The 245,719-nt window shown below is 37.7% G+C and overlaps 13 protein-coding genes and 1 long non-coding RNA gene across 31 annotated transcripts; 7 read left to right on the top strand and 7 right to left on the bottom strand.

The window, feature by feature from the left end:
* The first annotated feature begins 11,532 nt into the window (after positions 1-11,532).
* On the top strand, positions 11,533-13,617 carry LOC131522455 (uncharacterized). Its single transcript, XM_058747963.1, has one exon. It carries the CDS (start codon positions 11,533-11,535, stop codon positions 13,615-13,617), a length of 2,085 nt encoding a protein of 694 aa, XP_058603946.1.
* Positions 13,618-22,502: 8,885 nt separating this feature from the next.
* On the top strand, positions 22,503-40,903 carry rusc1 (RUN and SH3 domain containing 1). Of its 3 annotated transcripts, XM_058747211.1 has the most exons (12): positions 22,503-22,639; positions 23,785-26,952; positions 29,381-30,379; positions 31,082-31,201; positions 31,304-31,380; positions 31,566-31,583; positions 31,824-31,998; positions 32,364-32,469; positions 32,590-32,636; positions 33,379-34,138; positions 34,236-34,400; positions 37,799-40,903. In XM_058747211.1, exons 2-12 carry the CDS (start codon positions 23,877-23,879, stop codon positions 37,962-37,964), a joined length of 5,709 nt encoding a protein of 1,902 aa, XP_058603194.1. In that variant the 5' UTR covers positions 22,503-22,639; positions 23,785-23,876; the 3' UTR covers positions 37,965-40,903. The 3 variants fall into 3 exon arrangements, with proteins under 3 accessions (XP_058603194.1, XP_058603195.1, XP_058603196.1); XM_058747212.1 differs by lacking the exon at positions 31,566-31,583 and having other exon boundaries at positions 37,799-40,902; XM_058747213.1 differs by lacking the exon at positions 29,381-30,379 and having other exon boundaries at positions 37,799-40,898.
* A 199-nt stretch (positions 40,904-41,102) lies between these two features.
* On the bottom strand, positions 41,103-47,850 carry trim109 (tripartite motif containing 109). The gene is made up of 6 exons (XM_058747434.1): positions 47,229-47,850; positions 45,226-45,321; positions 44,879-45,112; positions 43,332-43,423; positions 43,126-43,241; positions 41,103-42,118 (listed from the first exon to the last, which is right to left on the bottom strand). Exons 1-6 carry the CDS (start codon positions 47,673-47,675, stop codon positions 41,613-41,615), a joined length of 1,491 nt encoding a protein of 496 aa, XP_058603417.1. The 5' UTR covers positions 47,676-47,850; the 3' UTR covers positions 41,103-41,612.
* Positions 47,851-49,656: 1,806 nt separating this feature from the next.
* Positions 49,657-76,958, bottom strand: LOC131521383 (histone-lysine N-methyltransferase ASH1L-like). 11 transcript variants are annotated; one of them, XM_058746033.1, is made up of 17 exons: positions 74,582-75,103; positions 71,970-72,049; positions 69,844-70,529; positions 65,624-69,113; positions 58,793-59,483; positions 58,574-58,668; positions 57,654-57,727; positions 57,210-57,255; positions 56,551-56,653; positions 56,291-56,393; positions 56,108-56,175; positions 55,754-55,959; positions 53,968-54,075; positions 53,816-53,870; positions 52,606-52,720; positions 51,981-52,230; positions 49,657-50,677 (listed from the first exon to the last, which is right to left on the bottom strand). In XM_058746033.1, the coding sequence occupies exons 3-16, from the start codon at positions 70,348-70,350 to the stop codon at positions 52,123-52,125; spliced, it is 5,769 nt and encodes a 1,922-aa protein (XP_058602016.1). In that variant the 5' UTR covers positions 70,351-70,529; positions 71,970-72,049; positions 74,582-75,103; the 3' UTR covers positions 49,657-50,677; positions 51,981-52,122. The 11 variants fall into 11 exon arrangements, with proteins under 11 accessions (XP_058602016.1, XP_058602019.1, XP_058602018.1 ...); XM_058746036.1 differs by lacking the exons at positions 71,970-72,049; positions 74,582-75,103 and adding an exon at positions 76,841-76,958; XM_058746035.1 differs by lacking the exon at positions 71,970-72,049 and having other exon boundaries at positions 74,738-75,103.
* On the top strand, positions 76,915-84,344 carry dap3 (death associated protein 3). The gene is made up of 13 exons (XM_058746044.1): positions 76,915-77,053; positions 77,367-77,408; positions 77,521-77,646; positions 78,687-78,788; positions 78,935-79,043; positions 79,131-79,223; positions 79,311-79,441; positions 79,749-79,829; positions 80,514-80,687; positions 80,823-80,882; positions 81,802-81,891; positions 82,111-82,228; positions 84,164-84,344. Exons 2-13 carry the CDS (start codon positions 77,370-77,372, stop codon positions 84,247-84,249), a joined length of 1,209 nt encoding a protein of 402 aa, XP_058602027.1. The 5' UTR covers positions 76,915-77,053; positions 77,367-77,369; the 3' UTR covers positions 84,250-84,344.
* Positions 84,345-84,482: 138 nt separating this feature from the next.
* On the top strand, positions 84,483-93,802 carry gba1 (glucosylceramidase beta 1). The gene is made up of 10 exons (XM_058746272.1): positions 84,483-84,780; positions 84,891-85,079; positions 88,953-89,099; positions 89,186-89,319; positions 90,297-90,469; positions 90,573-90,810; positions 90,920-91,144; positions 92,650-92,813; positions 93,121-93,237; positions 93,320-93,802. Exons 1-10 carry the CDS (start codon positions 84,726-84,728, stop codon positions 93,423-93,425), a joined length of 1,548 nt encoding a protein of 515 aa, XP_058602255.1. The 5' UTR covers positions 84,483-84,725; the 3' UTR covers positions 93,426-93,802.
* Positions 93,803-93,946: 144 nt separating this feature from the next.
* On the bottom strand, positions 93,947-104,243 carry rnf115a (ring finger protein 115a). The gene is made up of 9 exons (XM_058746273.1): positions 104,092-104,243; positions 102,984-103,042; positions 100,848-100,902; positions 100,447-100,727; positions 99,432-99,500; positions 96,667-96,739; positions 96,486-96,579; positions 96,129-96,244; positions 93,947-94,814 (listed from the first exon to the last, which is right to left on the bottom strand). Exons 1-9 carry the CDS (start codon positions 104,167-104,169, stop codon positions 94,695-94,697), a joined length of 945 nt encoding a protein of 314 aa, XP_058602256.1. The 5' UTR covers positions 104,170-104,243; the 3' UTR covers positions 93,947-94,694.
* Positions 104,244-104,680: 437 nt separating this feature from the next.
* Positions 104,681-116,262, top strand: polr3c (polymerase (RNA) III (DNA directed) polypeptide C). Its single transcript, XM_058746270.1, has 15 exons — positions 104,681-104,812; positions 105,905-106,051; positions 106,184-106,448; positions 112,565-112,768; positions 112,982-113,064; positions 113,157-113,258; positions 113,468-113,560; positions 113,749-113,829; positions 113,940-113,991; positions 114,915-114,975; positions 115,059-115,209; positions 115,317-115,418; positions 115,493-115,542; positions 115,624-115,773; positions 115,875-116,262. The coding sequence occupies exons 2-15, from the start codon at positions 105,905-105,907 to the stop codon at positions 115,954-115,956; spliced, it is 1,623 nt and encodes a 540-aa protein (XP_058602253.1). The 5' UTR covers positions 104,681-104,812; the 3' UTR covers positions 115,957-116,262.
* Positions 116,263-116,444: 182 nt separating this feature from the next.
* On the bottom strand, positions 116,445-156,859 carry itga10 (integrin, alpha 10). Its single transcript, XM_058746269.1, is given in 32 exon segments — positions 116,445-116,924; positions 117,056-117,169; positions 117,781-117,876; positions 117,973-118,086; positions 118,723-118,830; positions 118,928-119,041; positions 119,133-119,217; positions 119,322-119,411; positions 119,610-119,686; positions 119,794-119,886; positions 120,534-120,675; positions 120,935-121,020; positions 121,130-121,240; positions 121,428-121,570; positions 121,659-121,825; positions 121,993-122,123; positions 125,619-125,822; positions 126,002-126,145; positions 126,970-127,118; positions 127,236-127,380; positions 127,521-127,594; positions 128,706-128,871; positions 132,135-132,249; positions 132,251-132,283; positions 142,698-142,846; positions 146,406-146,533; positions 146,624-146,738; positions 150,469-150,557; positions 150,658-150,767; positions 150,974-151,085; positions 155,734-155,939; positions 156,499-156,859. Coding segments are annotated over 31 exon segments (3,513 nt in total). The 5' UTR covers positions 155,786-155,939; positions 156,499-156,859; the 3' UTR covers positions 116,445-116,867.
* Positions 156,860-163,955: 7,096 nt separating this feature from the next.
* Positions 163,956-169,426, bottom strand: crabp2a (cellular retinoic acid binding protein 2, a). The gene is made up of 4 exons (XM_058746898.1): positions 169,067-169,426; positions 166,446-166,624; positions 166,017-166,133; positions 163,956-165,910 (listed from the first exon to the last, which is right to left on the bottom strand). The coding sequence occupies exons 1-4, from the start codon at positions 169,146-169,148 to the stop codon at positions 165,860-165,862; spliced, it is 429 nt and encodes a 142-aa protein (XP_058602881.1). The 5' UTR covers positions 169,149-169,426; the 3' UTR covers positions 163,956-165,859.
* Positions 169,427-176,787: 7,361 nt separating this feature from the next.
* Positions 176,788-181,935, bottom strand: LOC131521238 (uncharacterized). 4 transcript variants are annotated; one of them, XM_058745770.1, is made up of 2 exons: positions 181,539-181,935; positions 176,788-180,591 (listed from the first exon to the last, which is right to left on the bottom strand). In XM_058745770.1, exons 1-2 carry the CDS (start codon positions 181,617-181,619, stop codon positions 180,007-180,009), a joined length of 666 nt encoding a protein of 221 aa, XP_058601753.1. In that variant the 5' UTR covers positions 181,620-181,935; the 3' UTR covers positions 176,788-180,006. The 4 variants fall into 4 exon arrangements, 2 of the variants coding, with proteins under 2 accessions (XP_058601753.1, XP_058601752.1); XM_058745769.1 differs by having other exon boundaries at positions 176,788-180,594; XR_009266237.1 differs by lacking the exon at positions 181,539-181,935 and adding an exon at positions 180,808-181,516 and having other exon boundaries at positions 180,453-180,591.
* Positions 180,453-185,924, top strand: LOC131521239 (uncharacterized). 3 transcript variants are annotated; one of them, XR_009266238.1, is made up of 7 exons: positions 180,453-180,864; positions 182,057-182,133; positions 182,653-182,780; positions 182,896-182,981; positions 183,936-184,034; positions 184,631-184,794; positions 185,215-185,924. It is a non-coding gene; the product is annotated as an uncharacterized LOC131521239 (long non-coding RNA). The 3 variants fall into 3 exon arrangements; XR_009266239.1 differs by having other exon boundaries at positions 182,057-182,120; XR_009266240.1 differs by lacking the exon at positions 183,936-184,034.
* A 22,014-nt stretch (positions 185,925-207,938) lies between these two features.
* Positions 207,939-214,095, bottom strand: dscc1 (DNA replication and sister chromatid cohesion 1). Its single transcript, XM_058745662.1, has 9 exons — positions 213,822-214,095; positions 213,516-213,687; positions 213,279-213,413; positions 212,989-213,079; positions 210,852-210,990; positions 210,683-210,735; positions 210,406-210,563; positions 208,518-208,666; positions 207,939-208,406 (listed from the first exon to the last, which is right to left on the bottom strand). Exons 1-9 carry the CDS (start codon positions 213,989-213,991, stop codon positions 208,295-208,297), a joined length of 1,179 nt encoding a protein of 392 aa, XP_058601645.1. The 5' UTR covers positions 213,992-214,095; the 3' UTR covers positions 207,939-208,294.
* A 1,029-nt stretch (positions 214,096-215,124) lies between these two features.
* On the top strand, positions 215,125-245,487 carry deptor (DEP domain containing MTOR-interacting protein). The gene is made up of 10 exons (XM_058747316.1): positions 215,125-215,474; positions 215,831-215,930; positions 219,557-219,735; positions 220,380-220,503; positions 225,287-225,465; positions 230,647-230,829; positions 233,206-233,343; positions 238,062-238,132; positions 238,473-238,577; positions 243,240-245,487. The coding sequence occupies exons 2-10, from the start codon at positions 215,845-215,847 to the stop codon at positions 243,366-243,368; spliced, it is 1,194 nt and encodes a 397-aa protein (XP_058603299.1). The 5' UTR covers positions 215,125-215,474; positions 215,831-215,844; the 3' UTR covers positions 243,369-245,487.
* The last annotated feature ends 232 nt before the right edge of the window (positions 245,488-245,719 follow it).

Here is a 245,719-nt window from a genome sequence, read left to right on the forward strand (position 1 = left end):
CAAAGCTCCCAAAGCGGCGGTGTCCGCTCACGATCGTCTTGAAGCGGCGGTGTCTGCTCACGATCGTCTCGAAGCGGCGGTGTCTGCTCACAAAGCTCCCAAAGCGGCGGTGTCCGCTCACGATCGTCTCGAAGCGGCGGTGTCTGCTCACAAAGCTCCCAAAGCGGCGGTGTCCGCTCACGATCGTCGGCGGCGGTGTCCGCTCACAAAGCTCAGCGGCGGTGCCCGCTCACAAGGTCCCAGCGGCGGTGTCCGCTCACGATCGTCGCGGCGGTGTCCGCACACGATCGTCAAGCGGCGGTGTCCGCACACGATCGTCGAAGCGGCGGTGTCCGCACGATCGTCGGCGGCGGTGTCCGCACACAAGGTTCAGGCGGTGTCCGCACACAGGGTTCAGTGGCGGTGCCGCTCACGATCCTCACAGGATCCCGAAGCGGCGGTGTCCGCTCACGATCGTCCCGAAGCGGCGGTGTCCGCACACGATCGTCCCGAAGCGGCGGTGTCCGCACACGATCGTCCCGAAGCGGCGGTGTCCGCACACGATCGTCCCGAAGCGGCGGTGTCCGCACACAGGGTTCCCGAGGCGGCGGTGTCCGCACACAGGGTTCAGGCGGCGGTGTCCGCACACAGGGTTCCCGAGGCGGTGTCCGCACACAGGGTTCAGGCGGCGTGTCCGCACACAGGGTTCAGCGGCGGTGTCCGCACACGATCTCACAGGATCCCAGGCGGCGGTGTCCGCACAAGGTTCAGGCGGCGGTGTCCGCACACAGGGTTCAGGCGGCGGTGCCGCTCACGATCTCACAGGATCCCCGAAGCGGCGGTGTCCGCTCACGATCGTCAGCGGCGGTGAACGCACACGATCGTCCCGAAGCGGCGGTGTCCGCACACGATCGTCCCGAAGCGGCGGTGTCCGCACACAGGGTTCAGGCGGCGGTGTCCGCACACAGGGTTCAGGCGGCGGTGTCCGCACACAGGGTTCAGGCGGCGGTGTCCGCACACGATCCTCTCAGGATCCCGAAGCGGCGGTGTCCGCACACGATCGCCCCAAGCGGCGGTGTCCGCACACAGGGTTCAGGCGGCGGTGTCCGCACAGGGTTCAGCGGCGGTGTCCGCACACGATCTCACAGGATCCCGGCGGCGGTGCCCGCTCACGATCGTCGAGCGGCGGTGTCCGCTCACGATCCTCACAGGATCCCGGCGGCGGTGTCCGCACACGATCGTCCCGGCGGCGGTGCCCGCTCACAAGGTCCCAGCGGCGGTGTCCGCTCGCGGTCTTCCTGAGGAGGCGGTGGCCGCTCACGATCCTCACAGGATCCCGAGGCGGCGGTGCCCGCTCACGATCGTCAAGCGGCGGTGTCCGCTCACGATCCTCACAGGATCCCAGCGGCGGTGTCCGCACACGATCGTCGGCGGCGGTGTCCGCACACGATCGTCAAGCGGCGGTGTCCGTACACAAGGTTCCCGAGGCGGCGGTGTCCGCTCGCGGTCTTCCTGAGGAGGCGGTGGCCGCTCACGATCCTCACAGGATCCCCGAGGCGGCGGTGTCCGCACACAAGGTTCCCGAGGCGGCGGTGTCCGCACACAGGGTTCCCGAGGCGGCGGTGTCCGCACACAACGTTCCTCTCAAGGCGGCGGTGTCCGCTCACAAGGCTCCCGATTCTCCCGAAGCGGCGGTGTTCACTCACGTTCCTCTCGAGGCGGCGGCGCCCGCTCACAAGGCTCCCGAAGCAGCGGAGCCAGCCATTGCCTGTTTCAGGGTGGCAGCTCCGCACACACTGCTGTGGTGGCCGCTGGTTCTGCCCTGGGTCCCCATCCCGCCGGCGCTGCCTCAGTCCCCAGGTCCCCCACCAGCACATGGACCTGGCCCCCCATCCCTCCCCTTCCCCTGCTCCGTTCCCGCCTGGCCATCCCCCTGGTTGGGTGCTTGGAAATGTCTGGGAGCCATTCCTTAGAGGGGGGGTCCTGTCATGAATCCGGGTCTACGATGCTCCGTCTCACCACCAGAGGTCACTGTCTCCCGGATTCAATTCCCCATACTCCACTCACCTCATTACTGTTTAATTTGCCCCAGCTGTGTTCCTGATTGCTGTCCCTTTTTAAGCTCCCTGTGTTTTCTGTTCTGCGCTCGTTCGTCTCACTTGTGTGCCAGGTATGCCTGTGCCTTATGTCTGCCCTGTGCCTTGTCTATGTCTTGTTTTCAGTGGTTGTGTTTATTCTGGTTTTTTCCCCTTCGGGGTGGTTTCATTTGTGTTTTGTTTTATTTTATAAGTTATAAATAAAGGAAATTCCCATTTGCCAGCATTTGAGTCTTCGTTCCTCCCAACCGTGACACTCTTGAAGAGAGTTTCATTGTTTTGACTGTAGTAACCGAACATGACACACAGTTTGAATGCTGAATGGAGGATGACAGACAGCCGCAGCGCAGTGAAGAGTTTACATGAACTTGAATTTAGTGACTTAAATACTCATTTGTACCTCACACTGAACTATGGAACAGCTTCAGAACACTTGGAATATAGTGTACAAAACTTTATGGTGCTTTATAATGTTTTGTGCCTTTAGTGGGGCTTAAAAATAACACGGAATAGTATACGCACAATGACAGATTTGGATTGGTCTCTGACCGATACCCGATCTGGCAGAAAATGCCAGTATTGGAGCCGATACCGATCCTGAGTATCGGATAGATGCATCTCTAGTTGGATTTCACAATTCAGTTACTCATAGCTAGATAGATATAAATTAATAGTCTAATTCCAGAGCCTGTGAGAGATTTTGTTTTTCCCCAGTCAGGAGGAATTTTGTTTAAATCGTTGATGTTCATATGGTCTTGGTATGAGAAAAATTACGAGCTGAGCAGAGTACCTTATGATAGTGGTTTTCAATTCTGAACCTGGAACACAGCACTGCACATTTTATACATCTCTCTTTACTGACACAAGCTTAGTTTAGTTCATGGAGCTCTTTCCTAAGGAGCTGATTATCTGAATCAAGTGTGTTTAACAAGAGGGACATACAAAGTGTGCAGTGCCATGGGTCCCCAGGACCACAATTGTAAACCACTGCCTTTATGAGCACCTCCCGAGCTCCTAGTCATTTTTAAATGTGTATAAAATATTGGAGTTGGCTTAAATTTGACCAATGTAAAGATTCTCCCCTATTCCTAAACCATACACAACCACATCACTTTGCTTGTTTTGTCTGGGGGCATGGTCTCTTAAGAAATTGTGTACATTTTAAAGTTACATTTGTCTATCTGGTGCACTTTGAGAGTTCAATATTAAGAGCTCCAATGCATTCTCAGTGTGGAAATTTAACAAAAACCTCTTTTTAGTTACTGTAGACCAGGGCTATTCAATTGGCGGCCCGCGGGCCCAATCCGGCCCGCCAATCATCTTCATCTGGCCCGAGGAAGAGTATGCAGGTCGCACATTTGCCTTGAATTGTTCTTGTACTAATTAGTTTGTCCACAAGGTGGCAACACTGGCCCGGGCCAGACAAGAAAAGGGAGACTGAGACACAATAACAATAATCTACCGGAGACCGCAACATCAATAGATGGCAGCGTTGACAAGCCCTTATGTGAGGGAGTTAGGAGATATCCACAATCCTAACGTTAGTTTAAACAAGTTTAAAGACAGTGTTATCTTATATAACTTATATAACTTCTGGCGAGAAATAGCGCTGACACTGGACGAATATTTTTATCAAAGCAGGAAGTATAGTTTGAAAATCTGCGCGTTCGGTTGTACTCATAAACTGAGCCGCTTCAGACAAGCGCACCAGCGCTTCAATGGACAAAACCACACACAATGATGTAAAATACATGGTTTTGGCGAGTTACCTCATAAACACAGTCTTAAATCAGTTATAAAATACTAAATGACCGTAAAGAGTTGGGAGAAAATTGGATATGTGTCACATCCGCGTCATGTGAATCAGGTTTTATTAAAGAAACAGCGCTGCTTTTAAAGTGAAGCCTGCTGCAGTCCGTGATTGATGCAAATCAAAGAACTAAAGAAAAATCTGCTTGCTGATTAACTTTTGTAGCTTGAATAAAGAATAATCAATATAGCATACAATTTATAGTTTATGTGAAGATTGTTTTACGTTTACTTATAAAAAGTTGTAAAAATTAAAGGTTAAAAATATCATAACATTTCAATTATACTGTAATATTAAATGGCTATAATTAATGGCTAAAATTAAAGGAACAAATGGATTTAATAGAGTAACAGCCCCCCACCCCCTTGGCCCCCTTCAAAAGGTCAATTCGATAATCCGGCCCTCAAATGAAGTTAATTGAATAGCCCTGCTGTAGACCCTTAAGAGTTTTGTTAATAGGTTTTAAGCTAAATGTCCTAGCTAGGACACCTAGTAGTAAGATAAAATTCTCTGTGAAAATGGCCCCAGAATTTGCCTTTCCTTTAGAAGCTGGAGAACCACTTAAGATTTCAAAAGGAAGATTCACAGTTTGTGGCCACCATCAAAAAAAGTCTCGGGTGACTTATCCAAATTGTCTATTAAATTATTTGTTTAATTATTTTTATGTGTTTATTTTTGTGTAGATTCAAGGGAAAGATGAAAAATAAGGAAGTCTGGGAATGACTGAAAAAGACCGCAGCGAGGAAAGGAAGTAATCATCACAATGTAAGTTCTTTGAGAATGTGTGCATTGTTTATTACAAGTTGTGTTTTCATTTAAATGTAGCAATGTACACAGCTGGTCAAAAGATTGAAATATATTTTGAAATATAATTTATTTCTGTGATCAAAGCTGGAATTCCAGCATCATTACTCCAGTCTTCAGTGTCACATGATCCTTCAGAAATCATTCTAATATGCTGATTTGCCGCACAAGAAACATTTATGATTATTTTCAATGTTGAAAATAGTTGTGCTGCCCAATATTTTTGTCTACACCAGTGTTTCCCAACCTTATTTCTGCCGCTGCACAGTTTTGACCTGTAAAAAATCCCACGGCACACCACTAAGTACTATAAAAATGAAAAAAAAAAACAAAGGGGAAAAGTTTTTTTTTCTTCTCAATAATTAAAAATTGCATCATTAGAGTTGGTATTTTGGCTTTATATAATCAGACACTTGCACTTAATTTCTGAAAATCATACTCAAATGGAGTTAACAAGGTTTTTGATGAGCGATTGACAGAGATCTGTGTTTTCTCCATTAGACTGTTTCTAATATGGGGTGCGTTTCCCAAAAGCAACAAGTTCCATAGTTACCAATAAAGTTCAGTGGAACTAACGACCATAGTTAGCTATCGATACTGACACGCACCTGAAGGGGTGTGTTTCCCGTCATTCATGTACGTCACGAGCACATGCACACTTTGGTCAGAGAGGCAATAATGTGATTAGGTGCATGGAAGTGCACTGATTGATAATAATGAAATGTTTCTTAAGCAGCAAATCAGTATATGAGAATGATCATGTGACACTGAAGACTGGAGTAAAGGCTTCTGAAAAATTCAGCTTTGCCTCAAAGGAATGAAATACATTTTAAAGTGTATTAGAAAAAGGAAATGAAAACTGTTATTTTAAATGAAATATATATATATATATATTTTACAATATTAATGTTTTGTACTGTAAATTTGATCAAATTAATATAGCCTTGGTGAGCAGAAGAGATTTCTTTCGAAAAACATTTAAAAAAAATAAAAACCCATAAAGAATCCAGATTTTTGAATGGTTGTATACATAAATTAGCAACATTAACATGATGATATCCTCCCTTTCAGCTGCCAGAGAAGGATATTGTCAGTGCAGGCTCAGGATGGTGAAGAGGAGGAAGAACACGTTTAACATAATTTTCTCATACCTTTGCCATTTGTTATAATAAAAACAATAAACCTGACTACATTAATATGGTAAATTTTATTAAAAGATTCCAGTTTGCAAGCAATCTCTGACTCTTTGCTGAGGAAGACCAAGTGATAAGGAGGAGCCTTGTTCTACAGCAAAACACTGCATCAACCCTCCATGAAAAGATGAAGAGTGAAGTGTCACCCTCCTGTCCTTCCCTCAGAAAAGCCTGCCTACTGCTGCTGGGGTAAGAACGACACTCTTCCTCTTCTCTCACAGCTGTCCAGCACCTAACTCTGCCTCCTCAGCGCTGTCTGAAAGACTCTTCTCCACAGTCAGTAATCACCGATCACACATTCTCCAGAGAAAGTCAACACGCTCATTTTCCTAAACAAAAACTGTTTATGATTTTTGGGGTGGGCCAAATTATACAGGAGTGATTCTAGAAATCTCTATATTGTTCATTTTACATATCTTTACTCTTTATGAATGTTATTTTCTTTATTTCTTTTATCTTCCGAGAAGCTCAAGAACTATGATTCTTTGGTAATTGTAATATTGTTTAGGTTTATCTTCTGATAGTGAAGCAGTATTAAAGCACATCAGCACCAGATATTTGTAGCAGGTACCTCATACAGGATACTCAAGAAACAATTTAACTTATTTCTGCAAAGAAGTAATAATGAAGTATCTACTGAATTGTTTCATATCTTTTTATCGTGTCTTTATTTTTTTGCACCAAATTATGGGGAGTTGTATCAATAAGAGTACTGATAATTATTGATAATTTTCACTGACAACATCATTTAACTATGCACATCCTTAATGAGACAAACTTTTTCAGTTGATTATATTGTGCAATCTATGAATTGATGTGGTCAGTTTTTTTGTGGTCATGATTGGTAACACTTTGCATGGTTAAAGAACAGGTGTAATGTTCAAAATGTTTTGGTTTAGTATTTGTAGAAAGTAGCACTGAATAAATGTTGATTCATGAATGAATGCATTGTGTGTTTGTCTTTTCTATTAGAATTGAATGTTTTTGAATTGGTTTGCACTGCATGTATGTAATGAATGTATTTACTATAAATCCCCTATAATTAGATTAACTATATAATTAATAATAAAAGATTAATAAAATATGAGTTTATTAGTTCTATATGTATTTCAATGTAATGGTCGGAACACATTCTCAGGACCCGGACTAAAGGTGAGGTGTAAATATTAAAAATAAAAATGAACGTGGTATTTTAGTCCTTAGGACATACTTGGTACGTTGCTGCGACCAATATGATCCGGTACTGTCACGTCCTCACAACGTGCTAGCTTGGTCTTTAGGACGTTCTCAGCACGTTCCAGCGACGTACCACTATAACGTCGCCAAGACGAATATGGGAATCACAAAGTTACGTCGCTGGTACGTTATTTGGTACGTCGCTGCGACCAATATGGTCCGGTCCAGTTACGTCGTCACGACGTAACTGTTAGCTGGGCCTCTGCTGCTGCACGGGGCAGGTCCTAGATCGGGCTTTCTTCTGTGCAACCTAACGTGTTTTGCAGAAATATTTATTTCAGAAATTTTAATCAGCACCCAGCCTGTTTTATTTAGCTGTGCGTGTTGTAAAATCTGTATGGTGATGCTGCGCTACCCATAGACTGCAGAACAAGAAATAGACATAGGGGGTCCCTACAATGTCAGAATTGTTGTGTCTTACATACATTGGAAACGTGCACTAAATTTTCATTATTAAAATTTTAACATTTTATACATTTAGCCTAAATTTAATCGTTTAGCAGACACTTTTATTCAAAAATGGTTTACAAATGAGTGCTGTGACAAGTCTGTAATTATAACTGATCATTAATTAATTATTAGTCTATGATTATTGCAGTCATCAAAACTGGCTCATGGCATCAAAACTCCCCAAAATGTCGAAAATTAATCAAAATTAGTGAAATCTCCACCTGGTGGCGCAAAGGGACAGCTGCACCATTGTGCAGATTGGAATTTTCATTAGTAAATGAAGATTAAATAATCAAATAAATTGCTACTTAATTTGACAGCGATACTCTACAGTGAGTTTATTTTCTACCTTTTTTTTTTTTTTTAGATATTTCAATATATTTGGAAATCACATCAAATATTAATTAGGGTAAGCAATTAAAAAGACGAAAAATAGCTTATCTCTCGTTGTTATATAGCCTAAAATTGCATTGACTGAATATGTATCTTTTTGTATATATTGTTGATGAACTCAAAAGCCTGTTCTTATAAATTATATTATGCTATAGTCTATAGCAACACTAACATAACCCCAGCCTCTTCAAAAAAGGGGACCCCCTATAGCAGTGGTTCTCAAACTTTTTACACCAAGTACCACCTCAGAAAATATTTGGCTTTCCAAGTACCACCATAATGACCAGCATTAAAATACAGTAGCGTAGTAGGCCTAATTATTCAGCTACAGCTATGCACAGTTCAAAAACGAGGGTGTTTTATTCCTAATAAGAATATTTATTATTGTCGGCCACTTTAAACATTGTAAAAACAGTTTGAACATTAACACTGCACTGTACTTACATACAGGTATACAAAAAAACTTAAATTATTAAATTAAAATGCACTGTACATAAAAGTTAAATAAAAAACTGTACTGTACTTAAAAAGTAAAACAAAAAAAAACTATTGTATTTAAATGTAAAGTAAAAAATGTACAGTACTTGATCAAAAAAATTAACAGGCATCATTTAGCAACCTTGCAAACCTTTTAAAAGTGTTTTAACATTAATTTATATTTAATTCAGTGATTCCTCTGCGTACCACTAGAGGGAGCCCGCGTACCTCAATTTGAGCACTTTTAGACAGTATGCTCAGTTTTGGACATGGGATGGTCATTGTAGGCTATTTGCAATGACCATCCCATGTCCAAAACATATAAAAATGCTGCCGGAATGTTCCATTTAGCCAGGATTTATGTTATGAGTGTGCAGAGCCCTCGGCGCTTAGTAACATGTTGATAAATAAGTAGATAGATAAATAACTAACTCTTAAGGTTTGTGCCGGTGTGCTCGGCCATCCACCGATTTTTATACAATAGGCCTGCCGCCTAACATAAATAATGTAGCCTAGTTGAGTTGGACAGCAGACAAGCATCTGCTTCATACAGCACGAGCCGCGGCGCAAGATTGACAGGACCATAGCGACTCCGGTAAACGCGCAGAGCTTTTGTTAATATAAAATATAGATATTTATTTGTTTAATAGCCTATAAGTGAGTTTCTTTTTTTTTCCATTAAAGTAATAATGGACCACAAATTGAGCGTTTGTTTAATGGGGAAAAAGTTTGTTTTAACGCGGATGTAATCAGTCTTAGTCAAAACCTACACGGACCAAAAAGCAGTGCATTAAACCTGAAATACAGCCTGAACGATGACAACAATAATGTACAATCACTAGACTAGTGATCATCAAATCCTGCTAACAGTTTATTTTACAGACTTATGTGTTTAAGTCTTCTCTTTTCTTTTACACTAAACTTTTGCTCTCTAGAAACCATGTCAGTTTTGGTTAAAATATTTTAAGATCAAGTGTTAGCATTATAAACACTGAATTAATACCAACATATGAAATTAAATTAATGACAGAAAAATTAGGAATGTTGGACAATAAATATATAACAGGAATATAACAGCTTGACTATAAACTGTTTTTGCAGTATTGTCTTATATTAATATCAGTTAAAGGAAGACACTTTTTAAAAAAAATGTAAACACACACACGCACAGCCACTTTCTCCAAAATTATTTATTTAATTATGACAGACACAGCAATGCATCATGTTTTAGAGATCATCATGTTTGTAGTGTGTTCCAGGGGATTAAAACGTACAATATATATTTCAGATCTAGTGGAGAAATAGTAAATAATAATAATCGTAAATGTGTAAAGTTGCATAAGCTCATTCTAACTTAGTGTCATATCCATATAAATCATTATTATGTTTTCTATGGCTAGGACCTGCAGTTCCTAAAAGGATTTATGTTTAACGTTACTACTAGACTAAAAAAAGTTAAAGTTAGCAGGCGCATAAGATAATGCTACGTCCCACTTCAAAACACACGATATTTTTCCTCTTTTGTGAATAATCACTTGTCAGGGTCTTTGAAAAAACGATGAAAGGCGAGATTTTTACTGTCACACTGATAGTTTTTGCAGTGGATTGCCCAACATTGCATTCTTTTATTCCACTTTGACTTCTCTTTCGTTGTTATTCTGTCTGTTTCTGTACATCTGTAACCAGTGTTGGGTAAAGTTACTTTTAAAAGTAATGCATTACAATATTGCGTTACTCCCTAAAAAAAAGTAATTACGGTACTTAGTTACTTTTTATGAAAAGAAATGCGTTATGTTACTTTTGCGTTACTTTTAAAATATGAGCAGACATCTGTACAGTAGAAGGCAGGAGAAAAAGGTTCAACAGTCTTCATCAATACAATATATATATAAATATAAATATAAAGCACAATTGTTAGTTTATCTAAAGTCATTTTTGCTAATTAGTATGGTTGAACTGATCATCAAGGATCGGCAGCAAAGACATTGATTAATAAAATGGGATTAGATACATTTATGTGAACATATTTAATTAGTGCAGGTTTGCGTCATATTCTGAGTTTGCATTTCACTGTTTTAATTCATTTTGATGAATACTAAATCTGTTTTCTTTGCGAGTGAGATTAATTAATACACATTCACATTTAGTCTAGAACTACAGTAACATCATGTTCACACAGCGCACACAACACCTCTGTACTTCCGATTTCTCCCAACATGGGGACAGGAGACTTGTCAGTCAATAAATGGGAAAACAAAGTAACTGGCGTTACTTTTTTGAAAAAGTAAGTCAGATATTTTCTTGTAAATTAATAAGTTATGCGTTACTTTACTAGTTACTTGAAAAAAGTAATCTGATTACATAACTCACATTACTTGTAATGTATTACTCCCAACACTGTCTGTAACGTTGTCCGGTTGGAAGTTTCACTTCAAAATGGCGGTCGCGCTACCGAAGCGCCACCTAGTGACTGTTACCCAAAAAGCACCAGAGTTTGGCCTCTTGGTCTTCTATACTCTTCACTGTAAAAAATTTCCCTGTAAAAAAAACGGTAATCTACTGGCAGCTGTGGTTGCCAGCATCATACTGTTAAATCACAGTACTATACTGTAGATGACAAAACAGCATTTTACTGTTAATTAAAAAAAAAAAGTAGCACACTGTATTTTTACATTATGATGCTGGCAACCACAGCTGCCAGTAGATTACGTTTTTTTTACAGGGAAATGTTTTAAAGTGTAGACAGGTTTTTTATACATTAACAATTCAACATGGCCCCAACACTCACTGTGTAATTTGCATTCTGGTTAAAGGTGTACTTCTCCCTGTGTTACACTGTTTTCATTACCATTTGCCATAAGACATAGAATTGTAGTTAATTTTTACCATTCTAGAAATGACAAGGTGAATTTCCTGTATATATTCACTTACTTTCTACTGGTGGCATATTCTGCATGCGCTACCATATATTTACACTGAGAAAGACTAGACCAACATAGTAAATATCAGTACAAATATCAGATACTCACCCAGCAGAACTATTAATTTCAAACAAGCTATTTTCCCCTTTGTTTTGAGCAGAAACAGGAAAGCCATGGATTCCAAAATTTCAAAGTCATCTCAGAGCCTTACCACTGCTGAGGACATGAGAAACCAAACCAAACTTATGATGCAGCCCCATGCCAACTGGGAAGAGTATCTGACTCCAGCACCTCTATCTATAGCCATCCTGGGAGAGCTGGTATTCATCTCGTCCTCAACAGATTTCTCCATCAATAAGAATTCCCCTAAAGATGGCTATGAATTCATCAAATACCCTGATTCCTTTTGCACTTGCCTCATGCAAGTGTGTAACTCTAGTTGGTGGGCATTTAATGAGGCCCATACAAGCATGGATCAGATTCGCCTCCATACTGCCCAAGTTCCAGATTACATGAAAACTGCTGTGAAGATTCTGTTCCAAGGCGATGATGAAGTCGTCAAAGCTCATCTTCCTGGTCAGCTGGACAATATCAGAGTCATTGCAGATGAATGTCTGAAGTTGTCTGATGCAACTAAAAACCGTTTCACTGATGTTATTACTATCATCCATGAGCTGCTACAAGCATGTAAGAATGCAGGGCACTTCTATGGGGAAGAGTTGGAAGCAATCAAGAAGAAGCTGGAAGAGAGCAAACTGAGGGAGGAGTCAGCTCAAGAGACCAAGAAAAGGACTGAGAAGGCAGTGAGTGCCATAGAGAAGGAACTGGATCAGGCTCATGAGAGCTACAAGAAAGCTCTGGATTCTCTCCCTGGTGGATGGAACATGATTGGCATGGATGTAGTTAGTGGGATAACAGAGAGCATCACAGGCCTGATTAATGGACTGACATCTGTTATTACTCACCCAGTGAGAAACATGTGTTCTGCAACAACAAAGATAGCTGGTACTTGGAGCCACATTAGAGATCAGGAAAGTGTAAGAGATGTGGTTGCTGAAATAAATGCATATAGTAAGTCTGCTGAAATTTTAAAATGTGTCCAGAATATCCAGCAGCAGATGAATGTGTACAGTGAGGATGATGTCGACATTGACTGGAAAAATCTGTATGATCAGAAGAACAAACATACAAAAAGTGATTTCATAAACAGACAGTTCAAAAGAATCACTGATGATTTAAAGAGAATCCCTGACTGCCCGGCAAAGCAGCAAGCTAAGAGTTTGTGCAAAAAGGGCATGGAAATATGCGACCAGCTGGCAAAATATGCCCCAGATAGCAAATGTGACACAGAAAAAAGCACTAAAATAATACAAGAGGTCTTGGAGCTGAGCAAGTTAGTGCATGTTTTTGATTGCAAAAGCAAAGACACCACAAATTCTCCAGCCATTTCTCCAACACCTCCAATGATGTATAAAGAAGGAAACAAGTCAGAGAACATGAGTGCTTCTCAGAAGGCCACAGAGAATGCAAGATTCTCCATAGAGCAGAACCAAGCCCAGCTGAACAAGACAAGAGAGACTTATGAAAAGTGTGTAGAAAACCTAGAGAACAACCAGAAGGAACTAACTGAAATCCTGGTCACTATGAGAAATTGTCAACTGAAAGAGATCGACTTCAATACTACTGTAGAGATGCTGGTCAAAGGAATGGATGCCATGGGGAGAGTGCAGGAGCAATGGAAGAAGATGGTTCACTTCTTTCAGATGGTTTCCACCATTGTGAAAACCAACCTGAGCAAAACTCTCACAAACTTTGTCTCAAGCTCAAATGAAACAAAAGCCCTCTCCTACAATGCAAAGCTCTTCTCAAAAGATCTGCTCTACACTCAAGTGTCCCAAGCCTGTAACATCGCTAGTCTGGTCCATATGATCTCTGGGACATACACAGATGTTTCCAGCAAGTACCTGATGGACCATGTCAGTTCACTGGGCAAACTGATGGCCATGGATAAAAGTAAGCCAGAATTTGAGCACGAGCGACAACAGCTCCAGAACAGCTGTGTTGAGGCACAGAAAGGCATCTTAATGCTTGTCTTGAAGAATAAAGAGGAGTTTGACAGGAAGAGCACAGCAAGACTTGAAAAGATTGATCGAGAGTTGCTTGCCATTCTACCTGCTGCTCCTCCAAAGCAAATCAAGAGAATTCAAGAGGCTGTTCAATATGGATTCAGTGAAGAAGAAGAAGCATCATACATCTAAGAAAATCTACCAATTATTTTACAAGCCTGCTAAGATTTAAGCTTTTCTGTCCAGTAGCATGTAATAGTCATAACAGCTCAGTTTAGATTATAATATTGTTAACATCCAAATGTAGTCTTAGTCTGTATAAAGTGTATTATCATTTTAAACAACAAACAAAGCAAATTAATTGAAACAAATTTCATCTGAACAAGAAACATTCTCTTATATGGATAAAGGCAGTGTTTGCAGGAGTGTGATCATTAACAGAAGACAACTGATACTGAGATTTTTAACATTCTATTAGTCCAAGTAAGTGTATGTGTGTAAAGAGATTTTAAAAGCTGAGTCAGAAAAGATATTTACTCTACATTGTTTCTGTGTTTAAATTTTAACATCATAAAAGATCATAATTATAGTATATGATCAGCTTGCAAACGATTCTTAATATAAAACCATACTCTGATTATGCATGATCTTTATAGAAAGTGGAAATGACAGGAAATATTTGCTTTAAACTTGTTAGTTATAAGAAAACTATGTAGAATGTTTTTGCTTTCTTTCTTTTTCTTTAATATTTAGTTAAAAAGCATCTCAGTTAGCTGTGCATGATACATTTTTCCTTGAATGAAGATGCTGTTATTTAATTTTTTTCATGCAGTGATGTTGGAATGTCTTCTTATTGAAAACAATGTTAAAAAAATACTACTGCTACTCAACTAGTTGATTTGTCGTACTATAATGTATCTCGTACTGCTTTTAAATGACTGCTTTTCAACGTTTTAACTTTGTAGTGCCACGCTTAGAATGTTAATAAAATGGTCACAAAATTACACATAATATTTCTGAGTATTTTTTAAGGCTTGATTTTTCTATTGAATCTACCTGAATAAATGGTAAGATTTCTAAATTATTTAATCTATGATGAAATGAATTTAATATTATTAGTGAAATGTGCTCATTTATTTTAAGCTGATTCTCCAAAGTCTGTGATTTTGAGTAAGGCTTGTTTGTATTTGATTTTGAGTTATTTTATAAGACAGTACACAGTCAGACAGCTCAAGTAGGAAAATACTTGATAGATACTGTAAAGTACTACTCATTATACATAGAATCATAACTCACAGTGTTACAACATGCTGTTACATAACCATAAGCTCTACCCTTCTGCACAATGGTAACGACAGAAATTTCAATGTAACAGAAACTCTTTCAAATGTCAAACATAACTGAACATTAAACATTAATAGATGTTTCCCTTCACTCAATACACATAAAATAGCACTTAATTTCAATATTTACTCTCCATATCCAGCCATATGCAAAGCATGCTGGGAACTAACAATCACCGCTAAAATAAAACTGCAATATTGAACTAATTCTCTTAAAATAAATAGGTAGCCTTCTTTCCCTTTTTTTCAGTTTAATGTGTTCCTCAGTTCAGGCCTCGAAACTGCACAAGTTTCCTTAAAGAAATTAGGAAAATATATCTCTTGGTTTTATTAGTGAAAAGTTCTTAATATTTTCTATACAACACTGAAGCACAGTTTCTTTAATAAAATATGCGCACTATTTTTAATTATCACCTTAATTTTTTAAATGAAAATTACAAGACCCATGATTCATTTTTTACAGTGTACTGTATCTAACAAATGAATTACTTGTGTTGTAGAATTAATCATTTGTAAGTCAAAATGAGTCTACTGAATGTCCATGTTATTCTAAAAGTCATCAAGTATGTACCAAACAATTAAGGTCACAGTAATATTAGAATAAGCCCCACTAAAATTATACATCTTGCACACATCACACACTATAGGCAGCACAATCCTAACAACCTGCACACTTTGCCTACGTCGGCTAATACAGCAAAACACTGCAGCCTCTAACACTTCACTCTCTATTTGTTTTCAAACTGCTTGTTTTCTTTAAAAAAAGCCTCTAACACTAGCTTCTATTCTCTATCTACTTGTTTTCTTCTTATTATATGTATGTGTTTGTGTATGTATAAACCAAAAGTATTGGAACAGTGCGGCCAATTCCTTTATTTTTTGCTGTAGACTGAAAACATTTGGGTTTGACATCAAAAGATGAATATGAGACAAGAGATAAATGTTTCAGCTTTTATTTCCAGGTATTTACATCTGAATCTGATACACAACTTAGAAGATATCACCTTTTGTTTGGGCTCATGTGACCAAAAGTATTGGAACAGATTGACTTAAACTAGATTAAAGTGAATAGAACTTAATATTTAGTTGCAAATCCTTTGCTTTCAATAACTGCATCAGACCTGTGACCCACTGACATCACCAAACTTTTGCGTTCTTCTTTTGTGATGCTTTTCCAGGCTTACACCACAGCCTCTTTGAATTGTTGTTTGTTTTGGTCTTCAGTCTCTTTTTAAGAAGCGGAAAAATGCATACTCTAGGTTTAAGTGTGGAGATTGACTTGGCCAGTCTAAAACCTTCAACTTCTTGCCCTGATGAACTCCTCTGTTGTTTTGGCACTATGTTTTGGGTCATTATCTTGCTGCATGATGAAGGATCTCCCAATCAGTTCGGTTGCATCTTTCTGTAAACTGGCAGACAAAATGTTTCTGAAGACTTCTGAGTTAATTTTACTGCTGCCATCATGTGTTATATCATCAATGAAGATTAATGAGCCCGTCCCAGAACAAGCCATGTCATTACCTCCACTGTTTTTCACGGATGAGCTTGTATGTTTGGGATCATGAGCAGATCCTTTTTTCCTCCAAACTTTAGCCTTTCCATCACTTTGGTAAAGATAATCTTCGTTTCATCAGTCCATAAAACTTTTTGGCAAATTCCAGCCTGGCCTTCCTAATTCTTCTTGCTAATGAGTGATTCGCATCTTCTGGTGTCACCTCTGCAGGTCACTTTTGGATGTAAATGTAAATATATGTCCTGTGCATTATATGCAGAGATGGATTATTTTTCCAAAAATCTTTTTTTGTGTTCATCTGACACAATATTGAGGAAAGTTACTTTTAAAAGTAATTCATTACAATATTGCATTAATCCCCTAAAAAAAAAAAAAAAAAAAAAATTATGGAGAGTAATGCATTCCATTACTTTTGTGTTACTTTTTCTCATCAGGGTTGGGCTTGTTTGTTTTTAACATAAAATGTTCTATTTTTGGCAAATGTAAAAGCCCTTTCACAAAGTGAAATGGATAAGCCTCAGGTTCAGTGAAATGGATAAGCCTCAGGTTGAATGAAATGTAAATTCATATTCTGGATTGCTTGAACAGTAGGATGCAGGAGTTATCTAAATTAATTTTGCTTATTAGTATGGTTGAATTAGATGATCGAGGGTCAGCAGTAAAGGCATTGGTTAGGATTAAATACATTAAATACAAGGACATTTGTGCTATTTAACATTTAATAACTGCATTTCACTGTTTTTATTTATTTTGAAGAATAGTGAATCTGTTTTTGTGCAAGTGAGATGATTAAATGCATGTTCACATTTAGTCTTGAACTACATTAATCATCATGTTTACACAATGCCTCTGCACTTACTCCTGATTTCTCTCAGCATGGGAACAGGAGAGCTGTCAGTCAATAAATGGTAAAACAAAGTAACTGGAATTACTTATTTGAAAAAGTAACCCAGACATTTTCTTGTAAATTAAAAAAAAAAAAAAAGTGTTACTTCACTAGTTACTTTAAAAAAAAAAGTAATCTGATTACGTTACTTGTGTTTGTGTAATGAGTACTCACAACACTGCATATACATGTCACATACATATGGGACATCATGAGAGTGTAAAAGTACTTTCACTTACAGTAAGTATCATTTTAGAGTAGCCTGCTTTTTATGCACCTGCATGTATAACAAAACAACAACACTTTTTTTTTTCTCACATGGTAGTCAGCCTAATGGTAGCCTACACAGCTTATAAAAGGATCATGCTTTTTGTTTTATTATTTTATTTTATTTTATTTATTTATTTTTTAATATATATGTGTGCATTAATAACACCATCCCAGCAATAAGAATGACGAGTCAAATTAAGATAAAGATGTGTTCTCACGTCTGGAGGGTTTATTGAACCAATCAGATAAGAGTAAATCGAGAGTCAGCGAAAGCCTCATTTGATTGGCTGAAAGAAGAAAGTCCCGCCTTCCACACGCGCTTGCAAATCTGAAATCAGTGAGAGAATCGTGCCAAAACTGCAAGCGCAAAGAGGCAGACGTACATAGCGGGTTATTTCAATATTATCCGTCTGCAATACCGGAGGCCGCACTTTCAGGACCGCAGTTGTAGGCATAGACATCAACCCTAATCCTATATGATATCTATGGTTGTAGGACCGCACTTCTAGGACCCTAGTTTTTTATTAATATTTTTTTATTTTTTATTTTCAGTAGGTGTAAGCAATATATAATTCAAAAGGTGTAAAGACAACAAGGCTAGTCAAGAGTAGTCCCAGACTAAAATGCATGTCTGGGCTGTTTTAACTGAAAGCAACTTGAACTGACTGATCTTAAAATAATTGTTTTGTCTCAAGATGCCCATCAGTAGTGTTTTTATCCAAGGCACGTTTATAAAAGCTACTCAAATGTCCTAATTGAACTATGGCCTAACTTGTGTTGGATAAAAAGGGAGTTACATCAGCAACTACCTCAACATGTAAATGCAGTATTGAGCAGATAAATCACAGCTGACTGACTCTTGTCTGGATGTTACAGGGACAGATGAGACACACGAGTGTATATCCGGTGCAGAGTGACTGATGAAGGAATGCTGCCATCAAAGACTCTCAGTGAGTACACTACAGACATCAATAAAACATCTTTTAAATCTTAAATTGTAGTTTATTTTAATTATTGTAATTTCAAACAACTATTACAGCACTTTTCTGATTCTTGATTCCTGTGCATTTGCTGCAGATCTTTTGTGGTGGAGCAGGACCTGCAAGACAAGGTGACAGCGACATTTGTGGAAAAAGGAAAACCTGAAACAAAAGGATAAAGTAAGATCATTTTATTACTTTTAATACAGAGATCAGATGACATTGTGCTGTTAAAATGACTGCTTGTGTATTATGTTTGGCTGTTTTGTATGATCTGAAATGTCTGCAGGCTGCTGTGAGCGCTGAGGATGGAGAGTCCACAGCAGCATCCTGGAAATGATCCAGTGCCATGAATTAGACGCTCCAACACTGCACCTGCCCTCATCTGAACCAGATGCTGCTGTGGTCTCTTCATCATCAGTGACCCCAGAGCCAGCGAGAACATCTAGAGAAAGACCAAAAGACATCGAGGATGTGACATTGGTCAAGTTTATTCTGCTGGTCTCTGTTCATACAGTGAAGGCTGACTTTCAGAAGCTTCACAAGCATCATCAAAAAATAGTCATGAAGCTTTTATCGAAAGTGATTTCCAGTGCTGTTATTACAGGGACCTACAATCCCCTGGATCAACCTGGAGAAAAGAGCCTTGCTGAAGGACACGCCAGTGACGAACCAGCAACCTTCTGCTGACCAGTTCAGTGGTTTAGCCCACTACAGAAGTAATAAAGCTACAACTAAAAAAAAATGCATGTAATTGTAAACATGAAATAAAATTTGGCAAGAAATGGAAAGCTGACAACATGAATTGTAAATGTTTAACTCTGTTTAAATGTTTTACAGGTAGTGGTGCTCATGGAGAGCAGCACACGAATGTTTGAAGCAGACACAGATTATCCGCACATGTTCTCCTGCTCTTGCCTCAAGGTTGTGTGGTTCAGGGTGTCATCATGGTCTTCCTCATCCTCTGGGTCAACGATGTCCTCATTGAGAAGAGCAAGATTGTGAAGCACAGCGCAGCTGCAGAACTGGCTCAGCTGTGTTGAGATGACTGTAGGATGTGGGTTCACCGTCTGTAAAAACATGATTGTTAGAACAATAAGTTTGAATGAAGCTTTGTTTCATCTGTTGTTGACTTGTATATTGTATGTATTTATTGTGATGCTTCCTTTTATTCATTCTTATACTTATTTATTCATGTTTCTTATTGTTGTCATTAAATAAAAATATATTTTAATGTATTAATTGCTTGACTGAAAATTGATGTATTCACTTCGACTGCATTTGTTCAACTAGTGTATATTCATGTATAGCCATGTCACGACAAAAATTAAGTTTTGCTTGTTTTACTTGTTTGTCATTTTAAGTTTAAAAAAAATTATAATTATTGGTTAGCACTTATCATTATTATTGCGTGTAAGTGTTGGGGTGGGAAAATGATGCAATTCATTCTGGGGTAATCTTAATTTAAAGTACAAATACTTACATTTTTAGAGTATAAAATCAACAGTCTTCTCCAAAGGCGAGATCTTCGAGCAGCTGCCCGACATGTCCTTTGTGCTGACATCTCAAACGCTGAGGAAAACCGTACTAGATTGTTGAGTTAGTGATGATATGAGGTGTTAGTGCACCTGTCTCTCTTTTTTTTATTATTGCCGAACTTATTACATAAAAGATCAGGGAAAGATGGTTGTATCTAACAATGAACAATCATAAATGGCATAAAACGGTAAACAAAAATGTCATGCGTTCATCATAGTATGAGATAATATACACAGAAAAAAAAGCACAGTGACGAGGTTAAATATCTTTGAATAATTCATCATGACGATTTTTTTTAGAAGCGAGGGATGAAACAAGAAAGTTAAATTCAACAAGAAAAAAGAAAACAGGAGATTTAAGCCACGTTTGCTTGTGGATGATAAAATAATTAAAATATTCAAGAGATAACAATTTTGGGTTTTTGTAATAAAAATAAAATAAAAAATGCTTTAAGGATAAAACTGTGGATCACATTAGTGGAGTTACAAATATAAGAACTTAAATCAACACAAAATGTATTGACTACTACAATCACAAAATAAAAGGGCAGCTGTTTCTTCAACAAGACCACAAAATGAGCAAATTTAGATGAAATTAAAAATTAAACCTGTCACTCATATCTTTTGTTGCGCTTGTTATAACGTCTTAGGTCACGTGATAACGTCAACATAACGGATGATATCCAAATCGCATTCATAATTAACGCATTCAGGCTGTAGAGTATGTACTCTTTTAGCGCTCGTTAAGTAAGTACTTATTGAAGAAAGTATGCGGTTTCGGACGCAGCCCGACAACATCTCGTTTTGACATCTCGCGTGGTTCTGTGTGATTTGGACAACTTCAAGTTACGCCCCTTTCTTCAAGTTACGCCTCCTTCCAGTTACGCCCCTCTCTTGCAGTCTGCAGACAGACCCTTCTCCTAGTTTTGGAGGACTGAAAAAAGTGCCACTAAGGCAGTATTTCCACCCAGTTTTAACTACATTAGAATTTTAGAGTTTTTTAAAAGTTTTATTACACCCAAATACTACTTTCTTTATTGCAATTAAACCTGGTTCCTAGGAATGTTGAGTAATTATTGGGTCTAAGTAGCATAATATAATAACTCAAGTAAAATAAACAAGGAATCCTGATGGTATAGTCTTTTCAGTCACTAGATCAACCACATTTTCAAGTACAGAGGGAAGACACAAGGATGACTCTGGGGTAGATTTAATATTGTGTATATTTTATAAAATAGTATATTACAACAGTTGAACTTGAACACACACAAAAACAAATTTGTTCATGACGTGAACCACATAGAAAGAACTTCATGGACGACTTCTTCACTGACTCCTAAGAGAGAGAAAGAGAGAGAAGTGAATGAAATAAGGAACATTTAGTTGAACATGTTATACTCTCTAATTTTAAATTTCATATTGAAAAGATCTTAGTTACCACAGAGCGCACACACATATTTGATCCAAAAATAATTATATCAATCTTCATACCAATTAATGTTCATAATACTATTATTGCATACTGTTCAAAGATTTGGAAAATTTTTATTTTGATGTTGTGGGAACAAAGGTTCTTGAAACATTCATGTCAATAAAGCCCATCTGAACTGAGAAAAAAAATAATAGAGAGAGATGCAAGAAATCTGAATAGAAATAACATATTATTGACATGACTTTGAATATTTAAAGCACACGTTGTGATGTATGCAGCAGCACTACCACCACCTGGATGCTCTCCCCTCTTTTCTCAGTTGTTTCTCTATCACCCTATTAAATTCTTCCACTTCACTGAAATAGTAAATGGAGAACATAATCACTGCTAGATTAACAAATACTGTTAATGCTTAAAAAAAGGATACATTGGACATTGTGTAAAAACAATTCCAATACTTGACCAATTTATTTATTTATCTTTTGTCATACTATTGCCTGCCCTGAGCTGTGTCCTTGAAAGCACTTCATATAGAGTACAGTACACAGTAAATGACACAATCTAACACGTGGTATTTTAACAGTCAATTATTATGATGGACTCTCTGTTATGTCTGACTATTAAAATGTCATATGTCTCAACCAACATTATAAAACCATGTCAAAATGAAGAGACGTACTCATAACATGTATTGTGGGGTAACGTTAAACAGGCTGAATGAGCACATGACAGTTAAAACATTAAGATTATTTTAACTTAATTAAAATGGAAAAACAATGAGTAATTAACAAGCTTTCACAACAAACGTGCTACAGTTTATTGTGCTGTCAATAATTCACGATAGGTTGTACTGTACATTTATACACTATACCAGAATGTCCCCATCATTGCTGTAAATTTGGATTGTAGAAAGACGAGCAATGTGCTTTTAATAAAGAAATCTGATTAATATTCTTTTACCATGCACTTTTCTGTGTGAAGAGGTGTTTGAATGAGTGTGTGCTAGCGAAGTTTTGTGGGCTCGCTGCTCTCGGTTTGGTCCAGGCAGAGAAGAGATGCTGCTGAGGGGTGTGGTCTCAGGATGGGATGAGAGAGAGGAGGAGAGAAGAGGGGGAGGAAGGGAGGGTGGATGACGGAGCGATAGACAGGAGGAAGGAGAAGAACGGCGTATAATTTCAGAGTCATGGCTTGTGCGATGGAATAGAGATCGAGATCAAGAAGAACGCGTCCTTTACATCCTTCTGGAAATTAGGTAATTCTTTCGTATTGTATTGTCTGCTGGATTTTGTGCGTTTTGTTTTATTGCCGGGTTTTGCTGATGAATCTGTTGTTTTGTTTATAAGGTGAGGTATTCTAAGATATATCACAAACAGATACGTTATGATCGTGATTCATACAGTACCATTAATATCTACAGAGGAGGTGTCATCACAACTCGTATGTCATCACATCTTATTAGACATCATTTTAATACTCTCTATAAATATTTAATATATTAGCCACCAACAAATAAATAATACACAACAGCGTCTTGTATTACGTGATGTTCAGATATTGTATTATATTAATTTCAATCATGAGTTTATTTACTAAACAAGCGCTAGGCCTAGATTTACATCCTCTGTATCCAAGGACATTGGGCGCGAGCAGTGCATTGCCTACGGTGTTCATGAAGAGCAAAAACAGCGTTAGTCATTGCTATGATTTTCTGCTCCACATGCCTCACGCAGAGAAAAGGCACAGATTTTTGATAGGAGCATAAAGAGATTTCTGGATATGTTAAGGACATGTTGATTGGCTTATATGTAGGCTATAATAATTTTGTTCTCTCTGTTATGGGCATGGGAATATAGACTAAATGAATACAAATTTGTTCTTATCTGAGGTCATCATGGCTTGGGTGAATGCAATAATAGACTGAAAAGATGCCAAGCTTTTAATGTAATTAGTAGGCATTTTTCTTTAGTCTTAAAGATAATGTGTTATTTTAATAATATTGATATAATATGCCTAAATGAAATACTGTTATATAGCATTATTATTAAAATTATAAATAAAATAATGATTATTATTGAAATTATTATTAAAATTGTATTATTTGTTAGACAAGCAATTGCATATTAGTGCTGAGCATGCAAGCAGTTTCTCCAAAGCTGGTGTGTACGATAAGTACACGTGTTTCAGTGACAGAGAATAGTGTATACATTTTTATGCTTTGAGAAATTGGAAATAATATGTTAAATATTAGTCTTGGAGCAACAGAGAAGTGCTACTTGATCTATGGTATCTATGTTTACTAGGTGATGCTAAACTGTGAACAATTTTTTGTTATGTTGCTCAAGAAAGGTTGTACATTTTTGTGTTTCTAAACAAAATCTGTCTTTCTTGATATTTCAGGTACTAACTAGATCCAAGATGTGACCCCATATGTTTACAAACTCCTTAGAAAAACATCAGAATAATAATCAGGACATAAAAACTATCCCACCATGCACCCATCCTCTCGTCCCTCTGTGCCCCCTCGTTCCCGCAGGTTTGTCAATAAGCGCACAGAGGTAAAACCAAGCCAAGGGGCTAAGAGGGAGGACAAAAACATAAACACGGTATCTTCATCTCCTCGTCGTGGCACTCGGGGACCACCTGAGTCTTCCAGGTTGAAGGGCCCTGGTCAAGGTGCACGAGCCCCAGTGGTTCAGTCCAAACTGGTGCGGCCACAGAAGAATGGTGCTCACGCAATACCAGCAATCTCAAAACCAAAAAGTGGACACACTGTATCAAACCTAGTCCCAGCTGTGGATCCAAACTGCAATGAGCCCAGCCTACCTTGTCTGTGTTGTGATGGCCATTCACCTCAGGATAGCAACAGCCTTTTTAATCACAACCATAACAACAATAACACCGTAAACATCAGGCAACAAATGAAGATGCCACCACCGCCACCTCCACAGAAGGAATTGGCAGTTCCAAAACAAGACATCAAAGAAGATGAGAGTAAGCCAGAGGTAAAGCAACCTCTTGTCATCCCAGTGGAGGAGAAAGAGGAGGACAATGGCAATGTGGATGAAAAAGAGGATGGTCAGCTCAAAAATGATGACTGTAGTGTGAATGTGAAAGCTAATGTTGATGAGAATGGCAACGGCAATTGTAATGGTGAAGATGGTGAAGATGATGAAGATGACGACGATGATGATGATACTCTTGTCCCTTCTTGCTGCAACTGTCCAGAATCCATGCTGGACTTCTCCCTTACATCTTCTACCTCATCTTCATCCACATCCATCAGCAGCTGCTCAGATCTGGAGTGTGACTGTCCTGAGACATTTTCATTGTCATCCCAGGACCAAGAGGCCACTGAATGCTATCCATCATCTTGTTCCCCGGTTTCCAACTGCCCTGCCTTTCAGTCCAATGTCTTACCACTGGATCTCAACACTTCTGCAAGATCACCTTGCTCTTCTGATGAAGGCTATCCCTCAGCCCCTTGCTCTCCGTCCTCTGACTACATAGATAGCAAGGGATCAGAAAAAGGAAAATGTGTTAAAGTGGATCTCCTCCATTTTTTAGACTCCATAGAAGAGTTGGGAAAAGTGGATCTGTTCTACCGCATTGTTAGGCTGGCACACTGGGAACTGGATGGTGAGCTGATTGTCAGAGATAGATTGGATCACCAGCAGAAGCTTCAGAGGGTTAACAAAGAGGTGAAGTTGGCTTATCTTGTGAAACTTCAGGAGGAAGGGTTAGACTTTGACGATGAGGATATCACTGGAGTTTTGGATGAAATGGGCAACATTGACATTCCATGGAAGTTGTATAAAAGCAACAAATCAAGTGAATCCCAGGAATTTTCTGATGCAGGGGTAGATATGACAGCTCCTTCTGATCTTGATGAAACCCCTGCCTCTGATTCACTTGCTCCATCGCCATTGGAGCCTCCTCCTCGGCCCCCAAAACCTCCAACGAGGCATGTGAGTGCTCACCCAGAATCACACACATATGAGAACATAAGCGGACATGTCTTCTCAGTCTCTTCCACCAATGACGCTACTAATTTCTCTACAAGTGTCCCTGTTCCTACCTTGTCTGCATTGTCATCCTCACCCCCAGCTTTGAAACCTCCTGCCCTTCCTCCTCCTCCATCACAGCCTGTGCCCTACTTCACCCTAAATACAGACAGACCTGCTCTCACCTCCCCCAAACCACCCATTCCTCCTCCGAGAAGACGTCATAAAGCCCGTCTAGAGGCTCTGAGACTTGCTGAGCTTGAAAGAGAAAAGACTCCTCTGTCCCTTCCACCGCCAACGTCCAGACCTCCTCCATTGCCACCTCCACCTGCAATGTCCTCGCCTCCAGCTATTCCACCTCCACCATCACTCCCGCCACCTCCATCTTTTCACGCTCTGGATGTGGAAATCCGAAAGTTGCTTGCGCTAGCAGGCCTCACCCAAGCTGAATTGCTTAAACTTAGTCCCGAGTTGGGTGTCTGTGTAGATGTTGTCCTGGAGAATGAGCAACAGCCAATGTCTGATGTCTGTCAGATCGGAGAAATCAGTGTAAACAGGACACACAAGGAAGAAAGTGTAGATAAGGGGTTGCATTCCAGATTGAGCGAAGGATCCAGATTTGGGAAAGACAGGTCTACAGATGTAAATGAATTAGATACTCTCAGTGAAAAGGAAGTTTGTAAAGATGAACAGAAGGAAGCAAACAGGACAACATCTTTCACAGAAATGGCAAGACGACGTAAGAGAAATGGTGGACACTGTAATCATAGCTGCAGCTGTGGTTTTGGATCCCATGTTAGCCTATCTTCCAACTCATATTACAGCACTGATCTTAGCCATACAAACATCCCGAATGTTAGCTTTGGAAGTTTTGATTATACTTCAGTGATTTCAGATACCCCTCCTCCTCCACCTCCACGACCATTGCCCCCTTGTCCACCAATTTCCTCCAGTCCTCCTGAACTTCCTCCTCTCAAGCCTTGCACTCTGCCTGCCAATGCATCTCGCCCAGATAGGTTTGACTGGCTGATAGCCTTCACCCCAGATATACAGTCGCCACCTCTTGAGATGCGAAAATCGTCGAACGATGGCATGTTGCAAAAAGGCCCAGCTTCAGCTTCAGGCTCAAAAGTCACAACCTTTAAAGAATTACGCAACAGAAGCAAACAGAGCTCCCTGCCAGCTCCTGTTCAACCAGAACCTGATCCAAATGTTATCACCCCAGACCCTGATTTCCTGTACAACCTCAAATGGAGAAGAGAGAAGATTGATGGGGATGGCTGGGAATATACTTCCCAAGCACAAGCCTCATTTCTTCAGCCGCCACCCACTCCTGCCTCATTGTCCCTCTTTAGGGAAATGTGCCGCCTGAATATACAAGAAGATTGCCCAGCAGAACCCAAAGTGTCCCAACAAATTGGCTGTTCAGTAAGTGAAGGCAGCCTGAGGACTATTTGTGATGAAAGAGATAAAGCTGCTCACACCAAGAAGACGGATGATGAAGATAAAGTGGAAGTTAGGGGAATGGCAGATGGAGCATGGACTTTGGAAACCAGAACATCAGGTAAAGTTGCATTTCATAAATATAGTTCATGTTTTGTCTTAGTACATCTACACAATAAAACAGTGCAAATTCAGAGGAATATTAAGGAGAAAGTAAAAGAACAGTAATCTGATGACATGGAAAGTGGTAAGCCAAGATGAGAGTCACGCAGGCAGATGGGTAGATGAATCAGCAGAGCAAGACTGGAGGGAACTTCAGAATGCAGCAGGCTTAATGCTGTGTTGTTTCTCATGATGTCACAAAGCTTTTAATTATTCATCCTCCTCAGCAGGCTAATTCCTTTTTTCTCTCATCCTCTCTTCCTTTGCCCTGGCTGGCACACATTATGTATCATACTTTCCTCTGTCAACATTCCTATTTTTCAGTCAGTAGTTTCTATTTTAGCTAAGCTAAAGTCAAACAAATTGGCATTTCAAAACTTGAAATGATATTACTATCACAAATATTGTCTCACACAAAAGTCATAATGCACACCCCACACTTCTCTGCTTCTCTCCTCAACCTTGCTTTTCTGACATGCCTTGTTTTTTCCTATTATTAAATTGATACTCCTGTGCTTGTTATTCTCTCATTGCATTATTTTATTTTTAATTTGCCATTTCTCTTTTGCTCTGCTCTTTTCTGCACTGTTTATCTGCCAAATGGAAAAGGCTAATTTGCTTGGATCAGGTTACTTCACTTTTGACTTCAGATATAAATGGCCTCTAATGTGCCTGTAAATTGAGTAGCAAATACATTTGAGGGAGCCCTCATTTTTGTTTACAAGGTTAGCACATCATACTACTCTGCTAACCCATGCTTTGGCAATATAAGCACTATTCATCTTATTCATGGATATTAGTATTCATGAATTTAGCTTTGGTGTTTAGTTCTTCAACTTGTGTACTTTTGTTTTATTTTGTGTTAGTAAATCGCTGTTTATTGAATCTTTACATCCTTCACGACTCATATTTCTGGCTGTGTCAGTCAGCTCAAGAACATGACCTTGTGCCTTTAAGTGTAGAAAAGGTGTGACTCAGACCTTTACACCAATCACAATACAGCGACAGGGAAACAGGAAGTGCTGAGTCAAACTGACTTCATTTGAGAAAGGGAGATATCTGGCAAGTTAAGGTAAAGTAGAATTTTTTTTGTGTATAAATCATAATTAAATGTGTACTGTATGATGAAAATGTAAATTTTTTGACTGACTGGGAATTGTATGATTCAATTTTATAACACATAAACAGCATAACCATTGAAATACAACATGCAATCTACTGATATGAATCAGAAGGAGTTCTAGATCTGAAAGAGCTTATTTTCAAGACGGTTAGGCCTTGTAGCTTGTCTTTCAAGGCAAAGTTGCCATTCCAGGTGAAATTTGATCCTAGTGAGATCCTAGATAGAGACTGCTTTCCCGCACACGGTCGAATGTTTAGAGATCAGATAAAGTGCTAGTAGGCTTTGCATATCATGTGCTGAAAATTGTAGTGTTTTTGTGTGTGTGTGTTTGTGTGTGTGTTTGTGTTTGTGTTTGTTTTAGTGAAAAAAAAACAGCAATGAAAAGATACAAAAGTCTGGCATGCATTACTCCGTGCAGTTATACGAAGGAAATTTGGAGTACTTCACTGATTAGCTTATGGATTTGTATTTACTACTATATTAATACAATTAATATTTTTTTTAATGTTCTGACCTGTGAAACACTACGAGCGGCATAAAATATGCAGTCCAGATACAAATTTATTATTATTATCTAAATGTTCGCATCTTTAGACAATGAGTAATATACATATTTCCCCATGCACTATGGCATGTTGTGCAGTGTTGTAATGTTTGTATGATTATTATAACACAGAAAATTACGGTGGCCGAGAGAGCTCAACACGCTGCAACTTCAGAAAACACATGCAAATAGAAAAAGCACCAGCAAATCAAGAAAACATCTTCATCAGTTTGACAGCAGGTGCTGCAAATGTTCACAACACAAACAGATAAAGAAATGCACTGCAAATGCTCACAACACAACCCAATAAAGAATTTTATTTGCAGCGCGTTCCTTTGTTTTCTTGTGTTAGTATTTGCAGTGTGTTTCTTTATTTGGTTGTGTTGTAAACATTTGTAGCGCATGTGTTGTCAAATTGATGAAGTTGTTTTCTTAATTTGCAGGTGTTTTTTTCTATTTGCAGCGCGTTGAGTTCTCTCGGCCACCGTAAAAAATACTCTTTACATACAGCATATTGAATGTTTGAAGGAGTTCTCTTTCATCTGTTTCATCATAAGTGCATTCTCTCTTCTTCTAAATGACACTAACATTTTTTCCATTCTCTCTTTTTCTCCCTCTTTCTTCACTGTTTGCTGTTTTACCATTCTGCCCATCCTTTCGATTCTGACTCTCCTCCATTGTTATACTCTCATAATTCTTCACCCATAATAACTGTAAAAGTGTCCTCACCTCCCTTGTCCCTCTCCCTGACCTCACCTTATTACCTGCACTCTGCTCCCCTGTCCCAGTTTTACTACACTGACACTAACAGGGATCGTGCCGTGACCCATTGTGAGGGTTCTATAAACATCTCAAACCCGTTATGCATAAATTCCACTTTTGACTGCAGCAAAGATGACTATACTGACTCCCTGTACTGTGCTGGCCCAGAAAACAATACGTTTTTGTTCTGTAAACAAGAAAATGATCTCAATGGTAACATGGATTCTCTGTACCACCGCTGTAATCATGCTGACAGCTTCCTAGACTCTTTATACATCTGTGGGCATGATCTTGACAGCACAAAAAACAGCTTCTGTCCACATAACAGTGGAGTCGATTCAATCAGAAATGATGATTCACTTTACAGTGATGCCAGATACACAAGAAGGAGCCTGAAGCTGTTCACTGACCCTGAACCACCAACTGACATTAACACTCTCACTGAGGGCGACATAACGCCGTACAAAAACATTGACATGCAGACTTACATAACTATGCGGAACCTCAAAAATCGGAGCTATGCAAACAAAAACAGTTATAACGATGTCGACTCGCTGTTTGATTTGAACTCAGATAACATTGATGACTCAAAACCACCAATAAACCCGTTTTTTGACCACAACAGCAATGAAAACACAACACAGAACAAACAGCAGCTTGTATCTTTCCCTGCTTACTACCTTTATCACCCCAAAAACTGCCCCTTGCATAAAGGTGCCCCCCCACGGCTTTCCCCCGTAGGAGCCATCTCGCCTCCCCACAGGTCCGGGCCTCCAGTTCCAGGCACAGATGTTGCCCGTCTCTGTTCACCCTTGTTCCCCCGCAGTCACACCCTTCCTGCCCTTGCCGCCCCCCTATACTACCCTTATTTGTACACACCCCCTGTTCAAGCCCCTCTGCGGGAGCCATCGGTCCCCATACTTCACTCTCAGCAGAGTCCACCACCGCTCACTTTGAGTAAGAGATCAGTGCATTCTCATTTCTCTCACATTCCTCCTCTTCTTTCCACTTTCTTAGATTGTAAAAGCACCATGTCTATTTGTCGCTGTGTCTCCATTCATATTCTGTGGATATTGTAGCACTGTCTGTGTGAAATATGTGGTTGTCTGTTGCATGATGGCATCAAAACCTTAAATGATAATATGTGGCTTATTTTTGTAATTTTTTTTACTGGTCAACTGTGCTTGAAATATTTGATTATAAATTAAGTAAATTAATTATTTTATATAAATATACTTATTGCTCTCATTTAAACTTTTTGAAAATAGTTTTTGTTTACGGCTGTACAATATTTAAATTTAAATTTTTAAATTTTAATTATTTTATATGCTTTCTATATTATTATTATTTTTTTTTTACCCCAGACATTTACCGAATATTTTTGTTGATTTTAAAGGCATTGGTGTTTATTTTTTATGCTGCTCAGCATGTTTTGCTTTTGCATGTGACAAACCCAAATATGTCAAATCAAGTCCAAATATGACTGAAATGAATAAATATCTTTCATAATTTATTCATTAATATTTGTATCAGATCTATACACGTTCCTCATGAGCTGCTGTCATGTACTGCACTGGATTGGCTCAAGATCAACTGTAATACATTATCTTCTGCTAATCGAGTTTCTAACCCCACCCTGCTGTCTTTTCCTCGTAATAGCTGTTCGCAGCTTCTCATTTGCTGGCTCTGAGCAGAAGAACGCGGCCTGGATGGGAGAAGACGTGAGGCCCTCACTGAGTGCTGAAGGGCTGTCCTCTGCCTGCCTGCAAGAAAAGAAAAGTAATACAGTATAGTATACCTCAGAAACATTTGGTCCATATTTGTCTTTATTTTGATTTTATAAATAATTGTTGACATTTTATGTGTTCTGTCTCTTGTCAGCTCTTGTCAATTCAGTCAGTGTGGCAGTGGAAGCCATTTTGGCTCAGTTCAGTTCCTCCAGGACTGTTGTACAGAAGGTCAGTTTTGCGCAAACGTTTGTTCTCAAACTTGGCATCTTAAACTCCACATTAGTTTAAGATAAACATTCCCACAGAAAAGTAAAATTGAACATTAATAGAATTAGTAAACCGTACCTGTTTTTTCCTCTCTCTCCATGCCACTTCCATGCACTTGGCTTATCTCTTCCGTTTTCTTTCTTCAGTTTCACTCAGTAGATAAGGTACTTCAAAGTTCATAAACATGAGCTTTGCGAATAACTTATTTTCACACTAACCTCATGCTCCGTTCACCTCTTTCTCCTATTTTCATATTCCCTCTCCCTACCTCTTTTATTTATTTTAAACACTTTATATATCTTTTTTCTCCATTGCTTTGCATATTTTTTTTATTCATTCTCTCCGTCTCTCTCCCCCTCTTGTCTGCCTATCTTCCATTGCCCTTTTTTGACCTCTGTTGACAGACTCTTTCTGGAGACAGCAGTGTAAATCCCTGTCTGGGTCGTCTGGTACTGCAGTGCCTTTGCCCAGCTCTGCGCAACCTGCTCTCTGATGGACTCAAGCCCCACCAGAGTGACCTCATTGCAGGCAGAAGGCCAAATTCGCCCTGGGGATTGGTTCAGGCCTCCACCAAACCAGGTAAAAGACATCTGGACCTGGCATACTAGACAGTTACCTTCATTTTTCTCTCTCTCCATCTCTCATCCTCACACTTGTTTCGTTCTCTTATTTTCTGGCACCATGAATCCCTGCAGTATTGACTCACCCATCTCTGTCATACTTCCAATCTTTAAATATTCCTTGGTTTTCTCCCTCAGTATTCTTTCTTTTTGCTGCTCATATTCATTGTCTTATAATTTCTGTAGCATTAGCAGGATTTCGATACTTTGTTCACCATGGTACACATTCATTCTGTTGCCTTTCCTAGCATTTCATAATCAGTGGTTTGCTTGTGAAAACTTACATGTATCTTTTAAAAATTGTCATTTATTATGGTTCTTTAGGCCCGAGCACACAGGCTTTGCACAACCTTCAGACTAAAGTAGCAGGGCTTCCCCAGCTTAAGCAGAGCAGACACAAGTTCAACGCATTCCTGTTTGGCCTTCTCAAGTAAGCCAGAACTTTCCTTGGCTCATCTAAAAAATGATTTTATGGATAAAATATTGATTGTCTCTCTATTCTTTTTATTCTCCATTGATTTATTTTTTCTTCTTCTAATCTGTCATGAAGTGTCAAGCTCCTGGACTACTGGCTTTCACATCTGCAGTCCTGCAGTGGTAAGTGTTATATTTACTGTTCTCCAGTTTTTCTTGCTGGAAAATCCATCTCAAGCTAGTTTTTGGAACAATGGCAGCTAGTGGACCATCTTGGACTGCCAACAAACCAATTACTGACATAGGGCCAGTTTTGCTAAACGGGGAATATTAGCGCAAGAGCGCAATTCCAAAACCACACCAATGGGAGGGAAAATTTCTGCTGGTGATTTACTAACAATGCGCAAATTAAAGAACACAGATGCAACATCGACCAACGCAATATACCAAGCGCAGCACAAATTATCGTAGTTGCAAATAAAGAAGCCACAGTACGTTGAAAAATTAAGGTTCGCTAGAAGTTTTGATAAACCTGGTATTGCGTGACTCATAGTTGAGGGAAATTCCTGAAGCAAATAAAAAATATCATGGCTTCACAAACGATATGTTCGGATAATGTGTTCTTCTGGCATTCAAAATAAATTAATACGTGTGGAAAAAATCTAAAAGGTATTGATTTATCTGTTGAGTAAAACAAAGTTACCAAAATGCCCTTTTTTAGTACTCACTAAAATGTAATTATATACATTTGTTTGATAACCCTTAATGAATGGAATTTATTAAGCGTCACAGTAGTAGATCTGTTTTAACCAGTGATGCTTTTTTTTATTAATTAAAAATGTATATCAGTATACATTTATTATATTTTTTTTTTTCTTTATCATAATTTTTACCTTTTGTATTTTCTTTTTCCTCACTCCCACAGATGTGTTGGAGACATATTATCGCCCCACTTCCTTCATGCGTCTCTCACTAACTTCTTGCCAGCCTCTTTTCGAGGAGCTTCTCCTCCTACTGCAGCCTCTCTCTCTTCTGACCTTTAACCTCGACCTGCTGTTTCAGCATCACCACCTTGACCCCTCCTCCCCAACTCTCACCCCAGCCAGTCACACATCTGAGATATATAGCCCACCAAATGAAGACTTCAGCTTCCACTTGTCACCCAAGGGGCTTTTCCAAGGAAGTGGCCATCATCTTGGAAGCGTGTTAGAGCAAGACCATGGCAGTTTGGGTTTAGACAACAATCCTAATTCAGGTCTCACGAGTCACATTCTTGATCTGTCAGCCTATCGCAATCCAATTTCGCTGTCGTCAGGCGTCACCAAGGAGGAAGCCAGTCCGCCATTATCATGGTTTAAAGGGAATGAGATCTCCATACCTCTTAATGCCGGAAGCCTTTCCCAGCAGGCAGGCCAGGCTCTTCAGCAAGGCTGGGGTGCAGTAATGCGTTTTGGGGAGCGTTTAGGGCAGAACTTTGGTTTGGCTACCACCACAGAGGATGATAAAAGTCCAAACTCACCCGTTGACTTCAATAATGGCTTCTCGCTGAATCCAAAAAGTGCAGATGAAAACAGGCAGCAACCAAGAGATGACCTTTCCTTGAAGGATAGTGGAGCTGCTGTTCCCTGGGGTCTGGGACGGCTCTTTGGAGCTTCTAAGAGCCCCAACAACCCACCAACAAGCAGGTTAGATGTTGTTTTTTTTAATTGTCTGTTTAGTATATTCCAGATTTGTCAGGTTTATTTATGTGATGTATCTTTTTTATCTTCTTTCATACTGTAGGCGTCCATCTCAGTGGCTCTCCCCAGGCGTATCCGTCTTTTCCCGCATAGTTTATCTTGGCCAGGGTTCTCTGCCTGAGAAGGGAGAGCCCCAGAGAAGCAAAGATAAGGAGGAAGATGAGAAGGAAGAGATTAATGAAACCAGAGATCAGCCAAAGCCCCTGAGGTAAAGTTTCTGTTAGATTATTCATATTCCTAACAGATTTACATTTATGCATTTTATGAGATAAGTTCAGACCTTTTATGGTAAAAAAATAAAGTGCTTTTGAAGGGCTTGTGGTTATTTAGGTCAATGACACAATGTTCATTTTTGTCTATTCATTTATTCAGAAATACAAAAATAAATAAATAAAAATGAAAATCATACATTCATACATGTAATGACTATATATATATATATATAGACTTATATACAGTATCTCACAAAAGTGAGTACACCCCTCACATTTTTGTAAATATTTTATATCTTTTCATGTGACAACACTGAAGAAATGAAACTTTGCTACAATGTAAAGTAGTGAGTGTACAGCTTGTATAACAGTGTAAATTTGCTGTCCCCTCAAAATAACTCAACACACAGCCATTAATGTCTAAACCGCTGGCCACAAAAGTGAGTACACCCCTAAGGGAAAATGGCTAATTGGGCCCAATTTGGATATTTTCTCTCCCCGGTGTCATGTGACTCGTTAGTGTTACAAGGTCTCAGGTGTGAATGGGGAGCAGGTGTGTTAAATTTGGTGTTACCGGTCTCACTCTCTCATACTGGTCACTGGAAGTTCATCATGGCACCTCATGGCAGAGTCCTGCACGGGTCCTTTTTGATAAACCCGCACCCGCCCCGCACCCGCAGTAGTTAACCGAATACCCGACCCGTTATCCGACAGCAACACTAATTTAGTTCCGGACCCGACCCGACCCGTTTTACATAAAAACCGCGACCCGAACCGCACCCGCATTAAATCTACATAAGGCGGAAAAAACGCCTTTATTTTATTTTTAATGTAACAAGCAATTAACAAGTCATTCTGAGTTAATGCGTTAATGCGTTTAAAAATTAATAATAACATTTAACACACGCAGCCCAACAAGTTAACAGAGAGAAAGCAACATTATAGGCTGCATAAAAATATGTAGGACTGGCAGCAGTGTCGAGGATCGAGAGAGAGAGAGAGCTCGCACAACATCCAATGTGTAAAAACAATATAAAACTATTGCGTATGTGACCAATCTATTTTAAACAGGTCTAAAAGGCTAGCTGTCAATCAATGTCAATACAGCTGTCCATTGGCTACAGTGCTCAGTGTTTGCAAATCCCGCTGTAGAAGCCCGGTCTTCAGACAGAGCGAGCGAACACAAGCATGGGACAATTTGAAAGAAAGGAGCTGCTTATCAACGTGTACTGGATTAAGTCGAAATAGTCTTGGTTATAATTGTACCCGCAACCCGCCCGTGCCTGTCACCAGTCCGACCCGCACCCGCACCGCACCCGACACGTCAATATTATTCCACCTGTTACGTCAATTTTTGCGGTTCACCCGTCGGGTACCCGCCCGCGTGCAGGACTCTGCCTCATGGCAAAGAACTCTCTGAGGATCTGAAAAAAAGAATTGTTGCTCTACATAAAGATGGCGTAGGCTATAAGAAGATTGCCAAGACCCTGAAACTGAGCTGCAGCACGGTGGCTAAGACCATACAGTGGTTTAACAGGACAGGTTCCACTCAGAACAGGCCTCGCCATGGTCGACCAAAGTTGAGTGCACGTGCTCAGCGTCAAATCCAAAGGTTGTGTTTGGGAAATAGACGTATGAGTGCTGCCGGCATTGCTGCAGAGGTTGAAAGGGTGGGGGTTCAGCCTGTCAGTGCTCAGACCATACGCCACATACTGCATCAGATTGGTCTGCATGGCTGTTGTCCCAGAAGGAAGCCTCTTCTAAAGATGATGCACTAGAAAGCCCACAAACAGTTTGCTGAAGACAAGCAGACTAAGGACATGGATTGCTGGAAGCATGTCCTGTGATCTGATGAGACCAAGATAAACTTATTTGGTTCAGATGGTGTCAAGCGTGTGTGGTGGCAACCAGGTGAGGAGTACAAAGACAAGTGTGTCTTGCCAACAGTCAAGCATGGCGGTGGGAGTGTCATGGTCTGGGGCTGCATGGGGGCTGCATGAGTGCTGCCGGCACTGGGGAGCTACAGTTCATTGAGGGAACCATGAATGCCAACATGTACAGTGACATACTGAAGCAGAAGATGATGCCCTCCCTTCGGAGACTGGGCTGCAGGACAGTATTCCAACATAACGACCCCAAACACACCTCCAAGACGACCACTGCTTTGCTAAAGAAGCTGAGGGTAAAAGTCATGGACTGGCCAAGCATGTCTCCAGACCTAAACCCTATTGAGCATCTGTGGGGCATCCTCAAACGGAAGGTGGAGGAGCGCAAGGTCTCTAACATCCACCAGCTCCGTGATGTCGTCATGGAGGAGTGGAAGAGGACTCCAGTGGCAACCTGTGAAGCTCTGGTGAACTCCATGCCCAAGAGGGTTAAGGCAGTGCTGGAAAATAATGGTGGCCACACAAAATATTGACACTTTGGGCCCAATTTGTACATTTTCACTTAGGGGTGTACTCACATTTGTGGCCAGCGGTTTAGACATTAATGGCTGTGTGTTGAGTTATTTTGAGGGGACATCAAATTTACACCGTTATAACAAGCTGTACACTCACTACTTTACATTGTAGCAAAGTGTCATTTCTTCAGTGTTGTCACATGAAAAGATATAATAAAATATTTACAAAAATGTCAGGGGTGTACTCACTTCTGTGAGATACTGTAAGTATATTTTTATTGACATGTATTTATTCACTTATTTGCAAAACATGAATTTCTGAATTAAAATTCATAAATATTTTTTAGGGAATAAAGGAGAAAATGTCAGCGTAAAGCAGCAGTCTTTATGTGAAGTTGAAGGGAAAAAGCCTCATTAAAAGAATGACTTTATTGAGAAGAAAATCATATGTTGTAGTTTCAATTTTAATTATTTCATGGAAAAAAATATTTTAACAGAACTGCTTTATGGCTTATAATATTTGAAAATAGTTTGGTAAACTTGAAGTCATGCAAGCCAACAAACATTTAAAAAAAAAATGAAAATCATCGAAAAAATCATAAAAAATGATATCATATCATAATATCAACCTGCTGTGAGTCAAGGTCAGTAAGTCTCTTAAAATATCAAATAACTTTTTTTTTTAATGACAAGCCAAGGTTAGTTAACATTGTAAAATGTGGTGTCAAAAATGTAATATTTCAAAATGAATAATTCATGATATTACAAAAAAAAATGTTTTATTGTAATATTTACATTTATGTTTAATTAATTAATGAGATGTGTACACACAAATATTCAATGTGTAAGCAAAACATGCTATTACCTTTTACCACATTTACATTGTTAGATTCATCTATGACAGTTTAATATGTTGATCCATAAGTCTCTGAAAAGAGTCTCTGAAGCTTTTACTATCAACAATATGCTGAGTCTTGTGTTCTGATTCATCAGGATGGTTCGAACTCTGTGTGACCACGCAGGCACTGGAACAGAGCTGAGCTTCAGGAAGGGGGAGGAGCTTGTCCTGTTGGGAGGTGTGGACCACGACTGGATTCGATGTCGTCAAGGTCACGAGGAAGGCCTTGTTCCCATTGGTTATGCTTCACTTATCATGTGACTTATCTTTAATTTTGCCTGTATGTTTGTGTGAAAGAATATCAGGGGATAATGTATAAGGAAAAAGACCATATATAGATGTAGTTATTAGTAGCCGTGTTACGTGTTAATCTGTTTATCTCTGACCCTTGTTGCCTGGTTTGTGACGTCTGGAATATTTTCTGTGATATATTGGAAACTTTACAAATCATAAATATATATTTAGATTTTACAAAGATAGATAGACAGATAAACAAGAAATAGAAATGGGTAATGAATAAGAATAAAGTTTAACAAAAATAAAACCATCATAGTGTATTTATTATTAGGTGTTGCCATAACAAACAGCTCGCCCTGGAATTTTACTTAAAAAGCTCAGCGCAAAGTTACGTATATTCGTAAAACAGCATTTCACGATAATTTTAAGTCTAATAAACAACCAATATGCATATTCAACCTATTTTCATCCAAAACTGTGTGTAAAACCCCTTCCATTTCTTACCATATCATCAGCCCAAAGGCAAGCATGTCTTCATTATTGCAAAGGCATGAGTTTTGGTTATTTTGGGGCTGCATTAGTAGTTAACTCTTTAATTTATTAGACAATTAATGTTTTATTTTTATTGAGCTATTTAATAAGAAATTACTGGCTAATCAGTCTAAAAACAATTTAAATTAAAAAAAAAAAGTAATAATATTAATACTTTGTTGTCCTAATTTGAACAACCAACAATTAATAGATGAACTCTTGGTATTGCCTGAAGATGCCCTTATATACACCCTTTTATTATCTCACTTACCAAGAAAAAAACATTCTGTTTGAAGACCGACATTATTATTCTCTTATCGTTATTATTGTAACTCTCAATGGTAACAGTCAGATATACATATTAGAGTGGTAGTGTGTAGATGATTCTTTTCTATTTCTTACAGTGTGATGGCTACTGTGGTAAGATCTGTATCACCATGAGCTTGATTAGTGACTATGCATACTCTGTACTGTACTGTACTGTACTGTTTATGAGGCTTGTTGCTGGAGAAACCGTATATGATTGATGGCATTCATGATTTTCTTTTGAATTGATATTCTGCATCCGTATAACGCTTTGAATCAAGGGTTTACATACTAAACCGGCATGAATGTGTATGAATGTGTGTAGCAAATGTCAGGTATTCATCGATACAACTTATTTGTGTGCGCAAATACTTTCTCTCAGACTACAAATGCTAAAGGAATAGGCCAGGATTTTAGTGGCTGTTGTGGGAAAGGTGATTTTAAATAGAGCTTGCATATTGTTGTTCATTAAATGGCCCTCTGTGTTTCCCACATGTATGAATTTTTGTCACACCTCTGACACTGCTAATCATAAATATATTCTGAAAAATGAAAGAATAACCAAGTCACGTTAGCGTGCCAGTCCGCATGGAACACAGCTTTGCCTATCACACCACGTAATGATATGCCTTCTGGATTATTCCAACCAATAGCAAAAAAGCAGTGGGCTACAGTAGCAGTAACCAATTCACATTGCTGTATATATATATAAGTAAAATTACTGTATGGAATTTATGTATGTATGAGTATGTCAAGGGACAGTTGATACAGTTTTTAGGGTATAGTTTAGGAGAAAACAAAGTCTGAGATTTAGCTCCTTGAGAATTTAGCTTTGTAATTGGCTTGAGCTTTAATGTCCCTGTTAAAAAAAAAAATAATAATAATAATGAAATCTTATGGTTTGAGAAGTAAGCAAGCAGCAGGGGTTCGGTGTAAAAAAAAACAAACAAAAAAACATAATTAGTGTAATAGTCTTACCTCACAGGGCAAACTGCAATGATGCATGAATAACGATTATATCATTGTTTATTATTATTTTTAGTTCTTGTAGTTGTTATTTTCATTATGACTGTGCATTTATAATTGTGACATTTGAATTTCTTTAATATGTTTTGGAGAAAGAAACGGCTATGTTGCATTATAAATATTGTGTGCTTATTGTTTGTGGTTACTATACCATACTATTGATCTGCTTTTTATCTGTTCCACTTGTCTATCTCTCTATCTATCTCCTGTGTGTGTACCTTTGTGTGGTAATGAGTTGCGTAGCTCTGTGTGGTAATGCCCATCTCTGGTAGCACACTTAAAGCATATTATGTACTGTACCAACTCTTGAGTTCTGTAATTCCCCGTGAATCAGCTCTATGCATGTTGGTGTTTGTAAATATACCCAATAAAATATTAAAAGAAACAATCTGCAAAAAGTGTGATGCTGAAGACGTATGATGTTGTGATGTTGTGGACAGTGTTTATGTCAGCTGCAATACCACAGATCACATTAAGATGTCACTAAATGAACAAATGTAAGACAACTCCTGCACTGATACGGCTGTTGTGATGTGTTTAATGTGACGTCAACTTCAGAACAAGCAACTTATAAAAAAGTTTCAATTAGTTAAGATCAAACCTCAAGACCATATTGCAGTACTGATAATATCCCTAAACTCCATATTTGCACATGCCTTAAGTGCATTCACTTCTTATACACACTTTGGGATATAATATCAAACCCAAAGTTTGTGATTCATAGAGATGTATCTAATTTCCATTATTAATATATTTTGATCCCACACCATGATTTCTAGAGCCAGTCCCTGTGTTCTCACTGTATATTTATAACGCTGCCCTCTTATGGCACATAAAGAAACATTTCTCTTTTGAATGTACCGTAAATAAAGGTAGATATATCATGAACATATTTGTAAAATTATTTTGGATTTCAAACAAACAAATAGTCCATAACGTAGGTATATGAACTAATGTTTTCTGTAATTATTCTTTTTACTATAATGTTGAAAGAATAAAGGTAAATTTATAATTATGTCATAATTATTAATATTATAAAAATTGACAAAATTTATTTAATTTAAAATGAGTCATAGTTATGGCAGTCATTATGACATAACATAATAATGACAAAACAGTCATAATTATGACATAAACAGTCATTATGAAATAAAATAAATGACAAAACAGAAATTATGACATAAACAGTCATTATGACAGCATTACAGTCATTATGACAAAACATAATTATGACAAAATAGTCATAATTATGAAATAAACAACCATTATGACATAACAGTTTTGGCATAAACAGTCATAATTATGGTATAAAAAGCCAAGTGAAATTATAAAAAGTTGAAATTGAGATAAAAAGTGATTATTACATAAGAATTATAATACTTTTTACTCATAATTATGGCTATGTCATCATTTTGACATAATTCTGTCATAATTTTGACTTTATATCTTATAGTATATAATTATGACTTAGTCATTTTTGAAGGTATGTTATAAACATTTTTGAAGGTATGTTAAAGTAATTATATAATTCACCAAATAATATATATTTTTCTTCTAAAGTAGCAGAAATGGCTCTAAAGGATGAAAAAAATAATGTGGTCTTTCATGTGTTCTCAGAATTTAGTGCGTATAGTGCCTGTTACAAATATTCTAAGAAAAAATAAAGCAAACCACCCACTAACAAACTGAGCAAGTAAATACAGCAGCCAAAAATTACTCTCTCAAGCACTATTACATCACCTCAAAAACCATAAATGGACCATTTCTTATAGTTATATCTTACTAAAGTGTGATTACTTCCCGGACGGATCAGTTCCAGGTCACTGTGAGCGGATCAGCATTCTTCCCTCCCAGATAAGCTCCTGGAGAGAGGCTGAGAGAGTAAGGGATGGATGAAGGGTATGTGGAGGTGTGCAGTACAGTCATGTCGTCGGCGTTATAGAAGCACACCTGACACCGGTCGCAGTCCAGGTACAGCCCTATCCTGCGTGGTTTCACCGTCAGATCTATCTCTGTCACAGTCTCATACTCTTTGATGCAGTAGCCTTGGTCATGCTTAAGGTGAAGCCCAATGTCCTTGTTTAAGTTGCTTATGCATCCACCATCGAAACCCACACTCCAGTCTATCTTTGCTCCTACGTCCACCTCCCAGTAGTGCTGTCCTGACTGGAAGGTCTTGTGGGTCCTGGCCAGAGGCCTGTAGTCTTTGTGACGCAAGAAAATCCCCTTTTTGGATGTGCGGATGACACTGCGTCCATCAGAGGAGACCCTCAGGTATGGGTCATGACAGTCATGCATGACATTACAATCAGGGACTAAGAAAGACAAAGCGTGAACGATATACACAGCTTAGTTTATCATACACTACTAGTCAAAAGTTGGAAATAATTTTGATTTCTTAAATGTTTTCAAAACAAGTCTCTCCAAGGTTGCATTTATTTGATAAAAAAAAACAACAACAAAAAAACAGTAAAAAAGCAGTCATATTGTGCAATATTATTACAATTTAAAATAACTGTTTTCTTTTGTACTATTAATATATTATAAAAATGTATTCCTCATTAATTCCTCATTTCTAGTTATTTATTCCTGTGATGGTAAAGCTACATTTTCAGCAGCCATTACTCCAGTTTTCAGTGTCACATGATCCTTCAGAAATCAATCTAATATGCTGATTTGCTCATTATTATCTCATATTTTATTATTATCATAATACAAAATGTGGAAACTGTAATACATTAAAAATATTTTTGGAAGGAAATTAATGCTCAGAAGTGACAGTAAAGACATTTCAAATGTTGCAAAAATTTCTGTTTCAGATAAATGCTGTTCAACTTTCTATTCATCAAAGAATCCAGAAAACATGCATGACAGTTGGCACAAAAATATTATACAGCAAAAAACGTTTTTTTACATTGATGATAAGAACTATTATTAATAACTGAGCACTTAAAATAATCCTAAAAACATGCATCACAGTTTTCAAAAACATATTAAGCAACAAAAAGCATTATTAATAACTGAGAAATAAATCAGCATATTAGAATGATTTCTGAGGGATCATGTGACACTGAAATAATGGCTGATGAAAATTCAGCTTTACCATCACAGGAATAAATGACATTTAAAAATGTATTCAAATAGAAAACAGTTATTTTAAATTGTAATACTTTTTCACAATATGGCTGTTTTTACTGTATTTACAATTAAACATTGTAGCCTTGGTGACCATTATGAAAATGTTAATTTTCCTAATAGACATTTATATACATTTACATTAATTTTAATACATGGTCCACATATAGATATCTGATGTCCTCACCTGGTTTGATAAAGCTCAGCATCTCCTTCCACACAATAAACTGCAAGTGAGTCTCATGAAGTCCAAGGAACAGAGAATTAGGTGTCAAATTCACGCTTTTCACTGCTGATTTGAACCTACAATGCAGGAGATGAATGTAACTGATGGGATATTTACTGTACAGTGCTGGTTTTGTTTATCTGAAGCATAACAGTATATTGTCCTACTTGGTTGTTTGAGAAGCAATGTCATTATTTTCACAGCAGCTTTCTTTCTCTTTCATCTCTTCGACAAGATCCAGCCCTTTCTCAGTCCACCACTACAGGAGAAGTAGAACCAGACAAAGAAAATTGATATTATTTTGAGAACCGCAGCTATGAATAACCCAGTCTTACATATATGCAACAATTATGTACATTGTTTTTTCTGCCTACTCCCAAAAACAGCTTAGTTACTTAGTTACTTTTGATGGCTCAACCCCGCTGATTTAAAATCGAACAATCAAATAATTCCTAGATTTATTTTCATAGTTTTCATGATTCGCACATACATGTGATATCCCCGGGGCAGCAGACAAGCTTGGAATATGAAAATGCCTACATTTAGCAGATAGAAATATTGCATTATATTGATTTTGTCAGGAAAAAAGATCTGTTGTGTAAGTTGTGGCTTTACTTTACTCTGGCATTACATCCCTCTGATCAGCATGTAGTACATTATATTAATATAATTAAAAATATTTTTGGAAAATTAAATAGTTTCTTACAAACTCATGTGATAAAATACATAACGAAATTTAATCGCATATGGTTAAGGGAGAAATTACTTCAAGCTACACGTGACAATTAAAGAGATAAATACAACTCTTCTACTTGAATGCCATCAATCACTATTGAGTGTTTGTAATAACTTCTGACTGCGATCCAGTGTGGATTTTGGTCAAATGATGAGGCAAAAATATGTTGTTAGTAACATTCTAGAAGAATTTTATCTGGAAGATACACAGTTACAACTTCTGTGGTGCGTGAAGAAAAAGTAATGTAACTAGTAGTGTAACTAATTACTGTTGCCAGAAAGTAATAAGTAAAGTAACAATATTACTTTTGAAAGGAGTAATTATTAATGAGTAATATATTACATTCTTTGAGTAACTAGCCCAACACTGCAAATGAGGCATTTGTTGCATCCAGTGGGGACGCGTTGCATCACGCCGCAGCAACAATATTACAGTGAGAATAATAGTTCCACCTAATATCTTCCCACACCGTGATGTAGACATGTGGGGGCGTGTTTGAATGAGCCGTTTTAGGGGGGCGTGGTCGAGTCTTAACTTTTATAAAGAATATCTCTTTGGTTTTGAGACTTTAGTCTTTGCAACTTCAGGGATCTTATCTCTGCACAAACAGCTTGTAACACTCCAAAGAGAAAGGAAAATTTGAAATCGCATCATATGACCCCTTTAAGGGCACTTGCAGTGGCAAGTTGTTGTACCTCTAAAGGTACTTCTTCACATTTTTGTTTCTTACTGTGTTGAGGTTATTGCATGCTATGACTAAAGATTGAATTACAATACACATGATATATTTTTACATTTTCCAAATGTTCCATATGCTGGGAACTAAATATATAGTAATTTTAAACAATAATATTTATATGATTTTTTAAAATAATAAAAGTTTTATATATAATATTATTTATTTCAACTGCAATTATGTCTATATGATGGACACAGTTAATTGGACAAACTGTGCTGAATGTAATTGTTTGTTTGAACCTGAAGAAAGCCGACTGGCTGATCAGTCTCAAAGACTGAGTGTAGAATCCCTTCCTTCTCTCTTCCATCATTCAGCTTCTCTTCTATTTCTGCTCTGTTTCTTTTCATCTTTTCAATCATATCCTTCTCTTCTTTCTCCAGCGTTTTCTTCACTTCCTCCTCCTTTTTCCTCAGAAACTGGTGCATCTCCTCAAACTGAGCAGAGATCTGAGCAGAGAGCTGCTGAGACCTTTCCTGAGAAACAAAATACATGACAGATAGTAATGAACCCTGCGGCGCTCCTTTATATAGTCTTTAGATGGATTGTGTGATCTGTTTGACTCTTTTGTGTGAAGTGTAGTTTTCACCTCCGTTTTAGAGATCTCATTCGTCTGTTTCTTGATAAGAGCCTGCATCTCTTCATTCTCCTTCGACAGGAAGCTCAGAGGCTCTAACAATAAATTCTACAACACACAGGACAGACTTGTGGGCGTTTGACATGAATATTTCAGACATTACCTTAAGGCAGCGGTGCTCAGTCTTGCTCCTAGTGATCTGCAGCATCCTGCAGAGGAGCATAAAGTGCACTTCTGACTTTAAGTATTAAATATACAAATATGCATTTTGATACACTACCAGTCAAAAGTTTTTGAGCAGTGAGATGTTTAATGTTTTTTTAAAGAATTCTCTTCTGCTCACCAAGTCTGCATTTATTTGATCCAAAATACAGCAAAAGCAGTAATATCGTTAAATATTTTTACTATTTAAAATAACGGCTTTCTATTTGAATATATTTTAAAATGTAATTTATTCCTGTGATCAAAGCTACATTTTCAGCATCATTACTCCAGTCACATTGATCCTTCAGAAATTCTACAGTAATGTTGATTTGCTGTTCAAGAAACATTTTTTTTTTTAATTATTATTATTATCAATATTTAAAACAGCTGAGTACATTTTTTTTTTTTCAGGAGTCTTTGATGAATAGAAAGATCCAAAGATCAGCATTTATCTGAAAAAATAAATAAAGCTTTTGTAACATTATACACTATACCATACAAAAGCTTGGAGTCAGTATGATTTTTGTAATTTTTATTTTGGGGGTGGGGGTTATAGAAATTAATACTTTTAGCAAGGATGTTAAATTGACCAAAAATGATGATAAAGACATTTATTATGGTACAAAAAAATTCTACTTCAGATAAATGTTGTTCTTCTGAATTTTCTGTTTATCAAAGAAACCTGAAAAAATTTACTCAGCTGTTTTTGGCCCCCATTGTATTTTGTCTTATGGAAGTCAAAGGAGACCACCAACTGTTTGGTTACCAACATTCTTCAAAATATCTTCTTTTATGTTCAGCACAGGAAAGAAACTCATACAGGTTTGGAACAACTTGAGGATGAGTACATTTTCAGCAAATTTTCATTTTTGGCTGAACGATTCCTTTAATTTCTGTTTTTATTTCTGTTTGTTCCTCAGGTTCTGTTGAGACTGACTTAACTGTTCTTATAGTTCTTCTAGGGTTTTGATTCTGACATAATTAAAACCCAGTACAATATAACCGAAACGTTAAACACAATTAAAATAGACAACTAGCAGGATCCTATTTGAAGATACCAATTTCATTATTAAAGTTTCATATTTATCGCTGAAACATAAAATGTAATATGTCTTAAGTATGTTTCAAGAATGTTACCAAGTTCAGTTTAGTTTATATGACCAATTCTTCTAATTAAGCCTGGAATGTACACTTCATGACTGAACAGACCTCGACTAACCACTAATTTGTACAGATTTTAAAACCCTATAGGCATCCTGCTTGCTAATTTTGTAAATGATTTAAGATGAAAAACTTGGCATCACACACTAATCGACTGAGAAACAAACGCTGTAAGACTTTAAAGTCCAAACATCCAAACTCACACAGAAGCAACCAGAATCATGAAAACAAATGAAAATGAGTCAGCGTCTATCATACACGATGTGATTTTCTGTGAAATCATTCTACTCAAATCTGTATGGTGGCCCTGACCTTCAGCAACTATTGTGGACTTGTCCAGACTGCAAACTGAGGCCAAAATCGGCAAAAGTTGCATATTCCAGACTTAGGATTGTCAAAAGTCATGAAGAAGTAACGTGATGCTTCAGTGTTGAATAGAAATGACAGTAAAATGATCCTGGCGTCTCTGAGACCCCAAACAGAACCCCATCAGTATGTGGAATTAGATACATCCAAAATAGAAACCAAATGAACTTCTGCTTTTGTATGGCTGACCTGGATATGACCTGAAATTTGAGCAGCGTCAAACTCAAAACATACAGTAAGGCTTATAAAGGTATCTACAGTTTGATGTTTCAGTCCTCACTGACCTTTCTGGGCTCTGCTGCCTCCTCCACTGGTTTGAACGTGTGTCCCTGATGTCTCTCACCATCCCGACAGATCAGACACACCAGTTTCTGATCCGTCTCACAAAACAGCTTGAATCTCTCCTGATGATCTGAACACACCAGCTTCTCTGGTTCCTCAAACACTCTCACTCCTGCTCCACAAGCCGCTACGTTCCCATCCCTAAGGGCCTGCTGTTCGCTCAAATGTTCCCTCACGGCAGTCACCATATTCCGCAGCACTCGGTTGGACCGGAGGTCCCACATGGTATAGGGTCGCCTGCATTCTGGACACTGTTTCAGGCGGCAGCTTTGAGAATGATTGCTGATACATTGTCGGCAGAACGTGTGGTCGCAAAGCAGGCTCACTGGATCTGTGAAGTCCCCCAAACACACCGAACACTGGATCTGTTTCGACAGCCGAGAATCCATCCCAACTACTTGTTTGAAACACGCTGGCTGACAAAATGCTGCTTGTGTCCCCTAAATGTCCCAAATACTTACTGGCACGGGGGTTTAGATATGAGGTGTTGTTCCAACAGCTGCGGAGACAAATGACAACACATGTCTACCACAAGTGCAGGGGCAGGAGTGTGTTTGGGAGATCTTCCTCTGCCCTTACTTGACTAACACATGTTTGTCCTAGTGTGCTAAATAAAGGGACCCATATGACTCCCTGCACAGATGAACTTCCCTCTATAAATCGTATCACTGCCCTCAAACACATTTAAATTACAGTCTGACTGATTTCTACCAATGGTACTTGTTCATTTAGAATAAAACAAATAGTAGCTCATATTACCAAAGTCAGATTTGACCTTCTGTCTGATATGGAGGGAATCAACAGGTGGTTGGATGATCACATGTGCATATAATATAAGCATACTGTTGTCCTCACTATAATTAGTTACTGTGTCTTAGTTACTGTAATGGTCAACACTGTAAACCCCCTATTATTTTTATTCATTTACTGAAATAGTTTTCGTGGCTTTTATATTTTGGTATAATTAGGCCAAATTTATTTGATCAAAACTACAGTAAAAACAGAAATACTGTGAAAATATTATTACAATTTACAATAACACTTTTCTATTGTAATGTATTATCATCAGCCATTACTCAAGTCTTCAGTGTCACAAGATTCTTCAGAAATCATTCTAATTTGCTGCTCATGAAACATTTATTACAATTATCAATGTTGAAAACATTTTATTTTTCAGGATTCTTGGATGATTACAGTTACAGATACCAAATGTTTGAACAGTAGTGGATATTGGGATTAATATAAAGTATAATCAGAGTCGAAGGCCAGAAGTTATCCAGAGATCAGTGCTAAAATGCAGCAAAATAAATAAATAAAATCACATTGTCTTAAGACTTTAGATATCTTGTGCATTTCTGTACTGGTCCAAGTTCCACTTCTAGATCTAAAAAGCTTGACCACCAACAAACTGATCTCAGGCAGCCCTACCAGTTGGCAGTCCAGCCGATCCTTCATCTAAACGCTTGCATCAGCCATCAGCTAAAGGCCATAAATCACCAGTCTGGTTCAGCTGGAAACCATGTAAAATCAGCTACCATCAGAGATCACAAAAAACTCTATTTGTTTTACAGCAGAGGTCCAGTTACTGTATAACCAGGCCCGTCACTGCTGTATCACATGATTAGCATGATTATCTATCTATCTATCTATCTATCTATCTATCTATCTATCTATCTATCTATCTATCTATCTATCTATCTATCTATCTATCTAATCTATCTATATGCCCTTCACTGATCTACCGAGTCCACTAGATGGAGCTATTATGCAAGTGTAATTCACATCCACTCCCACGGAAAATACATCCATGTAAAATTCAATCCATAAAACAGCAATTACTCCAGTCTTCAGAGTCACGAGATCCTTCATGAACGTTGAAAACAGTTTTTGTTGCCTAACAATTTGAAACCGTCATGCACTACCGTTTTTTAAATAAATAATAATACAAATATTTATTTAGCAAAGATGAGGTAAACTGATCAAAAGTCACAGTGAAGGAATTTATGTAACAAAATATTACTTTTGACTTGAATACAGTTTGAGTATAATGTGCTAAGGCCGCAATGAGAGATAATATTTAATGATTCATATGATGCAATAACCTAATGTAGGTCCACTGACAGGCATTGTATATAGACAAAGCTAAAGTAACGAGCATTTGGCTTATGAAGCACTAATAATTGTATGGACAAATTAAAAGATAAAAATAGATCCGCAGCTCTTCCTGTGGGTTTATTTGTACCTTTGTTTTACGAGTAATTGGTTACAACTGTCTTCAAGCACTATTATCTATACACAATAAAACCTATTAAACCTAAAAAAACACAATGGTCCAAGTATCGACTTACTTTTATGAGTGAACTCATGTAGCTGGGTTAATTCATTTATTCTGCTTTTTAATAAGCTTCCAACGATTAATTTCTTAGTTCAGTATAGACATATAATTTGTTGCATATGTATGCACAGCGATTATACATTATTAAGCAACATAAAGTATGCCATGCATAAAGAAGACTATGAAAATCTGATGTTTTACAGACATTGAATGTCCTGTTTCAAATTACACATGCATCGAGACACCTTAAAACTATCTATAAAAATATTAATAAAGAATCAATGGAAAACAGATTAATTCCCACAACAATTTAAGACTGTACATAGACTTTCTTGAACCATACTAAAACATAATTTTGCTAAATATACATTATTTACAATATACTGTACAACGTATAAAATATTTCTGAGTCTCAAAGCTATAAAGATTACTGCTTCAAATCAATGTATTACAAAACATCACTAGCACAAGACAGCTCTGGACAAAGTGGTAGTAAATTCCCTTTAAAATAAAAATTACTGGTCTAAAATGACTATAAACAAACATTTGCTTACATTAAGGCTGTGTTATTGAACATTTCATGCATTATTGCTTACTTTATAGGTATAACCTTCAACACAAAACACTAAAAAGGCTGTAGACCACAGTTCTGTTCACACCACTCAATACTGTTCAGTTACTGTTACAATACTGTTCTTAAGAGTAGTGAAGTCTATTTTCTTGTAGGTATGCTGATGTAGTGCGTTGAATGATTTAAAACAGTCTGTGGATGTTCATTCCTTCAAAACGAAACAGAACCACGTCCTGTTCGTATGGCATCCCATTCAACATGTTTATGTTCAGTGTCACATCTCAAAATGAAAGAAATGCATGTTGTTCGAGTATATGAAATCATCTGGAGTCTCAGATGTTGATTTGTGTCATGTCTCCTGTTCCTTTGCTTGACCTTCTTTTCCCTGAGAGAAAGAAAGGCTGAGCTGCTTTCAACTAATCATGTTGTCAAGCATCAGCCGTGTCCATGCTCACAAATGGCATTTCCAGGAGTGCTGTCTTAACCTACAGAGGAAAAAGAACAGGAGAAATAGTAAAAGTGAGAGCACCTTACCAGCACATAATAATAAGGAACACTTGTAGTGCAGAGAAATAATAGTCTTTGATCCATGCAAAGGCCTTAAAGCTTTTACAGTTTGTGCTTTACCTAGAGCTAACTGCCCACACCAACACTCGGAAACTATTGGCCTGCGTTACATTTCCAAAAGCAAATGCTTTGGTTAGCCTTGAATGAACAAAGGAAAGAGTCCACTGATGCTAACAAAGTTAGTGAGGTTCATGATTCAAATAAGAAAGAAAAAAAAATATATACTTTGAAAACAAGCCTTAATTTATTCATTCAATTTTACTTGTAAATATGTCTTGTTTTAAGAATGTTTAGATATTTTTACTGGAGTATAAGACTAATTAAGTCTTTAAAAAATATTGATTAAAAATGATTTATTGCAGTAATGGTATATAGCTGATTTAAATATAATGTAATATCAGTGAAATATATGCTGATAATTCAATTCTGGTCAATATGATAATCCAATAATTATTTTCATGTTATGGTCAATAATTGCTAACATGAAAATTCAATACTATTTAAATCTAAATAAATGAAAAATAATTGCTTTTATATAATTCTAAATTAATTCAAAATAAAAGATTAAAAATCAATTCATGGCTAATAACTAATAACTGATAAATGGCTAACATTAAAGTTCTATACTATTTAAATCCAAATCAATTAAAAGATAATGCTTTATTTTTATACTTAAAATGAATTGAAAATAAAATATTTAAAAAAAAAGAAAGAATAATAATCATAACGGATAAATGGTTATCATTACAATTCTATACTGTATTTGAATCTAAATAAAATGTTCTGTTTTTATAATTACAAAGTAAAATAAAATATTAAGAACAAAAATCAACTGTTTTAAATGCTACACGTGAATTCAGGTATAACATTGTTATATGTTAATAATATGTTATAATATACATAATGTACAGTATAAAAAAATTATATTCATTTTGATATTTGCCAATGATTAAATTAGTGTTATTAAATTATCAAGTTTAATTGAACATTAAATGACAACAAATGTAATCTAAATGTAAAAATACAGAAAATGAGCAGTCACAATTAAATATCCACTAATGGACCATATACCTAACATGACTGTTACTTCAACTCTAATATCGAGTAATTACCAATATGGTAACCACATTTTGTGCATCTTTAGCAGTGATGTTAATAACTGAATTGATTTTTCTAAATCTTTTTCATTGCACAGTTGTGTATAAATGGCAAACCTTTTACCTGTGCAGTGCATCTGTGAGTGCAACATACAGCAGGTCTTTGGTATCGGAGAGCATTATCTGCCTTCTGGAAGGCCCGTCATGCCTCTGGGTTTGGTCACAGCAACGCCCTGATAGAGGTTGCTGATGTGGTTTTCTGTCACTCACAGGAAACTGGCGGTCTGAGTTAAGGCCTCCTGATGAGCACTGTGGTACACTTCCCTCAGCTGCCTCACGTTACGGCCCACCGGCGACTCACAACCGTAGTATTTCTGATAAGATTGAAAACATAACGAGAGCATAAAATATTAACAGCGCTTTTCTAAATTCTATTTTGCTGAGGCAGATATTACGATTGAGCTCTGAAAGATTTTATCTCCTAAAGAAGCGAGGCATGAGACATTATCATTGTGCCCTCGAGCAAGACACTGAACCTCAGGCTGCTCCAGAGGGACTTTCTCTGTAATAAATTCTGTATTACAGGGAAATACTCTGGATGTGCAGCAATAAAAAAAATCTATTCCATTCTTTTGTGAATATTGTTTGATGGTCAGTCTGAGGTATGACCCAGACAGCTCAAAAGCTCATGACAGGTGCAGAACAACATCAAACATAATGTGAGTCCATGAACCCTCTGTGAATCTGACCTCGGCGCAGTGGAACACCTTCAGCATGTCTGAATGAAAGCTGTCCAGACTCCCATAGTGGCCTGAGAGGAGCTGCCTCTGCAACATACTGAGATCGACAGGAGCCGAGCCTGATCTAGAAGAGGAAACACAGACAAATTAATTGTCTTTGAAATAGTTTTATGATTTTAATTCATGTCTAGTAGCTTTGAGGCATGGACCACTGACACTCCTAATTGAGATTGTAGATAGAGTGTCAATGGTCCATTTGAGAGATAGGTGGCGGTAATGCACTTATAAGTCTGTGAACCGCCGTAAAGCAAGAAGAAGAAGAGGACGCGTCACGCAGCAGCTGTTGTGAACGCGCTCAAGACAGTTGGACATTGCGGTGTATCAGAGGAGAAAAACTATATAAATACTGTTTAGTTTCTTGCACTGACTGATCGTTTCGTGTCTTTAGACCTCAATGTATCGTCACGAGCCGCAGGGTTTAATATGGTTTTGTCTGTGTATGTTTTTTTGACTCTCAAAGCCATAGAGCCCATTGTCTGACATTATATGACTGACAGACTGCAACGGTTCAAGTTAAAAATCTTTGTTTGTGTTCTACTGAAGAAACAAAGTCACCTACATCTTGGATGCCCTGGGGGTAAGCAGATATACATCAAATTTTCATTTCTGGGTGAATTATCCTTTTAACCAGCCATGGCAGGTGCCACTCTACAATTCTGTCGTGATTGACCCCAATCAGAAGCAGGCATTAAATAAAAACAGATAACTTCCTGCTGTGTAATAAGTTGACTTTTAAGTACTGTCCAAAATATTTTATGATCCACTGAAGTATATTATCATTAATTTGAACAATAATAAATTTTCAGTAAAATACATGTATTTACTTAACAAAAAAACAATAAAGTATGTTAGACAGGAAATGTATTAATGAAGGGAAATTTTAATTTTTTAGATACATTGATTACATTTTTGTGCTATTAACATTAATTAATCAATTTAAATAAAAGAAAATATAGATAACAGACACCCCTAATTATAATCATCACCACATCACTTTAAGAACATTCTGCAATCTACTGTAGCTGTCAGTGGCAAGAGGTTTTAACTCCCAGGTTCCCTGAATCCCTAATCATCTGGAGACTGTGAAAAGAACATCAGGAGAGACACTGAGCAAACAACACTGGTGAGTGGAAAAGCACACACACACACACGAACAAACCTCTTTCTGGAGCACAGGTTCAGCAAAGGAGCGGCGAGGGTTTGTCCAGATGACCCTTAAAAACACAAATGACAGAAAGAGTGATCAGCTGTGCTGGTAATCACACTGAGCCTTTTGCAACACGTCTCTATTAATAAAATCAACAGACGTACCCTTGTGACTGACAATGACGTCATAGATCCCCTGGAGTGTTTGCGTGAGGTTTTTGCTCTGTACACTTCTCCCCTCCACATCTCCCTCCGAGTGAGTCAGGCACTGGTCTGCAATGTGCAGAACACACATCTTCTTACACACACTGAATATTGTCTTATTACAAATACATGATACACCAAGCCACATTTGAAAAACATGCAGCTGTCAACTCACAGACTATTCAATGCACATTCAGTAAAGAACTGTAATCTGAACTCCCTCATAGTCTATCATCTTTATTTTAAGTGCAATAATCGGAATGCACTTAAATACACTTTTTCCATGAACTCAACAGGACACGGTAGCTTGTACGTGCCAGTTGCGCTAGCCGTTAACCACATGTCCTCTTCTGCCCTTTTGACTAATGCTGAGTGGAAATAGAATTGAGGTGGTTTTGGGAGCTGCTCCAGAGCTACAGCCCGCTGAGCGTGAAGGAGAGAGAGGAGAGGAGGAGGAATAGCTGATGCCATGTTCTTCATCAAAAAAACCACCTCAGGTCACATAAAGTGCTATAAACAGACTGTCCCACTTAATGTAAATGTACCTTGGTAGCACTAGTATAGTACATATAGGTAGGTTAAAGTGAGCCTTGCTGACAAACAAACACACTTCAGCCAAAAACTTAGAATGTATCATATTAAATCATGCTACATTCAGAATAATAATAATTTAAAAAATCAGTAATTAAAAATTAAGCTAAAATGGATTGTTTTGTACTGTTGCAACTTGAATACGTAACGGCCATCCATCCATTTTCCAAAGATGTTGGCAAGCATCTAGGACCACAGGCAGGGAAACACCTTAGACATATGGACATGATGCCAAATTTTATCTATTTGGTATTCAGAAACTTGGCCCATATTAAGGAAAAATCTGGATAGATACTTATTTTTGTCTTTTAAATACTTTAAGAAGTTCTCTGAAGTCTGATCTTAACAGTTTTTGTGGGACATTTCAGCACAAATTGACTTGATGTAATGCATGTTTCACACAGAAACAGTTACTGAAAGATGAAGGGAACACTCATGAAAAAGAAGTACACTTCTTTACTTTAAGGGTACTTATTACAGAAATAATATACTTTAAAGGAATATACTTTATAATAAGTGCAAACTGAATGCAAAGTTTTAAATTAATCATTTGGTACAATGCACTTATTGTGTACATACATGTTTTTACATTGTACTTATATTTTTAAAAATACCTATATGTAGTTACATCTGTAATTAATTTCTGTAATTACATTTATAATTACACTGTTAACCCATCCCTTACACCTTAACCCACCCTTAAACCTACCCATACCACCAAACCTGTCCCTAACCTCACCCGTAACCCACCTCAATAGCAGCAAAAGTGTTCTGCAATACAATATGAACACAGTAAGTACATTGTACTTATTTTTTGATGCAAGTACATAGTAGTTAAGGCCACCTAATATAAAGTGTGACCTAATCTTTTGTTGTGCTTTAAAGTAAAATTTTAAAGTGCACACTCAATACAATTAAGCACACTCCTTTTTCACAAAGGGAACTATGTTGGACAACAAACCTGCAGTTTGTGAGTAAAAATGCCAGCAAAGCACTGTATGTCATTGCAGATGTCAAGAGTCTTAAAGGCACAGCAGCCTGCACAATTAATAAGAGTTGAAGTAAACTGAAAATGTTCATAAATATTGACCAAAATATTTTTTCAGGTCATCTATCCCTTAACAGCTAAGAACAATGCGACAACACACAAACACACATTTTACAGCTATACACACTGCTGGACCTGACTTAGTGCTGGTGTCTTCGAGATCCCCTTTCTGATCCCCCTTCTGGCTGCTCCCTCTATCTTCTTTGTTTTCTTCCTCTCGCTCTGTCACCTCCTCCCTCAGGAGCAATGCTTGTCTGTCTCTCATTTTCTCATAGTTTCTCACTAGAAAAATGCCATGTTCCAAGACAAAGCTCCTATCAGGGGAATAAGAGCAAATCAAAGATGTAAGTACAAACGTAGGAAGCATAAGACAATAAGTATGAATATACAAGTAAAAGAGGAGCATAAAATGATCCAAAAACATAAAGAGCGTGAGCAATGTGTGTTTATGTGTGTTTTTACCTCTCCTCACAACACAAGGGCATCATCAGGAGAGGGGAGGGGATATTTTCAGCATCATTGCCTTTCTCCTGGAAATAAAGTCATTCGCAAAGTGACCAAATTGACCATGCGCTTTAAATGACGCAGTCACTTTCATGTTGTAATGGAATTAGAAGTGAAGTTGTATCTAGATATGCCTCTTACCTGCTGTTTGGGAGGGTCGGGTTGATTGGGAAGATTATTTTCAATGTCTGTTTCACTAATTTCTTTTCCAATCTCTTCTGTATTAGGTCTAGGGCTGACATTCCTAAGTTTGGAAAAAAAAAGGTTATGGGGCAGGATAAAATCAGTGGTTCAGACTAAACAATTGAAACCAAGTGGGCAAACAGCCTGAGAGAATTCATCCCCACTTTAAATTCAGCAATAGATGGCGAATGAGCTTGTGTATGTATGTGTTTATTTACCTATTAAGGCTGTCAGAAACGCAGTCGTGAGTCACACTGAGCTTCTGATGTTTACAGGAATCGTCTTCGGTCTGAGTGCGAGACATTACATCAACAGATCCATCTCAAAGAGACAGAGCAAGAGACAAAGAAGAATATGTTTACACAATATTAACTGCTTCTACACACTTACTTCAGAGAACAAAGCCATTTTAAATGTAATATTACACAGCAGTCAGTACCAGTAATCAGATTTGATTGGCCAAATGGCAGTTCAAGAGTTTTACAGTTTGTATTGACTAATTGTGTTTGTAGTGTTCCAGACGTATGGAAGCTCATTATGACATAAAAAGGAATAATTATGAGTCAAAATGATGAGATAAAATGCTAATACTTCTTTGTTATCTTTAATGTCATAATGACTTCTAATCTCATAATTTCAATTTTGTATCTCATAACTATGGTTTAGTATGTCATAATTTTGCCTTTTTATACCAATCACAATTTACCATAGCATGTTTTTTTTTCTTATGTGGCACAAATGGGCATCCATACAGACTAAATGTGTGACTGTAATTGCTAGTTTATTCCACAGAGTTGATTAGGCCTTACATACACAAACAAACACATGCAAATACACACAAACAAGCTTACACAAATTGGCAGGTAAGTCTACTCACTGGATGGGGCCGTCTTTCTTGGGGTTTTTCGTGACTTTTTAGGGCGCTGTATTAGAACAGAGATTGTCACAATTATTGTATGACAGTGATAAAATGGAAATATTTGAAGGGATAATTCACTAAAATTCTAATTTTCATCATTTACTAATCCTAATGTCATTCAAAACCTTTAAGAACCAATGACCCTTGACCCAATGATCATTGGTTCTCACATGTCTTGTTACCAGTTGTGACAGATCATTTTTGAATGTGCAGAATAGTGAATGAAATTCAAGACCCACACTGAAGGATTTTCAGCAAATAATTTAGACTTAGACAAAGTTATCGCACATCATAACTTTTCTATTGAAGAATAAAGACACAAAGGTTTGGAATGACATGAGGGCCAACAAATAATGACGGACCATTCATGATTTATGTTTTTTTTAAGTAATCTAAAAATACCTTTTCCTTTGCACAGAGTCGATATATGTCATAGGGCAACTGAAAGTCAATCCGTTTCAGCCTCAGATACTTTCCTGTCACACACACATGGGTTATGAATGTATTGAAATTCAGTCACTACAGTAATTTCTTTACCACTCCCTTTATTTTAAACTATTCTGAGAGGAGTAAAAATTAAGTTCACAATAACTTATGACATGCATATCTGCACAATTGAACTTTGAAGACTGCAAATAACTGAAGAGTTCAAAAGTTGGGGGTTTGTAAGATTTTTTTAATGTGTTTGAGAGAAGTCTCTAATGCTCACCAAGACTGCATTAATTTGATCAAAAATACAGTAAAAATAACAATGCCTTGAAATCTTATTACAATATAAAACAACTGTTTATATTTTTAATATATTTTAAAATGAAATTCATTTCTGTGATGGCAAAGTAAAATTTTCAGGAGCCATTACTCTAGTGTCACACAATCATTCTATTTTACTGATTTGATACTAAAGTAACATTTCTTTTTATTACCAGTGTTGAAAACTGACAAATTAGATCATTTCCATTTTTGCTTTTTTAATCATAATTCATTTTAAAATTGTTTGGATTAATCGTACTATGATGAAGGCTTAGCTCACTAATAATTAGGTAACCTGAATATAAGGTTTTCTATAACTGATTATTATTTATTAGCAAAGTCATTGCCATGCCATGACATCATAACGAGCTTGCAAGTGGCCCCTCCCACTTCAAATGCCACTTGTATGGCAGTCATGAGTCCCACTAGATTCTTTTAATCAATATAAATCAAGTTTGGACTTAATTCCAGCTCATTATTGACTGACAAAAATGATTTGTTCCCCTTTCTGTTCAACTTTTATAATGACCTCCAAATGACCCCAATAAACACACACACATACACAAACTCACCTACGTGTATAGGTGCAGGAAGTAGGCCGTGCTCATGTTCTTCAGGATCATAGTCAAGGCAGTCTGTGTGTACTGGAGAGGACGGACTCGCAGGGCTGTGCAGAGTAAACAAACAGACAGAGGATTTGTCAAGCTCTTTGTCGAGAGCTCTCTAAATAAAGGCTGCATTTAAACAAATATTCTTAATACTTGTTTATAAATATATAAGAGCTCACTCACTTCTCGCTTTTATACACATCCGAGTAAAGCCCCGCCCACTCATATTTCTTTTCAGCTGCCTCTTCAGACCTCCTCTCTGATTGGCTGTTTACAGACACTGATGGATCCTGGGAAGGTGAGGATGTGTCAATGTGTGACTGTGAGGGCTCTTGGCTCAGACCTGTGTCTTTTCCTTCATCGACCTGCGCTTCACTGCTCCTCGTTTCATCTCTTTCTTTCCTTCTTTTCCTTTTCTCATGTTGAGTCACGGACTCAATCGCATTGAGTGCGGTGTAGTCATCTCTTTCACCTTTTTTACGTTTCGCAGGAGACTCTGTGGCTTCATGATGTAAAGGTGTGGCAGGTAAAGGTGGAGAAAAGCACGGTGCGGGGTTTTTTCTTGGTCGACCTCGTCCTCTTCTCTTCACCTCACTTCCTGTGACCTCTTGACCTTTGGGATTCTTTTTCTTGAGAGGCTTTTTGACGTGTTTCAGTTTACTCTTTTTTGGCGTCGTATTTTTAGAATTACTTAAATGAGAAAGGCTGATTTTGGAGGTGGTAAAAGAGGAAAAAGGCCTGATATCGTTGGTCTGAAAGTGCGTTTTGCTGATGTTGGGTCTTTTCTCTTTTCCTCCTCTCTCTTGACGTTCATTAAGAGAGGGACTAGCAGAGAAGTGCTCAGAGAAGAGTGAACCGCCAGGCTGGAAGCTCTCTGAAACATAAAAGTAAAGATGTGAGCACTCACCCGGGGGAAAAGGATGAGCTGCACCCACTGATGGTGACTTTAATTTGCACACAATGTCTGTGTTGTTTTAGAACCAGTTTAACCAAAGGAATTATGCAAATCAGGTAATACCCAAATTACGAAAAAAGCTGTTCTGAACTTAACTTCCATGATGCAATTCCCTAGGATTGGCTTGGCTTGGTTCTGAGTGCTAAGCTGTGACGGATGCATCACACTACAATCTGGCAAATTTCACAGGGAATGTACAGCATCACTGATTCAGCTCTTTAAAGCTGGCAGAATTTTGCACATAACATCTAAAATGAGAGCCATTTACATAGAAAGGAGGTCCTGTGCAGGAAAAAAAGGTAATAAGTGCCTGGTCAAACTGAATTATGGATGGTAAGTGAATAAAGGCCCATACACTATAAAGATAACTATGATAACTGCATTTGCGTCCACGCCAACCAATGATATTTTTTATTCATCAAGGGTCATTCACTTGCTTGCACTCTTTAAATTTGGGTGCATTCTGAGTGGCTGCCAACGTTTTTATCGATCATCATCTATGAAAGTGATTCCAACAATATCATTCCTTTGTCCCATTAACATTATAGCTATGGTATGGACTTTCCTATTCTCATAGAATTAGACTGGTGTGTGTGAGACAAATACTAATATTTTAAACTTTTTAACTGTCTGGCCAACTGTCTTACATGCATTTATGAGTTCACAGTAAATGTCAACACATTGTAAAGTAAATTGTCACTTCTCACATGAGTTTCACATGACAGTTGGCTGGAAGACATGTTTTATCAATTAAAAAAATTTAAATATTAGTATGCCTCACACACACACACACCTATTGTTTAGATTCAGAAGATATTGATTCATCAACTGGGTTCGTACAGATTACTGTTGTGTTTGTTTTGCATAGTTTTTAACATTTGAGGGTTCCATCCACTTGAACTCACAGATATCATATACATAATTAATATAATTTTAAAGTAATCAGACATTAAATATAAAACAGAAAAATAACTGGTCTCACTTAATATTAGGTTGCCTTACTTACATCAAAAAAATATGTACAATGTACTTATTGTGTTCATACTATATTGTAAAACACTTTTCTGCTATTGAGGTGGGATACGGGTAAAGTTAGGGACAGGTTTGGTGGTCTGGGTAGGTTTAAGGGTGGGTTAAGGTGTAAGGGATGGGTCAACAGAGTAATTATAAATGTAATTATAGAAATTAATTACAGATGTAATTACATACAAATATAAGCACAATGTAAAACATGTATGTACAGAATAAGTGCATTGTATCAAATTATTACTTTAATAGTAGTTAGGGCCACCGAATATAAAGTGGGACCAAATAACTATTTCAATACAATGAATATCTTTCATTTTTTAATTGTGTTATTGTCCTGGGTTATGGTGCATATAGGGCACAGCCACAGTTTGGGAGCCACTAATTTAGTGCATTCACCCCCCAGTGTTCAATCAAGTTCAGATTTCGTCCAGTCTGCCCACACCCACACTGCAAAATGATATTTCCATTGCGATACCAAGCAAGAAAGTTTGAACAACCTTGGACACCGTCTTAACACAGCCTACACAGGAACTGTAATTACAATTATACCACAATGATTGCAATTACTGTTGGTACAAATGACAATTACAGTGATGGAATGAAAGGAAGGAAAGTGTCTTTCCTGTTTCTAAAGAAGAGCAAAACTAAGTCATCATTATGAAGCATCGTTCAAACTAAACCAGTACTAAAACATAGAGAACCTGTGAGACAGCACTATTGCTCATGAAACAGTTGATGTTTTTAACTACTGTAATCCTGACCGTGGGAATTATACGGTCAGTATTCACTCCTTTACTGCAAATTCCACTCTCCTCCACCAGTACTGCTAGTTTAGATACAACACTAAATCAATTTCACAGAGCTCCAGTGGAGTGCATTCCACAGCGAGACATACCCTGAGTCCTCAGCACAGCAATCGTGAGATGAAGACAGGGTGTGTTCTTGAACAGACTTTACTAGAGTGATAAAATCTCACATTTGACAGTATATAAGGACAGGCAGTGAGAATAAAGGCCGTATAATACAATTAACATCACATTCCTGTTATTCCTCTAAAAACTCTCTGAGAGACGGAAAGGAAGGAAGAAAGAAAGAAAGAAAATGGCCTATGTAGTTGTATCCTCAAGCATCTACAAAGGAGCTATTTCTGGTCTCTGGATGACAGCTAAACCTAGACTACAAAAAACATCTAAATGGAAGTGTGAGGACACATTAACGTCTGATCTATCAGATATACTCAGTTTTAAAAACATTTTTAGGCAGGGTAAATACACAAGAGTGGCATTTTTAGAGCACATCTGCCTCTGATTACAAAACGTGTTATTGCCATATATTCGCTTTCGCTTAGAAAACATTCCTTCCTTTCCCCTATTCTTTCTGTCAATCATTTTTCACATTTCACTTGTAGATTTCCATGCTCAGATTTCATCCTTTCCACTAGCATCACCACATTTCCTTACCGCTGCAGAATGCCTGCTTTTTCTCATTCACCCTTTCCAAATCAAACAGAGCATTTTGGCCACAGGCTGACAGAAGAGTCTTAAATGGAAATTCTTTGGCAGGAACATGACAGAATAAGCATATAATTCATAATGGTTAAATGTATAGCAGAAATCTGGGTGGTTCCCATTTACAGAAATACTCAAATGTCAACTACTAAGATTAAAGCATGTGTTTACTTATAAATAAGCACTTTCATACCTCACTGAAATGTAAAAGCAATTTTGATACCCTATCTGAATCCATGCCCACTGAAAATTCAGCGTCAGCATGACAGAAAAAGAACTAGTATGAACCACTGCTCAGTTGTACAGACATGGAAATCCCTGTAGTACTTGTTTAGGCATTTATATCCACAAAGTTGACTTTGTTGATTTTGTGTGCTAGACTAGTGAGTAAAATTAAACAAAAGCAAAGTGGTTCTAATGAGGCATTTCATTCCCTAAACCTAAAATCTTCGATTATGTTTATGGAAATGTTAACACCATTCTTTTACTTTCTTGCAAGAACTGGCATTTCCTTAAGGAAATCAGGAAAAACACATTTTTATTTGTTGAGAATTAACAGGCAGGAGTGGCATGGACTTTTATGGAAATTCATGATCCCAATTCATATTTCCTTTAGGAACCTTCATTAAGCAATCAGTAACATAATACTTACTCACAGACCATAATTTCAAGTTAACTTCGATTGGGATGTGACCGAAAGTGGAGATGTCCAAATAAATGAGCTTTTAACTTTGTAGTTAGCTCATTGATTTGCATTAGTTTGACTCATTGAGTCCAGACTGGATGTGAACATGACAGGCGGGCACTATTGCATAAACAGGGTAATTATCCAATCATAGTCATGGTAATGATAATGGTAAGCAGGAATCATCCAATTGACAAGGTTATCAGTCAATCACAGTGACATGAAGGCATCGCTTCTTCATGGGACATTTTGCACATTCAAATCACCTCAATGATGTGAACAAGAACTGTTGCACTCTGAAGGCTGTTGGAAAATGTTGCTTTAGAAAAATGAATGCTACTTCGTCCCCTTGGAATTATAGGTTCTGACATTTTTATCAAAATTGAGTTATTCACATATTCTTATTCTGTGTCTTATTTACATTATGTGATGTTTTTTAGGACTTTTTATTTAGAAAACAAAAAGGTTCTATCTACAAAGTCGAACTCTAACTTGGTTCTATAAGGTTCTATCTGTGAATCCGCCAATCAGCACTTCCAATGCACGCAAGCGGACCAATCAGGATCAACGTTCTTTGTCATGTCGCCGAACTGCTCCATAACAGCAGGAAAGATTAAACATAAAAAAACAATAATTACGTGTCTGCATAATCAATAAGTGCAATTCACCTTAATTCCACAAAGTGGCACTGTTTAAAACATAATGATGACGTGATTTTTCACCCATAATTAGCGCATGCATATAACAAATAATCATCTGCAAAAACTGAACTGGCTTGAATGGCTTTACTGCAGAACAATTACTGCATATAATGAAATATAAGTGTCACTGTAGTTTGATGGTGGATGTGGTGAATAGCGATCAAAATGTTGTTTTTGAAGATGCTGAAAACGATAGTTTTCAGAATGTATTGAGATCGTGAATATGAGCCAGATGCTGAATGTGGGGAAATGCGCTCTGATGATGGCAGTGATGGTAAAGTCATCTGCTCAATTCGAACCCTTGTTTCAAAAGGTAAGAAAGTATGCTTATTTTATTCTTTTTATTTTATGTTCTTAAAATATCAGGAGAGTTTGCTATTGCAGCAATTAGAGATCCATCCGTGCTGGATATAAGTCTGGGTCGCTAAAGACCCGAATATGTAATGATTGGCGAAATTTTCATGCAGTTTAAAGTCTTAAATTTGACAACATTAAGCCTTAAATATAAAATAGTCAACAATTTAAATGATGGGGTCTTAATTACAAACGTTTGCATGTTATCTCGGCCATACTGATCTAAAGAGAAAGCCATTTTCCCTGTCCCGCTTTTTGTGGAGTAAAGTCCTGGTCAGATGGATTAGAGTAACGTTAGATGCCTTAACTGTTCCCTCAATGTGTTTAATTACCCACTATAATCCTAGCTAAAATTAACATTAGCACTGAACAAAATACTTAGTATTGCCCTTTGTGCCTAACTTAACCAATTTGTCCTAAAATATGGAATAAATGTGATAAAGCATTAAATTGACTTTTCTCATACATGTTGACACATTGTTACAACACTAATTTTATGTTTTAAAACAAATTATAAAACAACTATTTGTATTTCTTGAAAATTGTTGCTTCAATTAATGTTTTGCAAGATGGAACCTTATAATTCCAAGCGGAAAATGACTTTCTAGAATTAGAAGGTTCTATCTGCATTTGACCTGTTCCAAAAATCCCCATTTAAAAATTTGAGAGGATTTTGATATTGCACATTTAGAATATATTTAGAGTCTCTGTCATGTAGGAAAGAGACTTGTTCCCCATATCATTTTTGCTATATGGAATGCAAAAACTTTGAAGCTCAATATCTCAAAGCCACTCAGAATGCAAAATAAAATGTGTTTTGTGTCGGCCTCTTCCTCTGAGAAAGGGCCCCTGATGGGCAGGTATACTTAATAAACAGTCAAAGCTGCATGCACAAAGACAAGCAGACACCACACACTACGCAACACCAAATGTCCCCGTCTTCCTGCTGTGAAAAGTTCTTCGCATGCTGGTGTTTATTTCTTACCATATGTTTTCAGCAATGCTAATTAGCCAAATATGCATTTCTTTTGATTCTAAAGGTGTGTGTCTGCAGAGAAAAAAAACTTAAGCATTGATTCACACTTGGCTTCTTGTCAAAGAGCCAACATACAAATGTCTGTGGTATAAACAAATATCAAATTCTATTCAACTTGGCAGTAAATCACATTTTCCACTGGTGCTACTGTGACAGTCACATGATAGTATGAGATAACATACATAGAGACATTAAAAGCATACACAGGTTTTGTGGTTCCCTCACACATCACTCCATCTAAAACTATCTAAGAGTACATAAGACAAAACAAGAACATAATGATAGCAACATTAATGCCAGAATACCACATAATGCGTACAGCTAATGCGTAACAATATTTACACACAAGAGACCGTATACCTCTCAGTGGACTTCTAAACAGATTCCCTGCCAAGGAAAACCTGTGTAGCCAATTACACGCAGAGCAAAATCAAGCTCCATTTTGGTACCAAACTAGTAAAACAGTGGGAGATAAATAAGACTCATAGACTCTCAATCCTGTAATAAAACAGTCTTATTTCACTGTTCAAAGTCTGTAATTATTTGTACAAGCATTCCAAACATTTTCTCACCTAGTTAATAGGAACAAAAGGATACTGAATGTTACAACTGAACATTTCAATGCCAAACATTGAAAATTACTTTTGGATTGTACCCTTAATAAATAATATCTTCTGTAGAATGTCACCTGAGCAGTGGCAGTTGTTTGTTACATGCAAACAAAAAATAATCTCATGCCATCTCACCTGATGTTCTTATGGCTCCAGCTGAGCGATCCTTCATCAATGAGCTTCCAGGTCTCATTAAGTTCCTTGAAGCAGACTGTACTTCACCAATCCTCCTTTGAGCTGTCATTCGACTGTATGCACTACTAGCAAGGTTGGGGTTCCTCAGGAAAGAATGATGGTGGATGGCTCTGTCTGCTAGGGGAGGTGATGGTAGGTCTTCATCATCTTCATCATCGTCGTCCTGGTACCCTGACTGAGCTTCTTGGTTTAAAACCCTGTTCCCTGGCTCTACCTGAGTGCTCTCTCTCCACCTCCATGGCTGCTGATGTTCTGCCCACCTAACTTTTGATATCGGTCTCAGATGTGCAGGTCCTATATATGAAAGTGGTGAAGTTTTGTGTTTGTCTGCTTGCTTTGAGGGTGTTGAGGAAGAGCAGGGGGGATTTGAGGGCGTACTCCTTCTGAAATGGTCTTTTCTGAGCTTACTTTGTTCTAGTAAACCCTCTATTCCTTCTCTTTCTCTAAGCCTATCATCCACAAACCTTTTATCTCTAGCCTGCTCTCTGTTGTCTTCTCTTTGCCAGCTATTTCTACTGAACCAGTCACTAGGGGAATGAGATGTTACATTAGCATACGTCCCCGGTGGCTTCCCTCCACACAGTAGAGAGTCACGTCTCAGAAACTTGTGTTTCCTTTTGTGGAACTTTGATGGGCTTAAAATGGGATTTTTGGAGTAGGGGTGCACATAGGAGGGTAAAAAGGGTGAGGAAGGGTATATAGTTGCAGATGGAGGGTATCCTCTATAAAGTCCAAAACCAAATGAAGTGGTAGAGGGTGGCATTTTGTATGGTGGATGGTAACAACCGCCTCCTGACAGTGGGAAGCCAAGTTTGTGCACTACCGGGCAATGTGTGACAATATGTTCACCTGGTTGAGAGGGACACCCATTGTTCCTCTTAAAATCTGCCATTCCAACATAATGCAGAGAGTCACGAGACAATTCTGACTGAGGGGAGTAGTAACCGCTGAAGTTGATTTGAAACATTGCTGGATGATGAAGGTTTTGTGGTAGACACTGAAGAACGTGAGGGTGAGCTTTTCCTTTCCCACTCTTCCTTCCAGATTTTGCTTCATCCCCACACCCTCGTGATGACATATGATGCACAATACGAATCTCACTAAGTCTGACCACTAACTCCTCAATCTCTGCCAGGAAAGCTGGGTCTTGCCTTTTGGCCCTGAGCTGAAGATACTTTTTCTTGCATTTGTGTTTATGTCTCCTAATCTTATCATGGCTTAAGCAATTATGACCTTTTCTATGGCACTTGTATTTGAGTCTTTCTTGCTCTATCAATACTGATCGTCCAAGGTGTGTAGTTCTGCGGTCTTGAATCCTTACAGAGCCTAACTGGGATGTAGCTGAAGGGCATGGTGCAGATTGTGAGGAGGAAGGAGGTTTCGATTTCTCTTCGTGCATTGCTTTAACCTTTTGGGAACTGGTTACCTTTGGAGCAGAATGTTGATCATATTCACGGTTGCCAAGATGAAGATTTCTTCGGAAAGTACTAAGAGTGGGTGAAGGGGTCTCAAGATGTTTAAATGAATAGGGAGAGCTGCACAAAGGAGACTGGCCATCAAATGAATGGCTATGTTCACCAGAGGTGGACCAAGAGTTTAACTGATTAGAAGACTCTGTCAAGACTTGCTGAGACTTTTGACCCAGAACTTGTGCAGAGTCTTGACCAGAAGTTTCTCTTTGAGCTTTAGGTTTACGACCTCTCCTTTTTCCTATGTAGATAGTCCCACGTTTGCTGATATTAATTTGTGGACCAGGTTTTCCCCCAAAAGACGTAACAAGTGAAGATAAAGAGTGTGTTCCATCTGCTTCACCTTCATTGTCTTTCTGGGCAAAATCAGATTTGTAACTTTGGCTTTGCTCTGAAAGGAACTGTGTGAGTACCTTATCCTTCTTCTTCACTCTCATCTTATTGATATTTGTGATAATTGTCTTCATTATCAACCTATTTCGTTTACGGCTGATTTGAGCATCTTTAGCTTTAGACAAGGAGGGTTTGAGTTTTCCTTCAGCACCCTTCTTCCCAGATGCTGAGTCTAGTGATTTAGATCTCTTTTTCTGGACAGAGGAGGAACATTTGGGTTGACCTAGGGTTTTAGGAGTTGGCTTTGGGAGATTCAGGCCATTCTCTGGATCAGCGACGTTTGCATGTTCAAGTATGGGGAATTTAGTAAAAGACTTTTGAGACTCACTTTCCTGAGGTGTCTCTTCCAACCTGGCCATTTTTGGACGACCCCTTTTCTTAGGAGGGGGCTCAAAGGAAACGGTTTCTGATCTGGGTGATGAATTTTGCAGTTGTTTAGATTTAGGAGGTTGTCCAGCTTGTCTTGATTTACCTTGCTTTGATGACTTAATGGAATGAATTTTTTTAAGGTTTGATTTATGTGGAATCTTTTTACAGGTAGTGGAACTAACATTGGCGGTCTTCACCAGATCCATCTTCTCACCTGGATTTTCCATCTTAGTCATCTGAACAGATTTTTGTTTCTTCTGTGACATAATGTTTTGTTTGGGATGTGAAGGTGGCTCATCACTTGGAACGGAACTGTTAAACTGAGAATCTGCACACCCAGGGGATTGCGAGGAACACTGCACATCTTCGTCCTGGTTTGAACTATGCCTAGCTCTTTTCTTATTCTTGTCAATGATATGCCCCACCCTGCTGCCATCTTTTGGCTGGACAGCAACAGCTTGGGCAGGTTCCACAGTCATCTTTCTGGTGTCATCTATGACTTCACTTTCAGTGTACTTCTTATTCCTTCCTCTGCTCTCCAGTAACTCTAGTGTACAAGCGCTGTTCTCAGGAGTTGCTGATTCGGCAGATTTATCCGAAGCAGTAAGGAGCAATGGTGTCTTTATAGAGGGACTTTGCTGATGCAATAAACCATTTTCCTTACTCCTACTGTTAGTTATGGTGTTACTCGTGTTTTGGGAAAATGCACAATCTCCATCTTCTGTCTCTGTTGCATCTAAAACCTTGTCAACATTACTTTCCATGATTCTACTCTTTTTTGGAGGGCAAGGAGTTTGCTTTACTAAATTCTCACTACATGATATTGGAAACGATGTGCTTTCACTGTCATTTTCAATTCTGGAAGAAGACTGCTGAGATGTCTGAGCATTCAGTGTTATATCATTTGAACCATGTGAACTGAGGGAGGAGGTCATTGCTTCTCCAGTTGGGCAATCTTCACCCTTCTCTTTTTGAGCATTTAAAACTTGGGAGCTGTCTTGTGGACAGGAGTTCTGTTGTAATGAGGAAGGTGGAGAAGGGGCAGCTGGAGGTGAATACGTCTGCTTCAGCAAGGTAGAGGAGGTTATCCTATCTGAAAGTGGTACTTTGCTATCTGTTTGTGGTTGAACTGCATACGGAGGTCCATCTGATGTCAATAATGACTTTGAGTCAGTCTTCCTCATGTGTTTTGATGGAGCCTGTTGGAAGAGAGGACATGTGCTGACCAGAATTCATCAGGAAATGTTTGAAGATATTCAGTCATTCAGGTCACTCAAGGATATCCGGTAAAATTAAATCAAAGGCAATCTGGAGTAGCTATAAATTTTTGAGGAAATCTGACAGGCTTCATTAGTTGATGACTCTGACAGGCTTTGACTCAATTTCACGGACATTTTATAATAACACATCACCAAGAGTCAAGGAAAATACGTATTCTTTTTATTTATAACTCTTTTTGTGTAACCACTCCATGGATCTATGATCCAAGGATTTTAGAAGAATCTGGGTGAATTAGACAGAAGGACATGGCACATGACATTTGAGCAAAAATAAAACAAACGGGAGGAATATATTTAGCCTTAGGCTTTCCAGTAACTGTTTGCTGGTAATCAGAACCAACAAAAATGAATAATAGTGAAGATGAAGGACTTCCAACTGCATATTTTTCAGTTTATTGGAGAGGAAGACAAAAAGATTGTGAGAATGACAGTAACAGAGAACATAAGATCTGAGTGAACAAAAAAGACAGAGAACGCGTGTGATAAAATGAAGGGATGTAAAAATAGATAAAAATGTCAAACCACTGGTGGCTATAAATGGCAAGATACAGACAGAAATAGTAACAAGCCTTTGTCACAAATTTTTTTAAAATAGAAATAAAGAAACAAAGAATGAAAGCAATACAGAAAAGAACTTAGAAAGTTTTACCTTTTTAGAGGCTGTAATAACTGGTGTAGAGTCAGCTTTTTTGGATGAAGTGGGAAGTTGGACTTTCAGCCTTGTGGATGCTTTTGGAGAAATGCAATCGTTCCTATCTTTTTTCTGACTCTCACGATGTGGCGACTTGGCTACTCTGATCTCAGTACTGGAGACTTCACCTCCACATGAACTATGACCTTCCCCATGTGCAAGCCTCTGAGAGATTCTGATTGTGGGCCTGCATATGAAGTTCTCAAGGCTCTTTGGGGGCTTCTTTGTCCGTTTCGCTCCAACCCCTATTTTCATTCTTAAATTTCCATCTGACTGGTCAGGCTTTGTATCTGTTAACTCCCCCGGACTAGGCTGCTGCTGCTGCTTAACTTCATTGGCAATACTCTTTGAGGAAACTTCTGGTTCAGCCCCTTTGGTTTTTCTCATCCTCTTTCTGTCTTCTGCCTTCTCATTTTGTTCTTCTTTCTCCAGTCTTGGTGTTGTCTTTTGCCTTTTCTTATCCATTTGAGCTTTCAGAGTAGCAGACGTGAATGGGAGAAGTACTTTGACGGTCAAAGTTTTGTCAATAATTAATGTTCAACTTATGAGAAAAGGTAATGTTATGTTTTTCAGTCTTATTTAATACTCTTCTATCATCTCACTTGACTTGAAAGAGTAATAAGGTATTGGTACCATGGAAGCGGCTATAAAAAAAAAAGGGAAAAACAGGAAAGAGAAGAACATTAGTCACAGTTTACTCATGGCGTATCACATAATATGACACAACATTAAAATATTTTCATAGGAAAACCTCACCACATAGTGAGAAGATTAGATATGCAGACAGTACAACAGAAAGTGTTACACATTTCAACATTTACCCAGATCAAAACACATATCTTATTCAAAAAGACTGCAACTTTACACTCAACTGTCCAGTTACCTGAGCTACTGCTGTGACTGACTAGTTCAAATACTTAGTGCTCAATTTAGAGGCATGGATTATCAAAGCATGTGCAGCTGGCTTTGAACATGCAGATTCAGATGCTAATGGAATCTGTTATTGAGTAGCTGACATGAAATACTTTTAGAAAGTAGACGTCCTGTAGTGTGACATGTTATACTGTCTTTAAAACATGAAATTAATTTGTCACAAAGCAAGTTTCCTAAACTAAAAAAAAGTAAAAAAAAAAAAGTAAAATAAGAACTTATAAATAGAGAAATTATTTTGGATTAATCTGTTTAGAATGTGCAAATACAAAAATGTATATGGTCTTGTAAAATATGTATAATAAATATTTGCAAATTTAGCATTAAACTATGATTTAGAACAAACTGAGACAAAAGGACACTAAATCTATTTAATTATCATTACTGCCAGACATCTAACGATGTTAATAGCTTTATAGTCTGGAGCACTGGTTCTCAACCAGGGTCAGGGCCCACTAGGGGCCTTCAGAAAACTTCTAAGGAGGCAGCAGGATGACTTAAAACTATTTAAAATAAGACAAAGCAACTGAAATATTACAAAAAGATTTTCTTATTTTAATTGAATCCTTTTTATTTTATTTGAAGAATCAGGGTTCCCACAGTCTTGAAAATTCTGGATACATGACATTTCTAGACCTGGAAAGGTCATATCAATGAATAAAATCTTAAAACTCAAGGGGCATTTTTATGATGAATAGACTATCAATTTTTTTAATCATTCCGAGCTCTAAAATATTTAATCAGCTGTGATTAGGTTATCCTTTATCTCAGTAAAATATAAACTGGAAAAGTCATACAATTTCAATGGTTAAAAAGAGTAGAATCCCTGAAGAATATCCAGGGCTAATAAAACTTTTTAAACTCTGCCATTTAATTTACAAAAACTAGGAGTCTCTGGCATTTATTATTGTGGACAATTGGAGGCATTGGATGTATGGTCAATCATTAGATTAAATTAAAATAATACATGAAAATGGTAACAATCTTAAAGGAAATGACTGCTCTAGTTGTTAAAACCATGCAGTTAATAAAAAATGAGATTTTATGCATCAGCTAACCTACTGCTACAACTTTGTAGCTTTACTTTTCAACTGGAACCTGAAGAGGAAACCTTTTATTTTTAATGTAGAAGGAAGGAATGTCTTGTTACTAACTCAGTCGAAATGCAATAATCTCTCGGGTCCCCGAAGATATGCACATTTTCAGCTTGATTGTGGTTTCTCCATTTGTTGCCCTGTCGGAACAGTTCAGAATATTTCCAAATTTGGTGTAATGGCAGGGCAGCATGGTCTCATGCGTCATCGTGAGATGAAGACTTCATCTTTAAAAAATCCAGATAGCTTTATCTAACAAAGTTTAGTTCTTTAATATACAGAATCAATTACAATTTAAACTCTAAAGAAAACTTTACAGTATCTGTGAAGAGACGTAGGTTAGCCAGGTAGTGTCTACTCTACTTTCAAGTTAACTCTTAGTAATCTACAATACAAATCTTTTAACTTACATGATACGGTACATGAAGAGCATGATACATCTTAATCTCCTATAGACCAGTTCCCTCGGGACATACCCATATAAAAATCCCCAGCAACTGTGAAAAGCTGGCTGAAACTCTGTTTTGAGTTGTCTGAAAGGCAGGTGCTTTCCCACAGAGTGAGGTCATTCTATGGAAGATTCCGCATGATGACCTCAGTGCGTTAACTTGCACAGGGGACCCATAAAATCCAGCGGCTGACCTCCAGGCTGCAGGGAGGAACATGCTAATAAAGCCCAGCATCAGTAGCCCGAGCCATCTGAGGGTTGTTGACTGGACTCTGTCAAAACACTTCCAATATCAAACTTTCTATCCACTTGTACAACCTCGCCTAACCGTAAGGTAAAGTTCCCACCCTGATCTCTTGTCTTGAATCATTTTGTGAAGTGCTTTAGCGACCGTTTCTAGCTAGTAAAAGTAACACCCATTGCAGGCTGTTTCAGTCTTTGCTAATTCTTTTAAAGAAGACAAAATCCAGCAGCGTTTCACTTGCTGAGCGCAATCTTCTCAGCTCCTCCTTTAGGATTTGCTGCTAAGAAAACAATCCCAATGGAACACTTGAAAAGAAAAATGGCCCGAGGAGAGGAGAGCGAGCAAAGTACAATGATGTGTGTGTGTGTGGAGAGCAGAAGAGGGAGCTCTGTGGCTATTAGTAGCACAGTTCAGACGCAAAGTGAGAAGGACGTTTGAGGGTCTTTCTCTCCCTGGGACATAAGCCTACTTTTCGACATTTACCATAATTATTCATTTTCTTGTACTGCTTCAATGTTCCCTCCATCCGCAGGTTTGTTATCCCCTCTTTCCCTGACTTTTTCCTGTCCTGCCATTTAATTTATTTTGTTCATAATTTTTCCTTTCGGTATATAATTAGCTCTCTCTTTTACAATATATCTCTAAAGCATTTTCAAAGCAGACCACACTGAGCGGTTAAATAATTCACTGTAAATCAAAACCATATGCGCTTCCTTAAAAATCTGTCTTGGTGTTGCTGATACAAATCTTTGCACACACGCAAAAATCTACTGAAAGAAAATCCCTGTTCCCGTCATCTAGAAATAATTAGCATTTTCCTTTCCCCAAATTTTCTTCACGGTGTCAGTTTTATTGATCTTTACCCAATGTATTCTCAACCCAACCCTTCAGCGTCAAGTGCATTGAGTCTCCAGGAAGTTATTAGGTATCACTATGTTTCAGTTTGTGTATGTTATCTCATTATGACGGTTATCTTATACTGTTCAACCCAGTGGGGTCTTCTGTCCTCTTATGCACGTCGAGACAACAATACGCAGGTTAACACCAGCTTTTGTCAGTTAAGCAGACGTGTTAAGCTCTTCCTCTGTTTCACTTGTCAAGCAGATTCAGTCGAATATTGTTAATCGGTGCAATGTGAAAGTAGCATACAGTAGTCTGAAGTGCATTAGAGTAGCAAAACAAGATGACATCACTGAGCACTGCCCTTCATTCAGCAAAGCTTTTCTCCCTGACAAGATTTAAGGGTTCTCTGGGCAAACTCAGAGAATTGACCGTGATTTGCCCGCAAATCTATCAGCCAAATGTGAAAATACAAAGGGATAAAGCTGTTTCAATTCTACAGGCTCCTCTCTGACCTAGATATAGCCGGGTGCTCCAAAAATAGCAGAAACCGAGAGCATTATATGAAAATATGACAGAGATATGGGCGAATAATTAGGAGTCCATGACAATAATGTTTCAGTTGGCTCGAGCAAACAAGCACAGCATGTCAATGCAGAGTGCATACGACTTGATTGATGGGACATAACAAGTAGGATGTAATAAGTTGCAGTTTCCCTCGCTATAGATATAACATTTGAAGAAACTGTTTTTCCAGTTAAACGTCAATACGAGCCTGTTATCTACAGCGCGAAGGCAGAATCGATATAAAGTTGTCGGGAAAGTGGCAAAAATCGAGTAGGGAGACCACGACCCTGGTTTCTAATCTATTATCGCCTATTATGAGATGTTTACTTATATTATTATTTGAATAGCTCAAATTGTATATAAGCGATATTGCACGCGCGTATGTTTACGATAAAAAGTGTCGCTGCGTATTCATGCGCGAGGGCCTAACAGATGAATGTCCCGTTTCAAATTACATTTTTATTAAGCAACGGGAGTAGTACACTCCGAAAATGTCCTGTAAAACTCGTCGGAGATTTAAGAAAACAACAACAAGCATTTCCAAACTGCTTCACGAAATGAAAAATGACTTACCCAAGCTGCAAAGAGGACGTATCGCAAGAAAAGGAGCAGCTAATTTACAAGTGTGCGCAACGAGCTGAAACGATAAATGGAGGGATGTTGCGTGTCCATTGCGCGAAGCGAAGGACCCATGAAGATGAACATTGTGCAACACCACACGATACTCACGTCCCCCTCCTTCTTCTTCTCTTCGCCCCCCTGTTTCTATCCGTCTCTTGCGCAGTTGTTTTACATCAAAAGCATGGTCGTACATTGTGTACCCAATAGCCACAACCCAAGTTCACCGTTGAGGGGAGACGGAGGAGAGGAATGACCATGCTGTGTATGTTACTGAGCTGATGCCTGCAACTTGAGCTAAATTTACCCACCAATAACGCGAGAAAGAGAAATGTAAACAGACTCGCGCATTTATCACCCTAGCGGATGCTGTTTTATCGACACTATCAAAGTGAGGATCAAAGCAGAGATAATCATTACAATCTAGCATGTGTGTGTTAGAAAATGATATTGAATAATCTAACCCGAGATGGCCGACTTTGAAATGATGAGCAATGATGTAATTGAATTATGGGCCAACCTGCGTAGTTCGATTTAAAGATAATAGCCTACGTTATTATTCATCGAGGTGTTCAGATTTGGTCATTTATCAATAATTGACATTTTATTTAATATTATGCATGCAAATCATCACTATCTGGAAATCTCGTTCCTAGACGTTTGGTTCTTAAATTACTGATGCGATCTATTGGCAACACCTATGTTTTTTCTTTTTTTCTTCTTCTTTAGGCTACTTGCCTTACGTTGTATTACAATACGGAACATAATATTAAACGACATAACTGCGCACTTACTACGAGTGACCTATAGATGGTGGACGGTGCAAACATTACAGTACATATCTAGCTATATACTGACAAGCCGTAAAAGAATCTTAAAGACATGCAAATTATGTAATGTATATTTTAGACTAAGAGGTAGGAATTAAATTCATGATACACAACAATGATCTACCAAATCTGAAATGGATTTTCAATCAAGAGCATACAGTAACAGCAGGTTCAATTTATACTTTATGTATCAACAAATTCCTAATTATTAGCCAGGTTTGGGTAAGTCTCAGCTGAAACTCAAAGTAGAAAGCATCTTGTGTTTCAGAGGAAAGATGATTTACAGAGGGTGCTATATTTAGACTACAACCATGTTGTGAATTATATTTGTCATTTCTCTCTTTCGGAGTCTAAAATACTTGGATAATGCCATCTGTTAGCATTCCCATTCATCTCAATCCTATATTTTATTGAATTCCAAACATACAAAACAAAGTTCTCATGACATTTAACAAATAAACACAAGTAAGGTTACTACATAAAAATAAAATTAATTGGAATCACAAACATATTAAAAATGACAGATTTTTTTCTTTTTGAAAAATAATATATTTATATTTCTTCTATATATATTATATTTCTTATAATTCTTATCTTATTTGGATAATATTTATATATTCAAAATACATAGGAAATGAGTTGGAAATGAGAGGAAATGGGGTTTTGAGTTACACTTGCTCTGACAAATATTACATTTTCCTATTAAAAAAAACAGATCAATAATATACTCCTATGTTTCAAATGTCGACTTCATTTGAGTAAAGTAAAAGTGTTGATTTCTTTGGTTGAGGTTCATTGATTTCTGAACAAAAAAATTGACTCCAGGATACAATTTCAGTGGAAGTTGTTTACCTGCTGTATTTGGAGGCTACGATCTTTGCTCTGAATTTAAAAAAATTTTTTAACTTCGTTAATTGCTATATGTTTGTTTCTTTGACACCAACAGGAGCAGCTTTCCAAATTTCGTTGACAATAAAGGCTTTCTATTTCAGTTTCGAACAACATAATGGGACAAAGTTGGAAATGGTTTATTTATATCTTTGTTATCGTAGTTTTAAATATGTAATAAGTTTTATGTAACTTAATTTAATTTAAGATTGAATGGGTCTAACGTAGGTACAACAATAAAGAAAAAAAAGTATCGAAGCTTAGAAAGGCACTTTAAAAAAAAAAAAAAAAGGTTTTGTCACGCTATATCACAAAAAGAAAATAATAATAGATTAAATCAACCCCGCTGGGAAAAAGATGCAAAAATGCTACTTTTGAACGGTCGTCAATGGAGAAAGATGAAGCATAACGGTATAGTTATCAACCAGCAGAGGCTAACAGGTCATGGTAATAACAGATATTACGTATATACACATAATTCATATCTGACGCTTACCAGCCAAACCCAGACCTCTTGGTCACACGTCTCCGTCATTTACGTAATGACGTAACTTCCGACGTGTTCTGAAACTATGATGGCGACCTCCATCGGCCGTGGCCCGTGACAGTACGACCGTTCACACCAACCAGCAATCCGTGGTTATCGCGTTACATGTAACTCTTGATCGACAGGTTGTTTTCTTCTCATCTGTCGACTTTCTTTCTAGAGGTGAGTTATTGTCTTATGGCGTTTTTTTTGTGCATCATGTTGTAACCGCATCATGCCTCATGCACTTTCATGCTTTTAGCCAGCATATCTCTCGCAAGGTGACAGACTTCATGATGCCAGACACTCTCTCTGAGATTAACATTATAAAAAAGGAATTTCCTTTAATTTAGGAAATGTATCACTCTTCATAGGTAGACACTTGCATAACCAGCTATTTGTTTAACAGTTTTAATATGAGCATAGTTGGGTCAACCTGATTACATTAAGAGAACCTCTTTGGCCAAATGTACAAATTGCTTTGCTTTTGTTTCAGAACATGAATCTGCACAAACTGTCCTCGCGACTGTGCCCCACAGTAAGTGCCATTCTCCTTTCATTTATGGTTTTATATTTATTATCTATAAAGTATATATGAATTAAGAACATTTTACAGGATATATCACTCATAACCCCTATGTCATTATCAGGTAACACAGAAGTTCAGGCATCTCCACATCCAAAGCAGTGGGCAGCAGCTGGAGGCAGTTAATGTGGAAACAGAATCAGCTGAACCAAATCCACTGTCAGTCTTCAGAATTTCAGAGCAGGATCCTGTACGTAAAAAACCCCCAGAAACTGTAGTGTCTTATATAGACATTTATCAGTAGCTTTCAAATGTACTTATGCATGAAGCTGATCTTAAAGGGATAAATCACCACTGGCAAGATGTTTTTTATTTTTAAGAGGTCCATAAGAGGCTCTCTATGCAGTATGACCATGAGAAAATCAGAGGTACATGACTAGTCTTGTAAGTCGTTGATGCAAAATGAAGCATAATTTGTTTTTGTTTTTTTGCATAATTGAGCAGACTTTTGCTAAAAATAAATAAATACAATTAATTAACATCATAATAATAGTTTATTAAAAAAATGTAAACATTTGTTAAGAAATATATATAATTTTTTTTAAAATTTAAACTGTAAACCTCTGTTGTGCAGCACATTGTTTCAATTTCATTTGATTGCATTTTTTAAAAATTCTTAAATTGTCAAAGGTTTATACATGCATTTAATTACCACTGTTTTTGATAATACATTTGCAATAAATCATAAAACACAGAATCCAGAAAAAAATAAATAAAACCGATTTCACTGATTTTCACAATTATTGTTAAAATTGTAGTATTATGAATTTAATTGATTAGACATACTTTTGATTATTAAAATTTAAACCATTAAAAACAGAATCCAGAAAAAGGAAAATAGTAGTGCTGTCAAACGAATTATCGTGATTAATCGCATCCAAAATAAAAGTTTTTTTATTAAATTTTTACGTAATATAAATATTCACAGTTTACATATATTATGTAAACAAAAACTTTTATTTTGGATGTGATTAATCATGATTAATCGTTTGACAGCACTAGAAATAGAAAACTGTATTTGGGGAAAAATAAAATGGAAGTGGAAAATAAAACCGATTTTTCTATAAATGTTAGATCGGCGCATCTTATCTTTTTGCTTTGCTTGGTAATTTATGTATTACTTAAATATTTACTTGTTTAACTGCGCCTTGAAACTGCATGTAAAATATGTTATGGAAGTATTACCACATTCTTATTACATTCAATCTTTCTTGCCTTTTCCTTTCTCAGACGTACCATTCAGAAAGACATACTGGGCAGTACTACACGCTCCCCCCGGCTCACATCCAAAAACTCTTCCCTCATGGACTGCCTCCACGCTTCCAGTTGCAGGTTTGGAAACAGTACTGCAGTGTGTGTGTGTGTGTGTAGAACATTGAGCATAACATTGATTTAATATAGTCCAAATAGATGCCATTGCCATGATTTGTGATTGAAGTTGCCTGGACGACTAATGCATGTTTGTGCTCTTGTTTCAGATTAAAACGTTTAATGAAGGCTGCGTGATGGTGAGGCCACCAGCGCTGGAGCTTATCTCATATCTTAAAAAGGCTGATTACAGCAAGCCTCCGCTGCGTTATGTACTCTGTATCCTCAAACACAAAATTCCAATCCAGTGAGCTGTTTTACTTTGTGCATATTTTTTCACACTGATTCCTTGACAGTGTGCCTTAGATGGAGATATTGGCACTGGAAAGACCATGTGTTTGAGTCATGCCCTGCACTACTGCTACACTCAGGGCTGGCTGATCGTGCACATACCCGATGGTGAGCTACACTGACACAATCATTCAATCAAAATGTAAGGTGATATGAAATTTGGATTCTGATGATGCTATGATGTTTTCTCTGTAGCTCATCTGTGGGTCAAGAACTGTAAAGAGCTGCTACCATCTTCTTCCCGCCCCTCACGCTTCGACCAGCCAATCCAGGCATCCCAATGGCTGAAGAACTTCAAAATCACCAATGAACACTTTTTATCCAAGGTACAACTTGATGTGTTTATTGTATTGTAGAGTTTATTAATGCAAGTGGTAGTTTTTTGTGGGTAAATCACCTTATCACATTGGTTTGCCCACATAAATGAATATTTATTTATTTTTTTACAAAATATATTTGTCTAAAAATATTTTAAAATTGTAAAACTGTAGAAATTAAAATTTCACAATATATAATCCTCTAGTTCCATTCTCGTGTATGTGAGGAGATGTTATTTATTTATCACTGACTTATTATTTTGGTCAGTTTTATCATTTATTAAGCTGCTCTGATGTTAATCTGATCAATTGACAGATAAAGACAACACAGCGGTATGTGTGGACAAAAAGAGAAAGTACTGAAAAGGGGCAGCCTTTAGGGGAGCTTGTTGATCAGGTGAGTTTTATTCATCATCATTATCATATTAAACATTCCCCATTACACTACCTCAAAGTGACTATATTCTAGCTTGACTAAAGCCCAGCACACACTGTGTGATTTTGGCCATGATTTGGTCGTCTGGGACAAATTTTGAAAATCCTAAAAGATTCCTATAATCCTAGGCTAAAATCTGTAGTCTTTGATTGCTGGTTTGACGTGTTCACCGACAACTGCAATGGCCGTTGCGATTTGGCACACAGTCCTGCAGTGTGACTTCTATAATGACGAACGTCAAACTGCCTTCGTTTTTCAGGCTTCATTATAATTAAGGCTAGAGATTTCTTCTAACCGCCATAAACTCCTGGCGCTCCCCTCCTCGGCTCAACGAAATCTAGTTTTCTTGCACGCATCCGTTTTTAGCACGTTTTGACTGTCATATAGTCTGACATTAATGACAACTGAGATCCCACAGTGTGACATGATCATCGTGTTCGTACAGTCTGGCAAGCAACAATCGTAAAGGACTATTAAAAATTTAAATTTGCACAGTGTGTGCCTGACTTAACTTCTCATAGTCATTTTTGTAGTTTTATTCATCACCTTGTTCTTTTATTTTCGTTTTTAATATACATAATTTTTTTTTTTTTTTTCGTAATAAAAGTTGGTTGTATTTTTAATCATTTAATTTAAATTGAACAGGGTGTGAATCGTATGAAGAGCAGCAGTGATGTGGTGGGCGCAGTGCTGCGAGAGCTGAGGCTGCAGGCAGGGGGCGCCACAGAGGGCGAGGGGGCCTTTAAACTGGCCGTGGCTGTGGATGGAGTAAATGCTCTGTGGGGCAAAACATCTCTTAAAAAGGAGGACAGAACTATGGTATGTTGGTGTAAATCAGCCAGAATAAATGAATAGGAATTCAAAAATATTTAATTTATTACATAATTCTACTAATCTTCTAAAATAATTTGTGCGTTTGTTTGACATCCTGCTTTCTTTTCTTTTTTTATGTAGTGTGAGCCAGAGGAACTGACTTTGATTCATAATGTGAGGAAGATTATGAAAAACAATTGGGTAAAAAAAAAACTCTTACTTGAAGGAATATTTCACCCAAAAAAGAGAATTTGCTAAAATGTACTCACCATCAGGCCTCCCAAGATGTAGATGATTTTTTTTCATATTGAAATTTAGAAATTTAGCCTTGCATCACTTGCTCACCAATGGATTCTCTGCAGTGAATGGGTGCCGCCAGAATAAGAGTTCATCTGATAAAACAATCCAGTAATTGACACAACTCCAGTACATTAATTTACGTCTTGTGAAGTGAAAAGCTGCGTTTGTAATAAACAAATATATCAAGACATTTTTACCTTAACTGTTGCTTCCAGCTAACATACGAGTCCTTTATCCATAATATTGCTTTCTCCAGTGAAAAAGTCATGTCGTCTGAATCAAGAGAGAGAAATATGCAGAAGTAAAGTTTACCATTGGAATGAAAACAGAATTTGCAAAAGCAAAGTACCATTAAACAAAAACAGTCCAAAACAGTTTAAAAATTTCAGAAGATAACTAAGGGGAAGGTTAACACTGGAGGAAGCGTTAGTATGCATTTTGGACTGGTATTTTAGCCATAAGCGACAGTTTATGAAGGATTTGTTTCTTACAAACATGCAGCTTTTCACAGCACAAGACATTCATTGATGGACTGGAGTCATGTGAATTATTGTAGTGTTTTTCTCAGCTGTTTGGACTTTCATTTTGGCAGCACCCATTCACTTCAGAGGATCGACTGGTGAGCAAGTGATGTAATGCAAAATTTCTCCAAATCTGCAATGAAGACACAAACTCATCTACTTCTTGGACGCCCTGAGGGTGAGTAAATATTCAGCAAATTTGTATTTTTTGGTAAACTATTACTTTAATATTATAAAAAAAAAATTTAACTCCCAGCGAGTTGTTTACTCTATTTACTTTACATTGCTCTCTGTCATAGAGTGGAGGTGCCATTCTCACAGCTTTGTCTCAGACTGGCTCTCTGTTCAAGCCACGGTCTGCTTTCCTTCCCAGTGAGCTACTAGGAGAGGTCAGCAGCCCTCACACACAAAACAATCTCATTATGCCTGTTTTCATTAAACTACAGAGTTTAGTTGTCCTTTTTACATTGCCAATAGACTTTGAAGAATTAGCGAAATAGAGTTTAGAGGCACTTGATATGATATGTTATGCGTGTTGTATAGATTTGTTAAAATGGCTCATTATATTTGCACTCTTTCTCTTTCTTTCTCTCATGTCTGTCTTTCAGGAGGGGTTTGATGATATGGAACCTTTTGTGCCAGTTTCTGTCTCCAACTACAATGAGAAGGAGTTTGAGAGCTGTTATCTGTACTATTTAGACCGCAACTGGCTTCAGCATCCACACAGTAAGTTTGTGTATTCATTTGCCTGGAGTCTGAGCAGTGGCAATTGTCAATGCTGTGTGTAAAGAGAATAATGAGGCCATATAAAATGCAGGAAGTTTCTGTTTACAATTCAAAATGATTTAATGGCCAATTGTCCATTTCAAGTGATTTTGGATAAAATGGGCAAAGGAGGTGCTAGGGGGTCAATGGAAGTCAAGTCAAGTCACCTTTATTTATATAGCGCTTTTAACAATACAGATTGTGTCAAAGCACTTAACAGTATCAAATTGTAAGATAGAGTGTCAGTAATGTATAATGATAAGATTAAACACTCAATTTTCAGTTAAAGGCATTTCATGATTGAATTCAGAGATGTCATTGTCTAGCTCAGTTTAGTTTAAATAGTATCTGTGCAATCAAATCGGCGATAATCGCTAAAAATGAAGTTTAATTAAATGAGTAAAAATAAATAGGTAAACAACTGAGTAAATACTGTACTATAGAAGTACAGTACTACAAACAGTTTAAAAATTTCAGAAGATAACTAAGGGAAGGTTAACACTGGAGGAAGCGTTAGTATGCATTTTGGACTGGTATTTTAGCCATAGCGACAGTTTATGAAGGATTTGTTTCTTACAAACATGCAGCTTTTCACAGCACAAGACATTCATTGATGGACTGGAGTCATGTGAATTATTGTAGTGTTTTTCTCAGCTGTTTGGACTTTCATTTTGGCAGCACCCATTCACTTCAGAGGATCGACTGGTGAGCAAGTGATGTAATGCAAAATTTCTCCAAATCTGCAATGAAGACACAAACTCATCTACTTCTTGGACGCCCTGAGGGTGAGTAAATATTCAGCAAATTTGTATTTTTTGGTAAACTATTACTTTAATATTATTAAAAAAAAATTTAACTCCCAGCGAGTTGTTTACTCTATTTACTTTACATTGCTCTCTGTCATAGAGTGGAGGTGCCATTCTCACAGCTTTGTCTCAGACTGGCTCTCTGTTCAAGCCACGGTCTGCTTTCCTTCCCAGTGAGCTACTAGGAGAGGTCAGCAGCCCTCACACACAAAACAATCTCATTATGCCTGTTTTCATTAAACTACAGAGTTTAGTTGTCCTTTTTACATTGCCAATAGACTTTGAAGAATTAGCGAAATAGAGTTTAGAGGCACTTGATATGATATGTTATGCGTGTTGTATAGATTTGTTAAAATGGCTCATTATATTTGCACTCTTTCTCTTTCTTTCTCTCATGTCTGTCTTTCAGGAGGGGTTTGATGATATGGAACCTTTTGTGCCAGTTTCTGTCTCCAACTACAATGAGAAGGAGTTTGAGAGCTGTTATCTGTACTATTTAGACCGCAACTGGCTTCAGCATCCACACAGTAAGTTTGTGTATTCATTTGCCTGGAGTCTGAGCAGTGGCAATTGTCAATGCTGTGTGTAAAGAGAATAATGAGGCCATATAAAATGCAGGAAGTTTCTGTTTACAATTCAAAATGATTTAATGGCCAATTGTCCATTTCAAGTGATTTTGGATAAAATGGGCAAAGGAGGTGCTAGGGGGTCAATGGAAGTCAAGTCAAGTCACCTTTATTTATATAGCGCTTTTAACAATACAGATTGTGTCAAAGCACTTAACAGTATCAAATTGTAAGATAGAGTGTCAGTAATGTATAATGATAAGATTAAACACTCAATTTTCAGTTAAAGGCATTTCATGATTGAATTCAGAGATGTCATTGTCTAGCTCAGTTTAGTTTAAATAGTATCTGTGCAATCAAATCGGCGATAATCGCTAAAAATGAAGTTTAATTAAATGAGTAAAAATAAATAGGTAAACAACTGAGTAAATACTGTACTATAGAAGTACAGTACTACAAAGAGTAGAAAAAATACAGAATAACCTTTCATGCTCCGATTTATATTATGTACCTTGTACCAACAGGTCGATCTGAAGAAGGAAAGAAAGAGCTTGTCTTTCTCAGCAACAAAAACCCGTCCATCCTGGAACGATTGTGTGCCTTCTCGTAATGCACATTTGCTTACTCTTGCATCTGTATATCATGTGAATTCAATAAATGTGTAAGCATGAAGCTTTTCTCATAATAAAATCATTTAGAAAAACGTGGAAAATGTCTACCGCCTTTTTAAGGAGTGATTTGATTATTTAACTTTATTAATAGAACTGTATTTCTCTTAAAAACATTGTTGTTGGGTGTCACGTGGTGAATGAGGGGGTCATGTGATCGCAGTCTCACCCGGAACTCGGTCGCATGGTGCATGGTTGACTGTTTACAGCCCTGAAACTGTATGCAGAAGATGAAAATGCTGCTTTAAGACAACATTTAGAGGACAGTAATGATATCAGTATTTCCGTTTTTAGGCGTCGGATGAACGTTAAATACACAGAAGCGTTTGTCTGCTAGGAATAAGTAGTGAGAGCACATTTAATATTTGATAGAGCGTTGTTTACATGCAACAAGACTCTCCACAACATCTCTGACATAATGAGAGAAACGCTGATTTTCATTCTGCTGACTGGATTAATCGCTATAGTAAGAGGTGTGTTTATTAAGTCAATGTAATCAGATAAATAATATGGGAGATATGTTGATCTGCTGTTTTATTTGTATCTGTCTACTTGTTTGTGTCGCTTCGGTTCATGTGTCCAGCTGACGACTGTCAAGCACTGAATTTCGGTCATGGTTCGGTTGTGTGCGTGTGCAATGCGACATACTGCGACTCGGTGGGCCGGACTGGGTTGCCAGATCCCGGTCAGTTCTTGTCATATGTTAGCAGTAAAACTGGCAGCAGACTCGTGAAGAGTCAAGGCCAGTTCCAGAAGAACAGCACAGGTGCAGGTGAGTGTTTAAAAATATCAGTATGAGTCATGTCAATGCAAAACCATAAGACTTCTGTTCATCTTTTGCAACACAAATTACGATATTTTTTTCCTATCTGTTGAAAGTCAACCAAACTTTTAAGCATCAAAAAGAACTAAAGGAGTTTAAAAAGTCCAAATCCATATGAATCGACCGGTTTAATCCAAGTATTACTGAAGAGACACCATAGCTTTATAATAAACGATTTAATTTAGGCTTCACATACTGATATAGTCATTGATGATAAGAAGCATTATTTATAATTAACCACCAATAACATTTGATAATAGAGTGCCAAATCCGCATATTAGAATGATTTCTGAAGGATCATGTGACACTGAAGACTGAAGTAAAATTCAGCTTTGCCATCACAGGAATACATAAAATAATTAAAAATATTAGAACAGTAAAGACAAAATTGCTCTGTTTGCTGTGGAGTCAAGACATTTGCAAATATGATTAAAAGATGAATATGAGACAAAACTACAGAATGTCACATTTTATTATTAGACGTTTCAACACATATATGTTTTACCAAATAAAAAGAACAGCACTTTTAGAGTTCATCCCACTCATTGATGCGAGCATAAGTATTGGGACAGTTGAACATAAGGCAGATATAAAAGATTAAAAGCTAGTTGCAGATCCCTTGTGCACTATCACAGCAGTGAGTCTGTGACCCATAGACATCACCAGACTCTTGCTCTCATCGTTTGAAATACTTTTCCCAGCCTTTAATGCAGCCAATTTCAATTGTTGCTTGTTTTGGGGAGTCTCTGCCTTTACTCTCCTCTTCAGCTGGTGAAATTCATGTTCAATCGGATTTAAATCTGGAGATTGACTTGGGCAATTTAAGACTTTTCATTTCTTTGCCCTGATAAACTCCTTGACTGAACTGGCAGGGTGTTTTGGGTCATTGTCCTGATGCGATATGAAGCATTTCCCAATGAATCTGGTGGCATTTTCTTGAATATCGGTAGGCAAGATGGTTTTGTACCCTTCCAAATTCATTCTGCTACTGTCATCATACATTAAGTCATCAGTAAAGTTGAGAGGGCCTGCTCCAGAGGCAGCCATGCATGCCCATGCCATGACACCACCTCCACCATGCTTTACAGATGAGGCTGTATGCTTGGGATCATTGCAGTTCCCTTTTTTCTCCACATATTTGCTTTCCCATCACTTAGATAAAGGTTCATCTTTGTCTCATCGGTCCATAAACACAGTTCCAAAACTCTTCTGGCTCACCTTTGTGCTTTTTTGCAAACTCTAATCTTGCCTTTCTATTTTTGGAGCTGGTCAGAGGTTTGTATCTTGCTGTGTAGCATCTGTTATTCTGTGTCAAAGTCTCCTGAGGACAGTAGATTGTCAGAGCATCACCCAGCTTTCTGGAAGTTGTTGGTGATTTTACAGACACGTCTTTTAGGGTTAATTTTCACAGCTTTTATGATTTGTCTGTCATCAACTACTGTTGTTTTCTCAGCCGATCAGGTAGTTGTTGGTTGCTGGTGTCTCTGGTGGTTTCTAAACTCTTGATTTCTCCATGCCCTTTGTTTTTGCAATAGCTCTAACTGACTTCCTCTTTTCTTTTAGCATCCAAATTGCTTGCTTTTCTCTCAAAGTCAGCTCCCTCGTTTTCATCCTGGTTTGTGTGTGTCATCATCAAATGCAAGATTCAGAATGCAGAAGTAATGGATATAACTGATACACATTCCTGCTTTTAATATCTGAAGAATTAATGCAACAGGACACAGCTGATCACTTAGAAAGACCTGTGAGGCAACTGTCCCAATACTTCTGCTCACATCAGACAGAGTGATGAAACTCTAAAAGTGCTGAACTTCTTAGCTGGTAAAACATCTATGTGTTAGTCACCCAATAATAAAATGTGACATTCTGTAGTTTTGTCTCATATTCATCTTTTAATCATATTTGTAAATGTCTTGACTCCACAGCCAACAGAGCAATTTTGTCTTTACTGTTCCAAGACATTTGCAAATATGATTAAAAGATGAATATGAGACAAAACTACAGAATGTCACATTTTATTATTAGACGTTTCAACACATATATGTTTTACCAAATAAAAAGAACAGCACTTTTAGAGTTCATCCCACTCATTGATGCGAGCATAAGTATTGGGACAGTTGAACATAAGGCAGATATAAAAGATTAAAAGCTAGTTGCAGATCCCTTGTGCACTATCACAGCAGTGAGTCTGTGACCCATAGACATCACCAGACTCTTGCTCTCATCGTTTGAAATACTTTTCCCAGCCTTTAATGCAGCCAATTTCAATTGTTGCTTGTTTTGGGGAGTCTCTGCCTTTACTCTCCTCTTCAGCTGGTGAAATTCATGTTCAATCGGATTTAAATCTGGAGATTGACTTGGGCAATTTAAGACTTTTCATTTCTTTGCCCTGATAAACTCCTTGACTGAACTGGCAGGGTGTTTTGGGTCATTGTCCTGATGCAATATGAAGCACTTCCCAATGAATCTGGTGGCATTTTCTTGAATATTGGTAGGCAAGATGGTTTTGTACCCTTCCAAATTCATTCTGCTACTGTCATCATACATTAAGTCATCAGTAAAGTTGAGAGGGCCTGCTCCAGAGGCAGCCATGCATGCCCATGCCATGACACCACCTCCACCATGCTTTACAGATGAGGCTGTATGCTTGGGATCATTGCAGTTCCCTTTTTTCTCCACATATTTGCTTTCCCATCACTTAGATAAAGGTTCATCTTTGTCTCATCGGTCCATAAACACAGTTCCAAAACTCTTCTGGCTCACCTTTGTGCTTTTTTGCAAACTCTAATCTTGCCTTTCTATTTTTGGAGCTGGTCAGAGGTTTGTATCTTGCTGTGTAGCATCTGTTATTCTGTGTCAAAGTCTCCTGAGGACAGTAGATTGTCAGAGCATCACCCAGCTTTCTGGAAGTTGTTAGTGATTTTACAGACACGTCTTTTAGGGTTAATTTTCACAGCTTTTATGATTTGTCTGTCATCAACGACTGTTGTTTTCTCAGCCGATCAGGTAGTTGTTGGTTGCTGGTGTCTCTGGTGGTTTCTAAACTCTTGATTTCTCCATGCCCTTTGTTTTTGCAATAGCTCTAACTGACTTCCTCTTTTCTTTTAGCATCCAAATTGCTTGCTTTTCTCTCAAAGTCAGCTCCCTCGTTTTCATCCTGGTTTGTGTGTGTCATCATCAAATGCAAGATTCAGAATGCAGAAGTAATGGATATAACTGATACACATTCCCTGCTTTTAATATCTGAAGAATTAATGCAACAGGACACAGCTGATCACTTAGAAAGACCTGTGAGGCAACTGTCCCAATACTTCTGCTCACATCAGACAGAGTGATGAAACTCTAAAAGTGCTGAACTTCTTAGCTGGTAAAACATCTATGTGTTAGTCACCCAATAATAAAATGTGACATTCTGTAGTTTTGTCTCATATTCATCTTTTAATCATATTTGTAAATGTCTTGACTCCACAGCCAACAGAGCAATTTTGTCTTTACTGTTCCAATACTTTTGGAGAGCACTGTATATTAAATTAGAAAACAGTTATTTTAAATTATAATATTATTTTAAAATATTACTTTTTTGTTTCAGCCTTATTGAACATGAGACTTCTTTCACAAACATTAAAAAAGCTTAATTATTCCAAACTTGTGACAGCTAATGTACAGTATATGTAATTTTTATTTAGGCATCACATCAAAATTGTATAATTTTACATTTTGTCATTAGTCTTTTTATACAGAGTGGGAAGAAAAGTAGAGAAAGTCGTATTATATATCCAATCAAACCCCTGAACCGCTCTCTTTTTATCTCCTCAATCTCAGCTCTCAGAATCACTCTGAATCCCAGTCAGAAATATCAGCGCATTAAAGGATTCGGGGGAGCCATGACAGATGCAGCAGCTATGAATATTCTGTCCCTGTCCTCTGGAGCTCAGGACCAGCTGCTCAGACAGTACTTCTCCCCAGATGGTGAGAGGGACAGAGATTGGGAAACAGAAAAGAATATAGGTTCAGCAGTCTGAGTTCTGAATGGTGCACATCCCTGTCTGTCACAGGTATAGAGTACCGTTTCGTGAGAGTGCCGATGGCCAGTTGTGATTTCTCAACTCGCCTCTACACATACGCTGACACTCCAGAAGACTACGATCTCCAGAACTTCACCCTGGCTGAAGAGGATATTCACATGAAGGTATCATACACAAACAAAAACACACCATCACAGTTACAGGTGTGCGATTCTAACAAAAAATCTTGTGTCTTGATATTTTGGAGGATTTTGTTGATGATAAAAATTAGGCAGTGCTGGAATTTTGCTGGTTTAGGCCTGTTTTAGACAGTTGACCTCCTAAAGCTTTTCATATTGTTTTTATTTTGCACATTGGTTAGTTCACAGCAATTAACATCTAAGTGACAGAAATAAACTTTTCCATTAAGGTGCAATTTTTAATTTTATGGGGCACTTTTATCTTTATAAGGGCAATTTATTTCTAAAGGTATTAAATGTTTAATTAATCATACTTAATCTGTACAATAAGACTCTCTAGTGTCTTAAAATATGAAATAATCTAAAAAATATATTGATATGAAATTTAAACTGCAAAGTGGTGGTGGCAGGTCCCTGTATATCTTTTGTGAGATTCTTACATTTAATGAATAAATTCAATCAGAATAATAAAACAACTTAGAATAATACGAGATATAGCGCAAAACTTTGAAAATTGAAATATGAAATTATTAAAAATATATACTTTTATTTTTAAATATGAAACTAAAACTGTTAGTATATGGCAGCATGAGTGATAACGGCTGATTAATTCAGAAAAGAAGCCAGTGGCTTTTTATGAATGGTCATTGAATCGTTCACTCAATCGATTCATAGATTCATTCAGTAATGAACACTGCTGTGATATGCAACAGTTTTGCTCCAGCTTTGTTAGGAACTATTTTCATTGGCATTCTAAGTGCGTTCTAATAGGCTACACCACAGCCAATGCGTGGACTCTCAAGATTTTGTTTGGTTTTTGAAAAGTGAGCAACATACTCAATATCTGCTCACGCATTGTTAAAAGAACAATTACAGTATTTTTGTAGACCATGCATTTTGCACACCCCTAATCACAATACCACAGATGTCACACTCTGATTCATGTCATCTTTCTCTCCCAGATTCCCCTGCTGCAGCGGGCACAGGCTCTCTCTGCTCAGCCTCTCAATCTGTTTGCCAGTGCCTGGAGCGCCCCCGCCTGGTTGAAGACCAATGGTGCACTGATTGGCAAAGGCTCCCTCAAAGGCAAGCCAGGAGGCAAAGAGCATAAGACCTGGGCCCAGTACTACATTAGGTGCATAAAGGAACCTAAAACTGTATTTAAATACCAATATCTTAATTACAACATTTCCAGCCTTTTTAACTTTTTAATAAGGCCTTTTACCTGTCCTGTTCAGATTTCTAGAGGAATATGGGAAATATAATCTTTCATTCTGGGGGTTGACATCAGGAAACGAGCCCACTGCAGGCGAACTTACAAATTACAGTTTTCAGGCTTTGGGTTTTACTCCGGAGACACAGCGTGACTGGATCGCCCTGGATCTGGGTCCAGGACTCCATTCCTCATCCTTTCCCCAGACCCGCCTTATGATCCTCGATGACAACCGACTTCTGCTTCCACACTGGCCCAAAGTGGTAAGTGAGGAGAGTGGACTAAAAGAAGGATGGGAGGATGTTCATGAAGACGCAGGTGGTGGCAAAACTCCATTCATCTCTGTCTCTCCACCTCTCTTCCCTGTTGTAGGTTCTGAGTGACATACAAGCGGCACGCTATATCCACGGGATTGGTTTTCACTGGTATCTGAACAACCTTGCGCCACCTGACATAACCCTGACAACCACGCACCACCTCTACCCAGAGTACTTCCTGTTTGCAACCGAGGCGTGTGCTGGGTGGAGTCCGCTGGATCGTGGGGTGCGTCTGGGCAGCTGGGACAGAGCAGAAGACTACGCACATGACATCATACAGGTACACAGTGTATTTGAAATGTAAAAAATGATTATTTACTTTATACAGTGGTGGCCAAAATCGTTAGAACACTGGGCATATTTAAGCGGTTTCAGTTGTTTTTGTTGAATTGGCCATTACAAAACCCATAAAATGAACTATTGCCGGAACTACCTGCGACGGAAGGAATCTGCTGGAACATTGAAAATGATGGACTGGCCATCTCAAAGTCCAGACCTCAACCCCATCGAGCAGATTTGGGGCGAGTTGGAAAATAAACTGGAGAGATCTATTGTACATTCATAGGAAAGCCTTTGGCTTGAGTTGCAGAAGGCATGGGATAACATTAGTGTTGAAGTTCTCTCTCAGGAAATATATTGACACTATGCCAGAGAGATGTGCTACAAAGATGGACATACCAAATATTAAAAGTTAAAAGTGGATAAAAACAGTACGACTCACTTCATCTTTGTTTGCTCAGAGCAACCATCTGCATGTTTCATGAACATAATGGAGGCAAAAAAGGTCAATATTTTCAGATCTGTCAGGTGTTCTTACAATTTTGGCCACCACTGTATAATAACAATATATGTAAATAAAATAAAATATTTAAGAGATAATGTATATCACCCCCGACAAGGTGATCTTGTATCGCCCTGAAGGGGATTATTTTGCAATAACACCCAGGTGGATGTACATTATCCCACTTATTACACAGCTACTTCCCACATAAGTAAATAATTGGACACAAAATATTTATTTGAATTGAAATGAAACACTTCCGTGAAGAAAAAAGTAGTTAGTGGCTTTTTGCCAAAACAAATGAACAAGTTCAAATTAGACAAACATTTAAGGGATATGGTACAGTCATACCACTTATTACACAGCTTTTCACCTCATAAATAATTATAGGGACAGGAGATATTGATTTGTAACTGCTTTAAAATATAACCTATTTATTATGTTTTTACAACTGATGACAATAACAGAAATGTAAGATGGCAGCAGCTGCGTTAAAATGAAACGAGAGAGTGAGTCTGTGATACCTGGATGAGCAGTATGTTATTATTCAGCATTGCTATTGGGCAATAACACACCTCCAAATGTAGTAATGTAGTGACAGATCAATCAATAATATTATGTGTAAAAAAAAATATATATATATATGTATGTATATATACTGCATAATAATGGTGTTAATTTTAAGAGTTTAGACTCAGAAGGAAATATAAAATTATACATATTAAATATATATTATTATTTAATAAAGGGTTACATGTGGAGTTTATGAAATATAATTATTATACTTATTTAATTATATATATATATATATATATATACATATACCTTTCCCACCTCATCTCTTTTGTTTCCCTTAAAAGGATTATAAAATATATTTTTAGGCAAAATTTTGTGGGGCCACTAATATACACTATATTTTTGTGCACATATACAAAGTGGTTGCAATATAATGTTCAGTGTAATGATTTAAAAATGATTATATAATGTACCTTCTCTTTATTTAGGACCTGAATAACTATGTGACTGGCTGGACAGACTGGAACTTGGCCCTTAATCAGGATGGAGGGCCAAACTGGGTTAAGAACTTTGTGGACAGCCCAATTATTGTGGACTCAAGTAAAGACGTCTTCTACAAGCAGCCCACCTTCTACAGCATGGCCCACTTCAGGTAAAACTCATTCAAGGCACCGTTAACAGTGACAAGATTCAGCTCTTGGACAAAAATGGTTTCTAAAGATTAAATATAGCTTTCACTAGCGTACTTGTTTACAGCTAAACAGCTATTACTATCATTTAATTTAATTAAACATAGGCAAGCAAGTATACACTTGACATTTTTCCATCATACTTGGGTTGTGTAAATCTACACATTATTTTATAAGTCTTAGTTATATAATCCAAATACCGCATTCTTCAAAACAACATGTAGATCTGTATCTTAGCTGAGCATCTGAGTAACTTTTTGTGCCTGACAGCAAGTTCCTGTGGGAGGGGTCACAGAGAGTGGGCGTGTCCTTCAGTCAGTACACCAGCCTGGAAATTTCTGCCTATATCAGACCTGATGCCTCAGCAGTGCTAATCATTCTCAACAGGTAAAAAAATGTGATCGATGTTTACGCTCAACTGGTGTTGTTACATCAGTTCAGGTGTATATAACATGTTATGAAATTGCAGGTCTGAAGAAGAGGTGCAGTTTGAAGTTTGGGATCAAACGCTGGGCTTTCTGCCAGGAAGTGCTCCACCTCACTCCATCCTCACACTACTGTGGAGCAGACGCTGAACGGCTGTACCAAACACTGCATCAATAATCCACATATGCACCTTAACGAGTAACTCAAACCATTTCAGTCCAGCTTTAAGCCAGTAACATTTCAAATGACTGCAGCAACCATGATTACAAAGAAATCATTTCACTAGATTCAATGGTGGTTTTTAATCTATCCATTTCACTTGATAAGCTGTTTTGGTGCATGGCAGTCAAAAGATGATTTATGGGACAATTATCAATTTTAAAGGCAATAAAGAAAAATAACGTGATTGAGTCATGTTTTAACAAGTAATGCAAACATTCCTGGAAAAGCTTGATGTATAAAATTCCTTGCACTGAACACACTAAGAATTAAAAAGACGCAATAAACGCAACTTGTCACAGCCATATCTTCTGAGAATGCATATTTATGTCAACAAAAATCAAATGGGAAGATCTGAATGCATTTGTTGTTTGTCTGTATCATAAGATCAACATGTTGCCTTGTTTTTATTCAGTTTTATTATTAATACATCATGGTCATACACATCATATAATATATATTTATATACTTTAATATTCAGCAATTCGTCGTCATTTTCATCAGTTTTTTTTTTTTTGTCTTCCTTAAATGAGTTTTCCAACTAAAATTATTTACATTAGAAGAAACTGTAATAGAAATGAGAGTGAAAAGAACTAAATCAAATTAAACAATGACATTGATGGGTTTGTGATATATACACACCAGAGTTGGAATCATAAAGGAGAGAGAGACAAAACTTCATGATCTCCTGGACAAAAGGGATGCGAGAACAACAAAAGGCCTGGGGAAATAAAGCAACGTTCATAAGTCGCAAAGACACAGCACCCCATCCCAATGAGAATTCACATTGAACGGTAAGAGGCGGGGAGTACAGCTCGTCTCTGGGAAACCAAACACTATACCATCTAAATGTGGGTTGGGAGCTGTGCTGCTACAGCAACAATATGTGCCTGACCCTACCCTCATCCTGCACTGTTTGATCACTCGGGGAAGGAAAAAGGGAAAGGGTAAACTATGTGAAATTATGTATGGAAAACTCTGGAGGAGATCAAAGACGTCTGAAAGACACAGAAACATTAGGATAGACAACTGAGAAGGACGGTGTTAAGAGAACAGAAGTAAACAAACCATAGTAAAAATACACCAGCATGGTGGGATGAACACAAAGAATAGACAAAAAAAAAAGCAAAGAGAGACAAATAAGCTTGGGTTAAGACAAGAAAGCTCGGATGAGACGGGCGGACGTGTGTGCGTGTGTTTCAGAAGGACCATCTCTCCGGTGTGCGAGGATCAGTGTTTAGGGAGGAAGGCTCTGATGAGGACTGAGTGCCGCTTTCATCCCCATTGAGGCTCTTCCTGCACACAGGACATGTGTCATGCTTCAGGGAGGAAGAAGAGAAAAAAGGTATGTCAGTGACAATTCATGACCTTGAAAATATAGTTCAAACTGAAACTAAACTTAACAAGTGACTAAAATCTGAGCATGATTGGATCTAATAAGCACAGAAATGCAAACTTTCCAGTTCTGAACAAAATATAGTTACTGTTCACCCTTGACATTGGCTGCTGTGTTGGTATCAGTGAACTCATAACACTCAATCTTCATAAAAATTACATATGACGACTTTATGGCTAAAACATTTTGTAAGGCTGCATAATTTCTCTGTTTACTGCTTGTAACATCCTTTGCATCTAGAACACATTTGCACTATCAGTCAACTTAATACAAAAGTAAATATAATGTCTCATTTGTCTTGGCTTCAGAACAATAATATCTAAGCCAATTAGTGAATTTAACAAACAACGCTGTCTTTAATATCACACTTACACTACCGTTCAAAAGTTTGAGGTAAGTACTTAAAAAAAATAAATACTTTTATTCAGTGAGAACAGAATAAAAACATTGTAAATGTCTTTACTATTTCAAATAAATAGTTTTTTTGGTTTTTGTTTTTATTTTTATTTTTCAAAGAAACCTGAAAAAAAATCACTTTCCACAAAAATATTAAGCAGCACAACTATATTCAACATTGATAATAATAAGAAAGGTTTCTAGAGCAGCAACTCGGCATATTAGAAAGATTTCTGAAGGATCATGTGACACTTAAGACTAGAGTAATGCATGCATAAAAATCAGCTTTGCAATCACAAGATAATACATTTTTAAATGTATTCAAATTTTAAACTAATTAAACTGTAATATTATTTGACATGACATGACTGTTTTAGTATATTTGTGATCAAACAAATACAGCATTGGTCAGAGTTCTTTAAGACAAAAACAAATAATTAAAAACTCTTACCAACCCCAAACTTTTGAACAGTAGTCAACATTGAATAAATTTGGAAAATACATAGCTGCCTATAAGGAAGAAGATCAAGTGAATCATCCTTTTTGGCTTTTTTTTTTCCTTTTCTTTTTTTTTACATTTTCTTGGTCACATTTTATTAATTCCATCTGTGCAAATCACTTGGATATTGCTCCAACCTTTTAATTACATTTATCAGATGTTCATACACAAATAAAATAAAATGCTTTCAGAATATATTTCTGGAATATATTTCCATTATCGTTCATCATTTTTTCTTACTTCAAAAGATTCTTATATCTAAATACGTTCATGAACTTTTTCCTGTCTTTTCCCCATTCTCTCCCTTTACTCCGGTTCCTTCCTCCCTATTGTTTCTCTCACCATTTCAAGCCAGGGCACGATGCAGTCACTATGGAAGATGTGGTTACAGGGCAGCTGCCTGACTGGCTCACCGACCATGTAGTCTTCCTTACATACAGGGCACTCCATATTGCAGTCTTGGAAATACAAGGAGAGAGAGAGACAGGGGGTGAGAATAATGAGATTTCAGTAGACGAGTGCTGCCTTAAATAGGAATTATAATTCATCACCACACAAGACTCGTACTGGTAGGTCAATGATCCCCACTGAGTCTGAAAGCCTTAAATCATAACTGAAATGGCACACTGTGCCTCTGACAGACCAGAAGAAACAACAACAAGGGCTTCAAAGAAAAGGGAAGAGAGAGGAGAGACTAACCAGTGTGTTCCTGAGTGATGATAACAGTGGGGAGGGAGGAAATTTTCTCTTTCTCAGCAGGTGGAGGACCTGTGTTCTCAAATTGACCCAATAACTGTGTGAGAGAAAGACTCAGATGATCAGCTTGTTTGCACAGAGCCACGGATCAGGTAACATGCACACAGAACCCCTGCTCAGCTACCTGTGTGATGACTGCATCCAGACCCCCCTGTCCCCAGGCGTAGTCCCCAGGGTTTGAGTGCAGCATGCCCGTCCTAACACACACACAAACACAAACACCAAGATGACCAGCTTTACCATATTTAAACAGAAACTGGAGAAACAAAACAAAAAACTACACACTTGCCCTTTATAAAACTAATTTATATTATATAGGTCTAACTTAATATAACCTATTTATTTATCTATTTATGTTTTAACACCATATCTGTAACAATGGCTATATTCATGGCAATATTAACAGTATCATTTCAATACATCATTTACAATAATATAACCTTTTCTTAAAGGGGTCATGAACTGAGAAACCAAAATGTCCTTGATCTTTTGATCATATAACTGTACTACAAAAACTGTTACTGTACTACAAAAACATCCAGTAAGTTTCAGAACTCAAAACTTTGTTGTTACTCTAAAAACAGCTTATATTGAAGTCAGTCTGCCAAAACGACAGCTTTTGGAATGTGCCACTCTATGATGTAATTGTGTGGATAAGCGCCGCCTCCACAGAAGATCGACATCACTGTCTGTTTAGCCCCGCCCACCGATTCACGCATGTGGCCTAGTGTTTATGAGAGAGGCAAACGCGCAGGTCTATGCAGAAACCAAGATATAAAGATGGCTCTGAAAACAACAAAAACTGTTAAACAGATCATTTGATATGTGCTTTGTGTTTTTATGCGTTTTTAAAAGTGTCATTGGATGCCCATTTTCCACAAGTTGATATGATTCTTTAGGATCTTAATGAAAAGTCTGTAACATAGTTTGGTTCAAATTTCTCAATGGTTGTGTAACACAACACCGTTTTTACCCTGTCAAAAACAGCTGTCTACAGCAAGCTGTTTTATTGCGTGACACTTTAAATGCAAATGAGCCCCTCTCTTCCCAGCCGCTCTCTGAGAGATGGTAAACTTTAGCCGCATTCATCGTGAAACTTGCTAACTAGCACATTATTAGGAAAGGCGATTTGCAAAGAATCATTAAAAAAACGACTGCTATGTTCATTATTACATCCAACAACAGAACACCTCAATCGCTTAGGAGACAGTCTTGTCTACATCTGCTCCAGCATTGAAACAATGGCGGACTGATGACAGCTCACTCAGGGCGGGTCTAAGGCTTAGTTCACACTGCAGGCTAAAGTGGCCCAAATCCGACTTTTTTGCCCAAATGTGATCCATATCTGGTTTTCTTATGACAGTCTGAACAGCACAAATCCGATTTTTTCAAATCAGGCCCAGGCCAATTTCATATGTGGTCCTAAATCGGATACATATCTGATGTTTTGCAATTCAGACTCAAGTCGCAAGGCCATGTCGCATTTCATGCGATTTTTACGTCACTGAAATGCGACAGACGTCACAATTCTGCGCTGGAGGAAATCGTGCTTTCCTTCTTAATATTCTTCTTCTTATTTCGTTATTTAGGCTCCGATTGCACATTAACTTACACGAACAGCATCCATTTTTATTTCTGCAAACACAGTGCGCTGAGTCTGACGTCACGTCTTCTTCTGCGCATGTGGGTCACTTCAGGGCTGTATACGGTTCACACATGAGACTGATGGCAGTCGCATTTAAATGACAATGTGAACAACAGCGCAAAAAAAAAAATCGGATTTCAGCAAAAAAATCCGATCTGAGCATTAAGACCTGCAGTGTGAACTAAGTCTAAGGTAAGACACCCGTCCAGTCTGTGCTGAAACGCTACTGTCAATCAAACAATCGTGGGAGGGCCTGGGTCTGTGTGACGTCACACAGACAGGCATCTGAGATCGGCTCGATTTGAGAAAGGGGAAATGATTTAATGAGATAAAAACAAAAAAACACTGGGTGCATCTTTATCATTATAGGGTGGTACACACACTGCCAAACACATTTCAGTTCAAACAACTTAAATGTGCATGTCGCATCCGATGACCCCTTTAACCCAAATCACAGCGGCATCCATCTGTGAAGGACGTAGACTGTCAAACATACACAACTGTTAGCCAATCATAGCATTGGGTGTTTACTTCCGAGTCTACAATCTGCCACGCCTATTCAAACCCAGCGTTCTGAAGAGGGGGGTCAAAAACAGGACAGAAAATAGCCTACAACTTCTAAATTATGATGTTTTGTAATGTAATAATCTTGATAACATTGTAAGTGGACCTCAGTACAAAATAAAAAACAGGCAGTTTATGACCCCTTTAAGAAGCAATCACTATACAAAAAAACATATATAATAACAATAGTACTGATAAAAATCATATAGAATCTTTCAATTTAACCAAAGACAAAAATTATAAACATCTTCCAGGAGAGACCTTTTTTAAAATGTCTTTAAATATATTTTCTGAGTAAAAAGTTGTCTAGTATCATTTAAAATTGGACATTTCTATTAAAATGTTTTACACAAAAGAAATCACAAACTGGTCCTCATATAATCTAAATAACTAATATTTTATATATATATATATATATATATATATATAAAAAGATGTTAAGTAGTAACATGAGTCTTTGTATGCCATAATTCTGTGAAGCTTAACAACTCTGAAATATCAATTACCTCATATATTAAAATTAAAAGACCACTAGAAGTAACATCTAGAAGACATCTGTCATTGTCATAATTTCTTTAATAAAAAAAGAAAAAAAGAAACAAACATAAAATAAACACATTTATCTATCTATATATACTGACTGCCCAAATTACATAGTTGCAGTAAAATGTTTTCTTTACCATGAGAGTGGAGGAGAGCCTGGTACTCCTGAATTGGCAAAAAGGCCTGCGAGAAACTGCTGTACTATTCTAGAAGGAGAGAGGAGACATCAGTGAGGAACTGATATTGGTGTGGGGGAATTCTGCTAACTTCCTTCATTTTTTTTATTGACATTTCATAAGCGGTTTTAATCAGTCATCTGACCCACATGCAGTACATATAAATATTGCCAGTATGTTAAAGCCTACAGGTTTTGTTCTCCACATTTTTTTTTTTGTGGAACAAAGCTGTTTTACACATCTTAGTTGAGAAGAACAGCCTCATTCATGTTACTAAGCTGGGAAGTTTACTACCTATTGTAATACTATGGCAGACCTAAAGTTATGGGGTTATTTATGACCATTTTGTAACCTTTATTTGCTACTCATTATTCCCATATTCAGTTTGTTAAGTTTACTTAATTGTTTTTTAAAGAAATCTAGATGTCCTGACATTCAGAAATATACAATATCACATGCCATATTCACACCAACTATGAATAATTAAAAAAAATGTATACTATATTTTTATTATTATCATAGATATTATTTAATGTGAGGATACTAATTATTTATAGGATATTATTTTTACCTAGTGCTTTTTCTTCATGTTCATGATTTATATCACGGTACCTTGTATTACAGTATCTTTGCATTAAAAAGCAGCCATGTAAAGCAACCTAAACAGAGGTTGACTGATGAAACACTGTACTTTCCTTGCAAACAAAATGATTCAATATTCCTTAAAATCCATCACAACAGCTTGATTAATCTGTAAACTGTCACTTTGCTGAGACAATTTGATCTTTATTAAGCATGCCAAATATTTGTGCTTGTCTCGCATTTGGTGTAAACAGGCCTTCAGCAGAGATTCAGTTAAAATTCAAAAAAGAAACCATGACAGATGAAAGGGCAACCTCAGAGAAAAGAGAATGAAAACAAATCCACTGATTTGAGATACAGAACATGACCAAAATGAAAAGCTGAGATATTTAACTTACCCCTCAACAGCGGAGAGCGATCCGGTCGACTGCTTCCTCTGGATCGGTACCTCCTCTGCGTGTGCAGGCGTGGAGGACGACCAGGACCCCAGTGCTCTCCTCCGCCTAGAGGGCCGCCCAGTGACCCACCAAGCCCACCAAGCCCACCTGGGACAGAACCGCCGAACGGCCCTGTTCCGAGACTCCCAGACCCACTGCCCCCTCCCGGGACCCGCTCAGAGTCAGGACTGTCTAGATCCAGACTGAACGGCCTTTCCACGAACAACAGCTGCCATAGCTACAGTGAAAGAGAAAGTTATGAATGAGTAGTGCAATCTACCTCACTCAAACTTATTCAAAAAATCCTCATCTGTATCTCAGACATGAAAGACGTTGTGGAAGGAAGGGGTCAACATACCTCGGCAAACTGTGAAGCTGTGTCATCAAGGCTATTTGAACTACTGTCCAGAAGACTAAGGATGAAACAATCACATTCATGTCAGACCTGGCTACATACTGCTGTTTCATGGAACTTGGCAACATACACTGCAGTACAGCTGACTGTCACAGCGAGGGAGTCACCGATCTAAACCAGTGCTTCTCAATACAGAACTGCACAATTTGGATGTCTCACTCATTTAAAGGCCAAGACAGCTGCCTCGCTGCCCATGGTGCCCAGACAATGACTTCACAGAAGCATTTTAGTGATAAGGCACCTCCTAAGAAAACTGGTTACGTCTGTTTTCATGTGAGCTTTAGTCATAACCAAGCAAATATTTAATGACTGCAATGTTTATTGTTCGTTAGGAATGGTGACATGCGTTAAATGAATTTAAAAAATGTGAACATTTGTAAATTTTGGTTTTTTGTAATATATACCATATTCAACAGCTGAACTACACAAGCAGGATGGTGGGATACCACAGGTATCTATGCTGCCTTCAAAAGATGACCAACACTTCCTTACTACATAGTATGCAAAAAGGAGTATATAAAATGTAAAACATAAGTGAACATTACCCAAATAACTGAATGCATCAGCTGAAATTGCATTCAACCAGTGGACACTCTGCTATCCTACAATGCCAAAGCAGCTGAGGAGTCATTAGATTTGAAATGTTGAGAGAGCTGTGAGTTGAGCAACTCTTTTCTAGTGTAAGTAGGTCAATGACAAATAAGAGTGTCCAAAACAAAGAAATAAAAAATTTAAAAAAACATTATTTTATAAATCTAGTTTTTAACGCGTGCAAAGCTCTTAGAAGTGAACTCATTCATGGTTTTGAAAAACTTTTATACAATTTTCAAGAAAAGTTTCAATTTAACGACACTAAAATGTCTAATGTTGTAACCATCAAGAAAAAGGCAATTCATTTTCTTTACACCTTGAAAAAATGAAAATGCCCACATCTTATATTTTATTTTAAGCAAATATTATGAATTATTAATTCCAACCATAAGCTTTTCAGAGGGTTGCACCACATTCCACAACTTGAACTAACCTTGCTGTATCATAATATGATCGAATTTTCAACCTTCAAACACAGTCATTAGGGTCTGCGAGATCTATCATATCATTTCTTGTCTTATGTTTTTTTTTTCCTAAAATTTTTTCTACACATCAGTTGTGGCACATGACTTTCAAGCAAAAATATTTAATTAACAAAACTTAACCGCTGTTTTTTTTCCTAGCAAATCACTATGTATAAATTCCATTTTTATGTATTTTAAATAGATTAATATATCTGCAAAAAACATTTCACAAAGCACAATGTCACTGACAAGTTATTTTAAATTACTTGTTCAATACTACTCAAGTAACTTATTTTCAAGGTTATTGCTCATAAGCAAAAGAATAAATCTGTTACCAACCTCTTCATATTTATATAATTAGTAATTTGTAAGTTATATGTAAAATAAATAAATAAATAATCATATCTTGACAAAGGCTACTTGTTTGGCCGAAATGTTGGTAACAAATAAACAGTGCTTAAAAGAGTGCAGTTATATTTTTCTTCATTTAGTCTTGCACCTAAAAAAGGTGTGCGTTTGTTTTACTACTTTAATGTTCAGCAATGCATTCACAGCAATCAAAAGTTCTTCAATCAACAGTCGAGAAGCTCTTCAAGTACTTTCACAGTATGCACTGAATATAATGATTTAAGACCTAATCTTATAAATAAAAGAGAAGACATACACAATGTGCAGCACGCTGGAAATCTAAGACCAGGATTAAGAACAACTGATCTAAACCCTTTCCCCAATAAATTCCACAATTCAACTGAATCCTTCATGTTCCTCTGGCAGAATGGTGGCACAACCATGAATGATTTTCAACTCTGCTTGTTTTATCAATATTAAAAATTACATTCTTCACAAAATTTGCATCTTTTACTTCTCATGCCCATTGGGTGGTGCTACGAATCCAGGTGACAATCGACTTCTTTACATACTCCAAAAGGTACTGAGAGAGCTGCCGTAGTAATCTAGCAGTGCAGGAGTTGCAACATGCCACTGGAGGCAATGAATGAGGAAGTGCAGCCATTGAAAAGCTCACCTGGAGTCTTCTGTAACCTCCTCGATGAAGCCCGAGTCACATCTGGGACAGATATACTCCTGAACACAAGCAAAATCACAATTAGAATTCAATATCGGAAAATCACATTGTTGACATCAACGATGTAAACAAACAAAACAAAAAAAAGCTGTGGTTTTGTGAGGACACACACATTTGCATAGCACTACAATACACACTCATTTGAATTTTAAAACAAATGGTCCTGTATGAGGAGAGACACTCCCTGTAATGTGTGTCATGACAATTGCTGGCTGATTCAAGAGACTGCTTCCCTATTTTTTTTCTCTGATTCAAACAGGTCAAGACAGGTCATCCTGTGGGTCTCCAACAAAAGTAGGACAATGGCTGCTTATCTTGACATGCAGAACAACTCGGGATACTATTCTGCCTTATTCACACTATATACACTAAACACGAGCCACTTATGATTCATCTTCTGTGTACAGACGTTTACTAAGTTAAATGGGTAGTAATCAAGGGATTACACACAACTCATCCTCACCGGGACAGCTCATGATGGATTGACTTACTGACACACTAACCAACAAGTGCTTAAATTAAACAGTAATTGACTGTCATTAAATGTCATAATATTTCAATTAAGTAAAACAGAAACAGAAATACTTGGTATTCCGGTTTCGCTTTTGAAGAGAGTTCAGGATTGATCCCATTTAAAGGCGTTTTTGAAAACCTCTAAACGGTAACAGCTTGAACTGAACGCTTATTAAAGCCTAACATGTCCTAAAATGTGAAAAAGTCACTACTTGTACAGTAAGATGGTACGAAAATATAACAAAAACACTAAGATTTGAGTGTAGCATTTGTGCTAAAGATAAAATACATCAGTTTTTACGTGCACGAGTATCAGTTTTACGTTTAAAAATACCGGTCACTGATAAATACGTTTGTTTTTAGTGTGTATATAACGTTACAAACAACAAGGCACACAGGCCTTTCGCCCACATCAGGTTGATACACTGCTACTATGCTAACTTTAGCACAACAGCGGAACCTGTGAGAGCGCCAGCGGCAGTGCAGAAACCGACGAAGATGAACCGGCTGTGCGTTACAATCGACGCGGACTCACCGGCAGTTTGGGGCTCACTTCACCCTTACAACAGTGACAGAAGAAGCGATGCGGAGGGACCGCCGCAGCCTCCGCCATGTTTTCCGTGAGACTGTCTGTGTCCCAAACAGCAGCAGCGCTGGCCGTCGGTCCGCCCACTGCAGAGGGAGGCGCTCTGACATGAGCTCGGAGGTCCGATTCACTCGGACGATTCTTTTAAAGAACCGGTCAAAGCAATACACTGATTCAGAGTCCCGTTTGTTTGTTACGCATCCTTACAGCGGCAGTGAAAAGTGCTTTTTACAAGCCTGTAAAAAGTAAAGTTAAAATAAAGGGAGTGATTAATTTACAATAATGCATTATTAAATGAAATAATCCACAACACACCTGATGAAATTTGTCGCTTAAAAGCGTTCCTGTCTCAATATGTATGCTTTTCTAACGAAATCAATAATTTGATGTAAACACCGATGTACATTATTATGTTTATGTTTCATTCATCTAATTGTTTTACTTTAAAAACATAGTTCATGTAGTCGAGTGATTCACATTCGGCTCTTCTGAATCATTAAAAGAATCAGTTCATTGCAACGATTCGTTCTCTGATCAGGCATCGCTCTGGAACTCCACATGACCACGGAAATTCGTCAGTGCTGATCATTACACACCGCCTGAACAACACATGTGATATTAAAAATAGAGATTAAAACTCTAAACACGTACAGCTAGATACTTTTTAGAGGTAGGTTCATTTTTGCTCATGTGTATGATTGTGTGTTTTTATGCAGTGTTAGGCTAAATGAGATGTTTGATTTGTAGAAAGGCTAGACAGCAGCTAATGCTGCTTTCATGTGTTGGTTTGTGTAATGAGTATCACGTAGAACCTAAATATTAAATTATTATTACTGTACATTTTGAACAGGATGCTCTTTTAGTGCTTATAAATGCCGCTTTTAGGTACAGTTTACAACACTGTGTGATGTGACAGCATATTAAGTAAAGTGTTAGTGTTCTGGCCAGAATGTTCATGTATTTGTGGTGATGGTTACAGATACAACAGAAAATGTGTTGTTACTAGACATTAGAAGAAGTTGTATATATCACAACAGTAGTTTTTGTTTATCTGTGATTATTATGTAGTAGTAATAATAACTGCCTCCAGAAATATTTTTTCCAATTAATTTTCTCCCTGTTTTTATTTTATTTTATTTTTAATAAAGTCTACATTAAATAATTCAAAGATTTAAACCAAACAGCTCTGCAATGACTTTTTTGATACAAACAAAAAATAAATTAATTAATAAAAACAATTTACATCTCTTCCCAAGAAGCTTCACAAATGATGCAATAAAATGGAATGGGTTTGCAATACAGATTTTGGACTCACAGACATTGATCATATTTATAAAAACTATATTTTATTAAAGTTTATTTAGTTGAATTTATTTACATTTGATTAAATATTATTATTTTTAACTAATTTATTGTAAAATATTAAAATACATACCAGTAGTTTGAGAGTGAAGGGATGCATCGATTATATTATTCGCAATGCTTAATGGGAGTTTTTGTTGCTTTAGTAACAGTGACTTTTCTGATTGGTGGATCTTTCTTCAGGATTATGGGTAGTGTAGTTATTCAATGTGAACTCCTAAATTAAAGATGAAATTGAAACTATAATGACTCTGGGCTTCAGAGCTTATGGTATGTCTTGAAAGCTTTATATTATAAGCTCCATTGTCAAATCCAGCAAAATTTGGCTTCAGTGTTTATAAAACCATGTTATTTTATCAGGTGTTTGTTAAGTGATTGGTTGTTCCTCTCTTTCCTGCAGATGACGGCGCAGGAGGTGCGTCTGAGTGGACTGCTGCTGCAGGAGCACTTTGGAGATGTGGTGGAGAAAGTGGGCACTCGTCTGATCCGCAGTGGAGTTCTGACCTTGCGAGCGCTTGCCTATGAGACCAAACTTCCCCTTGACCTGGTAATGTCACATACTTAAGCTTTCTCTGTCATTACATCCTTCTCGTTCTCTTCTCTTTCCATTCTTTCTGTCTTCCTTTTGCCGAACCAGTCAATTCATCATATTCTCTTTAACACACTCTTCTCCTGATAGGTCAAGAAGTCTCTGTGTGTGCTGATGCAGCATGGGATGTGTTTGTTCGGTGCTGGGCGTCGTGGTCCAGCGGGACCTGTGGAATATCGCATCATCTCCGAGCGCATCCTACACATGCTACGTTATCCACGCTACATCTACACCGCCAAGAGTCTTTATGGAGACACAGGCGAGCTCATTGTTGAGGAGATACTGCAGAGAGGGCAGATGACTATGAGCAGCACAGTCAAGACTGTAGCAGACCGGCTGACCCACAATATGCCAGGTGAGAAACTATAAGACTGAAGACTGAAGGGCTAATTCATATAAATGAAACAGGATTTGAAAATACAGGGGTTTTATTTTTTTGTAAGGATTTTGGCTTGCAGTATATATGATTGATTGCTCCAAACAAACTTTAAAGCGAGCTCAGCTCCTTTAAACCAAACTTAACTGAGACCATCTTGGTATGGGTATGGTTTGCTTATAACATGCGTTATCAGCGTTCACCTTATTGTGTAAGTTTTGTGAAAGTTAAATAATATACATAGATACTATTCTATGCATTTTAGTTATGTATGTATTCACAATCATTCTCAAGTTTTGAACTTTTATTTTGATAAGATATTTTTTTTATTAAAATTTATCCTGCATCCAAGCCTGATATATCAGCTTTTTAAATATTTCTTTATTTGTGAAAAATTTACATTTACATTTACATTTAGTCATTTAGCAGACGCTTTTATCCAAAGCGACTTACAATTGGGGAATACATCGAGCGATTAATCTTGAAGAGGCAATCAGACATACGAAGTGCTTGCAACACCAAGTCTCAGACATTGTTCAAATAAATACAAACTACCAAAGGAAGGAATAAGTAAAGATAATTTTTTTTTTTTTTTTTTTTTTTTTAAGTTTAGGATGAAGTCAAGTGCTGTCGAAAGAGATGAGTTTTCAGTTGTTGCTTGAAGATTGACAGGGATCCAGCATTCCGGATAGAGGTGGGAAGATCGTTCCACCAGCCAGGAATGGTGAATGAGAATGATCTAGAGAGTGATTTTGCGCCTCTCTGTGATGGTATCACGAGGCGCCGCTCACTAGCAGATCTCAGATTTCTGGAGGGATGTAGTTTGTTAATAGAGAGTGCAAGTAAACGGGTGCTGAGCCAGTGGTTGTTCTATATGCAAGCATCAGTGTCTTGAACTTGATGCGAGCCGTGATTGGTAGCCAGTGCAGGGAGATAAAGAGAGGTGTAACATGGGCTCTTTTGGGCTCGTTGAAGACCAGTCGTGCCGCTGCATTCTGAATCATTTGTAGAGGTTTGACTGTATTAGACGGAAGTCCAGCCAGAAGAGCATTGCAATAGTCCAGCCTAGAAATGACAAGGGCCTGGACAAGAAGTTGTGCAGCATGCTCTGTCAGAAAGGGCCTGATCTTTCTGATGTTATATAGTGCAAACCTGCAAGATCGAGCAGTTTTTGTAATGTGGTCTTTGAAGGTCAGCTGATCATCAAAGATTACACCAAGATTTCTGACCGAAGTTGATGGGGTTATTGTTGATGAACCTAACTGGATCGTGAAGTCATGCTGTAGAGTCGGAGTGGCAGGGAGGACAAGAAGCTCAGTCTTTGCCAGGTTGAGCTGCAGGTGATGTTCTTTCATCCATGCCGAGATGTCCGCCAGGCAACCTGAGATCCTTGCAGTTACCGTTGGATCATCTGGTTGAAAAGAGAGGTAGAGCTGTGTGTCATCAGCGTAGCAATGGTATGAGAATCCATGTGCCTGTATGATGGGACCCAGTGATGTAGTGTATGTGGAGAAGAGGAGGGTCCAAGAACTGATCCCTGAGGAACCCCAGTGACCAGTGTATGTGCTTTGGATACCTCACCTCCCAGGCCACCCTGAAAGACCTACCAGTGAGATAGGATTCAAACCAGCGAAGTGGAATGCCAGAGATGCCCAGTGATGAGAGGGTGGACAGGAGTATCTGATGATTGACAGTGTCAAAAGCGGCAGATAGGTCCAGCAGAATGAGGACTGATGATTTGAATGGGCTTTTGCAATTCGCAGGGCTTCAGTGACCGAGAGAAGCGCAGTCTCAGTTGAATGGCCCCTCCTGAAACCTGACTGTTTAGCATCCAGTTTGTCGTTCTGTGAAAGAAACAGTGAGACTTGGTTGAAGACAACTCGTTCAAGTGTTTTCGCTATGAACGGAAGGAGAGAGACAGGTCTGTAGTTTTCTATAAGAGAAGTGTTTAATGTAGGTTTTTTGAGCAGTGGGGTTACCCGAGCCTGCTTGAACGCAATGGGGAAGTTACCTGTGAGTAGGGATGTGTTGATGATGTGTGTGAGTGCAGGTAAGAGTGTGGGTGAGATTGCTTGGAGAAGGTGTGAGGGGATTGGGTCAAGAGGACATGTTGTAGGATGGTTGGAGAGGAGAAGCTTGGATACTTCAGCTTCAGTGAGTGGACAGAAAGAAAAGATGGGAGTTTTAGCAGTGGATGTGGTAGGGTGAGGGTCCTGTGTGCGTGGAGGTGAAAACTGACCACTGATTGATCTAGTTTTGTCTGTAAAGAAAGTGGCAAAGTCATCAGCTGTAATAGAGGTGGAGGGAGGAGGTGGAGGGGGACAGAGGAGGGAATTAAATGTTCTGAAGAGATTACGCATGTCTGGAGCGCTGTCGATCTTGTTATGGAAATGTGAGGATTTGGCAGTGTGGACTTTAGCAGAGAAGGATGTGAGCATAGACTGGTACCTACTGAGGTCCGACAGATCGTTTGATTTGCGCCATTTTCTCTCTGCCGCTCTGAGTGTAGTCCGATGTTCACGAAGAACCTCGGATAACCAGGGGTTGGAAGGAGCAGCCCGTGCGGGCCTAGAGGAGAGAGGACAAATGTCGTCTAGACAAGAGGTTAAGGTAGAGCATAAAGTCTCAGTAGCTGCGTTTACATCCAGAGATGAGAAATGGGTGGGTGAAGGAAGAGAGGAGGATACCACAGAGGAAAGATGGGAAGGAGAAAGGGAGCGCAGGTTTCGTCTAAAAGTAACTGGTAGGGGGGTTGGTGGCACAGGAGAAGCAAAGTGTAATGTAAATGTAATGAAGAAATGGTCCAGTATGTAGCGGTTGTACCAGAATGTTATCTGCAGTACAATTGCGTGTGTAAATTAAGTCAAGTTGGTTGCCTGATTTGTGCGTGCTAGTAGTGGTAAGGCGTTTGAGATCAAAGCGAAGCTAGGAGTGCATGGAAGTCTGTAGCATAAGGCTTGTCTAGGTGAATGTTGAAATCACCAAAGACTAGGAGTGGAGTGCCATCCTCCACGAAAGAGGACAGCAGCCCGTCCAGCTCCTCTAGGAAGGTGGCTAGAATTTGGCTAGGGGGACGGTAAATGACCACGATCTGGAGTTTTATCGGAGCTGATACAGTAATGGCATGAGATTCAAATGAGTTGTAATTGCATAGGGAAGAGCGGGTTGAGTATTTCCAATTGTTAGAAATGAGCAGACCAGTGCCTCCACCCCGCCAACTTGCCGGGGTGTGAGAGAAAGAGAGATTAGTAGAGAGAGCAGCTGGGGTTGCTGAGTCTTCTGGACGAATCCAGGTCTCAGTCAAGCCCAAGATGCTGAGCGTGGATTTTAAAGAAAAGCAGAAATGAAGTCAGCTTTGTTGACAGCTGACTGACAATTCAGAGACCCACAGAGAAGGAAAGAGGTGTAGTGAAGGAGGTAGAGATAAGGCGCAGGTTAGCAGGATTACGTTGCCGTCTGCGTGGGACGTTAGAGCGTGGTTGAGAGAGAACCGGAATAGTTTGGAAACACATGATAGAGGTGGCAGGAAAGAGGATGGAAACGGAGAGTGTGTAAGGGAAGGGGGAAAAAAGAAAAGATACTTAAGTGTGTCGCTCGGAGTCGTTGCTCGGTTAAATTCGCGCAGGAAAAGTCGATGGTCTTTACCCTCGTCTGTCTTCACACGAGGAGGCTGAACGCTTCCGCTGATGCTTCCGCGTCAGCGCTCGGACCTCTGATAAATACAGCCTAACACACTACCGTGAAAACAGCTGTGGCCGGCTTCTGATTGGCCCAGCCAATAGCCTTGTGCAAATAACTCAAGACGAAACTAACACTTCGCTAGCAAGGAGCACTGAAAATGATCCAGGTTCCTTCTTAGCCGAGGTGCAAATTATTATAATTAACAGAAAGTGCAATCAAACAACGAAACCTCAACGAAAATGCAGAATAGAAATAGAAGGGAAACGAAAGTATTCCTTCCCAACAGCAGGTAAATAATTTAAACAACAGATCTATGACTAAGTATCGCAACACTTACGAGCTGCTGTCCGCCTCTTCTGGTGAATATTCGCTTCTCCCGACTTGTAATAGCGAACAGGCAGTTTAAATACTTTTACAGTCGCTGTGGCCGGCTTCTGATTGGCCCAGCCAATAGCCTTGTGCAAATAACTCAAGAAAACTAACACTTCGCTAGCAAGGAGCACTGAAAATGATCCAGGTTCCTTCTTAGCCGAGGTGCAAATTATTATAATTAACAGAAAGTGCAATCAAACAACGAAACCTCAACGAAAATGCAGAATAGAAATAGAAGGAAACGAAAGTATTCCTTCCCAACAGCAGGTAAATAATTTAAACAACAGATCTATGACTAAGTATCGCAACACTTACGAGCTGCTGTCCGCCTCTTCTGGTGAATATTCGCTTCTCCCGACTTGTAATAGCGAACAGGCAGTTTAAATACTTTTACAGTCGCTGTGGTCGGCTTCTGATTGGCCCAGCCAATAGCCTTGTGCAAATAACTCAAGACGAAACTAACACTTCGCTAGCAAGGAGCACTGAAAATGATCCAGGTTCCTTCTTAGCCGAGGTGCAAATTATTATAATTAACAGAAAGTGCAATCAAACAACGAAACCTCAACGAAAATGCAGAATAGAAATAGAAGGAAACGAAAGTATTCCTTCCCAACAGCAGGTAAATAATTTAAACAACAGATCTATGACTAAGTATCGCAACACTTACGAGCTGCTGTCCGCCTCTTCTGGTGAATATTCGGCTTCTCCCGACTTGTAATAGCGAACAGGCAGTTTAAATACTTTTACAGTCGCTGTGGCGGCTTCTGATTGGCCCAGCCAATAGCCTTGTGCAAATAACTCAAGACGAAACTAACACTTCGCTAGCAAGGAGCACTGAAAATGATCCAGGTCCAGGCCCAGCCAATAGCCTTGTGCAAATAACTCAAGACGAAACTAACACTTCGCTAGCAAGGAGCACTGAAAATGATCCAGGTTCCTTCTTAGCCGAGGTGCAAATTATTATAATTAACAGAAAGTGCAATCAAACAACGAAACCTCAACGAAAATGCAGAATAGAAATAGAAGGGAAACGAAAGTATTCCTTCCCAACAGCAGGTAAATAATTTAAACAACAGATCTATGACTAAGTATCGCAACACTTACGAGCTGCTGTCCGCCTCTTCTGGTGAATATTCGGCTTCTCCCTGTAATAAAAAATACTGTAATAAAATTACAGATTCAAGAAGTTGTCATCTAAAGTATAAATATGTTTATCTGACGCAGTTATATTTTAATTCATTTTCAAATTATTACAAATTTCTTAAATTTTCATTAAAAAAAAAAAAACGATCTATCTATCTATCTATCTATCTATCTGCCATCGGCCATCCTGCTCTCTAAGATATCGGTATCAGCTTTAAAAAAAAAAACATCGGTGGACTATGTAAGGGATAATCAACGGCTAGCTGTGCATTCAAATTGTTTAATGCACAGCTAGCCGTTGATTTATCCCGCTTATGCCATGGTCATTTGCCAGCATTCACATATTAAAGATGTTAATAATATTTACGCTGCAATATTTGACCGGAACCATAAAAATGACGGTTATTTTCGTCTGTATTACTATTCAACTTGTAACTGTATGTTACTATGGTTACCAATGTTTATAGAAAGCGCATTAATATAGAACGTGATTAAACTGACCTGGAACTACCTGTGCAGTTCAACGAATTTAATCAACACCTGCCAGCCAATCAGAATCGAGTATTCAGACAGACCATGGCATAATAATAATTATCATTCTCAATATTAATATATTATATTAATATTAAAGTTGGCTGGGTTTCACAAAAATAGCACATGAAAAGCAGACTGAGTCTGTTTTTAAAATCAGTGTAAATGTAAACAGAACCAAGTTCTTCATTCATTTTTTGGATTTGTCCAATTGTGTGTGTGTGTGTGTGTTTGTTTTTTAAAGAGGACCAGACAAATGTGGTAAAAAAAGAAAGAGCACTAAAATCACATCTGAAATATGTTCCATCCACTTTCTTATGTCTTGACTTTTATTTGAAATGTACCTATTGAAACTCTTTTTGTACCAGAGGGCCAGAGTATGGACTACAGTGAGGTTGTCTCTGCGTTTTCCCGGTTGGTAGAGACTCATTTCCTGCAGCGTTGTCCTCCTACGGCCTCAGCAGGATCATCAAGCTCAGGAGCAGTCAACACTCCCCTTCCGGCTGTAAAACAGCCCACTGAACCAGAGGAGCACCCAGAATGCTACAAACTACCCTATATCAATCTCACCGGTCAGTTACTTCAGTCAAAACACTCATCACTTACTATTAAACTCTTTAGTGGTCCACTCATATGACATATACAGTACCAGTGAAAATTTAGCTTGTGCATAAAAGCGTTGGAAAATACAACAGGTAAAAGTTTTGAATATAGATCTTATTGTTCACCATATAAATATATTTTCATATGAATAGAACTGATTTGGTTGAATTGTGTTCATTCAGGTCAAGGAAAACGCAGACGCTCAAGTGAGGATGGTGAAGCTGACCAGCGTGCGGCAAAGAAAGCCAAAACAGACGATAGTGAGGTACTAGCATTGAGATGATGACATCACCCATCCACATGTTCATTAGCTGAGTTTTTCCTGCATTGCACATCTGTTTCTCCCTCTCTCTCCAGTGTGGTGATGAAGGGATCTATTGGCAGGTGAATTTTCAACGCTTTCACCTGCACTTCAGGGATCAGGCCATTATTAGTGCTGTTTCCTGTAAACTTGATCAGGTGACAATAACCACAGACTCTGTATATCAAATAATCTAAGATGTGTGCTGTGAGATATAATTAGGTTGTGGACTGAATATTCTTTCACGGCTGTATCTGAGACAGAATGTTCTGGATTCTCACATTTAGACTTTTTCCTCCAGGGAAATAATAAGTCGGTAGAATGTAGGTCTTTATCATCTAAATTTCTCTCTGTTTCTCCCCTGTAGACTAGCAGTGAGATTGTTAGAACCATGTTGCGGATGAGTGAAGTTACAACGCCGGCTCACGCTGCTTTCACACAAGCCCTTTCAGCCAATGAGGTAATGGACGGACATGCATATTATTTTTGTTTGATAAAATGTTTAAAAAACATTTAAAGAGACAGGTCTAATTAGTTCATTGGAGTTTAAAATGACAAAGGCAGTGTGAACAGTCGGTCCCACAGATCAGTTTAGAAAACCAAACCAGATTGGTGTAGTTTGATCAAAGCCTTATTATTTTCCATCAGATTTTCCGAGCTCTTCCATCCAGTTACAACATCGCCAGACCAATTTTAGACCAATACCTCACTCTCCTGGTGGATGACCCGGTAAAGCAATGCATACACAGATACACACACTACTATATAGTATACAAGAATTAAATGACTTTAAAATGTTTGAAATGACTTAAATATTAATGTGTATTTTGTTCTATTAGATGGAATTTGTGGGGAAGACAGGTGACAGTGGAGGAGGAATGTATGTCGTCAGTATCCCTTTAAAACATCACCTGTAAGAAAAATGAAATTTTCCATGTCTGACTGCAAACCGTTTTTATTTATTTATTTGTTTATTTATTGTTCAAAAGTTTGGGGTTAGTAAGATTTTTTTTCTGTTTTAAATAAATGCTGTTCTTTTTACTTTTCTATTCATTAAGGAATTCTAAAAAAAATTGTCTCGGTTTCCACAAAAATAATAAGCAGCACAACTGTTTTCAAAATTTTATATTAGAAGAAATTTCTTAAGCACCAAATCAGCATATTAGAATAATTTCTGAAGGATCACGTGACACTAAAACCTGGAGTTACTAAAATCTGGCTTGCCATCCCAGGAATAAATATAAAAATTAGTGCTGTCAAACGATTAATCACGATTAATCTCATCCAAAATAAAAGTTTTTGTTTACATAATATATGTGTGTGTATTGTGCATATTTATTATGTATATATAAATACACACATGCATGTATATATTTCAGAAAAATATGTTATGTTTATATATTAAATATATTTATATATAATATAAATATATACATGTAAATACATTAATGTATATTTATGTATAGTATGTGTGTATATTTATATACACATAATAAATATACAAAGCACACACATTATGTAAACAAAAACTTTTATTTTGGATGCGATTAATTGTGATTAATCGTTTGACAGCACTAATAAAAATATTAAAATAGAAATATTACTTCTATTAGTAATTCACTGTTATTACGGATTTTGCTGTATTTTTGATTCATTAAATGCAGCATTGGTGAACATAAGAGACGTCTTTCAAAAACATTTAAATTTGACCAACCACAGAGCAGTTGTGAATTATTTTGCATTATGTATCTAATTTCTCAGCAACATAGTGTACAACTAATAATGAATTGGTTGACCCTTGACCCTGTGGTCAGATTTACATCGTGCACTGGCTAACCTGGCCAGAGCTACCCTAGAGTCTGTGGTCCAAGAGAGGTTAGTAGAGTCGTATCGCGTTAGCCTCTTGAAATCTTTTGGTTTTGTTCTTAGTTTCATGATGTGGATGTGCATTATGTCAGGTTTGGTTCCCGCTCAGCTCGAATCTTTCGTCTGTTACTGCGAAAACGGCACCTGGAACAGAAGCAGGTGGAGGATTTTGCCATGGTTCCTGCCAAAGAGGCCAAAGACATGCTGTACACACTCCTGTCTGAGAACCTGGTCCAGCTACAGGTAACACACTTACAGGTTCTGTTCATAGAAATAGATTAGACTTAGTTTTAGTTAACTGTAATAACCCTAGATCATGCTTCATAGCACTCTTTGTACTCTATGTGCAGGAAATCCCCAAAACGCCAGACTATGCCCCTTCTCGCACCTTTTACCTGTACACTGTTAACCAGCTGCCCACCGCCAGACTACTTCTGCAACACTGCTACAAGGTACACAGCCCTGGAGTCTTTGTTTAATGCTTTTTTATAATGTTTTGACATATTTGTATGCAAACCCCATACAGACTGTTGGGAACCTGATCGAGAGGCGGCTGTATGAGACCAAAGAGAACAAGCAAGTCCCTTCTTTTTTGTCAATGAAAACATTTAATCTGAGTATTAGTCCTCAATAATTTCTGTCAATTGATTTTGACAGGCGACTTTTGGAAAAGTCTCAGCGAATCGAGGCCATCCTGGCATCCTTGCAGGCCACAGGAGCCGAGGCGGCCCAGCTGACGGAGGTGGAGGAGATGATCACAGCTCCAGAAAGACAGCAGCTCGAGTCCCTTCGACACCACATTAACAAGTACTACACAAACCAGTCACTCACTACACATGAATCAGACACATGATTCACGTTTGGCCAATCATTAATCTCGTCTCTTCTTTTTGTGCTTATGGTGGCAGGTTGGATTCCAGTGAAAACCAGGTGGATGAGACCATATTTCTTCTGGAATCCTACATTAACTCTACACAGGCCGCTCGCTGACAGTTTTTATACAACTTTAGGCTAGTTCAGAAAATTGTTGATGTTTGTTTGAAAAGAAATAGGTGGCTAAAGAAGAGATGTTTATTTCTTTTGCAACAAGGAGTTGCAAATTTATATTTAATAGTGTGAGTATTATGTGTAGCCGTGAACAATTTTATTTTCCACAGGAAAAAATAAAGAGTTAATTCTTTTATTTAATGGTTTACATTTTTTATTTAATAATTTGTCTGAATGTCAAAAAAGCAAATACAATTTATAAACCTATGCATTGAACATGAAGACTGAAACAGACATTGTTATTTTTGTTAAGAAAAAAATTAAATAAACAGACAGCTTGGTATTATACCATATGTTTTCAACTTAAATACAAATTTCATTATTTTCTTTTTCACAAATAGTGCATTTGCTTGTTTTCCTGCTTGTTCTTTCAATGCAATGCAATTGTAAAGGATCTTGCTCTGTGAAGCCAGAGAGTCTCCCAGATTAACCTTCTTTCTCTTCCTTTTGTGATACAATTGGATTCTTGTGCTTTTTGATGCCACGACAGAATCCAAATAAAATGTTAGGTGTGAGACAATAACGTACTTGACTGACCTGAACTGATACACCCATCATACGCAAAGTTTTACACATTGTGCATCCCTTTGCATGTTCATGTATTAAATATTTTGGCACATTTTAGCACTCTTAGCTCCATGTGAAATGTTTTATCAGGTTTAAATCCATTCTGCAGATTTTCCCCCAAAATCAGCAAAGAAAATGAAGAATAAGTCTGTAGATTCCACCTGGACCTGATAATGGATTGTTTGTGGTTCTGGAGCAAAAGTGTCATGTCTCAAAAGGGAAGTAATGGCTACAAAAGGCATATTTCCTGGTTGTAAAGGAAACTCTGTTCAGTCTGCTCTGCAGCATCAGTTGTCATCGTTCTCATCCTCATCCTTCCTCTGTTTCCTTGTGAAAAACCCCAGCTGTGAAGAAACATCAACACATGGCTTAAGACTGCTGAGTGCTAGTAGTTTTAGTACATATGAAGTGTTTTGGGTAGTAATACGCTTCAGATGTAGCTGCTGTACACCTGCCTATGTGTTGTGTTCAGTACCTTCCAAAGGATGAATACTAAGAGTGCAAGAAGCAGCAGTCCTCCAATGATGCTGCCAATCAGAATCCAGAGAGAGATTGGAATCGAACGCCCCTTCAGCACTTCCAAAACCGTCTATACATACAGAGACAGAAAGAGTTTTCAAGTCATTTAAAGTTTGATGACAGCCTGTCAGCTAATCTTCAACATGTTTTACACTAAACAATAGTTTTTAATTGAACTACTCGATTTTTAGGAAAAGTCACTGACTTTTTGCACCAGGTGGGATTCAGCTTACAGCACTACTCATTTATTCCTATGGTATCTGTAAACGGCGATTGAGTGTCGCACAACTCTGACTGAAATTCAATGTGATTGGTTATCAAGGTACAACCTTTATGCTTTCTCCAACAGTAAAGGTGCTTTCACGCCATATCGTAATTATTGTAATTACGAGATACCAACTTGTAAAAAGCATTCACGTCCTCATAGAACTCATAATTACAACTTGTGAACTGGGACATTTCTGAGAGCTACAACTTGTGCTACCTGACCACCTCAGATTCATTATGCGATATGTTTAGGCATTGATAGTGCAGAAGGAAGATGATTACAGACCCTCTCGTCTCTGGCTGGTTCAGGTGTGTTTAATTAGGGTTGGAGCTAAATTTTGCCAGACAGTGGCCCTCCAGAAACAGGTTTGGACATCCCTGGTTTATGAGTTTGTGTCCTGTCAGTTTTCTCACCTCCCTCAAGAGGGCAGCATTTCCCATCGTAATCAGACTAGACTCCCGAGCAGACAGCTGGTAAGAGCCCACTATTGTCACTGCTTTAAACTTGGCCTGACAGAAGCACACAGTAGTCAGAGGTTAGAGACTGAAACACAAACACAATAATAGATAATAGATCTGACCTTTGGAGTCATTTGCTTGTGTCACCTGTCTGAAGAAGTTGTCATGTATCCTCCTGGTGATGCGGATCAAGGCTGTCTGTCCTTTCAATAGCTGTTGGATGTGACACACGACCTCCACACACCATGAGGAAGTGCAGTTCTAAATATGAAAACAAAATGATATTATAGTATAAGATCATTTACAGCAGTACTTTGGGTCAGGGGATTTTAAACTAGTATTTACATGGAAGTGCTAGCGAGTCTGTGGAAATGTTTGGAGAAAAGCTATTAAAAAGTTAAAAAATAAATAATTAAACAATAAAAGTAATATTAAAATAAATAAATATGATTAAAATAAGTGAACACATGAGTTAATAAAATCAGAGTAAAATAAATAATAAATAATTTAGTAAATGAATACAAATAAAATTATATATTTCTAATATTTCTTTATACAAAAAACTCTTCTGCTGCTTTCTTTCTCATAGATACGCAGCCAAAACTCTCTGATTCATTCCAGTTTGTTTTTATTTGATTTTCTCCTCCACCCAAATACTTAACAGGAATTTTGTCCTACTTTTAAACAAGACAAAAAGAGGTTGACAGCTCTAGAATTTGATGGCGATTTGACAGCAAAGAATAATGTCTATGCAGAGACAGCAAAATTGCAAGCGTGTTCCAAATTAAATCAAATTAAATCAACAAATCAAAATTCAGTTTAACTTAATGGATTTACTTCGGTTACAGAACGCAGTTGTCAATTTCCCTTCAGTGAACATAACATCTGTATTCTCACCAATAGTTCAGTTTTCTTCATGTCTTCTGGGTGAAGTGGACGCACATCTCTCTGGCTGGACTTTAACTTGGAAAGATCACTAACTATACTGCAGTTCACACCTGAAGACTACAAATAAACAGAAAAAAACGCCAACAACTACATGAACACAAAGATGCATATGAATTACAGTAAGACTGTATAAATGCATACAAGTGATACTAACATTATGAGAGAAAGCATCAACCACGATCGCGAAAACTCTGTCTCCTGAAGCCACGGCAGGCAAATTAACACTCAGCTCCAGATTACTGACGGCGTAACAGCCCAGATTCTGCACCTGATATCAAAAAACATACTTACATGTACTCATAAGCTTTCAGATTTTTTAAACATAAACCAATGAGCCTATCAGGTTTACTTTGACCCACCCTGAAATGTGTGTAGAACTCGGGTCCTGTCCCCTCAGACACGGTTCTGGTTGGGTGGACCTCATAGCGGTTCAGGTTGGAGTCACTGTAGTGAATTGAACCAAAATAAGACAACCATATATGCATACTGTACACTGAACATGCATGCATTTTAAGGTTGTAAGAGGGAAAGTGATGTTGGGAACTAACCTTGTGATGAAGAGATCTGGTTCATACTGTACAATACTCTGTAACTGTACACTGTTGTCCGAAAGTGTGCCTTCACTCTCCACACTGTCACTGTGGCAACACACATATACATACATTTAATATTCATTTTGACATAACACGTTTATTTACTTGTTGTGTTAGGTTAAAATGACTTTAAATGCACCTTCCAAAAAATTTAATTATTTAAAATAAATAGCCATGACATCCTTGGGTAGTACCATTTGCTAATGGTTTAAGTTATGTATGTGTGTGTGTGTGTGTGTGTACCTTGAAGCAACAAGCTTCATCTGGACCTTACTGATGAGAGACGTACAACTGAACTCAAATTCCAACATGAAGTTCACCTGAGAAAAATGAGGCAGTTGGGAGAATCACTGGTCAATGAACCAAAACGGCTCAGTGACTGTTTCAATGAATCATGATGACAAACCTTCATCTTTCAGAGGCTTACCTTCGACTGAGAGCGGAACACTGGGTAACTGACATTACAGGAGTGACTGTTTGAGCTTAGAGCCGTGCATTCAATCTTAAACTGAGCGTCTTCCTATAGACAGACAGAGAGAAAGAAAGAGACATAAATGAGGCAGAAAAAGAAATAAAGAAGCAAGAAGTGTGATTCATGAAACACTGGAATATACTGTACTTTTGTATAAATTATGTGTATAAATAAGAATACTTTTCTTTAAATACTTACACTACCATTCTAAAGTTTGGGGACGGTAGGGTTTTTTTTTGTTTGTTTTTAAAGAACTCTAATGCTCATCAAGGCTGCATTTATTTAAATGTAATAAAATTACAATTTAAAATAACTTTTTATATTTTAAAATGTATTTTATTTTTAAAGCTGAATATTCAGGAGTCATTACTCCAGTCTTCAGTGTCACATGAACTGTGCTGATTTGGTGCTCAAGAAACATTTTTTTTTATTATTATCAATGTTTGCTGCTTAATATTTTTGTGGAAACCATTATTCATTTTTTCAGAATTCTTTGATAAATAGAATGTTCAGAAGAACAGCATTTATTTGAAAAATCTGACCTCAAAATGTGTATATTTTGTATACATAATTGTGACATTTATCTACTATATTACTCATTTGGCATAAAACAATCAAACTGCCATAGTTAAGACATGCTGGTGTGTTTGTACTAATATGCTTTAATGTTTTCAGAGGAGAGATTGTGCTGGTACCCGTATACTCAGACTGCTGAAGTGCAGGTTTTTAGAGTAATGAAGAGTGAGACTAGTGTTATAGGCATTTTCTAGCCGGTTTTGTAGCTGCACTTCTACTGCAAGCCGTCGCCGAGGGCTGCGTATAACATACGGTTGCTGCCTGCAAGAACAGATAAGAGCAAGATTGACGTTACATTACCATAAGACATGCTATTTCAATCACGGTTTCGTACTAAACTGGTTAAATCTTTAAAAATGTTTGCTATGGATCCTCTAAATATTTCTATTTTAATTATTAATTAGCACTAGGGGTTAAAGCAACTAGTTCTGCCAATGGTCAACATGTTTGGACTAGTTGTGGATCATTAGGTGTTCTTATTCTAAACATGCCAACAGCAGGAGGACAATTTCTCTGTTACCTTGTTCCAGAAATGTCCATATGGGCCTGTAAAACCAGATCAGTTACACACACATCATCCTCCCCACAGTCTTTGAAGAATGGGATCTAAAGGCAATAAAAGAGATCAAACTTTGCGTTAGCCAGCAGTACGAGGGGGAAAAATCATCCATTTATATTCCTATTCATAGGAATAGGTCAACTGAATAGCACTCACAGACTTCTTGAATGTTGTCGGCCAGCCCTCATCTAGTACCGGGCCGCTCTCTGTGTCATTGATTTTGAAGCGCAAAGTGAAGCTGATTGGTCGGATGTAATCAGCTGTATCCTAGACATATAAAGGAAAACAGAAACAGAGAGAAGAACACTTTTCCTTGAAAACGATCAGTAAGAACTCATGTTGGATAATGTACAGTCCGTCGGCCATTAGGGTAAAACAACCCCTTTTTGCGATATCGACCGGTTAAATGTACATTATCCTTTACTTCATTGATTTTTAAGCCGTTTAGACTTACAAAGACGTGAAATGGTAGCGTGTAGCACATGGTCTGCCCTACACGAACAGTGACGCCCATTAGAGTCTGACGCTGGGAGTTGTAGTCAAACAGAGCACGAGCCAAGATCTTTCTGTCATCCAACATGGCCCCCATCTGCATATCTATACAAACAAACAGATGTGGTGGTAGTTTAGGAAGTGTATTTAGTACAGCAATGGAAGAAAGCTTTTTGGTTACATGACACTTTACCAAAATATGTGCCCAAAGAGCCAGGAGAGCGAGACAGGGCCAGAAAGCAAACTGTGGCGTTAAGGCATGCGGAGTCTCGTCCAGCCCTGTGGCAATTCTTCTGTATCACATTTATGGAGTGTGGCTGGAAGGACAGGCTGACGTTGATCTGCACTATACTGCGTGACCTGTAGAGTACAGAGAGAGGTCAGGAATCGAGCAAAGTTGTTACCACGGGTCATTAAAAACATGACTTTACTACTTTTGACACAATTTAAAGTGACGAATTGGTGTCTATGATGGCAGTGTTTAGATGATGCATAAAAACACAAGACTGTAATGAGGCATAGAGTACTTCAGTAGGACGGCAGTGCCCTGTGCTCCCACAGCAAGATCCAGTAACTCATCCCCATCCAGATCCAGCAGAGCGCTCAGGCTACGGCCAAAATACTGCAGCCCTGCAGAGAGAGAGGAGCCTGGGATACGCTACAAAGAGAAAAAGAGAGCTTTATTAGTATGCAAAGTATGAATTACAGGTATAATGGTGTCTAAAAGTTAAAGACCATCAAAAAAAGTGGTCACCCAAGTCAAGTCAAGTTAAGTCACCTTTATTTATATAGCGCTTTTAACAATACAGATTGTGTCAAAGCACTTAACAGTATCAAATTGGAGGATAGAGTGTCAGTAATGTACAAGATTAAACACTCAATCTTCAGTTAAAGGCATTTCATTATTGAATTCAGAGATGTCATTGTCTAGCTCAGTTTAGTTTAAATAGTATATGTGCAATCAAATCGACGATAATCGCTAGAAATCAAGTGTCCCCAACTGAGCAAACCAGAGGCGACAGCCGCAAGGAAACTCCTTCTGTGACAGAATGGAGAAAAAAACCTTTGGAGAAACCAGGCTCAGTCGGGGGGCCAGTTCTCCTCTGACCAGACGAAACCCGCAGTTCAATTCCAACCGCAGCCATGTCAGATTGTGTAAAAGGCTTATCTGATTCCCGTGGTCTTGTCCCGATGGAGCATTTTAATTAAGAATTTAATGTATTTGTTATATTTGTGTTTTATTCATTATTTGAAGTTTTTCATTTATTCATTTGCTATAATTGTAATGTATAGTTTAATGCATTTATTGTTTCTCGGTCTATTTTTATAATATATATTTACTTGTTTATTATAATTTAAATTTATAGTTTAATTAATTTAATATATTTCTGTTGTATATATATATATATATATATATATATATATATATTTATTTTATATATATATATATACTATTTATTATTTTAGAATGTATTTATTCATTTTTTCATATTTGTATATTATTATATTTTAATTAAAATTTTAAATGTATAAATGTATTATATTTCTATTTTTATATTGTTGCAATTTCTAACAATAATATTATTATGTAGTTAGGTATTTTATTATATTTTTAGTTATTTAGTTATATTTTTATTTTTATTGTAAAGTAAAAATTTACGATAAAAAAGTAAAAATTTTATATATTTAAAATACTATATATAGTCTCAAAACTATTAACATATTTACTGACTTTTCACTCGAGACTAACTGATATAAAAATGCTAATTAATCTTTATTTGGAGCACTACTTGTGCACAATGCACATTTCTTAATATTAAGCCTAAAATGTGTTTTAATGTCATGATGTCTTTAAATGCAAAATATTTAAAGTATACTTGCAATAGTTGCAATAGACGATCAAGGTCCAGAAACGTAACAAGGACATCGGTAAAATAGTCCATGTGACATCAGTGGTTCAACCGTAATTTTACAAAGCTACGAGAATACTTTTTGTGCGCAAAGAAAACAAAAATAACGACTTTATTCAACAATTCCTCTCCTCTGCGTCACCCGTAGCGTCATTTTGGAGAGTATCACATACGTAAACAACGTATGCTGTTCTGTGTCAGCCGCACTGTATGCAGATACGATGTTTATGCTTTGGTCTGAACGTAAACAACGTATCCGCATAGATACATTGCAAACGTTGTTTACATATGTGATACTCTCCAAAATGGCCCTATAGGGTGACGCGGAGGAGACAAATTATTGAATAAAGTCGTTATTTTTGTATTCTTTGCGCACAAAAAGTATTCTCACAGCTTCGTAAAATTACGGTTGAACCACTGATGTCACATGGACTATTTTACCGATGTCCTTGCTACGTTTCTGAGCCTTGATCGTGTAAGGACACTTACTGTCTATGGTAGGGTCAGAGAGCTCTCGGAAATTCATCAAAAATATCTTAATTTGTGTTCCGAAGATGAACGAAGGTCTTACGGGTTTGGAACGACATGAGAGTGAGTAATTAATGACAGAATTTTTGGATGAATTATACCTTTAAGCACAAAATTAGTTGTTCCAATTTAGCAGATTGTAAGTATACCGGTTTAGTATACTAAAAGTACAATTGCAGGGTATTTTTATTAAGTACATAAATATGTAAATGTATTTGTAGTATACTTAGAATTAAATTAATGTATTTCAAATACATTTTAGTATATTTATTTTTCACTAGGGCATTAATCACTGGTTTAAAAGTGGTCAATAGTTTTACAGTCAGTTGGGGTCCAGGGACGTGGGAACTATATTTTGAGAGGGGGGGCGGGATTCTTGAGGAGGAGGGAGGCGGGGCGACCGTTATTTAGAATGTGTCACTTTATGGTTTCCATGGTGACGCGTCATTGCTTGTCACGTGACACACCGCAGCAGCAACAGCGCTGAATGAACGATGATCTGCTTAAACTGCTTTTATGTCATTTTTCCTTTTTTATTCAGAATATTCACAAATGTGTTAACTATGGCATGAAATATCTGATATTCCGATTGTCAAATACATGCAAGTGGAAGTGTATTGTTGTTTAAACACCTTTATAACGATCGCGTTAGTTGAGCTGTATGCGTGATGGGCGCCGCGATGTTAGTTTGTGCCGCAGACGCAGTTCAGAGAATCGGATCTGTTGGATTTACAACACGTGAATTCATGCACTTCTCCTGAAATACTTAAAAGTAAGTGGCTGGTGAACTGGGAGAAGAATAGAGTAAACATTAAAGTTACTTACACAATGTGTATCTGATATGAATAAAACGCTGGCTGACACCTAGAGGGGTGGGGTGGGGTGGGGGGGCGGCCGCCCTCCCTGCCCCCCCTGTTCCAACGTCTATGTTGGGGTCAGTAAGTTTTTTTTAAAGAAATTAATTATTTTATTCAGCAAAGATGCATTAATTTGACCAAAAGTTAGTAAAAGTTAGTAAAAACGTATATTGTTAAAGAAAGATTTCGTTTTCAAATAAATGCTGTACTTTTGAACCTTTGTAACTATTCATTAAAGAATCCTGAAAAATATATCACAGTTTACGTAAAAATTAAGCAGCACAACTGACTTTAACATGATAATAATAAATGTTTTTTGAGCACAAAATCAGCATATTAATGATTTCTGAAGGATCATGTGACACTGAAGACTGAAGTGCTGCTAAAAAATCAGCTATGCCATCACAGGAACAAATTACATTTTAAAAATACATAAAAAAAAGAAAACAATATTTCACAATATTACTGTGTTTTACCATATTTTTGATCAAATAAATGCAACCTTGTTGAGCATAAGATACTTTTTTCAAAAAAAAGAAAAAAAGAAAAACTTTTACCCCAAATTTTTGAACAGTAGTGTACATTCTCAAAACTGAATACAATTAAATACATTTTTGAATAATAAAGTTTTGGTAAATTGTTTAATTATATATATATATATATATATATAAATACATTAAAAATTACTAATAAACATATTTCTTCATTTTCACCATAGCATATATTTTAATATATTAATATAATATATAGGCCTATATTTATTTTACATTTCTTTTTTTTGTGATGTCTACAGATTGTCTGGTTTCAGTGGTCTCACACATGTGGTTGGTTGCACACATGAACTAGTGATATATTTACTTGTTTATACTGAGGAATAATGTAGTATTCGTCGCCGTGGTATATGTAAAGAGCTCCCTGGTGGTCATCCTCTAGCGGAGCTCCCACGAGCAGGTCAGCGTATCCGTCATGGTTTAGGTCAGGGGCTACAGCCATAGCATAACCAAAGCGTGCATCTTGTGCTTTCTTCTGAGAATGTAGCGTACCGTTAGGAGCAAAACCATCCTGGTAGAGAGACAGACAGATAAAATTTTCAGATAAAATGTTCATATAATTACACATTCATTTACTGAAATGGCATACATTTAAGTCTAGAGGAATATGTTGTTTAGCGTGATAGAATGAATCTATCGCTGTCTCTCACATATACATCACACAAACAGTACTGCCACTGTGGTTCTCACCCCATCCAGACAGTAGACATAGACTTTGCCTGTTTCTTTGTTTCCTGCTCCCAGGAACATGGGAGCAGCTATGAGCAGGATGTCTGTTATTCCGTCCTGATCCACATCCACCACGCACACCTCACTGCCAAAATATGAGCCAATCTGCAGAGAGAGAATAAAGATGTTAAGCAATCTGAAGGTTCCCACGCTTTTTAACCAATGTGTTTCCATTAGGGAAATAAGCCTATAAATTTGATGTTATGTCTGATAAATATACAATATACATACATACATATACACAGTATGGATCAATACTGATAAATGTGAATAAGAACAAATACACTGTCTATGTTAAGAATGAAAGAAAAATACCATTTTTTAGACTGATTGTAAAATGAATCATTCAAACTGATATGTGAATGCATTTGAATGATTCAGTGAAAAGAACCGACTCAAAACAACAAATTTTTTTCAAAACGAAGCATGCAAGCAGGTTTTACTCTACAAAAGCTCTCAATACCTAGCAGACTACATATTTTAGGGCAGATCATGACTAGAAAAATGTACATTCATTATAGAAATGTTTAAGATTGTATTCATTTCTGTGAATTTTCCTGGCCTAGAAAAGCAATTAAAAAATCCAGATTTATTCAGGTTTTCCATGACTGTGGGAACCCCGAACCTCTGGATTTTGTTCTAAGTATCACTTGGATTTTAGGAGCGGTCTGAGAAAATGAAACCTGCTTGCTTTTGTTTAATAAGAAAATAAACTCATTAATTGTAAGAGAGCAGAAATGTGGTGTGAAAGGACTGAGAGAGGAAAAGCAATAAAAAATCAGCTGAGAAAAGAAGGATAATGCAAAACTCAAAGAATTTGACATCACACAAGGGTTTGATGGAGATCTCAGTTGTGGACCAGAGACAGAGTGTGTGAAAGTAGAGGGTGTCGGTATAAATAAATATAAGAACGAAGGAGAAATCTCCACCTGTTCTCCATTTAGGGCTTGTGTAATTAAGACATCGCCTTCAGGGGTGAGGTCAAACAGGATGACCTTTCCTTTGTGCTTGAATCTAGGTGCACCAGCAACATACAACCTCCTCCAGTCACCTACAATCACTGATGACACTGTGTAACCTGCAGAAGTTCACACATCCACATCTAAGCATTAGTAAACAGACGTACAGTTTATGTTAACATACAAACTTGAAGAATTGTTTATTTGGTGGTTGGTTTCACAAAGTAAAATGTTACCTAGGTAGGCTGCGTGGTTCTTCAGCTCCAATGGGAACTCTTTCTCGAAGGCTTCTCTTGAGGGCTTGAGCTGCCCTTCTTTGCTCTCCTTCAGGACGCCTCCCTCCCAGTCATATGCACCCACCATGCCAAATAAGATGCCATCCTACAGTATGGTCCAAAATAATATAGCTCATGATTGCATGTTTCATGCCATCTATTATACATACAGTATATCTCGGTTTATAATTACAAATATTTAAATAGGCACAACTGCATGTGGACATAAAATACATTGAAACTCACATCCAAAATGTGTGTCGAAAAACCAATCTGAGACATCTCCATGAGAAAGGCACTTTCATTGTATCCCAGGGTCCCTGCAATCAAATTACAATGCAAATGTCATTTATATCAATAAACTTTTTCTCTAAACTTTCTATTCATCAGGGAATCTGTTTTCAACTCTGTTAATAAGAAATGTTTATTGAACAACAAAACAGCCTATTAGAATGCTTTCTGTAGGAATATGTGTCACATATTGATGGAAAAATGGCTGCTGAAAATTCAGCGTTTTCATCACAGGAATTAATTACATATTCAAATGCATTAAATTACAAACCAGTTATTTTTTACTTGCAATAATATTTCACATTATTACTGCATTTTCATCAAATAAATGCAGCCTTGAGCATAAGAGACTTCTTTAAAAAACATCTTTCCAGCCCCACACTTCATGGAATTGTGTAGAAATCTGCTGAGCTGGAGCATTAAAGTTCAAGAAAAAGTACACTCTTTATATCTTGGTTCACCAATGCACCTTTCTTACTGTACCAAAACTAAATAAAAATAAAACATATCCTGAAAAGTGAAAAATGTATAAAACTGGATCAGTTATCATTATCAATGGCAGTACAACATATTTGACTGCACAGTAGGATACATAAAAAGAGAATTCCAGTTAGTGCACAGCATTGGCTAATAATATTTCTTTCTGTGCTTCTAACCTATGTATCTTGTGAATGCACAGCTGTGCCCACTTTAAGGTCATCCATCTCCTCCCTTCCATCCTTCCTGCCTGGCTTTCCTCAGAATCAAGATGGCACAAGCGTCACACCCTGTTCTTACGGTGATATCTTGTTTTGTTTTTTTCATGATGTCCATGCATTTTTGGGTAAAATGTTGCTTGTATTGAAACATACTTATTCCTAAAATAAAAGTTTCATTGGCACTTTATATCTAAAAAGTATCATTCATATTAAATATGAATTTCATAAATGTTGCTTGGTCTGACATGTTTTGTATTTGCATACATTTTCAAGTTTGGTTCAAGTGTCCAAATATGTTGAAAAACATCATCAACATCCTCAATAAAAGGCAAATCTGATTTTCTGTTCTTTTTAGGTCAAAGAAGCACACTTTCTCTTCAAGGGGAAAAAAATCTTTTTTTTTTTTCCTATGGTCATTAAGGATGAATGTTCTTCCTCTTACCCTCTAGACTAAAAATGCGATCCCCCAATGCATCTACAATGTCATTTAGAGCAGCTTCATCCGTCACATTGAAGAAGTATTTCTCATCGGGGTCACTGGCAATGTACTTAATCTCATTGATAAAGGTCTCTGGATCTTGCTGTCTGCGGATGTAGTGACCTAATACCTGTGAAAGAGAGAGAGCAAATTGTTTCAAGTATACACTGATCAAAAATTAATCGGAAATGCTGATTCCTCAGGCTTTTGTTCACTAGTCTTGTTTGAGACAAGTCAGATAGTAGATGAAGAACAACAACAACATAGATTCTCTCATCCAGAGAGCCAACACCTCCTCCATTCCATTAGAGTGAAAGCAGATGATCTGATAGATCAATTAATGATGGGATACAGGACTCAGAGGAAACTCATCCTAGAAACACCTACGCAGAGGAAACAGAGAGAATTTCACTCAGTCACTGGCAAAACACCACAAATGACAAGCCCTGAAAACCATCGGTGCCAGGTCATGAGTTCACTCTCCACTGACATGCACCTATGTCCCTAAACTTTCCCAGACTTCAGCTGGTTGGATATGATGACTGGATAAACCACTTCCAGTCAACATGAGAAATATGGGTCAAAATGTTTGACTAGTGAACAGTCATAGTTATTTGTTCTCATCTTTTGAATTTAAGAAGACATGGAGACTGCACGATTTTAGCTTTCCTATAAGATCATTGCAAATCACACTGTACGACATGGATCTAATAAACATGGGTCCGACATGCATGTAGACTGTATAAATGCATATGCACACCTTTGCCCACATCTTTTCATTGCTATTTACTATTGCTATTTTAACTGCGTGTCTTTCCTGACAGTAGTTTTTAATGCCTAAAGCGGCTTTGCACTGGTGCAAGTTGTTAGTAGGCCCCAAATCTTACAGTATGACTTTACATCTCAAAATGTGACAAAATAACTTGCAATGTGACTTTATCTCTTGCAGTTTATAGTTTTAAGAGCTCAGAAAATAACCTGCCACATTTACTGTATATTGGTCAGAGCCCACAGCCTCTTAAGCAATAGAATCTACAATAATCAGTCTATTTTAGTTCATATCTGCCATAATTTACAGTGGTAATTGTTGCACATTCCTAGTATCTTGTTCTGAACTCCCACCCACTTCCCCAACCACCGTGTTCACATTCCCTGCATCTCTATCCTGTAATGTCTAAAACATATCCTGGCAGCGCCACACGACCAATACAGAAATTCATCTGAGGTTGTTTCTCTTCTCTCCCATGAGTGTTTTACTTTTCCATCCGTTCCCTAGTTCTGTGCAGGAGGAAGAGAACGAGAAAGGAGAGAGGGAGAACATAAAACACATCAAAACATGAAAGCTATGCTTTGGCTGGCGGGGCATTAAAACCAGCTGTCATAATTTTATTCCACAGTTCCCCAGAGGAGACGCAGAGACATATTACCCAGATGACTCGGCAAATCCGGACACCATTCTGGCACTGTTTGTCTAATAGAGCAAAACATAGGCTCATTCAGGAGCAGGTTTACACGCAGTCCTCTGTTCCAATGAGTGGAGTACAGTAGAAATGTCAAATGACCCAAGACAGCAGTGAGAGGCAGTTAAAATTGAAAAGTAAATGACTTTCAGATGGTTTGACATTTATTCTGTTTCTTTTAAATTCTTTGGACTCTTTCTTGTGGTTGAGCTGCACTGTATAACCAATGGGCTTATATTAAATTTTGTTAGAGATTGCACTGGGGAAAATTTTAAATTGCACCACTCTTTTTGATTATGCGCTGTCAATCTCTGCTGCTAAATATCTCACTAAAATAAAATAAGTTTAAGATGAAGTACTAAAATAAATGAAAGCTAAATAAAATGATTAAAAACAATAAAATGACAAAAGCACAATTTTTCTAAAAAATACTATAACAGTATATAAATAATAATAAAACAATAGAACAGAATTCATTTTTATTGGCAATAGTATTTGTAGTTTCTCAACGTCTGTGCTACTTTTAATAACAAATATCATAGTTTGTTTTATAGAAAATATAGCCACATCCAGTCATGGTAACCACAGTCTTATTACAAATACCAGAATTAAAATATGCAAGAGCTCTCTCTGAATCCTCCACGAATTAGAACAAGCTATCAGCTTTCCTCCTGTGTAAAATCTGTTCTGTTGGTCTCAGATTATAGGACCAAAAAAAAAAACGTGTTTGCCTTCAGACATTATAAGATATGACTGTAATCATGAATAATAGCCTGATGAAAGGAAACTATATCTGATGAGGACTTCATACTCAGTTCCACTGTCAGAATATTTTAAAGGTGAAGGGTGTAACAAAACTTCTGCGCCACTAGAGGCACCAAACAGAAATGCTAAAATAAAGACTGCTTTCAAGTTTCCAAGTTTCAAGTCTTCCATTGGTTAGACAGGCAGTTCAACCTGCATCAAATTTACTTCATTGGTTGAGCCGACATGAATACGATGTAAATCCAGCCCTTAGCTCTATATGACATAAGTGTTGATGTCAGCTTTTGGGTGCTTTACGCACAAATTTGAATTATAAAAAAACAAATATACTACTTTTTATTTGTACACTATAAAAAAGTTGTAAACACAACCAAGACGATTGAAGTAAGTTTTACAAGAATCAGTCTTTCTATTCAAAATGTTTAATTGAATTGAATGTTTCTTGCTGTTTCTTTGTAATTTTTTTGTGAAATTTACCAGCAATTTCAGAGTGAAAATTGTTTAAAACTAAATCCTAAAACATTTTTTTTTTTTTCAGTATAATTGTACTTATTGTTGAAATATTGAAACAACATTATTATTGGCATTTTATTTTTTCATTTTAAATATCCCTAAAGACCCCCTAAGAAGTCAGATTGTTGTGCTGAAAATTTATGTTATAAATTAAATCATCCAAAATAGGCCACACTGTTCACATTTACCATATATATATATTTTTATAAAGATATAAATAAGCCATTTTGGCTACACTGACATCCCAGGCTCTGATGGTGGCAGCTTCACTTTGTCTTTTTCTTGCGCTGTTGTGTTTTAGGGTGGCAGGGAAGAAAAGGAGCAGGGTGTCAGTGTCGAGAGGTTTTAGGGTGTGGTTCATTCCTCTGATGGCATGGAACCCCGTTTAAGTCTATTTCTGAACAGCAATAATGTGGTTATGATTGTTTAAAGAATGAGGGAAGACAGTTTTATCATTCAAACGCAGACAGAGAGCGAGAGAACCGGGTGGAGCTGAGCAGAGACACTGAAAATAGAGCAGTGCCAATTATGGTCGGTTTAAGTGGAGATCTGATATTCAGGCATACACTCTGCTGCTCGCTGGTTTTCTTAGGAGGGGTTGTAGGTTTTTCCAAGGGTCAGGTTTAATTATGGAGGAATGTGTATTTGTACTTACAGCGATGGCGTATCTGGTGATGTTACGTTTTTCACATTCAGCCAAGGAATCAAGAAGGTCTTCGCCATCATGGGACTCTCCATCTGTCACGACTATCATCACTTTAGTGGCCCCTTCTCGCTCCTCTGTCTGGACTAAAGGCCTCAGTGCTAGACATGGGTGAGAAAAAGGAAACAGTTAAACGTCTGAGTGGTTTTTTCATAGTTAAAGGCACAATTGATCAAAAGTAAGAGAAAAAAGTTATAATTTATAATGTTACTAAAAGATTTCCAATAAACACACATCATTTAACTTTCTATTTATCAAATGATTCAAAAAAATGGCACAACTGTTTTCAACATTGATAATAATAAGACATTTTTCAAGGATGACTGGAGTAATGCCTGCTGAAAATCACAGGAATAAATTACATTTTAAAATATATTTAAAATAGAAAACCATGTAAAAATAAAATGCCATATGGTTTCATAATTTTGTTAAATAGCAAACTATTATATACATTTTAAGTGTGGCTTAAAGGGATAGTTCACTCAAATTCTGTCATCATTTACTCACCCTCAAGTAGTTCCAAACCTGTATGAATTTCTTTGTTCTTCCGAACACAAAGATATTTTGAAGAAAGTTTGTAACCAGGCTGTTTTGGGGCACCATTGACTTCCATAGTAGGAAAAAAAAATACTATGGAAGTCAATGGTGCCCCAGAACTGCTCTGTTTCCAAAATTCTTCAGAATATCTTCCTTTGTGTTCAGCAGAACAAAGACACTCATACAGGTTTGGAACTACTTGAGGGTGAGTAAATGATGACAGAATTTTCATTTTTGGGTGAACTATCCCTTTAAGTTTATATTTTTGTGACCCTGTATAATTCCTGTAATTTCAAGACCTATATCAGTCTGAAAACTGTCCATATTTCGTATTAAAATTCACACAAACACAAACTAATGCAGATAATGTATATGTTTGAAGCAGCGATTCATGCAGCAGGTTTCTGTGCTGATTGTGTGAGGGTGACATGCATTTTGCAAGATGTAAGCTTTGTGGCACAGCCAGTGTTAGTCAACTTAGTGATTTTCAGGCGGCCGTCCAGACTCTAGCTAAATATAACTATGTGGCTGCCCGCAAGAGTGCAGAGTTTAAAAACAACCAGCAGCCTTATGCCTAATCACATCCAGGGAAAGCAGGATAGGAGAGGTGAATAACGGTAGATTTACTATAGTAAGGAAGCAAACAATAGTGGAAACAAAAAAAATAGTAACCTTGAAAATACTATCTGTGCTTGAGATGGAATCAAAATCATGTGAGAAAGAAAATCACACTCTAATTTTCCACACAGAGGGACGAAAGGAGAACTGACAAAAGAGCAAGGAACTGTTTTGATGTGGTATGTGAAAAATAGAGGGCAGGTTTTAATGGTGGAGAAGAATGTTTGTTCCATGAAGATATTTATACACAGGAAGTTGTGAGGGAGAAAATCTTGAACAAATCTTGAAAAAATTGTTGAATATAAGAAAGCTACAGAATTTGTTATGCAGATGTTTCAGTGGGATTTTAGTGATTATGAAGACTTTTTAAAAGGGATTTTGGAAGAAGGCAAGCTAGAACCCCTGTGAAAACAAAGAGTGCTTAATTGTATTGAATGTACATATATACAGTATATATATATATATATATATAGTATATGTGTGTGTGTGTGTGTGTGTGTCAAATTAAAAATGATACTTTAAGTACTTGATTGAAATTTTAATTGCATTTAAAGTTAATATATTTTACTAAATTGCAAATTCATCATTACAAATGTGTAATTACAGATATTTTTAAATACATGACACACATGGCTTCAACAGAAATTACATTAAAGTATATTTTAGTTTACCATAAATGCTTGTCCATACTTTTGACAGTACAGTCAAATTAATTATGAAATTACATATTAAGGTGTAATTAAGTAGGTCAAAAAGCACTTTTAAATTCAACTAGAGTAAACGCACCTATTAAACTTACCAAAATATACATTGAGACATTTTTAGTGCACAAGATATTGGTTTCAGTACAAAAAGTTATGTTAAAATAAAATATTAATCTCTCACACAAAAATATTTAATTTGATTTTAAATGACAAAAGCATTTCAATTAAGATATACATCATTAAATTCAAAAAGTCTGGCTGTGCTTAATGAGTACATTTTTGTACCCTTTAAGCACACCCCTGTTCCCATTAAGCTCACATCATGTTTTATTAAAAATCCTTGTTTATTTTAAGGAAAATGTTTAAAGAATAATTGTAAAAATATTTTTTTTGAAGGTGCAAAAAAAAAAACATAACACTAAAATCAAGCAACAAGGCATTCAAGTTGATCAGTTATATATTCATAATGAAGTGTCATCTAAGCACATTGCAACATCTAAACTAGTCCATGTTCAGCTAAGTAACACATTCAAAAATCAAATAAAACAAACCAATAAAACATTTCAATCATGGGCATGAACACAGAAAACTAGCCTCATTATGAAACCTCTTTTTAAATGGATGTCAACTTATCTATAGTCTCTTAAGACTGGAATACACTACACGATTTTTTCCCCCGATTTTCCCCAGATTTAGTCTGGAAAAGTTAATGCTAGTTGCCAAAGATCAGAGCCAGTCTGTAGATTTGAGTCGACAGAATCCATAGAAAATCGAATTAACTTAACTTAAAGTGACAACCATCAGTCAATACTTAAAGTCTGTTTATGAAGTAATTACATAGACGTTCAGTGTGGAAGAGCTTAAAGAGAGCACACTGAGCTTAATTGGAGCAGCAACAATTTTTTATAAATTTCATGTAATATTTATTAAAATGACAGTCTAGGTCACGTATTGAGTTCATACATATTTTAATATGAACAACTATTATTAACAATATCTATGAAAATATACTTTTTCTTATTGATGTCAGACTGAAGCGGTGTGATTTTCATAGTCGTGCACCCTTTAAGCTCACCTTAAAATAATATGAAATCTTTAAAAATTACAGCACTGTAAAATGACAGACCAGCAATAAACTGTCAATTTATAATATTATGGATGTAAAAGTACAAGCCAGTAATGCCTGTAAAGTAATATGTTAGCGTAGCACACAATCTTATACAGCTAGTCAGCTAACTGTGTTCTGTAGCATAAAACTGTTGCTAAAACTATCTTTTGGATCTAATGTAATTATATCCCACATCCAAGTTCCAGGTTTATAATATGCAAAAATCTGAACATTAATCTCTTAATTTTACAATAAGTTGTGAAACTTACCCAAAATAAAGGCTTAAACATCTAAAAAACGCATATTTAAGGGGCTCCTCTTTTGGTGAAAGTTTTTAGACAGCTTTCAAAATGGTCACCAGACAGTGTGAACATATGGAGACCCATATCTCAGTGTGCAATGATCTGAATGACTTGAAATTATAGGAGGTATATAGTAACAAACATATCAATTGGTTTAGACATCAAATAGGATAATAAATGATTTTTTCTTTTTATAATCTGATCTCAAAAATGGAAGTGTGCTTAATGGGTACGTGAGCTTAATAGGTACGTTTACCCTAACTGCATTTAATATAGATTTAAACAATAATTTATTTTCATTTGTAAATAACATGCTATTAAGAGTCAGAAAACATTACATTCAATTCACAGTCACACTTCAGAATATGTTTAAACTATCCTTTATACTATCCTCTATAGTAAGTACATCTTTCTAAACTATCTTTCTAGTAAAAGCCTGCTAAAGTGTATTACTTTTGAAAGCAAGCAAGAAAGAAAGAAAGAAAAGAAAAAAGAAAGAAAGTTGCAGGGAAAGTGATTTGAGCAAATAAGTCTGTTAATTGCTGGGGCTGGTGTTATTTAAAGGCTGCTGTGCTTTATTGAGTGCTACATCTGGACTTATGTGGTTTTTAACTCACACTCTCTTTCATTTTACTGTGAGTTTGAATTAATTACTATATTTGAATTCTCTCACGTTCATGTTTGTGTGTGTGTGTGTGTGTGTGTGTGAATGTACTGTATGAACATGGTCATGTGTGTTTGAACAGCTGCATGAGTGAAGGCTGCGTCTACTGGATGGTGACCACACCTGCAGCTCTGCTGAGCCAGCTCTCCTTCTCTCTCCATCAGCAAACCTAAATGTTATGACAACCTTCCTCACCTCAGCCAACTACTACTATCACTTCATCAACCGTGAGAGAGTGTGTCTGTCCAGTGTGTGCCTCACAGAGAGTGGAAAGTCTAAAATGAGTCTTTAATTGTGTAGAAACACAAAGAAACACACCACAAACACATAAACAAACTCTCACACAGTAAGAGAGCTGAAGAACCTGGTATAAACAAAAAAAAGTCCATGAATTCTGTGCAAGACAAAATGAAGGATTGTGTGTTTAGCACTGATAGAGATTTTAGACTAGATTCCTGAACGTCCATGTTACAGTTTCATTGTTAACTACCCATTGTACGTCATTAAGTTGTAAGCTGTGTGTTTTATTCACTAAAACGAAACGGCTTACAAAATTCATTAGTTCTGGGTTTAAACTGCACTGGTTGTGTTCTTAGTTTTTGATCCACTAAGAAGAACTGGTTCATAAGAGTCATTTGATCTGGAATCAGACTACACTGTTTTTACTGTATGTTTCTGATTTAGTAAAAAAAAAAAAGAAAAGTAAAAAGCTCATAAGAGTCATTTGTTCAGGAATGGGGCACTGGTTGCACATTTGTGCTGTACATTTTTTACAGGTGCTGGTCATATAATTAGAATATCATCAAAAAGTTGATTTATTTCACTAATTCCATTCAAAAAGTGAAACTTGTATATTATATTCATTCATTACACACAGACTGATATATTTCAAATGTTTATTTCTTTTAATTTTGATGATTAGAGCTTACAGCTCATGAAAGTCAAAAATCAGTATCTCAAAATATTAGAATATTACTTAAGACCGATACAAAGAAAGGATTTTTAGAAATCTTGGCCAACTGAAAAGTATGAAAATGAAAAGTATGAGCATGTACAGCACTCAATACTTAGTTGGGGCTCCTTTTGCCTGAATTACTGCAGCAATGCGGCGTGGCATGGAGTCGATCAGTCTGTGGCACTGCTCAGGTGTTATGAGAGCCCAGGTTGCTCTGATAGTGGCCTTCAGCTCATCTGCATTGTTGGGTCTGGTGTCTCTCATCTTCCTCTTGACAATACCCCACAGATTCTCTATGGGGTTCAGGTCAGGCGAGTTTGCTGGCCAATCAAGCACAGTAACACTATGGTCATTGAACCAGCTTTTGGTACCTTTGGCAGTGTGGGCAGGTGCCAAGTCCTGCTGGAAAATGAAATCAGCATCTCCATAAAGCTTGTCAACAGAAGGAAGCATGAAGTGCTCTAAAATTTCCTGGTAGATGGCTGCATTGACTGTGGACTTCAGAAAACACAGTGGACCAACACCAGCAGATGACATGGCAGCCCAAATCATCACTGACTGTGGAAACTTCACACTGGACTTCAAGCAACATGGATTCTGTGCCTCTCCACTCTTCCTTCAGACTCTGGGACCTTGATTTCCAAATGAAATGTAAAATTTACTTTCATCTGAAAAGAGGACTTTGGACCACTGAGCAACAGTCCAGTTCTTTTCTCCACAGCCCAGGTAAGATGCTTCTGACGTTGTCTCTGGTTCAGAAGTGGCTTGGTAGCCCTTTTCCTGAAGACGCCTGAGCGTGGTGACTCTTGATGCACTGACTCCAGCTTCAGTTCTCTCCTTGTGAAGCTCTCCCAAGTGTTTGAATCGGCTTTGCTTGACTGTATTCTCAAGCTTGCGGTCATCCCTGTTGCTTGTGCACCTTTTCCTACCCAAATTCTTCCTTCCAGTCAACTTTGCATTTAATATGCTTTGATACAGCACTCTGTAAACAGCCACACCTTTCAGTAATGACCCTCTGTGACTTACCCACTTTGTGGAGGGTGTCAATGTTCGTCTTCTGGATCATTGCCAAGTCTGCAGTCTTCCCCATTATTGTGGTTTCAAAGAACAAGAGATACCCAGAATTTATACTGTAGGGATGGTCATTTATTCAAACTCAAATGTAAATATTCTAATATTTTGAGATACTGATTTTTGACTTTCATGAGCTGTAAGCTCTAATCATCAAAATTAAAAGAAATAAACATTTGAAATATATCAGTCTGTGTGTAATGAATGAATATAATTTACAAGTTTCACTTTTTGAATGGAATTAGTGAAATAAATCAACTTTTTGATGATATTCTAATTATATGACCAGCACCTGTATTCACTACAAAGATTTTCTCACAAGAGCCACTCATTCTGAAATCAGACATAGTTTGGATTCTATGTTTCTGATTTACTAAAAAGAATCAGCTCATAAAAACCAATCGAGGAAATCAGACTACACTGGTTGGACTATACTTGTATGTTGTAGGTTCACTAAAAAGAACCGGCTCATAAGAGTTTTTTGTTCGGGAATCAAACTACACTGATCACGCTATTTGTTTTTTATTTGCTAAATTGCAGTGACTGATAAAAATGATTTGTTCAGGAATCAGACTAAAAAGACTTTTTGATTCACTATTTGTTCAGGAATCAAACTACACTGCTTGCACAGTTTGTTTTTGATTCACTAAAAAGAACCGACTCATTAAAGTTATTTGTTCGGCAAACATACTACACCGATTGCACTGATTTGTTTTTGATTTACTGAAATATCTGACTCACAAACATTATTTGTTCAGGAATCAGACTACACTGGTCATGCAATTTGTTTTTTTATTTGCTAAGAAACAGTGACTCATGAGAATTATTTGTTCACGTTGTACACTCTAAAAAATGCTGGGTTATTTTTTTAACCCAAATGCTGCCTGTTCAGCCTGTTGGGTCATTTTATTGGGATGTTTTTAATATTTTTACCCAGGTGCTGGGTAGTTTTTAACACTGGGTTATATTTTTCTACCCAACCGCTGGGTTAAGCCTGTCTCTGACGAAACAACCCAACTGCTGAGTTACAGTTAGTGCGCAGGCTTATCTAGTCCTCTACAGGTGTCACGTTGTGTGGTCTATCAAACACGCATGACGAAGAAGATAAAAGGTAAACAGTTTTTTAATGATCCACACAGAGGGTAATATACAGAAGGCAGGCATGACGGAGGGAGGAGCCATGGAGGAAACAGGAGGAGCCAGGGTGGAGACGACGGTGGGAGGAGCCAGGGAGAAGACATGAGGGACTTGGAGCAGGAGGAACCAGGCCGGACCCAGGTCGCAGCCATGAAGGTGACCCACGGTGGAGCTGACGGAGGGAGGAGCCATGGTGGCAGGATGGCTGATGACTCCAGGGGGCTGACCGACAGCGGTGGAGCAGGTGGAGGTGGAGCCCAAGGCCGAGATGGAGAGCTGGTGAGCCGGTGAGCCAGGGCGATGGGGAGGATCCAGATGCAAGAGGCAGAGCAGATGGCTCTGGCGACTGAGGTGGAGGCGGGGATTCGGAAGGCCATGGTGGAGCTGGAGTGACAGAGGACCAAGTTGGAGCCGGAGGGAAGGAGGAGCCTGACAGAGCCAGAGAGATGGAGGGATGAGGCACAGCCAGAGGAGTGGAGTCCCGAGGTGGACTGACAGGCCACAGCGGAGAGGAGGGAGCTAGGAGCCATGGTGGAGCCGCTGGCTCGATGGGCCGAGGCGGAGTCCAGGATTCAGAGGCTGGAGGCGGAGACAAGGGATCCTCCAGCCATGACACTGATGGAGACTGGCAGACCTGCGGCGATCCTACCACACAGATGGTGGGCTGAGGGTGAGCAAAGGGGCTGCAAGGAGACAGTGGTGGTGATGGTGAGGACTGGTGCAGAGGTGGTGGGAGAGGGAGGCTGGGCGGGAGTTCAGAATGCTCAGGGGGTTTAGTAACGTTATGTGCTGCCCACACACACCACAAGGCCACTCCCAACACCAGGAGCGCCAGCGACAGGGGAATGACCTCCGTGGTTGTTGTCACACAAGCAGATAGTTCAGGGCAGATAGACAGTTCAGGGCAGACAGATAGTTCAGGGCAGGCAGATGATTCAGGGCAGGCAGATGATTCAAACATGACCTCCGTGGTCGTGATGGGACAGACGGAAGATGATGGCGGAAGACGACAAGGCATGTCCGCATATAAATCCAAGTTATAGTCCACTGAGCTCGGCTCACCCTTCAGCCATGGTGCAGTGGGCGGAGCATCCCTCTGCGCTCTTGCTGTCCATGGTCATCTCCCTCGTGGTGAGCACTGTTGCCGGCACGCACACCTTATCAGGCAGTGTGCGTGCTTATCAGCACACTGAGAGGCTCAGGCTCCAGGATGATCTCCAGCTCCAGTCGTCGTTCGCGATTTCCACAGTGAGCTGTGATTTGCAGTACACCAGCACCCACTCAATGAAGGCAGCGAGGCTCTCTCGGGGACCATGCCCGGACAACTGTGCTCGTGTGGCGGTGCTAAGTCCAGCATGGTAGAATGAGCAGAGGCAGTTGTTTGGGTGGTGTGTGAGGTTTGCAAGGAACGCAAAGTCTCTAGTGTGGTCCTCGAGAGAGCAGGTTCATCCATAAAAAAGGAAAATCAAACAAAATGAACAAACAAAATGAGGGGAAGGGCGCCGCTTACTATTCTTTGTCGGTCCGATGTTCTATCACGTTACGTGGCCTATCAAACACGCTCGACGAAGAAGATAAAGGTAAACGGTTTTTAATGATCCACACAGAGGGTAATATACAGAAGGCAGGCAGGAGACACACGTAATCCACAACAGACATCAACATTGGACAAAGGCAAACAGAAAAGACTCCAACTAAAATAGGGTTGCTAACGAGGGGCAGACAGGTGAGGATGATAAACAAGACACAGGTGAACTAACTATTCAAATCAAACACGGGGAAAACTGGGTCACAGTGAGCACATGGGGGAAGAAAACACAACAAAACGTCCATGGGTATGACAACAGGAGAGAGCAGTTCTCAGCGCCGCTGCCAATTTGGTGCACTTCTTCAGCGAAATAAAGGTTTGTATACATTTTATTTCATTTATATAGTCTTTAATGTGGTGTAAATTATATTATTTTACGCAACGCAACATAAGGACGAGATGTCAGTTTAATTTAATTTGATGTTCAAATATGTTCTCTAATCTCAGTACTGTTTGTTTATAGGTCAGGTTTTGGAGTCAGTCACAGCATCTTTCAGAAACGACTGAAACGCGAGGCAGCGGTCTGAAGTTCACAGTTCACAGTTTCTTCCCCCAGTGAAGAGCAGCCCTTTTCCGGCTCAGATTTTGGCGACACACCAGCTAGTGAATTAGCGCTATTTCGGTAAAAAGTGATTACAGAGAACAGTTGAATACACTTAAATTAAAATGCTACTTTTAAATGTTACATTTTTTATTTCTAAAATGCTTGTTAAATGAGTTGAGTAAATGTATGTAATATTGTATACCATTCACCCAAATAAATTCGATTTGTCTTGTATTTTGTCCATGGGTGTTCTTGCTTAATAATAAATGTTCATCTTTTGATTATTGCTGTTGCCTCTAGTAATTCTGAGTGATGTTTTTTTTTTTTTAATTTCCAGCCCATTTTAAGCCAGCAATATAATAATTTTTAAACAATAGTTGACTTAAATAAAACAACCCAGCATGGTGGGTAAAAACATTTAACCCAACCAGCTGGGTCAAAATAACCCAGCATGTGTTCTGTCCAATATTTACCCAGCGCTGGGTTGCCAAATAACCCAAGTTGGGTTGTTTTTAACCCAGCATTTTTTAGAGTGTAGATTCAATAGCGGTGTTGTCATTTGGTTTCACAATTTTTTTTTTTAAATACACCCAGTTCTGAACAATCTCTTAGTTTCCAATCCTATTAAAATGCTAATGCTATATTCCCATGGCAATAAATGTATTGAGTACAGAGTTCTGTCTTATTAATTCATTTAAATAATCAAGTGAAATTCAGTTTTCCTTGATATGGCCCTTTTAAAATGCATAGCTTGACTAGACTGGATTGTTCAAATCTCATTTTCAGACAGCAGAAAGCTCGTTCCCAGCAGTCACTGAAAATCTGAGACGAGTTTCATTTTGTAAACCTTTGCTTTTGTGGTCAGCAAGTGCCAGCTATGGTTAGTGTTCTACATGTGTGTGTATATGTGTGTGTTGGAGGGATTCGGTATTGGGATACCAATAAAGAAGAATGACAGAAGCAGACATTACAGGAATGGAGAGAGTGTGAATGGGACTCAGAGTGCAACGAATAGGAATCTCTTTAAACAAATCTTTGCTCGTGCATGAGAGTCTCAGGGGAAGGAATGGAATTACAGTTCTGAGGAGGCACCTTCAAAAACATCAACATAAAAACAAAGAAACTATTGACCAGATAGACTCGACTACGCTACACACTTTACATTATCTCTGGATGTGGTAAAGGATCATGGACAGGTCAGAATGTACATAATGCGATACCTTTCATAAAGGAGTAAGAGAGAGGGCCGTGCTACATTTTTTTTGAATGAGCAGTGGGTCACCATACCAAGCCATTTGGATGGCGTATGCGGTGCGGGTCTCCCGTCCCTCTTGACGACTGATGTTCTTGGCGGCTTCAACCACATCCTGTGTTGTCTGATAGTCCCTGAGAGACCACTCGTGGACTGAGATCTCCCCATATTGCAGGACACCTACCTACAAATAGTCACAAACAGTATTTCAAGGTAATACATGTCATTTGTGATGATAACATTTCTCCCATCTCAGTTTATATGCAAAATCATTAGGGGTGACCAAAGTCTTATATCATGAGATGAGTCATTTTATTTCATGGTAACGATAATACAATATAGTTATTTTTACTTTACATAAGGTCTTTATGGTGTTAAAATTTTTGAATTTTTTCAATAAATTTCTTCCCAAGATCCACAAAAGATTAATTGATCCTCCAGGACGTCCCATTGTGGCACAGACTAATTCTCTTTTATCTCCCTTATCACAATATGTTGATTTTTTTATTAAACCTTTCGTTCAGTTGTTACCATCTTACATTAGGGACTCGTTTGACTTCATTAATAAGATTTCTGAGCTAAATGGTTTACCTGAAACTTCTTTATTATTAACTTTAGACATAACAAGCCTTTATACTAACATCTCACATGAGAAAGGACTCAGTGCCCTTAGACATTATTTTTTGTCACGTGGTGATATTATTCCACCTTCGGAGTTCTTGGTTGAGATGGCTTCGTATGTCTTGAAGTATAATTATTTCAACTTTGATAAAGATTTTTTTCTTCAGATTAGCGGTACAGCTATGGGCTCGATTTTTGCCCCAAATTATGCTAATTTGTTTATGGGATATTTCGAACATCGTTATGTATTTGATGCTCAAAAAAATCCTTTTTGTTCACGTATTGTTAAATGGTATAGGTACATTGATGATATATTTTGTATTTTTTTGGGAGATAAAAATTAAGTTGAAGAGTTTGTCTCGATTCTTAATAACTTTGAGGAAGATTTGGAATTTACTTTGGAGTGTAACTCGTTGAGAGTACATTTCTTAGATATGTGGGTCCAAAGAAATGATGATAAATTGATAACGACTTTGTACACCAAAGACACGGATCATAATACTTTGTTACTCGCAACCAGTTTTCATCCTACTTCTTTAAAAAAGGGACTTCCTAAGAGCCAATTTTATAGATTGAGGAGGATTTGTTATTCTGATGAAGACTTTATTGAAAAATCGAAAATCATGAAAAATAAGTTTTTAGATAGGGGTTACCCTTCGGGATGAATTGAAGAAGCGTTTAATAGTGCTTTTCAAAAGACGCGTTCGGAGTTGTTAAAAAAGAAAATGAAAAAAGTAAAAAAAAATTATTTTACGTTTATTACAACACATTCAACTAAGTCTTATTTGATGAGATCGATTTTTAAGAAATATTGGTATTTGATGTCTTCTGATCCAGAGTTGGGTACCATTTTTCAATATCCACCTTTGATTGTCTACAAACGTTCCAAAAATTTGAAAGATTCTTTGGTACATGCTCGTTTTCAGACAGATACGCCTGAGTCTACTCAGAGATTACTTACCCCGAAACCAAATGGTAATTATCGATGTGGTAATTGTGCTCAATGCAATAATACATCAAAAACTTTTTTCTTTTGTCATCCAAGAACCGGTAAGAAATATAAAATTAACTCTATTATTACCTGTGTTTCTACGCATGTTGTTTATTTGATTCGTTGTCCTTGAGGTTTAGCTTATGTTGGAAAAACATCACGTCAACTTAAACAAAGAATTAGTGAACACAAGAGTTCTATTAGGAGAAAAGATTTGAACTATCCAGTTGCAGCTCATTTTCATGCCTTGAATCACGATGTTTCTACGTTACGTTTTTGTGGTATTTAAAGGGTTAATGTGCCACCTAGAGGTGGCGATATTGAATTGTTTTTACAGCAACGTGAGCTGTTTTGGATCTTTACCCTTCAGACATTATCACCTAATGGCATGAATGATGAAGCTCTATTTAATGTGATGTTATAATGTAATTTGTTTTTGATATGTGTGTTAGTATGTATGTATGTACAGGATGTGTTTATGTGAATATGTATATGGGTTAATGTTGTTAATGATGCACCTATGGTGGATTGTTACTAATCAATGGATCTCTATAGAGATTGGTCATGAATTTGCTTAAAAATGCATGCAAACTATTCATTTTCATGACCACATAGCACAGCAACGTCACCTGAACGTGTAACCATGATAGAGAAGACAGCCCAAAATCTCTACCGTTTGACACATTTCTACCGGTTAATCATGTCTACCAGCATATCGCCCACTCCTAAGAAACATATGAATTAAAACATTATAAAGAAATTTCTGTGGTGCTTTCATAACGATGCGTTTGTTCGAGCATCCTAATTACCCCAACATAGTAACATTGTCTTAACCAATAGTCTGAATCTAGGGATTGTGCTATTTGTAAATAGAGGGTCCTTCATAAGGTGATATTTGGGGGTCCCTACCATTAAAAAGAAAGAAGAAAAAAATGGTCTAGCGGATGTTGGAGGTAATTTGCTGTAAAACACACAGCAGCAGTAATTCCTGCAGAATGGATAACTCTAGAATGAGATGTAGATGAGAATGGCATCTCCACTATGTGCTCTGCACCACCAACATGAAGGCCCAAATCTGTCAGAGCAAGAAATGCTCCACAAACCAGAGGAATTTCCTTTTACCTCTTGTTGCCCCCAGCCTGCCTACCGCCTTAAATAACTTGCATACAAAAAACACATGCCAGGAACGTAGATACATACATATCCATCTCTCTCTTAATCCATCCATCTATCCACACGTCCATCAGTCCATCTTCTCTTTATCATTTTCTGGTTTCTCTAGCATACATTCATACATTTCTAATTCTGTCCCCTTTGTCCTTTTCCTCTAGAAACCACAACTTCTGTCTGTTCACATTAATATAGTAATTTATTTTCTCCAGCCTGCCAGCACTGTTTCTGTTTGGGCTCATTTCTCTCTGCGGACTGGCTTGTGGTTCTGTTCCTCACAGTCACTCATACTGGCTCAGTGCATCAAAGATCGGTGTTGGAGCTGCTGATGACAGGATTTAAAGTAAAAAGGCAGTTCTACATTATCTGTCAAAACCTCAGCCAGGTCTCTTATACCTAAAAGCACTCATTTGGAGAGTAAAGATTTTGCACACTCATTTTGCTGAATGTTTATGCATACATTCTGACCAATGAATTTCCATGATTTTTCCATAACTTTTCCATTCGCATATAATGACTGGATAGGAAATAAAAGGTTTTTAAAAATCATTTTTGCACTCACAAAGAGTCATTTCTCACTTAAGCAATACTTCCTAACTGTAAATAAATAGAAAAATGTATCATAATGACAGTATTTTCCATAACCTTTTCAGATTTGACTAATTGTCAAGACTTTTTCAGGCCTGGAAAATACAAATTTGAATGCACTGATATATATTTATTTATTTCCAGGAACAATGGGAACCCTTCTTATGGCAACAAATTCTTGAAATTTTTTTGAGGGCTGAATACATACAACTGTCAAGCTATGATGAGTTACGTATTCAAAAACTAATGTTTACTAAAGTGCAGATCTAAGCCAAAGAGCCAAATCTGGAAAAACTATTTTAAGGTGTTTTTTAATATATAATCATAAAAAATCCCTCAAAACTACACAACTGACTATTATTAAAAAACATACCTGCATTTGTTCAGGGCTTATGTGGAACTTGCTGAGAATGTTGCTAAGAAAGTTCTGCACTTCGTACCAAGGGTAGATACTATTAGAACCATCTAAAACAATCACTATATCCATGTATGTGGTGCATCCTGTGAAAAACAAACACAAAAGGAGTTCAGTTAAATGCAGTTGTTTCATTCAGTCCAACAGGTCAGACGGACAGAGGATGTTTATCTCACTCTGGGCAGTGGGTGCAATGACATCCTTGGGCTCCATGTCATTGGTGACAGACGCACAGATTCCTGTGCTGAACAGAGATGTACCACATTCCTGGGACCATAGTGGAGCGCAGGCCTAAAGATTACACAGAGAAAGTCTGTATTACAGTTAAAGTTCAGCATCTGTAGCACCACCTTTATGCTTTACACAATTTTTTAACACTACTGGTACCTTACAGTCTTATTATGAACAGTATTATGTCACAGAACCTGTGGCTGATAATGTGCATAAATCGGGATTTTGTTAGCATTGCATGTTAAATTCTCTTAGTAAATGTTAAGTCTGGTATTTGGGCCTTTTTCTGACAAATGTCTTCTGTTTAAAAAGTGGGAAGTGCCATGTGCTGGTCAGACCAATAAAATCTACTGAAGTGAAATAAACCAGGGAAAGTAGGTGAGGGAAGCAAAGAGAAAGTGGTCATGAAAAAGCACAGATGAATATTTTATTGCTCAGGCAGAACACTTACACTACCATTCAAAAGTTTGTGATCAGTAAGATTATTCTAAAGAAATTTATATTAATATCAATTTTAAAGGTGACATTAAAGACATTTATAATGTTACAAAAAAATTATATTTCAAATGTTGTTCTTACTGTTTCTCAAAGAATGTTGAAAAAAATTATGTTTTCAACATTGATAATTACATGAAATGTTTCTGCACCAAATCAGCATTACCCTCGATTTGCTAAATTGTGTAACGCGATTTAGCCTACTATTTTTTTCCTGCATGTCATGTGTGGGGCTCCGTACAGTAATCACCAAAATGGGTTAGAAAACGAAGACTGAGAAGAGAAAGAAAAAATGAGAAGGAGCGATATGGAGAGCTGTTGATTTTGTCATAAATGCTTTAACAGAGTTGGCGGCTGCTCCTGCAATGAAGCAATTTAAACGTACTTGGAGGGAACTGGGGGGAGAAGGGCAAAAAAACACATAAAAATAGTACGTCTTCAAAGCGTGCCATTTATTTGCCTGAAAAACCATTGTGAGGATTGGTGAGGCAAAGAATGGAGAGAAAGAAAACATACCAAGAGTTGAAAGACGGAGAATGAGACAAAAGAAAGAAGGGTTTGGAAGGAGTGGTTAGACTGAAGGGGGGTAAATGTTCTCCAACTCCCCACCCTATTATTATGAAGGCCTGTAACAGAGGGATGGGAGGATGGAGAAAGGGAAAGGAAAAAAGGACAAAATGAGTGCGAAAGACAGAACTGAAATGGCGATGAGGATGAGAGGTGCTATGGCTTTTCCACGGCCTGTCATTACAAAGGGCTTGAGTCACATTCCTATCCTGTTATAGCACTGACCAAAGGAACAAACACAGACTCACAAATCCCTAAACAGGTACATTCAATTAAACGCTTTGGTTAGTCATACTTGAATCTGAAATGTAGGGCTCATTACATCCATGCTGTGAGCGCTAGTTTTAGTTGGCATACGCCATGGTGAACTATGTGTGACTCCATCCCAGAAGCTGCACTCACTTGCTCTCTGTTTAACCCTCTGTCACACAAACACACACACACACAAAAGCATATTTTTGTTTGCACACACATAGCCTGACTCCCTCCGCCGAAACATTCGCTCGCTCTCATAAAACGTCTGACTACTGGCGAAAGCCACCCAGCAATTCCACCAAAGCCACAGCGGAGCGGCTCCAGAACTGGACTGATCTGGTTCACTGCGTTCTGCCCGACACAAAAAGCCTTGTGTATGTGGAAGAGAGAGTGTGTGTGCGGGTAAAATAAATTTAGAGGCTGAAACCATGAATATTAAGAGGAAGACTGACTTTTCTGGTCGGGTTTTGGGTCAGGTGAGGTTTTAGCTTGTTTTTGTCTCTCTCTCCCGCTCCATCTGTCAATCCATTGTTCCATAATGTCTTAAAGAAATAGTTCACTCAAAAAGGAAAACTGTCATCTTCTACGCTGTTCACATGACTTTTCCTTCTATGCAAATCAGGACGTTGTACTTCCTTAAGACTACTATATTTCAATTATTTTAAGGGCATATGATAGCTTTGATAGAGAAGCAGATAAAAAATTACATTATTCATTAGAAATCCTGATATCCGACCTAGGTCTCCTTGACACATTGATAAGAGAAGTAGTAGCGTCCAGTTTATGAATGATGCATTGTTCTGAATTAGATCTTTTCAATGAAAGTAGTCTGAATGATTCATTTACAAATTGATGTGGTTCTCTTGTTTAACTTACTAAAACAATGATTCTATCCATTGAAAATCCATTCACCCAAAACTTCCAGACATCAAAAAGTACAAAAGGAAATTGCAAAAGTAATCCATATGAATCAAACTGTTTGTTCTGTTTGAGTTTGACGAATCAAAACTTGTTCATCATATAAAGTGAACTTAGCTCTTCAGAAGACTTGGGTCTTAGCTCACCAAAAAATTTAAATTGATTGAAAATGTACTCAATTTTAGATCATTCTAGATGTAGATGTAGTTTGTATAATCATTGGAACAGATTTTAAGAAATTTAGCATTACATCACACTTAAGGTCCTTGCACACTGAGTCCGAAATTTTCGTATGCGTTTTTTCGTATTCGTCATCCTTTCCTATCAATATGCTTGCTAAGGATGCGAAAACTCAGAAAATCGAACCTGGACCGAATTTTTTATGACGGATGAAAGTTTCGGAGGCAGTGTGTAAACGTGATTGACACAAGGTCGTATTTATTTTTTAATGTGTGAAAATTTCGGACGAAAATTTCAGACTCAGTGTGCAAAGACCTTTACTTTCTCTGCAGTGAATGGGTGCCATCACAATGAGAGTTCAGTACAGCTGATAAAAACATCACAATAATCCACAAGTAATTGATACGACTCCAGTCCGTCCAGTCTTGTGAAGTGAAAAGCTGCATGTTTGTAAGAAACAAATCCATAAGTAAGGCATTTAAAATTTAATTTAAATTGACTTTTGGTCAAAATGCGAGAAAATAACCCATAATAATGCTCCCTCCAGTGGAAAATGCCCATCCCCTGTTGTCCTCAATCAAATTCCACTGACATATTTGTTTAGAACTGTTTTAGACTGTTTTGTCTATAGAAAACTTTTGTCTCTCCTGATTCAGACAAGACAACTTTTCCCATATTTTAGCTGAAAGAAATGGTTTAAAGTTAAAAATATCTTAAACATTTTTAAGCTTCTGAAATATGTACATTACTTGTGGATTATTGTAATGTTTTTATCTGAGCTCAATCTGATGGCACTCATTCACTGCAGAGGATCCATTGGTGCAATGCTAAATTTCTCTAAATCTGTTCAGATTAAGAAAAAAACTCAACTACATCTTGGATGGCCTGAGGGTGAGTAAATTTCCAGCAAAATGTATCATGCTGTGCTTCTCTGAAGCTTGAAAGCTCCAGTCACCATTCAAAGTAATTGCATGGAACCGGGTGACTGACCACATTCTGTTAAATTTCTAATTTTGTATTCCACACAAGAAAGAAAGTCATATGTATCTTTTTAAGAATACACACCCATCTAATCAAACACTGACTCTATAATGTGTCATTCAAATAGTGGCCACTGTTTTGCAGGTGGTCACATGCACATAGATGGTGGTCGTGACAGATGGTGGTGGTTGGGTGAGACAGAGGAGGGGATTTCATAACCATTCATTCTACATGCCATACCACAAATACGTACACACTCATGCCTACTCACAAATATATATATAAAAACACAAAAATGACTGAATAATCCAAAAATTGCTGTGATGTCAGTGCTCAAATATGAGATGTTTTTGGACACTAAATACAGTCTACAGAATTTCAAATATAATCTCACCAGGAAGCCATCTGAAGCAGCAGGGGTTAGCGTCATCCCCAAATGAGAGTTTTTAAGATTTCGAGAAACGTTCTGAAATGCATTTTCACCTATACAGGGCATAACACAAAAACATGTTGTAAACTACTACTCCAAGCACAACACAGTCATTGAATGTAAATTTTCATAGCCAGAGAGTTGATCCAATACCTAGGTTAACTTTTGAACAATTGGAATTTATCTCATCTCCCACAACGCACTTGTAAATATCCCCCTTCCTGCTATTTTGTGGTCCATCCCATGGAGCACCAACCAGAATTCTGTTCATAAAACAATGAGTCACTCAGAATATCAAAAAACCTTTACAAATGAGACTTTGTGAGGACTGCAAAACATTTATTTATATTTATAAGTTTTGTTATAGTTTGTGATAAAACCTTGTCAGGGTCCATATGTAATATCCAAATGGTATTTATCAAGAACTTCTAAATGTGAGTAAAAACCAAAAAGTATCGAAAGTACTCACGATTTCTCTCCATTGTTCTCATGCTGTAACACAGAGAAGCCGAACAGAGCATCTTCAGGCCCACTGAAGATCCGTGGCCTCTTCACATCAATATTAAAACACTCACACAGCCCTAAAAGAGAGAAATATACAGTAAAATAATGCATACTGTAGTTACCATAAATAAAACTGTGCTGCTTAATGTATTTGTGGCACATTTTTGAGCAATAGAAAGTTCAAATGAACAGCATTTATTTAAAGGGATAATTTAAAGGGATAATTCACCCAAAAATGAAAAGTGACAGACAGACAGACAGGAAAAGGCCAGAGAAAAAGAGTTTGCAAAAGAGAGAAGGGAAGAGAGGGAAGGGCGTCGGTTGTAATAACTACTGAACAAAGTGGTTCCCTGTTATGACATACAGACCTGGCTTTTATATGACTGAAAGAGAGAGAGAGAGAGAGAGAGAGAGAGAGAGAGGCTAAAGCAGAAGTTCACCAGTGGATTTGTAACTCATAGCAAATGTAACTCAAAACAACCTTATTGGCCAAAACAGACTTGTGGAACAAAGATGACCAGTCAATCACACTCCCAGCATAATACCAACCCTGAAACCTATTTGAGGGGATTTCTCTGTTTTGTGTGATACTGGTTTTAACCCACACGTACACTGAGGTCTCATTCACTGTGGGTGAAGTTGTGCTCTGAGTGGATTTCTTAGGATTGTTTACCCAGAAAGCAGAGGGGGAGGCTTTCAGAAAGGGGGCAGGCAGAGAAGAGAACCAAACCTCACAGACCTCAAACAGGGTGCCTGCGTTTCTCTCTTTCAATCTCTCATCCTCTCTCTCTCTTTCCAATGGAATGAGAACATGGAGGGGGATCCATATGGATCAAAGAAAAAATGGGACACGGTCTGTAATTCATGCCCCCAAAACTGTTCATAAAACCTAACTTGCCTTCCCACAATTCTCTTGTGCTCCTATTTCTTCTTTTCCCTGTTTTGCACTTTATCCAAAGCGACATACAATGCTTTCAATGTATACGCTGGATCAGTTTGTGTATTCCCAGGGAATCAAACCCATGACCTTTATGTTGATGCTACAATAAGTCACACTTATGAATGTCTTTGTGTTATGTAATAAAACAATCTAAAAATGGCAATTTATTTGAACATTTAAGGACAAAGCTTTCTACATAAAATATTGACATTTTGTCATTTAGCAGACACTTTTATCCAAAGCGACATACAAATGAGGAGAATAGAAGCAATCAAACCAACAAAAGAGCAAAAATAGGTAAGTGCTGTGACAGATCCCAGTTAAACGCAGTACACGTAGCACATTTTTTATAATAAATAATAAGTAAACAAGTTGACAGAATAGAAAAAGAATAGAAAGTGCTAGTCTTAGAGGAACATTTTTAATAAATAAATAGAAAATAAGTAGATAGTATGTGCTAGTGCTAGTGTTAGGGGGTCAATATTGTTTTAAATAAATAAAAAGAAAACAAGTAGATAGAATGGAAATAGTATAGAGAGTATAGGGTCAAGTTTTTTAACGAATAAGTGTTAGAGGTTCAAGTGTAGATGGAAGATGTGTTTTTAGCCGTTTCCTGAAGATGGCTAAAGCTGCTTGGATTGAGTTGGGCAGGTCATTCCACCAGCAGGGAACAGTTAAGATAAATGTCTGAGAAACTAATTTTGTGTCTCTTTGAGATGACACTATAATGCGCCGTTCACTTGCAGATTGCAAGCTTCTGGATGGCACATAAGTCTGAAGTAGTGGTTGTTTTGTAGACAAACATCAGTGCCTTAAATTTTATGCGAACAGCTATTGGTAGCCAGTGCAATTTAATAATATCTAATATATATTAACTTAATTAAAATACTAAATACATTAAAAACTACCAAAAACTCAAGATATATATACTGATGTATTTTTCCCCTATTTTGTCCCACACTGTTATTTACTGAAGAACATACCTAATCAGAATCTTCAATCTTCTGGAATCAGAAAATTAATTATGGTAAATTATTTTCAACACTCCTGTATTTTTTAAATAGATATAATGAGAACAAACAGCATTGTCTTAATTACAGCAGAAACAGAATAGGAAATATCCTAACTAGTATGAGGGGCCTTTAAACATTGTGTTGGGCAATGGGTGCCTTTCAGGTCAAAAATGTGATAAACTACACCAGAGGTTGCTCTGAAGAACAATTGTGCGAACTTGAGGTGAATTGACTTCATATATCAATTTAAAAAGACACTATGAAAACGTGCAGGAAAAGTGAAGTTTGTCCTGTTCAGTCATCAGATCCATTGACATTCAAACATGTTTAAGTGTGATTTCAGAGTTCAAAAGTGGCTTTTGGGGGTCATTTATCTTTTCCAGACTATCTAAAGCCACCATCTAAATACTCCCCTCTTCTCAATTACACTTGTTGTGCTCTTATTCATCAATGTTTGTTTCTATGTGTGAAAGAGATGTAAAGTATCTTCAGTCCTCTGTTTCAGCTCTGTGGGTTTTCTTGGTCCATGCCTCCAGGGCTCTGTCATGACAACTGTAAACATTTATATATCTTGGTGGTGAACAGTCTGGAAAAGCAGTCCAGATTCTCTCACTCCTTACACACAAAAACACATATATACACTTATTACACACACATAAATGCATTCCTACACCACACTGAGACATCACTGGATGGATGTCACTTTGAATGAGTTTTATTAGAAATGCAAATGTATAGTTCAGTCATGCCAGCATGACTAATATGTGAACACATATGGGACACATTACTGAGAGAGAACATGTTACTAAGAAACACACTCAAATGGGAAACAATTTCATCCATGTTAAAAACAGTGCAGTTTAGTTATTCCAACTCTCTTTTCCACAAGCTCTCTTGTTTCTGTCAGCTATTTTCGGGTCAGTGAAATATAAGTCTACAATATAGAAAAGGATTTTAAAAAATCAGTGTAAAACACAGGTTCTTAGAAATGTATGAATAGTTCCAAAGAACGTTTATACTATTTTCAAGAAGTTTTCAAAGACCCTAAGATGACTAAAATCGATGTAACCAAAGCAATCTCATGGCAATTTGTGTTAATATTTTATGATTTGGTGAATCGGTGGCTAATTTTGTATGAATTTGTACAATCTCATTCATACAGTATCTGCTTACGGCCCATTGACGGATAGGTTTAGGGATCAGCTTAGGAGTAGACCTTCACGTTTCAGTTTTATTTTCAGAAATACATCCGTTTTCATATGAATTTGCCACCAATTCACCAATGTGTAAAATAGACACATTTTCACATCAGATCGGGTTGGAAGAATCCATTGATAAATAAATAAATATATTTCATATATTTTTTTACAAATATGATGAATGATTACTTAATTAACATACATATATTTAATTTTAATTTTAATAAATATCGTTAGGATTTTGGGGATTCACTGCACATGTAATTTTACAATCTGAACTAACCTTAAATTGTCATAAAAAGACCAAATTTTCTATATTTTAAAAGGCTTACTGAATTTCACTTGAGAAATTACAAATGCTAATCATACAATATGTCTTTCAACTAATTGTACAAATTGCATTTAGTTTATTTTTAAATTATTATATAGAACAAAAATTAACGCCATCTTACTGACCCTTGCTGAAACAGACACACATTCACCCTTGCTTTCTGCAATGTTGTGTAAAGCAAATTCCAAGGATTCTCACATCAATCTTTAAATCGGACAACAGATTTAATGTACTGCATCTATTGAAAACCATTTCAGTGGATTGCTCCTGTCTAGTGTTTTACTCTTCTGCTTTATGTTGTTTTGATTTTTCATGTCTCAATCCACTCCCCTGTAAGCGGTGAGGGCGGATGGTTTTAGAGTGAGAAATGCAGGGAGAAATGGAGGGGGCAAGGGGGTGGAATTCCCAGAGTCCACACCTGTGTTCTCCATCTAAAGCACAGATGAACATAGCTGAACACAAGAGAGCTTGCTCATCACAGAGCATCTGCAGAACCCATCAGCGGCCACAGCATATATGCTCAAAAACAGACACCAACACCTACAGTATGCAGTCTAGGTGACACAATGCATATAACCATAGGTAGTATGGTGTGTACAAAACAGCTAGTGGCATTAATCTTGACTACAGTCTGGAAATACTTCGACTGCAACTGCTGTGGTCCATTAAAGCAGCATTTCTAGCGTTTACAGTAATTTGTCCAGATATGTGATGTTGTACACCTAATAGTACCATGATAAGTAGGTTACTTTATCTAAAATCTTAGTTTCTTCCTGTGTTGAATTTAAACAAAAGTCTCCCTCACAATCTCCATGTCTTGATGAAGTCAGATAATAGAGGATATACTGTAACTCTATAATGTAAGTAATTCCAGTAAAAAGACTACTGCAAACAAAGTGATGTAGTTATGATTAGATAAAGAAGATTTTCGTGCTTCACACTATTCATAATTACTTCACTAAGCCACATCAGTAATTATTGCATGGCCTATAAAGCTGTGTTAGGAAAGGACTTCAGTTGAACAAATAAATAAAGTCTTTGGGGTCACAGTCAACAACTTGTGTTACACGATCGTAAGTGTAGGGATCTTACAGATGACAGTTTTAAATTGCATGACTTGCATTATTTTTTAGCTGTAACTAAGTCAAATAATCACATGACATCACATCACATCACACAACAAAGCATAGCTACAGCACAAACCAATGCAATTCAACACATAAACAAACTAGTTAAACTCACCTTTGAGAAGAACAGTGATCTTCAACAGCAGCAGGTACTTGTGAATCTCCATTAGTCAGTTAGGTGAATGAGTTTCTTTTTCTCTTTCTTCAATTTGTAATTCTCAGCAGTGGTTGTCAATACAGCGCGCGCACGCGCGTGATCCCTCAGGTGGAGATGTGCTTCCTCCACTCACGCGCTCACAGTGCAGCCTGCTCTCACATTCCCTGCGCATGAAAGACATGACTGTATAGTCTTTTGGCCTGGACGCAACTTTTTAGGCGTTTTTGTTATAGTAAAAGTACTAAAAATTGTTTCAAATTTTTGACCATGTTTCAAATTAGTAACACTACACTACGCGTATACACATAGGTCATATATGTTTATGTAATTTAACAACAACAACAACAACAATGACTTTCAGTCTGAGTTGCTAATTATTCCAAATGATAAATTAAGGCATATTACAATGACATTTGACCCAAAAATGATAATTTACCGATTCACTTTTCACATCTTATCCAAACCCATGTTTTTCGTTCGTGTAATGGAGACGCTAGGCAAAATATTAGCTACTGACAGTAGCCTATCTTTTCATATAAAGAAAGTGAATGCTGACTTAAACTGTCTTCAGTCCATTCACATCTAATTTTGTGTCTCACTAAAGAAAAGGGTTAGAAATAACATTATTTTATCACTTTTACATTTTTTGACTAAATCTCACAGTTTAACGGTAGCTATTAGGCAAAACTTGACACACCAACAAATTAAAAAAAGTTAACTTACCGTCTTGTTCCCCACATAAACAGCGTTAATTAAAAATCCAGTTTTGCGTGGCTCCGACACCTGCTGTTGTTAAAAGAGCGCGCGCGTAAATTTAGTCCAGCTACTGCAAACGAGCGGTTCCCAAAAATAAACACATTCGCAAAAAACAACTGTGAAAATTATTTCCCGGAATTACATGTTAATGCTTTTAGAAAAGAAACATTTATCCCTTGCATATGAAATATGGAAAATATCTTAAATATTAATTGCACAACTGTCCTGAGGTGAAATTTATTTCATTGCCTTCATAGCAGCTTTCTTTCGACCGCAACGTGTCTCCAAGTCTCCAAAATATATACAAGCAAATGAAAGAGCGCCTTGATTCTGCAGCAAGACCTTCGTCTCCCTCAGTCAACTGGACCCTCTTTCTGAGCCTGGCCCACAAATCCTCTCTCTCTCTCTCTCTCTCTCTCTCTCTCTCTGTGTGTGTGTGTGTGTATGTGTAAAACACTATTTTACTCTCATCTTACGCGAAGTTAGTACATCAGATGCGGTTTTGTTGGAATTTTGAGGGGAAAAGAAAATAGTATTACAATTTCCAACCGGAGTGATTCTAATAACAAATATATGATGGATTTGGCAACTCCTTGCAGATTCTGGTTGCGATAACGGAGACCTATTAGTTTGCTTTTCGCTATAAATAAACCTTTTATTTTTATGACAGAATCGTGTTGTCTTTGTTTTTGGCTCTTATCCAATGCACCAATTTGTCATAAGTTATTATAAAGACCTCAGTCTTAGAGATCATCATAAACATTAAATGCAGGCTGACCTTCTCTTTAAAAAAGCAAGATTTGGTTGATTTTTATATTTTTTTTCTCTCCACACAGATATTACCAGCTCTGTTATGTTAAGACTTTGTCAAAACACTTTAGGGCCTTGGGTCATGTCTGGGTTCACCACAACCCAGAAAACTCATTTAGTTTTGCTGGAGTAGAGCTTTGAAAAACAAAACAATTAGCCTGATATCTTATTTCTGTTTCACTTATAAAATGGTTATGAATTAGTTTGCCTGTTCAATCTTCTCCATCACCAAATTTCCGTCACATTGTCATTTCACCACATCTCGAATTATTTATTATGTTTGATAACATTTTGCGAAGGAGATGGAAATTCTGTTTAAAAGCATTTGGAACAGCATTTTATTATATATATATATATATATATATATATATATATATATATACTGTATATATACTGTATACATACTGTATATATAGGCGTATATGCGTACCCTAATATTGTTTTAAACCAGTATGAACTTGTCTTTTTTTTTTTTTTTGCAGAACACAAAAGAAGATATTTTGATATTTTGTTGGTGACTAAACAGTTATAGTTACCACTGGGGAAAAAAATAATTAAATAAAAATAAAAATACTACAGAAATCAACAGGAACCCAAACTGTTTGTTTTCTACCAACATTCGTCAAAATATCATGAGAGTGAGTTAAATGATGACTTCTCTCTTTTTTTTTGTTTTTTTGATGAAATATATCTTTAAATAATATTTTTACTATTTTGCATTCATGACAAAAGTAAAGCTATAAAAACAATGAACAACAAAATCTGACCTTGATTTTTGAAAACCTTGATTTTTCTTTGTTTTCTTCACAAATCATGTGGCATATTTTAAATCTGAGTAAGCTCTTCACTGACAATGTTGTCGCCTTGGTAAAGAAAGTATACTGAGTGCAGTTATTGAATAACAACTCTGATTAAATATTTTACAGACTGTGATTAAATATTTCATTTCATGCCAAAGATTTTAAAACTCTGTTATTTAAATCTGTTTTAATTTCTACCACAATATCATTATTTTGCCTTTGGTTGTTGGCTGTAGAGAACTACGGAGTAAATTTCAGTCATGCACCTGCAATATTCATCCAACAGAGGACGACAGAGTAAATCATTTTGAAACACAACATTTCTTCTGACATTTCAGCAAGGGTCCTCAAGGTGGCGCAATTTCCCTATTCGTTTCCCATCCGAGCCCACCGGCCCTATGTTACAGGTGATGACTTTCTTCTGAACGTATTTCTTGATGATCAACTTTGTTGTTTGTTGACTTTATGCACTGTGTGTTTCCAAGGGTGTTAAGTTTCACAACAAATCTAAATATTTGTAACCGCAGAAAATTGTGCAATTCTCCTGTGGGGGTTGTGTGGGGGTTGTGCACCGCTTGTCACGTTAAGAAATGTCATACAGGTAACAGTTCTGTGGGAGTGAAAACGAATGAAAATTCTCCCTGTTATTAACGTCTCTCTCTCACACACTCTCTGTCATACAGAACGATTATGCAAAAGTTTATGCAAACAGCTTGTGCTAAATGTGAAATATGTTCTTTAGACATAAAGATAATTGCAGTAAAAGGTCATATTTGTAATACTGTCATATTTTTGGCAGAGGAATCTGATTTGAAAACACAAATTATGTCACCACGGACACAAATACCCACAAACACTAGTCATGTACATGCAAAAGCTACAATTCAAATCAAATGTTATTAACTGGACTAGCAGGATTTTCCTTCTGACTCACACTGTAATAATAATAATAAAAAAAAAAAAATTAAACAGGGTGTTCACATCATCTCCAAGTACACACTCTTTTCCCATTAAAGTGTGATCACTTGAGGCCAAAACATACTGTAACGAAGGGACAGATGTTGGGAAACTGCATTTTGACCGTTTCTTGTCTTCTGCCTCAGTTCTCTGAACTAATCAAAACTCAGCGGTCACCTGACCTCTGCAGCTGCCTGCTGTTACTAGCAATATGGCTTCCCACAGATATGGTACAATGCAGCATTGCATGAAATCTGCAAATTGGGACTCCATTCAGTACAACGTGATTGATAATGGGTGGATGTGTGTGTGAGGAAAAAAAGAGAGAAACAGAGAGCGAGAAGCCTTGTTTACATAGCAGCAGTCTGTCCTATATTTGAGTGCTTAATATGGTTAAGTTTACATAAAGTTTGGTTATTTATGAATGTGATAACTGCATTCTAAGAATTCACACGTGGGAATTTGCACAACTGTTTGAACTCAACTAGATTGGTGTGTGTTGCATGTTTTCATGTGTGGTTTTGCTAATTTACAAAAATGGAGATGTGTCATCTTAAAGGGATAGTTCACCCAAAAATGAAAATTCTGTCATTAATTACCAAACCCGTAAGACCTTCATTCATCTTCGCAACACAAATTAAGCTATTTTTGATGAAATCCGAGAGCTTTCTTACCAGACAGTACAAAATGTAGCCTATTCTCGTAGCTTCATATTCTGGGTGAACTATCCCTTTAAAGTTTTAGATCTAGTCTTTTTTTTTTTTTTCATCTGAAACTACTGCCATCAATTTTTGTTGCTTACATGCGACTCAAATGGTATAAACACCGCTGTCACTTGTCCAGTGATACTGATATCACAATCTTTTATGTTTACTTTTATGTTCGCTCTTACTGTGTTTATAAATAGGCTACCACATGAACAATAAAGAGAGCTGACATCAAATACTCATTCATAGAGTGACGACTCAAATCGAATAGACTACTGTGTGTAAACTGGACAGGACAGTTTCTAAGAGACACAGTTGTTATAAAACACAGCTGTCAATCCCAAAAGCTGACTGTGTGAACATAGCCTAAATGTTGCTTTATTATTATGTCTACACTCTCCCCCTTCATGCATTGAGTTCCATGTAATGATATCTTACCCTATAAAAACCACAGTGAGTCATTGGGGTCAACGCTGTGATCTTTTGGTAGTCTAATGTCTGCTGATCTCATCTACCCTTTCGGGCATCTGTAATTTTCCCTAACGTTATTCTTGCTGCAAATACTGCAAGGGATCTGATTCTAATTTCAGGAAGGACATGCTCTCATCAAAATGTGTCCAAAATGGACACTCTGCCAAACTGATGCACATGTCCTCAGACTCTCTTTATTACCCATATGAGCCAGATTGAGGCCTAAAGGATTATTCCAGGTTTTGTAGCATTATGTTGATTAGTCCTAGCACAAAAAAATAAGTTTGACTCATCCCTTGTTTACTTTAAAAATGCAAAAAGAAGGTTAGGGTGCAATAGAAGTGAGGAATGCTGTCGATTGAACTAAACTTGTCCTGAACCCACAATATTCGTCTAAACTTGACAGTTGACCTAGAAGCCTGGCCATGAGATGCGACTGTTTCCGTGTGATTCTCTCCACACCTCGGTGCGGTACTCACTCTTTCCGCACGTCTGGAATCTTGGAATCCTCACCACCAGCTCACTTTGAGTCAGCACCACTGTGAGAAATGTTTTAGACTGTTTGTCTTTTTCTGCTGGAAGATGCCCGAGTGCATGTGCGGAGTTGTGTATGAATCGCGTCTTTGGTAGTGTGCAAGCAAAACGTGTAGATTGATGGGTGTGAGAAACATATTTGTCGATCTTAGCCCTGTTTACTTTTGTGTGTGTGCGTAAGTATCTCACAGACTGCCCTCGAGGTGTGTGGATCAGGGCCAGCTGTAATCCACCAATCAGCTGTAAGGTGACAATGGTTTGTTTGACCCATAATGCTTTGCAATAAGCCCACAGGGCCTTTAGGAGTGTGTTGTCTGTGGGATGTTTCTCACCGTTAACTGTTTGACACACACACACACACACACGCTTGTACATGTCATGCTTTGGAAAACTCTGTGCCCACACAGTTTCTGCACACACACCCTCCTCTTCAGTTTTCTTCTCTGTTGCCACTCAGTGTCCCTGACAAAGTGGTTTTTGCTAGCACACACACACACACACACATACATACAGTCTCATAAATCTTTTTGTCTATCACAGCATTCTGTGCAGTCTTTGCTGCAGGGCACAAAATATTATCATTACCCAACTGACTGTCCGTATATTTACATGCGTAAATCTGATCCCAAATCACACCGTGCTGTCAGATTTAACATGGATCTGATATATCTGTTATCTTTCAATAACGAAGATTAAGATCTGCCTTTGTATGACAGCCAGCTCATCCCATGAGTGATTTGTCTATGCCACGCACAAAATTATTTACAGCTACAAAACTTTCTTCCATAAAAATATGAGATAAGAGATTAGAGTCAGTTTTAAAGGGTTGTTGCTAACAACATCAGAATCTATCTATCTATCTATCTATCTATCTGTCTATTTTTTTAAAGAAATTAATTGATTGATCAAAAAGACTAGTCATCAAAGAATCCTGAAAAAAATGCATCATGGTTTCCACAAAAAAAATAAAAATAAAAATAAAAATGAAGTAGAAATCTGTTTTCGGCATAGTAATAAGAAGTGTTTCTTGAGCTCCAAATCAGTATATTAAAATGATTTCTGAAGGATCATGTGACACTAAGGACTGGAAAATTCAGCTTTGCCATCACTGGAATAGTAACATTGTTAAATATAATAAATTGGAAAACTGTTTTAATATTTTTTAAATTGTGATATGATATAAAAATAATATTATATAAAAAGTACTGCTTTTAATCAAATAAATGTCATTTTCATTCTCTGTGCCTCTGTCATGTTGTGAAAACTGTGGTTGAAATAATATATTAAACTTTTATTTTATGCTTTAATAATATAACTTAATAATATAATATAATATAATAAAAACATTATTAAGGGCAAAATTGTTCAGTGTGGGTGAAATAACACCATAGTTGTACGTTAAAAAATGTATATAAATCATTTTCACATAAAACATATTTGGTTTATATTTAATTGACTTTTTTTGTAGATAAAACCATAATTTTAAATGTGATAATTCATATTATTGTGAAATTTTCATAAAGTCTGGTTATGGGTGATTTTGGAATTAATTACTTCTCTACTGAGTTATGCTGAATGTCATTTATATGTTTGTAATTGCAACAGTGGCTTTGTGTGTGTGTGTGTGTGTGGGTGTGTGTGGGTGTGTGTGTGTGTGTGTGTTCTGCTGCGTAAATGCTTATCTGCTTGTCAAATTGCCTGCCAGCCAAATCCAAAGCATACAGAATAGATGTTGGAAAGAGATTGCATTTCCAGATTTACCTGCCCTGCACATAGCTATAGCTGGGCAAAATCAGTGTATGTGTGTGTGTGTGTGTGTTTGTGAGTTGTTAGACTATCTGCTAGTGTTCCTTTGAAGTTAATGACCAAATATGCAAGTGTTTCTGCCACATTAGGCCCATTACTAGCTGTGGGCACTGGCATGTGTGTGAGTGTGTGAGTGTGTGTATGCGTGCGGTTTTATGGTCTGTGCTCACAGTGGCCAAAGTGTTTGATGGTACATGTGAAGGTTCAAAAGAATGTGCATGTTTGGTTTGATATGTGTGCAAATGTGCGGGTGGTTTTCGAAAGGAGAGAGACAGCTGCCTTTTACTGCCCCAGGGGGTAATAAAGGAGGAAGGAGAGGCAGTTATTTGGGGTCTTTTATAGGTAGAGAGGGGTTGGTTTTATTAGGGTCACACAGTAACCAAGTACAGCTGCAGGCATCACCCCTAAACCTCTCCACATTCCACCATCACCTCCACTATACCTTTGTTCTTTGTTTTTTTCTTTTTCTTTTTAAGTGTGAATACACTTGATTGTGTCTATTAATCTGTATATATACACTCTTAAATGTCCTTGATGTGATGGCGTACTGTGTATGAGAGATATATGTACAGTATATGTGAATATGTATATGAGTGCACTGAATGTTGGTCCTCATTTCATTTTGACCCTGAGTTTCCATTCCCTGCTCCTTGTTAAGCACATCTGCTGTCAATCATCTTCACCTTGTAATCCGACTGGCATTTCCTGCCTGGATTGGACAGTTGACTTGTTTGCCTGGATCTGTTTTATTCAACAGCTTTATCCCATTGGCTAGTTTAGCGTCTAATAAACGACCCACAGTCGACACTGTTCTGCACATCATATGCTGTCGGCATAGCAAACAGAAATGTTAATGTTTTGAGTGGAAGATCAGGTTTCTGGGGAATTTTCTTTGATGACTTATGGGTGTTTTCCATCCATTTTATGTTACAATGCATTTACATTCCATTCATTTCAATGATGATCAGTGCATTAAAAGCATAGGGTTTTGTAAAACTGTGAGGTGAAAGACAGGAACCAGAGACACACAGAGGGTGATAGTGATGAGAAAGGAAGACTGAGATGGAAAAAATCAGGGAGAGACGGAGGGGCGGAGAGGGACAGACAAGTTATTCTAGTTACAGCCAGCTGGCAGAAATACTAAAATAAGATGTGAACCTACCAGTGTGTCTGAGTGAGAAAAGAGAGTGAGAAGGAGCGTGGGTTTGTTAAAAAGGTCAAGGTAGTCTCTTTAATTTCTTCTTATTTTGAAATAAAATCATCTGACATTCGTTCCATTGACATCATGGAACTGCCAGTAAGCTTCTATGGGGATAAATGCCACTGAATGACAGAAAAGCACACATTCTTGGCAGTAACCTTTATTGTCCATGCACAGAAATAAGTAATGACTGCTGAAATTGTTTGTATAAAAAACATAATGAAAAGAAACTTCAGATTCAGGTTTTATTAAAATATATACAAAAAATAAAGATGAAAAGAGAAGGCTGGGATTGGAGCTTCATGGGGTTCTAATTACAACTGAACCTTTGCTTAGCTCCGCCCCCTTGGTACTGTCGCTACATCAGACAATACAGAGCCTCACATAGGAATGAATTGGAGATTTCAATCTCACAATCAACTGAATACAGTAAAATTGGCTGTAAAATAACTATAAATTTGAATTTAAAGGTGCAGTATGTAATATTGACAGCGAAGTGGTTGAAATTGGTACTGCAGTCCAACTGTGAGCGCAATTGAGAATATCCATGCTTTAATATGCCTCTGGTTTTACAGCTTTTTAAATTGATGTTGAGGCTTTTTAGGTTGGGTAGAATGTGTGATCTCTGAGCCAGTTTTTTCCGCTGCCTTCAATTGCTTCAGTGTGCTGTTTTCCACCAACTGGCAACCCGGGGTGTCGAAATACTATTGGTTAAACTGGCTGAATCTCACAAACCAAAAGAAAAACAGACATCCTGACACGGAATGCACATTTTTAAAATCGAATAACTTGCTGTAGCATTGTTTTTCAGAGAAACAGGTATGTGAACATTCCTTAATAACTTTCCTCTGATTTTATGAGTTGGTACAGTCAAAACATTACACACAGCACCTTTAAAAACTATCCAAACGCAACAGGTCCTCCATAGAGTTACACTGGAAAGGGCAAAAGTCTGTCTGAGAAAATGGAGGATGGCAACAGTTGCTAAAGTAGGATTGGTCAGTTACAATTTATGGCGGAGCTTAGCGAAGGCTCAACTGAGAATATTTAAAAAAAATTACGGACTGAACTACAAACATAACATGTTCTGACAGCATATTGTACATAGGCTTACATTCTTACAGGGATAGTTCACCCAAACATTTTATTCTGTCATTATTTACTCACCCTTATGTCACTGAATAAAGTCATGTGTTGTCATGTTTTGAATAAAGTCATTGTTTTTGATTTCTTTGCACAAAAAAAGTATTTTCGTAGCTTCATAACATTACGGTTGAACCACTGATGACACATGGACTATTTTAACGATGTCTTTACTACCTTCCTGGGCCTTGAATGTGGTAGTTGCGTTGCTGTCTATGGAGGGTCAGAAAACTCTCGGATTTCATCAAAAATATCTTAATTTATGTTCCAAAGCTGAATGAAGGTCTCACAGGTTTGGAATGACATGAGGGTGAGTAAATTTTCATTTTTGGGCTAACTATCCCTTTAAAAGTCAATTGCCTATTCTCATTAGCGTAGTGATGTATGAAGCACAGCTTACACAGACGTCATTTCAACCCAACTTGAACCTTTTCTGAAATCTGAGTGGGGAAATCCTTCACCCTTACACAAAATAATGGAGATAACTATTAAAATGACTGGATTTCACCTGTGAAAATTTACAATAGTAAATGTGACCTCACCTTTACTGATATTTTTCAGTGGTGATTATGAACTGTTTCACCAAAGTCTGGTTTCCAAGCTTCAGATTTCCAAGTCTTCATCAATGTGAAGATCAACCCTTAAAAGTGCTTTTGAGGCCAAAATGATGTATTTGTTAAATGACCCAATTTTTTTTTTTTTTTTTTTTTTTTACAAAATCTGGAACCTCACATGAATTATTTGCATGGCTCTCTGATGTATTATTCAAATACATTGTCAACAAAAAATGAAAGAACAGATGAGGGAGAAAGGAAATAGATGATATAAAATCACAGTCATTGTGGTTAACGAGGAAAGAGAGTGATCTGGATGGGTATTCTTCCTGTTTCCTCATACTTTCACTCTCTGACATAAACTCTTGTGCACACCACATCGTCTGCAGTCATGGTCTGCCAAAAAAAACAGGAAAAAGACTATTAGAAGAAAAAATATGATCAAAGACCCTTGTGTGTAGGAATCATAAGGATATCACATAATAGCAGGAATAAATCTTACCAAAATCAGTTCGCCGTCATTGGTCATCTCCCTGGTCCATGAGGTTTTTGGACCCTCACCCTTCTGCAAAGTCTGCTCGCAACTAATCTTGCTGTCTGTTTCCCAGCGAGGAAAGCTCTGAGAGAAACAGAGACAGACAAATATGTGAAGGCAATGTTTTTCTTTGGAGATGGAAAGAGTGAGAAACAGATCAGTGCCCATGAGAATGTGAAATCCAGAGATGGAGGTTGAAGGAATGGGTGTGTGTCCAGTTTGATAGCTCCTCTGAGATGGAGGGTGTGATCGAGTCCACATCAGAGATCAGGATTGCATAAACACACATTTCATAGGTTCTTGCTCTTTGGCATGTTTTGGAAAAGGAAAATTTGTCACAGACAGACAAAAGTACAGTATGATGACTGAAGTGTTTTTCTGTGGGTGTGTGTGTACCGTGCAGGGACGTCCATCCACAGTGGCCTCATTAAACTCCTGTCCAACTGTGAAGGTGACATGGGTGGTCCTTACAGAGGTGGAGGTCTTGATTGACAGGGTTTCTCCGTCCTGCGTGATCTCCACAGATGGCTTTGACGCGGCTGCGACCGCAATCTTACGCAGCATCACGTTCACACCTGACAAAACACGCACATGCACATCAGAACAATCTCCTGAAGAACAGCGAGTGCTCTGGCATCCATAGAGGTTATGGAGAATTGTTCATTTATAGAGTTTAAAAGAAAAAAAGACCCGGTCGGACAGATCAGGGGAATGAAAGCCATGTTATTAAGACTGGCTCTGCTCCACACATCTGCACTCTCTGCTGACATTGTCTGATGATATCAGCTGATATAATCTCACAGAGAGAACTCCATTTGACAAGAAAAATAAAAAGCATGGTAATGAATTTGATAAATAAATAATCATGCAAACAATAAAATGAATGCAAAAAAGTATTGACACGTAGTCATGTTGTTTGGCGCTGTTCATTAAAGACCCACCAAATGGTGATTTATCAATAAGCCTAATATTAAGCAAACAGCAGTAAATGCATCAATGTAAAAAAAAAAAAAAAAGGTCAAACCAGTTATTGGTCAATCCCTAACACACATTAATTGATTCAATAGCCTACATAATTTGTGTTCTACACACATAAAACGTCTAAAACCCACAAATACTGCATGTCAAATGAAGGAAATGTGTGTGTGTGTGTGTGTGTGTGTGTGAGTGTAGGTGGGTGAACGCAGTGAAAGGGGAAGTTATTCAACCAGCCACAGGGGATACTGTAATCTATTAAATCTTCCTGACAGGAAATGGATAGAGCTCAGTTTGGAAGTAGGGAAGGGCATAGGCAACAAAGACAAAAGCATGGCACTGTCGAGGGAGGGTAAGATTACTGACAAGAGAAGAAAAAAGGAGCAAGAACGGCAGCAGAGACATAGAAAAAGGCTACTCAAGTGTGGAAAAGGACAGCTAGATATAAAGGCCAGTCTCTGTGTGTGTGTGTGTGTGTGTGTATGAGAGAGAGAGAGCCCCTGTGCATCGAGTAGAATTTCACACTACTCACCTCACACACATTCCCACCTGTCACCAAGGGTAAATATATACACATGAAGGCAGACAAGAGGGGGCCAAAATTTAGACACACGTTCAGGGAGAGACGCGTAAACAAATTGCCAATTACGCCAATGACTTTTAGCTTTGGCACACATAATATGCACTATTTGTGCAATAAACACACACACACACAAAAAATAATTTACAAGGCATCCACACTCTGAGAGTGTAATCCAGGCAGAACCTTGTTAAAAACATTAGCTAATAAAGTTAAACAGACTCCTGTCAGATCAAGCACTGCTTCAAACCCCATAACTAACCAAGAAAAGATGTCAGAAGAGTCAGACGGTCAGAGTCAGTGTCATAGGTTAAAGGTCAAAGGAAGTAGGCCTATTTCGGAATAGAGGGATGGAGATGAGGACACAAGAGGGAGGAGGGTGGATGACAGGGTGTGGTGACAGGTCGGGCCCATCTGTGCACTGAAATATTTGTGCGGCGAAAATAATTTTAATGTCCCATTGCTGAAAGTGTGTGAATTTAAGAGTTACATATTAAGAGTGCGTACATATGAATGCGCATGTGTGTCTGTGCAAAACATTAAAGCAAGTCTAAAAGTTCATTCCTCAATCAACCTATCTGTCAATCATGCACATTCCTCACATATAGCCACGCCCCCTTCATTTTTACGACGACTTTTGTCCTCAGAGGGGTTCGTGTGGATGCAGATCTCATCTCCTGCAATTTGGGGTATTCATATAATACATCATGTTCCCATGTCAGAAACAGCAGGGCTTTTTCTCTCCATTGTGCTTCTTCTCCGCCCTCTTTAACCTGTCTGCTTCATTTCATCATTATTTTGAATGGTGAAATGAAGGACCTCCTTCTCAGGGAATCTGCTTCTTTTGTTCGACACAGACTGCTGAAATCATGCATTAAATCAGATGTCAGTCAAATTTTTGTAACCCACAGGAACTCCGGGATTCTGGCTTGAACAGTGGTAAATATTTAAACAAGAATTTCCGAGTTGACAGATTCCCAAACACACAAACACAATTTACGAACACAAAAATTGAGAGCGCGAGGCGTTTTTATGTCCAAACACATATTCTGTGGACACAAATCCTTAAAGCGCCAGTCAGGATAATTGCTCAAGGAAATTAAGCGAAAGAAGCTCAACCCTGCCCAGTCTAAAAGCAGTGCCAATAGCTTTTTACCTGCTTGGTTTAATTAACTAGTAAGATACACCAAAAATAGTTATTTGCATCTAATAGGCTAAATTGTAAAGCGGGGATAAATACTGTAGCCTATCTGGATATATAGCCTAGTTGATAGTAAAATAAATAAATAGTAGCCTAGTAACATAAGAACAAGTGTATTTATATGGAAGGAATATTAAAACGGTTTTGCATAGGCGCGCAAGAGAGGTGGTGAATTTCTTGGTCTATATCGCAGTCCATGCCCGTGCATTGATAGTCAACTTTGCGCGCTCTCTGCGGGCGCGTGCATCATGATTAACTTACCCAGTGCTTTGAGAAGCTCTTCGAAGTTCTCGGAGCTTTTCATTTTCCAAGTACCAGAAAAATCGGGGATTTTGCGATCCATTGTGCGTTCTGTCGTTCCTTGGAGTGTATCCCACTATTATTCTCTCTGGTGCGCGGCTGAGTGAAAGTCCTTGAACCTGACACCCTTTAAAAGTACCTGCAACTTTGATTCAGAAAGCAGTGTTCCCTGATAATGCCAAACTGATTTTCCTATTTCCTTTACCCTTCTAACGCTTTCTCTGCCTTGGCAAGAGAAACTTAAGATGTCAAGTCTTTTTCTTCCCGTCTCAGACTTTCATTCAGCTCGTCCGAACGTTATAGCCTGTGGTGAATAGGTTGAACCGAAAATTTGGGCCAGTTATCACGTTTAATCCGTGAGCGCACACACCCCTTTTGCGACAAACTCCACCTCCTATTTGCCCTGTCAAATCAAGGGGCCAATGATACTTCGAGATGATTGTCTTGCCCCGCCCACACCACGCCCAGCTTAAAGCATGTGCGCGTTTGAAAACGCCCAGAACTCGATTTATGTAAAAATGTATTTATTTGCACGGTTTCCCCGAAAGATTTCAAGGAATAAGACTTTGTTTCTTAAAGTACATTGCAAAGTATTGCTAGAATGTTCTTTTTATTTATATCTATAGCTACTTAAACACACTGATCAGCATTTAGCCTACAATATTGTCAAAGCTTAGGTTATACAGTAGGGAAACAAACGAAATTAAAAGGGAAACAAAAATGACAATGAAATTGTTTAGGCTACATACAAATATGGTATATACAGGAATCTATAATATATAGGCTAATAAAAATCTATAATATAAAAATGTGACGCTAATAAAATCTCTGGTGATGTGTTAAATACATTATGTAGGCTAAGCCTATATGTTTTACACACAATATAAAAAAAAAAAAAAAAAAAAACAGCGACAGGAAAATTAAAGAATAGAATAGAATAGATATTCAACAAGATGGGATGTGTTTTACACATGTCTCACTCTCTGTGACAGATAAACAAGCTGTGTGCCGGGAACTGTTGGACACACAAATGTGAATATGATCATAAAACAATCAGGATAATTTGTCAGGCTAATAGTTAAAACAGAGCTCTGTCAAGTTCAGTCTCTTCTCTCCTGCACAAATCACAGCACACTCAGAACTCTTGTAACTGGATCTGTCTCCTTTGTGGTTATCCTCTTCCACGTTTGGGACTGAGGGAGACACGGAGGGTCTTCTGCAGTGGTGCAAATTCCAGAGATCCCGACGGGAGCGAGAGAGCGCGAGTGAAGAGAATGACGCAGGCACAAAAGGTGACCTAGCAGAGGCCAGGAGGTTGCAGGAGCGTCCCCGAGGGTCTTTATTCCCCCCCTCACCCCTGCTGTTAAAGCGGAAGAAAAGAGCCGGGCATATGGGGGGTAGGGGCTTGGTAAAAAGGTGGAGAGGCGAAGTTTCGGTCTCTAATGAAGACGCGGGCCATGGAGACTGGATGATGAATGTGAGTCGTACAAAGAAGTCGTTAACCATTTACTTTTGATGGATGGTCTTCCGCGCCACAGCGAACTGCAGATTTTAATGCGCGGGTTACCCGGGTGACAGTCTGGACCGCTAGAGCTGTGCAGCTACTCCGGTGTTGCCATGTCCGCTTATTATAAACGCTTATTTTTATTTATTTTTTGAAAAGTGGTTTACAAAATGGACAATCGTCCCGTTTTTGGCCTTATACAGAATACAGTATAGTATAAGTTTTGGGGATAGACGGTACTACGATAGTCATCATAACGCCCTATTTAATTATTGGCAGGAATGAAAATGAGGCTGTGAGAAATAAAAGTAGCCTACAGTGCATTCAAAAGATTGTAGGCTACTGTTTTTTAACAACACATCCACTGTTTAGCTGGTGAAACTTTTTTCAGAAAAAAAAAAAAAAAAGTTCAGTTGACAAAAACTCATAAAACAATTAAGTTGTGAAAATTAAGTGTTCTAGGACCTTTATACATTGTAAAGACAAAGTCTTGTTTTCATCCATGTTAAATTAAGTATGGCGTCTAACCTTTTTAAGATCTATTACTTATGTTTGAAAATAAAATATGACCACATTTAGTAGCTTTATAGCCTGCAATTCCAGCCACACTGGAATTATCAATCACCACAGATGTATAGAATTATTTATCAATAATACATAAATGATGTATAATATATACATTCATATAATTAATTATTTAAGTGTCCATTTGTATATGTAAAATATTTTAGTTAGGCCTTTATTTGTAAAAGAATATATATGCCTAGGTCTAATAATTATTGAAAAATAACTCTATAATTTATCACATTTTTGCCTAGCTTATGCCATTTGTATTTTATGCTGTCTGTTTTTTTAATGTTTTCTATGCTGATTGATGAAATTAAGCAATTTCCTTTTACATAATTCATAACCATACCAAACTGTTTGTTTTTCTTGCGAGATCTGGCAACACGGAATCACTCACCCGTGCTTCACAATACCTTCTGACTCACAGCCTCCCGACACACTTCAGTTTTACGATTATTAGTTTAAACATCCCACACAAAGATGTTCCATATTGTAGGACTTTCTTTTCCCGTGTATAGAGAGGAATGTAGCCCCGTGGGGTCGCGGCCGCTCACTGCATGTTGACAAAGCGCGACGCTTGTATTACAAGCACTTGACAGAGATAGCGCGAGGCGATGCGTCACACATCACACACCTTGCCGATTGTGTTCACACAATAGCTTCATGTCCACACATGTTCCTCTTCGTTCAACAACAACAGACGATAGTCATTACACTCTCATATCAATGGAGCTATTTGTCTTCTTATCGCCGTCCTAATCTCTCCTTTAAGGCGTCCTCTGCCTTTGTAGGTTTTTGTTGACTTTTTAACTTGTTAGCTGCAGGCCTGTAAGTAAGAGAGAAGAGTTATCAATGGTATCTAAATACCCCACTTACTGGGTTGTGCCCACCATCAAGAAATTATGTTCAAAGCTAAAATGCATTCTTGCATATGAAAACACATGTTTGACCTGAGGAGAAACCAGCTGTGTGGAAACAGGTGAATTGGAAATGAGCAAAGCAATTGATGTTTCCTGGTAAACATTTACAATATCTTGCTAGTTCTGGGTGGCCCGTGACACCGAACACCCTCTTGCTCCTCTTTTCTGTTCTCACCCCCCACCACACATCTTCAACTTACCCATTTTCATTCCCACCCACTTATCTTTTGTTCTTTTGTGCTTAGGTCATTTTTTATTACTTTGTTCAGGCCTGGTGAAAGGAGGAAAGAATAAGTGAGAGAAAGAGATCAAAGCCCAATGGGGAATGGCAAAGATGGAGAAGAGGATGAGGGACAAAGAAGACAGAGAGAGAGAGAGAGTTGAGGAGAGTAAGGAGAGGTGCTTGGCAATGAGGGCATAAATATTTCTGTGCACTTTGAAAGAGGAATCATTTTACATTTCTCTCACTTTCCCTCCCTCTCTTCCTCTCTCTCTTTCTGCTTCTCACTCTTCTTGCCAAAAACTCAGCAGGGTAAGTGATACTCCACTCCAGGGACTCACATAACCCCAAACACATGCCACCAGCACACTGGTTTACACGCTTACGTCTGGAACACCACACATAGTCGCACCTTCTCTCATCCACGGCGCCACACACTCATATGTTGGTTGTGTTATTATGTTAGGAAGGGTATATAGACACAATGAATTTTATATGATGTTCCCAAAACCTTCTCAAAAATTGACCCCTAAACCTCACACAATCCTTTCAACTTTATTAGTTTGAGAACTAAACCGCCTTTCAAGTAGTGAAGACCACTTCAAAAGTCCTCACAAGTTGATTCTCAAATGTGTTGTGAATGTGAACATCTGACTCACAATTGTAGCCAAAGCTGCACACACCCACCCACACACTGACTGACAAATAGGTCAATGACGTGATGTTCATGTTAATTTATTCAAAAATACATTAATAAAATGAATACACAGTTTCTATGATTTCTTTAATTTCTGTAATACAATTAACTTTGATATTTTTGAGGGACATAAAGTAAAAAATGTCAGGGTGATACAATGGTCCTGATATCATGAGAAAAAATTAGAATGAAATAAAATTCAATTCTTGAAGGGGAAAACTTTTTTAGGTAGTTTGGTATTATACATAATAATAAATAAATTATATCATGAATAAATATAGAAATATATTTTAACTGGTTTTTAATATTTAATATAAAGCCAAGTCATGCAACCAACATGCCAAAAAAAGTCCCTTAATATTTCAAATAATTTGATCTTTTTATGACAAGACATGGCAAGTTCACATTGCAAAATGTAAAGTGATACCACTCCACAAAAACCTATTTAGTTATTTATGAATTAATAATTAACAATATCTTGAAAAATGTTTTCCCCCACTTTTATTCATCATCAACACTATTAAAAATGGGATTTTTTTTCGCATCTTGCTAACACAAACACTCACTCATGCATCTGATGAAGAGCTTATTTATAACGCAGCTAAATTAATTTGGGTGAAGAAGTAAATCTAGATCATGCTTGACTATTTGACTCATTACCTCTATATATCCATCATTACCAACTGAAACTTAACATGAACCACATGCTTTCTTTAATCAAGCTGTTCCTCTTTCTTTCTCCGTCTATATACATCACGTTCCTCCTTTTTTCCCCCCATGTGTTGTTCATTCTGTCTCAGTCTACCCTTTGCTCATTATCAAACCATTCTACTTTCCATCTCCCCCTTTCCTCCTCCTTTATTCTCCCTCTCTTACACACATATCCGCTCTCTCTCTCTAATCATTAATTCAGTCTTTATCCTGCTTTAGTCAAATTAGTCTCAGACTGGTGAGGCAGTAGCTAAACATTCGTCTACCCATTATTGGCTGGCTTCTTATCACTAAAATCACTTCCTACTGTCTCCTGTTCTCCATCCTGTTTCCATCTGAATAAAACACTCAACGGAAACACACACATTGATTATCTTGTAAATGTGGTTCATCTTTTTCTTGGTCACACTTCGGGCAAACCACAGCCACTCCAGCACTAAACTTGACCTGACCTTTGACTCGGTGTCCTATGACACCAATAACCATCATGCAGGCTGTTTTCTTTCTTCCCTTTGTTCTGAACTGGGGCATTTCAGAATCCAATATAGCAGACTGCATGTTCTCAAATTTTGTTTATTGACCGTGATCCAAAATGCTGCATAAATGAACTCTTTTACCTCAACAAACCTCAGTCATCTGGGGCTGCAGTTAAGTGTGTGCGTTAAAACTGGCACTCTAAATGAAAAGGCTCGTTCCTAACCCACCAGGCATCCATGTTAACCACTTTCTGTGCCAAAGCATTTGTTTCTTGTTTATTTTCCCCTGATGGTTTTAGCCTGGAGGTTGAAAGTCAGATTGCAAGGTCATTTTCATGTTAGAAAAATGCAGAAATATTGACCAATGAGGTTCTTTAACCAACAGTAAATGTGTATGGTAAAGTCTAGATAAAATATAAGGTCATTGATCAAACATTTTTGGCAACTATTGCCAAGAAAAAACAGGCAGCTGACCGAAGTTATTTTAAAAAGAAAGAAGAACAGAGTGTAGCTGAGGTAACCAAGTTAAATTTAATTATAATGTACCGGTAGATCTCTTCCTCTCTCTCTTTTTTTTTTCTCTAAGTGGGGGATTTCTGAGACTATTATTTTGTTAAGAGTCCTCGTGCCTTGATTTGGATCCAAAATGCTGTATAAATGAACTCTTCCACCCACATCTTTTAGTAGCTTTCATTCACCTAAAGTACTCTAAAGGTTCACTGGTATGGTTAATGAACAAACAAATCGTAGGAGTCAGTTACTTTAGTGTATAGTTTCCCTGAAGGGTTACAAATCTTTCCGGCACTGTATCAATCTGACGATACATTCTCACAAATTTACTCACAGAATGGCTACTGAATCAACACTGAATCATAAGTCACTTTCTGAACTGCAAGTACCACCATGTCAGTTCATCATTGCTTTTACATGCCGTGCCACCAAGAAAGCAAAAATATGTTATCTCTTTTTCAGTATCCGTTCACAGTGTTATCCTCACTTTTATAGCTCATCTTAAGCGTTTTGATAACACAGTGAAAGTGATAAGTAGGCATACGCATTATGACAATAAAATTATAACTTAAGGAGAGGAGAAATAGAAAGACATGTGGGAAGAAACGCAAAAGGCTTTTCCCAGCCTCTCACCTTAGTTTGTGTGCAAACCACTTATTTTCTTGCTTTTTTTTGGCCATAAAGTTCAATTTGAGTGCAGGCCCGGTTTCTAACACTCCACCCTTTTCTACCCTACCGCCAACCCTCAGCACACCCCCTGCCTTTCACTCTTCACTCATTCTTTCAGTTCATTCTTTCCTCCTTTCTCCTCAAAACCAATTGTTACATTTACTGGCTCTGCCTGGTGTGTGCATGTATTGATTTGCCTAAGTCATATTTGTGTCATGACCTATTGACTGAAGTAAGTGCCAGCTTGCCAGAGCTTAAGGCTTGATTGATAGTTGCTCAGTGGCGTCTCACAATGAAAGAACATTAAATTCTCTTGAAGACTGGAGCATGTTAATGATATAATGCTTCCAGCTCATGTATCTCATGCAGCATATAAATGTAGCAAAACTGTGCATAGTTTAAGTGATTCTTATATTCATTTTTAAAAAGAATTATTAAAAACTGTGTAGAACCTTAACACATTTAGTGTGCTTAAGCCATAGGAAGAGTATGGAGTGAATGAGAGAAAGAAAAAGGGTGGAAATGTGGTGGAATTCTTGTAAAGAAAGACCAGATTCCTGTAACACATTACAATAACTGCACATGGAGAGCCCAGGGAACAAGTGATTTAATGGGTGGAGAGGTGAAGGAGAGGTTAAAGGTGCTGTGATTTTTTGATTTCCCAGAAAAAGTGTTAACACCGTGGCTTTGTGGCGCTATGAAAACAGTCTGTTTGTCTAGCCTAACCACCCTAACCTGAAGAAGTCTATAATACCTGGTGGCTCCTCAGCTCCTGTGTGATTATGCGATAGTAAAATGTCCACACTTCAGAATCATGTCAAGTTGAAAACCCAGTAGAAGCAGTCGGTCGAAGGAATTGTTTGCTTGCAAATACTATTCACACGATGAATTGTGTTTTGCGTGCTATATAATAGGTAATGAGCATATTTTGAATGCAAGCAATTATTTTTGCAATTAGGTTTACTTATGCTAGAAATTACACATAACACTTTAAAATAGAAGTGAGGAAAAAGAGGGAAAGTATTCTGAATTGAGTCAATTGAGATTAAAATTAATATTAGGACATTTTGTAGATAGAAGTCTCACTCTGATGTTCATAAGTCTTAAAAATCAGCTTAAGGAAATTTTATTGAGAGAAAAAAGGGACTGCCACAATGAACTGCCTCGTGCTGTGCGATATAAATATGAGCACTAGTGTCATCTCGTGGACAAAGTGAGGTAACAAAATCCGTCTTTATTGAGGGAGTTCACAAATCAGTGCTTTCACGACTCACCTGCCAGGCTACTAGCTTGTAATATAGTATAGCATACTATAACATGGTAATATATAGCCTATTACTCAAAAATTAATTTGTTCGGGGAAAAAATGACTTCTTAACACGAATCTTAACGTTTTGTTCAGGTTTATTCTGTTCAGTCAATCGAGTAAAATGCGGAGAACAAGAGACCCCTGGCGGCAAACATGTGCATTTAAATAACAGTGCAGTTTTACGATTGTTCACATTGCACCTGGAGCACATTGCAGCCAGGAATTTACAGTTTAAAAGATATGGAAATCTGTTCGAATTACAGTGTGTTACAAAACGTCTACAATCCCATGAAACAGGAAAATAAATGCACTTGGATCTTTAAATATCAAGTAGGGGGAGATCCGGTATGGTGTAACATGGGAAGAGTTGAAACAACCCTATTTCCACCTATCAGGGACAAGCAAGGAGTCCTAATAATTTAATTATTTACCCACTTCCACCCTGATTTTATATGAATGTTTGTCAAGGCTATAAATATGTATAAGCAGATTTTATAAAGAAAAAACTGATTTTGATATCAAAACTATATTTTACTTAGTACTTACTGCTAATTTCAAATCATAATGCTAATACAGCTAACTAAACATTGGATGACAAGAGTGGGGTACGTTGTAACACATTTTAGCATTCCCTTACATAGAACGGAGAACTTTCATGTTGTCTGGAGCTCTATATGAAGCTCAAAGCCAAAGAAAGTGTGGATAAAATGTGCCCTATGCAGTTTCTGGATCCACCAAGTCTGCACTCTAGGGTTAAAAGCATTGGTTTGTCACCCTTGAGAAAATTCATACGTAGTCACAATCTCACACACACATTTACACAGTTTTTTGTTAGATCTACATATTCTTTACCTAGGTACACTGGAGTTGAGTGTTCAGTAAGCATAAATACTGTTAAGGAGATTTGTTCTAGTAGTCTAATTTATACACACACACACACACACACACTCCTGCATCGAACAGAAAGTGGATCGGATGTGTAGAAAGTACAACATTGTTTTGTATTGTTCTTTTTGATTGTTTCAATAAATCTGTTTTTGGAGCAAACTTTATGAGGTGACTGTTGTTTTTGCTTCATTTGTCTGACTGTTACAACTTACCCCAGTATGTGTTCCAACCTACCGCAGTAGTGGGGTACATTGTAACAAAGGGTATTTTGTATACTTTGTATAAACGCTTGAGCACTCCAGCTCAAAAATTCAGCGAGTTACAGATGTTGAAACAAAGTGTGTTACAACCACTGATCTATATATAATGACTCTATTATAGATCAGTGGTTACAACCATAAACGGCCTCCCCTAGTAGCCTAGTCTATGTTATAATTCAGCTTGTATAGGCCTAAAGTTTTTTTTTTTTTTTTCTTATTTAGGCTACACTTATTGTTACAAATTACCCCAACTAGTGTTACAATTACAAAAAATGTTACAGTAGTCCTTAATCTAATAATAATGTCATGTTATGAAACAGGGGCGCCTGCAGGATTTCTTCCGAGGATACGCACAGAGGTCTTATGTGATGGTAAAGTGATTGTATTTTGTTTCGTTTTTTATAAAGTTAATTTATAAAAACGTTTGGAGCAGTTTGTTCGTTAAATGTACATTTTTTTTGTTGTTTTTTTCAAGTAACAACCAAGTGGCCAGCGGCAGACAGTGAGCTGATCATAGCCTATTTGATAGCCTTCTCAAATCATCAAGACTTGCCTAAAATAAAATCTATAGATATAAACAGTTCAAGCATATCACAATGTTAGTTTAAATGTTTGAACTATATAAATGTGCTAGGTGCATATCTAATCGTTTGTGTGAAGAGTGGAAGCTGAAGCGCACTTTGCAGGACATGGAGGCGACAGAGCGGTCACTTGCATTTTTTTCTTGATAGCGGAAATAACTTAAAATACGGCCCTAATTTTTGCTCATAAAGGTAAGAGTAATACATCTTTCGGAACTGTAAAGGGTCTACTTTTATTTGTGTGCACTCACAATATCAACAAAATGTTGTGCTTTTATAAAATAAATAGGAAAACAGAGGATGCGCTTTCTGTCTTGTCTTGAATAGGAGTGCTTCACAATGATGAACCGAAACTCAACGAATTGAGTCACAAATATGATAAATACATCTATAGAAAGCTTTAAATTACTACTTTAAAATGAAATAATTCAAATCGAAAACAAAAACTCTTTCATTATGTAATCAGTAAAGATGCATTTCTCTCTAAAGGCAAGTCCAATGGCGAGTCATTTTTCATCACCGTCTAAAATATAAAAATAAGGAAAAGCCTAAAACAGGCCCGATTATATTTTTTTCTGATTTTTATGTTGCTCTGCTCTTAATTCCTTAAAATTTAAAGGGTTTTCTGCAAAGCAATTTTGTCTGATATGTGAATTATTTATAAGCCTATTTTTTAATCCATGCAGCAAATGCTTTACAAACAGCTTTAAAAATTACTTTATTGCATTCCGGATGATTTTAAAGAACTTTTCACTATAAATTTTACGGGTAGCTTGAATGTAAAACATTGTCATGAATTCGTTGTATTCCCATTTGTAAAATAGGCTACAAATTAATTGTTGTAGTCTAACCCGATCTCACGAAAGTGCGTGTAGCACGATTTTCTCTTTCTATTTGACTTAATGTTTATAAGCAGAAATTGACTTTGGCATGCAAAAGACTGATACATTCATTATTAATGGCATGGCTGGTTCAATCGACAGAAATACGGGACACACGGGCCTATAATTTACTGCTGAAATGTTTGTGGGGCAAATCTCAGGTCAGTCTGAGCGGTCAGCCGTACACCTGCAGGCGCCACTATTATGAAAGATCATGACCCAATAATATTACTAATGTTCTGTGCCCCCAATACCACAACATAGCCTATCACTTCTGCATTTTAAAATGCTGCTTAGCTAATTTCACCTCAGTCGTCTCGGTTATGGTTTCTGTTCTACCTTAACTTCCTAACACCGAACCACCTGTTTCACAGGAACCTTGCAAGACAAATTTGAGCCATGGAGCAAATCTCCAAACACAGAAAGCATAGGCCTATGGATTTTTTTTTTTTTTTTTTAAAGCGATTTTGCTCATTAATAAAACATGGCCCATATGGAATACGGTAGGTGCATTCAGCCATTAAATAATTCAGTTGTTGAGGTAACAGCTTCCCAATATGCCAATCTATTATTTGTATGCACAGATATTAACACATTATGTTTTAAAATGGTTTTACTGTAACAAATGTTAAAAACAAACAATTATAAAAACAACAAAGAAGTACATGCTTTTTTTTAGAAGTAGCATTACAAATATAGCTTTGACTCTTACAAAATGTAAACCATCACTACCGAAGTCAACAGGAAAGCAAACACATTTATCACGGTAGTTTTAGTCCCCGAGTTCCCTTTAGAACCGCAGTCCAGCTGGTTATTGCTTGGCGCTGTGTTTTTAGGGTTTCCTTCGAAATGAACCGGTTGACAGGCATCTCCTATCTGTTCACAAGCGAGAATGATGTATTTGGTCTCATTGCGGATGTTTCTGATCCCACACACGCCTTCATCGACATCGATCCGCACCGTTACAAAGGAGAATTGCTCTTTACTGATACACAGGTTACTGGACAGGGTCTTACCCCCAGCTTTAGTACACACATTTTCCACTCGCTGTTTCTCGCTGGCACGGAAGAACGACTGCGTTGGTCTGCCACACGTTTTAATTTTCCTCAGGAAAGTTTCCCAAGCGTTATTGTCCCACGTTTTTGGCACATCCTCAGGAATATGGCGCTTGAGGAAAACATTATGAGCGTTGTTGTACCTCGCTGGCATACAAGGCTTAGAGTTAGGATCCACTGAGTGACTTTGAGGCAAGACAAAAGCCACAAGTATCAAAAAAGCAATCATTTTGAAGACCTGCTGTGAAGAAAGAGAAAAGGCAGATGTTCTTCAAAAATATTCCGCTTTGCAGACGCAGTTCCAAAGCTGAGGTCCTCTCTCGAAGTCATCTAAAAATAGCATTCTATATGCGCTAAACCTGCTGGCGTCTGTGGCATGCGTGTGTTTTTTTTTTTCGAAAGGCAAGCCACTCTAGATATGTTAATAGGCAAGATGGCATTGGATGATACTTACCCAAATACTGCGCCGCAGACCTACGTGTTGGTGTTTGTGAAATTCTTCTTTTGAACAGTATGTTTTCGTTTCCTTTAGCTAAACGAAGTCGTGTTTTGTTTTGTTTTTGTCCCCCTACCCCGCTCCCTTGTGGTGTGTATTTCTCTTTTTTAGTTTCAATCTTCAATTCTATGACCAATTCTATTGCTGAAACGTGTTATGACACGTCAACCATTTTAGCTCCCTCAGTTTTGATGGTGAGCCAATATTACAGTACAATTTAGAAGTAATAAGCTATTTTCTGTCCTGTTTTTTAACCCCCCTCATCAAAACTCTGTTTGAATGGGCGTGGTGGATTGTACGTAAACGCCCACTGCTATGATTGACTAATAGTTGTGTATGTTTGACAGTGTACATTTCTTATAGATGGACACTACTGTGATTTAGGTCAAAATCGCATAAATAACTACATATAAATAAATACATATTAAACGATCTTTAAGAAGAGACAAAGCAATAGTGACCATGTAATGAGAACAGTTCCTCACACTTGTGGTGCAACATTACTGTCGGAACGAATATAGTCCAACTCTCCTTTTCAATCTTTCCGAAAATCCTGCGTTGAATTGTGCCTTGTTTGTAAACAAAACTGCGGTAAAAATTAAGTGAACAAAGGACCAATTTCTTACTGACATGGTCTGGAACTTAAAAATAAGAACATTACAAATAATGTGCATTCACTCTTTCCTTACGTTGGGATCAGAAGGAATGCCATGCAAACACTGTTTTTCCATGACTTGGCACTGCACAGTGTCTTCAGCCATTTTTATCATTTGGTTTCTGCATAGACCTGCGCGTTCGTCTCTCTCGTAAACGCTACACTCGTGAATTGGTGGGCGGGGCTAAACAGGCAGTGATGTCAGAGCAGGCATTGATCTCCTTCTGCGGAGGAGGTGCTTATCCACACTTTTACACCATAGAGTAGAACATTCCAAAAGCTGTCGTTTTGGCAGACTGTCTTTAATATAAGCTGTTTTTAGACTAACGACAAAGTTTTGAGTTGCTAGATGTTTTTATGGTACAGTGACCTCATATGACAAAAGATCAAGGGAATTTTGGTTTCTCAGTTCATGACCCTTTAAATCCATAACTGTGTATTTTCTAACTTAATTGTCATTGTAAAATCTATGTATTGAGAACAAAGCCTAAATCTTTGCGAGGCATCAGTGTAGATGTGTAAGATGTGCTTGTTTCTCTCTCCTGACACTAGTGACGCTGCTAAGCGATGGCACAGTCTCCTTCAGAGAACTTTATACTGGACGTCCTGCTACAAGGTGTGATCGGGAGGTAGAAATACAAAAATAAAAGTAAAATATATATCAGACAAAAAATTTGAAATAACAGCTCAAAGTCATCACAAACATAAAGTTGGGTTTCCTATTAGAATATGTCCATTTATGAATGTGAAATTGTCAAAAATATGAGTAAAATAATTAAAGAAACTAATTTTATGTGTTCTGAACAAGAAAGCCTGCTGCTGAAACATAATAGCAAGAAAGTTGTTTCATATATTTGACATTTATTTCTATTTTTCAACATCATCAATGTCATCAACCCACAGTATAAGAAAATGTATAAAACTTCTGTGGGTCATTTGTCTGTTACATTACAACCAGGGAAACACTTCCTCATAAAAAGAAATGGGAGAACAATCTGGTTTGTTGTTATCTGGTTTACTTTGTTGTGCATTTTCCTCAAAATGATCGGGGAGACATTTGTTGTCAAATTCATCACAGGCAAGAATGACATGCTGTTTTTGACGGTTGACACTTTTGATTATTTTCTTCTTACTGTCGATCTTAACAGTGACGAAGGAAAAAGACTTCTTGCTGATGCACAAGTTTGTCCTAAACATCTTTCCTCCTGATGAACACACAGCTTCCACATTGTCTTTCTCACTGAAGGGAAAGAATGACTGAGTCGTTCTGTTCCAGGTGCCGGTGCTGTTAATGAACTTCTTCCAGTTTTTTTTGTTCAGATCAGTTGGTGTGTCATTGCGTACATGCCGTTCAAGAAAAGTGCTGTAACTATTCTTGTTCTTTGCTTCAGTGCAGGGCCGAGATGGGTACAGCATGTCCGGGTCACTCAGACAAGTGTGGAGTGTGAGAGTCAAGATGACCACAAAGGACAGCAAGGTCTGAAGATGTTTGTATAAATGCAAAAAAAGTTCAATCAAATAATTCAGTCAATCAATAATAGTAATGTCATGTAGAAATGACAAATGTCCACTAATTTCCAAGCCAACTTTGATCATTTAACTATTATTTTAAAATTATCTTATGACACATAGCCTACAGATCTATTCAGTGCATAATTAGAAACAGCACCTTACCATATTGTGAGAAGTGTACAGTCCCAACAGATGCAGACAGATCTTCTCTTCTGCTAGATGATATGATCACTTATATAGCTGGTGGTCTTGCATGAGACAGAGTAGGTCAACAGGAAGTGGGGCACCTCAGTTCAATTCATTTGCTATGCAATGCCATATGCACACTACACATAACTTAAACCCTAATGGGATACAATATTGCTTATTAAAATTAAATGATTAGCCTTTTGCTATAAGATGCATTAAACTTTCAGGTCTCGCTATCAATATTTTGACATTAGTGAAATACTGTGTTCATTCTGATATGTATTGGAAGTTATAATATATTACAACAGTATTTAAATAAAGGACAAAAATCAGACATGGGGGGTAATTACATATCTGATGTACACATTTATAACAGCTAATGCTGTTAACTTTTTGACTTCTTTACTGATTGACTTTCGTGTGTGGTTTATTAAATGGTAATAAGGACATCAGGAAGTGGGCAATTATTTTTCATCTGTGAAGCATCTTGTTTATTATACACTCTTAATTCATTTAAAATGTGTCATCTTGAGATTTTTAATTTGAAAAATATAAATGTGTGTGCAGACTTATACACAAATTAAAATAAATGGAAGTGATCAATGAGTTTTATAAATATAAAACTCTAGTTATAACTGACCAATTTTATAAAACAAATAATGGAATAATTAATAACATGACTTTGACCCATGGACATACTTTGTCACACAGACTTTTTTTTCCTTTTTAGAAGCAGGTGTTAAAACATGATGGTGCACACTCACGGTTTTCAGCCCCTCAAACCTCAAGCATGATGTGTATTTCTCCACTGAGTCAAAGTAATACTATGGTCAGTCGTGAGAATGCAATGTGAGACTGAGAATGTAATTGTTGAAACCTTTGTTCATCCGTGCAAAATGTTATTAAGGTCTACGATCACATTAAAAAGTCATAGTAAAATTAGGATTAAATCTACACTGTTTCAATTAAAAAAATAAAAAAGAAAAGAAAAGAGGTGAGCTTAGTCACAAGTTTCAAAGAGAGACCACAGATGTCACAAGTTGTGGTTAGAAACTTGCAGCCCCACACGCACAGTTTTCTTTCTTTTTTTTTACCAACTAAATTATAATTTTTTCCCCATCTAGTTCATATTTATATCATATTTATTATGCATTATTTCTTATTTAGCTCAATTTTATTTTTGGTTTTCAAAGTTCTTTAAAAATGTCACTCACAAACTGATTTTCTGTGCTAGTCCAATCTACAATTCAGTCTGCAACCGCATCAGTTCAAACTCTGCTGCATGACTTTGATACACCTTAGAAATGAAACAACATCTTTATACTTTGTGTGATTTGTTTCTTCTTTGTTTTCCCGTTATTGAGAAAGTGAGATTGTTATTATATGGGATTATGTTTCAAATTTGTTAAATATTTCTTTTAACAGGTTTTAAAGAAGCTTAAAGATGGTTAGCCACTTCCTTCTGGACGAACTGCCAGCATCATTTCCCCCACAGCACACCTACCTATATAAACCTGAACCTGAGTCAAAGCACTGACAAACATCTGACTGACCTGATCTGATCTGACACGAGGACTTTTCACAATATGGTATGTTTTTCATAATTGTCTTGTAGTCTGTTGTTTTTATGGTATAATTATTATTGCTTAAAATAACCAATTTAAAGTTGTACTGTATTTTGAATACATACATTTCAAGGGGTGAGAACCAGAAAGGCGTAAGTCACATTTCACCAGCTTTACAGGAGAGCCAAAACAAAAATTTTCACTTTGTGTACTGATTTCAATTGTTTATGATAAAAATTTGTACACTCATGGATTACAGTACTTTTGCCATTTGATATATATATATATATATATATATATATATATATCTCCATTTCACCATTTCTCCATGTCACTTACGCCCTTCTGGTTCTCACCCCTTGATTTTAAGTTTAATGCTAACAGTATCTGTCAAATCTACATTATGAAATAATGAAATTTTTGCATTTATACAAACATCCTCAGATCCTGAAAATGCTGTCATTCGTGATCATCTTGACTGTGGTGATCCACACTTGTCTGAGTGAGCTGGACATGTGGTACCCATCTCAGCCCTGCACTGAAGCGAAGGACCAGAATTCGTATGACACTTTCCTGAAACACCACCTACGTAAGGATACACCAACTGATACAAGAAAGCTAAGAGAATGGCAGAAGTTCATTAACAAAATAAACACCTGGGGCAGGCCGATTCAGTCATTCCTTCCCTTCAGAGAAGCAAGCAGGGTGAAAGCTGTGTGTTCATCAGCAGGAAAGACGTATGGAGGGAACCTCTGCATCAGCAAGAAGCCTTTCACATTCTTCACTGTTGAGATCATTGATAAGAAGCAAGTCAAGAAAGTCAAGGTTCAGAAACAACATGTTATTCTTGGCTGTGATAAAATTAAAAATAAATGTCTACCTATTCATTTTGAGCCAAATAAAAATGATGCTATACCAGATAATAACAACCCAGACTGCAGTAAAGCAATGGCAAATTCAAGCTTTATTCCGTTTGAGGAGCTGTTTCATGTCTAGACGCATGACCTGCAGAATTCAGGTGTCTGGTGTTACTTTGTAGCTTTGCTTCTTTTATTTCTATGTAACCAATGTGGAAACTACAGTAATGTGAGGATGTCTGCTGACATATAGAATGCATTTTCTATGCTTTTGCTTCATTATTTCTATCATTTAAATAAAAATTGAAATGCATAATAAACACACGTGTCCTTCATGTTTTAAAACCTATCTTTCTCACATAATATTATACTTATAAATTATATTTGACCTCATTTAAATTCTTATATGGGTTACAGTCTGTTTTAAAATTTCACCAAATGAATACAAAGTAAAGTATAAGTAAAGTGATACAATGTAACATGCATTTTATAATTGTATTCATTTACTTTGTGAATACATTTTCGATTACTATATCTTTCTCATACATATTGTGTAGTTTTTAGTGGAGAATTACACAACATAATTTATTCATACACCAACAAAATTCTCTGAATGCTGTGGACAAAGATGAGAATGAGAGCTCTTCAAATTCCAAACCAATTCCAAATCAGAAGATTTGTCCTTACCTCCTAGATTGAGAGATGTCGTCTGTGATTTCACAGCTCAGCCAGGTCCGGACTACTTAGGACTCGACAGACGTCTTCTTCAGGTTCAGAAAATAAGTTATTAATAATTAATCACTCTGAGTCTTGTTTTAATGTGCTCCAAACATGACATTATATGTGACCCTGGACCACAAAATCAGTCTTAAGTCGCTGGGGTATATTTGTAGCAATAGCCAAAAATACATATGAGTCAAAATGATACTTTTTTTTTATGCCAAAAATCATTAGGATATTAAGTAAAGATCATGTTCCATGAAGATATTTTGTACATTTCTTACCGTAAATGTATAAAAACTTCATTTTTGATTAGTAATATGCATTGCTAATAACTTAATTTGGACAACTTTAAAGGCGATTTTCTCAATAGGCTGTTTAGATTTTTTTGCACCCTCAGATTCCAGATATTCAAATAGTTGTATCTCGGCCAAATATTGTTCGATCCTAACAAACCATACATCAATGAAAGCTTATTTATTCAGCTTTCAGATGATGTATAAATCTCAATTTCGAGAAATTGACACTTAAGACTGGTTTTGTGGTCTACGGTCACATATAGTTCTGCATAAAATTTGCCTCCTTCTCAGACTTCCATATTTGTCAGACATTGTGAGCACGTACACACACACACATGACTCTCTATGTAAGCAGAGGCCTGGCTGCTATGCCATGTTCAGGATGTGTGACTTTTAACCCAGTTACAGGAGCTCATATTAAAAGAAGTCCAAACGAAAAATTGCAGCATCTCTCAAAGAAGCAAGCGAGTCTATCTCTACTTTAGTCTAAGCAATTGCAACTTCTTAAAGGGATAGTTCACCCAAAAATGAAAATTCTGTCATCATTTACTCACCCTCAAGTAGTTCTAAACCTGTATGAATTTCTTTGTTCTGCCAAACACACAATAAGATATTTTGAAGAAAGTCTGTAACCAGGCTGTTTTGGGGCACCATTGACTTCCATAGTAGGAAAAAAAAAAATACTATGGAAGTCAATGGTGCCCCAGAACGGCTCTGTTTCCCACATTCTTCAGAATATCTTACTTTGTGTTCAGCAGAACAAAGAAATTAATATAGATTTGAAACTACTTGAGGGTGAGTAAATGACAGAATTTTCATTTTTGGGTGAACTATCCCTTTAAAGGCGTAGTTTTTATGAGATAAAAAAACATAACATAATAGCTAGAAATTCCATTCTGCAACAGTATATGTTGTGAAATGCATCTCCTTGCAAAACCGTTGTACAACATAGACAATTACATACACTCACTGGCCACTTTATTAGGTACACCTTGCTAGTACCGGCTTCGCTACTGTTCGGACGCTCCTGCTTATTGCTCTGCGCTTCGCTCCATATTTATGCACTTTTCTCAGATTTCTCTAAGATTTTATCTTCAGCATATCAGCACAGTGCTCAAACAACACAGTTTTTAGAAAAAGAAGACTCTTTGCCTCCCACTGCCAGCAGTTTACATTCCGGAGACGGGAAAACACAGCTGCCTACATTCAAACAGACGGGAAAGAAAATGCCCCTTGTGGAATCTACTTGCTGCATGAACTGCCACAGACTTCTACAAAGGATTGCGGTTCTTGAAACAAAGTTACTTGCTGGACCTCCAAAACAGGTGGAACACACATCAGATCATCATCACGGACCCCCGCGGCATACAGCCGGTGAGTCCTGTGAATCTAGTGAATCTCAACAGTTTATACAAAGTGTAGAAGAACAAGCTGATCAACAGACTAATCGATGGCACAAACAGGGAGCGAGACCCAAAGGCACTCGAGACATCAGATTGTCACGAGTATCTCGTATTGCTGCGGTAGCATCCTCTACCCCAGATACGGCTATGACAAGACTTGTAAACACTGGCATTTTACAACCCCCTATACATCTTGAGAACCGATTTGAAGCATTAATGAATGTTGGTGAGGAATCCCCAAATGTGACAAAACATGGATCGTATCAGCCAGCAGCTAACATCGCTACTAACAGGCGCTCAAGGTCAAGCAGACAGCGGCACTCAGCTCAGAGCGCAGCCAAGCCCAGGACTCTGATAGTGGGTAACTCTATTATCAGAAACATCAGTAGCAGGACTACAACTACATGCTGCTTTCCTCAAGTAACCGTCTCTGATGTGAACAAGGAACTTCGGAACATTCTGATGAAGCACAAGACTGCAAATCGAATCATCATCCATGTGGGGAAGAACGATATTCGGAAAGAGCAGTCAGAACTGCTTAAGAAGGATTTTAGTGAACTCTTTGAAACACTTCAAAGACTTGAAGTTCAGTCGTTCATCAGTGGACCACTCCCAGCAAGGGGAACTAACATGTTTTCACGGCTGCTTGGGCTGAATACATGGCTACAAAGAACCTGCAGTACAAAAGGAGTCAACTTCATCGACAACTTCAATATTTTCTGGGGCCATAGACAACTGTTTAAACTGGACGGCTTCCACCCAAACAAACTTGGTGCGAGAGTCCTATATCCAATATCTATTTCTCCCTCCGTCATCCTTCAGTGGTGTGTGCCAATCCACTCGGCCTCAATGGCGCACACACACACACCTGGACAGAATATGAGTGACCACAGGACTTCATATCAGCCTCAGAGTCATCTTATGGTTGACACATCCCACAAGGACACTGATAACACCACGCAGCCAAAACAAACTTTCCTCACAGAGACTATCCCGGCTGAGCCCTGCCCACACAGCTCATCACAGACAGACTGTGACGTACTACAACAGCTCCAAGACTCAGCACCCAAGGACAACTATCTGGAAAACAGCCAGGGAAGCCAGGACAACATATCACAGCCACCGGAAACACCAGAGCCAGAGCCCCGCTCGCCAGACACACTATCCCTCTCTCCAGAATCTCCACTTCTAAGCTTCTCACAGAAAATGGAGGAACTGGTGTATGCTGGGACCAAACTCTCCCACTGTTCGCTGCAAGCCCCAGATATCAACTAAAAACGGCGGGCCCCACAACCACCAAAGACTTCAGGCCCAGCTCTCCCTCCTCCTCCTGTGAGAGCTCTCCATCCGCTGCCACAACGCCAGGGCCCAAACCCTCCTCCATCGGCTGTAGGTGAACCAAAAACAACTGATAACAGCTCTCAGTGATATGTGTCGGGTCCCCGCTATATTTGCAGCAACACTCACAAATGTTCACAGAACAAGCGGGAACCCAGTGTGCCTGTAGCTTTTTATATTTCTGTTTTATCACGTGATAGACAGTCTAAGGCCTTCTCAAGCCGTACGGCTGACCCATCTAATCTGCGGCCTGTAATGCGTCAATCTAAGATTGCTGTAGAGACAAAATGTAATTCCATCAAGTTAGCATTTTTAAACATTCGCTCACTAAAAAATAAATCATTTCTGATCAATGATTTTATAACCACAAACAACCTGGATTTTATGTTTCTAAATGAAACATGGCTTGAAGACAGCTGCAGTGCAACAGTCCTCAATGAAACAGCCCCTCCTAACTTTAACTTTACAAGTGTCTGCAGGACTGTTAGGAGAGGTGGAGGTGTAGCTGCTCTATTTAAAGATGTTTATCAATGCAAGCAAGTGTCATTTGGTCAGTATTTGTCCTTTGAATATCTAGGTATTGTGCTGAAAGGTGCTCCACGCATTCTGTTTATCATTATTTACAGGCCTCCAAAATGCTCTCCAGCCTTTGTTGAAGAGTTCACAGAACTGTTATCAATGATTTCCTCACAGTTTGACTGTTTTACTATTGCAGGGGATTTTAATATTCACATAGATAATGCAGAAATCAAAACTGCAAAAGAAATTATTACTGTTTTAAACACTTTTGATCTGATCCAGCATGTGCATGAACCCACACACAATCGTGGACACACTCTAGATTTACTCATCAGTAAAGGTCTAAACATTTCATCCATTGTTGTTAAGGATGTAGCACTATCTGATCACTTCTGTATTTTCTTTGATATATTGATCTCCGTTACCACTGATCTGTCTCTGTCAGAAAGAGATGCATTGATGAGAAAACTAGTGCGCTATTTATGAAGGCTATATCTTTAACACCAAGCATTTCTGCAGACTCTGTTGATCTTCTCCTGGATTCTTTTAACTCAAAAGTTAAGAATGTTATTGATGATATTGCTCCGACAAGGGTCTGCAAGAAGAATGGCAGACAAAAATCACCATGGAGAAAATCAACAGCAGTTCAGAGTATGAAAAGACAATGCAGAAAAGCTGAGCGGATGTGGCGGAAGACAAAACTTGAAATTCACTATAGCATCTATAAAGACAGCCTTCATGCTTTCAATGTGGAACTAGCCACAGCTAGACAGACCTTCTTCTCAAACCTTATAAACAGTAACTTAAACAACTCTCGCACTCTTTTTGCTACTGTGGAGAGACTGACGAACCCCCCAAGTCAGATTCCCAGTGAAGTGCTCTCCGACAGTAAATGCAATGAGTTTGCTTCCTTCTTTTCTGAGAAGATCAATAATATCAGAAAGGAGATTGGCATATCTACTTTTGCAGAGGTCACACAGATTCGACCGCAATTTCAAAAAGAAGTGACTATGTCTGTTTTTGAAGCAATTGATTGCAAAATATTGAAAGAAATAGTATAGCACCTTAAATCATCAACCTGCTATCTTGACACACTTCCCACATCTTTTTTCAAAAGTGTGCTTAACTGTTTAGAAGCAGATCTCTTAGAAGTGGTGAACGCTTCACTTCTTTCTGGGACTTTTCCAAACTCCTGAAAACTGCAGTTGTTAAGCCCCTTCTGAAAAAGCGCAATCTTGATAACACAATGTTGAACAACTATAGACCAATATCAAATCTTCCGTTCATAGGTAAGATTATTGAAAAGGTAGTTTTTAATCAGCTGAACAACCACTTAAACTTAAATGGATACCTGGACAATTTTCAATCTGGTTTCCGAGCACATCATAGCACAGAGACAGCACTCATTAAGATAATAAATGATATTCGCTTCAATTCTGATTCAGGCAAAATATCAGTGCTGGTACTACTAGATCTTAGTGCTGCGTTTGACACTGTTGATCATAACATACTTCTAGAGACTGGAAAACTGGATCGGGCTTTCTGGGATGGTACTCAAATGGTTCAGGTCATACTTAGAAGGAGAGGTTATTATGTGAGTATAGGAGAGCATAAGTCTAAGTGGACGTCCATGACATGCGGAGTCCCACAAGGCTCAATTCTTGCACTGCTCTTGTTTAGCCTGTATATGCTCCCACTAAGTCAAATAATGAGAAAGAACCAAATTGCCTATCACAGCTATGCTGATGATACGCAGATTTACCTTGCCTTATCTCCAAATGACTACAGCCCCATTGACTCCCTCTGCCAATGCATTGATGAAATAAACTGTTGGATGTCCCAGAACTTTCTTCAGTTAAATAAGGAGAAAACTGAAGTCATTGCATTTGGAAACAAAGATGAAGTTATCAAGGTGAATGCATACCTTGACTCTAGGGGTCAATCAACTAAAAACCAAGTCAAAAATCTTGGGGTGTTTCTGGAGACAGACCTTAGTTTTAGTAGTCATGTCAAAGCAGTAACTAAGTCAGCATACTATCATCTCAAAAACATTGCAAGAATTAGATGTTTTGTTTCCAGTCAAGACTTGGAGAAACTGGTTCATGCCTTTATCACCAGCAGGGTGGATTATTGTAATGGTCTCCTCACCGGCCTTCCAAAGAAGACCATTAGACAGCTGCAGCTCATCCAGAATGCTGCTGCCAGGATTGTGACTAGAACCAGAAAATTTGAGCATATCACACCAGTCCTCAGGTCCTTACACTGGCTTCCAGTTACATTTAGGATTGATTTTAAAGTACTTTTACTCGTTTATAAATCTCTAAATGGCCTAGGACCTAAATACATTGGAGATATGCTCACTGAATATAAACCTAACAGACCACTCAGATCATTAGGATCGAGTCAGTTAGAAATACCAAAGGTTCACACAAAACAAGGGGAGTCTGCTTTTAGCTATTATGCCGCCCGCAGTTGGAACCAGCTTCCAGAAGAGATCAGATGTGCTAAAACATTAGCCACTTTTAAATCCAGACTCAAAACTCATCTGTTTAGCTGTGCATTTGTTGAATGAGCACTGTGCTACGTCCGAACTGATTGCACTATGTATAATCACTTTCTATTCTTAAATGTTTTAAATTCTTTTAAAATCAATTTTTAAATCACTTTGTTTTTATTGTTGTGATTTTTATTATTTTTAATCTCTTATTATTTTTAATGACTATTTCACTTCCTTTTATGTAAAGCACTTTGAATTACCATTGTGTATGAAATGTGCTATATAAATAAACTTGCCTTGCCTTGCCTTGCCTAGTACCGGGTTGGACTTTTGCCTTCAGAACTGCCTTAATTCTTCGTGGCATAGATCCAACAAGGTGTTGGAAACATTCCTCAGAGATTTTGGTCCATATTGACATGATAGCATCACGCAGTTGTTGCAGATTTGTCGGCTGCACATCCGTGATGTGAATCTCCCGTTCCACCACATCCCAAAGGTGCTCTATTGGACTGAGATCTGGTGACTGTGGAGGCCATTTGAATGAACTCAATGAACACAAAGTGAACTCATTGTCATGTTCAAGAAACCAGTCTGAGATGATTTGAGCTTTGTTGCATTATCCTGCTTGAAGTAGCCATCAGAAGATGGGTACACTGCAGTCACAAAGGGATGGACATGGTCAGCAACAATACTCAGGTAGGCTGTGGCGTTTAAACAATGCTCAATTGGTACTAAGGGGCCCAAAGTGTGCCAAGAAAATATCCCCCACACCATTACACCACCACCACCAGCCTGAACCGTTGTGACAAGGCAGGATGGATCCATGCTTTCATGTTCTTTACGCCAAATTCTGACCATACCATCTGAATGTCGCAGCAGAAATCGAGACTCATCAGACCAGGCAACGTTTTTCCAATCTTCTATTGTCCAATTTTGGTGAGCCCGTGCGAATTGTAGCCTCCGTTTCCTGTTCTTAGCTGACAGGAGCGGTCTTGGTCTTCCATATTGTATACTTGGTCATTCCATATGACCGGGTGTGGTCTTCTGCTGCTGTAGCCCATCTGCTTCAGGGTTCGACGTGTTGTGCGTTCAAAGACGGTATTCTGCATACCTTGGTTGTAACAAGTGGTTATTTGAGTTACTGTTGCCTTTCTATCATCTCTAACCAGTCTGCCCATTCTCCTCTGACCTCTGACATCAACAAGGTATTTTCGTCCACACAACTGCCGCTCACTGGATATTTTCTCTTTTTCGGACCATTCTCTGTAAACCCTAGAGATGGTTGTGCATGAAAATCCCAGTAGATCAGCAGTTTTTGAAATACTCAGACCAGCCTGTCTGGCACCAACAACCATTCCACGTTCAAAGTTACTTAAATCCCCTTTCTTCCCCATTCTGATGCTTGGTTTGAACTTCAGCAAGTCGTCTTCACCACATCTAGATGCCTAAATGCATTGAGTTGCTGCCATGTGATTGGCTGATTAGCAATTTGTGTTACCAAGCAATTGAAAGTGGCCGGTGAGTGTATATGTATTTGTCTACAAGTTGAGCAACACCTGTTCTTTTCATGACAGAATGTATGCTCAAACTGCAGCTAATACTTTTTGGATTTTAGGGCAGAAGTCTATAGTCTTAAAGTTTTTAGATCTTTTGTTAACGATTCTAATTCAAAATGAAAATTACTCAAAGTAATAATTTCCTTTAGCAATCTCATTATTTTCTTATTGATATGCTCCCGTTTTCTTAGTCGGATTATTCCTCTTATTTTAAAGATGATCTTCTGATGTTCCAACTCCATTCTGCTTCCGCCTGCGCTTGTCCGTCTTCTTTTGTTTTTTGACTTTGCGGTTCCATTCGTTTTGGATTCCTTGGACAAGGAGATCATCAAAATACCTGGTTCATTGTTACTGTTCCCAATTGAGAATTGATCAGGGAATTGCGCATTTATTGGGTCATCTGACTCAACAGTAATCATATAATTTATCATCGGGACAATAATATTACATAAGAAAGAAAGATTTTAAAGTCAGCGTAAAAGTATGTTTAATTTCAATTGCAATCTTTATTTAAAAATTTACATAATTTATGAGGCAAAAGCATTTAGAAAGTATGAGTGTCCTTCATAAATATGAGCAAACATCCTCATTTTACTTACATTTTAAAAATGGTTTAATAAAAACAAAATGATCAAAGCTAAAAAAAAAAAAGCAACATTCAGGTCACAGTTTTCCAGTTCATGAGTCCAGATTTGAAACAGTTCTTTAAAAGGAGTAATGATTAGGCTATTATTTCTGTCTGGTTTGTTATTATCTGATGTAGTGTTGTTGTTGTTGTTATTATTATTATTAATTTTTTATTTGATCACAGACAAGAATAACATGCTCTTGCTGACGTTTTACTCTTGACCTGCTTCTTATAATTGATCTCAGCTGTGGAGAACTTGCAAGGCGTATGTTGAGAAGGAAGTGACTAACAGTTTCCAGACCATAGACCCTTATTCTCACACTTTATTAATAGGAAATAACACATAACACAAAGTGGACCCACACATTGTATATGTATATAAATAATATATAAAGATGATTATTATTGTTGTTATTATTTTACCAGTTACTTGAATTCATAGGAGTTGATCTTTAAACTCCTGTTATTTGTGATCAAATTAAACCTGTAATTTGTGATCATGTCTGACAAATAGACATTTTATATATAAAAAAGTAAGTCTGAGTTGTCTTTTGGCATAGCAGAGAGCCAACAATGAGCTTACACAGGTTTACTTAACCAACCTCATACCTTATATTAGTTTATTTACTACGTTACTGTACTTTGTATTCATCTGCTGAGGTTTAGGAAGAAGTAAGTGAGACAGAATGTGTACAACTTATTTCATTACCATAAAATAGAATAACAAACCTGCGGCCTACAGTGGTTTGGATTGTTTCTTCAATATTTTTTTGTAATTTATCATGATAATATTATTATGTAAGAAATAGTGATTTTAAAACCAGACAATTTTATTGTTAATTGCATTCTTCATTTATTAAATGACTGAATAAATGAGGCAAAAGCATATAGAAAACAATGTGTCTTTGTATGTGTGTGTATGCGCGTGTACATGTGTATACATGTGTGTCATTTATGAAAATGAGCAGACAATTCCATTTTAACAGTGGTTTGATAAAAATTAAATGAGCAAAGCTAAAAAGTAACATCCAGACATCACACTTCTGCAGGTCATGTGTCTAGACATGAAACAGCTCCTCAAAAGCTTGTATTTGCTATTGCTTTACTGCAGTCTGGTTTGTTATTATCTGGTGTAGCATCTTTTGTTTTCCTCAAAATGAATAGGTAGACATTTGTTTTCAGTTTTAGCTCAGTCAAGAACAACATGTTGATCCTGATCTCTGATTTTCTTGACTTTCTTCTTCTTTTTGTTAAACTTAATAGTAAAGAATGTGAGAGACTTCTTGCTGATGCAGAGGGTCCCTTCATATATCTTTCCCCCTTGTGAGGATTACTTTGGAAAAATGGATTACTTAATGATACACTTAATGGCATGGATTATTAATGATGTTTTTCCTACCGTTCTAACTAACCCAGATCCAACAGGATGTCAAAGAAAGAAAGAAAGAAAGAAAGAGCTTTATTGCCAGGTATGTTTACTCATACAAGGAATTTGTTATGTTGACAGAGGCTTCCACAGCACAAACAGAATGACAGTGACAAGACAAGAGACAGATTAAAAAAATAGAATAATTAAATAGAAAATAATAATATAACATTTTTTTGAAAGAACACAATATACAAAATAAAATAAAAAAAAATATTTAACAAGCATGGTGTGTTAAATAAATACATTTTTGTGAAGAAAGATATTGTGTTATCTGAGAATAAAATTAACTACTTGATTATACAAAATACTGTCTCTCAAAATATTTAATTACAAATTACTTTTGATTTTTTTTTTGTCCAGCAAAATACAAATTAGTAATTAAATACGTATTTCAAATACATTTAATTAAAATACTGCCCATCTCTGACAGATAGATACAGTATCTCACAGAAGTGAGTACACCCCTCACATTTTTGTAAATAATTTATTATATGTTTTCATGTTACTATACTGAAGAAATGACACTTTGCTACAATGTGAAGTAGTGAGTGTACAGCTTGTATAACAGTGTACATTTGCTGTCCCCTCAAAATAACTCAACACACAGCCATTAATGTCTAAACCACTGGCCACATAAATGAGTACACCCCTAAGTGAAAATGTCCAAATTGGGCCCAATTAGCCATTTTCTCTCCCCGGTGTCATGTGACTTGTTAGTGTTACAAGGTCTCAGGTGTGAATGGGGAGCAGGTGTGTTACATTTTGTGTTATCTCTCTCACTCTCTCATACTGGTCACTGGAAGTTCAACATGGCAACTCATGGCAAAGAACTCTCTGAGGATCTGAAAAAAAGGAATTGTTTCTCTACATAAAGATGGCGTAGGCTATAAGAAGATTGCCAAGACCCTGAAACTGAGCTGCAGCATGGTGGCCAAGACCATACAGCGGTTTAACAGGACCGGTTCCACTCAGAACAGGCCGCGCCATGGTCGACCAAAGAAGTTGAGTGCACATGCTCAGCGTCATATCCAGAGGTTGTGTTTGGGAAATAGACGTATGAGTGCTGCCAGTATTGCTGCAGAGGTTGAAGGGGTGGGGGGGTCAGCCTGTCAGTGCTCAGACCATACGCCACAAACTGCATCAAATCGGTCTGCATGGCTGTCGTCCCAGAAGGAAGTCTCTTCTAAAGATGATGCACAAGAAAGCCCCCAACAGTTTGCTGAAGACAAGCAGACTAAGGACATGGATTACTGGAACCATGCCCTCTGATCTGATGAGACCAAGATAAACTTATTTGGTTCAGATGGTGTCAAGCGTGTGTGGCGGCAACCAGGTGAGGAGTACAAAGACAAGTGTGTCTTGCCAACAGTCAAGCATGGCGGTGGGAGTGTCATGGTCTGGAGCTGCATGAGTGCTGCCGGCACTGGGGAGCTACAGTTCATTGAGGGAACCATGAATGCCAACATGTACAGTGACATACTGAAGCAGAAGATGATGCCCTCCCTTCGGAGACTGGCCGCAGGACAGTATTCCAACATGGTAACAACCCCAAACACACCTCCAAGACGACCACTGCCTTGCTAAAGAAGCTGAGGGTAAAAGTCATGGACTGGCCAAGCATGTCTCCAGACCTAAACCCTACTGAGCATCTGTGGGGCATCCTCAAACGGAAGGTGGAGGAGCGCAAGGTCTCTAACATCCACCAGCTCCGTGATGTCGTCATGAAGGAGTGGAAGAGGACTCCAGTGGCAACCTGTGAAGCTCTGATGAACTCCATGCCCAAGAGGGTTAAGGCAGTACTGGAAAATAATGGTGGCCACACAAAATATTGACACTTTGGGCCCAATTTGGACATTTTCACTTTGGGGCGTACTCACTTTTGTGGCCAGCAGTTTAGACATTAATGGCTGTGTGTTGAGTTATTTTGAGGGGACAGCAAAATTTACACTGTTATACAAGCTGTACACTCACTACTTTACATTGTAGCAAAGTGTCATTTCTTCAGTGTTGTCACATGAAAAGATATAAAATATTTACAAAAATGTGAGGGGTGTACTCACTTCTGTGAGATACTGTACATACATATCATTTTTTATTTGTTATACTGTTACAATGTGAATGAATGAGGCATTTATATAGCGCTTTGTGTATTGCCGTACACCCAAAGCGCTTGACAATCATTAGGGAGTCTCTCCTCAACCACCACCAGTGTGCAGCATCCACAGTACAACGGCGCCAGTGCACTCACCACACACTAGCTACAGGGTGGAGAGCAGAGACTGTGGCTCAACCCTGTTTAGCTTCAGTGGGCAACCAGTCTTGGGCTGCAGGGTGATATGCCACAGCCACATTGACAATGTCTTATCACTATTTGTTTTGTGTATAATGATTTGGCAATATTGTATGTAAACACAATGCCTCTGCATGAATAACAACAATCTGGGGATATTTATGCAAGATAAAATGTTCAGTTTTCAGTTCGCAGATTCATTGCAAGCCAAACTATAAATTCCTAGAGAAGTTCCATAAAAGAAGTTACAAAAAAAAAAAAAAAAGAGCAAAACAATTTGGTGTAAATTGCTTACATGCATAGACAGCTAATGATGTTTTAAATCTACAAGGAAGTTGATAACAGTTTGTAATCATAGAATAGCCACGTGTGAAACAACATCAATGTGGCAAAAACAATGCTTTCATTGTAGCATTGTTTTTGACTTTTTTTAACACCAGGGGTGCAAACTCGTCAACTCGTGCAGCTAGCTACAAACAGGCTAATCTAACCACCAACATAGCCCAATTACTTCAAAAATAAGTTGCTTGCCGTTAGCTTGTTCCTTCACATATTACATAGCCTCTGGAAATATGGACATTTGCCTGCAGCGTCTAAAAGTTATGCTTCAGGAGTGAGATTGGTTGGTTGAGGGAAAGAACATTAAGGTAAGCCAATCAGAGGCAGAGTAGGGCGGGTCCATTCCTTTTCCAACAGGGGGAAAAAACGCTACAGGTGATGTGACACAGATGACGCGCAGATACGACCCCCCCATTTTAATTTTTTTTTACAGATCTACACGATTCACGTGAATGACCTATTTCAAGGTGAAAACGGCGAATTTCGCGAAGGTGACAAGTTTGCACCCCTGAACACATGGCTATTATATAAACTATAAATACTATATATGATGACAAACTGTTATCCACTTCCTTGTAGACTGAAAACATCATTAGATGTCATATCATACATTCAAAATATCTTCTTGTCATAAAGGTTTGGAACAACATAAGGTTAAATTATGACAATTTTAATTTTTAGCTTAACTAACCCTTTAAGTGTAAAGCTTTTATTACTGTATATTTTTCTTGAATGCAGCTAATTAAACCTAACCTAACATTTTTTTTGTTGTTGTTGAAACAATTAGTTTATTAGATAGATAAAGAGGGGAAAATTTGACATTGTTTTTTTTTTTTTTACTCATTTGAGTGAAGAAAAAAGATGATGGTAAGTTGAGAAGGAAGTGACTGTCTTCCAGACCATAGTGACTTTTTTTTCACAAATGTTCATCTGAAATAAATTGTGACAAAGAAAAAAGAGAAAGGAATTGGGCCCACACATTCACATATTAAAATAATATAATACATGTGAAACAATTAAACAAATGTAATTATAATATCACTTTACACAGAATCAGATAGAGTAGAAAAAAAGTTTATTTTTCACCAGTTATGTGAATTCATGCAGGAGACAATCTTTAACTGATGCTTCGGTTGCAATCTGTTCTTCAATTGTAAGTTGTTTTGGATAAAAGCATTTGCTAAATGAATAAATGTAATGTAATTTAATGATTGTATTTTGGATTAGACAACCACAGAAAACTGATTGACACTGACATTTCAAAAGAGATAAAATAACCAAACAATGAATTTTGGTGTAGGCCTATATGCAGGATATATATGTAGCGGGTACAGGGCTGCTGCATCAGCTGACAGTTAAGTGTTCCCCAGCAACCTGTGGAATGGTGTAATAAAGACAGGACCAAATGTGCGTGTGATCAGCTCTCGTCTTGCTGGGTTATCTATTTCTCAAACGATGTTCACATCAGAACAAACACAACTGACAAAACAAATGCATTATATAACAATAAATTGCTTTTTCTTTTCTCTCTTATGCAAATGTCCATGGTTTCAGTCTCTTTCTTGTGAATACACCGCATTTTCATGAAGATCTGTCCATCAACCAATTGCAGTTTTACTCATTTACATATTCACATGCTACTTGGTGTCACATGGCTCTGAGTTTCTCCTCAATTCGACTGTATCAAATACACGTTCAAATAAGACATTCTCTGAATGTTTTACCCATTTTAGATCACTCACATTAATTTTTAAAGTAAACTAAACATTATAGGAACTGATATATGAACACATCAAAGCATATTCACCTTCAGCAACCCCTATCACAGGCCACACATCTCTTTCAATCGCGGATTTACAGCGCGATTTCAATTAATGATTAACCATGCAAAACTTTATCAAAACAAGTCGATTTAAAGCACTTGATATGCATTAACATGTATTCTTTCAACATCCATAAAGACTAAAACATTAAACAGTCGACTAACCTGTGGAATGGTGTAATAAAGACAGGACCAAATGTGTGTGATCAGCTCTCGTCTTGCTGGGTTATGACCAGCAACCCAACAGACGCCTTGCAACACACTGCACTCTCACAGCGCCCTCTATCGGTCTAGTGGAACCACCATTCCCTTTAATGCATTTACACATGCAGAAGCAACATTAGTGTCATCAATTGTGAAGAACCAACAATTGGGGGCGTCACACTCTCCCATCACAGAAGGTGAAACTCTTAACTTTTCTTATATGCTTATATAGATATTTAATAACTTGGAACCATAACTGTAATTGGCATTACTTGATATGGATTACTGACATGGCCTAACCATGTATGTGCCGATGTGGGTGTCAATGGTAGTGATTGCATTGGGTTGGCTGTTATTGTGTTTAATGTAGGGAATGTTTGAAATGTGGGTTGTCCAAGGAATGGGTAAGTCATTCTTTGAGCAGGTCTTCTTTCTCTGCATGACCGTCTGCTTGTTCCGTAGGGTTCCCACTGAGATGTCTCTTCCTCCGGATACTCAATGGTCTGCTCCTCTTGTGGACCTTCACTCTCTGATTCCATGCCTTGTTCTGGCTCTTGACACTCCTCAGGTAGCGAATTATTTGTTGTCAGGTCAGCATCATGAGGTATGTACTCTGGTTCTGTCGGTAATTGTCCTAAAGTCCCTCTTGTACCAGCCCTCGGCAGATCATCTTTTTCCATGGTGTCGAGTCCTTTGAGTCCTCTCTGGGGTAGCCCACTTTCTGGATCCTCTCCTTCACATCCTGAATGTTTTGGATAACTTATTCTTCTCCAGTAGTATTCTTCCCCTCCGTCAGAGCTAGACTCTTCATCTTCTCCTGCCTCGTCCATTTGTGTCACCTTCCTCTTCGGATGTTCTCTTGTCCTAACATTTCCTCTTTTAGAGACCTCCTGTCTTCTTGGATCCAGGCTCTCTGGTGTTGGCAAGTCATTCACAAGTAGAAGGTGGTTTCGGTGCAGTGTTCTGATCTTGCGTTCATCCTTTTCAGGGTGCACTTTGTATACAAAGTTGTCACCTAACTGCTCCTTTACCACATAGATGGTGGGCTCCCAGTAAGAGCGCAGCTTACCTGGGCCACCTCTCTGACTCAAACTCCTCACCAAGACACGGTCTCCAGGTCTTAGGATGATACAGCTGGCTTTCTGATCGTAGTATTCCTTATTACGCAGACTCCTCTGCTTACTACTCTGTGCTGCAATCCTATAGGCTTCAGCCATCCGATCGGCCCAGCGTTCAGCATACTCTCGTGGGGAGGTGAATCCATCTTCCTGCACTAGCCCAAACAATAAGTCAATGGGGAGTCGCGGATGACGACCATACATCAAGTAGAAAGGAGAGTATCCCGTCGACTCATGTTTGGTGCAATTGTAGGCATGGATCGCCTTCGGCAGGTGTTCCTTCCAGTTCTGTTTGTCCTTTTCGGTCAGCGTCCGCAGCATCTGAAGCAAGGTTCGGTTCAGTCTCTCTACAGGATTACCTTGAGGGTGGTATGGAGTAGTCCTGGAGTGTCCAATCCCAGAGAGCTTCTGCAGGGTGTGGAAGAGGGAGTTTTCAAACTCACGCCCCTGGTCATGGTGTAGTTTTGCGGAAACCCAAACGAGGTATGAAGTCGTTGAATATTTTATCAGCTGCGGTCTTCCCAGATTTGTTCCGGGTAGGATAGGCCTGAGCAAATCTGGTGAAGTGGTCAATTACCATAAGGATGTACTCATATCCTCCGTGACTGGCCTCTAGATGCAAGTAATCAATACACACCAATTCCAAGGGTGCGCTTGAGATGATTCCTCCCATTGGTGCATGCCCATGCGTTACAGGCTGTTTCTGGGTTATGCATGGACACCGACGGGTCACATACTCCTCCACACTCTTCCGCATCCCAGGCCAGTAGAACCTCTCTCGAACCAACTGTAGTACTTTCTCTGTTCCAACATGATTCATGTGGTTATGCAGCTGCTGCAGGACCATCTGTCGATACTTTGGTAAAACCAGCTGTCGCCTTTGCATTGTTCTCCTATACAGAATGTTGTTTTCTAGGACCAGCTTGTGCCATTCTCTTAACAGCTTCATTGCGTCACTAGCTGCCGTGCTCGAACATCAGGGGTCACTTTCTTACCCGCTTCCTTTAGTTCTATTACTGGCCCAATCATCCGATCTTCCGCTGCGCTCTACTTAATTCATCAAGACTGATGACCGGTGCAAACTGGTCATGGAGAGTCACTGTGTCTAGCGCTGTCAAGTTTAGAGCTGCTATCCAGGCTACATCTCTGTTCTTGGACATCATGTTACCCTCCCAGGTTGCTTGGACGGCACTTTGTGACAGGCCCTCTGTGCACTCACTGATGTATCGGTCCATGTCCAAGGGACAACGTGACAACATGTCTGCATCATTGTTACTCTTACCGGACGGTATCGGATCTCAAATCGGAAATCTGCAAGTTCCCCAACCCAACGGTAACCTGCTGCATTTAACTTAGCGGAACTCATCACATAAGTGAGAGGGTTATTGTCGGTGTAAATTGTGAAATACGGGGCATAGAAAAGATAGTCACAAAACTTTTCGCACACCGCCCACTTATGCGAGAAATTCCAGCTTGCGGAATGGAGTCTGTAGTTCTTCTCAGCAGGCGACAATGCCCTCGAACCGTATGCAATGACCTGTAATCTCCTTCTTGCCTCTGATAAAGTACTGCCCCTAATCCTTGCTTCAAGCATCAGTGTGCAGTACAAACGGGAATCAAGTCAGGTACGCAAGCACAGGCGGGTTGGTGAGCATATCAATGAGTATGTCCAAGCTCTGCTGGTGTTTGTCTTCCCACACAACCGGATGTCGAGATGGCAGCTGTGGACCCCTCTTCCTTTCCTTCTTCCTTCCTACCTGTGATGGAGTTTCTGCTGTGTTAGCCTGAAGCAGCTCATAAATAGGTTTAGCTAACCTAGCAAAATCTTGAATGTAACTTCTGTAGTAACTGAGGAAGCCTACAAGACGGCGAACTTCTCCAACGTTCTGAGGTGTTTTATCACGGAGTACTCTCACAGCCTCCAGATCTTTTGGATCCACTCTTACTCCCTCTGCTGACACAAGACGACCCAGGTACCGTACCTCTTGCTTAAACAACTCACACTTCGCTGGACGCAGTTTGACTCCATGCTGTCAAGGACTTTGAACACAACGCAATTTCTCTACATGCTCTTCAAAGGATTTGGCAAAGCACAGAACATCATCCAGGTAGGGCAGGCAAGACTCATCACGAATGGACTCTAACATTTCTTCCATACTCCGCTGAAAGCGGCAGGGGCATTGATAGGCCAAAGGGTATCCTTACCCATTCAAATAGGCCCCAAGGGGTCACAAACGCTGTCAAGTGCCTCGACCCTTCGGCCATAAACCCCTGATGATAAGCCTTTCCCTGGTCAAGTATGGAGAACCAGCGATAACCACCCAAGGTGTTCATGAGATCCTGAATTCTTGGTAGAGGATGACGATCGGGAACAGTCTTCCTGTTAAGCTGTCGGTAGTCTACACATAATCGCAGTGTGCCATCTTTTTTTCGAATGCACACTACTGGCGCAGCATAGGGCGAACGAGATTTTACTATCCAACCCTTAGCAAGCAAGTCCTGAACATACTCTTTTACTTCTTTTAAGAGTGGCTTGGGTATAGAAGTGTAGGCCTTCTGCACCGGGATATCATCCTTTAAACTCAGCGTCATTTGTAGGCTGGGAATGTTCCCAATGTCGTTTTCGTTACGTGCAAACACAGCCGACTCTTCATAAAGTAGTTGTCTCACCACGGTTTGATCACTTGATTTCAGGTGACTCAAATCTACAGGAGGATGCCACAGTAGGTCGCCATCCTCCGACTCTGTTGGCTGGGATGAAGTAGTCTCCCGTGGGTCATTCGATTCAACTTCGTCTGTCTGTATAATCTTGGCAATGGCTGCTATTTCCCCAAGTATAGTTCTTTTTGGAATGGTCACATCATGTTTGGTGTGATTCCCAACTGGGACTCTTACATATGACTGCCCCCCTTTGTGAACTTCAATCAGCCCTTCTCCAAGGTCAAGATGTGCTAGAGGTGAGGTTTCTTCACTGGGCTCAAACAGGACTGTGGGGTCAACATTCTTGAAATTAGGAGGTACCCTACATTTTACATTGGCGATCTGACCAGACCGAATGGTGACACTCTGCGGCCCTACCTCACCCGAGCTGTGTCCGTAGATGCTTTATCTGCACGGATGAAACCAACCGACACTTCAACCAGATCATCTTGTGTATTTCCGGTGCTACTCATAAGGGAATGCAAGGTAGTCAGAACGCCTTCACTATCGCGAGGTCCTGTAATTAGCTCTGAGATAACATTAAACCCCAACAGAGGCCTCTCCAACTGTAACTGACTGACCAGAAATGGGACTTGGATGGAGTAGCGAGTCCCATGATGTCCAGATAAGCTTACTGTAGCTTCGACCCATCCACTAAATGGGATTATTTCCCCATTGATTGCGGACACCTCCAGACCAGCACTGGGTCCCACTATTTCAGATAAAGGCTGGACATCATGTGTCGGCAGGTACTTTTTCCTCCAGTCTTGGTCGATAATGCTAACCTGTGCTCCAGTGTCGAGAAGCATGCTTACGTGATGACCTCCAATTTCTCCTTCCAGTAGACACTTCTTCCCAACAAACTGGACAGTCTTTTCACCTGAATCCTCAGGTTGTCTTGTCTGAAGTTTTCTTGCAGTCCTGCCCGTGTGATTCCATGACCCAGCATTAACTGTATAATTCCGGCAGGATGACTCTGAATCGGGGACTGCTGTCTGCGTTGTACTCTTTGGCCTGACGTTGGGCACCGACCTTTTTGTCTGTTGAGGCAGCCAACAGCCCGGTGACCCTCCTCGCCACAAAAGAAACAGTGGCTGCAGGTCTGCTCTTTCCCTTGCTTGATACAGTTGGGACAACCTGATCTTCTCCTCTTTTCAGGTACTTTGGCCATACATTGACACTGCTGCTCTTTCTCCTTAGCCTGTTGCAGTGAATTGACTACATTCGTCAGGGCTTCTACTTGGGTGATAAGTTTGCGAATCTCTTTATCAGTCTGTTCCGTAGTTGCAGCTGCTGCCTTAACTTCTGAAACCCCTTCAATCTGGGCACTCCGAGCATGAGTAACCTTAGGTCGTGGAAGTGATTGCAGCCGACGCTGTCTTTCCTCTTCCTCACCTGTAACCTTTACAAGCCGCCTCAGAAGCATGTCATCGGTTACGTCTCCAGCAGCAACCAGTTGTTTAAACTCACGACGAAGCTCACTGTGCTTAGGCCCCAAACCCTGGTAGACAGTGTGAAGAAATACTTCTTGTATGGTCTTAGCATCATACCTTATATCAGCAGTGCTGTGTTTAGAAGCAAACTGGATCTTTTGTTTAAGGCCAATGACACGATAAAGGAATTGCTGCGGATTTTCATTTTCCCCTTGACGTGCACACATCAAGTTTTGGAACAGTTCCGTGCTACTCTTATCACCTAAGTGAGACTGCAGCAGTCCTTTCAACTCTTGTACCGTCAAATCCTCCTTTTCCATTAACATCTCCTTGAAGTGACCAGGTTTAGTGATCTTTAGCACCCCTCTGATGATCTCACTCTCACTAAACTGTTCGTGTAGCCCCTCTTCGATTTGTCTGCATAAGCTATTGAAGCTAATCTCAGAGGTAGAGTCACCGATTTGACCTCCATGAACTCTAAACTCCCTTCGTGAGAGATATGGAAGTTCCCTCCTGAACATCTGGTCCTCTACACTGCCTGGAGTTGTGGAAGTCTGAAAAGGAAGTGGGAAAGCGCTGGATGGTGGAGACACAGCGTAGGGATTCGTAGCTTGAATCTTTCTGCCAAGCTCCTCGTACATCTTTAACATCTGTTGATATTCAGTGTCTGCTGCGTGTGTGTGTGTATGACTAGTAGTTGTGTTTGTGTCAGGTGTTGTGTGATCAAGATGACCCTGAGCTTGTCCTGTACTCTTACCATAGGTTTTATCTTTTTGGGCTGCCCTGTGCTGGAACTGAGTAATCTGTGAAATTTTATCTCTTAGATCAAGTAACACAGACATACCCTCATCTTCCCTTCCCATAAGGCTCTTACAGCACAAAACCCACTCACAAAGTCAAAACATCCTCGTCATTCCCCAGTTCTACTTGTGATTCTTCCCTCTCGTCGATTTGTTCAATGTTCTTAGCGATAAGGAAGAGTTCATCAGCAGGCAATTCACAGAGTGCTTTCCTGATCTCTCTCACCAAATTTCTTCTCTCATTTGCCATCGTATCAACCTCCGAACCGCCGTTAACGACACTCAAACGACGGCAAGGGTTCCATGCAGGGATCCACGGCACGCTGATCTTCGGATTCTTTCGAATGAGCTCCACTCCTCCAGCAGGTGGCGCTGATCCCGGACGAGCCCCCAAGAACTGTAGCGGGTACAGGGCTGCTGCATCAGCTGACAGTTAAGTGTTCCCCAGCAACCTGTGGAATGGTGTAATAAAGACAGGACCAAATGTGCGTGTCATCAGCTCTCGTCTTGCTGGGTTATGACCAGCAACCCAACAGACGCCTTGCAACACACTGCACTCTCACAGCGCCCTCTATCGGTCTAGTGGAACCACCATTCCCTTTAATGCATTTACACATGCAGAAGCAACATTAGTGTCATCAATTGTGAAGAACCAACAATTGGGGGCGTCACATATAGATGTTATAGTTTCAAAGAGAAACAAACCAAAAAAGTGTTATGTGCCATAAAGCATTACAATTTTTATATATTGTCTATATACATTAAAACACATTTTTATTTTGGATGATTATTGTATTTTCTATTGAGACGATGTTCATAATTGGGGCTGCAAGCTGAAGGAAGATCATTTTCTGACCAGTCACAGCTGTTCCATCACTTTGGTCACTCTTCTTCACAACACAGGTAATAGTGTAACCAAGTTCAACTCAACTGTTCCAGTCACAAGACAGTTTGGCGAATTCTGTTTGATCGATCACTGAGGAGGAACTGACAAAGGAAACCTAGTAGAATGTCGAATGTTTGGTGGAAATTATAAAATGGAAAGTTTTTATTTTTTAAGAATTGTTTCTTGTCTAGAAGAGTTCCTTAGAGAAGTCTCTCAGAACTGCATAACAGCAGATTATATATGCCTATATCAGAAAATAAAACGAGCATTTACTGATTAGTTAAAACCTACGGTTTTCCTTTACAAAGTTTTATTCTTGTTTTCACACTTCACAGTTCATCTAACTTACGCTGCCCTGAAGTTCTCCCTCAACTCGCTTTGCTCTAAAACACCCTTCTCTTCACATTTGTTCTCAATTTTCTTCCACTGTACTTAAATTAAACCAACACTTAAAGGGGTCATATCATAAGATATTTAGAAAGCGTGCAATATAATATAAAAATACTGTCACTTTCAGTTTGCAAAATTTTCTCCCCACTTTACAGTTATACTGTAGTGCAGATTTGAATAAAAATGACATTTTCCACACTAAGCTACAGTATAACAATATTTAATGTGTTTTTTATTTTCAACCGAACAACATATAAGGCAGCAACCAGTGGCTTTACAGTGATTTGTTTTTACTGTTAAGTTGCAACAGGTCTTCTTGAATTGTAGACCTTAATACCATTTTGTACAGATGAACGTGCATGTTTGGTCAGGAGAGCTCCAGTTGACTGCTTCTCTCCACAGAGATCTCTGTTGATCAAACAACAGTCTTTTTTTGTTTTTTCCCCAAAACTTAACATATGGTCTATGTCAGCAAAACAAAAATGCAGATTCAAAGAGTTCCAATGTCAATATACTTACTGTATGTAGGGTTCAATGTCATCCTGTGTCCATTTTTCTCTCAGGCTGAAGAGGTTGTTGAATCTCTCCAGCGTATCTTCAGGCAGATCTTCTACCCGCAGCAGTGAGATGGTCTCTGGTTTAGAGCTTCGATCTAACAGAGCTAAACCCTGAATAACACAAAACATTAATATAAACTGGTGCTACACATCTTTAAAGTCAAATTTAAGGCTTTTTAAGACTTAAATAAATATTGCATAGTAAGAGTGGAAAATAGTAACAAAAATATCAATATTTTCTGAGATTGTTGAATTACATGATATTTTGCCGAGTATGTTTTTGTGCAGGTATCTTGGCTAGTTAAAGCCTGTCAGCTGACTTCTGAAGCTCTTAAAAGGTTAGTTCACCCAAAAATGAAAATTAGCCTGTTTTACTCACCCTCGAGGCATCCTAGGAGTATATGACTTTAAAAATTGTCCTGGCTATTCCAAGCGTTATCATTGCAGTGGGTGGGTGTTTCTTTTCAACAGCCCACAAGACGTCAAATAAAGTGCACGCATCCATAATAAAATGTGCCTAACACGGCTCTGGGTGGTGAACAAAGGCCTTCTGTAGCGAATCCATGCGTTTTCATCTGAATGTGGAAGCGGAAGGAAGATTTTGAGATAAGCTAAAGTTAGGAAACGTTTCTTCCTTTGCTCCTGAAAACAAACTCGTGAGACTAGTATATCTCAGAGTCCCGCGTGCTGCACATACGTCCTACGTCATCCACCGGAACAGCTTCCGTGCACGACAGGTAGCAGAGTGGGGAAGTCGTGGCCTAATGGTTAGAGAGTCGGACTAGTAATCCAAAGGTTGTGAGTTCGAGTCTCGGGCCGGCAGGGATTGTCCAGCGCTCTCTCCACCGCAGCATAAATGGCTGCCCACTGCTCTGGGTGTGTGTTCACGGTGTGTGTGTGTTCACTGCTGTGTGTGTGCACGTTGGATGGGTTAAATGCAGAGCACAAATTCCGAGTATGGGTCACCATACTTGGCTGTATGTCACTTCACTTCAAGTGAGAGAAAAGTGTTTATTACGTTTTCTTATAAAAACGCATGGATTCACTACAGGAGGCTTTTATTCACCCCCCGGAGCCGTGCGAGGCACGTTTTATGGATGCGGGCACTTTATTTGATGTGTTTTGGACTGTTCAACAGAAACACCCACCCAGCTAATTTTCATTTTTGGGTGAACTAACCCTTTAATATTCTGTGTGGTGACCAGAGGCATTATGATTTATATAAGGACAGTTTTATCTATATAAGGCCAAGGTGACACAGAAGCGGCATCTGAAGTGGCATTGATACATTTACAATTAAAATTTTAAATGTGAAATGACTTTTTTCTTTATGAAACTAAAACCACCAGTAGGTGGCAGCAAGTCACTGTCTTAATGAGTTAGTCCAGTGAGTGAGTGAGTCATTCATTCAACCAACTCCTTCAAATGGCTGATCCATTCAGGAATGGAGCTGTGTTTACTGTAAGCGTTAATCATTATTTAAACTGACTGGTTCAAAATACAGATTCATTCAGTAACGATCTGCCACTGTGTGTTGCTCGGAGATGAACAACAGTTCTGCTGTGGTTTAATTAGGAAATTTTTGATGGTGAAATAAGACAATACAATGTCAATGTAAAAACAGACAATATTATGTCTAAAATAGAACTCACTTGTTTGTTTACTGAACTTATTGATTATATCACATTTGCAATTGTGCAGATAATAAAAAAAAACAAAAAAAAAACACTTGTTTGTGTGATATAACTACATCATATGCAATAAATATAAAACAAAAACTCATTAGGGCATGAGGCATGCCTGTGTATATCTCTTGAATATGATGAACCGGGTTACTAAACTAAACTCACCCGGAGCTGATCCAGTCTAGTGCTCATTCCCTCAGGAACGCTCTGCTGCCAAACCTTCTGGAACTCTGACAGGTTGAACTTCACAGCGTTTTGCAGAAGCAGCTGAGCTGTGGCTCTACATACTTTGTCCTCATCCAGTGCATACATCACCTGGCCATCTAAAAGGAATTGATAAATACAAACATGTGAATGGAAAAAAACTAAGGGTCCTTTATCCATCAAATTCATAACGCACAGCCAGTATAAACAAACAAACAAATGAAAAAGAAACGCTAACCTCCATTACTGTAGCGTCTTCCATAACAGTTCAGGCAGTGTTCTATCATGGCTCTGATTAGAGAACAAGTAACATGTAGAATGTAAAACAACAACAACAACAAGCTTTTTTGGGGGTGATCTGCTGTTTTTCTCTTTTCATAATTCCCTAATCTTTCATCATAACTCACTTTGGCTCAAGGGATCCTAGCTCTTCCAGACAGACACTGAGAGAAACTTTGCTGAAAGACCAAGACTCTGAGTCCACCAGCTGGGTCACATAACCGAGGATCTTCATTTCATAATCAAAATCCAGGATCCTCCAAAATCCTACAAACACAGGTTGAACAACTCACTTCACCTATAGAGAACACATTATCCCCATAATAGAGGAAGACGTCCTCCTTTTGAATGAACATTATGCATTTTCTGATCGTTTGAAATATGTTTAGAGAATTTTGCATGAACAAGATCTTCCAATATATTCTCAGGTTAAATAAACTGAAACATCTGCTAATTTAGTTGTTATACCACAAAATTGAAAATGATAAAACTACCTGCTACTAATTCTTCAGTAAAAACTCTTTGATTTCAACAGAATCTGTTGTACAGAAGTACATCTGAAATAATCTCAGTAATTTTATTAGTAATTTATTTTATTAACTTTTACTAATGTAAAATTATCAAAATCAATAATATATATATATATATATAAAAATACAATAATAGTTTAAGATGCACAGTGAAGTTTAAGATGTAAGTGCATTATTAAACAGTAATGTTTCATTATTAAATATTACCTTTAGACAGTGGCGGTTTTAGGCATGGGCGAACGGGGCAGCCGCCCGGGGCGGCATTTTTTCATGACACGTGGGGGGCGGCACAAGCACTTGGAAAAAAAAAATCATCTGCGCCGCTAAGCGGTTTTCTATTATCTATCATATTATCTATCATATAACTGTGCGGAATTGGCAAATTGGCGCCCTGCTTGTTGAGAAGGTACCGAGCACAGAAGCTGTGTGAGAAGTGGAAAGGAGGGGGTGTGGCGGCGGACAGTTCACCTCTCTCAAATTAGTGGGACAAGTGGGCTAAAGTCAGTCACACCCAGGGGCACGGGAAGTGGGGGTGCGGAGGGTGCTGTAGCAAAAAATCGGAGTGTCTATTTAAGTGCAAATAGCTATGTTGCTGGCAGAGGCTATTTACATTAACTCCACCCACAAATGTATGATTGGGATAGTCAAATATGCAAAAGACGGTTACTAGTTGTCAGATTCAGTGGTGCAGATGGTAAAGTTTGCAATACACTTCTTTTGACACGATCGACCGGGGTTCGAATCTGCCTTTTGGCGAACTTTTTTTCTCGCTTTTTAAATTTCAAATCACATCAGAAAAGCATTTATTTTTTAATAAAAATGAAGGAAATAATCAAAGAGTTGAACATAAAGTATCGGGTAGGGTTAGGGTAGGTGTAGAGAGGGCTTTTGTCCCAATAAGGTGGCATCCATTTAATAATTAGAAATAAAATTAAAAAATTACACTCAATAAGTTATTGCATACTATTTTATACTGTATTACAATGCAGAAGTGCAGATAATTACCACTATTTTTGCAATAAGTAATGTTTTTCTCTAATAATGTTTTTCGCCATGTTTTTATTTTATTTTAACATAGAATAAATATAATCTAAAGCTATCTGCACTGTGTAAATAACATATCACTAAAGAATACTGCTATTTTCACTTTGTGGTTTAGTCTTGACTTCTGGTCGTGAGTGACAGTGTTGGGGGATGGGAAATCTGTTGATTGTCGAGTGCCAAATAAACACAGTGTTTATTATGTATATAGAGTATATTTATTTAAGTTCTGATAACTTATACTGTTTTGTGCAGAATTGTGTTTTTCATGTTGAAGGATTTGTGCAATTGAGAAATATAAGCTTGTCTTACACTTATATTGTTATAGTAAAACCGTTTGTACAAAATTTTTTAGCCAAAAAACCTACAATTTTTTTTCTCGGATGGGGCGCTCAGAGGGGGTCTCGCCCGGGGAGTAATTCAATGTAGAACCGCCACTGCCTTTAGAATTAGAATAATTACTACATTAAGCAATAATATTAATCACAGTAACATCCAGCAACAACATGTCTCTAGGACCCATCTGCCCCAATTCTAAGGGCTCCCCTACAAATCTAAATGAATTACTGTATTCACAAGTTTTCATATCCAATATATATCTAAGAATACATAGAGAATAATATATTGTTTTAGGGGTGGCTCTTTCAAATAATTTTATTTATACGTTTAAAAAAAAAACATCTCATTGGCTCACCGTCAATTTCACAAGCATGGACATTCTGAAGATGTGCCTCGATTTCTTCTCTGCTTGCTTGTATTCTTTCAAGAAGGTCATCCATAGTGTACTAACAAATGAAAAATAAAAACAAAAACATTTGATGTGACTTTTGGACAAGAAGATGAATAAGCTCAATTCATTTTCTCAAAGCTTTTAAAAGTACAAGCACTGTTAAAAGTATTGGTAATTACAGAAAATAAATGTACACACCTAAATCTCAGAACAGGCTAATAACTACTAACTCTTTCTAAACAGCAGTGGTGTACCTTCGGCCCTGGCGCCTCCTCCTGCATGCCCACCGCCGGACCGTCATATGGATTCTCCATGAGAAGTTTCTTCAGCTTCTTTAACCTTGGCCTCTGCCTTCTCAGCTCCCAGTAACAATTTGAAAAACCCCAAATCTGGAAAATAAAAAAAGTTATTTGACAATGCACACAATCAGCATTAAACAATCCATCAATAAAGGATAAAATCCCATCTTCAGGAATGACTTCTCCAGTGACCTGTGCATGCATGAGTTGTTGAGGAGATGCTGAGATGTCAGGCAGCTGGTCTGGAGTTTCACATCCTGGTACAAACAGCAGCAGATTTGACGTGTCTGCAATTTTCAAGTCGTACGTCTTGTCTTCACTGCACAGAACTGCATGCTCGTCTTTATCACCTCTGACTATTAGACTAATGAGAAAAACAGACATTCACGACAGATGAATGGTTCCAAAAGATCACGCGCTACTACACTGTACTTCAACTTTTGCAATTCATTTCTGGCTAAATTAATGCTGAGATGGTAAGAAAGAAATAATAGCTACCTCTCGCCTGCTTCAATGTGTTTGCAAAGTGTGTCATCCAGCTGCATGAGACAATAATCGCCCGACGATACATTGTCTCCGAAAGAAAGACAGTAAGTGACGGGCTGCAGGTCTTCTTCATTTACTTTAGCGATTTGTAGTGTGGCTTGAACCTCTTCTAATGTCCTCATGCTGTCAAAATTAGTTTTATCCAAGGCGACTCAACATAAAGGCTTGTGCTGTTGCCTTCACTCAACTTTCCCGCAATATTTTGGCCGGAAGAGAAAGTTGATTGACAGTAGAATGAGCCAATGAACGTTTTGAGGCGGACCCGTAACAGTGTGTAAACGTTACTTGTCCACTAGATGGCGCTTCATGACACGATTTCATTTACTGGCCTGTTCTTTCCTGTTGTTGGTTTGAAGCTCACAAAAATGTCGAGTGCCATTGAACACTATCTCTACACAGTATCATGTCCCCAAGAGGCGTTTGCTGTTTTACATATACATAATGTCCCATATTTTATCTCAAGAATGTTGTCCTTGGTAAACGTACACTTACTTTAGAAAAGCTTTAATGGGGCAAAATTGTTTGTTGTGGTGGACATGACACCACAGCTCTGGACTGTTTTGTAATTTTTAATAATAAAATAAAATAAAATAAATAAACAAATAATTAAGTAAGCAAGCAAATAAATAAAACCACACGCAAATAATCACACAATAAACATGCAGTATATTAAAATGTTTATGCTTATCTCTATTTTCATATTTTTTTAAAAAATGCAATAATTTATATTCTTATTTTTATATAAATAATTCTAGATTGTTATATTTCAGAACTGAAAACAGGTCTGTGATGATAAAATATATACTAATAATAATACACAATAAAAATGTATATTTTTATTTGTTTTACATTTTAAATAAATAAAAATAAAATCATTTATTTTATTTTTATTGTTAATTGTATTTCTTACGCATCTGTTGACCGTTTTATGATTATTTTAAAATCGAAAAAAAAATCCTTATTTTTGAAAATGTTAAAATATGCTAAGCATTTTGAATTACCACTGTGTATGAAATGTTATATAAAATTTATTAAATATATATTACTTTTTTATGTCTTTCATATAACACAACGTAAAAAGTTTAAAGTTTAAACCCATGTTTTGAAGAAACATCAGCATATTTTGTTGCATTTTAATCTTAGATTAAAACGGGGTTTTTTTGCTGGGTGTTTAAAGTGTGTATTTGGGAGTACAGTGATGGGCTCCAAGCTCCGCCCCTCACGGTGAACTCCCCCTACGAGGATGGTCAAGTTGACTCGCCCTACAACATGGGCAGTAACGTGCTTTCAGTGGAGAATAGTAAACAATTCACAATAGCGTGAAGAAAACGAATCGTCCCGAGTCTGTCTTCAAGGAATAATCTTTTGTTTGAAGCTTCGGTGTGATTTATTGCAAGGCTTTGCGGTTCATACATTTAAACACATGAGTGGATGTAACGTTACTGAAGACTGAGGGCACTTGATGGCACACAAAGACACAAGTTATTTCGAGTCGTTTTGATCTGTGATCAGCTGAACAGAGATGCTCTGTAAGTGACATCGCTCCTATTCCTCTGAAAACATCATTTCGGATCAGTCTGACGATTCTGCATCGAAACTAATAAGGTAAACAATGTTTTCTCCTTATCATTGCGTGTTTATTTTGTTGTTCTTACATTATGGAGACTTATGAATCTTTGCATTGAAAGTCATGAAATTATCAATATTGCATATGTAAAAACATTTAAACATGCCGTTGTGTTGATTTCACTCATCATTCAACTGGGCAGGTCTTCTCTACCCCAAATATTATTAAGGCTGTCATAACAGTCATCTCGCCTATCCCGATCTGCCATATGAGAGGCGTGTTCAATACACCCAATACTAACTCAAGCACGCTGTGCGTCAGTTCATTTCACAAGCAGCGTTTTTGTCCTCCGAACGCGGATTTGTTACATTTGTGTGTATAATTTCATGTTCAGCTCGGCTGTCAGTGATGGACGGCATCGGGAACACCATGCAGAAGAAGGCTGCTGAGCTGGAGCGCATGGCCGAAGTCCTCGTTACAGGAGAACAGTTACGGTAGGTGTGGCTTCTTGACGCCCCAATTTCACCGACGCGACGCCTTAAAACCAGAACGCTCCCATTTAAATGAATGGAACTGCAAACGCGACGTCGCTAGTTTGTCGCGAAGTGTGCGACTGCGGCTGTTTAAACAATGAATCCAGAATAGAGTGTCATGTGTACACTTTACTCCTTTATTACACATTTGGGATTGAAATATAGTAGGTTTAGTAGGCTACACACAGACAGGCGGTTGGGCACACTCATTTGTGACTTTGGACCACAAAACCAAACCAGTCATAAGGGTCCATTTAAAAAAAAAAAATTGAGATTAATACATAATCTGAAAGCTGAATGAATAAGCTTTCCATTGATGAATGGTTTGTTAGGATCCAATAGGGCAATATTTGGATGAGATACAACTATTTGAAAATCTGGAATCTGAGGGTGCAAAAAAAGAAAAGAAAATCTAAATATTGAGAAAATCGCCTTTAAAGTTGTCCAAATTAAGTTCTTAGCAATGCTGCCAATGCACATTACTAATCAAAAATTAGCTTTTGATATATTTATGGTAGGAAATTTACAAAATATCTTCATGGAACATGATTTTAAGGCCTACTTAATATCCTAATGATTTTTTAAAAGAAAAATCGATAATTTTGACCCACACAATATATTGTTGGCTATTGCTACAAATATAACCGTGCTAATTATGACTGGTTTTGTGGTCCAGGGTCACATTTATTTGTCATTACACAATTTTTCCATTTTATTTATTTTTATCTTTTAAGTCATGAAATTAAAATTCACCCAGTTTATTTTGTAAATTCATGATATAGATATAGATGAATTATTCATATATGTAAAAATTTGATTAAGGATTCTGACATTCATTTTTAAAAAATACTAATGTGCACTGATAAATAATTTATAATAAACACTGCACTTCTTCCCAGTGGCATGTGGCGGACTTCTTCAGTCATTTAGATGGTTCAACCAAAAATGAAAATTCAAGAAGATATTTTGAAGAATGTTGGTAACCAAACAGTTGCCAGTAGCCATTAACTTCTAGTATGGAAAAAAATATGGAAGTCAGTGGCTACCAACAACTGTTTGATTACCTGCATTCTTCAATATATATATATATATATTTGTGTTCATCAGAAGAAAGAAATTCATACAGGTCTAGAACAAAACGAGAGTAAGTAAATTATGACAAAAATTTCATTTTTGGGTCAACTATACCTTTAAGAATAATACAGAGCAAAAGTACTGGCCATCCAGCCTGAGAGCATCTCTGTGACCCTACATAGGACATACATTTTGGAAAATATTTGTATGGGGATAGTAAACATGTTTTCCTTTGTTAAAGTCTTGGTTTATTCATAAAGTACACAAAATACACCCTTTTGATGGAATGACCTCTATAAATCTGCTGGGGACAGTCTTGTATTCCATTGAAAAAAATATATTTTTGTTTGCAGTTGATCACAACCGTGGTGAATTTTTATGCATTATGTGACTGATTGATGAACATACTTGTGCCTCTGTCCTTTTCCAGACAGCTGCTCCGTTCGCAGTGAACTGTGACAGTGATAGTCGATACATCTGATTAATAATTGCTAAATCCCAGTACAGGACGCAGTAGTTTTTTTTTTTTTTTTTTTTCACATTAACACTTATTATTTAAACCTTATTTATGAGCTGTTTTATTGTGTCTTGTGCAGGATTTCACATTCAGTGTCCTGAATGTAATTTAGTTTCATGTGCATATAATAATAATAATAATGTTAAGGGATCTCTAACAGACCCCTGGAGGTAAAGACATCATTTTGGTGTTTGAGAGAAAGATTTGATTTCCTAGTTGTGTGGGAACATCAGTATCACAGGACTGGTTCTGTTGTTGTAGGTCACAGTGAAACAGTTTTATCTTCCACCTTACTATGTAAAGCTGACTCAGGTTTGTATAATCAGTAATCAGGTGGTGACAGCAGGCCCACATTTTACCCGGTCCCAGGGCAGGTGTACCTGATTCAGGTGTCGGGCTGTTAGGTTAGCTCTACTCTGTCTAGGTTTGTTGTTCGTAGTCAAAACAGAATTGAGTTCAGTTTGCAGACAGGTTTAAATGAGAATACACTAGAGGGTTTTATCTGGAGAGACAGTGACATAATAATCAGAAGTATTAAAAAAAGAAATATATTGAACTATGCTTTATATATATTTTTATGCTTTATTTTCATTCATGATAATAACGCTGCATCCCAATCAAATGAAATGGATATGACTTCATATAAAACATGAAATGCTTATTAATTTGAACCAAATAGGCCATTAGTTCCACATGACTGCAAACCACATAAACATTCATTTGCTTACTCATTTTAGTCGTCCCCTCATATGCCACTGGAATACACCAGACGTAGCTGACATCTCACTCAGGCTATTATATGGTAATATTGTACCACATGTCTCCCATTGCTCTATTGTTCGGTGTCAAAAAGTGCCAAAAGTGCACTTTAATGGTATGAACTACTGGCTGCACACTGCTACAGTCATGTGAGTCTTTGTTCAGTCACTTGTCAGCCCAGTGCCATTGTGTCAACTGCTGCATGACTGTTTGTTGCTGATAATATAATTCAGAATATGTAGAATATCAGTGTTAGGACAAGATATGATGGACACAGTAATGGGGTGTGTAAGCTTTACCTGCACACTTTGAGCACTTTTTATGGTTTATTGTAGTTTCTGTTCTTGTGGTTGTGAACAAATTGTTTCTACAACTTTTAAAGAGACAGTTCACCACAAATTAAAGTTCTGTCATTATCTACTTATCCTCATGTTGTTCCAAAGCTGTATGACTTTGTTCAGAACACAAAAGAAGATAATTTGAACTGTTTTTGTCTATTTAATGAAAGTCAGTGGGGTTGAAAACATTTCAGACCCCTTGACTTTCATTGTATGGACAAAAACTGTTCTTCTGTCATTCACAGAAGAAAGTAAGTCTTTGTTTGAAATGACATGAGGTTGAAAAAAATTATGACAAAAATGTATTTTTTGATCGAAAAAAAAAAAAAAAACTCTTGGAGGTTTTAAGTGGAGGTGTGCTGTTCTGTGAAGAGAAGAAATGAAAGTGACCAAGGTTTGGCCTGGTTGTCATAAATTCTTTAATCTAACACAGAGGATTAAGTGAAAGGTGCAGTAAAACTGTTTCATAAGATCAGATGACATAATAAAGATGAATACAATTAGACAAATTCAATCCAAGTATGATAATAACCAAAGACATAATAGACAAGTGCCACACTCGAGGTTAGTCTAAACATATTACACATTTGAGGTGAGGTGAACTGAAATATGAATTTCCATTTTAAAATTGTCTCATTCTATGTCAGTTGTAGGTTTTCCTATCTGGAACTTTTCTACTTTTTAAGACAAATCAGAAAGTTATTTTAGGCTGGATCTTCATGGATTGACCCAGGAAGGATATAGCTCTGTAAATGTAGGTATGGAGGTCAGTTTTAAAAAGTGTGTCGGGAAGTTACAGGTTTTGTATGGCTGGTTATTTAATGCTGGTTGCTGATTGGAGAATTCACACCAAAATGTGGGAAGATGGTGGTTGATCTGATTTTTTCCCTGTTTTCCAGGCTACGGCTCCATGAGGCTAAGGTGATTAAAGACAGGAGGCATCATCTCCGCACCTATCCGAACTGCTTTGTGGCCAAGGAGATTGTTGATTGGCTAATTGAGCACAAAGAAGCGTCTGACAGAGATACTTCCATCAAGATCATGCAGAAACTTCTTGACCAGAGCATCATTCACCATGGTGGGTTTGTCCACCACATCCAGTAGGCTACTTGCATTCCTAGATTTGCATTCCACTATATTAAAGGGATTCTTCACCTGAAAATGAACGTTATGTCATTATTTACTCATGTTATTCCATACCTGTATAAAGATTATCCTGGCTGCTGTTTTCCATATAATGAAAGTGAATGGGGACTGAGGCTATTGAGCTCCAAAAAATGAAAAAAAATCTCTATAAAAGTGGTCATCAGAATTGTGAATTGATTCTTTGATTAGAATTGATTCTTCACATCATTTGGCTACAATGTACCATTTTTTGTAAATTTTTGAGCTGCGGCAAAGGGAAGGTCAATGAATAACAGCTTAAATTTCTATCAGTACTAGAGTATCAAAATCATATTGACCGCTTTTAGGATATTTTTAGGGTATTTGTTGTTCTCATTTTGGAGCCTGTACAGGTCAAGTCCCCATTCACTTTCATTATATGGAAAAGAGCAGCAAGGATAAATAATAACAGAATTAATTTTATGTGCAAAAGTATGAAAAAAACATGATCTCTGTTGCACTGAAACCAGTTTGATCTTTAAACCATTGCTTGTAGCAGTGTGTATTTTTAACTTTTCAGCTGCAGTTAACTTACAACAAATCTGTTTGTCCTCACAGTTTGTGATGAGCACAAGGAGTTCAAAGATATGAAGCTGTTCTACCGTTTCAGGAAGGATGACGGAACCTTTCCACTGGACAGCGAAGCCAAAGTTTTTATGAGAGGCCAACGGATATATGAGAAGTAAGCGCTTTCATACATGATTAAAATTCTGAGAGGTTATTGAATTATTAATAGTTTACTATTTCTTCTGATGTCCATTCGTTAAACCTTAACATTATCATGTTTTTCCGATTCTTATTATTCATTACTGAGGTAGAGGTTGTTAAAGACCAAGCAAGGTAGTTTCCTTTCTACTCTTCCTCTCTAGGATGTGATTGTGCTGTTGTTCATGTGTGACACAAGTCTGTACATATTGATTTTGAGCATTTGGAGTCTGTCCGGTAAATTAACAGTGACCATAGAAACACAGGTTTCAAGCAGATCGAGCATGCTGTGTTCCAGCTGGTTACATTTAGAAGTAGCTGCTTAACCTGCAAGTTGTCGCTTTGCTGATGTAGCTCAACACAAAACCACACTCTCTATATGTTTACTGTGAAGAGAGAAAATACTTCCTTTTGGTTTACTGAACATTAGTTTTTTTTTAAGTTGATTTAATATTCATTTTATTTTATTAGTTTTCCAGTCTTATTTTTGTCTCGTCTTGACTTCTGTATTTCTTTTTAAAATATATTTGAATATTTTTTAGCGTTGTGTACACTGAAAAAATGGTGGTAAAACAGTTTTCATTCAGAAATTGCTTTAAATTTTACAAATAGTTACCAAAAAATGGCAAATAACACATTGAATTAAACATAACATTTTGAGGTGGAAAAAATGAAATAGTATTTTTTTGTAACACATACTACAATTATCTTTGTTATATTTACAACCTCAATTTTTTTTTTTACGCTGTACTGTTATCCACTTCTGTACATGACTCAACAGTTAAACAGTTATTTGTTTTAATTATAATTCTGTCATGACAACTCTCGGAGGGATTGGCGTGGTAATGTGCATGACAATGTTAATGTATTTGGTCTTGGTGGAATAGATCTGCTACGTTGCTGCTGAGCAATACATCCACAACATGCTGCTGTGAGCATGTAAGAAATACTGCTGCTGCACATATAACACATATGAATAACCCCCATATAGCATACATGAATGTGTGCCCTACCAAACTTCTACAGCAAACAAAAGCCAGGTATTGAATATTGAGCAATGAGCTCACTGGCTACTGATACAGGAGAAAACCAATCAGCTCAGCCATATGATAATGATGTCATTAAGTCAAATTGAGTTGGACCTATCAGACTGCGGCAACTTAGAGTTTCATGCCAGAACTCTATATTTATTTGATAGAAAGTAGCAAATAGACAATAGGTGATCTAGTCATTTATAAATTAAATTAATTTCTGGTAATTTAGTCATTAGTAACATATTTAAGTAGGCCTAATAAGTAATTCCTCAAGGATAAGGAGCTTCGTAATATTTATTTTGCAAATACAGAGTCTGCATTTTATACAGTTTCTTTTTTTTTTTTTTTGGTCGGATCTTAAAAAACTTGTTGAGGATCTCAGTCCTAGGGAACATTATTCTGGTTCTGCGTTGTCATGATTGGATTGTGAAATGTTACCTAGATTTGAATAAAACTGATCAAGGTGGACCCGACTTTTTTTCTTCTTTTTTTTACGTTTAAAAAACTTTTAGGCATGTAAAATAATTTCTGTTTAAGGTTTCTTTGAAAGCTGATTATAATATCAGTTCTTTTCAGGTCTTAATTTAACTTTACAATGGATCAAACACTAGGCAAGTGCCTTTTGGTTGCATCATTGATTCGTTGCATGAAATATTAAAGTAGTGAACTGTTGAAGCAAGGTTAATCTGAGCTATGAATGGTTTACCCATCTTGCAATAGCAGCTTGTGTTTGCTCTGCGATTATGACCAGGATGAGGTCGAGGTAGCAGCATGCAGTCTCTCTGTCCTGCTGCACTGTAGACGTTCCTCTGCGGGCCGTCCTGCTCTTGCATAACAGGAAGATGAAGTCCAGCGGGAGACATCTGTCACACAAACCACCAGTGTGCTTTATGTAATCACCATGGACACATTTGTGCTTGCGGTCAGTGTTGGCAGACTTTGCTCTTAGGGAAGCTTGTTTGGTTTGCTTCTCATTATTGATGAAGAGCTCAGTCTGCTGATGGAGCATAAATATAAAATGAGTATATGGAGTACTTTGTATGATTATGGGTCAAGAACTACATAGGAAAATGGACAGGAATGTTTTGCAATCTGTTTCTAAGCAACCGTGATTAGCCTTTGTCAACTACCTTTGTATTTTTTTATGCCTTCCTGGTGTTTTAAAAGGATTGTTTGCTAGTGTTCTCAGTATATTTATACTTTGGGATTGGGTTACTAAAGCCAAATGTAAAAAGAGGCGTATGGCCCCTTAAATAGCTTCAAGAACTTCCTGCTTCGATGTTTATTCAGATTGTTCCCTTTTGTCCTAATGGAGGTTTTATGTTGTAATAGATGTTGAAAAAAAATAGATGCATCTGGATCCCTTTACTCCTAGACGTCCACCTAGAATTCCAGTACTGTATGCATGCTGGAAGAATAGAAAAGAAAGAAATCTTTTTAGAGGGTTAGTAGTGCTCGAGGGAACTCCGGAATAGCACATTCACTGTTAAACTATAAGGATTTTTTCACTTTCACTTCCATTTCCACTTCCACTTTAACCATCAGTTCAGATTTGAACTTGCCCTGGCAATATTTTACCTGCATGTCTCTACCCTTTACATGTTGTCTTTCAGCAACAAATAATAATAATAATAATAATGCATATATATTTATATATAATTTCTTTTCATTTTTATTATATATTATAAAATAATTTATTGTATTATGTTTGAACATTATATATTTCATAAAACATTTTCAGGTAAATGTAATATATGATAAAGATTATTTAGTGTGTTATAAATTTTGTTAAAAAAATATTTTACAGTTTTTTACAAAAATCTCAGCAACATCTGGACAAATGTTGTTGCATATTTACAGTAGTATTCAAACATTTGGGGTCAACAGGATATGGTTTTAAAAACAGTAAAGTATTACTGTTTTTAAAGTATTAAATGACATTTATTCATGTGATGGAAAAGCTGAATTTCCAGCTGAATTACTTGTTTTCAGTGTCATATGATCCTTCAGAAATCAATTTAATATACTGATTCGGTGCTCAAGGAACATTTCTGTTATCACTGCTAAAAATAGCTGGGAGTGGATTTTTATGGATACTTTCATGAATCGAAACTTCAAAAAGTAGCATTTCTTTGAAACAGAATTCTTTTGTAACATTACAAATGTCCTTACTGTCAATTTGTATCAACTTAAGGTATTCTTGCCGAATAAAAGCATTCATTTCTTTAAAAGAAAACAACAACAAAAAATCTGATCCCACTTTATATTAAGTGGCCTTAATTACTATGTACTTACATTTAAACTGATTATTTGGTACAATGCACTTATTGTGTACATACATGTTTTTTTACATTGTACATATATTTTAAAAATACCTGCAGGTAATTACGTCTATGATTATTTTCTGTAATTACATTTATAATTATACTGTTAACCCATCCCTTACACCTTAACCCACCCTTAAACCTACCCAGACCACCAAACCTGTCTCTAACCTTACCCATATCTCACCTCAATAGCAGCAAAAGTGTTTTGCAATACAACATGAGCACAATAAGTACATTGTACATATTTTGTGATGTACTGTAAGTAAATAGTAGTTAAGGCCACTTAATATAAAGTGCGACTAAAAATCTTACAGCCCCCAAACTTTTGAATGATAGTGTACATCAGCTGTGTTCAACAGAATTTGCAATAGCAACAATGTTCATAACATTATATTGCCTAATGAGGCAAATGACAGTTCCGTCAGCTGGACCAAAACTCTCTTACCCTGGGACCGGGCCATCAGGCCACCCTTATTTTTGAGCTCTGACATTGTTTCTCATGACTAGACAAGACTGCAGCACTAAGCAATATTTAGAGAGTGTAGCTTTGCATCACAAGTGTACTATGCAACCAGATCTGTGGGTTTCAGTGTCAGTGGAGCATTCAGGATATGGTTAAAATGGTGACCTGCTAACAGAAAAGCTAGATATAAAAGAATGATGATCAAAAACAGTAAGGGGCTTGAAACTAGGTCAATGTCACATTTGATTTCTCGCAAACGTCAGTCATTAATATGTGGTTGCTCAACTGCAAGCAGTTTGAAATCGCAGTTTGCCTTGAAAGGCGCAAGAATAGACTCTGTATGTACATGGCAAACATTTAATACGGAGGCTCATATTGCTGGCATAGCATGTTGACTGATAGTGAGTCATTTGTACCCTTGTTTAGCCCTTTGGGATGTTTGCTCAAGCTGTTTCAGCTGTATCACACTCTTTTTCTTGAAGATATTGACCCATGGCCTGCAATTCTAATATCTACTATGCATATGCTTCTATTATAAATGATCAATTCTGAAATGGTGTACGAGCCAGCGAAAGTTTTATTTTCCTCAGTTTTCTTCACGTTTTCTCTAAAGACTTGTATCTCTTAAGGCAATCTTTATTTAGCTATGGTTGTATGCTGAGTGCTGACAGCTAAACAGTGTGTCTTTGTGAAAGTGTTTGGTTTTGACCCGTCAGCACCTGCCTTTGAACGGCGGAGAATGTTGCATTTCTTGAAAGTTCTGTTGCTCTTCTTTTGTTGTCGAAATTCAGAATCAGCAGCATTATGAACTTTGACCTTGTTTTGATGAAATGTGAAAATCTCTTCAGGAATCGTGCTGTTTTGTGGTGAATGATCTTTTAATGATATACGCAATGAGTTTGACATGTTAATAAGTATGCCCGTCTCTCTCCGCAGGTTGATGAACATTGAAAACACCCTGCTGCAGACGCGAGAAGAGGAGGGAGTGACGTATGAGCGGACGCTGGTGGCCTCAGAGTTTATAGACTGGCTCCTGCAGGAAGGTGAAATGCCCACCAGAGAGGAGACCGAGCTGTTGGGACGCAGACTGCTGGAGCATGGAATCATTCAGCATGGTGAGCAAAGCACATGGGTAGAATAGATTCCTGCAGCATACACCTTATTCATTGAAAAACTTTTCTTTTTTTTTTTGACCCCTGCAGACCCTCATGATTGTGTGTCAAGTTCGATAGGACTTGATACATTTTTGTATCATCTTTTTAATTTTGGCTTTTTTTCTGGCATGCAACATGAAAATAAGTAAATAAGTGTTATCATTTTTTGTTTTGTTTTTGTTTTTTAAAGAAACTTAAAATAAAAAAAAATAAAAATTGTATATAGTTTTTAATTATTAACTTTTATAAATGGTTATATATTTATTGTTATTTGGTAATGTTTATTAAAATGTATTTTATTTTCTGTCTGTGTGTGTAGGTCAATAATACGCTTTAAAAATCAGATAATTTAACCTTTTTAAAAAAAAAAAAATAAGGCAAGATTAGATTTTAGGTTGAAAAATGTCATGTAACCATCATGACATAAAACAATGCATTTTACCTTTTCTTTAAATAAAGATTAAGATGCACTCATCGTGTATTAAAGGTGTAATGGAAATATGTTATTGCTTTTTACTTGATAGTTACACTACATGACATTTTTATATTACATTAAATGTAATTTTTTCTTGAAAAAATAAAAATAAAAATTAGATAACTAAAATGCACTAAATCAAACTTTCATTTGGTCATTTAAATTAAACATAACTTTAAAGGTATGGACCTACTGAACCAAAGTCATAGATTGACATTGTTCTAGATGTCATTGTTCCTGAATTTAAGTTCATGGTTTGCTGCATGAACTTAAAGAGATAGTCCACCCAAAAATTAAAATTCTGTTATCATTTATGACAGATTATATAATGTTGATAACCAAACAGTTTCTATTCCCCATGACCAACAACTGTTTGGATATCCACATTCTTCAAAATATCTTCTTCTGTGTTCATCAGAAGAAAAAAATTCCTACAGGTTTAGAATGACATGAGGGTGAGTAAATGATGACAGAATTTTCACTTTTGGTAAACTATCCCTTTAATACTGTTTATTCGATCATTGATTTGTAGTCTAATTTGCTCATCGTGACATGCATCATCCTTTAAAATATACATGCATTCAAGAAAATGTGCAGTATTATATAATTTGTGTTATTAAATATCACAAGAGGTGATTGGTGGAGTCATGACTCAACAAGAGGAAAGACTCTTTGATGGTCAGCAACAGATGGACATACCTCTGACCGGGCAACAGCCAAACACAGCGTGACACACTAGAACACATCTACACAAAATGATTCACATGCATAATACACTGCCGTATACACACATCCAATACAGACCTGCGCACACACACACACACACACACACAGACACAAATAGTGGCTACCACAGAACAGAGCTATACCCTTCAGTTCAGTTCACACACCCAACAGTCACATGCACAGCAGCACAATCAGAGCCCTGTTGAGTCTGATACAGTGTCTTTGTTTGACAGCACCTTTCCTGTCTAATTTCTGCTGACTTTGAGAAATCTGCCAAAGGCATCACAGGCCGCCTCCTCTATACTCTCAAAACTCAAATGTTACATAAAATTAAAATGAGACAAACTTTCAACACAATTAACTTAAGCCTTCCAAAAAAAACAACAACAACAACAAAAAAAACTTACATCTAAATAGTTATGCCTACTTGATGCAATGGATTTTTTTTTTAATTTATACATAATGCATATAATGTATAATAGCATTACCCCCTTTTTATTTATTCCTTTTTTTAATTTCCTTTTTTGGCAACTGATACATGTTTTCAGGTGTGCAACAAGAAACAAATGCACCATTTTTAATTGCATTTATTTCATACGTAGTATATGAAACCATGATCTGCATTCGCAAAAGCAGTCTTTTTTTTTTTTACATTTTATAGGGAAAAATTTATAGGGAAAAATTTAGGGAAGGGATTTTTTCCCTGTTGGTGATAAATGTATAATAAATGTACAATAAAATGTAAAAAGAAGACTTTTTTACGAGTGCGGATTATGGTTTCATATACTGAGTAATTTAATAGATTGACGCACCAAAATAAAAGATCAAGTGATGGAAGAACGTAGTGCAAATGGCTTTATAACATCAATTATTATTAAAAATGTAATTTTTTATTAAAAATGAACATTTTTAAAGAAGTCTCTGTTCATTAATTTATATCCTTAGTTTAAGCAAGAAAAGCACTTACCAAAACCTGCCAAATTAGGAATCAGTCCTTATTCCTAAACTCCTCAACATGCTTATTTCTCAGCTTAAATAAACGCACACTTGCCAAGATTCAGTAGTTCTATATTCATGTTTCATTACTACATCAGAACTGAATCAGTGTCTCTCTCTGTTCATAGGCGTGCAGACATTACAAAAACCACACCATAACTGAACAAAGGTTTGTGCCCAGACTTGAATTTAACTGACACATTTAGATACAGTCAACACAAAGCAGATCATGACAGGGCAATCTTGGGAAATTTGCTGTTTTAAACCAACAAATCAGTGAAAAAAAAAAAATGGAGATGATTTTTTTTTTTGCCCAGGGCAGTAGGGCAAAGGATATGGTAGAGATGAAAGGAGGAAAGAAAGGCCTTCCTTGCTTTTTTGCCACTTCTGGCCCCTCTCAGCCTCTAGCTGTCAGCGGAGAGAGGCGCCCTGACATGAAGTTGCGTAACTGCCTGGATGTCTTGAGCCTGATTGTGAATTGCACTGCACTGTGTCAAGAAGCGTGTGTAAATCTGTTGTCAGTGTTTCACAGCCAGTGAAAGTTGCACTGCACAGTTGTACGATGAATAAGCGTGAAAAATTCATTCCCCCTCTGTTAGGGTGGAGACGGCAGAGATCTCCACAACCAGAAAGCACGTTATCTGCTCTTCTTGCTGTTGCTTGTGGGTTGAATGTGCGTGTTGTATGTGCTCAGCTGTATGTGTGGGAGTTTTGTTCAGGAGGACACAGTGAGTACAGAGTTTAGTTTAGTGAAAATGCCATTTTTAGCATGATTTGGGCTAAAAAAGCTACTTCTGTGATACTGTTTTAATCAGAGTTTAATGCTGAGTTATGTCCATTAAATAATCAATTTAATTTTCATAGAAATTCTGACTGAAAAGACTGATCAATATTTTTTTTTTGTCCATTTCATCAGTGTTACAACAGATTAACCCAACGTTGAAGATTTTTTATTTGTCACATACATATTACATGTGATGAAGTTCAGTGAAATGGTTCTCCCTAGTTCGCACAGTGCAGCAACAACAACAATAATAGACTATCAAGAATTGATACTCTAAGAACTGAAAGGTTGCTTAGATTAAAAGATTTCAATTAAAAGATTTCTATTTTGAATAAATGCTGTAATTTTTAATTCATCTAAGAGTCTTGAAAAAATTATCGCAGGTTCCAAAAAAACATTAAGTGGCACATCTGTTTCCAACATTAATAAAAAATCAGCATATTAGAATGATTTCTGAAGGAAATTAAATATACACTGACTTGATTGGGCTAGTCAACACTACAAAAGACTTTTATTAAATAGTGGCACAAGTGGTGTAGCTGGTAAAGTCCGTGCTGTGGTCCTTTTGGAGCAGTCGACCCGAGTTCGAATCTACCTTTTGCCGAACCCCCCCTCCCGCCCTTTTCAAATCTCATATCACTTCGGAAAGTATCATATATTGCTATTTGCATTTAGTGTCAATAGTCACAATCACTATTTATAAGGCTTTGTTATTTTTGTTATTGTTATTTTTAATTGTAATAATGTTTCGCCATATTACTGTTTTTACTTTATTTGTAATCAAATAAATGCAGCCTTGATGAGCAGAGACTTAAAAAATCATTAAAAATCTTTGAAAAACTAAACTCTTGAACGGTGTAGTGTATGTCACTATTATTTTGCCTTTTGATATTTATTTGTCAATTTATATGTAATGTCATTTTTTATTTTATATTTTTCTGTACTTTTCTTTTATATCTTTTATATCTCTGTATGTGCCATAAAATAGCAAACTGTGGCCATGAGTAAGCAGGAAAATGGACCAGGCTTTTTGCATACAGGCAAAACACTTGTTCTGCTAGACTTGCCATGTAGTGATAGTCAGACAATGAGTTAGTGTTTAGCTCATTTAGCTCAGCTCTCTCCCACACACATTTATCTGCATTCCTCTGCACCACAAATCTTATGCATCCACTATGCTTCACTGCCCATAACATATCCGATTGATTTTCTTGTTTCAAAGGAATAGTTCACCCAGAAATTAAAATTTTGTCATCATTTACTCACCCTCATGTCGTTCCAAACCTGTATAAGTTTCTTTCTTATGCTGAACACAAAAGAAAATATTTTGAAGAACCAAACAGTTGTTGGTCCCCATTGATTTCCATAGCAGGGAAAGAAATACTATGGAAGTCAATGGGGACCATCAACTCTTTGATTACCAGCATTCTTCAAGATATCTTCTGGTATGTTTAACATAAGAACGAAACTCATACAGGTTTGGAATAACATGAATAAATGATGACAAAATTTAAATTTTTCAGTTTTTTAGAAATCTCAATATTTTATTAAGTATTGATAGCATAGTTACTCTGTATTTTATATTGGTGAAAGGCAGAATGTCATATTGAATTTTTCACGCAGTATGTCTTTGAGATATTGACATGGTAGAATAATAACACAGTAGAGTGCTAAACATGGTAATAAAAATGGAAAGTTAAAGCTGTCATGTAAAACTAAATACTGTGTTTGAAACATGATGACTCATGGGATATTATGCAATTAGGGAGTTTCATATTGCTCTATTACTCCTGCATAGGATTATGAGATGGGATTCTAAGACGGCATGTGCGCCTCTTACATAAACACACTCAATCTCACATATAGACTTGGTTAAACTGGTTTTCCTGCTTCTAGAAAAAACTAAAACAAAAAAAAAAAACAGCTTTTTCTGCTATTTTGCCACTTTTACCCACTTAATGAAATTAATAATAAATTAACACACACACAAAAAAAGCCTTGGTGGATGTAAAATCCAAAATATTAATATTTTGTTGAGTTTTGTATTTTTTGTCTTTCACTTCTAGAATTTAAACCATTGTGGCTTGACAGGTCACGTCTTTAATCCCAGTAAACTGACATATGACCTCCTCTCTTTGTGCATTTCTCATTTTCCCCCTAGTTTCTAATAAGCACCATTTTGTGGATGGCGGACTGCTTTACCAATTCAGGATGAATTTCCGGAGACGGCGGCGGCTGATGGAGCTTTTGAACGAGCGTTGCCGCAGCATACCGGAGAACCACGACAGCCCTTTCTGTCTGCGCAAACAGGGCTCTGAAGGGGGAAACACCAGCTTCCTTTCAGGTTAGTCCACGATCATAAAGGAAATCTGCAGAATGCATGCACAACTGTGTTCATTACACCAAGTAGTTTGCGATATTGATTTTTAGATTTAGCAGACACAGCTGTGGTCATTTACAGTGGCAGGTAGACAATGAACTTCAGGATGTGGTCTCATGCATTTTAATTTGCTGCTGAAGCAGTGCATGGGTAGATAATGAAGATAGAATAACCAAAATCAATTTCAGAATAATAATAAGGAAGTTGCTGAAAGGACAAATCTTTTTGAAAGCACACATCATTTGAAAAATTTGAAAACAATCACATTTAGTTTGAAGTGTCATATTTGTGTACAAACATCTAATAAGCTAAAATGAAATGTACTTTTGTCAGCTGATTTAATGAATATTTAATAATTTTTAAATAATGTTTTTTAATTTAAAATATTTAACTGATTATTGTAAGCATATAAGAAAATAAATCACAGTGAATTGCATATATCAGTATTTCCTGACAAAAGCCCCTAAATGAAGATTATTCATAGACATTACATTACTGTGACAGGCAGTTACAGCAATGAATAGAATTTACTAAATGCTTTACTGGCCAGCGTTTTGATTCACAGTTTGGATGTTTAGATGTTCTCACTTCCTTTGTATGCTTGTTGGAGTTCACAGAGTTGTGTACTGAAAGTACTTAATACATTCAAATAGGGAAGGTTGTATTTTCTGATTGCCACAGATTTTTCTAGATCGCGTTGGGAGAGTTAGTGCACTACATCTGACATATCTTTATGATAAGTACTGTATGTGAAAGGTAAACATGTAAAGACAACAAGCAAGCATAACATGCCCCTTTTGCCCAATTGTCCTCTGTTTGATCTGGTTATATTACATTTGAGTTATTTTGTCAGTATATTACTCAGCATTAGTTAGTGTTATATATGTAACCTCGGTTTTTCAAACTGCTTCTGTTCTCTTAACTTTAGTTTAGAGTTTCAAAATTTAGATTCATGCTAGTATTACTAGAATGTAGCCCTTAGTCATGTGGAATAATGAATTAGAGTAAATGTGAAGTGTTTTTTTTTTACAGTGTTGGCTTGTAGATTCAGTATCACGCCGTCATGACTCAGTAGAGGAAGTTAGCTCAGTGTGTCTTGGGACTGGGCCTCTCTGGTTCCTCTTCTCAGAGCTACCTAAAATATGACCTCTAATTTTTCATGTGCCTGTGGTGTGTTTTATTTGCATGGTGCGCCTTTGTTTAAACATACGCAAGTGTGTAAATTCAAGTTTTATAACTGCCAATCAGGTTGATTAGCACACAACAATTTTTCTTTTTTATTGCATGTTTTGGTGGCAATATAATCAGTGTTTTTTTCCTGACAACAGTGCAATTTGTTTATTAATTATTTGCTAATATTTATAATTTCACAATGATATTACTCAAAATAAATAAAATAATAACAACGATGATGAATAATAAAAAATAGGATGGAATTATTTATTAATTTATTCTCTTATTTATTTATATTTATTTATTTAATTATTCAGTTATATACTGAAATAAAGATATATAATTATATGATAAAATTTTAAATAAAGCATTTTCAATTGACCAATTATTAGCCATTTGTTTAACTGATGTTTAAAAGGACTTACATTTCTAAGAATAAATAAACATGAAATATGACTTTTATCAGTTTGAAAAGTTGATTTATATACATTTATATATATTTTATAGATATTATATACATTTCATTTTATTCATATATTATTATTTGTATTAACATGGAGTTTTCCATCACATTGTTTTTTTGAGTAGCATTCTAAGATAACCAAATAAATTTTTTTAATTATAAAAAAATGTGAACAGTGGTAATGTAGTGTTTATCTGTAATTAGCCCTATACACTCAGAAAAAAAGGTGGGGCAGTACCTTCTCAAAATGTATATTTTTGTACTTTTTAGGTATAAATATGTACACTTTATGTACTGATATGTACCTTTAAAACACCAATATGAACCCTTTAGATACCAAAATGTACCTTTTGAGTAGGTACCATCTCAGCGACAGCTTTGAACCTTTTTCTCTGAGCATGTATAACGCTAGAAGTCTAATGGATGTCTATTTTGATAGCTTTGCCATACAATACATTTATGTTAAAAGGAGAACACTAACAGATGTTAGGCCTCTGAACTGTTATTTCAGTTAGTAAATGGACACAAAACGGATGTTGACATACCATAACACTATCACCACTGCACAATCTCTATTGGAATGATGTTTAGAGCTGGCAGAAGTGTTGCGTGTGCATTTTAACTGATTTCTATTCTCTCTCACTTCCTCTTATCCAGTCTCTATCTAACCTTATTTCTGTCTTTCTCAATGTTCTTCCCCTCAGTAAGCCCCACTAAAGAGATAAAGGTGGTGTCGGCAGTACGGCGGAGCAGTATGAGCAGTAGTTGTGGCAGCAGCGGTTATTATAGCAGCAGCCCCACACTCAGCAGCAGCCCCCCTGTGCTCTGCAACCCAAAGTCTGGTAAGAAAAACCCCCTTCTGTTCTCAAACATCCCACATACATCAACCAATTTGGGCATTTCAGCATAAAAATTATGCACATCATCTTTAAGTAAGCAAATCAGTTTTGATGTCTTCTTGTCTTCTTAACCGTCACGTTTACATTAGGAAACCAGTTAGCATTAGCTTTAGCATTTATTTTTTACACCATCTCAGCTCTCTTTTTATGGTTAAATAAAATGGCCCTACTTTTTATAGCACCAAAACACTATGCATTTCTCAAGCCGCAGACGACTTACAGAGATTCCGTAAACCATATGCTGCTCTTTGTGGGCTTTTAGGTTTTCAAATTGCTAAGGATGAATTGCTATAGCTTTCTCTAAGTTTTGACTGTGGTGTGTTACTGTTCCTTTAACAGAACATGCTGTGTAGATCGTGTCATGTATCTGCAGCAGATACGGTAGATATCTACTATGTTTCTAAAGAGCTCTGTGGGTGAATCAGAAGGTCGTGTGTTTGTGTGCTTTTAGGCCATAAAGCCACATCAGCCAGTTCTCCCTCTGTTCCATTTGGCCTTCCTCCACTGTAATTGTGCTTGTTGACAGTAATTCTAAGAGGCGTCGGCCATGTAGTTCCCATGAACTTTTTCTCCCCTCTGACAGAGATTCTCCTTGTTAACTTGTACCAGCAGAATGAGTTAACAAGATTATATTTAAAGTAGTAGTTCACACGGTAGATCAATAGTTCAGAATTTCCTTGGTATTATAATAGTGTGGTCACATTTACCATTACTCTGTGAAATTTTGTGGGCAAAATCCAGTCATTTAAGTCATCTGCAGGAGTTTCATACGAGGGCAAAAAGGTTCCCTACACAGATTTAGCTTGTTGGCCATGCACATTCAACACTTTGACCAACAGAAAGCTGGTTTGTTTTAAAAAGTGACTATTGTGTGAGTGATTCTACTCTATTGCTAATCAACAATTGACCTTTTTTCCTGCCAAATATTACAGGAATTTCTCTAATATGGCCACACGTTAACAGTTGAGAGCTTGTTCAATGTTTACACATTAAAGCCGATTATACGTACAGTTAGGCACAAAATGGAAAACAGAAGACGTTGGACAGTCTAAAATCTAAATCATTATTCTTTTATACTATTGAAAACTTGAATCCGATTGGTTGGCGAGCATTCTAAGGTGTGCAATTATTTTCAGGGAAGTATTGCTGGAAGTAGTTCCAGGCAGGTCTTGACCGCATTAAATGTCCATATCACTTTGCCGAATGATTTCAATTATTTCAAACGTCTACAAGACTCTACTTCAGCAAAAAAAACTAAAACCTACAACGATACTGACCAAGCAAATAAATATAGAGGATAAAAATGACAAATTATTTCCACAAAATTACATTTTGTTATGTACAGAAAGCACATACTCTCTTTCTCCCACTCTGTCTCCTAAACAAATGTACACACGTACAGAACAGACACACAATCAAACAGAAACATGTTGTCAGTGCTTCTCTGACGATTTCATCAGTAAAATAGATATGAACTTAAAAGCTACAAAACATTTCTCACTGGCGAGAAAATACAACGCTGTTATGAAACAGATTCCTATTGGAGACACTGCTGCCGAACATTGCTGAGAGATGCACAGAATCACAGAGGCAATTCACACTCACTTAATCTCTCTCTCTCTCTCTCTCTCTCTCTCATAACTTCATTAATAACTGCATTAGTCTGCTATCAATGACTGAAGCCTCCATTACTAGGTCTAAAATGATGTTTTGGAAGTAATCCTACACGCAAGAGCATTTTAAGGACAAAAACCTGATGAATGTCTTGAAATACAACATCTGAACAATGTGTTTAGATGTGGTAACTGTAGTATAAGCAGAATAATTGACTCTGGTCCATTGAATTATTAGTCTTGGTCGCATTACCACATCGGGTGTGCCTTATTTTCTATTAATTCAACATCCTATCATCACTTATTCCTTACATAATGTTTCCCTTCACCAAAGCTCCAAAATGTACTATCAAAGTGGTATGGAGTTCAATTATGGTACAGCAATACCATTTGACACAAAACACGAATGTCGATTGTGCTTATCGAGAGAAAAAAAGTCTTACAGCTTAAGAACGAGTATATGATGACAGACTTTTTATAGTTTTGGATGAGCAATCCCTTTGTTGTATTCAAGCTCTTCTCAGGGTGAGTGAATGTGTTAATCTTGATTACTTGATAATGCTGTCTATCACCACCCAGTGACTAATCTAAACTAAATCTGAGAAAAAAATAATCAGGACAGATTGTAACATGCATTTTCTCTTCACACTTATTTTAGTATATCTCAATTTGTGTTATCCAGTTGTAGCTCCTTTCTGAGTGAGTGTTTGTGTGTGGAGTAGTGAACTCTCTGACCCATAAAAACTCTCAGGCTGAGAACTTTGAACAGTAGTAGTACACGAGTAGTGTGTGTGTGTGTGTGTATGTGTGTGTGTGTGTGAGAGAGTCTGGCAAGAACACATCGTCCCCTTCAGGAAAGGCAAGGAGCACAGCCAGCAGGCAGAGAGACAGAAGAACATTTTATACATGCACAAACCCAGCGTCCTCCTCCTCCACCACCAAATTAGAACATTGGCCTCCATGGCGATCCAAGACGAGCCTGAAGCATGCCTGCAATGAAGCATTCCACACCTACCACATGACTCAGCTTTCACTTTACCACAGCACAGCTCCTGCTCTGCTACAGTGAGGCCCACTGTTAAAACCAGACCTGTTTTTTGTCCAACAACAACGCAGATCCCAAATACAATCTGTCATCAGAGCATTTAACGTTATAACATGTTGCACATTTTGAATTTGTGAGGAAAATAGGCTGCTTTTCCAGATGTTGTGTTTAATGCTTGTGTGTTTTACACGAAACACCGGTGTATAAGGGGACAAGCATGTTCTGGGTTTGGCAGGGCTGTTGCATGCCTCTGATTGGTCAATTTACTCATCCAATCCTGGGATTACTGAGCTCTCCTCCCAAAATTGGATGAAAACAAAATGAAAAAATGAATAAGAGAGAATGAGAGAAACAGTGAGGCCCGATACATCTACTCGTACACTTTTTGTTGGCATGTTATTATAAATATTCAGTCTCTCTCTTTCTCTCTTTCTCTCTCTCAAACACTCATACACACACACACACACACACACACACACACACACACACACACAAACATACACAAACAATCCTTTTCCTTTGCGTTAAAAAGGATGTGGCACTGTGTGTGAAAGGTTATAGGCATGTACAAAATCACTTTGAATAGGAAATGGAAAGTTCGTAGTTAAGAAAATGCATGGCCTTGTGTTCCCTATATGCACACGTACAATGAATATTATGAAACAATGAGGGATGGTTCACTCTAAAACAAACACCTGTCCTTGTTTACTCACTTTATTATCATTCTTGGTTTGCATGCTTTTAATTTTTTTCAGTGTTTAATTTTTTCAGTGTAAACACAAGAATACAAATATTAACTTATAGGTCTTGTTATACAATGGCCATTCATAGTAATCTTGTCTGTCAAGTCCCAAAATTAACAAATACACACCAAATAAGTAGTATGTATATAAAAGTTAACTTTAAATATTTTAAACATATTTTTCTTTATTTTTTTTATACTGTTACAGTTTCATTATTCATTCTGCTTTCTAAATGTATATAATTAATAATGATAATTTAAAAAAAACAAAAAACAAAACAAAAACTATATGTATATCTTTTCTTTTTAAATTGTCCATGTATATTCGATCAGTGATCAACATGCAAGTTTCTCCTTGCCATTGATACTAACTTGTTTACTGAGAATTGCAAGGCAGTATTTTAGAAATAAGGCAATAAATACAAAATTATTTGATCACATATACAGTAATATTGTAAAATATTATTACAATTGAAAATAACATTGTTTCTCTTTTAATAGAGTTTAAAATATAATTAATTTCTTTTCAGTTTTATACATATATCAGTAATTATTTAATAGTGGCTACAAAAAAGACATGCTAAAAATAAATGAACACAAAGTAAATATTTTCCAGATAATATTCGTATGGCTAGATCTGCATAAAGATTCTTCAAAAACAGGAGACAATATTTGAGAAAATAACAGCATACAAGTTTGGAATAATACGTTTTTTTTTTTTAGAGAACTATTCATTATAGACACTACCTTTTTTGTTATTTGCAATGTCCTTGTTACTACTCTTTAAATTGGGCTCTGATCAGCCAATCAGGATCCAGTCAATAGCTGTGCAGTTAGATCCTGGATTGTGACCAAGTGGTTCAGGTTTTGGCTCACTCATTACATTACTGATGAAGAGATCAGGCTGATTAGAACCTCTTGTGTTAAATTAGACCATCATTATCAACCTCATTATTTCATTAAACACAAACCTTCAGTGCTCCATTACAGCTTAATTACTCTCTCTCTCTCTGTGTGTCTCTGAAGAAGCACATGTTTTGTTTCAGGATGTCTTTGTGTCGACTTTTTAAATGTGGGATCATGGACTGCAGTATTACTGTACATAATGTGAGGAGTAAAGTAATGAACCAGTAGTGAATCAGACTCAGTGTTGTTGCAGTGAATAGATAAACATGATTCTTTTATACTATGTGTTAAATAGTCACATGATTTACTGTCTAGAGTTCATAACTGAGGAACATTGTGTGTATGTTATTTACAGTCCTGAAGAGACAAGTGAGCCCAGAGGAACTTCAGACTCCTGGTGGACTTTACATAAAGAAGACATTCACAGTAAGTCACCCCACACACACACACACTCCTGCCAAATGTGCTCAGTCTCCAAGCTCTAATTGCATAATTTACTATGTTTGGTTCTGAGAATCCATTTGCAGGGAGGGAAAAAGTTCACAACTAAAAATAGCGAGGAGGTTTTTCCTCAGATGCATGTGGAGATGATTCTAATCCTCAACTGGATCAACAGGAAAAGGAGCAATTTAGGAGCCTTTGAAACTTGATACTCTGTCATCAGCTACCATGTACCTTACTGTGTCTCGTCATGTACTACACATGTTTCTTGTCATGCATTTTGACCTTACTCAGGAAGTTAATGTGTTTGGATGTGTGTTTACAGATTGTAGGAGACGCAGTGGGATGGGGATTTGTGGTGAGAGGAAGTAAACCCTGCCACATCCAGGCAGTAGACCCCGGCGGACCCGCTGCGGCAGCGGGAATGAAGGTACAGTAGTCATACTATAAAAATTTGTTATAGTGAGAAAACAGTATGTCTCATTCTACAGGGATGCACTAATATTGAAATTTTGACCAAACCCATAAGCCAATAATTATTTTCAACTTCTGGCCAATAAACCGATAAATGGACACAACCCACTATAATCGGGCCACTGGTCACTATAATCGGCTCTTAAAGGGATAGTTTATGCAAAAAAACCCTAAAGCCCTAAACACACTGCACGATTTTCAAAGATTGGCATCATGAAACGATCGTGGCGATTCCTGTGATCGTGGCTCCTAATCGGTGGTCCTGTGTCGTACAGTGAGAGAGGTTCAAAGACGGCCATTGTCATGATCTTGCGAACAAAGATAGCCTACGAACCGGCTCCACTGGTCAAAGGTTAGGTTATCTAAATTCCGACCTGAGCTAGACCCTATTTGTGACAGATGTAGGCAGGCCCCTGCAAGCCTCTTACATATGTTCTGGACATGCCCGAGTTTGTATAACTTCTGGAAATTGATTTTGATGCATTTTCAGAAATAATGGGTTTGCCAATAGACCCATCTCCTTTCATTGCTATATTTGGTGTTACAGCACAAAACACGCACTTCAGTAGCTATAATTGTAAAATGTTAGCCTTTTGCACACTACTGGCCATAAGGTTAATATTGCTTAAATGGAAAGACCCTTTTCCCTACTTTCCTCCACTGGATTAAAGAGATCATGCAGTATCTTAAACTGGAAAAAATAAGATACTCTCTTCAAGGGTCTTCTCAGAAATTCTATGCAATCTGGCAACCTTCCTTGTCATTTGTTGAAAAATACAAGTAGGGAATACAATCACAAAATGTGTATAATTGTGTTGTTTTTTCCTGTCTTCTTTGTTCAATGTAATTGATACTTTATGTCTGATAGGTAAAGGGTTGGGTTGGGGTATGTTGGTGTAATTTTGATATTTCTTGAATATTATAAAATCTTAAATAAACAGACCTTGTTCAAAGATAGCCTACGATACAGCATGATCATCACACAGTGTGTTTGCTGGTACGATTCACGTTTATTGACCAACCAATAAAAAGGCGATATGAAATGAACTTGTCGTGGCGCTAAAACATATAACTGCTTACCTCAAGCTCTTATTCCTTCCTCTTTCGCCACCTCCACGTTTTTTTTCAGCACACATAAAAAATACAAATCAACAGGTGTCATCATCGTACAGTCTACACACACTTCGTTGCCAAGTTTATTAGATCCATGTCGCACAGTGTGATATGCAGTGATCTTATAGGATTGGTAAAATCGTGCAGTGTGTTTTGGGCTTTAGGCCATTCAAGATGTAGGTGACTTTCTTCAGTAAAACACAAATGATGATTTTTTTTTTTTTCTGAACTCAACAAGGACCATGAGTTCAGCAAAAAAAAAAAAATCATCATTTGTGTTTTACTTTTTCTCGTCGCTTTGAGAGTCAAGAAAACAGGTTTAGGTATAACACAAATGAACACATGTGGCTTCTGATAATATATTGAGGTACATATGACAATGTATATGCTTGAGGCTGTGGATTACAGATTGTAATGTTTTTGGCAATTTTTCACAAGCGAAATCAAGTCATTTCGATAGCAATCCATGTGATTTTGCAACAAATTCAAGTATAGGCCATGCAAATTTGTCATGTTGGCCACCAGAAAGCTCCTTGGTTTTGAAGTTGACTTCTGTGTGAGCTGTGTTTCATAGATTGCTACACTATTGACAATAAACAATGGACTTTTTTCACCAAAATTTCACTAATGTGACCACATCTTCAGAGGGAAAGTGCTCTTTACAAAATAGTGCTCGTAAATCATTATGTTTTGCTATATTACATTGCTATCCTTTTAATGCTAGATTATGATCTAAGAGATACAGAGATGGAAATGATGGAGATCACAAAATACTCAACTATACTAACCCACCCACAGTCATTTGACCTTAAGCACAGTACACTGAGTGGAGCCATCATAATGTACTTTGGTTGCCGATCTGAGTGCATTCTCCTCAAGAGCACTCAAAATATAGTCTGTATTCCAGATGTTTCTTTAAGAACATCCTGTTTAAAACACCTAATATCTACTCTGTGTGTGTCTAATTTACAGTAGTGACAAATGGAATAATGCCTGCCCTTCCTCCTTTTTAAACAGTGACCCTAATTTACAGCAATAATGAACCATTACAGTTATGCAACTTAAAAAAAACACAACTCCTTCAGCGTCACTTCTGAATGCTCATTACATAAGGTCATGTTTGCATACTGAGTGAATACACTTAGTCTGTTTTTGAGGTAAAGGCATTGTGCTATTTAAAGACAAACTTTTGAGCAGAGGCTGTAATGCTGCACCTGCCATGCTTCCACTGACATCTTTTTGTTGTAATGAACATTGTTGCAAACATAATGAATATATATATGTCCTTAACAAATTTACTAGACCACAACCACCACCCAATGTAAGGTTTGTGCCACAACTGTTGTCCTAAACTAACAGTATTGGTGATTAACAAAATAAATTTTATGTTTCTATATTGATTAATCCACCAGTATGTTTAAGCTCTTTAGTCACAGTAGTGTTTCTAATGCTGAAATATAATTATTGTTGTTATTCATGAATTTTCAAATTACAAGAGAATGTTTGAATATTATATTATTCATTGTGAGATTCTAATTTATTGATTTAATTAAACCTTTTCTAACATTATTTTGTTGAGTTCTGCTGACAGTGTTATTGATTACTTTTTTTTAAAATTAAAAGTAAGTAGTAACTTAATGAAATCCTCTTGATAAGTTCTCAGCATGCATTGCACAGAACTGGATAAGTAGAATTCAAGTTGAAAGAAATTACAACCCAAATTCCCGGAAATGTTGGAACATTTATAGAGAACATAACAAATGTTTAAACTGAGAAATTTTACAATTTGTACAAAATGCACAAAATGAGCTCACTTCAAATTTGATGCCTGCTACAGGTCTCAAAATAGTTGGGACGACGGCATTTTTACCATGGTGTAGCATCTCCTCTTCTTTTCAAAACAGTTTGAAGACGTCTGGGCATCGAGGTTATGAGTTTCTGGAGTTTTTGTGTTGAAATTTGGTCCCATTATTGCCTGATATAGGTTTCCAGCTGCTGAAGAGTTCGTGGTCGTCTTTGACGTATTTTTCGTTTAATGATGCGCCAAATGTTCTCAATAGGTGAAAGATCTGGACTGCAGGCAGGCCAATTCAGCACTCGGACTCTTCTACTACGAAGCCATGCTGTTGTAATAGCTGCAGTATGTGGTTTTGCATTGTCCTGCTGAAACAGACGTCGTCTGGAGGGGAGCATACGTTGCTCTAAAACCTTTGTATACCTTTCAGCATTCATAGTGCCTTCCAAAACATGCAAGCTGCTCATACTTTCAATGACTCTCTGTGATCATTTAAAAATCCCAGGATGTCTTTCGAAAAGAGTAGAGGTGTTACCTCGGCATCCTGGCCAAATTCGCTTATTGGCCTCTGACCATCATGGCCTCCTAACAATCCCCATATCTGCTGATTGGCTTCATTTCCTGTCTCCTCTTCACCAATAAGCTGGTGTGTGGTGGGTGTTCAGGCGCACTATGGCTGCCGTGGATGCTGCACACTGGTGGTGGATGAGGAGACCCCCCCCCTCACAATGTAAAGCGCTTTGAGTGCCTAGAAAAGCGCTATATAAATGTAAGGAATTATTATTATACCAAATGCACATCTTTACTTCTGACAGACCCTGCCTCTCTAAGACATCCCTTTTATAGCTAATCATGTTACAGACCTGATGTCAATTAACTTAATTAGTTGCTAGATGTTCTCCCAGCTGAATCTTTTCAAAATTTCTTGCTTTTTCAGCCCTTTGTTGCCCCCGTGACAACTTTTTTGAGACCTGTAGCAGGCATCAAATTTGAAATGAGCTCATTTAGTGGATAAAAGTGTAAAATTTCTCAATTTAAACACTTGTTATGTTCTATATGTTCTAGTGTGAATAAAATATTGGCTCATGTGATTTGAAAGTCTTTTAGTTTTCATTTTATTCAAATTTAAAAAATGTCCCAACATTTCCGGAACATAATTTCATTATAAGTTGTCATAACTCAAAAAGACTGATATAAACTACTGAGCCAAACATTTGTACCTCTTAGCACAGAGATTACAACTGCTGGAGTTGTATATAGGCACCTAGTGTACAAATGATGTCAAAACAGATGTTTTGAACACATGCTGACAGTTAAGCAAAATGGCAAGCTTTCACATGCTGTTTATTTATCATTTGAATCTGATAACGGTAATGGTATGACTCATTTCTGATGGTAGTGCCATTATGGGTCTAACAGGAAGGACATAAAGGCTATTACGTTATTCATTTGCAGAACCTCTCTGAGAATTAATATAGCTGATTTTAAAAAGCACTCCTTTACTGTTCTCCTGAAAGGTGTAATTGTGCCTTGTTGCTGTACTGAGAAAAATTACGATCCGTTTATTGTGTCATATGTGTAGTTTATATGCTCTATAATCATTATGTTGTGTTTCCACACTTTTATGTCTTTATCAAAGTACAAAAAGGGTGTACCAAGTGTAACCAAACATAAAACTGTTGTTGTTTTGCCTCATTCTCCTCTCTACAGGTGTGTCAGTTTGTGGTGGCAGTTAATGGACTGAATGTGCTCAATCTGGACTACAGGACTGTCAGCAACCTCATCCTCACTGGCCCCAGAACAGTGGTCATGGAGGTTATGGAGGAAGCAGATTACTGAAGACAGCCGCTCTTTAGTGTTTCTGTTCTTCTCTCTTTCTCTTTTTTTTATCTTAGCTGGACTTTCTTCAGTGAGTCAACGTTCTGTTTAATGGAACATTCAGAGAAGTGAACTCTTAATTCCGTTCATTATTTTAATTCAAACCATTAGCATGACACTAATCCATGCCTTGGAATCCGTGCCTCCCATTGGCTCCTCATTGACTGTTACTAGTCCATGTCAGCTAAGGCTGTAACTGGACAGATTATATGGGAAAAGCAGCTGCCAAATATCATTTTTAGCAGAACCGTAGCATTTAAAACACTCTTGGTAGGTATGCCAAACTAATATATGTGTGCCATTCAGGTGAGAGCATAATTCAGTGCTCTTTTTCAACTGTTTCATCATTTAGAGTTTAGGCTGTGAGATTTGGAGATTAAAGGAATACAACATTGTATCAGGTATTTTATGACCTTAGTGTGGTTAGTTTAAAATAACTATTTTATAATTCCTGTCATGCTTGCCGGGACTTAGTAAAATAATACATATTGATAAATCCATCCGAATGCAGGGGACAACCAACAACAGCACTTACAGACTTTAGGTGAAACTTGAGAGTGAATGTTTAAAACATTACGCACATCTGAAAGATGCTGTTGTACTGTAACTCATGTCTTGTTGTGAAAGTAGTTTAAAGTTTCTGTCTTTCGTCTAAATGCCATCAAAAAGGCAAGTAGTTACCTGTAAAATGCTAATAGTATATGACTATTTCACTTTATAAAAGTGTTACGACAGAAATGTACTTTACACAAGTTTGTAAACGCAGACGATTGAATAATAACATGCATTATTATTCCGGATGTGTTTTTATTCAGGAAAGTTGCTTGTTAGTTTAGAGGTTATCTTCAAACCTTTAAACTGTTGGTCCATTTTGACAGAGGTTGATATGAAAGAGAAAAGTAGTCATAAAAAAAACGCTAATTATAAATTGCAGTCACGGTCAGAGACATTTCGGAGTTTGTGTGTTTATACGAGTCTGCTTTCACATATTTGCGTAGAGTATTTTTCAGGACTTACTGTTTTAACTTTGAAACTTACTGCCATGAAAAATTTAGTATAGTCATGTAGTGTGTTTATACTAGAGTAAATCAGTCATTAAGACATGCCTACGAATTCACTCACCAAATGATCTAACTAGTTTAAGAAATACATTTGTAATTCTATCTAAGGGTTTATTAGAGAAATTGGAAATATACAGTGGTGCTGTATATGCAAACTCTTATATGCATGTATATTGTACAAAGCAGCATCTGTGTAAGAATGAAGACATGAAGACACAACATGATATCTATAATGTGCTCATCTTCCACATATTCCTCTCTGTGAATACTTTTTTGCAGGTTGCTTATTGTGCAATTGTACTCATTTGTATTGATGAGAATGACAATTAACAGTCACATGATGATCTTTTGTTCTTAATGGAAGTAAGCTTGAATCTTCTGCCTTAATGACCTGTATTGTGCTGCTAATTCTCACGGCTGGTCACGTAACATCTGTAATGATAAAGTCCTCTTTTAAAGAGGGTATAGGTGAAGATTTAGGGGGTGATCATGACAATCAGCATCAGGGTAGTCTGCTAAATACTGGGCCAGATATGTGCCACATCTTCCTCACTGCCGGGAAGTCTAAGCTAATTGAATAATCTTATAGTTCTTCTGTCTTCTGTTATGAAATGGAATGAAAAGGAAAGTTTCATTTAAAACTCAAGTTCAATGCACTTGTGTCTGTTTAAAGGGATAGTTGACCCAAAAACAAAAATCACGTCCTCATTTACTCACCTTCAAGCTGTTCCAAACCTGTATGGGTTCTTTCTTCTGTTGCACACAAAATAAGACATTTTGAAGAATGCTGGTAACCAAGCAGTTGATGGTAGCCATTGACTATGTAATTCAATGGCCGTTCATTTTATTTATACAGGTTTGGAACAACTTAAGGGTGTGTAAATGATGACAGAATTTTTATTTTAGGGCAAACTATCCCACGGAGTAAGCTCATGGTACCATAGTATTTCTTTGTGCAGCTCTAATTCATGATTAATATGTGTTTTGATTAATGTTTTATTAAACTTCTTGATTTCATTTAAAAACTGTCTTCTGTGCCCTCTCTCTATTAAATTTGATTACAAATTACATTTATATTAATATAAGATTCTCAATCTGTAACATTTTCAAGCGGACATATGGACTCCACCGGTTAGTGATTAAACTGAAATCATTCTGTATATTTCTCATTTAAAATTTAAATTTGAATGCCAGATTTTCAGTCTGGCCTCAGACTATATTAATGTATCAAATCCTGAGACGATAACTGAG

This window comes from Onychostoma macrolepis, chromosome 16 (assembly GCF_012432095.1).
Source record: "Onychostoma macrolepis isolate SWU-2019 chromosome 16, ASM1243209v1, whole genome shotgun sequence".
NCBI classification, from domain to species: Eukaryota; Metazoa; Chordata; class Actinopteri; order Cypriniformes; family Cyprinidae; genus Onychostoma; species Onychostoma macrolepis.

What these genes read in the sequence shown, in the direction of transcription:
- rusc1 (XM_058747211.1), top strand. Translation starts at nt 23,877, where the DNA reads ATGCACCCATCCTCTCGTCCCTCTGTGCCCCCTCGTTCCCGCAGGTTT. An exon ending in TCCACCACCGCTCACTTTGA is followed by an intron (nt 30,380 to 31,081) that starts GTAAGAGATCAG and finishes TCCTCGTAATAG; the next exon opens with CTGTTCGCAGCTTCTCATTT. An exon ending in AACAACCCACCAACAAGCAG is followed by an intron (nt 34,139 to 34,235) that starts GTTAGATGTTGT and finishes TTCATACTGTAG; the next exon opens with GCGTCCATCTCAGTGGCTCT.
- trim109 (XM_058747434.1), bottom strand. Translation starts at nt 47,675, where the DNA reads ATGGATTCTCGGCTGTCGAAACAGATCCAGTGTTCGGTGTGTTTGGGG. An exon ending in ATTGCTTCTCAAACAACCAA is followed by an intron (nt 43,242 to 43,331) that starts GTAGGACAATAT and finishes CCTGCATTGTAG; the next exon opens with GTTCAAATCAGCAGTGAAAA. An exon ending in GCTGAGCTTTATCAAACCAG is followed by an intron (nt 42,119 to 43,125) that starts GTGAGGACATCA and finishes TGTCTTTCTTAG; the next exon opens with TCCCTGATTGTAATGTCATG.
- polr3c (XM_058746270.1), top strand. Translation starts at nt 105,905, where the DNA reads ATGACGGCGCAGGAGGTGCGTCTGAGTGGACTGCTGCTGCAGGAGCAC. An exon ending in CTCTCCTGGTGGATGACCCG is followed by an intron (nt 113,830 to 113,939) that starts GTAAAGCAATGC and finishes TTGTTCTATTAG; the next exon opens with ATGGAATTTGTGGGGAAGAC. An exon ending in AGGAGGAATGTATGTCGTCA is followed by an intron (nt 113,992 to 114,914) that starts GTATCCCTTTAA and finishes CCCTGTGGTCAG; the next exon opens with ATTTACATCGTGCACTGGCT.
- dap3 (XM_058746044.1), top strand. Translation starts at nt 77,370, where the DNA reads ATGAATCTGCACAAACTGTCCTCGCGACTGTGCCCCACA. An exon ending in CTCCACGCTTCCAGTTGCAG is followed by an intron (nt 78,789 to 78,934) that starts GTTTGGAAACAG and finishes CTCTTGTTTCAG; the next exon opens with ATTAAAACGTTTAATGAAGG. An exon ending in AGATTATGAAAAACAATTGG is followed by an intron (nt 80,883 to 81,801) that starts GTAAAAAAAAAA and finishes TCTCTGTCATAG; the next exon opens with AGTGGAGGTGCCATTCTCAC.
- LOC131521383 (XM_058746036.1), bottom strand. Translation starts at nt 70,350, where the DNA reads ATGGATAAGAAAAGGCAAAAGACAACACCAAGACTGGAGAAAGAAGAA. An exon ending in GATGTGTATAAAAGCGAGAA is followed by an intron (nt 58,669 to 58,792) that starts GTGAGTGAGCTC and finishes TACTCTGCACAG; the next exon opens with CCCTGCGAGTCCGTCCTCTC. An exon ending in CGTCATTGTCAGTCACAAGG is followed by an intron (nt 53,871 to 53,967) that starts GTACGTCTGTTG and finishes TGTGTTTTTAAG; the next exon opens with GGTCATCTGGACAAACCCTC.
- dscc1 (XM_058745662.1), bottom strand. Translation starts at nt 213,991, where the DNA reads ATGAGGACATTAGAAGAGGTTCAAGCCACACTACAAATCGCTAAAGTA. An exon ending in AACAACTCATGCATGCACAG is followed by an intron (nt 213,414 to 213,515) that starts GTCACTGGAGAA and finishes TTTATTTTCCAG; the next exon opens with ATTTGGGGTTTTTCAAATTG. An exon ending in AGGAGGCGCCAGGGCCGAAG is followed by an intron (nt 213,080 to 213,278) that starts GTACACCACTGC and finishes TTCATTTGTTAG; the next exon opens with TACACTATGGATGACCTTCT.
- LOC131521238 (XM_058745769.1), bottom strand. Translation starts at nt 181,619, where the DNA reads ATGATAAAAATGGCTGAAGACACTGTGCAGTGCCAAGTCATGGAAAAA. An exon ending in GCATTCCTTCTGATCCCAAC is followed by an intron (nt 180,595 to 181,538) that starts GTAAGGAAAGAG and finishes CTTTCTTCACAG; the next exon opens with CAGGTCTTCAAAATGATTGC.
- rnf115a (XM_058746273.1), bottom strand. Translation starts at nt 104,169, where the DNA reads ATGGCGGAGGCTGCGGCGGTCCCTCCGCATCGCTTCTTCTGTCACTGT. An exon ending in AAGTGAGCCCCAAACTGCCG is followed by an intron (nt 103,043 to 104,091) that starts GTGAGTCCGCGT and finishes GCTTGTGTTCAG; the next exon opens with GAGTATATCTGTCCCAGATG. An exon ending in CAGCTTCACAGTTTGCCGAG is followed by an intron (nt 100,728 to 100,847) that starts GTATGTTGACCC and finishes CTTTCACTGTAG; the next exon opens with CTATGGCAGCTGTTGTTCGT.
- LOC131522455 (XM_058747963.1), top strand. Translation starts at nt 11,533, where the DNA reads ATGGATTCCAAAATTTCAAAGTCATCTCAGAGCCTTACCACTGCTGAG.
- gba1 (XM_058746272.1), top strand. Translation starts at nt 84,726, where the DNA reads ATGAGAGAAACGCTGATTTTCATTCTGCTGACTGGATTAATCGCTATA. An exon ending in ACAGTACTTCTCCCCAGATG is followed by an intron (nt 89,100 to 89,185) that starts GTGAGAGGGACA and finishes TGTCTGTCACAG; the next exon opens with GTATAGAGTACCGTTTCGTG. An exon ending in GTGCTAATCATTCTCAACAG is followed by an intron (nt 93,238 to 93,319) that starts GTAAAAAAATGT and finishes ATGAAATTGCAG; the next exon opens with GTCTGAAGAAGAGGTGCAGT.
- deptor (XM_058747316.1), top strand. Translation starts at nt 215,845, where the DNA reads ATGGACGGCATCGGGAACACCATGCAGAAGAAGGCTGCTGAGCTGGAG. An exon ending in CCAGAGCATCATTCACCATG is followed by an intron (nt 219,736 to 220,379) that starts GTGGGTTTGTCC and finishes TTGTCCTCACAG; the next exon opens with TTTGTGATGAGCACAAGGAG. An exon ending in GCATGGAATCATTCAGCATG is followed by an intron (nt 225,466 to 230,646) that starts GTGAGCAAAGCA and finishes TTTTCCCCCTAG; the next exon opens with TTTCTAATAAGCACCATTTT.
- crabp2a (XM_058746898.1), bottom strand. Translation starts at nt 169,148, where the DNA reads ATGGATCGCAAAATCCCCGATTTTTCTGGTACTTGGAAAATGAAAAGC. An exon ending in TGGATGGACGTCCCTGCACG is followed by an intron (nt 166,134 to 166,445) that starts GTACACACACAC and finishes TGTTTCTCTCAG; the next exon opens with AGCTTTCCTCGCTGGGAAAC. An exon ending in ATGACGGCGAACTGATTTTG is followed by an intron (nt 165,911 to 166,016) that starts GTAAGATTTATT and finishes TTTTTTTGGCAG; the next exon opens with ACCATGACTGCAGACGATGT.